This window comes from Furipterus horrens, unplaced genomic scaffold (assembly GCF_987537825.1).
Source record: "Furipterus horrens unplaced genomic scaffold, mFurHor1.1.pri manual_scaffold_11, whole genome shotgun sequence".
Lineage (NCBI taxonomy): Eukaryota > Metazoa > Chordata > Mammalia > Chiroptera > Furipteridae > Furipterus > Furipterus horrens.
Genome location: NW_028327181.1, coordinates 31,942,741 through 32,231,098, shown reverse-complemented (window position 1 = coordinate 32,231,098; position 288,358 = coordinate 31,942,741). Strand labels below are relative to the sequence as shown.

The 288,358-nt window shown below is 47.3% G+C and overlaps 1 protein-coding gene and 1 non-coding gene across 2 annotated transcripts; one reads left to right on the top strand and one right to left on the bottom strand.

Annotated features, from left to right (window-relative positions):
- The first annotated feature begins 18,495 nt into the window (after positions 1-18,495).
- LOC149997359 (U6 spliceosomal RNA) lies at positions 18,496-18,599 on the top strand. The gene has a single exon (XR_016507376.1). It is a non-coding gene; the product is annotated as a U6 spliceosomal RNA (small nuclear RNA).
- Positions 18,600-66,202: 47,603 nt separating this feature from the next.
- SORL1 (sortilin related receptor 1) lies at positions 66,203-235,358 on the bottom strand. Its single transcript, XM_090257292.1, has 48 exons — positions 235,041-235,358; positions 206,982-207,098; positions 198,428-198,553; positions 194,081-194,242; positions 192,443-192,510; positions 187,236-187,416; positions 174,512-174,613; positions 173,415-173,584; positions 165,210-165,402; positions 163,080-163,197; positions 162,809-162,882; positions 151,635-151,723; positions 146,027-146,205; positions 143,175-143,361; positions 139,495-139,623; positions 138,937-139,022; positions 135,537-135,709; positions 134,492-134,623; positions 132,554-132,645; positions 131,115-131,361; positions 130,329-130,467; positions 122,344-122,517; positions 120,778-120,891; positions 118,480-118,602; positions 115,758-115,877; positions 108,287-108,412; positions 106,176-106,283; positions 105,149-105,280; positions 104,148-104,279; positions 103,424-103,558; positions 102,532-102,687; positions 94,825-94,974; positions 90,557-90,688; positions 89,495-89,621; positions 89,179-89,348; positions 87,055-87,167; positions 86,722-86,826; positions 85,870-85,942; positions 82,663-82,745; positions 81,388-81,484; positions 79,374-79,558; positions 77,130-77,249; positions 76,161-76,325; positions 74,931-75,105; positions 73,787-73,893; positions 71,153-71,342; positions 68,536-68,748; positions 66,203-67,108 (listed from the first exon to the last, which is right to left on the bottom strand). Exons 1-48 carry the CDS (start codon positions 235,314-235,316, stop codon positions 67,041-67,043), a joined length of 6,633 nt encoding a protein of 2,210 aa, XP_090113418.1. The 5' UTR covers positions 235,317-235,358; the 3' UTR covers positions 66,203-67,040.
- Positions 235,359-288,358: the final 53,000 nt, after the last annotated feature.

Below are 288,358 nucleotides of genomic sequence, written 5' to 3'. Positions count from 1 at the left end.
CAAAAACTAGTTTGTAGGCACTCACTCTGGGCTCCCATGGAGGAATGGAGGCTCAGAGGGGACTGGAGACATTCAGGGAGGAACTGAGTTGGATGGCTTCAGAGGGGTACTGGAGGCACAGTTGCTCTGTCCCTGTGGTGAGCCCCTCTCCCACAAACACCATCTTCCTGGGTTGAGCACTCCCCTTTAAACAGTGTAAGCCTGGAGAGCTGAACTGGCCCCACCGGGCTGACTTTCTGAGTCCCCACCCAGCAGAGGACTCTGCTGCCCACGGCCAGCCTGGGTCCTGGTTGCAGTCTTCCTTGAAAAATTCTCAAGGAATTATGGGAAAACTCAGAGCATGCCAGAGTTAAACAGGGAGATCCTGAATTGTGTGGATTTAACGTGAGGGCCATTTTCCCCCCAATGCTCATGCAGAGCCGTCATCCCTGTGCTCAGTTCACTCCCACCCACCACACCACATCAGCCTGGGGATCTGCACTAGCCCCCCCTCTGCCAGCTCCTTGAGGTCCCACCTTGCCAAGCTCACACACTGTGGAATATAGTGGCAGTGGCCCGCCTGGTCTTGCACTGCAGTATTTCTCAAAAAACTCTTGAGAAATTCCAGTCAATCTCAGGGGGTGCCAGAGATGTGCAGGGAGAGACTGCATTGTGTGGCCTTAGAGTAAGGGCCATTTTTCCTCATGCACCTGACAAGTGCCACAGTTCCTGTGCAGAGCCCTCCCTCAATGTCACTAAATCTTAATTTGATAAACTCTACTTGGCCCCACCCTGACTACTCCATTAGATTCTACCCAACCACAAAGGTCCACAGGCCCCAGGCATGTAACAGCTGACCTTGGTGAACCCTGAGACTTTTGCTGAGTGACCTCAGACCCAGCAAGGCACCAACTGTAAATCTGCATTAACTCAGTAAACACCACATGCCCCTGGACACATGCTACCTGGTGGCTCACTGAGAACAGGCCTCTCAGTGTACTACCTGAACTGCCCCAGGCCCGGTACTGGCATAAGCCAGCATCAATATGCTGCTTGGCCCCTCCCATGCTCATCCAAGTCCAGCAGTGGCAGCTACAAATCTTGGATGACTTTGTAGCTCCTAAAAGGTTGCCTAAGGCCATTGACAGGCAGCATCCAATATTTACCTGCCCCAAAGTTCCTTCCACCTAGTGGATGACTTCAGACCACATCAGAACATGACCCAGTTAGCTCCACAAGTGGCACACCCAAAAGAAGTCTCAGCAGATGCTAGACCTTGCTGGGAAAATTCCATTTCAAGGGGACAGCCCCTCCCCCCACTCCCCCCTCACCCACGCCACACACATACCAGCTTGTACACTGGGGTCAGAGTCAAACCTCACAATCAGATAGCCTGTGGGTCAACATCACTCATGAATGGGCCAATATCAATCAATACTCAACCATAATAGGAGGGCTCATATCCTGACACAAAGGACATTCCTAGAGCACCCAGCTCAGGTCATCATAGAGAATGCATCCCATAGGACACCTATTATATAAGGCCACCCTACCAAGGCTGGGAGACATAGAAGATTTACCTAATATGCACAAACAAATACAGAGACGTACCAACAAGGGAGAGACAAGAAAACATGCCTCCAAATGAAACAACATGAGAAATCTCCAGGAAAAAAAAAAAAAAAGCTAAATGAAATACAGGTAAGCAATCTGCCAGATATAGAGTTCAAAAAAAATTGGCTATAAGGATGCTCCAGGAACTCAAGAAAAGAAGGTATGAATTCAGTGAGAACCTCAACAAAGAAATAATAAAGGTAATAAAGAATACAGAAACCATAAATAAGAACTAGCCAGATAAAAATAATACAATAACTGAAATGAAGAATGCACTGGATGGAATCAAAAACAGATTAGATGGAGCAGAAGATCAAATCAATAGTTTGGAAGACAAGGTAGCAGAAAACACCCAATTAGAGCAGCAACAAGAAAAAATAATTTTAAAAGGTGAGGAAAGAATGAGGGATGTCAGACATAACAGCAAGTGTAACGTCTGCATCACAGGGGCACCAGAAGGGAAAGAGAGTGAGCAAAGGATTGAGAAACTATTCTTTTAATGACTGAAAATTTCCTTAACCTGGTGAAAGAAAAAGACACAAATTCAAGAATTTCAGAAAGTCCCAATCAAGATGAACCTAAAGAGGCCCATACAAAGCCACAGCATAATTAAAATGGCACAGGATAAAGACAAAAACAGAATCTTAAAAGCAGCAAGAAAAGGCAGTTACCTACAAAAGAGGTCCCATAAGACTGTCAACTAATTTCTCAACAAAAACACTTCAGGCTGAAAATATTGGCATAAAATATTCAAAGTTATGAAATTCAAGGACCTAATGCCAAACCTACTTTACCCATAAAGGCTATAATTTAAAACTGGAGGAGAAATAAAGAGCTTCCCAGACTTCTGGCCAAGATGGAAGCATAGACAGACATGCTGTGTCTCCCTCCACAACTAAGAAGGAATACAACTACCTAAAAACTAGAAACAACCAGAAGTTCCAGAAAATCAAACTGCATGGAGGTCCAGCAAATAAAGATATAAAGGAGAAATACTCATCCAGACAGGTAGGAGTGGCAGAGCCGGGGCAGAGAGGACGCAGCGTGGTGGCGGCAGCAGCGGTGGCAGTGGCAAGCCAGCAGAAAGCACAGTCACACATTTTAAAAAGTCAGGAGGGACACCTGGGGAGCATTCCCAGCTCCTCACCAGAAATCTCAGCTCACAGTCCCAGCACCAGAGAAAATCAAGCCTCATTGCTTCTGACTGTGCAGACCAGTGGGGGTTGAGGTGGAGGCAGAAACTGCTGGTCTCAGCAAAGTCTGCTTATTTCAAGGGCCCCCACAGTCCTAGAATGTCCATAGACCCATCCACTCTGGGAACGACAGCCAGGAGAGCATCAAGAGGGGCACCAGTCAGGTGTGGAAGTGGGAGAGGTGCCTGGAAAAGGGGCGAGTGCTGGGCAGGTGGCATTGTTCCCTCTCGGACCCCTCCCCCACATACAGCACCACAACGTGGTAAAACAGGTCACCCGTTACTGACGAATCCCTAAGGCTCCGCCCCTTACAACGTAACAGGAGCGACAGCTCTACCTGGGACTCAGAGGCAAACAAACACAGGAGTCTGTCAGAATGAGGAGACAGAGAACGGATCAAGGTTCCAGTGGGAGAACTAAGCGATGAGGAGAGAGCCAACCTAAGAGATGAGGAGATAGACAACCTAACAGACGCAGAATTCAAAACATTGGTGATAAAGGTGCTCACAGGCTTGACAGATATGCTTGAGTACAGCAGATGCATAAGGGAAAAAGTGAAGGCTATGCTAAGTGAAACGAAGGAAAATTCACACAAAACCGATGGTGAAGGGAAGGAAACTGGGGTTCAATTCAGTGATTTGGAACATAAGGAAGAAAATACCAGTCAACCAATGTAGAATGAGGAAGGAAGAATTGAAAAAAATGAGGAAAACTTCCCAAATTTTGCGAAGGAGATGGACGTACAGGTCCGGGAAGCATGGAGGGTACTGGGCGAGCTGGACCCAGAGGGGACCACACCAGGATGCATCATGATTGAGATGCGAAAGGTGAAAGATAAAGACAGAGTCCTGGGGGCAGCAAGAGAGAGGTGAAGAGTTACCTACAGTGGGGTGCCTATAGGACTATCAGCTGATTTCTCAGAGGACACTTTGCAGGCAGGAAGGGACTGGAAAAGAGTATTCAATGTGATGAAAGGCAATCTGCAACCAAGATTACTCTATCCAGCAAAGCTATCATTTGGAATGGAAGGGCAGATGAAGTGCTTCCCAGACAAGGTGAAGCTAAAAGAGTTCATCGTTACCAAGCCATTATTATATGAAATGTCAAAGGGACTTAAGAAAAAGAAGATCAAAACTATGAACACTAAAATGACAACAAACTCACAACTATCAACAACTGAATCTAAAAAATAAAAACAAAATCCACATAAGCAAACTGGAATAGGAACAGAATCATTTGAATGGTTATCAGCTGGGAGGAGGGGTGGGGGAAATGGGGAAATGGTGCAGGAACTAAGAAGCATAATCAGTTGGTACAAAATAGACAGGGGGAAGTTAAGAATAATATAGGATCAGTGGATTGAGTGTCGGCCTGCGAGCAAAGTGTTGCTGGTTCGATTCCCAGTCAGGGCACATGATTAGGTTGCATGTCAGGTCCCCAGTGGGTGGCGCGAGTGAGAGGCAACCACACAGTGATAAAAATGAAAAAAAAAAAAAAAAGAATAATATTGGAAAGGGTGAAGGCAAAGAAGTTATATGCACAACCCATGGACATGAACTAAGGGGGGTGGGATTGCTGGAGCGAAAGGGGGTACTGGGCAGAGGGGAGCAAAGGGGAAAAGAATTGGAACTACTGTAACAACATAATAAAATATTTAAAAAAAAAAGAAGAAGAAGAAGAGCTTCCCAGCTCTCACCAGTATGGTTCAGTTGATTGAGCATAATCCCTCAAAGCAAAATGTTGCCAGTTCAATTCCTGATCAGGACACATGCCTGGGTTGCAGGTTCAGTCCTCAGTCAGGGTGCATACAAGAGGCAATTATCAATGTTTCTCTCCCACATCAATGTGTCTTTTTTTATCCCTCCCTTCCTCTCTCTCTCTCTAAATAAAAATTTTTTTTTAACAAAAGAGCTTCCCAAACAAGAAAACGTTAAAGGATTTCTTCACCACTAAATCAGTATAACAAAAAATGTTAAGAGGCTTATTTGAGGAAGAAGAAAGAAAAGAAAAATGGAACATAAATATAAATAACAAAATGGCAATAAGAACATACCTATCAATGATAACTTTAAATGTGAATGGACTAAATGCTCCAACCAAAAACAGGGTAGCTGAATAGATTTAAAAAAAACAAGAGTCATATATGCTGCTTACAGGAGACCCACCACCGATCGAAAGACACACACAGACTGAAAGTTAAAGGGTATAAATGGAAACAAAAAATAAACTGGGGTAGCAATACTTGGACAAAATGAACTTGAAAACAAAAATATAATAAGAGACAAAAAAGATAATAAAAGAATCAACCTAACAAGAAGATATCTCCTTGTAAACAATTATGCACTCAACACAGGAGCACCTAAATCTATAAAACAAATATTAATGGACATAAACAAGAAATCAACAGTAATGCAGTCATTCTATGGCAACTTTAATGTCTCACTGAAATCAATGGATAGATCTTCCAAACAAATAAATCAGTAAGGAAGCAGAGGTTTTAATTTTTGCATTAGACCAGATAAATTTATTTGATATTTTCAGAGCATCTCACCCTAAAGCAGTAGAATATACAATATATCAAGTGTACATAAAATATTTTTTAGGATACAAAATGAGACTCAATAAACTTAAGAGGACTGAAATCATATCAAGCATCTTCTCTGACTACAATGATATGAAACTAGAAATCAATTACAAAAATACTGAGAAATACACAAATACATGGAAACAAAATAGTATGTTACTAAACAATAAATGCGTTAATGATGAGGTCAAAGAAGGAATCAAGAGATTTTTTTTTTAAATGAAAGTAAAAACACAAAAACCCAAAGTCTATGGGACAAAGTAAAAAAGCCAGTCCTAAGAGAGAAATTCATAGCAATAGAGGACTAGCACAAAAGAAAAAAACCCTCAAACAATCTAACCTTATACCTAAAGGAACTAGAAAAAGAACAACAAACACAGCCCAAAGTGAGTAAATAAAAACCATAATAAAAAAAGTAATTATTATTCTCATTATTATAACAAAGACGAGGGTGGAAATAAATAAATAGAGTTTTAATAAATAAAAAAGATCAGGCCTTGTCTGGGTAGTTAAGTTGGTTAGAGCATCAACTCAATACACCAAGGTTGTGGGTTCAGTACCCAGGCAGGGCACACAGATGAATAAATCAATGAATATGTAAATAAACAGAAAAACAAATTAATCCCTTTCTTTTTCTCACTCAATCAATCAATTTTTTAAAAGATCGATAAAACTAAAAGCTACTATTTTGAAAAATATAAGTCATAAAACTTTATCCAGACTCATCTAGCAAAAGGAAAATAAGACCCTTCAAAATAAAATCTGAAGTAAAACAAGAGAGGTAACAATGGACACCACATAAATACAAAGAATTGTAGAAAAATTCTACAATTACATGCCAACAAATTGGACAATCAAGAAGAAATAGATGAATTCCTAGGAACATAATTTTGAAAACATCAACAAGAGACAGCAAAACCTGAACATACTGATAACAGCTAATGGAATCAAGAGTAATAAAAAAAATCCTGGACCAGATGGCTTCATGAGGGGAACCGCTCCTTGTGGTTTTGGGAATTGTAACCCCAGCCATGAGCCTGACTCGCTCCCCCCCGCCACGCCCCCCACCCCGGCTTGTCTTTTAAGTCTCAACAGCACACTAGAAGGCTGTGTGAGAAACATAACTGAAAAAACCATTCAGAGGGTTTCCATGGGAATTGGATTTAAAGAATGCTTATTATGCTTTATAACTTGCTCTGCTTTTCTTATCTCTGAGTTAAGTATAAACAATCTCTAGCAAGGAATGTATGAAACCTTGCACCTAATGCCAGTGTGGCGTCAAGATGTTTGATAGGCTCTGACACAGACTGGTCACTGTGCCCTCTGTACTGATATATGTAATCTGTTATTGTCAACTGTAATCCAGGTGCCTAAAAGCTATTGATGATTTATAAATTTTGACCTTGTATCTCCCATGCGTACCCTTCTCAATAAAAAGCATGAGGGACGGAGGTCTTGCACTTTCTCCACTAGAGGGAACAGTCGCCTCCCTTACCCCCCAGACAAAATACAGTGTCCTGGATAGACTTGTTCCACCATGGTCATGAAACCTCTGCTGGACAGAGTAGTTTCCAACCGAGCCAGGGCATTGGAGGCAGTATGGCCTCATCTTCATAGGCGAATTTTACTACACATTCAAACAAAAACAAACATGCATCCTTCTCAAACTCGAAATTCCAAAAAATTCAAGAAGAGAGAAGTCTCCCAGGCTAATTTAAGAGTCTGGCATTATCCTGATTCCAAAAACAGATGAAGACACCACAAATAAAAAAATTATAGGCCAATATCCATCATGAACTTAGATGCAAAAATCCTCAACAAAATATTAGGAAACCAAATTCGGCAATACATTAAAATGTTCATACACATTGATCAAGTGGGATTTATTCATGGGATGCAAGTTTTGTTCAATATTCACAAACCAATTAACATGATATGCCACATAAACAAAATAAAGGTTAAAAATCATATGATCATAGCAATAAGTACAGAAAAACATCTGACAAAATTCAGCACCCACTCTCAGAAAAGTGGGAACAGACAGAACATACTTCAACATAATAAAAACCATATATGATAAGCTCACAGCTAATGTCATATTCAGTAGAGAAAAACTGAAAGTGTTTCCCTTAATATCAGGAACAAGACAGGGATGTCTGCTTTCACCACTCTTATTCAACATAGTTCTGGAAGCCACAGCCACAGCAATCAGACAAGAAAAGGCATCCAAACTGAAAAGGAAAAAGTAAAACTGTCATTACTTGCATCTGACAAAATACTTAATAGAAAGACCCCTAAAGGTGCCAACAAAAACTACTAGAACTGATAAATGTTGTAAAGTAACAGAATGAAAAATGAATATTCAGAAATAGGTTGCAGTTTTATACACCAATAATGAACTAATGGAAAGAGAAACCAAGAAAAAAAAAGCGCTTAGAATTGCATAAAATATGAAATATTAGAAATGAATTTAACCAAGGAGGTTAAAGACTTGTATTTAGAAAATTATAGGACACTGCCCTGGCTGGTATGGTTCAGTTGGTTGAAGAGTCATCCCATAAATCCAAAGGTCAAAGGTTTGATTTCTGGTCAGTGCATATACCTAGGTTGCCAGTTTGTCCCCAGCCAGGGCATACACGATAGGCAACCGATCCATGTTCTTCTCTCATATCAATGTTTCTCTCCCTCTCTCACTCTATCCCTGCCTTCCCTTCTCCCTAAAATTAATAAGCATATATTCAGGTGAGGATTAAAAAAGAGAAAGAAAAACTAGAAAATCATAAGAGATTGAAGAAGATACAAAGAAAAGCATATACCATGCTCATGGATACAAAAAATTAACCTCCTTAAAATGTTCACACTACACAAAGCAATCTATAGCTTCAGCACAATTCCTATAAAAATACCAAAGGTGTATTTCACAGAACTAGAACAAATAATCCAAACATTCATATAGGACCACAAAAGAACCCAAATGGCCTCAATAATCTTGAAAAAGAAGAACAAAGTTGGAGGAATCACACTGCCTGATATCAAACTATACTACAAGGCCATAATAACAAAAACAGTATGGTACTGGCATAAAAAACAGTCATATTGATCAATGGAAAAGAATAGAGAGCCCTCAAATAAATCCACACCTTTGTGGTCAATCAATACTTGACAAAGGAGGAAAAAACATACTATGGAGTAAAGACAGTCTATTCAACAAATGTTGTTGGGAAAATTGGATCAATATATCCAAAAAAAAAAAAAAAAACTAGAACACTTCTTATACCACATGCAAGAATAAACTCAAAATGGATTAAAGACTTTAAATGCAAGACTCAAAACCATAAAACTCCTAAAAAATATATAGGCAATAAAATCTCTAACAATTCTTTTAGGAATATCTTTTTCTGATATATCTCCTCAGGCAAGAGAAACAAAGGAAAAAATAATCAAATGGGACTGTATCAAACTAAAAATTTTTGCATAGCAAAGGAAATCATCAACAAAGCAAAAAAAATCTATTGAGTGGGAGAAGATATTTGTCAATGATATATCTGATAAAAGGTTAATATTCAAAGTTTATAAAGAACTCAGACAACTCAATACTAAAATTTTAAAATGTAATTAAAAAGTAGGCAGAGGACCTGAATAAACAGTTCTCCAAAGAGGACATACAGATGGCCAATGAACATATGAAAATATGCTCAATGTCACTAATCATCTGATAAATCCAAATTAAACTACAATGAGATATTACTTCATACCTGTTAGAATGGCCATCATCAACAAATCAACAAGCAACAAATGTTGGAGAGGATGTGGGAAAAAAGGGACTCTTGTACACTGTTGGTGGGAATGCAGACTGGTGCAGCTACTATGGAAAACAATATAAATATTTCTTAAAAAATTAAAAATGGAATTGCCTTTTGACCCAGCAATTTTACTTCTGGGCATGTATTCAATGAAATACAAAACACTCATTCAAAAGACTATAAGCAGCATTATTTACTATAGCTAAGATATGAAAACAACCCAAGTTCCCATCAATAGACGAGTGGATTAAAAGTTGTGGTACTTACTTATATATACAATGGAACATAACTCAGCCATAAAAAAAAAAAAGAAAGAAAGAAATCTTACTATTTGCAACACCATGAATGGACCTAGAGAGTATTATGCTAAGTGAAAGAAGTCAGACAAAGACTATTACAATGTAGTTTTACTTATAGTTGGAATTAAAAGGACAAAATAATTGAACAGACAAGATAGAAACAGACTGATAGATAAAGAGAACAGACTGATGATTGTCAGAGGGAGATGTGTTTGGGAATTGGGTGAAAAAGGTGAAGGGACTGAGATGTACATATATGTGGTTACAAAATAGTCATGGTGATGGAAAGTAAAGCATGAAGAATATAGTCAGATGTGCTCTAATAACTAACATGTATGGTGCCAGGTTGGTACTTGAAATATCAGGGAGATCACTTTATAAAGAATATTTTCTAACTACTATACTATCTACCTGAAACTGCTACAAAATGATATTTAATGTAAGCTGCAATTGAAAAATAAAAAAACGTAATAATAGGACTCATGATAATTAAATGAAAGCGTATGTAACACAGTGGTGAGCATATTGTAGGCCCACAATAGTTTTGAGTGAACTTTCCACTTGATAAGAATAAGAGAAGCAGCAAGCATGAAGGTGACCTGAAATTCATGTTGACTTCCCTGACTTGGTCTTCTGTACAGAATTCTCACTTCCTATATTAACCCATAGCTATGGACAGGTGAATCTTAATATTTTGTATTTGTTTTTTTGGAAAATTCTTCCACTATCAGGGCTTCAACTTCCACATCTTAGCACATGACACCCAATTCTTTTTTTTTTTAACCTCAAATTATTCAAGTTATAGTCACATTGCCTGCCACATATTTTCATTTGGGAGATCAATAAGTTCATTAAATTCAACATGGGCAAAAACAAACTGACCATCTTTCTTTCAAAATTTCTCAAATCCCTTCCCTTTACTTATTTCACTGAGGTAGCAACAATTAGAAAAGAATTTCCACAAGACCCATCACCAAATTTACTAACTTAGTTGTATCTGTATTCACATCACTGCCTTTATTCCCAATAACCATAATGATCTGTCTCCGCTCCTGTCTCCAAGACTAGCTCCTTCACTTCTCATCCTCACTCAGCCATCTTTCTCTTTCCTCAATATTTCCTTCTCAAGTGGACCATTCCCATCAACCTACGAACATACAAACTGTGACACCTCCTTCCAATTAGAAATCACCCTGGACACCACAGCACTCCATTTCTCTGTTTCCTTTTGCAATGGAAATCCTCAAAATAATTATCAGTACTTGTTTCTTCTCTTTTCCTCTCATTTTCTCCAGAAACAATTTCTGTTAGGCCCTCTAGTTACTGTCATCCACAGAATTTGTGACCTTAATGTCATCAAATTCAATAGCTACTTCTAGTCCTCATATTACTCAGCTTAAGGTCAGCATTTGATATAGCTAATCACTTCTTTGTGAAACACTTTTTTCCTCTGACCTCTGCAGCATTACTCTCCCTTGGATCTCTCCCTCGCTCACTGCCCACTTTTCTTACTCAGTCTGTTTTGCTGGTTCTTTATCATGTTCCCATCCTCCAAATCTTGGAATATCTAATACTCTTAATTTTCTCTCTTCTTACTTCCCTAGTGATCTCATCCAGTTTCATGGATTTAAAGAATATCTATACACTGACAACTCCAAAAATTACAAATTACATCTCTAGGCCAGAGTGCTTCTCTAAACTTAAAATATATATATACATACATAAGCATGTGTGTGTGTGTGTGTGTGTGTATTCAGTGCATTTTAGACCTAATACCCCAATGCGTGCGCACTCACACACGCGCACACACTGAGATTTCTCCATCTCAGTAAATACCAACTTATTTGCTTGGGCTAAAAATCTTAGACACCACCTTGACATCTCTTCATCTCTCACACTTCAAGTCCAGATCATCAGCTTACTTTTAAAAACATCCAGAATCTACTTCTCACCACTTCTGTCATTATTGTCCCGATCCAAGCCTACATGCTCTCTACACATATCTATAACAGCTTCCAAATGCCCTGCTTCACCCACTATAGTCTGTTAACACAGCAGGCAGAGTAGTGCTCTTTATAAGCCAGGTCACAGCCCCCTCTGTCTGAAGCCTCCAATGGCTGCCCATCTCAGAGCAGGAGTCAAGGTCACATGTATGAACCACTAGCTCCCACACGATCTCCCTGAAGCTCCTGTCCCCCGCCTGCCTCTCTGATCTCATTGCCATAGCTCTTCCTAGTTCCTGCATTACCTTAATCGATTACTTCGTACCTGGTCTCTCTATCTCTGCATCTCCTCCCTCCAGTAATATACTTGCTCATCACTGCCAGACTGATCTTCTGAAGCACCACCTTCACTTTCAACATACCTTAAGAGCAAGAAATGGGTCTTGTTTATCTTGGCATACCTGGTGTAAGGTATGCAGTAGGTGCCTAAGAATTGTAAAAAAAAGAAATACGTCAAATCATGTATAACTCACCTTAGTCCACAGATACTAAGGTTGCATTTAACCTATGGTTTATATGCTTGCACTAAAAATCCTTGCCTAAAGCCCTTTAAGGATTCCCTACAAACTATAGAACACAGTTCAAACTCAGCCTGGCAGTCATGGTCCCCCATAATCTGGTAATGCCTACTTCATGGTCTCCCCTTCTCTATACTCACCCTCTCCTACCCCAGAATGTGTCTTTCTCCTGCTTCCATCTGCTCACACTATTTTTCACCCTCTTGGGATACCTCCTCTCACCATTTGTCAAACTCTACCGACCTTTCAAGTCTGAACCAAGCCGATTTCTTCAAGGTCTATGCTAATCACACCACCCAGCAATGAACATCCTCTACCCTGTCCTCCTGTAGGTCTCAATGTCAGCATGAGCCATTTGGTATTTAGCACATTTAAATATTCATCATCATCGACTCATTTGTTCACCAGATATTCATATATTATCAGGCCTCTAACAGATATTAAAAACATTTTCTGTCCACACTTTTTCTTGATCTTTTCAATTATGTTACAAATTCTTTAAGGAAGAAAACTAAGATTTTAAACTTATATAAATGGTCTATGCTATATATGTATATATATATCAAAGAGAATGTGGCCTGCTTTATACCCCTGTGTTATACATATTGTATTATCTGCATAGAATGCCCTCTTTGCAGCTCTTATTATTCCCACCTGTGGGGAATTCTTACTCTTCTCCACACAGACAAATTAAGCTGATCTCTTCCTCCTGTGGGTCTCCTCCATCTCCAATACATTGCCCTTGTCTGGCTCTCATGGTTTTCTTGTCTGTTTTCTTCAGTGAATGATTGCCCCTCCTAACACCACTAACAGTGATATTCTATGGCATACTTAAATACTTTACATCCTTCACAGGGAAAATACAAATTAAATCCATGCAGGTGTTATAGTCATTGCTGTGCCAAATATGTCTATGAACTTTGAAATGCACATTCTCATTATTAGTACCTTATGTATCTAAAATGTGTTTCAGCCTTTTGTACACTAGCAACATCCACGTGAAGTTTGTATAGAACATTCCCTTATTGCATTTGAATTAATGAGTTCTGCGGTTTTACACCTCTGTTGTTGTTTTACGTACTGTTCTATTTTCATGCATTGCCCTAAGGGTAGAAAGAGATTAAGTGAATTAATCAGTAAAACATACTTGATACACACTGAAGGTCCTCATATTAGTGCTCATGTTTGCCATGGCTTGGGCATTTCAAATGATATTTAGAAACAAAGAATTTAAAAGTTTGATTATAATCCAATTATGAGAAATAAAAAAAATTAGAAAGGTGATGCTCTGAATAGCCCAGTGGTTAAACTGGCATTTTCGAAGCAAAATACCTTAATTCAAAATTTCCACTCTACCTCTTTCTGGTTCTGTCCTGTCGAGCATATTATTTTATACTTTTTATTTTCATTTGGTGAATACGGTAAATGGAGATGCTAAATGAAGGTAATATAAGAACATAACTGACAGTATTGTAATTCAAAAAGATAATGTATATGAAGTACTTAGCGTGCTGCTGATCACATTAGTAATCGCTCCATCAGTAAATAAATGTCATTTATAAATATTTTGTCAAAGACCAGGAAAAGACAAATGCTTTCATACTTAAAAAAACAAATTCTGGAAAGAGCTTAATAGCAAACATGATATACTCTGGCAGAATCCTATAAAATATTATTTAAAAGATGACTTATGAAGAGAAAGAAGTGATCCTTTTAGGTTAGCAAAGGTTCATTATGACTAAGTCAAATCAACTAATCTTATTTCCTTTTGGAAAAGATGATTAGACATACATGTGTAATATCTGTGATTATACAGAGGTAGTGTGTCTTCATTATTTGTAATGTTTTATACTCCATTTGGTAATTTTTTAGAGAAATATAGACAAAATGAGAATTCTGTTAGGCTGGTTAAAAATATATCAGTGGACATAATGGAGTAACTGATACCAGGCTTACACTCCTACAGTAGCTAAACAAAATCAATGAAACTATCATTATTAGATATTAGAAATCAGGCAGTGCTTGACTGTAATCCCGAGACAAGAGATACAAACTAAATGAACCCTACGATGGGCTAGGCATTCTGTCTGAAAGCACTTCTAAGGCCATTGTACAGTTTGAAGCAGCCCAAACAAAAAAGAGTAGTCTTGCTGAATTTAGGAGGCGGAAGTCAGAATTTGAGCAGGCTGAGGTTGCTGGAATTTGTGGAATATAATACCACAGAGAAAAAAAAATCTACACAGGAATGAAAAAATCCAGAAATTTGTATAATGATCCCTTTGAGTCTTTCACTGAATACTAAACTTCATATGCTCAGGAAGAAATTCTGTTATGTCAGGCAATCACTGAGGAGCTGTAAACTAAATACAAGGTCTGTCTGCAAAAAGTCCAGCCATTGTTAATATAATGAGAACAGCTTGCGCAACATCAGTGTAACCTGGCAGCCAAGGAAAGTGGACTGGAATGTGCATGTGTGAACAATGACGACTTCACTGTACTTGTCAGTGAGGTAGTAGGTGCTGCTGAGTGAGCTGTGTACTGTGTGGCCATCACATTCAAAATGACTGAGCAAGTAGAGCAATGTCTCTGAAACAAATTTTGCGTTAAGCTTGAACATTCCTCCTCGCACACTATTTGGATGATTCAGAAGGCCATAGCCCTGGGCAACTTGTAATTGGCAGCATCACATCTCATGTACATTTTTGTGAAACATCAAGTCACCCAGGTAAGTTAGCTACTCTGCAGCCCAGATTTGGCACCCTGTGACTTCTGGCTTTTCCCAAAACTAAAGTCACCTTTGAAAGGGAAGAGATTTCAGACCATCAATGAGATTTAGGAAAATACGACAGGGCAGCTGATGGTGATTGGGAGAACTGTGTGAGGTCCCAAGGTGTCTGCTTTGAAGGGGACTGAGGCGTCATTGTCCTATGTACAGTGTTTCTTGTATCTTGTATCTTGTTCAATATACGTCTCTATTTTTCATATTACATGGATGGATACCTTCTAAACAGACCTCATATTTCTAGAGTTCACTTAAAGTTGGGAGATAGTCAAGTTCTAACTAACCAGCATGAAGACAGTTTTTTAAATTTTGGGACACTAAATTGAGACCTCAGAAGGGCCACTCCTTAGAAATATAGTATAAACTACCCCAAGGATAAAGGCTATTCCAGACTTACTTTTTAAGTTATTTAAATAGGTTTCAAATGGATCAGGGTGATCCACAAGTAACTTAATGGCCTGCCACAACAAAATTTCCCACTCTTTAAAGAAAAGCAACAAAATCTAGACACTGAACAATGCAATAATCATAATACCCTATTGGACACTCCACACCAAAAATTACTAGATATGTAACCTATAACCAATAATTTTTTTTAAATCAGGCAATAAAAACAATGACAGAACATACAGAAGCAACAGAGGTAGCCGACAATGACTTTTAAATGGCTAATATACATATGTTTGAGTATTTAAAGAAAAACAAAAACTATGAGAGAAATTAAAGATAAGGAAAAAGAAGCAAAATAAAACTCCTAGAGATAAAAAAGATTATATCTAAAATGAAAAATTCACTAATGGACTTAACATAACAGCAGATTAAACACTCCAGAAAAAAATGACCAGCGAACTTTTATACAAGAAATGGAAATTATCCAAATTGAAACAGAAAAGAAAAAAAATGAAAAAACATGCTTGTTATTTACATAAGCAACTTTCAAGACAATGTAAAGCAGCCTAACATATGTATAATTGGAGTCCCAGAAAGGGAAGCATAAAGGAAAATTTAAATAAATAATAGTCAAAAGTGTACCAAAGTTGATAAAAATTATAAACCCACAGATCCAAGACACTGAACAAAAAACAAGTGGAAGGGAAAAACATTGATGCCTCATAGTGAAACTGCTATAAATGACAGGTAAAGATAAAACTGCAAAAGCACACAGAGGAAAAAAGACATCCAAAGAAATAAAGTAATGAGGACTGAAGACTTCCCTCAGTAATAATGTAAGACAGGAGGCACCTTTGAAGTACTGAAAGAAAAGTGGTCAACCCAGAATTCTACATTCATTGAGGATATTCCTCAAAAATAGAGGTAAAATAAAAATGTTAAAAAATGAATAAAAAAGCTGAAAGAATTTGTCACCAGCAGATCTGCACCACAAAAATATATTAATGATGTTTAGGCTAAAGAAAATGACACCAATGGAAACTCAGATACACTTTATAAAGAAATGAAGAGTACTGAAATAGTAACTGTGAGTAAATGTAAAATATATTTAAATATATTGACTTAGTAAATGAAAACATTCCCTAAACTCCAACATCAGATGGTTTCCCTGGCGAATTCTATCAATCCTATAAGAAAAAATAATACCTATCACATGAAACTTTTACTGAAAACATAAAAAGAAGAAACACTTGCCAGCAATACTATGATACAAAAACTAAATAATGAAATTTTAAGAAAAGAACATTTCAAACCAGTATTCTTCATGTGGACACAAAAATATTTTTAAATATTAGCAAATTAAATTTGGCAATGTGTATCAATGATAATGTATCCAGACCAAATGTGGTTTACACCAAGAAGGCACTGTTGGTTTAACATTTGAAATCCAACCACTGAAATTCACCGTAACAAAATAAAGGAGGAAAATTACATAGTCATCTACATGTCTTGTAGACTTTACAAGCTAATTCTAAAATTCATATGGAAATATAAAAGATCTATAATATATATATCGTCGGCAGCTGTCGGTCTCGAGAGATGATGGTGTAGCTTCTTAAGAGTCTATCTGCACTGCCGAGAATGGCTGTGCAGTCTGACTCGGGAGTGACACGGTATCTGTCTCCTCCCGTGTTGAATTGATATCTTGCGATGACGCTGGAGTGTCCTCTCCAGTGAAGCTGAAGCTACAGAGCCTGGGCAGGGTGATATGGAGGGTCTGCTGTTGCCCATGCAGCAGACCCCCCCCCCCTCTTCGCAGCTGAAGGGTCCAAGGGAAAGACGGAGTCAATACAGCTTGGCTTCAGGTGCGCCGCAGGAGTTGCCCGTGTTCACTACAACGTCAAACCGCCTTAGGGACTCCGGCTCCGGATTTTCTGTCGGGGTTTACTCCCTTAGCCTTTTCCCTGAAGAGGTATGCCGCAAGGCAGCGGAGGTTTTTTGGAATCAGAGTTTTCCTTCTCTGATGTGCCCTGACTGGAAGATCGAACCAGCAACACTTAGCTCGCAGGCCGACGCTCAATCCACTGAGCCAAACCAGCCAGGGAATAATATATATATAGTTTTAGATAAATAACAAAGTTGAAGACTTTATACTATCTGACTTCAGATTACTATAAAACAACAATTTTCAATCTTTTTCATCTTGTGCACATATAAACAAATTACTAAAATTCTGCAGCACACTAAAAAATATTATTTTTTGCTGATCTGACATGAAATAGGTATAATTTTGATTCATTCATACCAACAACTATTGTTGTGTTGGCTATTTTCATTTTTTTATTTGACAATCTAAGGAAAAAAGAGGTAGCACCCCTTACTAAATAGTCAGGTATTGAATATTTTAAAGATTCTTGCAGCACACTGGTTGAAAATCACTACTATAAGCTAAACAACACTTAACACAGTGCACTATTGGTGTGAGGATAGGGTACAGGTCAGCAGGGAGGAAAAAAGTTCAGAAATAGAACCATTGATTTTTCAATGTTTTGGTCAGTTAATTCAACATTTGAATTATCAAGGTAATTCAATGGGGGGAAACAGTTTCCTAAAAAAGGGTTAGAGTAACTGGAATGTGTGTGGAAAGCCATAAATCTTGACTTTTATTTCACATTACACACGAAAAGTAATTCAAAATGGATCATCAAACTAAACATCAAATTTTTACAAATATAAAACTTATTAAAGAAAACACAGGAGAAAACCTTATCAATCTTAGGGTAACAATGATTTCCTAGGGAAAATAAAGCATTAACCATAAAAAAATGATAAATCAAACACCATCAAAATTTAAAATTTCTGTCCTGTTCTTTGAAAGATGCTGTTAATAAAAAGAAAGCCACAGATCAGGATAGTGGAAATATATATACACATACATATACATATCCTGAATCAGAGCTTTACAATTTGATAATAATAAGATGGATATAAACACCTAATTTAAAAATGGACATAGAAGATTTCAACAAACATGTTTCACAAATAAAGATACATGAATGACCGGGAAATATTTGAAAAGAAGCTCAATATCATTAGTCATGGAAATAAAATTAATTGCACAATGAAATACCACTACACAAGAACAGGCACTGGCAAGTAAGTAAAACAATTAGAACTCTCATACATTGCTGGTAGGACGACAAAACAAGACAACTCTTTGGAAAACTGACAGTTTCTAATAAAGTTAAGCACACACTTATCTAAAGATTCCATTCGTGGGCATTTACCAGAAAGAAATGAAAGGTATGTCCACATAAAGACCTGTACAGAGTGCTCACTTCGGCAGCACATATACTAAAATTGGAACAATACAGAGATTAGCATGGCCCCTGTGCAAGGATGACATGCAAATTCGTGAAGCATTCCATATTAAAACAAGAAAAAGGATTGTACAGAAATGTTTGAGACTGATTTAACCATAAGAGCCAAACTGGAGATAACCCGAATGTCCATCAGTAGATGAATGAATAAATAAAATGTGATTGATTCATGTGATAGAATACTCCGCAGCAATAAAAAGAACAAGCTACCAAAATACTAATACATGCTAATACATGAGTGAATCTCAAAAGCATGCGTAAAAATAGCCAGATACAAATAATACATACCTCACAATTCCTTTACAGGAAATTACAGAACAGGCAATGCTGTGCTCACCAACGGTAACAGAAAACAGATTTATGGTTGCCTGAGTCCAGGGAGGGTTGAAGGTGCCTATAAAGGGGCATGATAGATGATGGAAATGTTTTATGTCTTGGTTGTGGTGGGATTTACATGGGTGCGTACATTTGTCAAACTTCATCAAAGTGTATGGTGAAAATGGGTTCATTTTAATATATGAAATTTATATGTAAATTATATATCAATAATGTTGATTTTAAATAATCAAAAAAGATCATACAAATCAGATTGAAAGTATTTGTTCTCATCCTCACCAGATTCTGCATTCCCATATAGCAAGAAATTGTGTTTATCACGTTTATTACTGGCATATAGTTAGAAGAGGTTTTTTTATTTGTTTATGCAACAAACATTCTCCAAGCAACCACAGTATGTTAGGCATTTAAGTCTATAATGATGGGGGGAAAATGAGGTCTCTATTCCCCTTTGCATTACAGTCCATGGGAGAGACAGACCTAAGTGGAGTTACAGTTTTAAACTGGAAGAAGCTGAGCAGCTCTAGGAGGCCGTATTAAAAGGAACCTGGCTGAGCCTGAAGGTGGGGGGGGGGCGTGGGAAGGCTCCCTGAGGCTCTCATTCTTAAGAACAAGCGGAAGGACTTATCTAATTTAGGGATGCATTCGGCATTACAAAGTCCCTGTGTGGGAGTGGGAAGCATTTTGAAGGGACTAGCGGAAGATCTGGTGGGAGCCTTAAGAACAAGGGGGAGCCTGAAGCACAAGGCAGGGGCCATGTCAGAGGCAGGTCCTGAGAGCAGTGCAAGCCCCTAGCAGGCAGGCAGGTCCTGAGCAGAGCCATAGGTGGGGCTGAGGTGGCGGGCCAGCCCAGATGCTACTGCCCAGGCCAGAGGACTAGCTCCTTTGGGGGAAAGGAGGAGAGAGAGCAGTCTGTGCTTTTGTTAACAGGAGGTAAAACTGACCATTCTTGATGAAAGATTGAATAATGGGGGTGAGGGAGAAGGAGGGGCCCAGGGTGGCAGCCACGTTTTTGCCTTGGACACCTGAATGGGCAGAAGCATTCTTTACTGAGATAACTCTACAAAGGTGAGGAAACTGCATTCTGGGTGGGAGGGTAAGATGAGAGAAATACCTAGGGACACTGATTTACTAGCACACCTCAAAGTCTGGGACATCTGGGCTGCATCTGTAGTCACTGGGATAGAAGGAATCTCAGAATCTTTGGGGGGATGAGCTCACAAACGTAGAGGTGTTCAGGGAGATGAGCAGGATCCAGGACATGGTCCAGAGGGGAACCAACCTTTAAGGCCTGGCTAGAGGAAGTGGGTTCTGCAAAGCACAGTGAGGTGTGCCCATGAAGGGTAAAGAAAAACCGAAAAATGTTATTCCACAGAAGCTAAGGAAGGAAAGAGAGCATTTCAAGGAGGATGCAGTTTGGGACACCATTGACCTCAAAGTTCCAGACCCATGCACGAGGCCAGTGGGAGGGTGGCAATAACAATGTCTAACGTGACTGAGCCCTTGCTGTGCATTGCAGACACTTTTCTACAGGAGAACGTCTGATTTGGTCACTACAACAGCAGCAATGGGTAGGAGAGGGAATACCGCTACTCTGTAGACGACCCTGCCAGAGCCAGAGCTAATGCAAGACTCCTGGCTTCCATTCCTGTGCTCCCTGCCCTACCGCCTTTTCAATGGCCTTGAGTGCCTGGCCATCTATTTCTCCAAAAGTGTCCCTCAGGCTAGGGGACCTAGCACCATGGAATGTGGTATACATAAGATATTTGAGACTCTGGGCTTCTGGGTCTCCGTGGCACACCCTGAAGCCAGCTGAATCCCCTGCCAGAGGAGGACGCAGCTGCCAAGTTGGCTCCCAGAGAAAAAGCCTCTATTCCTGCAGATGCCTGCTGCGGTGCCCCTCCCACCCCGCCCTTTATTACTCCGCCGCTGGTCATGGAACTTCTGCAGGAGGCGGATGAGCAAGGGGCACATCTCTAACTCAGTTGCCTGCTCTTATCTTCCCTTCCGTCTCTTTCCTTCCCGGGTCTTACATCCGCCAACACCCCTAGCTACTCTGAGCCAAGGAGGTGGCTAAAGCGGGCTGCGGACTCCGCGTCTAACTCAGACACAAAAATATGTATTCTCTGCTTCTGGAGCAAGGCACCTGAGCAGGCCTCCGGGCCCTGGGTTCCTTCCCAGCTCCTGCCGCCAGGACTCCACAAATGCTGACGAGGGAGGAGACCAGGATTCCCGAGGGCGTGGGCTTCGGTGTCGGGAGCTGCGGGGCTCGGGATGCCCGGCGAGCTGCGGACAGTGCGCGTGGGAGCGCGCGCGGGTGCTGACGCGCCCTCTTCCCTGTGCGCAGCCCTTTGTGTCTGTGACTCTGCTGCTGTCTGCGCTAGACTGGGCGGGGTGGGGGAAGCCGGAAGCGGCGAATCAGCATCTGCGTCTTGAAAAATGCCCAGAGGTCGACATTTTCATTAGAAATCTTTGCGCATTTGGAGAGAACAAGTCTGCCTGTGCGGTGGCCTTCCCCTGCCCCCCCCCCACGCCCCACTCCCTGTCCGCGTACCTCCCCCACCTGACTGCCCCGCCGGCCGCCCGCCCCTGGTCGTCTGCAGCTCATTGTTCGGCGTTTCCCCAGCTGCCGGTCTGCATTCGCGGCCCCGCACGTGCGCAGACACGCACGTGCTCGCAGAACCGCCGCCCCGGGACCCCTTACGTGAGACCTCACACTTTTCACGAGTCATAACGGCGACTTTCCCCCTTGGCTTCAAGACCCCCGTAAGAGAAAGGACCCTTTATTCCAAAGTAGGACAGGAAAGGGCCTTAGGTATACGTGGTTAACCGGATCAAGAGAGCCGCCAGGAAGGGCTGTATTTTTGTGTGAGGGATTGGGTGGGCAGCGTCTGTGGTTTGGGGTATTTTAGTGATTTCCAAAAAATATGTAATAATATGAACAATCTACTTCTCCACTTTGGGGGAATGTTCAAGGGAACACAGTTAACAAAATGTTTCCCCTCACCCACCTAAAGGCCTTTTTGCTACACTCAATTACTGCTCATTCTGTATTTGACATGGCTAACCAGTGTGCCGAAAGCACATAGGCAAAAATCTAGGACATTGTCGCTTTAAGAATCTAAACTAAAACACCTTAAATGAACTCTGCGGCAGACAGATGAAAAAAAAAAAATTAAAAGGCCCCTCTCTGGCCCTTGCTGCTTTTGCCATTATTCATGATGTAATTTTTCAGGTGTTAGTTTGGCGGAGAAAGATTGGAACAGGGCTTGTTGCTAGGACCTGAATGAAGAAGCGGAATCCCATTGGTTCTCTGGGACTTCGGAGGAGCCAATGGGAATGAGAGGGAGGAAGAGGGGCAAACCGCCCCCCCCTCCAAAAAACTCTCTCCTCTGGACTGTTACTGTGTTTGCTAGGGTGCAGTGGGGTACTGTAATTTATGGGCTTTAGTCTACCTTTAGGGTGTATGTGGGTACCGGTGTGCGATGGGCCGACGCTGGAAAAGCCGCAGCGAGCAGGCGGCTTTGCGCGCAGCGCCCGGCCCCCGCGGGCCGCAGTGGAGCAGCGAGCAAACGCGGCTGCGCGCGTGTCCCGCCCCGGCCCTGCGGCCGCACGCCCTGCAGGGACCGCGGTTCTGCTTGAGCTGGCGGCGGGAATGGGAGTGTGGGGCTCAGAGGCTCTCTCCAGCCTTGATCGTGATTAGTGAACCCCAAACAACCTTTTGCAATGTAAGTGAAACAGCTCCGTGTGCGTCAGCCAGGGGTTCCGCCTGTCTCCTGCCCGAGGCCTCGGAGCGCCTCCCAGCGCGCTGCCCGGGCTCTCCGCGGGGCTAAGGTCTCGTCCAGCCAAGCCTTCCGTTCTGATAGCAACCGCATGTGCGCACAGTGCAGCAGAAAATGCCGCCTGTTCCCAGACCCGGGCTCTACAATATTCACCCACTTAAGCCGTTTGAGTCTCAGCCGCCCAGCCAGCAAAACAAGCAGCTTTGTGCACCAGTCGTGCTCCGCTGCCTGATGCTAGGCAGTTTCTTTCAAACCTGGGCAGGAAGAGCAGCTTGGATTCCCTTCGGGGCCCCTCTTTCCCTCCACTGACTGTGTAGACTAGACTGGACAACTGCCCCCTCCCTTCCATATTCCATTGTCTGGGCTCCTGCTGTAACCCACACCTTTCCTTTAATAAATGTGCAGGGTTTTGGCTGGGTGACTTGAAATACACTTGCTATAAATTGACGTCTTATTGCATTATAGACCTGGCCAGCTTATTTACACCCCGGAGGGGACTCAGCCTCTGCCAGATCCCTACTTCAGTATTCTGTGGCTGGAATCCAGCGACATAAAAGGATTCTCCTTGTAATCAGAGCACTTCCTAAGACCACAGGCAGTTTCAACCAATTAACATCTCTGATTGCAATAGATTCTAGGAGACACAGGAGGACCAGGAAGGTTTGCAACCACAAGCTTTTATTGGCTTCATGGAAAGAATGGATCTGATTATTAATTTTTTTCTTGTAGATTTGGGGGAATGGAAGGAGGAGGGGCATGGGCAGAAAATGGGAGGAGATAAAACAAAAAGGGAGATTTTTAAACTGTGTTTCTTTTTCTTTCAGACAAATCCCGGGCTCTGTTCACATCCACCACTCAACACTGACAGAAAACACAGCTCCAAGTGCAGACCCTAATTGCACCCTTCAGGTGACAGGTAGCTGTATGCCTCAGTTCAAAGCCAAAGTCCAGGCTAAGTAGATCTGATTTCAGGCTGCATATAAAAATAAAAGCATTCAACCTTGAGCCCCAAACGGAAGCCTCTGAGCAGCCTTTACCAGAAACCTGTGAGAAGCATGCAGTTAAGGTCTCCACTCAAACCTCACTTTGTTCTCAGTATTCAGAAAACCTCACACTGCTTACAAAGCTGCCCGGCCCGAACTCAGTGGAGGCCCCAGAGACTAGAGCCAGGGGAAGTAAAACACAGGGTAGGACGGTGCCGGCAGCCAGCCCACGCGGGAGTGGGGGGCTGAGCAGCTGCCAACGGGAACAAACAGGTTCCAGAAAGCAAGGAAGGTTAACATGGTGTTCTCATCTTACACATCAGTGCGTTACATTTATTGGAGAAATAGGTAAAAATCGTAAGATTTCTTTTTCATGAGGAAAAAAAAAAAAGAATGAGAGAAACACGCAGCCAGTTTAACAATGAATATTAGGACTCTGTCATGTAAGCCATACAGACTGTGTTCAAGGCCAGGCTGTAACGTCAAGCCTCTAAATACCCAACTTAAGTTTTCTTGTTGCAAAGAACTAACAAAAGCCATGAAAGTTTAGAGGTCTGCTTAGTGACACCCAGTCAGCCTGGCTCAGGAGCCAGGAGGGAACCCGCTCCCCCCATTCTGATTAGAAAAGGACCCTCTGCTTAGAAACTTTGGAAATGAGCACATTTTCATTGCCACTGATGAACTGTAAGATAATTAATTATGTTTTACTGCGAGGAAAGCAAGTTATATCAATTGTACAATAAAAGCTATTGTCATTCCCAGTATATTTATCATGGCTCAGAAAGATGCAAAATTATTGACTTGCTCTAAGTAGCATTTTACTTCTGTCTCCAGACATCAGTTTTGAAGGCGCAGAATGACCAGAGATAGCTTTGTGAACTAATCATAGCCAGGGAGCGTGACAGAAGAGACAGAGTTATGGTTATAACTTAGCCCACCATATGTATCCTTTTCCTTAGAGAACTAGCCAGACCTCATGAAAGAGTTAACCTGGGTTATTACATATATATTTTTTAAATTCCTTAAAACTCCTGACAGTACCTACAGTAACAAGAAAATAATGAAGCCCGCTGACATCTCTGAAAAGAAGGTGATTAATTAAAATAATTAGGCTGCACTGAATTATTAAAACATGAAGACTTCTGTAGGGATTACCAAAAAAGCCAGGACATTTTTGCAGTTCAAAAATTAAAACCATATTCTGGTTCATTAGCTGAGACGGGAACTCACACATTTTAGCCTACAATCTTATTCACAGATGCATGTAAGTGTCTAATATTTCACACCTTTGTAATGGCTCTTGTAAAAATAAAAAAGAAAGAAAAAGCAACAATCTGACTTCAATTATTTTATTACTTGTAGGACAAAGGAGATCTTTAAAAGAATGACAATGAGCCTTTCGGGTTTACTTTGAAAATGCCCCCAGGCTTTAAAATACCAGGTGTGTTGGGGCCTGTGACTAGAGTCAGACTAGGGACAGTGAAGGGCAAAGAGACACCTCCTAACATATTCCTGGTCTGTGTCTTCAGAGCAGTTGCTGTCTCTTTCCTTCCTACTTAATCAAATCGGACTGCTTGGCCTGACTTTCAAAGCTCTCACCATGCTGCCCGTTCCCACCTGTTCCCACTCTGTGAAGCTGCTGTGAGTCAGTCCAGCCGTTGCATTATCTCATGCCAAACCATATTCACTCTCACCTCCACACCCCCAGTCAGTTGCCCCTGGCCTGGAATGTCCTTTATTGCTCTCTGAACTTAGTTTCTTCACCTCTGAGAACCCAGCTTTGGGTCCCTTTCTCCACAAAGCCTTCCGCTCCCTACTCCCAGATAGTCACACGCAGGACCAGGGACTCCTGTGCATTCACTGCGTATTTGATCATGTAATTATCCTGCCTTTAAACCTCTAGCTGCACCCTCTGCATTCAGAACAAATGTTCAAGTGCATTAGCCAGGAGCTCACTGCCCTCTGGAATCTGGCCTGGCCTTTTTCAGCCAGGGGTTAACAGTGCCCAGTCCGGAGCCCAGGGGCCTTACTAGAGCCCAGATCTGCCATATTCTGGTGTGACTTTCAGCAATTGCTTCACTTCGTTGCACCTCAATTTCAACAAAGGACTATTAAGAAGATTAAATGAGCTGATATATGTGAAGCACTTGGAACCGAGCCTAGCATATATTTGGTGCTCAGTAAGTTTCTTACTACAATGATCATTAATATGCTTTTCCTCATCACAAGTCCTGCCTTCCAGCAAATGACTCATGTTGGTTTCCCACCATCATGGTTGTTCATAAAAGTCTATCAAAGCTGCTAGTCCCCAAGCCCCATTCTAATACCACATTCTCCAAAATCCTGCCCTGGGTTCAGCCTTGTGAATCTAACCATTCCCTAAACTTTATCTCTCTAATAATGCATAGCACCATCTGTTCTATGTCCTAGTTTTGCACAGTAATTAAGAGCAGGGGCTATAACTATCTTTATATCCACCCCCCCCCCAATGTTAGCAGAAACTTTAGCGCTCATCAAATATTTAATGTGTTCTACATTTTCCAGTCTCCCTTGTATGACCTTGGAATTATATGACTAGTTTAGGTAAACAGACTAAGGGTTGAAAACCAGTGTGCCTCATCCATCCTTCTCTTCCCTTCCTTTGGGGCAGTGGTTCTCAACCTTCCTAATGATGCGACCCTTTAATACAGTTCCTCATGTTGTGGTGACCCCCAACCATAACTAAAGCATAGTGATTAATCACAAAAACAATATGTAATTATATATGTGTTTTCCAATGGTCTTAGGCAACTCCTGTGAAAGGGTCATTCGACCCCCAAAGGGGTTGAGACCCACAGGTTGAGAACCACTGCTTTGGAGGAGGGGAATCCCCTCCAAGATTACATGTCTGCAGAAAATGCAACTCCAAGATGACACTTCCATTAGGATAGGTCCCCAAAGCAGACAATTCCTGGCAACCCTTATTGGATATGTTGCCTGAGCAAGAAATAAGCCTATATTGTGTTAAAGCTCCAAAATGTGGGGACTTCTGTTACTTCAGCACAGCCTCGCTTATCCTGACTATCATTCCATCCCATCTTTTTTAAAGAAAGCATGGCACATAAGAGGTATTTCATATTCAAATGTTGAGTGAAAAATATACAAATATTCTTTTTATAAACATGTCTAAAACTTTAGTGTCGCTTAATCCAACTTCAAACATTTTATTTTTATTCCTCATCTGGAATTCACACCCTCTATGGATTTTCTCAGTTGGTCAGAGGGCCCAGAACGGCACCAGAGCTGGTGATTCATGTAAGGTCAGCCTGAGGTCACGAGTTTGCCGGAACGCACTCCGTCGGAGACCATGGTTTGGCAGCAAGGGCTCCACCAGTGGCTGGTTCTTCCAGAGCTGCTCCTGGCTCTACCCCATCAGGGTGTACATAGGGAGGTGGTGGCTGGGCTCGCAGGGGCTGTCCCAGCTCCAAGGAGCATAGTTTGTGAGTTGAGATAGAGGACAAAAGAGATAAAACTATTTGTCAACATTTTTTTAACCCATTTCGCAGCAGTCAAGAGTTTGTTAGGGCTCTTGCTAAGTGATTTATAGTATAAACATTCATTTTCTAAACATGAAAGCCAAAAAATGTATTTCTGAAAAGTACCCCTTTTTTTCCCCCCTTCACTAACTCTAAAGATTCTGATATGCACCAGATGGGCAGAAATCTAGCTGAGCCTCTTTAGCAATGCAGTTTTCTGCCATCTTCATCTCAGAACAGTGAACCAGGAATCACATGTGATTCTTCTGACCCTCAAAGAACTGCTGCCTGTGGTGGGAATCTGAAGGGCCAGGTTCAAGTTCCAGACCAACCTAATGGGTGACTCATCTTTTCCACTTGGGGAAAAGAAGCTGAACTTCTTTAGGTGGAGGACACTTCAGGAATAGACATCATTTAGGGTGAGATGAACCAGCTAAACTGGGCTCCTTTTCTGGATGTCAGACCTTGACACAGAGCATCCCGGATTCAGCGCTACCATCACCCTGACTTGGAAAGTCCACTGATGGCAGAGTATGCCAAAAGTCTCAGGCATCTCTCAGCTGCCCTCTCAATTTCTTCTATCCCATGCCAGCTACTCTCAGAACCTCTAAATGCCAGTTTATCTTGTGGGGCATTGCCCCTGAGTAGACAGATCCAACTCAGAGCTGCCAGGGCCACCAGGATATCAGGCTACTCTGAACCCCTAAATGTGCAAGTTCAGGACATGCCAGAGGAGGGAAGTTGGCTGAAGGCAACCCAGAGCAATCTCAGCCAGGAGAAGCGGTCTCACTGGCTCACTGTTTAACATACAGCAGGAAAGCAAAGCTGCTCTCTTGAGCCAGGTGGGAGCCATGGCCAGTAATTAAGAGGTAAGTGACACTGGAGCCAGTGGGCAGGGAATTAGCTGAGCAGATGGTGCAGGTGGAAGTGCAGTCGCTCCCCAGCCAAGTGCCCTTGTGCACAAGTGACATTGTTGGTTCAGGGTCCTACTGAGGCTCCAGCTCTTTGACACAGTGACAGTTTTCCTGCCTCCTGCTGAATGGGGACAGATCACACCACACCCACCCCATACCTCCCTCAAAGCAGTTATAAGCAGTGAGAACTCAGCCTTACAGGTCTCTGCTGGGGGGTGGGGGGGCAGGCACTGGATTCACCTGCTTGGTCTGAGATTTTTTTCTCATTCATTAGACAGTTAGCAGGTACTGATTATGTGCCTGGCTTTGTGTTGTACCCTGTTGGTTCCAAAGTAAAAAAGATATGATTCCTGCACTCAAGAAGTCCAGTCTAGTCACAGAGACAGACAAATAAGTGAGCACATACAGTGATAAAAGTCTCTAGGAGAGAAACTTTACGTGGCTGCCCCCTGATTTTCTCTGAACACCATCTTCTCTAGGCTCACCCTGTCGCCCTCCTAAATCAGTGGCCTTCCGTCTCGGTCTGCACTGCTTGATCCTCGTCCTCCAGTTAGCTACATTTCAGAAAGTTCCAGGGCTCCTTCCCTGGACCTCTCTTCCCCTGGTTGATATTTAACCAGGTGGTGTTAATGCCATTTACAAACTAATGATTCCCAAATTTATATTTCCAGCCTCAGTTTCTCCCCTGAGCTCTCTTTCATACACACAGCTGCTCACTGGTATTGGTGCTTGGATGCCTAACAGACATCTCAGGCTTACTTACTGTTCACCTATTGATTTTCCCTCTTCCCCAAGTCTCCTTCTACCTCCACCACTAAATCCCCACTCTCTCAGCTCATGGCAAGCCACTCACCCATTGCTCAAATAGAAAACCCGAGAGTTAGCTTTGCCTCTGCCCCCACTCCCGTATTCTTCATCCAGTCTATCAACCAATCCCGAAGAAGCCTAGAACTGTCTGCTTCTCACCACTGCTTTTGCTCTAACTCAGTGGCCGTGGCCTCTGTCCTCAGAATATACACATATGCAAACTTTTCCATATAATTCAGGAGTTTAACAGGGGGAGGGGTCAGTCAATTCCAGGTCAAGGACCCAGGTCACTGGCTGCTGTAAGTGAGCACTTAGCTCTGTTTAACAGTTTTAGATGTTAAGCTACTTAGGGACAGGAATCCTTCCTATAATTACCTCAGCAGGGCACCTGGCACAGTACCTCATACAGTTAAGCTTTTAAGTAAGTCTTTTTGAATATAATATGGAGAAAAAATTAACAATTCACCCAATAAATATTTATTGAACATATAACATGTGTGGTCCCTATGCTGGTTGTCACGGAGAACACAAAGACTTAGGGAAAACATGCAGAGAAAGTGAGTCAGACAGGAGAGGCCAGTTCTAGCTGAAGGCCCAGCATTAGCAAAATGCAGGGGCAGAACAGGACAAGACAGGCTTGTTGAGAAGTAAGGCCACTCAGCCTGGCTAGAAGGGAGGGGTCCAAAAACACAGGGGCTGGGGAGCCAAGGCCAGAAGGTGAAGAGCAGGGGAAACAATGCTCAAGCGGCAGGAGCTTTGTGTGGCTGAGTTGGCAGGAAGGGTAATTGGCACTGTTAAAAAACATTCATCATAGAAGGGTGCCTGGTAGCCTCCTTTGTTGCTCCATTTTCCTGCTGGAAGATGGAATATGGGTCAGGTCAAACAACTTAGAGGGTACACAGCACTGGGGTTCTGATAGAAGACACTGGGCATTGGGGTACTAATGGGCTTCATCTTGGAGCATTAGGGTACTTACAGGGGGCACTGGGGAACTGGGGAACTTCAGTAGGGACAGTGGAGTCTTAGGGTACCTATGGAGAGCATAGGGGCACTTATAGAGGGCACGGGGGCCCTGGGAGGGCACTGGGCACTGGGTCCTGATGGAGGGCACTGGGTACTGGGTCCTGATGAAGAGCTGTTATTCTATCCACATTTTGCAATGGGGAAATTCAGATTTAAAGTAAGGAGGAGAGAGGGAACTTGGGTTGGTGAGTATCTACCAAGTGCCAGGGCTGTCAAATACATTTCATTCATTCTTTACTGAAATGCTCCAAAATAATATGGGTACTCCTGAGATTCAGTGTGATGCAAGCCAAGCTGGACTATCTACATCTCTTCTCCTCCCCTTACCAGATGGAAGGTCCTTGTCTGCAGTGGGGGAAAGAGGCCAACACACAGAGAGAGAGGCAGAGAGTGAGGAAGTGAGTTGCTCATTATTCGAGTTTTTAGAGTCCCTGGTGCCAGCCCCACCTCAATGCATTGGCAAGATTTACTTCCTTAGTTATTACTTACTTACTACTTACTTTTTCAGAGAAGGAAAACTCTGACTCCAAAAAAAAAACCTCCGCTGCCTTGCGGCATACCTCTTCAGGGAAAAGGCTAAGGGAGTAAACCCTGACAGAAAATCCGGAGCCGGAGTCCCTAAGGCGGTTTGACGTTGTAGTCAACACCGGCAACTCCTGCGGCGCACCTGAAGCCAAGCTGTATTGACTCCGTCTTTCCCTTGGACCCTTCAGCTGCGAAGAGAGGGGGGGTCTGCTGCATGGGCAACAGCAGACCCTCCATATCACCCTGCCCAGGCTCTGTAGCTTCAGCTTCACTGGAGAGGACACTCCAGCGTCATCGCAAGATGTCGATTCAACACGGGAGGAGACAGATACCGTGTCACTCCTGAGTCGGACTGCACAGCCATTCTCGGCGGTGCAGATAGACTCTTAAGAAGCTACACCATCGTCTCTCGAGACGGACGGCTGCCGCCGCCGACGACTCCTGAGATTCAAAAGAGTTAAACAACTTGCTATTACCAACAACTCATGACATAATCAGTCTTCGAAGATGGGCTGGCCCCCTTACCACTAGCAATGAATGCAATGCTGGACATCTAGCAGATGTTCAATAAAGAAACTTAAATCAGTGGGTTAATGGATGGCAGTATAGATAATGGGAAAAAGTGGCTGTAAGGCACCCCTTCATTATGACAAAGAACCCAGAACCTTCTAGAGTCACAATAAGTCAAGAAAAGGCGCTTGCATAAAAGAACTCTGGAAAATCTGAGCAAAATTAATTTCAAACTTTCCACTCCCGTTCACCCAGGAGTGCCTGAGCTCCCATGGGTGAAGCTTACTTAGCCTTTTCCTTTAGAGCCGCTCTCAGAACCCTGCTTGCCGGTCTCTCCTTCAATAAGCCTTTTCCCAGGGCCCACAGCGCCGGCTGCCTGTTCCCAAGGCTGTGACCTCTGAGCCCCAAAGTTGAGAACAGAGAAATGTCCCAAATAATGACATTATATCATTTAAGACCTTCTTATCACCTTTCCTTTTAAGGGTGGCTGTTTCCAAAGCCAGAGAATTTGGAGATAATATTTATAAAGAAATGGGTCTAAAGAAATTGCATTTAAACCGGATTATTTTTTGCATAACAACTTCCATTCAAGACACTGAACTGAACATAATCTCTTTTGCTTCACCCGTGCCTTTATTTCATGGGGTCTCCCTGCTTTATACCAATTTATCTCATAACATCTGAGGCTGACATCAGTTCTGTGGTCCTACAAAAAGTCGGGGAGAAATGGGGTATAGATCTAGAGAGACCTGAGAAGATGAGTCAATGTTTAATATGTGGTATCATGCACGCAAAGCGCTGGGGGCAGTGTCTTATTCATGAGAGTTGCTCAGTAAATAATCACTGAATTTCATTGAAGTTGAAGAGGTGGAATTAAGAGGTGAGAAGCCTTCTCTATGACAGGATCAAGCCCCTAAGCTAAAGCAGGTTTCCAGGTGTTCATTTGTGGTCAGTAGCATCAGTCACTAGAGCCACTTCAAGTTGTCTTACATGGGATTAAAGCTACCATTTGATTTAACATGAAGCTTCTATTTTCTACAAGAATTCCACAGACATGATCAGCTTGGTCCTAAATTATGGAAGCAACTGGAGACTCGTTTCCTATCCTTCACAGGAAAGGGGTGAGGGGATTAGTGCCAGGACAAAACACCCAAGCCAACACAATTACCCACCATCTGTTATGGGACTAAGGATGGTTATTTAGTGATCAGAACAGACCCCATGGTTCCTGGCCTGGGATCTTCATGGAAACTGCTTTGTGTTCTGACATTGGCTCCTGTGACTCTCTGCATATGATTTACTGGGTATGAAACAGAGCAGAAATGGCCGTGTCCCGGAGATGTGATGACACTGTGTCTCCCATGCAGACCAGACAGGAGTCCAGCTCTAGCTATATTTTGATTTAGTGTTTGCTGCATATGAGGTGGGTCTGCTCATGAGAAGGGCCACTTGCAGGAGCGAAGTCTGATTAGTATGGTTCACAAGTCAGCTCCTTTCCCAAGTTCTCTGCTGATACATTTTGAAATCCCACTGTGATTTCTAAGGCAGAGTTGAACTCTTATATGTATTAAAAAAAAAAAAAAAAAAAAAAGAAGAAAGAAACTTCCCAGAGGATCATCACTAGAGACTCTCATTGTTTTAGGGAGCAATACTTTAAAAAATCACACTAATACAAATAAACACAGAGATGAAGCTTCAGTAAGGTAGACTTTCTGTACATTTGTTTCTTCACAAATAGTTATCAGTTATGCGCTCACAGAAGGGGCAGAAATCTAAATGGTTGCCAATGAAAAGATACTCCTCTTTCTGTCTATTCACTTACCTACTCATTCCTTCAATAAGCATTTTTTGAGCATTTACTAAGTGCCAGGCAGTATGTTACGTCCTGGAGACTCTAAGCTGACAAAGAGAATACCCACAGTATACAAAATAAGTACTATGTACAATGAAGATACACAGACTTGTTCTGAGAACGTGCAGGAAGAACGCTTTTGTCTTCTGCATTGGTGAAGCCCCCGCAACCCCCGTCCAGCTGAGGCAGGCCCCTGGGACAGCTGGGCAGCAGCCAGGCCACTTTCCTCAGCCCTGATCCACGCAGCCAGCAAACCAGCTACCACGAAAAAAACAAAGAGCCCTGAGAGCACCAGTTGGTCATCCTAAAAAGCAGAGCCCGAGACAAGTATGAAAAGCTGTGTTGTGGAGCCAAAGAAAATGCAAAAAGAATAAGAACAAGGAGCAGTGGGTTAATTCAAGAGAAAGTAGTCAGAACCGGCTGTTGTCAAGGTTGGTCTTACATGCTCCCCACAGAATGAGTGATGAGTGTGACTTTCAGTAACAGGAACAACAAATTCTACCTGCAGAGGTTGGGGGCAACTTTAGAAAGGAGTCGTGTATGCTGGTTCTGAAGAATCAGTAGGAGTTTGCCATAGAAAATTAGAAAATTCATTAGACAACTGAGTGTTGACAGTTACATAGCAAACAGTTGTGAGTGCGGAATGAATTACAGGTTTGGTTTCTCTCTCCCTGAGGAGACTGGAGTTTGAATTTTTCCTGTGGCATTCAAGGCCACTCATCAGAAAATTATTATTTAACCCCAGTACATCTCTTCCCACACCTTCTGTCTTCAGTCACAGTGGGCTTATCTTTGTCTCTAGACAACTTCAGGCTCTGTAGCTTTGCTTCTATTGTCCCCTCAGCCTGAAACCCCTCCTTGCCCTCTGCCCATGGCAAGTGTACACTTCTTTCTCTGCCGGATTCAAGTACTGCGCCCTCTGGGAAGACAGTCTGACCACCTCCCATTCGTGGGGCCTGTGAGCCAGTCTCTGTTCTAGGCTTCCAAAATGTGCTGCTTATCCACTCACTGACCACCCATTCTATTCCACAGTGACCACCTGTCTTTTTGCCATCAGTAACCCTGAGAACAGGAGCACTTTTAGTCTTGCTTTTTTTATTTTGAAAAGGTTTCATCTACAGAAAAGTTGAATTACTAGTCAATGAACCCAAAACACCCCATCCTCGGTCCCCCAATTGCTAACATTCTGGCACATCACCGCTTTTGTTTTCTGAATGATTTAAATGTAAGTTGCAAACACCATTAAAGCTCATTCCTCAATATATCAGCATGTGTCTAAGGATAAGGACTTTCTCCTAAAAAACCACACACTATGTTCTCATCTAAATATAATTGGTAAGCCCATTGTGCAGTCTACATTCAGGCTTTCCTCACTGTCTCAAAAACACCTCTTAGAGCTTTCTTCCCCTTGGATCTAGGATCCTGTCAAGGTTTGCCCATCACATTTAGTTATAACGCTTCCTTGGTGTCTTGAATCGGGAAGATGTTCTCTGGGTATGAGAATTTCTTACTATCTGTAAAACATAGTAGGTACTCAGTGGTTAATAATGGAGAAAACAGGTGGATGAATGGACAAAAGAACTCCTGGGTAGTTCCTCCAAGAAGACACAGGATTCCACCAGAGGGGCTGACAACAGCTGTCCTTCGCGGAATCACCAGGCAATGAGCCCCTCCTCTCCAGAAGCCCACTTAAGCAGTCACGAGCTAGTCCTCAGGCCACTGGGAAACTGCCTCGAGAGTGACTTTGAGAGAGGAGACAGTCTGGTCCCTCACATTTAACTGAAGATGGGAGGGTCAGAGCTAGAAGAGACCTCAGAAATCATGTCCATCTCCCTGGCTCTTCAGGGCTGAGGACTCAGGCTCACATAGGGAACTTTTGGCCCTGACTCCCTATCCAGCTTCTTTTCCACTTTACCTAGCCTCCACCACCATATCTGGGCCCTTTATCTCTCTTGCTCCCAATGACTCAATCTTTAAGTATCAAAGATCTCAAAGTGTTGTAGACAAATCTATTCTCAGAAACCTGATCTCATCAGGATAAGCCAGAGACTCTCCCTTGCCCATGCAGGGGGAGTTACTTTGGAGGCTGCTGTTTGCCCCCAGCGGGGAACCTTGAGCAGTTACAGCACAGGGTAGCAAGAATGCAGGCCCTGAGCTCAGCAGGCTAGGAGCAGATGCCTGCAGGCTCACTCTGCCTCTGCTGCCCGCTGCCCCCCGCACTTGTCATTGAGCTTTTCTTTGGCTCGCTTGCCTCATCCATCAGAGCAGGTCACTGCTGAGCAGCTATCACCATGATGACCACTCACAAGTGAGTCTCTCAGAAATAAAAGGGATAAATGAGAAAGAAATCAGGGTGACAGTTGACACTCATTTCTCATTGAGTACAAGAATTTATTTAAACCCTGGCCAGGTGGCTCAGTTGGTCGGAACATCGTCCCATACAGTACACCAAAAGTTTGTAGGTTCGATTCCCATTCGAGGCACATATGGAAGGCAACCAATCACTATTTCTCTCACATTGATGTTTCTCTGTCTCTTTCTGCTTCCCTTTCTCTCTGTGTCTCTCTCTTCCTTTCTCTCTCTAAAAAGTCAATAAACGTATCTTCGGGTGAGGATTTTTTTTTAAGTTATAAAAGAATTTCACTTAGCATAATATTCTTCTGTTCCACCCATGCTGTCACGAAATGTAGGAGTTCCTGCTTTTTTTCTGCTGCATAGTATTCCATTGTGTAGATGTACCACAGTGTTTTAACCCACTCATCTACAGATGGGCACTTAGGCTGTTTCCAGCACTTGGCTATTGTAAATAGCACTGCTATAAACATTATTTAAACCAGCAAAACTGAGAATTCTTCAGGAAACATTTGTTCTTTCCGAATTTCTTGTAGGCAACACAGCAGCACAGGCCTGCATGGAGAGTTTCACCAAACAGAGAAAAGTGATGGGAGTGGAAGAGGTGACTGGCTCAGTCATCACTGGTTTAAAGACTGAGAAAAAGCCTCAGTTGCCACTGAGGAGCCAGAGGTTTTACACTTGCACTTGTGTGGCTCTGGCTGAACCCCTACACACTTAGGAACCCTGTATGTGAAACAAGGGAAGTTGGGATGGAACCAGTGACTACATTACAATCATCTGTTGTGGGGGTGGGCAGTGGTTTAAAATTATGATGACAATCTACCACCCCATTTCCATTCCGATTTCAACAGCTCTGCTGTGGGGTCCATGGAATTCTTATACACTCAGGGTTGAACCCCTGTATGACTGAGGTTATAACCTCCAAAAGCAGATTCTCAGAATGGAATAGGTCAGCGTGGCAGTGGAAGGAAACAATGGGATCCTTGGTGTTCAGAGACCACGGTAAGTGCTGTGCCTGTTTGTCTGCCTAAGCAGCCCTGGGATCAACGTGCGGCTCCTACACACAGTCAGCGTGTCCCCAGTGGCCTATGGGGACACATGCACTTTTCAAGCTGAAAGGAAAATAGCAGGAAGGTTGGGTCCTTAATTGCTCTGGAGGGGTTTGCCAGCTGTATGGAGGCCCGGCCCCTTCCCTATGTCTAGTCCAGGTAGTGGGGTGGTCCCTGGAGCAGACGGAATAGGAGAAAGGTCTCAGCCACCTCTGTCAAGGTGGTTGGTCAGTTGCCTGCCTGCCTGATGCCAGCACCAGCCCCTAGCTCCCGACACGTGGGACTTGAAGCACCTGCCAGGTGCGTGCCAGCTTTAGATACGTACCATGTCAGTACCTGCAGGGGAAGGGCCAGGTTGCCTTTAGTGATCTAGCAAGGATCTTTCGACAGCCTTGAGAAAGGGACTGGGAGGATTTGAGCACAAATTTAAAAGTGGGGTGAGATGGGGGTGGAGGGGACTGCATGACAGAGGCCTGTCCTGCCAGGTCATTCCATCTCAGCTAAGGAAAGCTGGACACCCTTTCTTGTCCAGTGATTGGAGCAGGATTCCTGAACACATTTTGCTCCTCTTCCCCAGGGCTTGGAGGAGTCCTTCAGCCGCAGCTGACATGTCTATAAAGTCTGCAAGACCATGGACCCCAGACCAGGCCCCGAGTTCCACCAGTGTCTACACCAGGGTGTGACAATGGCCGACTGCTAAAGCCGGGCTGTTCCCAAAGCCCCTGAGGACTCCCACAGGTCCATGCATCAGACAGCTTCAGGAGGGCCTCTGTCTTCTAAGTGGGTCCCCTGGGGTCCTTAGCTGGTGTCCTTAGGAAACCCATTCTGCATCCTGAGCACGGAGACTCAGGGTACCCCTCAAAGCCTTGAGTTAAGAAAGGGCGGCTCCTTCCCCCAACTCCCTCCCTGAGCAGCCAGGCCAAGTGCAAACCGCGGCCCAGACACAGACGCACAGCTTGTGCTTTGTGTCTGACAACAGCAGCTACGTGACTGGAAGGGAGGGCTCTTCTCTTACAAAACCAAATGCCCACCAGGTTTGCTTATTTGCTCTAACCTTCAAAGAGCCCAGAGGTCCCTTTCTAGTTCAACAAATAAATCCAGTTTCACTAGGAGTAGGTTTCAGCCCACAAAGTTCTATTGTTACGGCCTCCCCTGAATTTCCCCTGTTGGCTCCCTCCTTCTCCAGCACCCCATCTCCATACCGGCTCACCCTTCTTTAGGTTTAGGGGATAAATCAACCTCCCTTTTAAAAAAAATGCTTTCCGCAGAGAAAAGAATGTTAACGCCCCCAAAGCGCGCCTCCGATGTCTGGTAGGCTGCAGAAGGCTGCATTTGGGTGTGTGTTGACGTAATGGGGCAGATTGGGTTAAACCAAATATTACCACTGCAAGAATTCATCTGGAACTAATAATTTTGAGGCCACTGAAAGTAAAAGGGCCCTGCTTTGGGGCTGGCCAGAGGCAGAGGCCATCCCCAACCAATGCTGCCACCTGCTGTGGGTGCAGTGAGCAGGGTGCACCTCCCTGGCCTTCCTGTTTTGTTGGGGACACACTGGCTCCCACGCAGCACCTTCCCCAGCCAGACCAGGGCTATTTTAAAAAGCTAGAGCCTCTCTCCATCACTTGGTGTAAAGATAGCTAGTCTGGCTGCCCGGGTGTTCTTTAAAAAAAAAAAAGGCAAAAACAAAAATCACCAAGCTCCCAATTATAGATCCAGGGCGGGCCACAAAGGCAGTTGCAGTCGGAGCTCCATTAAATGTGTCCCTTGGACTAAAGAGATCACGTGTCAGTGGTTCACTTAGGAGGAAGGCTCGTTTAAGAAAGAACTCTTATTTTGCAGGGGATGAAGGAAACGCACAACTCTGGGTTATGTCTGCACACTGCTAACTGCAAGTCACATGCCAGATTCAGAAACGATGAAAACATCTGTTTTCGCTTTAGACCAGCAAGGCTCTGGCGGCACAGAGGGGCGGGGAGGCGGGGCTGCTCTGCTCGCCGTCGCCACCTGCCGGAGCTGCGGCAGAGACGCGTGCGCCCCGAGCACGGTGCAGGTCGCCGCGCACCCCAGGGAGGGGGGGCCACAGGTGGGGGTCTCCGCTCGGGCGATCACTCTCCTGGGAGGACAGCCCCGATTTTGCCCTGGAGACTGTGCAAGTTTGCATCGTCTCGGAGTGTTCATAACAAAGAGCTTTGTCCCTGGGGACTGCTCTGGGGCCAAGGAGGAGGAGAGACAAGCGGCAAATGAATTCCCAGGTTGGGAAGGAAGGAGGTAAAGGGGGAGGGGAGTAGCTTCTTGGAGGTTTGCAGACAGTAAAATTCGCTGTTCCTTCTGGCTGAAATCGACCAGAACAAAGGAAGCACAGGGTCTCCAGGAAAACTCCCAGCTGCACTCCCCAGCTGTTCTCTCCTGCTAAGGTGGCTTTCCCTCGGCTGTCTGAGAATGCTCTGGTACCCGCAGAGGCCGTTCCGGTCAGGCAGGGCTTGACCGGCCTTTTCGTTTGAATTCCACCAGCCCCGTGTGAATGGGGTGCTGGGGATCGGTTCTGAACAGGAGCCGTACTGACAGCCCAGCCAAGCCAGGGCATTCTTCAATATTCCACAGGTATTTACCGCCTGCGTGCTAGGTGCCCAGCCCTCCCTCCACACAGCTATTTGTTTAAAAACAATGCACGTATGTCAGAGGGAAATGTATGCTTAATGTTAATGTCAGGAGAGTGTTCAAAACTATGACCACTGTGAGTTCAGAGACAGGAAGAGGACTCCAGACCCTGATTTGACTTTTTGTCAGTGTTTGGAGGCAATTCTGAGAAGTCTGATTCTTTATCCCTCATAGAGCCTAATTCCCTAAGTAACTGATTTCGGTCAGCCTGCATTAGCCTTGACCTCCATTCCCCCATCCTTAAAATTAAGTGCTTCTCTACAGTTTCTAGGGATCTCATTGCCAGAAGAGATCATGGCCAAGGGGACCACCCAAACTGCATCCCACTACCTACACTCAGAACTGGGTGGGTCCTAGACCTGACTCCCAGGCATCATCCCTGGGCCAAAAGCAAAATTCCAAGCTACAGTCACATGAACCCAACAATACACAGGGGTTAATCTAAAAGAGAAAAACTTTGGTCAAATAAAAAGGTCCAGCTCTGACTGGTGTGGCTCAGTGGACTGAGCGCTGGCCTGCAAACCAAAAGATCACCAGTTGATTCCCAGTCAGGGCACCTGCCTGTGTTGCAGGCCAGATCCCCAGTTGGGGGCGCGCAAGAGGGAACCACACATTGATGTTTCTCTCCCTCTCTTTCTCCCTCCCTTTTCCTCTCTCTAAAAATAAATAAGTAAAATCTTTAAAAAGTGTAATTCTTAAAAAATGTGATCAATGTGTTAAAAGAAAGAAAAAAAAAAAGGTCCAGTCCTGCAGATCTCATTAAGGCCCCTTTGACCCTTTACGTTCATCTGCTGAACTCACCCTCTGCTCTCTGCCGCCCACTTTTGAGGGTTCCAGACTAGGAAAGCCTGCTACTACGATCCCAAGTCAATCTGTCTGCCCACTCCGCCTATAACTCCCAAGTTCAAGGGGAAACTGAGGTTCTCTAGCCAAATCCAATCTGTTCTTCTGTTTCACCCCCAAATCAATATAGAAGGAGCTGCCCTCTGCATGGGTCTAAGAACCTTACATGATGAGTCAGAAAATGATTTATTGCCAGGTTAGAGCTGGACAAATAATGTAAGAACCGACTCAGGCTTCACAGATCTTGCCATACTCTAGCTGCATGTCCAGTGGCCACATGTTTCCATAGGACCCAAGTTCTTACATTGTTAGGGCCCAAACTAATCGTCAAAGCTGCTACGAGTCCATTGGGCCCTGCAGCTGCCCTGTTCTGGTGTTGGAAAATTACTAGTTCGGGGGAACCATGTAAATCAATACAATCAACGTCAGTTTTTGTTTCAAGCCTTAAAAGAGCAGAACATGAGACTTTATTTTAGACTGGTTTGATACTGATATCCGTGAAGAGTTTCGATGAATTTTCTTTGTTTTATAAACTGAAGAAACCTGGTCACTGACGCACGTTTTTATTCTGGACCCTTTCCTTGACATTTTTTTTTCTCCTTTTTTACCTGGTGTTGCAACAAGTTTGTGTTCTGATCCACTGGGGACTGGATATTAAATTTTTTATGCTGCATTGAAATCTTTGAGAGCAGAATTTAAGGTGTTTTTCAACATTCAGCAAAATAAAAATCTCTGAACTAGACTCAAACAATAGGGCACAAAAATGCCAGGAGAAAAAAAGTGTCATGAAAATAAACAATAGCGATTCTGTTTTACTAGGTGTAAAATGACAATCTTCTAAGCTATTTTTCCAGTCCTACCTAAACCTCTTTTCCTCATTATAAAAATAAATTCTATTGCCCCACTTCACTCCATACATCTTGGTGTGTTTCTATTCACACAGAGGAATAACCTTTGTTCAAAGCTGCCCTCTTCTAAGCTGTGCTGAATTCTGCAAGATCACTCTCCACATACAAGATTAGCACCTCCTTTCCAGCTCCAAATAGACTATAATCCAAAAGCTGTTCTTTTAAATAGAGGTCTCCTTTATGCTTAAATTCCTAAATAAAAGAAACATCAATGCTACTGCTACCCTCCTCAGTTAAATCCGATTTGCAAGAAATGCTGCGTGCTCAAAAATCTGGGTGTGAGCTGAAGTCTGGGCGCAGGAAACACATTCAGGAATTCTTCCATCTTTCTGTATCTGGAGGGCCCTCTACTGGCCAAAATAATACTTGATCCGTATAAATAAAGACTACCAAAGCAAGTAGTCACAACAAAGGCAGGGTGGACACTAGCCTGTATTTAAAATGGTGCTGATAAACCCCACATTTTGCCCCACAGAGGTGTGTTTCCTTTAAAGAAAGCCAAGACAGAATCTCTACTCAGGGAGGGAAGGAAGATGTTATTTGCATTACAAAAGGACCCTTCTTCACTTGACAAAAAGAGGCAGGTTTGAACTCCATTAAATGACAAATCCCTCTAATTTCTTTAAGATTCTACTGAATTTGAAAAAAAAAAACAAAAACAGATTGACATACAAATTTCCAGAATACATCTGTGGCATAAAACCCTGTATATTTGTACTTGCTCTCCACTGTCCCGTGTGGGACAGTGGAGGTCAGAGCACATGGGAACACCTAACGCCTCAGAGCAAGGGCAGGGTCCTCTGAGCCCAGACCCGCCTTTCTGGAGCACTGTGAGGATAGCAGAAGGCTGCTCCAGTAGGTTTCCCTCTGGACTTGGAGGACGATGCTGGTATTCTAGACAATTTCCCAAGAAGGCTTTCCAGAAGCTCTGCCACAGCATATCTGGCAGGCCTGCCTCAGTTTCCCCTGGTGTAAAATGAAGGGATGATTACGCAAACCAGATATAAAGTCCTAGGATCTTGAATTCTTGTAACGATCATTGTTCCCTAGAAGCATTGGGGAGAAAGGGAAAGGGAGAAGGAAGGCTGATTTTCTCCCAGAGCCCCTTCAGTCCTTTTAGCCCTCACCACAGCACCCCCCACCTCCCCGCACGTGCATGGTCAGCAGCAGTCACACCAAACTTATACACCTGCCTTCACCCCATTCTCCACTCAGCAAACTCCTACTTATTCCTCATGGCCCAGTCAAATGACAAGCCCACCCTGAGTTCTTGCCAATCCCCTCTAGTTCCACAGCACCGTTCACCTGCCTCTGTCACGGCACTCAACCATGCTGGTGCCCTCTAGTCTGCGTGTTGGCAGCGACGAAATGGCACCTGGTGTTAGATTGCTGGGGTCAGACTAGACCTTGGTTCAGCAACCTCAGTAGTTGAGGTCTGGCGAAGAAAGAATTCAAAGCCAATACTCAAAATGTAAGAGAAAGTTTACTTAAAAAGTCACAGAGGTAGAAGAGAGTGGTAGAAGAAATAGGCTCAGGAAACAAGTTACAGAGGAAAAAAGGGGGTGCTTGGAGGTTAGGAGAAAGAGAGAGGCAAGGAAAATGTACCTGGGGGAGAGGGTAGGGAAGAGGCCCTCATTCTCCACAGAGAGGGCTGGGCACAGGGGGTCATTAGTCACTGCAGCTGTTCCTGAGGAAGCCATGGCTTTGCTTGTCTGGTCTTGCTGCTGTTCTTGACCATGCCAGTCCGCACCTCCTTGTCCTGGAGGCTTAATGCTTAAGGACTGTTCTCCAGCGCTTTGTTCGTTCCCCCTCTGAAGGGTTTGAACCCGCATGACCAGCAACACTCTAGGGAAAGGAAGGTCACTCTGGGGACAAGGTCCTTGTTTTCCCGGTTCTGTCTATCGCTAGGCGCCCAGGGATTTCTGCCCCGGCGGCCTTCTGTGTCTGGCCCATCATCCTCGCCCTGCTTGTGTCTGTCTCGCTGCCCGCCACGTGCAGACTGCAGACGGCCTTGTGCTTTCCCCTCGCACCCTCAGTGCTCAGTGTGAGGGCTGCTGAGTGGGCCCAGAGTGAGAAGAGGCTGAGAACGGAGCCCTGTTCCTTCCATTCCCTCCAAGAGAGGGACACTGGTTGGGGCCAGCATCTGCATGCGCCTGACTCCCCTTGTGTCGCCATGACCAGGGCCTCTCTGTGTGTTTGTATGGCGGCAGCGCACGTTATGCGGCAGCAAGGATCTCTCTGCACGCTGTGCTCCACCGGCCGGCCCAGCTCCCTCCAGCGCTCTCTCAAATGTTCAGAAAGAGAAGCCGTGCTCTCCCTCCTCCCCTCCTGTTCCCTGCTCCTCCCATGCTGATCGAGCATCCACCCAGCATGTCCGGAAGCCCCTCTTGTTGTGGACACCAGGGGTCTCATGTGCTAGACCAGAGCCTGACTCACAGGGCTGCAGGCAGGAGGGAAGGGGACACCCTCCCAGGGAATGTTTACATTCGTGGCATTTGATATGCATTACCTAATGGATTTAATGAACGAATTCAATCCTCTAGCAACCCTGTGAGGTAGGTGCTAAAGGATCCTTATTTAGAGGCAAGAAAACTGAAGTGCAAAAGGTTAAGACACTGGAGCCACAGCTCCCCAGACAATATTTGACCCCAGAGCCTAGACCCCAGACACATGTGATTCTGCATGAAAAACTTACCGAAATCTGCGCGGAAGGCTGCCTGGCACAGAGGAAGTGCCCTGCAGACGTCTGCCGTGGCTCCTCCTACTCCTGACAGGACTGGACATTCTCTCCTGAGAGCTCTGGGCCCCTTGGCACCTGAGTGCTCCAGGCCTTCACCTACCCTCTGGCTCGTCCCAGGCTCCTTGACTTTGGGAAATTCTGAAATATGGGTGTTACTTTGAGATCTCTTCTCATTTCTGATGTCTCCCTCCAGACATTTATCCCCACGCATCTCTCTAACAGTTACCACGCTGAATATAAATCTGAAGCAAACATCTTCAGCGCATCTCTGTTTCTGTCTTTGAGCTCCAGAGACCATCTAAACCACTCTCCACATGCCCAGCGCTCCTTCCCCAGCTTTATTTTTCTGCCTGGACCAGTTATCACCTTCAAACATACCCTGTCATCCCCCCCTCCCCCCTCATCTCTCTCTCTCTCTCACTGTCAATGAGGATATAGGAAAGTCAAATTAATTTTCTGGAGGCACTATTCCATCATGTTTTGCTATCTCTTCTAAAGCACAATTGCTCGGTCTTCTTTCTCTCTGCCACCTTCTGGAAACTCCAGGGCTCTGAACACAGAAAACACTTACAAAGCACATGTTGATCCATCAACCAGTGTAGTGGGGTTAACCTCTGGGTCATACAGACTGATTAAAAAACAAGCTTTACCTTCTTCTATGTAAAGTAGAATGATTATATTTATTTCAAAGGATTTTTAATATTAAATAAAGTGGTAGTGCCTGGCATATCATTTGTCCTTAATAAATGGGAGCTATTATTACCCACTCATTCATCTATCCACCCAACAAGCTTTCCAAAATAATCTTAAATTCAGGGTACCATAGTAAGTGTGGGTAATAGAAAAGAAGTAGACAATACAGCTTTCAATTTTAGAGAAATTTGTTTTGTCATCCAAAATAGAAGTTGAGGGAATTTTTACCAAATAAGGAGGTAAAGTGAATTTCCTGCCAAAGCATTCCAATAGCCATGAATCTCCGCAATCAGACAATTAATTCTCTAATGAAACTTCCAGTGTGTTTTATTTCACCATGAAACGTATTGTGTCTCAGGCGACGTTTATACACATCATTTTTTCACATAGCCCTACCTGCGAGATGAACTGGCCTACTGATGGGCACTTGGCAATTGTAAAGGATGCTGCAATGAGCATAGGGGTGCATATGTCTCTTCAAATTAGCATTTGGGGATGCTGTGTCTCCCTCCACAACTAAGAAGGAATACACCTACCTCAGAACTAGAGACAACCAGAAGTTCCAGGAAACTGAGCTGCATGGAAATTCAACAAACAAAGATATAAAGAAGAAATACTCATCCAGACAGGTAGGAGGGGTGGAGCCAAGGCGGAGAGAATGCCGTGTGGCGGCCGCAGCAGCAGGCTGGTGGAAAGCACAGTCACACGTTTTAAAAAGTTGGGAGGGACACCTGGGCAGCACTCCCAGCACCAGACCAGACCATCCAGCTCACATTTCCAACACCAGGGAAAATCAAGCCTCATTGCTTCTGACTGCAAACCAGTTGGGGTTGGGGTGGAGGAGGAAACTGCTGGCCTCTCAGCAGAGTCCACTTGTTTAAAGGGCCTCCGCAGTCCTAGAATGTCCGCAGACTCACCCACTCTGAGAACAATGGCCAGGGCAACAGCTAAAGAGGCGCCAGTCCCATACAAAAGTGGGAGAAGAGCCTGGAAAAGGGGTGAGTGCTGAGCAAGTGGCATTGTTTCCTCTCAGACCCCTCCCCCACACACAGCGCCACAACATGGTGAAATGGGTCGCCCTGTACTGACGAATCCCTAAGGATTCTCCCCTTACAATGCTACAGGTGCAACAGCTCTATGTAAGACACAGAGGCAAACAAACACAGGACCTTGTCAAGATGAAGAGACAGAGAAGTATGGCCCAAAAGGGAGAATGGATCAAGGTTCCAGTGGGAGAACTAAGTGAAAAAGAGATAGTCAACCTAACAAACAAGGAGATAGCCAACATAACAAATGAGGAGATAGCCAACATAACAGATGCAGAGTTAAAAACACTGGTGATAAAGATGCTCACACACTTGACAGACGTACTTAAGTATCGCAAACACATAAGGGAAGAAGTGAAGGCTATGCTAAATGAAATGAAGGAAAACCCACACAAAACCAGTGCTGAAGGGAAGGAAACTGGGGTTCAAATCAATGATTTGGAACATAAGGAAGAAAAAAACAGTCAACCAGTACAGAATGAGGAAATAAGAATTGAAAAAAATGAGGAGAGGCTTAGGAACATATGGGACAACTTTAAACGTGCAAACATCCGAACCATAGGGGTGCCAGAAGAAGAGGAAGAGCAAGAAATTGAAAATTTATGTGAAAAAATAATGAAGGAAAACTTCCCAAATTTGGAGAAGAAATAGACATAGAAGTCCAGGAAGCACTGAGCCCCAAACAAGCTAGGCCCAAAGAGGACCACACCAAGACACATCATAATTAAAATGGGAAAGGTTAAAGATAAAATGAGAATCTTAAAAGCAGCAAGAAGAAAGCAGAGTTACCAACAAAGGAATGCCTATAAGACTTTTGCTGATTTCTCAAAAGAAACTTTGCAGGCGAGAAGGGACTGGCAAGAAGTATTCGATGTGATGAAAAGCAAGGACTTAAAACCAAGATTACTCTATCCAGCAAAGCTATCATTTAGAATGAAAGGGCAGATAAAGTGCTTTCTAGACAAGGTAAAGCTTAAGAAACACATCATCACCAAACTATTTTTATATGAAATGTCAAAGAGACTTACTTAAGAAAAAGATCAAAATTATGAACATTAAAATGACAACAAACTCACAACTATCAACTGAATCTAAAAAATAAAAACAAAATCCAATTAAGCAAACCAGAATAGGAACAAAATCATAGGTATGGGGATCATCTGGGGGGTTATCAGCTGGGAGGGGAGAGGGGGAGAAATGGGGAAATGGTGCAGAGATTAACAAGCATAATTGGTTGGTACAAAATAGACAGGGGGAAGTTAAGAATAATATAGGAAAGGGTGAAGCCAAAGAACTTATATGCATGACCCATGGACATGAACTAAAAGGGGGGTGGGATTGCTGGAGAGAAGGAGGGTACTGGGCAGAGGGGAGCAAAGGGGAAAAAATTGCGATACTGCAACAAGATGATCAATAAAATATACTTTAAAAATTAGCATTTGCGTTTCTTCAAATATATACACAAAAGTGGAATCATAGGGTTATAAGGCAGTTCCATTTTTAATTTTTAAATAACAAATGGCATGTGACAAGAGGCTAGCCTGGAGCCAAGGATGCATCTCTGTTTCCATCCTCTCTGACCCCTGTTCCAGAAGTTGACAGACACACGCACTCAGGGAAGGGCTCCACTGCGCTCTGCTGTGGGCCACTGGGAATGATGCTCCATTACATCAACAGGCCGTGTGGGTGTAAGCATGAAGCTGTGTGCACAAATGTTCCAGGCTGTCTGAAAGATGAAGGGAGAGGAAGGAATTCCATCTATGAAGTTCAGAGTAGGGAGAAAAAACAACTTGTTAATTTGTGTTTTAGAGCCTCCATATTTTCATATGAAGTAGTATAAATTGTAGAGTTCAGGATGAAATGATTCAGATAGTTGTATCATCTGCACTCCATTATCTGTGCTAAAGGAAGGGAGAGATCTGGGTTACCTTGGAAAAAATTCAAAAGGCAAATTGATTATTCAAAAATTTATTCTCTATGTAAGTTCTGTTAACAAAAAGATTATCTACATTTTGTACATCTGGCTGAAGTTATTATAATCAGTTTTCATTTCTCCAATATAAAAGGATAGTATTAGGTTATAAGATAGTATTTAGGTACTAGGATTCCACCATTCATCCTTCCATTTATTTGAGATAGTCTATGTAAAAAAATAGCCAAAAGGAAATAAGGTTATCATACTATTAATTAAATGTGTTTAAGCAGCCAATGACACTATTTTATTTCCTTTTTGGTACTTTTTCAATTACAATTTACATTCAACATTATTCTATAATAGATTCAGGTGCAGAGCATAGTGGTTGGACAATAGTATACTTTACAAAGTGGTTCCCCTAATATTTCAAGCACCCCCATGGCCCCATACATAGTTATTACAATACTATTGACTATATTCCTTATACTGTATCGTAGTTTACATCCCAGTGACATTCAGAAACTTCTGATTTGTACTTCTTGATACCTTTCTTTTATCACCAGCCTCTCAACCCCCTTTTCCTCTGGCGACGATTTGTCTATTATCTGGATCTATGAATCTGTTTTTATTTTATATTTTGTTCTTTAGATTTCACATATAAGTAAAATCATATGAAATTTGCCTTTCCCTGTCTGACTTATTTCACTCAGCACAATAGCATCTAGGTCCATCCATTCTGTCACAAATGGTAAGATTTCACTCTTTTTTTATGGTTGAGTAATATTCCGTTGTGCGTATCTACCACTGCGTTTTTATCCAATGGTCTAGGATGAGCACCTGAGATGCTCCAATATCTCAGCTATTATAAATAACACTGCAGTGAACATGGGGATGCATATATTCTTCAATTAGTGTTTTGGGTTTCTTCAGATATACATCTGAAAGTGGAAACATTGGGTTGGTTATAAGGTAATTCCATTTATAATTTTTTGAAGAAACTTCATACTTTTTTTTTTTAATCCTCACCCAAGGACATCTTTCATTGTTTTTAGAGAGAGAGGAAAGGGGAGAAAGGGAGAGAGAGAGAGACATTGATGAGAGAAACATCAGTTGGTTGCCTCCTGTACACTCCCCAATCAGGCATCAAAACCGCAACCTAGGCATGTGCCCTGACAGGAATCAAACCCACAACCTTTCAGTTACAGGATGACGCTCCAACCAATTGAGCCACACTGGACAGGGCTGGAACTGCCATACTGTTTTCCATAGTGGCTGCACCAGTCTGCATTCCTACCAAAAGAGCGCTAGGGTTTCCTTTTCTTTTCATCCTGACCAACACTTGTTGTTGATTTACTGATGATGGAGATTCTGACAGGTGTGAGGTGGTATCTCATTGTGGTTTTCATTTGCTGTTCTCTGATGACTAGTGATGTTGAGAAACTTTTCATGTCTATTGGCCCTCTGTAGGTCCTTTTTGGAGGTCTTCTTCCCATGTTTTAATTGGGTTATTTTTCTCTGGTGTTGAGTTGTCTGAATACTTTGGATATATTATTTTGGACAATAACCCCTTATCCAATCCATAATTAACAAATATCGTTCCCATTTAGTAGGTTGTCTTTCATTGTGGTGATGGTGTTTCCCCTGCTGTGCAAACACTTTTTAGTTTGACGGAGTCCCATTTGATTACTTTTTCTTTCATTTCCCATGCCTGAGAAGATATGTAAAAAATTACATTGCTAAGGAAAATGTCCACGGTAGTGCTGCCTGTTTTCTCCTAGGAGCTTTACGGTTTCAGTTCTTACATAAAACACTCGTCTTTAATACATTTTGAGTTTATTCTTGTGCGTGGTGTTAAGGATGCGGTCTAGTTTCATTTTTGCATATACTCGTCCAATTTTCTCAATACTATTTATTAAAAGTCCATCTTTAGTCATTGTATGTTCTTGCCTCCTCTGTCAAATATTGACCATATGTAGATGTACTTCTGGGCTCTCTGTCCTTATCATTTATATATGTGTTTTTATGCCAGTACCATTCTGTAGTATAGTTCGATATCAGTAACATTATACCTTCAACTTTGTTTTTTTTTTTTCAAGACCACTGCCTCTATTCAGGGTCTTTTGTGTTTTATATAAATTTTTGGATTATTTGTTCTAATTCTGTCAAAAACACCATTGGTATTATAATAAGAATTGGATTGAATCTATAGATGCTTTGGGTAGTATGGACATTTTAATGATGCTAATTCTTCCCATCTATAAGCATGGTATAAGCTTTCATTTATTAGTATCTTCTTTGATTTTGTTCTTCAATGTCTTAAATTTTCTGAGTACAGATCTTTTATCTTTGGATGAACTTATTCCTGGGTATTTTATTTTTTTGGATGCAATAATGAATGGGATTGTTTTCCTAGTTTCTGTTGCTGATAGTTCATTATTGGTGTATAAAACTGCAACCAATTTCTGAATACTTAGTTTGTATTTTGCTACATTACTAAATTAATTTATCAGTTCTAGTAGGTTTTTTGTTTGTTTGTGTTTTGGTAGAATCTTTGGGGTTCTCTAGATACAGTATAATGTCCTCTGCAAAAAATGACAGTTTTACTTCTTCCTATCCAGTTTGGATACCTTTCATTCCTTCTTCTTGTCTGACTGCTGTGACTAGGACTTCCAGAACTATGATGAATAGAAGTGGTGAAAGTGGGCATCCCTGTCTTGTACCTTATCTTAAGGAAAGTGCATTTAGTTTTTTCCCATTGAGTATGATGTTGGCTGTGAACTTGTCATATATGATTTTTACGATGTTGAGATATGTTCCCTCTGTTCCCACTTTGTTGAGAGTTTATATCAGAAATGGTTGTGGGACTTTCTCAGATGCTTTTGCTGCATCTATTCATATAATCATATGATTTTTATTCTTCATTTGGTTTAAATGATGTATCACATTAATTGACTTGTGAATGTTGAATCATCCTTGCATCCCAGAAATAAATCCCACTTGATCATGATGGATAATCTATTTAATGTGTTGCTGAATTTGGTTTGCTAATATTTTGTTGAGGGTTTTTGCATCGATGTTCATCAGAAATATTGGCCTATAATTTTCTTTCTTTGTAGTGTCTTTATCTGTTTTTTGAATCAGGATAATGCTGGCCTTGTAAAATGAGCTTGAGAGTCTTCCTTCCTCTTGAATTTCTTGGAATGGTTTGAGAAAGATGGATGTTAGTATCTCTTGGAATGTTTGGTAAAATTCACCTATGAAGCCATCTGGTCCAGAATTTTTGTTTCTTGGGAGTTTTTTGATTACTGCTTCAATTTAATTGGATGTAATTGATCTTGTCATATTTTCTGATTCCTTGTAATTTAGCTTGGATGTTTCTAGGAATTTATCCATTTCTTCCAGGTTGTCCAGTTTGTTGGCATATAGTTGTCTGTAGTATTTTTATAGTCTTTTGTATTTCTATGGTGTCGGTTGTTAGTTCTTTCATTTTTTATTTTATTTGGGTCTTTGCTTTTTTCTGATGAGTCTAAAGGTTTATGAACCTTGTTTATCTTTTTTAAAAAACAGCTCTTGGTTTCATTGGTCTTTTGTATTGCTTTGATTTTTTTTTTTTTTTTTGACTCTTGGTTTTTTAGACTATTTGTTTTTGTTTTTGGGGTTTTTGTTTGTTTGTTTGTTTGTTTTTTCCTGCTCTCATCTTTATTTCCTTCCTTGTACTCACTGGTTTAACTTGAGATTTTTCTTGTTTCCTGAGGTGGGCCTTTGTTGCTATAAATTTCTCTCTTAGAACTGCTTTCCACTGTGTCCCACAGATTTCGGTTTGTGTGTTGTTTTATTTGTCTCAAAATATCTTTTCTTTCTTGATCAAATTGTTAACCCATTCATTGTATCTCCTTCACCAGGTTAGCAGGTTAGTTAGCCTCCATGCTTTTGTATGTTTCTGAGGGTTTTTTTTTTTCCTTGTAATTGATTTCTAGTTTCGTAACATTTTGGTCAGATAGATGCTTGATAGGATTTTAGTCTTCTTAAATTTACGAAGGCTTGTTTTATGACCTAACATGTGGTCTATCCTGAAAAAATGTTCTATGTGCACTTGAAAAAATTGTATATCCTGAAGTTTTAGGCTGAAATACTTTGAAAATATCACTTAAATTCATTTGGTCTAATGTGTCATTTGAAGTCACTGTTCCCTTGATTGTTTGTCTGGAAGATTTATCCATTGATATCAATGGGTTGTTAAGATCTTCTATTATGTATTACTGTCAATCTTTCCCTTTATGTCCATCAATATTTGTTTTATACATTCAGGTGTTTCTATGTTGGGTGTATAAATATTTAGAAGGGTAATTTCCTCTTGTTGTAGTGATCCCTTTATCATTATATAGTGTCCTCCATTGTCTCTTGTTAGAACTTTTGTTTTAAAAGTCTATATTGTCTGATACAGTATTGCTACTCTAGTGGTTCTTTTTTTGTTTCCATTTGCATGAAGTTTCTCTTCTGTTGCTTTATTTTAAGTCTGTATATTTCTTTTGTTCTGAGGTGGATCTCTTGTAGACAGCATATATATGGGTCTCATTTTCTTATTCATTTGGCTACCCTATGTCTTTTGAGCACTTAAGCCATTTACATTTAAAGTGATTATTGATATGTACATATTTATTGCCATTTTTCTTTATAATTATGTTCCTCTCTTTTTTATTATTCTTATTATTGAAGTCCTTTTACCATTTCTTGTTATACTGGTTTGCTGTTGATGAACTCCTTTAGCTTTATCTTATTGGAAAGCTCTTTATTTCACCTTCAATTTTAAATGATAGCCTTGATGGATAGAGTAATCTTGGTTGGTAGGTCCTTGCTTTTCATCACCTTGAATATTTCATGCCAATTTCTCTGGCTTGAAATGTTTCTGTTGAGAAATCAGCTGACAGTCTTATGAGAGTTCTCTTATTAGTAACTTTTTCTTTTGCTACTTTTAAGATTCTCTATTTGACTTTAATCTTTGCCATTTTAATTATGTTCCTTGATGTGGGCCTCATTGGATTCATCTTGTTTGGGACTCTGTGCTTCCAAGACTTGAATGTCTTTCTCCTTCACCAAGTTAGCAGGTTTTAGTCATTATTTCTTCAAATAGGTTCTCAATCCCTTGCTCTGTCTCTTCTCTCTCTGGTATGCCTATGATGTGGATGTTGTTATGATTGATGTTTTGAAGAGGTCCCTTACACTTCCCTCATTTAAAAAAATTATTTTATTTCCGCTGCTCTGCTTAGATGTTTCCTGCTTTCTTGTTTTCCAAATTGTTGATTCAATTCTCTGTTTCATCAAACCTTCTTGCTATTGTTTTGTTCTAGTGTATTAATTTTATTTCTTGTATTATTTTTAATGGTTTCTGCATCTTTTACTATTTCTTTAATTTCTCTCTGAATTCATTCTTTTTCCCCCCCTAAGTTTCTTGAGTATTCTTATAATCATTGTTTTGAATTCTGTATCTTGTAGCTTGCTTGCCTCCAGTTCATTTAGTTCTTTTTCTGGAGATTTCTCCTGTTCTTTCATTGGGGCATTTTTTTGTCCCCCCCTTTTGGCTGCCTTGCCATATTTGTTTCTGTGTATTAGGTAATTTGCTGTTTCATAATCTTGGTATGGTGGCCTTATGTAATGGGTGCCTTGTGAGGCCCAGTGGCACAATCTCACTGATCACTTCAGCTAGGAACTCCAGGAATGTCCCTTGTGTTGGTTACGTGAGCACTCCTACTGGATTTGAGTCTTCATTTCTGTTGGCCCATCCATGGATGCGGTTCATCCTCAGGCTGGCTGATGATGAGGATTGACCCCAATCACAGCGTATGAGCTGCTGTGCACTTGCTGACCCCACAAAGTGGAATTGGCCAAAGCAGGGCCTGGTGCCTGGATAGGTTAACTTGTGGAGCTAATTGGATTATGCTCTGGCCACCACTGGGTGTGTTGGTTTGGGGGCCTCTTGGGAGGGACTCCAGTTCAGGTCAGTGTCAGATGTTGTCTGCAACTGGCCTTGGGCTGCCTGCTGGAGCTACAAAGTGATTCCATTTACGGCTGCCTTTGCTGGGCCTGGGTGCGTGTGGGACTGGCCCAGCTGTGTACCAAGGCTGGCTTTCACCAGCTCCAAACCCGGAGTTAGGTCACCAAAAGGCCCAAGGCACCCTGATAACCACCTCTGCCTACTGATGCCTGTTAGGCTCAGTCACTGGATGAACCTCTGGCAATACAGGAGTTGTATGAGGTAAGTTCTCAATGAGTCACCAGGAAGGGGCAAGTAGTGTTTACTAGGTTGATACAGATTCAAAGTTGGTGCAAATACCGGGTTTAAGGCCACTCATTAAAAGTCTCAGAATATACTACGGCCAGCTGCCAGCTGCCAGCTGCCACCCGCTTGGTATCCACAGACCTTTGTTTTAGGGGCCTCAGCAAATTATCAGCATGAGGTCAGCAGAGTTCATCACGCAGGGTAAAACAGACCAATATTTGGCCATGGGGAGAGTGGGCCCAGCACAGGAATGAATGTGCTGCTCAGGCATTTTAAAAAAAGGCCCTTCCCTCCATCCTCACAACTCAGTCTTCCCCTGCGATTCTGGCACTGTTTGAGCCTGCCAGAACTTCCTCCAAAGCTCCTCAATAAGGGCTGCATTGCAGGCCCAGGCTGGAGTCCACCAGGAACCTCTCCACTGAGAGTGATCCCTGTAGGGTGGGGCCTCAAGGAGTCAGCAGGGAGCGGCTATTGCCACTCCTTGGGCTGATGTATGGCGAGGAATGCTCAACCCAGGAACTATGGCAACTGTGAGTGGCATAGAATTGGGACCCAGAACAGGTACACTTGCTGCTGTTACGCCAGCCTTCTTTCAACAGCCATGCCACTCAAGTCCTCCCTTTATGACTGTGTCCCACTCTGAGCTGCTGTCCTTCTGCTAGAGCTCAGGATGAGTGGCAGTGACAGATTCTGTGGACTGGCCCTCAAAGAGAGCTGACCCTCTTCTCACCAAAGTGGATTGAAATTTCATTGATTTCCTCAGTCAAATATTGTGTGGGCTCCTCTTCCCTGGCTCTAGTGCTCCAGGTGAGGGAGTCTGGCATGGGGCTGAGACCCCTCACTCCAGGGGGGGAGGTGCAGGGGCAAGGAGAATCTCCTCAGCTAAGATAGCCCTTCAGGTTTTCAGCTGCTGCATGTGGGTGTGGGGCCAGCCCCTTTCATGTCTCTGTCCCTCCTACCAGTCTTGATGTGCATTCCTCTGTAAGTCCGTAGTTACGTCTTCTGTTCAGCTAATCTTCAGGTGGTTTATCAGGTTGAGTGTCCCATACTTTAGCTGGTACTCTGATATGGTCCTACTGACATCTTGAATTCTAGTCAATGACACTCTTCTACTGGAAGTGAGGTTTCTCTTCAAAGCTGAATTGGACCTCTGGCTTAGGCTCAAAATCATACTGGAGCCTTTGCCTCGCCCCAGTGTAACCATGTGGTCCACTAGCACAAGTTTGGCTTTAGGCTTTTAGAATTAACACTGTTTATTAGCTTTTAGAGTTAATACTGATTAACTCACTAATTAGATGAGCTTGTGGGCAAGTTACTTAACATCCTTAGCCTCAGTTTCCCCTTTTATAAAATCATTTATAACCTCTAAATGGGACTCAAGATGGCCTCACAATCCTGAGATTTTATCATAAGTTGCTGCAGAGGCCTAGAATCCTATCTGTCTTATTCTACGTTATTCTCCCGATGGCTACAGGGCCTAATACAGAGGAAGTGCTCAGTAAGTAGTTCTTAAATAAACGCTGCTCTGAGATCCATGAATCTGGTGCCTTATTGACCAAGGAGTTTTGAATCTTGCCACCCTAAACCTTGAGATGTGGCATTAATCTTTAATTTTTTCAGTCACTGCCCATCTCAGAATTCTCTCTTCTCCCTACTTGACACCTCTTTAGCCTGGAGACTGCTGACATGTATAAGAGATTTCAATAGGGGGCTTAGCAACTATTCACATATAATCCACATTTTCTACCCTCTAGCTCTGGGATATCCATATGATGCAAGTGAATATTTAGGGAAACTGTTTTGCCATTTAACATGTTCCCTGCCCAGTTAAAATGGAGAAAGTGTTCATTATCCAACATTAAATACCAACTCAGCACTATCTATGGCTTGATCAGTCCCTGGGTAACTAGTAGGTCCTGCTTCTGCTATAGAGAGATTAAAGTATAAATTTATAAAGTACTGAGAAGACAAAGAAATTTAGGCTTGGGTACTAATTAGTGAAAAAAGTAAGGATAGTTCACAGAGTTTTCTCAGTCCTGAATTCCCTATCTCTGGTGCTAAGGAAGTCTCTCTAACTCCTGGAGCAGGAAGGGCACTTTCAAAGACTAATTATTTCCACCTTTCACAGAGACAAAGGAAGGTCAGAATGTCCTTCTTGCACTAGCTGTTTCTTAAGTAACTTTAATTAAAAATAATATGCCAAAGTGGCATATTTTGGGGTGGCAGTTTTGTTCAAAAATCTGTGGAAATAAAACAAATCCTTATTTAAAAGATTCTGGGTGGTGAATGACAGTTTTATTTCCCAAAAGTCCTCCTATAGTCAATAGTCTTCATTTCTGTGCTTTGCAATCCAGGTGTACAGTCTCTGTGGACAGGGCTGGTTTATGCTTCTGAACCGTAGCTCACATATTGTGCACTATCTCCCATTGGGTGACTTCAGAGCCACTTTTGGTCCATATGTCTTTGTGTGAAGAAAAAAACTCACTTGAACTTGGAATACATTATAAGAAGAGTGAGACCCAAAGGATTAACTCAGTCTGCCCTTATCCAGAAAGCTTGTTACATTTGGGAAATGTGTCATTCACCCTAATCTGTTCAATGTATCATCAACTTTTGTAGAAGTAAGGAGTAATAAAAGTCATACAGTAATGTGTAACAAGTCATTCTAAATACCTCCTGAGGTCCTTCCAATTTTTTTCCTACTCCACCACACACACAAACTGATCCCATCACCTCACCCTTAGCAATCCTTAGGAGCTGCGCCCCGCTTCCCTTCTATCCCTTAGAGTTCAGACACATCACTCTTGGCTAGTCAGGTTACTTTTATACCAAACATGCTTAATGTGACAACCATGTCTGCAACTGGTCTTCTGCCTACGTATGTCTTACACTCTATTACATCTACTTATGCTCCCTACTCTTTTCGATAGGATACGTTGGTAGCTGTTCCTCCAATATTCCAAGTGGCAAAACAGGCAATTGGGAAACCTAAGTGATCCAGAGGTAAATCCTCCAAGTTTTATTCCTGCAGAAGATGGTTCAAAAAACTTGACTGTGATGACAGGTAGAAGTGCAGCTGGCAGCATGGTGACAACCCTCTGGCTCTACTGATATTCAGGGTAAGTCTCTTTCAAAGCTGCTTATAGGGACAAAGAGAAAGAGAAAGAGAATATTGCTCTGCTTCTGAGATCTTAAGTCAGATTTGCAGTTGGAACCAGGACCTAAGAGAAGTAGCACAGGTTTGGAAAAACTCCCCCCCACGAACTTTGTTCTTCATGAGAATAGAACTGTAACCAGACGCAACTGCTTACAAAGTCCAGTGATGAAAGGGCACACACCAAACACTACCAGTGGTCATCTCGGGGACTACCGGGACATGTCGTCTTCTTCTTGGTGCTTTTGTTTCCCCAAAACTTCTGTAGTGAAACCAAATTCCTTTTGTAATCCAAAAGTTGGTATCTAAAAAAGGTAAATTGGTTTCAAATGCATGCACCCAAATATAGTTACAAGGGTCACTGGTAGTAGTTGTAAAATAATTAAAATCTCAGATTAGGGAGCCAAGTTACTTGGGTTGAAATCTCAGTACTGCCTCTTACTAGTTGTGATTTGGGTAAATTTCTTGACCTTCTAGTTTCCTTACCTATAGATATAACATAAGAATAATAATATCCTCCTTAAAGAATTTTGTGAGGATTAAGTGAGCTAATATATGTGAAATCCTCACAATACCCGACATGCAGTAATTACATATTTGCTAGTATTACTTATTGCCACCTACTACCATTGCCCAAAATGTTTTTAAGCCATCTTTTGGAAGCATTACATTCAGGGTCTTTAACATCTCAATGTGGACAAAATTTCCTCCTTTGAAGACGTTTGAGGTTGGGAATAAGGTGAAGTTATGAAGTCAAGAGCTTGATGTTCTTATGTTGCTCATCTAACTGCTATGAAGAATTCCATAAAACACGCATGCAGACACACACAGTTCAGCACCATGCAGGGATTGAGCCGTCCCTGGGTAACTGACAGGCCTGCCTTTGCTATAGAGAGAATGAAAAATAAGTTTTAATTACAGGACATATTCATTCAAAAGGTTTTAAAGGCTTTGTGGACAAGTGTACAGCCATATTTTGTAAAAGACTGTTTTATATTTAAATTCAAGCTTTTTTCTCTTAAAGTTTTCTGAAGCCGAGTTTTAAGTATGAAATGTCTTCAAATATTCCAAAACATTACCAGATGTAATTTTGGCATTAAATACGGTAGTGACACTACAGTGACAACATTAGCATTTTAACACCACTGTTCTTCTGTAAATTGTCGCAGGCTTGAATCACCCTACACATAACCTTTAAAAAAATTAATGGGGCACTGGCATCAAAGCCAGTTAGAACTGGATGAAAAGAATGGCAGCCTCCTCCTTTTGCTGGACGCTGATGGTCCCATGCTAGCTCAGGTATGGGCCTAATGAGCATGTGGCAATGGGGTGCCCTCAGTGTACATAAAAAAGGTGAATAAAATGTGCACTGGACATCCTTTTCCCAAGATGCAAAGGATTTTGATAAATTTTAACTGGGTTGTCACAAAGCAAAAAAATTTCCATGTTTCTAATTACTGAATTCTTTATACAACATTTTTTAATAAAAAAAATAAAGGCTTTACTAACAAAATAAAATTGAAACAGACCCATAGACAGAGAGTGGACTGGTGGTTGCCAGGGGGGAGAAAGTTTAGGGGGATGGGTGAAAAATGAGAAGGGATTAAGAAGTACAGATTGGTTACAGAACAGTCACGGGGATGTCAAGTACAGCATAAGGAATGTAGTCAATAATATTCTGATAACTCTGTATAGTTCCAAGTGGTACTGGAAATACTGAAACACTTTGTAAAGTGTACGACTGTCTAACCACTATGCTGTACACCTGAAACCAATACAAAATAATATTGGATATAAACTATAATTTAATAAATCAATAAATAATGACAAATGAAAGAAGTTTCACTGATCTAGTGTCACTAGGGAATATTATATTCCACACAAATGATTTCACAAAGAAATTTAAGTAAGTATATTTCTTGTCTCCAAATGTCAGTTTTAATCTTTCTGATGAAAATCCTTTAAGATGTGCAAATCAAAACGATGATGAGTTACAACCTCACACCAGTTAGAGTGGCTGTTATCAGAAACGCCAACAAACATCAAGTGCTGGCGAGGATGTGGAGGGAAGGGAGCCCTCATGCCCTGTTGGTGGGAATGCAGACTGGTGCAGCCACTGTGGAAAAGTATAGAGATTCCTTAAAAGAACAAAAAGTAGAACTACCATGTGACTCAGCAATTCCACTTCTAGGACTATATCTGAAGAAAACAAAAACACGAATTCAAAAAGATACATGAATTTCTATGTTCACTGCAACCTTTTTTACAGGCAAGACATGGAAGGAAAGTAGGTGCCCAAGAGAATGAAATCTTGCTGTTTGCGCCAACATGGGTGGACCTAGAGGGTATTGTGCTAAGTGAAGTAAGTCAGAGACAAATCCTGATGGTTTCACTCGTACGTGGAATCCAGAAAAACAAAACAAACAGAACAAGAAAAGACTCATAGAAACAGAGATCAGACTGATGGCTGCCAGCAGGGAGGGGTGTGGTGGGGGGGTAGAAAAGGTCAGGGGAACATCATCAATAATACTGTCATTGGGTTGTACTTTGACAGCTGGTCACTAGACTTAGCGTGGTGATCACACTGTGAGATATATAAATGTTGAATCACTATATTGTAAAACTAATATTTTATACCAACTACACTTAAATTTTTAAAAAATTACCTATGCCCTTAAATTTCCTAAACAGAGAGAATTACTACTACAGACCTCTGCTATTGTACCAAAGAGACAAACAGAATGGTAAGAACTGAGACTTAAGAACAAAAATAAGTCAAGGATTGCATTTTGACTGCTGCTTATGATGTGAGACTTGGGAGGTTACTCACTCTCTCTTAAAATTGATTTTCCTCATCTTTTAAAATAAAAGTTAGTATCTAAATCACAAGATCACTTTTAGAATTAAAAAAATGTTTATAAAGAGTCTATCACAGTGACTGGCAAAGAACAGAGGCTCAACAGAAGGGAACCGTCATTCTAATTGAGTGGGTTACGTACCGTATAAAACTGTCCTGACTGGGCCTGTGGGGACTATGCTAAATGGCCCCAGCCAGTTGTTTGTAGAGTTCCTTTATCTTTAATAAAGGTTTTCTGATAGCTTAACTATAAGGCTCTTATCTTTTATTGTCAGGGTGTGTGTCTTCAGCAGTCTCTTCCCATTTTTAATTTGCAGTGGGCTGGGGAACCAGATACACACAGCTGACAGATACGGTCAAATGTGAGGGCTACACTGAAGTGTCCCCCTAGGATTCAAAAACTGTGTCCTCCAAGAGTTAAAACTTTAAAATCAACAAAGTAGGGAAAACACTCTTACAGATACAATGGCTCTCCAGCCAGGCGGATTTCGCTGTAGCCCAGTTCAAATGCGCTCACACTGAGTACAGGATGCTTTAGTGAGTGGGAGTGTTCAACCGCAAGACACAGAAGAGAGTGGCAGACAGGGGCAGTGCCCAGGTGCCACCAGGGGAACTTCTCACAAAGGGGCTGTAAAGCTTCTTAAACACACATGGATAAAGGGAGCAGTAACCTGAAGGTTTCCAATACTAAGTGGATGTGGAGTAAATCACTCCTGCAGGAGAGTGTCCTCATTCATGCTTCCATTTAGTCTTTACCGGGCAATCACTGTTCTCACCTGGACCCTCCCATGTCCTCAGCTCAGCAGGGACTGACCTCCAGGGATGGCTCCCACAGGGAAGAATGTCCTGCCCACACTGGCATTCCAAGTGACAGGACTAGTGCCTGTACCAAGTTACCAAACAGGATGACAATTTTGTGGCATATCAGTCTGACGAGCTTGATTAAGGTGTGTCTGCCCACAAGAGATGAATTCACTATCATGTGTTGATGAAAGGTATCTAAGCCTAAAAATTTAAGGGTGAGGCTATGACCAGGTAGATTCACCCAGGTTGGGACCATTTAGCATAGTCCCCACAGGCCCAATCAGGAGAGTTTTATACAGTAAGTAGCCTGCTCAATTAGAAGATAGCTCCTTTCGGAGACTTCCGGCCGAGATGGAGGCCTAGACTAACACGCTCCATATCTCCCTCCACAACTAAGAAGGATTACAACTACCGCAAAACCAGAAATAACCAGAAGTTCCAGAAAAATAAACGGAAGTCCAATGTATGAAGTTATAAAGAAGTGGTGCTCATCCGGATGGGTAGGAGGGGCGAAGCCGGGGCAGAGAGGTCAAACTGTGCTGGCGGTGGCAGCATGGCAGTAAGCGCAGACACCCATATTTAAGGGGAGGTAAGAAGTGCCTGGGGAGCACGCCCAGCTGCAGACCAGACCTGTCAGCTTGCGATTCCAATGCTGGGTAAGGCAGACCCCCATTGCCTCAGACTGTGAGGCCCGGAGGGAGTGGGGACAAAGGAGGAGGCTAACGGTCTCTCAGCGGAGACTGAACAGCAGGAATCCATCTTGGACCCCCACCCCCACAGAAAACACCATAGCGTGGTGAGAAGGGTTGCCCAGTAGTGACAAGTGCACAAGGCTCTGTACCCTATAGCGTAGGAGGTGTGACAGCCCTGCCCAGGAAGCAAAACTGTCAGGATTGCACAGATCATGATGGAGATTCTGGTGACACAGCTGACCAGACAGCAAATATCTAATCTAATGGATCAGCAGATAGGAAATCTTTCTGAGGCTCAGTTCAGAGCTTTGGTTATAAAAATGCTTACAGACCTAACAGCAGACCTTAAACAAGGTGGGGAAGAAATGAAGTCTAGCCCTGCTGAAATGAACAAAAACACATATGAAACTAGTGGCGAGGGAAAGAAAACCAGGGATCAAATCAACTAATCAGAACATAGGGAAGGAACAAACAGTCAACCAGTGCAGAAAGAGGAAACAAAAAGTGAGGAAAATGAGGAGAGGCTTAGAAACCTCTGAACAGCTATAAGCGGGCCAACATCCAAATAATAGGGTTGCTAGAAGGTGAAGAAGAACTAGAAATAGAAAAATTATGTGAAAAAATAATGAAGCAGAACTTCCCTAACTTGGGGAAGGAAATAGACTTGCAGGTCCAGGAAGCACAGAGAGTTCTGGATAGGCTGGACCCAAGGAGGACCACACCAAGACACATTATAATCAAAATGTCAAAAAGGATAAGGAGAGAATTTTAAAAGCAGCAAGAGAGAAAAGGAGAATTATATACAAAGGGGTCCCAATAAGACTATTAGCCGATTTCTCAAAAGAAACTCTGCAGGCAAGAAGGGACTGGCAAGAAATATTCAAAGTAATAAAAAGCAAAAACCTACAACCACGATTACTCTATCCAGCGAAGCTGTCATTCCGAATAGAAGAGCAGAGAAAGTACTTCCAGGACAAAGTAAAACTGAAGGAGTTCATCAGATCCAAACCACTGTTATATGAAATGTTAAAGGGACTTGTTTAGGAGAAAGGATCAAAACTATGAACATTAAAATGAAAACTGTATCACAACAACCAACAACAGAAGCTAGGGAACTGAAACAAAGGCAAACTAAGTAGGCAACGAGAGTGGAAAAAGAATTACAGGTATGGAGAACATTTTTGGGGGAGGGCAATGGGGAGGGGAGAGGGGGAAAAGGGAGGGAGATGGTATAGGAATTAAGAAACATAGTAGGAGGGAGTGGAGTAGGCAGGAAGATGTTGAGAAGAACTATATGCACAATCAACGGGCATGGACTAAGGGGGGACAACTGGAGGGAGGGGGATCACTGGGTGGAAGGGAACAAAGGGAAAAGAAATTGGGACAACTGTAACAGCATAATCAATAAAGCATATTAAAAAAAAAAAAAAGATAGTTCTTTTCTATTGAATCTCTATTTTTTGCCAGTCATTGTGATAAACTCTTCAGTAACCTTTTGTTTTTTTAAATTTTAAAAGTGATCTTGTATCCCCTTGGATTTCTGTGTGCCACAGGCCGGGGTGAGTGTATTCTCTCTGACAGCCGGGGTGAGTGTATTCTCTCTGACACTGAATGGTGACAGGAGGCAGTGGTGTGCAGTGATAAAGGACAGGATTGGGGTCGGAAAGAGCTGGCACTGAAGGCTGGACTTGCTATTTACTCTGATTCCCCTTTACCAAGTGACTTAAGCTCTCTGAACCTCCTTTTCCCCATCTACGAAATGAATACGAACACTTGTTTCATTTGGGCTCAATATTTATATACCTGCCCCCTCCACGCCAGTTCCCCACTTTCCAGTCCAGACTCACAGGTCCGACCACTCACAGATCTGGGGATGGGCAGTGCTCTCCATTCTCCACTTCACGGCCAGTGGGGAGCTCCTAAAAGTGCTCTGTGACACAGCTCGTCACGCGGCTCTCCTTGCTTCTCTCAGACCTGAACATCGTCTTCTTCACAAAGCGTCTCTCAGTAAGTGTGATCACAGCCCTGAGGGATTCACATTAGTCATTGCCCTCACTGAATAATTCCATTTACATCAAAACAGCCCCCACAATGTCTCCCCATTCCACAGCTGACATGAAGATATCTCGTTCTTCAGGGAACCACCATCTGAGACCAGCTTGTTCATAAAGAAATCAGCCCAAGCTCTCAGTGTTCCCTCAACGATAACACAAACATCCTTGTAAAACAGACAAATCAAATGGTGTTCGGAGACAGTATTAACCATCTTTATTGTACCGAAAAGAACAACTCAAGGCATGAGCAGATTTTCAATCAGGTGTTTTCTTGACCCAGTTAAGTTTTTATTCAGTGAAAAACATTGACATTGAGACAGAAATTATCTTAAAATTGTGCAACAACATAGTAAAATCTTCAGCATAAGTCAGTGATCTGAAAACTTATCAAGGCAATTAAAGTCATAAATGCCTATTTTCACTTTGGAGAGAAACAAGTATACAGCATTTCACTTTAAATAAGAGCAGAGTAGGTCTTTATTATGCTGCAAATACTTTTGATTTTGCTTAAAGTTTCTAATAATTCATAACAAGAGTCATTAAGTGAAAAATTACATGGAATATCTGAGAATATTGTTCCACTTCAGCATTCACACTTACCCCATTTGGGCCATTACACATGAAGCGAATACCGGTCTTCGGTCATTTGGCCCCATGTAGTTCATGATATAGCTGCTCAGAATCAGTGGGCAGAAACACAGATGCAACCTGTTCTCCCTCAATCCATGCTCAGTGGTGATACCCCCTCTGAAAACATGTTTACTGTCCTTGTACTCAACAGTACATATCTCTTGATATCTATTCCATATCTCAGTCTTGCATAGACAAGAAAGTATGCTATATAAACTAAATGCACTGGCTTTTATTACACAAAAATTGTACCTGAAAGGCAGCACACACTGCTATTAAGAAAAATAATATAATAGGAATGTCAAGATATCATCCCAACCCAAGTGGAGATTTTGTAGAGTGCAGAGTCTATTCTTAAAACCAACAGGGAGGTGGTATCCAGTTTGCTTCTGTAACTGTGGACCTGCTCCCTAAAGGCCCGCCCCTGTGTCTGCTGAAAGAAGAGACCAATCTTTTCAGGAGTTCATCATGACCCCTAGCGGGATCGGGTTTCTGCCCTTGCGGAAGTACTGGAAGTATACTCTGACCAAAAGAAGTGACTGCTGGGTGGGTATCAGAGGGCAGGAGAAGTGGGTGATTCCCTGCAAGGGCCTCCCAACACCACCCATCTCCCCAGCTCCTCCCCAAATTAAGCAGAGCTGAATCTGGCGGAGCACACAGGAGAGGCAGGAGGGAGCACGCACAACCGTGCCCCACCCAACTGCCGAGTGCAAGCAGCCCAGGAGCCCTTCTCTCTGAAGCCAGAAGTCTCGCCCCACCACATGGCATCCCTCCCATCTCCTCTGCTCCCCAGGGCAGCCAGCAGTCCCGGGTCCTCTCCCGCCTGCCAGCAGGGCTGCATGGACGCTTCTCCCTGGAACCCCCTGGGAAGCTCTGCTCTGTCACTTCGCCTGCAGGAACCCGTCTCACAGGCTCAAAGGCCTGCAGGACACACGAGGCCGAGGCCGAGGCCGAGGCCGGGTCGGCGCCGGAAGGAATGTGTGCACACGCCCCTGCTGGCTCCATCCGGGGGGAGGGGGCGCACGGGTGGCCCGTCGCGGTGCCCGCAGATCTGCACTTACAACGCACACGCTCATGTGCCCTGTGCAGCGTGAACCTTTGAGGTGGCACCTCCAACAAGGCACAACAGCCCCTTCTTCACAACCACCAGGGGCTCCCCGTGGTCCCAGCACAGGCAGTCGTCTGGTCCCTCTCAAAGGGCGCAGTTTTGTTTCCATTTCTCACTGTCACTCCGGCCTGGGGACCCTGGCACAGCATATACACACTGAACCCCGCAAAGCTACACAGAGGGAGTAGCATGCAGGCTTCAGAAGCCACAAAAATAGGCAATTGACGCACAGCTGCGTCTGGCTGGGTCTGCAGCAACTGAGCTCTTCTGTTTACATAAAATATGCCCGCCCAGAAAGGCTGCATTTCTCACACAGCACAGAGGCACTCCCCAGGAGGGGCGGCAGGCAGCGTGCCCAGCACCGGCTACTGCGCGGTGGGAGCGCTGGTGACGAGAACCGGACACTCCGACATCCCAGGTCGCCCACGGGAGACACGGGCTCTGTAGAAAGGCTTGCCTGTGGAATCATTGAAAATACAGTCGCAGAGCCTTTGAGGTCAGCCTTTACCAGTGTCACCAGATAGCTGGCAGAAAAGAGGAGAAAATATACTTTCTAGTGGTTACATTAAATGGCTTCCATTCCATCCGACTGTTCATCTTCCAGCTGCTTAAACAGCTTAATGAGGAGGTGGGGGTGAGCAAACGCCAAGGTAAGGGAAGACAAAGACAACGAAATTCCAGTTTCTAAAAAAGTCACAAAGGAGAGCGAGAGGGAACGCGGGCACAGGCGCTGGGAGGAGCACATCGCTGCCCGCTGGGTACAGGCCTCACCCGCAGGACACGCGGAATCCACAGCTTCGAGTGCTCCTCACCCAACACTGTAATCAAGGATGGGAAAAGGTTCACAGCTGCGAGACCTGAAACAGTCTGTTCTTCGTAATGTATCAATTATTGTATTATTTTCCACACGCACTAAGCCTACTTTGGCCCCACCCTGTCTATTTTTAAACTAAAATTTCATTGGCTCTTTGTTTTCGAAACAATGCCTAGGTAGAAGGAAACTACATCACAACCCCAGAATGATACTTCTGGTTAAAAGGAAGCGAGCACTCGTGAGAAGCAGACACACTGCCGCCAAGAGGAGGGGCCGTTGTGAAAGCCGGGGTGCAGAGGGCGCGCCCCAGCGCTGACGGAGAACCTGCCAGAGCGCCCTGCTCCCCGCTGGAGAGATGCCCGGCAGTGCGCCTCACACAGTGGGGCTCGCGACGTGCTGGACCCCCATGCCGCAACAGTAACGCCAGAGCGTGGGCGTCAGTCCACAGCGGAGTCCACACGCCCACCGAGCAGCCGTGATCCGAACACAGGGGCAGCATGCAAAGGAAGAAAAAGAACAATTCCAGCTTGTTTTACAGAGTGCGCTGCTGCTTCTGTGAATGCCAGTGAATGGTCTCAAGCCCACGGACCTCCTGTATCTCTGTAAGAACGAACAGCACGTTCTCTAAGTTGCGCAGACAATATGCGCAAGGGAAGTGAAAGGAAAGAAAAAAGAAAAGGCATGGACCCCGTTCAAAATGACCGCATGTGTCAGTATGAACTTTGAAGGACAAGTGGCCACCTCAACACAAACACAAAGCTTGACATTTGAGATACTTCAGTGATAAGTAAAGACAAAAACTGAACACTCAGGTACTGTACTGGCCAATGTTTTCTATCCTGGCACGGAACTCCGGCTCTCCCCCAACCGGAGTCATGTTTGCAATGACAATGACACTGGTGTCTCATCAAGCAGAGCCACCACTCTGCAGCCCTGAGAGCCACGTCCTGTACAGAGGCGGGTACAGCGCGATCCCAGCCGTCGCCACGACGGAAGCAGTGGCCGCCACGGCTTCCCGGCGGCAGGTCTGCGACGTCAGTGGAGCGCGCTCCTCCCGGTGCTGTCACGTGACACACAAGTCCACAGAAAGGGATTGTTTCCAGATGGCAACACTGCTTCTGCCCCCCCGCCCCCGACTCTGGGCTCAGAACATGTGGTGTCAGATGACCCCACAGCCTGGCCTCACACGGAGTCCCAATAAATTAACAAAATAACATAGAAGAATCTGTCCCCACCAAACACTTTCATACAAACTAAATCCAAACAAAATTTAAAATCTGAAGCATAATTTCAAGGAGGGATTCCACCCACCACTCTCTCTTGAAGTTTTTATTAAATACATTTCTGTGTCTTAGAAAAATAAAAAGATTGGCCAATCTCACAGACTTAAAAGCATGCCCAGCAAGCACAGCCCTGTAAGACTACATTCGTATCAAATCAAAGCAATTTGGTTACTAAAATCAACCTGGTTTCCAGTTCACAGTTGATTACTACAAAGTTTACTCATTCCTTTCTGTTTGTTTTATTTTGGTTTTGGCCCATATAAAAATAACATTGCAACTCAAAGTGCATCTTTTAAAATAAACCATCAACTATCTTTATCAAATAAAATATTTACACCATTTGGTTTCTAGTGAGGAAGGAAGCTCTTTCAGGCTATCACCATGGGCACATCGTCTGAGAATCCCGTTATCATCGGAGTATCTTCATCGTCCTCTCCTAAAAGCAGAACAGTCAGTGCTTAGTGAGTTGCAGTGCACGGGCGCCTGGTCCCACCTCCCACCTCGGTGCCCCTGTCACGCCCACCCCATCACATGCCTCAACTAGGATGGTCAACACACAGCCAGCCGCCAAGTAATCAATGCCAAAACGAACCCCAGCTTCCCTCTGACACTCTTGAGTCCCCTTCTCCCATCAACAGGTGGCCCAGCTTATTCTGATGGGAGCTTAAACTCAACCAAATAAGTCAAATCGATCTTTTAGGAAGGAGGATCTTACTATCTACTTAAAAGTCCAGTGGGTGTTTTAAGTTCCCCATCTTTGAGTTATCCACACCCTATGTAGGTGTGGTAAACTTAATTATTTTCTCCTTTAAACTAACGCTGCTCTAAGGAAAAGGACCGTAGAGGGGGCTAAGTGTTTGGAGGACAGCATCCCAGCCTAATGCTGTTCCCTCGCGGTCCCTGGTATGGTCCTGTGCAGCTGGGTGTCAGTCCCCACTCAGTGATCAGCGTGCGGCTCTGTAATGGGATCGTTCTTTTGCCCCCAATAGCAGAAGCAAAGAATCCACTCCATTCATGCAAGCCATCCAAGAACTTGTAATAAAGCAAAAATAAATAAATAAATAAATAAATAAATAAATAAATAAATAAATAAATAATAAAAGGAGCTGAGAAGAAGCAAACAGAGCTACTCCCAAATGATCAGTGAGTAGAACGCATGAATGTCTTTACAAACAAAAAAATTAGAATTAGTTTACAGAAAAGAATAAACGTGTTGACTCACCTTCAGTATTCCCAGTTCGGAGAAGCCTCAGTTTGGAGAAAGTCCCCAAACACACCCACTTTATTATATTACGTGGTCTGCTGGCTGGATCAGTGTTTGGTATTAGAGTGTGCACACATTTATAAAAGGTCTATCGCTCTCTTCTCCCTATGCCCTCTGCTATCAACACATCAAAGAAGAATGGCCAATGAGGCTGCACTTGCGATCAGAAAAGGAAGCAGCAAAGCGGAAAAGAAGCTGCTTGGAAAAGCATGACTGTCTGTCCTCACTGGGATCTCCAGAGACAGCAGACTCGGGTTTCCAAAGGACCAGAGGGCTGGAAACTCCTGAGAGCTTGCCGATGCTTGGGGAGCACCCAAAGCCCAGGGCCCACCTGTGCTTCCTGCACAAGGCAAGCTCCTACCAGTGTTTCACACGCAAAGCCGAGCCTGGCTCCAGCCGGACCACACTGCTGAGGGGAATGCCGGTACTTCAACTTAGGAGCAAAGTCAAAGCAAAGGGCTCTAGCTGGCTTCACCCACAGCAGCGGGGTTGTGGATTAATGCACAACCCCGCTGGAGGCAAAAGGTGAGCGTAAGGTAGGTGCTTCCCAATCAAGTCACTGGCTTTGCAGGTCTGCCCTCGGAGGAAGAAGTACATACCCAAGTCGTCCCCCGCGGAGAAGATGGCCGAGCCCAGCCTGGAGCTGTAGTGGCTGTTGGCAAAGGCCGTGAAGCTGCTCTGCAGCCGCCGGTGCTTCGTGTACAGGACGGCAAACCCGGCCCCCAGGCTCAGCAGGATCAGGAACAGGACGGGCACCACCACCGCAGCAACATCCGGAGGCCGGGCAGCCTGAACAGCTGACGCATCCCCACCTGCCAGGAGGATGCCAAACCATAGCCGCCTACATAAGGGCAGGAAAAAGGGCCGGGACATGCCCCAGTGTCCCCCCCACCCTACACCCCCCACAGGAACTAGGAGTCTGCAACACTGCCCAAGCCGCCCACTCGGTGCCTCCCGCACTGAGGCCTGAACGTCTCCCGGCTCCGTGCCATAAGCTGCCAGGCTCGGGCCTCGTGCGTGCAAATACGGTAATTACATTGGAGGCCTAATCACTGCCTTGTCGGTTATTTAGATAATCTTTTGGAAGGGAGACCTTTGTTGGGGTATCAACATTGATTTCATTAGCATTGTTACTCAAGACCACTTGCTTGCCTTACATAAGAGGATATGAAATCAGACCACTAATTAATGAGATTGCAATTATTTCCCCTACTTAGCACCGAAGTCCCTCCAAACGGCAATTACATGAAGCTCCATCAAGTGACACAAATGAGATTCCTTTACTGCAATCGTGACTCATCAGCTCATGAAGTTTTATGAGGTTTTTTATTTAAATAAAAGAGAGGGCAAGAGGACCTTTCCATATACATTTAACTTTGTTTTTTAAAGCACTTTGCAAAGCCACTGAAGTGTCTGTAACCAAACACTGACACCCCGTCCACTGCCGTAAACAAGTACGAGCTTCACGACTCAGCCACAGGGCTGCGGGGCAGCCGTTCCCACCGTGCGCCGCGAGAACCTTTCACAGGTGCAGTGCCTGACTCTTTAGTCAGGGGCACTGACCTCTCTTCCCCAACTGTCAAATGAAAAAAGGACAAGGGCCAACACAACGACAGCTGTCAGTGTGAATAAATCAAAACTGTCTACTTTTTGGTCAGGCCAGCAATGAATGCTGTTTGGTGTGCCGCAGCAGTTTATACGCCGTGAGATGACAGAGGCTAAGAATCGCTGCCCCAGGGCAAAGCCATCCCTCTGCTGGGTTCAGGCCAGTCTTCCTGAAAGGGGCAGACTTTTAAGGTTGGAAATCCCGGGGAGTCTGAGCCTCAGGCAGAACGGAACATAGGAGTCAGTCAGCTAGGAAAGCAGGTGGACTTGGTAGGTCTCCCGCAGGCGTCTGCTCCGCTTGAGGCTACGCCCGGTGCAGCGGGAGGGGCATAGGCCGGCCTCTGGCACCCGCAGAAATCCCGCGGCTGCCCAGAGATTCTTTCCGACAGGGGACGCTCAGAGACAGGCCGGAGAGCCTTTTCTTGCAAGCCTCATCTAACAATTCAATAGTCACATCTTTAACCTCTTCCATTATTGCTTACCAAAACAAAAGCCACCTTATCTCATGTGAAGCGGTGAGTGAGGGGCTGCCCTGGGCTGGAGCTGAGGGCGGAGGCAGGCTGGAGGGAGTGACAGGCATGAGTGGGCTCCTGCCTGCTCCCACTGCCACAGGACAGAGCCCAGCACAGTGGGTGGTGCAGACAGACAGGTGCAGCCGGGAGGTGCTTTCTGCCTGAGGATCTTGGTTTCATAGGAGCCGCTGGCGGCTGTCCTCACAGCAGCTTTTTTTAAAGTCTGTGGAAAGGCTGCTGATTGGTTTCACTTAAAAGGAGGCTCTATTTAGGAAGCATGGGGCTCACATGAGTTTTGTTGTCTGCTTTCTATAGGGCCTTCTAAGAGCCTCTAGTACCTGTGACTCTCCAAAGAGGTGTGGCACGCGAGGCTCCCCTCCCGGGCAGCACAGAGGGCGGGCCTGCACCAGACGCACCGGGGGTGCGGCACAGGCCCAGCGCGCAGCGTCCTCACAGCGTTGCGGCTGGAGCGCTGCGTCGTGCGTGGCTGGCAGTCAGTGACACTAAACAGACCAGCGACAAAATGGGGGGCTGAAGTCCCGGCCAAGCGACAACAAAGGAAGCAGGCTTCCCGTGTGAACGGATGGTCCCGCTCCTCTGCCGTCGGCACGACCCAGCAGCGGCACCGTGAGTGCCCCAAGGCAGGTCCCAGGCCAAGTCCGGGTCCCAGCTAAGACGCTGCAGGAGGCTCTCAAATCAGTTCCCCACGACGAGGAGATTATTTACTAACTTGGAGAATCACAGGGATCTGAGCATACTGAAAGCTCTGAAAAGTCCTAAAAAGCAAAACCTCCAAATTCTTATTAACTTAGTAGTTCCCAAATATAACTTCCTTTTTAAACCAAGCCTGTTAGCCTTCCCTTCTCAGGCTTTACATTCAGAATCTGGTCCCCTTGTAACTCCGGCTACTCACACCATGCCTGGCTCAGGAAGTATTATAAGTAAATCGGTGCCCAATTAAAACGATACATAAACAATTCTCTCTTGAGCTGAACTATTTTAAAAGCATTTTAGCAAAACACATTTTCATGAAGCCATGCTACATGCCCAGTGCATTTCCCTGGAAATAAAGACGGAAGCTGGCCGTCACGCAACTCACCCAACGCCAAGTCATACAGCAGGACAGCGGGCTCCCCGCACATCTGGCTGCCGAACAGGCATCTCGCTCGGACAGTGAAGGTGTAGTTATGGCCTGACTTCAGGTTGGAAACCTTGAAGAAGTTGTCCGTGGTGTTCCCCAGGTACGCTGACGCGTTCGTGCCGCTGTCGTAGAGGTGCACCTCGTAGCCCTGGGGACAAACACAGGCGGTCGCTTGGGGCCCAGCACGGCGCCTCACAGCTTCGTGGCTGCGTCCAGCTTGACGGGAACGCCTCGCTGCGAGCTTTTATAGATGTCAGAGTACTTTGGGTTTCTTACGAGGACTTTTTACATTTTCACCGAGGTACTGGATTTGGAAAATGGGCACCTGCCCTCCCAGGCCCCCTAACAACTGTGCCCCGTGGGAGCTCCCGGCGGAAGGGACAGTGCAGCCCTAGTTTCAGCGCATATGGCAGGTTCCGCTCGGCCGGCCGTGAGGCTCCAGCGGCAACACCTGCCGCAGAGAATCCGGGCGACTGGTGGTGCTTGGCTGCGATGGGGTTTGACTCAGAGTAAATCGAATGGCAATCAGGCTCCGGGCAGTGGGGTAAGAAAGAGGAGCTTGCACAGGAAAGCAGGACATTTCTCCACAGAACAAGGCGTGGGAACCCCGCCGCCAGCACACACCTCCTCCAAGCTGACGGCGGCCTCGGGTCAGCCCGGCCTTGAACCGGAAACGGCCTGAGCAGGCTCTGGGGCAGAGGGTGAGCTGAAAACACATCCCAGTTGGGCTGGCGCAGGCGGAGCCCCGCAGGCCTGGGCTGGCACGGTCGCTCGGGGACGGCCGGCCCCACGTGCTGCCCTCTCTGCTGATCCGCAGCACACCCCAGGGCCACCCCCCACCGCCACCAGAAGGAGACCCGCGTGCCGGTCCCCATGCACGGCCTGTCTGTTCTCAGCGCTCTCAGTCAGGGGTGGGAGAGGGCCCCCGCCAGAGCCCCAGGACTGGACCACCGGCCTGCATTCCCAACCCAACAGCGGGGCTCCTGCACCAGGAAGGACCCCGATGACAGCCGGCTGCCAAACCCAGGCTCCCAGAGCCACCCGCCTGAAATCCCACCTCCACACCCCCCTGGACACACTGGCATCCACGAGCTTCTGCCTCACACAGGTATGAAGGCATAAGGAGAAAATTAACGTGGCACAAACGCCAGCCGCCCGTAACCTATTCACCCAGTTCTGTTGAGCGTTTTTAGGTTGCTTCCTCATCCTTGCTATCAAAAATAAAACTGCCCTGAAAAGTCTTGTATACATATTCTTTATGTACATTGTTTCCAGGAGTGAGAGAAAAAACTTCTGGGTCACATGGTGTGAACGTCTGTAATGTTTCTGATGTCTCCTCCTGAAGTGCCTTACAGAAGGGGGAACCAATCCATGTTCCCAGAGTCCTAACCTACCAACTACTGCTCGTACTGGTAACGCTCTCCTCCTAAAACACTGCCAACTTAATGTGGAAGCGCCACACCTTTGCTGTGCAGACCCCTAGGGAAGCTGAACCTTTTCTTAGACATCCAGCTTAACAAACGGGGGAGCCTGAGGCTGTTTGCCGTTGCTTCACAGCATCACTGCACAAGATTAACCCTCCTCCCGCCCCCTCCAGTACCGGGCTGTTGGGGGTGGGGGGCAGGGGGAGGTGCTGGACCGTACAGGCCTGTCAGTCCAATTGGGGGATGGACCCTATCCAAAGTCCATGAAAGCTTGGGAAGCTTACTGTCATTTTGGAAAAGCTTCTGGTCTTTTCCAAGCCCAAGATACATAACCCCAGAACAAAGAAGCTGCCTCTTGCCCACCGTTCCTTCATGCGCTCTCTCGCCCGGGAGCACGCAGCACGCAGGCCTAGCAGCCCCCAGGCCTGAGGCAGATGGCGCGGGCGCCAAAGGATGGAGTGCTCTCTCTCGCCTGGGTCACCTGCAGTTGTCCGGGCATCTGGGCGTCCTCCCTCCATAGCTGTGGGGCCCATGACCACGGGACTCCACGCGCATGCTCAGCAATGGACTGCAGCCGGGAATACGTGCCAAGCTAGCCAGGTGGTGGGCTGGACTGGACTTTAACGTGGAGCCGAAACTCTGGGCCCCGGCCTAGATACCAGTCCCACTAAAGGCAAGATTAGACTTTTTCCACAGCAGGACAAGTGCAGATGGGACACTGGGCAGTCAGGTGGGGGGACCCCTTAATTTCACAACATCAATAAACCACCCCACAGAGCCACATCTGCCCATGCCAGTCTCAGAAAATTCTTTTTCCGGCAACACCGCAAGAACTCATTTTTCACCAATAACAAGATTGCTTGGGAAAGACATGGCCCCAGTCCAGCTTCAGGAAGCACAGTGAGGGTACCAACCCATTCCTCTGTCTCTTGCAGGGGCAAGTTCAGGACTAAAAAGTGCTCAGTGAAAAGATTCTCATCTGCAGTGGGCAGTATCAACATTTCACCAATTAGCAACCCCATAGAAAGCAGTCCTTTAATTCTCAAGTTCACTCCCTTGCCTGCTCTTCCCCTTTACTGTTCATGCTGGCATGCCATTGAGGAGCTCAGCTCTAGCACGGCAGTTCAGGTAGATTCTGAAAATCATTGAGAAGGAGGGAGGAACTCACCCTGCTTTCCTCAAAATACTTTTCCTTCAAAGCAAGACTTTTCCAAAACAGAAGAACGTGGTCATTTTCTGTTATGATTTTTAAGGCATCAGGTGCTGATAATGAAACTGAAAATTAAAGATGAAACAGGATGCAGTTAGTGGCTACACATTTGCAGCACTGTTTTTTTGTCTGTCAACGGGAGATTAAATAATGCTAGCCTTGAGGGATCAGAGTAATTTAAGGAAGAAATAAAACATGCATACTGCTTGGTATAGAGCCGAGCGCATGGCAGACACTTTTAACTGGCATTTCTTTTGTTGTTGTTATATCTTTAACCAAGAAATTTGGCCACTGAGTAGCCCTTAGACCCAAGGATAGCCAAAAACAAATGGGGTGGGCTAGGAAGGGGGGCAGAGAGTGGATCAGACCTGGACCTCTGCTCTGCTTCCCACCTGCACCCTGTCCCCAGAGCCAGGGGGACTTGGAGCTCAGTGAGGGGCCGGAAGGCTCTGCCTCGAGACCAGGCCCCGGAGCGACCAGCGTGTGGCCCAGGCCCACGGCTCACGCCAATAGCCCCCATGACCAATGCGACCGTGGTCCCAACCACAGAGCTTATCATCTGCTTCCTGAATGGGAGCCTGAAACACAGGCAGCCAAGCTGGCACCAAGTGCCCCTGTAGTCTGCTGCCCAGTCACCGGTCCCCCTGCACTGCTACACAGGACATTGCCACCAGGAACCACTGTGACTACAGTCCAGGTCGCCAGGTGCAATGCTTGGCTTTAGTGGCAAATGCTCCATTTTAGCTCTGAACTCTCTTGGGTATCCCTCCTCTTCTTCCCTAAGAATGTAAAAACCAGCTCTCAGAGAGGAAGGTAAAGAAGAGAGAGCCGCTGGACTGTTCCCAGTGCCCTGACCACCACCCTGCACCAGGAGGCCCCCATGCTGCTGTGCCCCACCCCCGCAGCTCTGCCCCCTTTGCTGCTCTACCCGCCACGCAGCGCTGTCCCCGCGCTGCTGTGCCCCACGCAGCTCTGCCTCGCAGACACTGACGGGGAGGGCCACCGGCGCCAGTCCAAAGAGAACTCCCTGTCTGGCGGCGCCTGCACCACGGGGGCCCCTCACCATGCATGCACTCAGGCCTCAGCGCTCTGCCCCGCTCACCTGTGGTGATTTTTATACTGGAATCTTTGCTCATGTTCCCGAGCTGGACCACGATGTGGTATCTCCCTCCGGGTTCCAGCCGGTTAAGGGTGTACTCCACAGTGCTGTTCCGGGACTTCACCTTGTAGGTCCTGTCAGTCTTTCTCACGAGATCTTTGACTGCAATTGCATATAACTGAGACAAGAAACGGGTGAGCAGAGATGTGGCACTCGTCCTCCTTGTAGGTCAGCGGTGGGTAACGTACCACATCAGCGGCTGTGACCCACAGCAGCAACGTTTTGAGCCTCACAGCCCAGCTCTGCTCTTTGGGAGGCCTTTGGGTGGCGAGCGCCAACCTTACTACAAGCCCTCACTCCCAGAACTGTGCAGAGAATTCTCGATTCAATCCAAAAACAACCCTAGGCAAGCCCTATGCATGTGGCATCAGCAGGCAGGCAGAAACAGGCAAGAAAGCCCCTGACTCAGTGCTCAGTGTCCTTGTCTCCACCATTGTCACAGCTGTGGGCGCTGTCGGGAGACAATGAGTGACAGTGGCCAAAGGACAAGAAGCTTCACTCACTCTCTCCCAGGGCACATCTCACACATACAAGGAAAAGGGGAAACAGAGGCACAGGCAGGAAGATGATGGTGTCAAGGTGTCTCAGCAACCGAGCACTTGACACCATGAGGGCGGGATGGGCGGGGACAGGGATGGAGGGAGAGCGGGCTGGGGCAAGAGGGCTGTGAGTTTTCTCCACCCAGCGCCTCTCGTGTGGAGGGGCCCGCACACCGCCACGTAGGGTCCGGTTCGTAAACATTTCAGCTCTGCAGGCCAGGTGGTCTCTGCCACGAGGACTCCGCGCTGCGATCTGCAGCATGAAAGCAGCCACAGGCAACACGTGAACGGTGGGTGCACCTTGGTTTCCATGACACGATGTTCAAACACGTGCAGCCTGGACTGACCCGACAGGCCCTTGCCGGCCAGCCCATTTCGGGAGGCCAGGGAAGGGAGTGTGAGAGGGCAGGAAGGGCAGGGTACACCAGAGTCGCAGCGGGGAATCAGGCGGAAGGGGCAGCTCAGGAGAGGCACCTATCATGACCCCTCCTTGTCCGTCCAGACAGAAAAGGGGTCTCATGCTGAGCTTCAATCTCCAGGCCTGTGCTTCTTGCCCCAACACAGGGTCCTCCCCTCTGGGCCCCAAAACCACACTAAGAGTAAGCAAGGGCCCCAGGATGAGGGGCCCACTCACCAAGTCCTGGTCGGGGGAGTCATAAGGGGGCTCCCACTTGATAACAGCAGAGGTTTTTCCCGTGCGGACTGTGTGCAGGTGACGGGGTGGGAGCCTGCTGTCCGGGATCATGCGCACCACCGCGCAGTCCGAGGACGGCCCTTCGTAAGGCGCCACCACTCGCACCTGGAAGAAATGCCACGCAGATTCACGCATCTCCACCAAGTCATTGTTTTCAATGGCACAGTGACACATGGACACAAGTGAAATTCAACTGGCACAAAACAATATATAACGTAAAACGATTCCCACCTGCCCTGGACGTCTAATTTATTTTGCCAGAGGTACCACTGGTAACAGTGTGTATTTCCTTCCATAAATGTCTTACGCTCAGAGAGTCCTCTGTGTGTACAGAGACCTACTTATAGATGCACACGTACATACATAGTTACACAAATGAGAATATTGCACACACGGTGTTCTTAACTTTTTTCACTTCACAACACAGCTTAGAAATGTTTTTATATCAGCACATTTAGAGTTACGTTTCTTTCGGACGGTTGTCTTGCACTCCTTTGTAGGGAAACCTATACTGTTTTTAACCAGTCCTCTCTTGATAGACATTTGTTTCAAATCTTTTGCAACCACAAGCAATAGTATATCAAACATCTTTTTCCACATATCTCAGGATATGTACAAGCATGTAAGCTGAATTCCTGGAAGTAGAATTCAACAGCTTTTACTGAGTCCTGTGATGCACTTGCGAGGTTCTCAGTCCTCCCCCACGGACCCTTGGTGGGCGAGGGTGCCCCCGACTGTTCAGACAAGCACGTGCTGCCGTGCGTCCGAGGGACAACCCTCTATCACAAACAGGGATCCTGGAACTCACCCCTCCAGTGCCTGGGTCCTGGGTCGGGGCCGGGAGCCCAGGAATTAATACATCCCTTAAAAAGATAAACTCCTCTAGACTTGCTGGTATGGGACACTTACCAGAAATAAGTACTGCTCATCCCTATCAACAATGACAGTTTTGTTGTGCAGTGATGTCGTCACGCTCTTCGGGTTTCGATAGAGGTCAAGAAAGGACGTAGCATAGAAGATACCGTAAACCTGGCAAGAGGAGAGAATAAAACAGGATGTCAGCTCAGTGGCCAGGGACCTCATTCTCTTGAAGTCCCTAATTTAAGACCCTGGGAGCCACGTCAAAGGCAGTCAGCACAAAGTCCTCATTCAGTCTTCTTTCACCAGCACTCACAGGGACGGCATGCCGGGCTGGGCACAGCACCCACACACACAGGCGTGAGCAGGCTGTGGTCTCTACCCTCAAAGACCCCACTTTAAGCAGGGACCGCAGAAAAGGAAAACAGACACAATGATAAGTAACAGGGTACAAACATGGAATAGTTAGAGGCTGCAGTAAAGACGACACAATGAGCCAGGGACAAGAGAGAGATTCCCAAAAAGGGTAGCACGCTACCAGTGGGAAGCCCCTACATGGGGAGCTGAGCAGATGTGCCAAGCAGGGCAGGAAGCTGCGCAGACCAGTGGAGGAGCAGCAGCAGGGTGAACGCTGGTGGCCGCCCAATGGCCATGGCTCCTCCTTAGCAGAGCCCCGCTTCCTAGTGAGGTGGCATGAGGCGGCCACAGCAAGGGCTCAGGGCCTGCACTCAGGCGGCCCGCGCTGCCACAGGGTGCAGTGGGCTGGCCAGGGGCCAGAACTGGGACCCAAGAGCCACGGGAGCCAGGGTGTATGAAGGGCCCTGCACACGGAGAGTGACAACCAAAGTCGATGTCATGGTGGAGGGCGGAATGAGTGACGGAGGAAGGCAGGGCCCCCCCGGGCAACTCCAGTGGAGCCCTCGCCCCCAGAGCTGTAAGGAGTGGCTCTCAGCAAGGCTGAGGCAGGGCAGGCTGCTGTCCCAGTTCACAGGCAGGTCCTTGCCTCACGCTGTCCTCCGGTGACAGGTGGCCATGCCCTCGTGGGTGCAGAAACAGAAAGAAAGGCCCTTTTGGGAGTAGTACCAACTGCCAAGGGAAAAGGGGTCCTGCGGTATCTGGGCATCCCACTTCCTTCCTGGTCTCAGAACCGGGCTCTGGAGCCACAAGAGCAGAGGCTTGTCCACTGCCTCCTGGAGCCTCCGCACAGGCCAGCGGCTTCGCCTGAGCCTCAGCTTCCTCACTGGTAAAGCAGGAGCCCATTCCCCACGGAGCTGGCAACAGGATTACCTGTGAGGGTGTGTATGAAGGGCGGGAATTGTGCCTGGCACCCAGGGGTACTCAGTGAATCTTCGTCTCCTTCCCATCTTATGATTACTCACAAACTATGGTTCATTCCCCACAAATCGGTCCTGCACCAAGTGCACACTGGAGACACCCTCAGAAGACCAGCCCCGTGCCAGTTTCTCCCTCATCAGCCACCGAGGACTCACGAAATCCTAATTATAGATTGAGCTCTCCATCCTTTTCCCTTTGGCAGACCCAGAAAACAAGCCTTCCCTTCAAGGAACTTACAAACTAGTTAAGGAGCCAGGAGAATACAGAAACCGTCAATTGGATAAAGTGGTCGCTAACAAAACATCATACTACAAGGCACCAGCTACGAACACGTCAGGGCCTCCCAGGGGAAGGAGATCAAGCAGAAGAGAATGGGCTTTGACTGCACAGCAGGGGGAGGGAAGGACTCCAGGGAGGAGAAGACAGAAGGGGGACGGGGCGGGCTGAGGAGCCTGGGGGAGACCCACCTAAAAGGAACATACTGGAGAGGAGTGGGAAATAAAACCCAGATTCAGAAAGACACACAACCCAGTCACAGTGAACCAAAATGCGTGTATAAAGCAAAAGCAGAAGACAAGCCTGCACACACGTGCAGCAGGGACACCGGAGTGAGTGGGGGACAATGAGGAGGACCAGCCGCAGGGAGCAGCTGGGAGTGGAGGACTGCTGCCCACTGGCCACCATGCCTGCGGCCCGACTTGAGTCCCCGAGCACAGGGCAGGGCACCCTCTGCCACTCGCGTCCACGCAGCAGCAGCCCGGTGTGTTCCCTCAGACACAGGCCAGGCCAGCGTGTGAGACGGGTTGCTGGGGCTGGGGTGTCAGCTGCCTCGGCAAGGTCCCCCGGAATGGACAAGGGCAGCTTGTGTTTGGGGGGAAAGGATGAAATGGCAATGAAGGAGAAAGCCAGGGCCGCCCACTGAGCCAGACCCAGGGGAGGGTCAAGTGCAGGCTGACTTACCACATTCCTGGGGCCGGTCCAAGCGCATTCCACTGCCGTCTGATTAACGGCCTTGGCTTTGAGACTAGGAGTGGGTGGGCGGACGCCTTTGGTCGTGACATGCTCAAAAGCCAAAGGACTGTCCCCTAATTCCGTCTTGGCCCATGCAGAAATCTCATAAGACGTTTGAGCTGTCAGGTTGCCAACTGTGAACACAGGAACAAGGAGATGTGGCTGCTAGTCAAGAATTTGTGTCCTGATATACACACATTTATTTTAGATGTAATCTCTCAATTTAAGTGAGCCCCACACAATGAAAGTTTTCCATTATTTTACAGAATCATTCAGTTATTTATTGACAACTACTACATGTAATATAACCTCCAATCTGGTTATCCCAGGAAATCAGAGAGGAACCCCAACCTGGTGCAACCAAGCTGTCCACGCACAGTGGTTATTACAGCAGAGAAACTACATAGTCTGACTGCCGGTGGCAGGGCCGTAGTTAAATGACGCACATGCCATGGGTTTCAGGCCTCTCCCATGAACTGTTACGGAGCCACTAAAGGTGGTTTCCAAGAATATTTAATGAGACTAAAAAATTCTCACAATTTCATGTTAAGTAAAAAGGCAGGATATAAAACTATTCTGATTTATAAAAAAATCTAGAAGATGAATGAAGAGAAAAATATTAATTCAGAAGATGTCTGAAGTTTAATAGTGGTTTTCCTGGGACATGAAATTATAGGAAATTTAAAATTTTTATTACACATATTTTGTTTTCTAAACGTTCTGTAATAAACCCATGTCCCTTTCTAATAGGTGAAGATGCTATTGCAAAGCAGAAGGGCCGCGAACACAGGGCCTCTAACAAGACAGCCTTTGGAACCAGCAGGACTTCGGTTCAAGGTGTGACTGCACGCTGTAGGTGCATCGCCAGATTAAAGGACTCAAACTCTCTACATCCACTTCTCAGCTTGTAAAATAGAAAAAAACAACAGCAATTTTTGAAGCTGGCTACGGAAGAGATTAAAAAAACAATGTTTGTGAAGAAAGTGCCTGGCCTGATGCCAGCAGAGCTAGGCCTTGCACGGACTTCAGGCGACAGCCAAGCTTCCGTTCTTGACCCCGACTATTCCTACTGGCGTCACACGAAGGCAATGACATCACAGGCTCTGGAAGTAGATAGATGAGGGTTCAAATCCTGGCCCTCCCTTCTTCCGAGGGATTAGTTAGTCTCTGAACCTTGTCTTCGCATCAGTAAAACGAGTATATCTCACAGATTTATCGCTGGGTGCCCCAGGAAATGTCTGCACAGGGTGAGCACTCAATGCCATTTTTATTACCGCGCAACCTCCTCGGGCACCCTTCCTTTCCCACCTGCACACGATCAGAAGTGCTTTGCAAACACTCACATGCAGCCTTTGCCGCAGAAGGTTTTGTCTGAAATAAATGAAACCTGTCCCTGAGCCCACTGTCAGAGAGGAGAGTTTTAGTGAGACAGTTCTCATACACACAGGAGGAGTCAGGCAACCCCCCCTTCCTTCCTTAGCTCCGCTCGCTTACCCGTTCATTCAACGAACCTTCACTGACCACCAATTATGTGCCCGGCCCTGCGTACCTCCTACTGGCAAAGGAGGAACAAACGAAAGCAGAAAAGAGAGACAAGTAACTATATCTAGGAACTGTTTCTTTCGGAACTCAAGAGTCCCCTGTACAGGGTTAGTCTGGCCTCTTCCCAGGTGTTCTTTCCTGTGAAGCCCCCAACTTCCATCAAGAGCCATCGGGTTAGATGAGGCTTAGGGACCACCAGGTGTATCCCTTCCCTGAGGTCAGGAGTCATTCATGGTGCCCCCGCCTGTCCCCCGAATGGCAGCCCCAGGAGCCCTCCACACACACTCATGCGCACACACACCCACGCTCTCACACACATACACACCTGCGCACATACACACTCATGCGCACACCCACGCGCACACACACACACACACACTTCCAGCACCAGGAAGGAAACATGGGTCTAGCCTACTGTTACCTTTGTGTGACAAGGTGCTCCCTCGAAAGTTCAAAGTTCTCTTCTCTTGTTTGTGGGTGTCAAATGCCCAAAAGAGGTTCACCACATAGCCATTCACCTGCCAGGAGCCAGAGCACAGGTCACAGGAGAGCAGTCACAGAGCACTGCAGACACACCGGGCGCCCTCTGCCAGGGTGTCCCAGCTGTCTCCATCCCTACGACAGGCGGGTGGTTCCTTTCGGTCTTTACACCAGTCCTGTCTGTGCTACCATTGAGTGTTTATGTGTACTCTGCCTACTTCCAAAAACAAACGTAGTACCATTTATAATATAAAATATAGATTCAATGGAACAAAAACATTAATACAGAATAAAAGAACAAGAACCAATTAATAAAGGCAGAAAGAGGAAAAACTAAAAAAATAATCAGGTTACGATAATTAAGGATTAATCTTAGCTCCAGTGGTCTTTGCTGTCCATGCCAAGAGGTCAGTTCGAAGGGGATTTGGTTAGACCTCACTGCCTACCAGGAGTAAGTATACACATGCCTCAGGGAAGACCACCTTTCCCAAGTCCTGAGCCCATGGAAGAATTTGATCTCAAGATCTTTAAATATTGGACAACAAATAAAAGGTTTCCAAGACCAAAGACTAGATAGATGTGGTCCACATAAGGCCATTTATTGCATCACCTATCTCTGAAGCCAAAGGCATGACACCCAAGTGTCGTTCAGTATATGGCACAAGGATTCTGAAGGCTCTTTGTCCCCCCAACACCTCACAGACGTGGAGGATTGTGCGGGGCTCGGACACACAAGGACACAGTGGAAGGTAGTGTCGTCTTGAGAAACCACAGAGCACAGGTAACTGTGCCGAGGCTGGCTCTGCAGATGGGCTGGGTGGAGCAGGCGGTGATGATGGAAGAGGAAGGCACTGGGTGGGCCTAAGTGGCTGCTTCCAAGCGCCTGACTCTCTCTCCCCTGAGACTCTTCCGCCTCGGGAGCCTCTGCCTTAGCACTCAGCACTAGGAAATCTAACAAAGCGGGATTTCACGGGGCACACGTACTCTGTTCACACCACTGCCTGGTTTGCATTCTAGCTGTGAACCATTTAATCACAGGGATAAAAAAGAGGGGCACCAGGCAGAGGCAGAATAAGTCCCTGCGGAGACCAAGGCTGCTCTTCAGGGGGAAAAGGCCCAGCCTAAGTGTGGTGTGCCGGCTTCCCTGGACCTCTCTGGGTCAGTTTCCACACACAGCAAAGCCCCATCTAACAGCTGTTAGGAATTTCAATGCTACCTTGATGTCGGCCTCCATGGTCAGGGTGAAGCTCAGCCAAATGTCCCCACAGCTGTCAACATGGATCTCTGGGGGTGGGATCACTGAAACGGAAAGGATTTCAGGAAGAGAAACCACATGATGAGAAGGGAGGCAGGTGAGGCTTAACCGCCTTTCAGCTCAAGAGACAAGAGTGACCCTTCGGTGGAGGAGAAAGGGCACTTCTCTGGCTGTTTCCCCTCGTCTGCCTCCCACGCCACAGTGCTCCTGAAGCTGTGCAGCTGCCTGCTGGGCACACAGCCATCCCGGCAGGTAAGTCGGGTGGCGACGCTCCATCACGTAAGTGCCCCGCAGCAGCCCGTCTCCCCGGGGCAGAGGGAGCGGTGAGCACCACCTTTATTGGCCCCGACAGAGACTCAGTGGCCTCAAGCCCGTGGGGAAGGACTGCAGGAGGCACATGGACGTACAGGGGTGTGTGGCAAATGGAAAGAACAGTCTCTAGCATCTGGCAAACTTGACTTCAAATTCCTGTTTAGACATAACTGAGTAACCTGGGGCAAGTACTGATCCTCACTGCGCCTGCAGATGCAGACTGCACTTTATAGAGAGCTGGGAAAAGTCACTAAAATGAGGTATGTGAAGTGTCTAGCACTGAACTAATGTTCCCTTTCTCTCCCTGTCCAGTCAAGTCCCCCTGGAAAAGTCACTGGCATCTGGAAGAGAGGGCAGAGGGGAAGGAGGGCAGCAGAGAGAGAAGCCAGCTCTCAGCCCATGTGACCAGCGTCACACTGGTCCCGGTGAAGGTCTGCCCACAGAGGCCGGCAGAGCGCCATTGTACAAAATCTAGACAGGCTTGATGGGATAACTCTCAGGAGATAATCTTTAAATGACAAGTTGTACACAGACTCTCAGCGTGCAGGCCTCTTATACAGGCAAGGCAAGGGAGATTCAAGGAGTGGAAGAGATTCAGTGGCAAAGAGATGTGTCAAAATCGAGAGGAGTTCCTCCAGGTAATCAATCATAGCTTGAGGAAAACACAATAACCAGGGAAGAACAGCAGGAGTTTCAGGCAGCTGACTCAGAGCAAAACGGTGCAGGTGCTGCTATAAAGCTGACCTGAGTATAATCACGTGACTGGGGATTAGTCATGATCCCCTCCAAACACGCTTCCGCAGCTACAGACAGAGCTTAAGAATACTTGTGGGATTGATAAAAATCAAGAGATCAATTCATATAGAACAACAAACACAGTGCTTCGTCCACAGAAAGCGCTGGCCATCTGACCGGTGCGGCTCCCTGGGTTTAACATCATTCCGCAAAGGGAAAGGACGCCGGTTCGATTCCCAGTCAGGGCACATGCCTGGGTTGCGGGTTTGGGCCCAGGTCAAGGGCAGGTGTGAGAGACAGCTGACGGATGTTCCTCTCTCACATGGATGCTTCTCCCCCTCTCTTTCTCTCTCCCTTCCCCCTCTCTAAAAGTAACTGGTGGCTAACCAGTGGCTTTTCTCATTGTCATTAATCCACTACATTCACTAATGGGGTGCTTCTGGTCGATGCCACTGCTATTTTTCTCCTTTGTCTTCTTAACATTATTAGGATATAAGGTCACAGATATTTCACAACAAATACTTTTTGACTCAGCACACTGCTGCCTCCTGCACATACCCTAACCAAACACGCGCCAGGAGCTAAAAATTCATCAAAATCATGTAGAAGAATTTTACGAGAAGCAACCACCCACTGAGATTGTCAGAGGCAGGTGCAGCTTGTGCCTAGGAAGCTCGAGGTATGTTTTTCGTTGACCTTCCGAGGTCCCTTCTTTTCAGTATGTACAGTCAGTGTACGTCGACCCTGACTTTGTAGAAGGAAATGATGCCACAATAAAAATTCAAGGGTGGTGTGAATTCAGTGCCCCTTTCTAATCCCCACAAGCACACAAGCACCTGCTCCAAAGACTGGACGGCTTCAGTAACTATGGCTGCCTCTGGCCCTGATCTCGGCTGCCCTCAACATCCTAAAGGCCCCCAGATAGTGATTCTTCAGGACCCAGAGCCAACTTTTCAGATTCAGGTTAAAGTAAAATACCCAATCCCATTCTGTCCAAGTGCACCAACAAAAGTGCCCAGTGCCAAGGCCAAGATCAAGAAAAACACTCGGGCAGCAGAGTTGTAGTCTGTCTCCCAAAGTGCGCCAGAACCTTCACTTAGTCGCTTCAGTCCACTCACTCATCAACTATTCCATTGGCTCATACTGAGCAGAGGAAACCAGACCAGGTCTCTGCCCTCAGAAGGCACATGTGCCAGATGATGAGCCACCACTCAGCCAATGGGGCCACACAGTGGCCACATGTCCCAGCCAGTGCAGGGTTCACGGCGGTTAAGGGCACAGGCCTGGGGGTCAGGCAGCTCAGGTTCCTATCTCGCTCTGTTATTTCCTGACTGTGATAACTGAGGTAACCTCTCTGTAGTTCCTCATCTGTTCTTAGAGCTGTCCTTAGGGTTCAATCAGATGAGCTGATGCACGCAAAGTAGAACACACTCCAGAGTATCAGTCTTTGGTGGCCATCAGCCACCATAACATCAGCTTCAGTGCTAGAAACTCCCCCCTGCACATCATGTGTCGATGCCCCGGGAGATGCCGCGAGCACCCGCCCGGCGCTCTGCTGAGAACATCGCAGCTGAGCATGTGTCTGCCGTGGGAAGGACGGACGCCTTCTGCACTAAATATTGTGCATAAGCACAAAGGCCAGGCCTGATGGCCCCTGCAGCCCCTTCACATGCCTGCATTAGAGGAAGTGCTCAGTTCTGTCCTGACCGCGTGGCTCAAGGGGCTGGGCATCATCCCGCAGGGCAGAAGGTCGCTGGTTTGACTCCCGCTCAGGGCACATGCCTGGGTTGTGGGTTCCGGCCCTCATCAGGGCACCTCCTAGAGGCACCGGTCCATGTCTCTCTCGCTCTTTCTCCCTTCCTTCCCCTCCCTCTAAAAATAAATACATTTTGAAAACCTTTAAAAAAAAAAAAAAAAAAAAGGCAATGCTCAGTTCTAGCAGGAGGAAGAGTCACCCAGGAAAATGGAACCTATAGCTGGGAAGACACCAGAAAAGCACATGCTGGGGAAAGAGGCCATGAAGATTTTCTCATCTCTGCGTCTGCGTCTTCCCATCCCCCCGGAAGTTGCTTCTGCAGGGCTGCTGACTTCTCTGCATCTGCAAACGTGGGAACCACTTACCTTTTCCTTTGGTGGTGGTGATGGTCTTAGGGTCACTCCAGTTTCCTATTCCACGACTCGTGACCGCAGCCACCTGCTCAAACCAGAGCATGGATTAGTGTGCAATACAGGCAACACGCCGAGCAGCAGGAGTTCCAAGTGAGCTAAGAGAGTGAGGCCTTGGCAATGGAGAGGAAACGGTAATACAGAGGGATCCGGGATGTTCAAAGGCCCCAGAAACTGAAGTGAGAGGGGAAGAGGCAACGGGAAGGAGCCCGGGGCACAGGGAATGGGCCCGCGCTGAGATTATGAAATGCCGAGGCTGTTCCAAGGAGCAGAGGTGTGAGTGTGTGTGTCGATATCCAGACTCAGGATTGTACGCACACGTGAAAGGGGCGGTGAGGAACTTCCTGCTGTAAGGCAGCCCACGCAGGCACTTAATGCTCTCACTAAGCATGTCTGCACAAAATCTGCCTCTTTTTTGCTCAAAATAGTGATTGTATATTTCATAGGAGCCTCATCGTATCAGTTTACAAATGCCACTTATACAGCTGCAGCGCCCTGTGGCTACAGAGAAGGCGGAAAGAGGTCGGTGCGAAGGTACAGGAGCTGGAGGGTTTGCAGAACACCTGAGCGAAGGGCAGGTAAAGCAGCGTTTCCAAAATTCTTGGTTACCCGAGGGAAGTCTGATTTCAAGTTCTCTGTGACAGTGGTTTCGGAGACTGGGAGAAAATGATCACCCCCAGGGAGGGGTAGGGTACGAGGCGTATCGCTAATAAGCATCACACAACGCTAACTAGGGAGCTCTCAGGACCCTGCCCGTCCCGCCCCGTCCTAAGCCTGAGCCGCTGGCGGGGACGGGTGGGAACTCACTCTGACAGTGTACTGCGTGTTGACCAGTAAGCTCTTTATTTCTGTCAGGTTGCCCGCAGCCCTCTGGGAGGCCCACATCCTGGAACCACTCCTGCTGTACTCCACCTACAGTGAGGAGGAAAATTCTCAGTAAAACATCACCAAAGGTCTGTCTGGGGCATCCTAACTCCTTACAAGGACACCAGAGCAGAGAGCAGAAGAGGGGATGCAAATGTTCTTAGCAATAGACCCTTATTTGCAAATCAAATCACAGAACATGCCTCAGCTCCAGAACAGGCCCAGAAATCTGCTCCGCACCCCGACCCACACGGCCCACTCCTGCAAGGTACTCACAATGTATTCTCGAATGAGGCCGTGGGTGTGGACGGGAGGAGCCCAGTGGCCCACAATCACACCTTCCACTTCCCTAGGGAGTGACAGCTGGAGATTTTGAGGGGCATCCGGCACTAGAAAAGAGGAGTTAAAACCCAAATGCTACTGGTCAACTGGAGGAACTTCCCTGAGCTTAGAACAAGGACAAGAAAGATTCTGGGCTGGCACTGTAACGTATCTACTACAAAGGGCTGTTGGTGGTATTCACGCTGACAAGAAACCTTCCGCTCTCCCAGAATGCAAGGTGCGCACCAGATCACAGTGCAGCCCCGTCGCAGAGGTGTTTGTGCCACAGGGCTGCAGGGTGGAGTGACTGGACATGCTGAGTCTCCATGGGCCCCGGGCCTCCAACAGCCGTTGTGATAAACAGTGTCTACCTGCTGCACAGGTGCACCTGCCAGACCCAACCCTGGAGGGAGGGCGGGGCCATAGGAGGAGGCTGCTGAGGCTGCACAGCAGCCCCTCCACCCCCATAGCCAAACTATGGCAGTGAGTGCTGGACAACATATGCCCTGCCCCCTGGCAGAGACAGGGCATGAGGAAGTCACCGTGCAAAGCCTCTAAGAGGCTAGAGAGCAATGGACGAAGGGAAAAGCCCTCCTGCTCCCTTCCAGGTCCTGATTGAAGGGAAAACGAAGGACACAGCAGCACGTGGACCTTAAAGGTCAACATGGCCGCAGCAGGAGGTGCTTCATTGCCTGGGTAAATGACAAGATTGGCTGGGGGGACTGAACCCTTCCAGAGTGCAAGGATGTTCTGACTAGGTGACTTAAACACAGGGACGGCAGAAACTCGCTTCTTCCGCCGGATCCAGGGCACGGATATGTGGGCTGAAGTGCTTGTGGGACCTGGTGGGCCCTGGAAGCTGCGTGGCTGGGCTCCGGGCTCCGGGCTCCGGGCCTCGGGCCTCACGGCCGGCATGACAGAGTCCCCACATGGCTGGCTGCAGTGGTGGGCACTGGCCCCAGGCTCCCAGCGCGGGAAGTGGCGGCAGTGGCGTGGTGGCGCTGGCCGTGCGTGCAGGCTCCGGGAAGGAGTCTGCGGCCCGACAGTGGCAGGGAAGCAGCAGAGCTGCCCGCATGCTCGAGCTGCAGCCACTGTGGCTCCCAAGGGAGGGTGCTTTTAAATGGGAGCAGGGACTCCGGGCGCAGCCTTGCGCTGGTCTGGCAGGAGGTGGCAGGGTTGCCCTCCAGGTGCTCTGGAGGGGTGCGCTCTGAGGCAGGAGCCTGCTATTCTCCCAAACTGTGCGGTCTTCAAATAAAAGGCCTTCTTCCTTTTTCACCCAACTTCTGCCTCTGGAATTTGCCTATTGGGTGGCAGTGGGCAGCTGGACCCCACTTTCTGTTTGGTGACACCCTGCCTCCCAGGGACTTCCCACTATAAACCCCTCTGGTAAGACCCCAACGAAGCTTACTGAAACCCCCTCTTTTGGTTTGGACTGAACCAATCCAGCCTTGGCCCACGAACCTCAAAGGAGTCCACCCAAGAGCCTCCAATAAAGGTCCTTCTCTCGGCTGGCACTGTCTCTACCACCCTGTGTGACCCCTTGAAGCCTGCGTGGACCTCTTCCAGGACCTGGGAGTAACAAACTCCTCCATTTCAGGTTCCCCTGTGGTCTTCTGTAAACCCGGGGCTCTACTCAACACAGACTAATGTCACAAAGTCACAGCACACAACTCCTTGCGGAAGCTGCCCGTGAAGGGCTCACAGAGCTGTGGACACACGAGTTCTGGCAAATATTTTTAAAACTTAGCCATGATATGTCTGACCTGTCTCTTCTTTTAATGATGATGAGCTTTTAAGTACCAAGTACTAGAAAATGCCTAGAGACAGAGGCTAGGTAAGACATGCAAAGGAGGGTGCTAGAGGGCAGAACCTGAAAACACCTTCTTAAGCGACAAGAACATTATGTGATATCATAAGAGTAGATGTTCAATACCTTCAGCGGGACCATGAAACTTAGCCACAATACTTCTACACATATGAGGCACATTGATTCTGTTCCCACATTCCAGGGCATTCTTGGGAAACTGAAAATCCCACATAAGGACATTATGTGCCATAAAAATAATCTGTAACACTTACATCCCTCTGGAGTCCTCAGAGTCACGAACTCGTTGGTATTATGCACCCTGCTCAGACACTGCACTTGGACTTTCACCTGATAGGTGGTGTCTGGCTTCAAGACTCTCAGTATCGTGTTTGTTTTGCTGCTGTGTGTCTCCAGAGTCTTCCACACGCTCTCTCCAACCACCCTGGCCAGGAGAAAAGACACGACCATGTGAAGCACGGGAGGCCCGACTGGCTCCGCTGACAACGCCGTTCCGTGCACACCGCAGGCACTGCAAAGCCTGCAGGGGCCGCGAGGACACTGGCTCCTCCCAGCAGAAACAGGACTCACCTGTAGTAGACATTATAGACACAAGAAGCAGCGGGCATCTTCTTGGGCCGTGTCCAGGTCAAAGTTACATCCCCAGAGAAGTCAGCTGTCCACTGGAGATTCTGTACTTTGTATACAGTTAATTCATCTAGAGAGGTGAAGGGGAAACCAGGAAAGATACCTTACAAATCCTTGGATTTCAGAAGAGGCAAGAGGTCCCGTGATTTCTGGAAGACTAAGCATGATCCAGACTATCAGGCCCCATCACCACTTAAAAGACACCCAGGAAGGTAGAGTTGAAACCTTCCCACACAGCCTCCCCCAGGGACTCCTAAATTTCCGGTAGTAATTTTTCCCTTGCATTCCGCCTCCTTGTCTGTACTCATTTAAAGCTGTTTCTTGATAGAGGCTGCTCTGAGTACAAGGCCCATGTCACAGCAGGACCTGTCACTGCTACAGACTCAATGTTCCCATCCCTAATATGCTGACACCCAAGCCCCACATGCAGTGGTGTTTGGAGGTGGGTCCTTTGGAAGGAGACTGGATCATGAAGTTGGAGCCCCTGAATGAGATTACAGTACTGTCTTCATGAGGGACCCCAGCGAGCTCCCTTGTCACATCCACCCCGTGAGGACGCAGTGAAAACCAGGGAACAGGAAGCACCAGACACCGAGCCTGCTGGTGTCTCGACCATGGACAGCCTCCAGACTCTAAGAAATGAATGTGTGTTGTGTGCAAGCCGTCCAGTCTGGGGTACTCTACTGCAGCACCCGGAAGGGACGAGGACAGTCAGTAAATATATTCCGCACAGAAGGACTGTGTTAACGCCGTCCCAAAGCCCGAGGCTCCGGGAGAGCAAAGGTGCATGGAAGACAAGCCTCAGACCAGCCTTTTCCGAACGGGGGTGAGATTAGCTAGAAGCTGTATGAGAGGCAGGACAAGCTTGGCCTCACCTGGTACTCCAAAACGGGGCCAAACTCTTCTTTCATTTTCAGACTGAGAAAAAGTTCCGAAGGGGTCCCTCTGGGGGTCCCCACAGGAGGACCGAGGACGAGCGCCACAGAAGCGGGGACAGGCACTCACCGCTGCAGGCCCTCTCGTCACTCTCATCAGAGCAGTCCAGGAAGCCGTCACAGCGCTCCGAGAGCAGGACGCAGGCCTCACCGTCCTCGCACCGGAACTCCCCGCTCAGGCAGGCCAAGCCGCCGTGCGTGGCTGCAACACAGGGAAGGGCCGTGGTTGGGAAAAGTGGTTCGCGCCCTGTGAGCTCATCGGCTTCTGCACCAAAACACGCCTCTGGGGTGACGAGCAGAAACCTGACAGGTGCTGTGAGGCCTGCTTATTCGACACTAACAATGGGAATCTGCCTTCATGATAAGCGAGAGCTTTGGCGTCCAGGTCGGGTTTCAATCCTGACTGTGTGATTGGAGCACACTGCTTAACAGCACTCAAGTTCAGGTCTCGTGTATAAAATGGGGGTGCCAACTCCATCGCTACCATGTCTACAGGGATCCAAGGAGGTCGCACACCTGGAAGAGTGCCTGGCAGGCAAGGGGCACAGTAAATCGTAACTGTAACTGTATATGGCTTCTGAGTGTTCTGTTACTACATGAGTTTGCAGTCCGCATGCAGCCCTGATTTCTGGTTTGAGTGATACTAATACGATGAATCACAATATTGAGATGCGTGCCCACATTATGTAGTATTTTAATTGTACAGATTTCAAAGTATTGTACCAGAAAGTGAAATATTGCAAAAAAGAGCATTGGTAAATTAAAAGTTGTACAACTTTGTGACTATAAACAATAATTAGACTGCATAAGGCTCTGAAAAGCAAGCAATGACTATAATTGCAGGTAACTATAAAAAGAGAAAAGAAGAGAGAGGCTATTGAAAAGATATGAATCTACAGTCCTAGGTGAGTCTGGACCAGGCTCAGGCACCGGTATTCAGACTGTCTTTAGAGAGGCTCACATCTGCCTGTCCAGCTCTGGACGGGAGGGGCCATGTGAGAAGCCACCTGCCATTGAGGGGCCTCTGAAATCACTCTTGCTCCTCCAGGGCAAGGATGCCCATGTTTTAACCTTGGAAACATGTTAAATGTCACCTTACGTGGCAAAAGGGCCTTGCAGATGTGATTAAGTTGATGGCCTTGACATAGGAAGTTTGTCCTAGATTACCTGGTGGGCCCAATCTGACCACTCAGGTCCTTCCCCGCGTGTGATCAGGTAGGAAGATGTGAGCGCAGAGGAGGCTGCTGGCTGGGGAAGGGGGAGGGGGGGGAGGGGGAGGGGGAAGGGCCGGGGAAGGGGGAAGGCCCCTCTCCAAGCTGGGTCAGCAAGCACTCAACACTCCCCAGAGCCTCCACAGCAACCAGCCCTGCCCACATCTGGGTTTTAGTCAGTAAAACTCACATCTGGTTTCCGACCTACAAAACTGTAAGAATGGAAATGTGCATTGCTTTAAGACATTAGGTTTGAGAAAGACAAATACCATATGACTTCACTCATACATGCAATCTAATGAACAAAATAAACTAACAGAATAGAAACAGAGGCATGGACACACGGAACAGACTGACAGCTGTCAGAGGGGAGGGGGAAGGTTGGGGCTGGTTGAAAGAAGGCGAAGGGATTAGACAGAGGACATATATGCATCACCCACAGACAGAGACAAAAGTGGTGATGGCCAGAGGGAAGCGGGGGTGGGGCTGGGTGGCGAAGGACAAATGGGTTGGGGAATGGGGACATCTGTAATAGTGTCAATAATAAAAAATAACTTTAAAAAAGCTTTCAGTTTGTGGTGATAGTTACAGTGGTCACAGAAAACTAACACATACTCAATCCTCTGTATCTGCCCAGATCTTACATTGGGGATTCTACCTTGGTTTTCTGAGTTCAAACTCTCATTTCTATTAGGACTCAAGACCAAATCGCCACCCCCCACCCCATCCCCCGTTCCCGGCAGCTCCTTCTTTCCACCCCATGTAAATACACACATTATTCCATATAATTACTATACCAATACTAAAAGAAATTGCCAAAGAGACCACTAAACCGTTGCAGTAATCTCAGAATAGAGAATCTATAAAACTGATGCTTAAGAGATTTTTTCTAGGGAACTTCTAAAAAACACAGATCCTTAGGAGCTGCCCTAAACCTACTGAAGCAGAAACAGGGAGCTGAGCATGTACAGTATTCATAAGCTCCAGAGCAAGTCAACAGGGTTCGCCAGGTTGAGGAACCCCTGTCCCAGAACAAGAACAGGTAATCCTGTCTCCCATCTGAAGTACTGCATCCCCTTCTGAAAAGCACACCTAGAGATGGAGGTAGAGAAACTGGACAATGTTCACATGAGAGCAACCAGAATGGTCAAGAGGAATGGATAAACAATTGGGGTGAAGAGGAAACACCAGATCAAGTGTCCTCAGCTAACGAGTTTTCATGTGAAGAAAAAAATTAAGACTTCTTTGCATGTCTCTAGAATGGAGATACAGACTTCAGTTAAATATATTTTTAGAAGAGCTCTCTAATACAGTAATTCTCAATGGGAGAAGGAAAGTGTCAAAACGACTTGTGAGGCTTTTTACAAACTATAATCTCCCATCTCCTGGAAAATTACTGTATGATAGAGGTGTTACATACTCAACTGAAATCGGTTTACCCTGGAGAGGTGGGAAGGAGGACTGAATTACAGATCAAACTGCATTAAGGCATTTAGAAAAGGTCTGAGAGCCACCAGTGTAACAGTCTCAGAAGCCCAAGATGGAATTCATCTATCTTTCTAGCCATCCATCCCCCCCACGTACCCATTGGTCCATCCACCAAACCACTTGCCCCATTCATCCATCCATTACCCATCCATGCATTCATCTACCTCCAACCATTCACCCATCCATCCATCTATTCACCCACCCATCATCCATCCATCCACCCATTCATCTGCTCACCCATCTATCCATCTGCCTATTTATCACCCACCCTTCCTTCCATCGATCCATCGATCCATCCATCCAGGTATCCATCCATTCACCCATCCCATCCCATCCATCTATCCATATACTCATCCATCCGTTTACCCATCCTGCTGTCCATCCATCCATTTACCCATCCCACCATCCATCCATCCATACTCATCCACTCATTCACCCATCCTGCCATCCATCCATCCATTCATCTATCCATCATTCACAGAGGTCTTTCTGTGAATCAGGTAGTGTAAGATGCTAAGAGAATGGTGATGTATAAAACAGACAAAGACCTACCCTCATAGAGCTTACCTTCTATTGAGAGACAGCAAACAAGTAAACAGTTATGTTATTTGGATAGAGATAAGAACTACAAAGAAACATAAAGAAAGTAGCAGTGAGAATGTGAGGGGGTGGTGTTATTTTTACAGAATAGTCAGGGAGGAACTCTTCTGATCAGAAGGGAATTGGTTTGGAAAATTCCAAGAACCCCAACACAGAATTATTCCATATGGTAAGGATGTCATAAAATATTTCAATATAACCAAACAGCTGAATAATAAAGCTGGAAGATATCTGAGGTTCATGAGTATGTCCCAATATTTTAAAAGTAGGAAAACACAGGTTTTAGAAATTATAAATAAGGTTGTTGTTAATCTTTGAAAATTCTTAAAACTGATTATTAAACATATAATTAGTGAGCACTTAGGACAAAATGTAGTGGTTTTCATCAGGTGCCAGCTTCTCTAAGAAGAATCATGGCATACTAACTTCATCTGCTTTTTTGATAGGGTTATCAGATTAATTAATTAAAGAAAACTGTCAATAGAACACATCTTGCTTTTAAGACCCTTAACAAACAACATCCTTAAGAATAAGGCAGATTTGAAATAGGCTAAAGAAATTTGTTTAGAGTAACAATCAATGAATTAATCTCACCTAGGAGGAAGGTCCTATCTCAGTTCCGTTTTGTTAACTATTTTCCACATTCATCTTACTGTGTGGTTACCTCCTCGGCCCAGGTGTTCCCACTGCTATTTTGGTAAGTGTGGGGTCTATCTGACCCACTATTTTAATGTCCCAATGGTACACTTTGCTCGTTCTTTTAATGTAGTTGTAGAACTTCACACTAATCCTTATTTAAGTTCTCTGTGTTATTTTGGAGTTTTCCATCCTATAAGAACAACTTGGTACAAAAAAAACCCCTAAATAAATATACCCGTCTGCTGTTACTGATAAAATGATCTTCTTTGAACCTTAATTTTCTTATGTCTAAAATGGAGATAATAGCAAAATTACAAACTTATTGAGACAAATGAAGCACAGATCACGGGACAGCACACTTTCAGAGGTCCTCCCTGGGCGCGACACTCCCGACACTCACGGCAGCTGGCCTCATCCTGGCCATCCTGGCAGTCCCGGCGGCCATCACAGCGCTTCCAGTTGGGGATACACCTCTTTGGCTGGTGGCACTCGAACTCAAATCGGTCACATTGCCCATGCACGGCAGGAGTGGAGGCAGCGGTAACATTTGCTAGAAAGAGATTTCTTAAATTCACTTTTCAGTACTGCAGAAACCGGCTGGCGATGGTTAAGCAATTCAATGTACGTGGAGAACGGCAGTGGTTCGAGGGTCACTACAAGGGCCTGGAGACCCACGTGAGCTCCGGATCAAGATGCTGACTAGACAGAGACATCTGATTCCACTCTCTCCTGGGACCCGGAAAGAGACAAGAGCCACCCAAGTCTGGAAGCTGGAAAGCAGACGGACAGTGGTAGGTGAATGGAGAGACCACAGAAGGCTGGACCCTATCCTAAACTTTCAGGGGAGCAAGCTAAGACCCAGCAAGATCACCATCACTGAATCCTCAAAAAGCTTGAGAACAGTAATTCAATGGGGGTGAGAGGGAACAGGGAAGGTGCGTAACAGCAGCTGGACTCCCTGCACTCCCCCCCCGCCCCGTCCCAGGAGACCACCACCTGTGCATGGCCCGGTAAAAGGCTAGAGGACTATTATCGGGAGAGGGTGAAATAGGACCGTTTAGACAGAAACAGTTGGAAGCAAGAATGTGGTACTGCAAAGGGGGATTAAACCAACAGATTGCGGAAGGCACACCCTACTCCTTTTGCTCAAGAACCTGGCAATGAGAATTCTATTCCCAGGCAGGACACTGTAAAAATCTTCTCTAGAAAAAGTGACCAGTGTCAGAGACAAATCCAAAGGTAAGGCAGAACAAGAGTTCCTCAAGCAGCCCAACCATGAAACTCAGGGCTCACCAGCCCCCTACCTGAGTGTGCACAGTCCTCAGCAGAAGAAACGCAGGGCTGACCAGCCCCCACCCTACGTGTGCAGAGTCATCACCAGGAGAAACTCAGGGTTGAAAAGACCCCCCCCACCTGAGTGTGCAGAGTCCCCAGCCAGTGAAACTCAGGGGTGACCAGCCCCCATCCCATGTGGGCAGAGTCCCTCAGCAGGGGACCCAGGAAAACCTGTAGCATGAAAAACGGATACCAGTGTAGAACACCTTCACCCAGGAAATGAAATTTGAAGGAAATAGAGACTTTGTGAGAAGAAACCTTCAAAAAATATACCCTTAATATGCTCAGAGAGAATATATATTTATCCACAAATAAAGGAAAAATGGCCATAAAAAGAAATAATTAAAAATTTAGATGCTCTTTAAATTAAAACCATGAAAACTTATATGGGAAACTCAGTAAAAGAGTTGAAGATAGTTGAGTAAATCTTCCGGAGTAGGAAAAAGTATATATAAAGAAATTAAAAAATACAAAAGATTAGAAAAAATAAGGACTAGATCAGAAGATCCAATATATGAATAACAATAGTTCCAAGAAGAAAAAGAAAACAGAAAATATCATAAGTGGGATACTTCAAGTAAAATTTCTAAAACTAAAACACATCAATTTCCAGAATAAAAATGCCTATCTGTGCCCACGACATTGGACAGAAAAGAGCCCACACCACACACATCACTGGGAAATATCAGAACACTGGAGTCAAGGGGGAAATCTATAAGCTTCCAGAGGTAAAAAAGGTTACATGCAGAAGATCAAACACAGAACGGCTTTGGATTACGAGAATTGTTCGAAGACAGAGAGTAGAGTGATGCCTTCGAAGTTCTAGAGGAAAATTATTTACAACTGAGAATTCCAACCATTAATCAGTCTGTAGACCAGAGAAAAGCACTTTCAATCAAGCAAGACCTCAGATATAACTCCCACATACCCTTTCTCAGGAACTTTCTGGAAAAATGCTCTATCAAAACATGAGATTAAAAAAGAAAAATCTGAAAGATAGAAAATTGGAGCTCCGACACAACAGAGAGGTAAAGCGAACGGATGCTGGAGAAGCTACGGCCCAGAGGCACCTGTGCCCCGGGCACAGGGCAGCCACGTGGGGTCAGGAGAGCAGAACTCGACAGGCAAACACGCTGAAGGCTGCTACGGCTACACTCACTACACTCACCTGATGAAGCTACTGCAGAGTGTGCTCCACAAAACAAGGGAGGAAACCAAGAAAAAGCCAGACACAAGATCCAGGAAACAGGGGCTCTAAATCAGGAGAAAGGCAAAGAGCGACCCGAGGACGGCAGTGGTGTCCCAGGGTCAGAGGCCCACTCCAGGCCCAGAGGACGGTCAGCCGAGCGGAGAGGCCCCGCCGTGCAGAGGAACTGCGGCCAGGAGCACTGGGGTGGGAGGAGTCCTCGGGCGGGGTGGCGTTGTGGAACAGTATTCTGCGAGGCTGCTGACAGGGGAAAGCATTAGCAAATGCGACAAAACAACCTGAGCGGGCAAACACAAGCAGAGCTGCTGAACTTTCAGGTGTTACGTGTACTCCACAGCGTTAACTGAACAGTCAAAGGGGCCTCTCCGACCCCAGCACTCTGCTAAAGCAGGCATGGAGAAAGTGGTAAAAGGGCCAGGCTACAAGTCCAGCTCAAGGCAAACCATGCACTATACTTGGACAATGAGGCAGCCGTGAGACAGCTCTGGTGCAAGGAGGATGCGATATTGTGCCAAGGTGGCTTCTGGGAAGGATGGGAAGGGAGGGACATGGGGCAGCGAAACCAGACTGGAGACTCTTACACTGAAGCAGGAGCATGTGAGAGCCAGACATGCCACCTGTCTAAACGTGAACCAACAACGCACGTTAAAAAGGAAATCTTTACGAAAGCTGAATGGAATATCTAAATAGGAATCTGCTCATTCATGGGATTAGTCAGAATCTGCTGGAGTTTGTTACGGTCCTCATCAGAGTTTCAACAACCAAAAACAGTTTCAAAAGAAGGATAGCCAAGTTACTAGGCAGAGAGGTAGGCCCGGGGGGGAGGGGGGGGTGGCAGGAGGAGGGCAGAGATAAAAGTGTTGTTTTGGTTTTCCTTTGTTTTGGGGTTTCTTTTTTACAATCAGTTTTAATTTGAGGAGCATTATGGAACACCTGACTATTTGCCTATGACTGTGGTAGCCACAGTGATGGATTCAAAGTAGTATGCAGCATGGACCCAAAACACAATTGCTGTAGAAAGAAAAGGTTTATACTCATGAAGGGATGAGGAAGCAATATATAGGAGATCATAATTAACCCTTTGAGTGCCAACGTCGCTGTGAGCAACGCTGACAAATTTCCCAAAAGTGCCAGCATCGCTCCCAGTGACTCTTTTTTCGATGACTATAAATGTAAATAACAATGGAATAATTTGTATTTTATGTTTTGTTATCTTTTTTTGTACCTCAGTTTATATATTGATATAACTTTTTCTCATGTTGATCCAAAATTCGAATTTTTACACTTGTTCAAATACTGACATATTAATTCTGTTATAATTTTTACTTACATTTTTAACGGTCCTTTTAATTTCATTTATCTTTGCAACAATCATCAAAACTCTATGCAGTGTGCATGATAAGGAAGCTTTTGCTAATGGACATTTTCATTGCTTCACGGTATGGCGTTAGCATTTTTTCTGGTGTCTCAGCAGAGTAGGTTTATTGCTCTCACGACGGAAACATGGAGAGTCCTTGAGACATCTGACCACCTCATATGGAGACATAGGAACCTGAATATGGATATGATGTAGAGTGGGGGACCTTATACCATCTTACATTGAGTCAGTCTTTTCGATGAGGGGACACTGTTTACTGAGGACCTGCGAAGTGCTGCATCTTAGGTCCATTTCACCAGCGACAGAATCATGGAGCGTCCTTGAAACATCTGACCCCCTCATCTGGAGAGATAAGGACCTGATGTCCTCTGACAATGAGTCAGCCTTTCGGAATGAGGGGAACGTCGTTTACCGCGGAAATGCGAAGCGCTGCATTGGTTCCCAGGGTGTCCCTCTAGTAGGCTGTAAGTACAACGGAGGTTAGTCTCTCTCTGCGTCGGAGCAGATTCGGGTGTCAGCGCTGCCCGACGGTGTTTGCGGTAAACGCGCATTTTCTTCTGCCTTGAATAAAAAGTATCAAGAGTTGGTATCCTCTGGGTGAAGCAATATTCTTATCATACTAGAGCGGATCATTCTTTCGTGCTACAAGAGCAAGACTACTTTCAAGAGTCGCGGATGAAGAAAAGGATTCAGTTGAACTTTAGCCAGGGAGTGATCTTATACGATTCTTACGGCCAGTATTCACTCATTTTGTGCCCGTGCTTTTTTATATTGGAAAGACATTTATAGGAAAACTGAAAATGAGGGCCCCAATGAAGAGAAAGGAAACTGTGCGTGAAGAAGGAATTTCTAAATTGGTCAACAATGAAAAGAGTGACAGCGATCTTGTGATAAGTGATCTTGGAAGCAGTGCATCTGAAGATGAAGTAAGTGATGTTGAAACTGAACCGTCTTCTTCTGAAAGTGATGCCAGTGAAAGCTGTTGGGCTGAGAAGGACGCAGACGGGCAGGACACAGCACGGCGTCAGCATCAGTTCTCAGAGCTTCCAGGTGTGAAGCATGCCCCTCCGACTGACTCTAAGCCAAGTGCTTATCTTCATCTCTTCTTCACTGAAGCGCTGCTGAAGCTGATGGTCACCAAAACTGACAGATATGCACAACAGAAGCTTCAGTCACACAAAAACTTGTCCCCTAATTCTAGAGTGAGTTCTTGGAAACCAATGACTTTGCAGAAATAAAAGCTTTTATAGCTTGTATACTCAACATGGGCATAACGACTAAACCAAGCATGTACAGCTACTGGCCGAAAAAGAAATCTTTGTCAACACCCTGGTTCCACATATGTTCTCTCGTAACCGATTTCGGTTATTGCTGAGGTTTCTTCATCTTGTAGACAATTCCAAAATCCCCACTCCTGATGATCCATCTTATGAGCCATGTGCTAAATTTCAGCCAATAGTTGATCACGCCAATCGTATCTTTCGGCCTTACTATACTCCCCACCGACAATTGAGCATTGATGAGAATTTGGTTGGTACCAAAATTCACAGCAGATTATTGCAGTACTTGCCAAATAAACACCATCATTGCTGGGGAGTAAAATTCTGGATGTGTGATGCAGTCTCAAATGACTATGCTTACCTTGGAGCAAAAAGTAATACAGACAAAGACGATGTGAAAAAACATGGTTTGGCCTCTATTATAGTAACTAAATTGCTTACCATAGGAAATTATACAAATAAAGGTTATCACGTCTTTTGTGAGTTTTTTTAGTTCAATTCCCATGGCTAGGTACCTCTACTCAGTAGGGACATACATGACAGGAACACTTCGTAGGAATTGAAAATTTCTCCCTCACCAGATTCCACAAAAGTTCAATGTGGGAGAGGTAAGAATTTTTAGAAATGCCTTCCTGTTTCTGTGTGGGTTCAGGGAAAAGAAATCTCAAAGAAAGCAGGCACTGCTCCTTAGCTCTTATTCAGGTCCAACAGTGTGGAACATAGCATCAAAGAGAAATATGACACCAATTTCCAAGCCAGATATCATATTGGAATACAACTGATACATGGGAGGCGCAGACACGTCTGACATGATGCTTTACGTGTATTTGGAGGAAAGAAGATCACTGAAGTATTGGAAGAAGATTGTGTTCAATGTATTATCAAGAATGCTGCTGAACGCATACATTTCTTTCTAAGGAAAATTTTTTAGGTGGGAACAAACCGATGTCTCGATTGAACTTCAGCACCTCCATAACAGAAGAGCTTGCCAGAGGATGGCATGAGGTTAGAGACACTGTTAACAAATCCAGCAATGAAGAAAATCCACCAGGTCCCTCTCACGCATATGGCATAAAGATGCTTCCAGAAAGAAAGCTAAGGTTGTGTGAGGAATGCTCAACACCAGAAAGAAAAATCAGGTTGAGAACAGTACGTGTGAGAGGTGACAAACGGCTGCACCCAAGATGTGTCAATAGCCACAGATGTTAATATAGAAACATCTTACTCTTATTGTATTGTTTTTGCTTTTCATTTTTGTTCATAAACCGTTTTTCACTGTTGATATCTATTGATATATGTCTCTGGTGTGAACCTCATTTGTATTCATTTTTTTTTGTATGTTATGAAGTTTTCTTTTTTTTCAAAAATTTATGCAATATTTGGCATACTTCTTGCTTGCTATCCATGTTGCCATGTGTTTTTTCAAATTATAATCATAGGTTTTTTATTATGCCATATATTATACTTCGAAACCCATATTGAAGAAAGTTTTTTTTTAAAATAATTGTTATAAAATTTAAATGCAATAAATTTTTTGCTAAATTGCATCAAAGAACACTGCTTACAAAAGAAGTGTATTTACTATATGTTGTGAGATTTTCAGCAAATTATTATAATAATGTTTTTATAGACATTTTTCATAAACTCTGCATTTCTCAGCAAAATAGCCTAGCATTTCTCACACAAATTTTAGCAATTACGCATGGCACTCAAAGGGTTAAGAATCAAAAGGTATGTTCAATGAGATTGGAAAAGAGACCCACATCACGTAAAGAACTCAATGAAAGCTCCAAGGAAGAGGGGCTTGAGAAGGAGACTCAGTCCCTCCTTGCTGGAAGCAGGAACCTCAAATTTTAGTGAACACGGACCAGATGGGAGCTCCTGGGCTCGACTCGGGAATTCCGATTCTATATTTTCATAAACACCAGAAGTGACCTGTGTGCACTGCTTTGAGAAATACTGACGGCATATCTAGGGCTCTTTTAGCTACAAGATCCATGCTTCTGTGTGCTGTGACGGATGTGGGTCTCCCCGAGAGGGAAGTAGGAGGACAGCAGTTTCTGGAAAAGTGATACCCTGCTAACAGAACACCAGCAGAGATGAAGCAGCTCTGCGCGGAGCAGATGAGGAGCCCAGCTGGGCTGGTGTAAGAAGCCACAGCAGACAGGGGGTAAGCTTACACAGGGACTCGAAAGTAGGACTCGGGTCAGGAGCAGCTCCCGGGCAGAGGACAGAGGAACCCACTGATGATGTTAGACAGGGCAGTGGTGGGACAGAAATAATCTTTCAGGAGAAAATTCAGGTGGCCGACCTAGAAGTTTTCTAATGAAAGCATGGAAGACAACGGTCAAGTCTGTAACTCTAAGTGTTAGTTTGAAATAGAATCCTGCTTAGGAAAGCACACAGTATCCTCACCGCTGAATTCAGTCAAGGGCACACACTAGATGGGGTCTCAGTTCACCCCTGCCGAAGCTAGCCGGTTCCTGCACACTCAGCTGCCTCTGTGTGTGTGTTCTGTCACTAGAGGGCAGCACTCACCCATGTTTCAGTAGGAGGGTTACCAACAAATAGGCAGGAAACTGGACTCTGTCCCTGAGGGTGGGCATAGGACACACACACACACAACCCCACACACCCACTGTGATTTCCCAGGAAGAAAGCAAAGGTACCCAACGGCAGCGAGGGCAGCTGCCCTCTTCCTGCAGGAAGAGCAGAGGGCATTTATAAAAAATGGGCCACCCCAGTTCCTAGCTCTGAAGTCCCCTGCTCTGGAGCTAAGGAGGCTGGCCGCCACGCTCAGAGTCCCCACCAGCAGGAGCCTGCCGGCCACACAGTTCCCAGGGAGGACCCGGATGGCCCTCTCCACACAGCAGGTGCCGCGCACAGAGGAGGCGGGCCAGCACTTACCGGGCGAGGGGCAGGCCTCCTCATCTGAGCCGTCCGCACAGTCCCGGTACCCATCGCACACCCAGGCGCCCATCACGCAGGCCCCGTTGCTGCAGCGGTAGTGATTCAGTGCGCACGTCGAGGGCCCCGGAGTGGGGGGAGGAGGAATATGGGAATCTGAGGAAAACACCCACCAAGAAAACCCCTGAGGTTACAAGAAGCTTGCTGTCAGACCACAGTGGGTCCCAAACCTAGCGGGGATCCCAGTTTCAGCTGCACCCCACAGTGCCCAGCACAGGACTGAAGCACGGCTCATCTACGGATCATTAGTAACGGGGTGTCAGAACAGATGGTATTTTTTCCTTTTTGGAGCCTATTCACCTTACTTACTATATTTGATTCAGGCTAATAATATTCAGATAAGTTTGCTTTTTGGGCTCATGAAAGGAAGGTGGTCCAGAATGCACAGGTGGGGATGGGGGCAGGTGGGTGGAGGTTCCTTTGGAGGGTAAACACTGTTCTGGTTAATTCAGCCAACCAGAATCCCCCAAGGCCTGGTTCAGACAGGAGGAAACCAAAGCGAGAGGCACAGGCCTGCGCCCCACGTCCGTGCCACTTGACTGTATCAGGGCATGGGGTCACCGAGAGCCTCGTTGCAATGCAGCTTCTGACTCAGGATGGTGGCCTAGGGGAGGGGAGGGTCTGCGCTCCTAACAAGCTCCAGGAACGGCAGCGGCTGCTGCTCTGCACACTGGGAGCAGCCGGGCTCTGGGGTTCTTCCTACACAGAATACGAGATGCATAATCCTAGGAACAGAGTCACCTGCCATACTAATTTCCCACATAAGAGTGGGATGGAACTCCGAGTTACCCCCTAAAGAAAGCCCTGCGCTGAGCCGAACCCGGCCTCCTACCTCCACAGCCCCTCTCGTCAGACCAGTCCCCACAGTCGTTGTCCCCGTCGCACCGCCACCGGTGGGGGACGCAGTGGCCATTCTCACACTGGAACTGGAAGTAGCGGGAGCAGTTTGGGGCTTCAGTGGGGTTTTCTGGGGAGATCAAACACACCATCGGTTACCTGCCCTGCACCAGTGTGAACATAAAGCTCTGACATACTCATGGCCCCTCACACCTGCGTCCCAGGGCAGCCTGCCGGTCCCCACCTCACGTCCTCAACAGAGATCCAGCCAGGAACCAAAAATACGTCCACACACTGAGCCAAGCGCATCTTCCTGGACCCAAGCGCATGTACCTGAGTTTTTATTTTGACACTTGACCAAAGGAATGACCTAACTGACTACTGATGACAGCACAATGGTCACAACGATGCTATTGCTCTGTGGCATCTACAGCGTTTAGGAAGGAGGGGGAAGCACACTTGGAAATCTTTACCATTAAACCACTGCTTACTACAGCCCTGATACAAAATGTGAGCTTCCCAAATGGGGAAAGAAAATGACATGGAACGAGCACCCCTGACCCCACCAGGGCCAGCTGCCTGTTCAAGCCCCCACTCCTCATGGGGAGAGTCAAGCAGTGGCAGGACGCAGGACTGGGCAGGGGCATCAGCTGTGGCCATGGGGCGGAAGCTGTCGCGAGGGCGGCAGGGGCGAGAGGACGAGCCTGCCCCTCACTCACCACAGCGGGCCTCGTCAGAGCCGTCGCCACAGTCGTCTGTGCCATCGCACTTCCAGACCAGACTGACGCACACGCCGTTCTGACACTGGAAACTGAACTCATCACAGGCCTTGCGGAACTCGGGGTCTTGGGCTAGAGGAGAAACAGACAGCCATGAAACGCCGGCTCCTGCCACAGTGGGCCGTGCACAGTAGCAGGGCGGCCGGGAGACAAGAGGAAAGAGCAAAGGCCCTCCCCCATCTAACGGAAGAATTCCTTGGAAGCAAAAGCCAAGTAATGAAGGCTTGATCCCAGATCTCAGAACATGGCTGCCTTTGGAGACAAAGTCTTTAAACAGGTGATTAGGCTAAAGTGTGGTCCAGACCCAGTGTGACTAGTGTCCTTGAGAGACAGGGACATGAGGACACAGACAGGCCCAGGGGAGACCCTGTGAAGGAATGAGAAGACAGGCACCTGCAAGTCAAGGAGACAGGCCTCAGGAGGAAGCAAGCCTGCCAACAGCTGGCCTGGGCACCCCAGCCCCCGGGCTGTGAGGAGGCGCGTCCCTGGTTCAGGCGGCCCGTCTGCGGGCCTTCGTGCCGCGGTGCCGGAGCAGGCAAACGCAAGCGCACGCTCCACGCAGGGCCGTTCCAGGGATGGGGCTACTGCGGAGAACAGGGCAGGGCGCACACTCCCGAAGGGGCAGACGGGCAGGGTGTGAGGTGGGGTAAGTGCTGCAAAGACCACCGGAGCAAGGCAGGGGCCCACGGTGTGGGGGTAAGCGGCCTGTCAAAGGAGGTGGCCCCTGAGCCAAGGTCTTGGTCCTTCTCCGTCTTCCCTTTAGACGTGTACCAGCAACTAACAAGCATGACTTCTGAGGCAACAGACGCAAGTCTTCCTCGGGAAATGCGAGCTTGGACACACAGCGGAGACCGGTGACCCAGAGGCGGTGCCTCCCGTGTGGCCCACCACCGTGTGGCTTCACGGTGGCCAGGCATCGCCTCCCCGCCTGCCCCACTCACGGCATCCAGCAAACGCTGCATCCTCGTCGGAGCCGTCCCGGCACTGCACGATCCCGTCACACACCATGGGCTGGAACAGGCACTGCTGGCGGTTCTTACAGACGAAGTCCATGAAGCGTGTGCAGAGGGGCTCTGGAAGGGGCCGGGGAAAGAGCCCTGAGCCCTTGGGGCCGGTGGACCCTCGCGGGCCCCGGGCCAGCACACCCCGGCGCCGGTGCTCACCCGGCAAAGGCACAGCCCCCATTGTCGGGCACTTGTTCTGTGCCGGGCCCTGACCTAGAACACCTGATGTAAAGTCCGTCATAAACTCTCAGGACAATGTTATGAGAGGCTTTATGGCCCTGCTCTCAAGCGGGGAAAAAACGGCAGCGTTAAGTGTGTTGCCAAGAGCACACGGCGCATGAGGGTGAAGCAAACACTGAAATGCACAGCCACATGGTCTGGAAGCCCATGGTCTGAATCGTGATGAATGGGACAGCTCTGTGACGTGGCGGGGTGGGGCGACACCTTCACGAAGGACCAGGGTCATGGACGCAGCTGTGTCCCCGCCCCCAGCAGGCCGGCGCTGTGCCCGAACCCCCAGTGTGACTGTTTGCACACAGGCCTTGGAGAGGCGATGACAGGTAAATGAAACGCCTACACTTGAAGGAGGGGAGCAAAGTTAACGGGTCAGGGAAGAGCTCCAGCGCTGCAGGACCCGTGTCCTCCTAAGACAGGACAGGAGAGACGCAGCGCAGAGACAAGGCCCCGGGCGCGCACAGAGAGAAGCTAGCCTTTGGCTCCAACTGCAGCACAGCTTCTCTGGGTCTCCTGCGGGCCAGCCCACCACAGACTTGGACTTGCCAGCCTTCAAGTCGCAGGAGACAACTCCTCAAAGGAAACGCGTTTCCTCCCGGTTCTGTGGCTCTCAGTCAGGGTCAGCTGGGTTAAAGCCAGCCCCACACAGGTGCAAAGGGGACGACAGGGCCCAGTCCCGTGCGCACCACCTTCTGCGCGCCCACCCGCGTGCCCGGGGCGGAGGACTCACCACACCGCTGCTCGTCGGAGCCGTCCGAGCAGTCCCGCACACCGTCACAGTGCTTGCTGGAGGGGATGCACGTGCCGTTGGGGCAGCGAAACCCATTGCACTTCTTCTCTGAAACGGAACGTAGGCGTGGGGCAGCGTGGCCGGAGGAAACACGCAGGCGCCCACCGGCCGTGCCGGGGCAGCACAGACCGGGAGCAGCCGTGAGGGCCACTCAGCAGCAGCTGGCATGTTAGTGTGTACGCATGGGACCTAGCTGTGCGCTTGGGGAACTGTGATCTGCCCACACGGGTGAGAAAGAATATAAACACAAGCTTATTCACCGCCACAGTGCCATAGATTGAAAACCACCTACACGTCCATCAGTCGGGCACCGTGTGATAAACTATCACACACTGGAACGCCACAGATTACAGACCCTGTAAAAACACACCCTAGGTATACAGCTATGTGGAAAACAAGGTACCAAACGGCAGGCACAGCACAGTCCTTAGGTGAAATCAAACAAGAACATACAGTATATTTAACTTTGCGTATGTGCTCCAAATAGCTGGAAAGGATATACGAGTACAATCACGGTTTCCTACACGGACAGCGTGGGAATTGGGCCAATGGGTAGGAAAATGTGCGCTGCATAACTTCTAATATTTTTTCCCATTTTGAACCATGTGAATGTGTTACCCACTCAAAACAATTTAAGTATATATGTTTTTTTTTTTATTAAAGCAAAGCTTCAGTGAATGGGAACAAAACATAAATCCTGAGTCTAAACCTGGGTTTTTAAAGCTCTCTTAAATCACTCACCACCGTGATTCTTTAGGAAATTCTAAGCCAAAACCCTTTTGGAGAAAGTTTGTTCCAAAAATGTTAAGAAATTTAGGTTTCTCATTTAGTAAAATATAAAAAATTTTTTTTTAGCTTTTGGGATCAAGTACAGGCTGAAAAATATCTGGTTTTGGACTCTGTGTGCCACGCCTGGAGAGGAGCTGGGCACTGAGTGAAGCTCAGTCCAGCCCCGGCCTGAGCTCCGCCATGGTCCTCAGCATTGTACGCGTTTCTTGCCTGCCCCGCATTCCCCGGGCCTGGAGGGGAGTCTGAACCAGCGGACCTACAGGGCCATTGTGACCTAGCTGGAAACCTCGAGTGGGAATCAACATCGGCTGGCGCAGGGACCTGGTAGTGAGGGCAGCACCAGAGAGGGCAGCACGCCCTCCCCAGACCTGCCCTGTGCACCTCCTCCCCCTGGGCGTCCATCTTTGTCCTTTACTGTAACCCAGAAAACCTAAGTGTTTCTCTGAGTTCTGTGAGCCATTTCAGCAAATGATCAAACCGGGGAGGGAGCCATGGGAACCCAGGTTTACAGCTGGCCCGTCAGAAACAGAGCTGCACTGGGACTGGGACTGGCATCTGACATGGGCCGGGAGGACCTTGCGGGACTGAGCCCCTAACCTGTCAGATCTGATGGTACCCCGAGAAAAACAGTGACCCAGTTAAGTCAGGGGACCCCTGCTGGTGCTGGAGAATGGCCCGGCGCGGTGGCCAAGGTGTGTCAGAAGAGCTCTGTGAGCGCTGAGAGCAGAGCAAAAGCACAGGAAGGTTTTCCTCAGATATACAGCAAACGGGTGAGGACAAGAGACCTTATAGATACTGGGCGTAAAAAAGCATCTTACAGGTTGTGTTTTTGTGGCAGATATTTTGTGGTTAGCATCTATTATGAAGGTGACTGACTATCTCAGACTTTCCTTTTAAATCAATTAAACTGAAAAAGTTCAACTTGGGTCCGTAAGCCATTTTGCCTGAGGACCATAACAGAGAACTCTGAGTCACCAAGTGTTACTTACACAGGAGCTGTTGGCTAATTCCTGGCAGAACACCGGGAATGTAACTGTGGTTAGCACCTGGGAGGATTAGTCGGTTTCCATTTGTTTTCTGCCAAACTGCCATGGAAAAGCAGGGCAGCCCCCTGCTTGCTTGGGAACGGAGGCTGCAGGCGTCTCATGGGATGACGCGGCGGACGGCGCGCACGGGCAGGCGGGACACAAGCCGCTTCCCGGCAGCTTCCCCAAGTGCACAAACGAGAGTGGCTGCAGGTGGGGCGAAGCACCTGTACTTACCACAGCTGACAGGGTCCTCGTCGGAGCCGTCCTGGCAATCCATGTCGCCGTCGCAGGCCCACCGCTGGGGGATGCAGTGCCCGTTGCGGCACTGGAAGTTGGAAGCCTCGCAGGTGTGGTAGACGGCTGCCGGCGAAAGGGCGGAGAAGCCGTCAGCGCCCCCGCCTGGCTGTCCTCCCCACCCGTCCAGGAGCTGCCCAAACAGTGGGGCTCTGCTAGGTCATGAGGGGAGAACTGAAGCTTCTGCGTGTCTCCTTGGCCAGACGCTGGCACCTGGAGCTGCCCTGAGGTGGCGTCGGCCTCCAGACGAGTCGACGGGTTCATAAAGGTACACAAGCACAGACACACGAGCTGAACAGTCACTCGGTTTCCCCAGCAAAGGTGAGACTCATCCCCCTTCTGTGCCTGAAGAAGAGGCTTAGCGAGGTTAAGAAACTCGCCCCGGCTGTCCGTGTCCAAAGCCTGCATGCTGCTCGGCCCTGCTGCTGCCCTCCTCACCAGAACCTCCCGACGCCTCCAGATTCCACAGGCCAGGCGGGGTGATGGCATGTGCTCAGGAGCCTAGGCTCTAGACCCGGGCCAGCCACTGTCTGGGGCCTTGGCTTCACCAATGAACTGATATCTAAGGACCTTGTAAGCTCTGAAAGGCCATGATCTTATCATTCCAATTAAGCTACCCACTTTCAAAGATGGAAAACCTCATATCCAATGAGCACATAAGATTTGTCCAAAATCACAGAGAAAGCAGGCCGCAGACAAATAGAACCGCCTGGCTCTCTGGACGTGACAGTAACATCTGCCAGCAGCAACACACGACACCCACTATGGCCATGAAGAAGCCAGAGGCACATGACCCAGAGCCACTGCTGTGCACAGACCGCCTCACTTGCACACGCGGGCTAGGACCACCTGGGAATCATTTAGAAATATCACAAAGCCTCAGTCAAAGATTAAGTCAAATGCATAATATCTGCCTCAAACCCAAGCAACTCTACCGACCGCCTTCTCTGCCAGATTTCCCTTCCAACTCTGAAACAAAAAGCTGCTTGTGTCCGTTCAAGACTGAACGGAAGCCAGGACAGCCTTGTTCACCACCCGCACAAATAGCATCACCATGACAGACGGGCTCGCTACAAGCTTAACTGTGGACTGGATGTCAGGAGGGGCAAAGAAGACAGCGGTGGAGCACAGACTACAGTTATTTACCCAGTTGAGATGGTTTGCAATAAGCACCTCAAGGGTGGGAAAACTGGTTTCCAGTACCCTCTAGAATTTCTATGGAATTTGAGGCTATTTTTGCAATACTCTGAAATACAAAGGACCTGAATTTTCAAGCCACTTTAAAACAAGTGGTGGCCTATTATCTGTTGTCTTCATACCTCTCTGGAGACCAGGGCTACATCTGATAGCATGCCAACCAATCTACCAAAAGTCTCAGTACTTTACAACCATCAGCACTCAGAATCCGTTAAAGGTCTTTTTAAAATACATTCACCTCTGATAAGAGGAATAACTGTATCATGCATGCAAATACGTTTTTGACCCCATAGCAGCCATTACCTGAAAAGATGTTGGCTTATTGGTTTTACAAGTCTGATGGCCCTTAAGAAATTCCTCACCAAAGCCTTGCTCAGTTACATAAAGATACTATTGCCAAAACTCACTTCCATTCCGGCCCATTTGTTATTACGCAGCCTATGCATTTCACTATTTGTTGAAAATAATTTTAGAGAGCTAATGGAGTTTCCAAATGACAGTTCGGAGAGGCATGTCTGAAATCTCCCGATTCCATCACAGAAGCTGAGCTCAGAAAGACTCATCAGTTTGTACAATTTCATTCACATGGCTGTGCATGACTAGCACACGTACCATCTTCTCTTATTCTGAATTTTTCTGTCCTTTGAGAAACTTACTAGCTCTCTGACCTTGAGTGTCTGGTAAATAATACATGCTCAATTAATAATTTTTTATTTGATTTTTAGGTATGAATGAGATTGACTTTAACACAAACTAAAGCATGTGGGGGAGACAAGGAAGAATACTTTGCATGACTGTAAGACCAGAAGAGCCAATGAGGTAAGTGATCAAGAAATTAAGAGCATCAGGGTTTCTAATAGAGGCCATTACCCTACACCCCACTGAAGAGCAGACGGTCAGGCATGGACAGGTCTTCTGACTCGGCAAGATCCTCCATAACATGTGATCAAAAGCATTAACCAAATAAAAGTAGGGCAGCAGAGAGGAGTTAATTACTCTGACAGGGAAAGCAGTGCCTCATGTTCACAAGGACCTGTACTTGAAGAAGTGAACGAGGGGAAAGAAATGCTAATGTCAACACAACTGAATGACTAATGACATAAAAAGTGACAAAAAGCATTACGGGCTCTGAAAAATAAAGGTCACATTTAAAAGAGAACCAAATACAAATTTTAGATATAAAAAATTTAGTCATGGAAATAAAAACAATTCAGTTGATGTGTGGAAAAGCAGATTAGGTTTAAATGAAAGAGAACTGTTGAACTGGAAGAGAAATCTGAGGCAGTAACTCAAATCCTAGCAGTGAGTCACAGGAGACAGCAAATGTGAAGACGGGAGGCAGGAGCCACGGCCCGTCACGCCCGGTGAACAGGTGCTGGGCACGGCTGCAGGCCACACGAGCGACAGCAGCCAAGGGCCGCGGCACAGGCACGGTGCCGGTCGCTTCCAGCACCACGGGGAAGTATAAGTGCTCAGATTTTAGAAAGCAAACAAGTCTCAAGCAGAATAAAAATAATTCCACACCGAAGCAGGTGAAACTACATAACAACCACCCCCACCCCCACCCCACCCCCACACACATGCAGAAGAAAACACTGACGATAACTCGAGGAAACGCATGTCGGACTGCTGTGCAGAAAATCTGATGAGAATTCAAATCAACCAAAGGAGGCCAGAGGAAAAGCAGAATAATTCCATAAAGATACCTAAGAAAATTACTATAAACCTAGAAGTCCAGGCATATGTGTATTTGGGATTGAAAGTAAAAAAGAAAAAAAAGACGTGTTTATGTAAACAAAGCCTTGAAACAGTTTCCCACTTGCAGACTCCCTGCGTCAAGGAGCTTGAAGGGGCCAGGAGCTCTGAGGGGGACCAGGAGCTTAAGGGGGTGAGCTCGGAAGGAAGACTAGACACAGAAGCAGAGGGGACTGGAGAACGGGTGGACACGTGTAAGTCTGGTTACTAAAAAACAGTAACCGATCAGCTACAGGACTTTCAAATTGTAAAACCTAAAACACTAAGTCTTCTGCATTTTTCAACAGTAAGTATTCGCTACGTATGTTAGTATCGGAACCATGTGCAGGGACTAGGACCAAAGCATTCTTCGGTCCTTGCAGGTCGAGGCAGAGGAAAGATATGAAGAACACACAGAAGATGCCCACGAGTAACAGCTAAAAGCACAAATCAAATGTTTAAGCTCAAGGCCGATGCGGAGGGCTGGGAAGGGGAATAAAAGCCCTCAATTCCATGGGAAGCAGCAGGGGGGGAGGGCAAGGGCAAAGAAGAGGCCCCCCGGAGCACAGGGCAAGCTGAGGCCAACAGGAAGCCAGCTGGCCTGACTTGTTTCTCTTTGGCTTCGCACGTGACCTGATGGGTTAGGTCAGGAAATGCAGCGACAGGCCACACATCTTAACAAGCTTCCCTCCTGAGATGGAATCACCTTCCTTTAACACTGTGGAGGAACAGCCGCTAGAACAGGCTGCATCCCAGCTACAAGCGCTGTATATTTTCCCCCGTTAGCGCTGCCCAGAGACAGAACAAGGGAACTGCGACAAGCCCCCGCCAGAAGAGCAGCCACAGAACGTCTGGCTGTGAAAATCAGCAGGGGCTCTATCCACGGGGAGAGAGGGGAGTCTGCCAGACACCCAGGCGCCCTCTCAAGAGGCCAGCACACAAAATCTCCTCACAGCCACTCGCCCTGGGCAGTGCTGAGGGGACGGGAGCCGTGCAGGACAGAGTGGGCTGTGCGGCTCTTGGGGGAGGGCTGCAGGCACAGCTGCCAGGGTCGCATGCTGAGCCCTCTCCCACTCTGCCCAGAGACAGCATCCTTCCTGGGTGGAGCGCTCCCTCCACGCAGCACAAGCCTGGGAAGGCAACAACCCACGCTGCGACTCCCTGTTGCCCTGCCTGGGCCCCTGGTGCAGACTTCTGTGAAAGCATCCTGAGGAGGCACCCAGGGGGAGTCAAAGACTTCGTTGTGTGGCTCTGGGACAGGGCCATTCCCCGCCCCCCACCACAAGCCAGAGCAACGCCACCCACCCCTCCACAGGAGACCCACCAACCCCATGACCAAAGGACCGCCAGCTCCACCCACTCGACGCCCGAGCTCCCGCCAGCCGGGTGCGCACGCTGCCGTGCAGAAGACGCTCCAGGAGGCCTGGGCAGATGGAGGGAGATGGAGCCGTGTGGCTCTCCAGCGGGGTCACCTCCCCTCCCACACCACTGGCGCCGCTGCTCCTGTGCAGAGACCCCCTTCACATGGCCACACACTGGTTGGGTCACCAGGGTGAACACTACTGGCCTCACCTGGTGACACCCTGAGAGCCTGCCTCACCACAAAGCCCTGTGGGCACCCAGGGGGGGGTGTGTGGCCGCTGGCCCTGGGGCACCCCGACACTGATGCTGGGGGGCTTCACACCCAGCACTGGCACAAAGGTCAAACCTGTATCTGTCTGGCGCACACCACACGCCCCTACCTGGTCACTCACTGAGAACTCACCTCCTGCGAATCACCAACTAGCAGAGCACCAGACGCTCTTTCACTGAGTGAGCCAAAGAGGCAGATAACAGGTGAAAGCAGACCTCGGTGACCTTGGGCCTTTTGCTGACCTACCCCAGATGCAGTGCTGGTAAAAACTGGCCTGAGTGTGCAGCTTACCCTCTCCCACACACACCCAGGCCCAGCTGAGGCTGCCACAGACTATGTATTGCTCTGCAGCTCCAAACAGGTAGCCCAGGGCCAGTCACGGACAGCACCTGACATTGACCTGCCCTAAAGACCCACTCAAGTAGCCCCAGAATCAAAACACCCAGTGTTGGGATTCAGACCACATCATAGCACGACCCACTTAGCTCCACAAGTGACAGACCCCAAGGAAGACCCCTGCAGGGGCGAATTCCACTACGTGGGGTCAGCACCTGCACATCAGCTCATACACTGTGTTTGAGGTCGACCCTCACAGCCAGCCGGAGGGTAAATGCCACCCAGGATGAGCCAAGAGCAATCAAGACTCAACTACAGGAGGGCTCACACAACACACATGAGGGACATTCCTGGAGCATGTAGCCAGGCGACTAGAAAGACTGTGCCACCGAGCCCCATCAGAAAGCCACCACCTAAGGTCACCCCACCAAGACTGGGAGGCATAGCAAATCCGCATAACACACAGAAACAAACACAGAGAGGTGGCCACAATGAGGAGGCAAAGAAACATGCCCCGACTGGGGTTAATAGCCAAAATTTATAAAGAACTTACACAACTCAATCCCATAAAAATAAATTATCCAATTAAAAATGGTCAGAGGACCTGAATAGACACTTCTCCAAAGAAGACATACAAAAGGCAATAAACATATAAAAAGATGTTCAATGTCACTAATCACCAAGAAAGATGAAAATTAAAACCACAATGAGAAATCGTCTCACACCTGTCAGGATGGCCATCATCAATAAATCAACAACCAACAAGTGCTGGCGAGGATGTGGAGAAAGGGGAGCCCTACTGCACTGTTGGTGGGAATGCAGACTGGTGCAGCCGCTATGGAAAACAGTGTGGAGCTTCCTCAAAATTTAAAAATGGATCTGCCTTTTGATCCAGTGATTCCACTTCTGGAAATATATCTGAAGAAACCCAAACCACTAATTTGAAAGAACATATGTGCCCGTATGTTGACTGAAGCATTATTTACAAAAGCCAAGATATGGAAGCAGCCCAAGTGTCCATCAATACCTAGTGTATTAAAAAGCTGTGATACAATATTTGAGAGGGGGGGGATAGTTAATTTTTACGAACCAGGGGTATGGACTTGGGGGGGATTGCTGGGGGAGGGGGGTGCTGGGTGGAGGGGAACAAGGGGGAGAAAATTGGAACTGTTGTAACAATATAATCAATAAAAAACATTAAAAAAAATAAAAAATAAAAAGCTGTGATACATATGTGAAATAAAATATTACTCAGTAATAAGAAAACGTGGCAGCACGGATGGACCTAGATGGAGGGTATTACACTAAGCAAAATGAGTCAGTCCGAGAAAAAGAAACACCATATGATTGCACTTACATTTGGAATCTAAAAGAGCAAAATTAAAAAAATAGAGAGACTCGTGAATCCAGAGAGCAGAGTGATGGTTGCCAGAGGGCTGGGGCTGGCGAGGGTGAAAGAGGGGAAGGATTAAGAGCACAGACTGGTGGTCACAAGAGTCACAAGAAACAAAGCACAGCGCGGGAACAGTCAGTCACGCATGGTGTCAGGTGGGCTCTGGAATTATCAGGGGGAGCGCTTTGTAAAGTACATGACTGTCTAACCAGTAAGCTGTACACCTAAAACCCACACAAAATAATACTGTGGGTAAACTGTAACTGAAAATAAATAAGTAAATGTAAAAAAGTTAAGTTCTCTTCCTGGCAAAAATAAGTGTACTCTAGCTGAAGGAACAATGAGCTGTGAAACAAAGCCCGGGTTACCACGGTGCTAAAGCAGACCTGCCCGACCATAAGACAGTCAAACAGAGCATCTGTACCCCCGTCACTGCAGGGAGTTAAGCCAGAACTGGGTGACAGAGGAGGCTGCAGGGACTATCTGCGCATTAGGTGGTGAAACTGCTTAGTTCGCCACAAGCTCCCCGACTCCGTGCTCTGCCTCATCCACCCCGCTGTATTGGAGACTCATTCACTCACTCAGTCAGTCATAAAAAAGTGTGTAATCAACAGGAGTAACCTCATACCAACAGAAGAATCAGAACGTTACTGCAATGTTACACTACCAAGCCTGCCTCTGATTTCTCATGTTGTTTCCAAGTTTATTCGTAGTGAAATCCTGCCCCAAAGAGAGCAAGCACAGTTTAAGTTTTCTCCGGCTGGGGAACGCCCTCAACGCCCTTTCAACTGCATGAGGTAGTTAACTGCCACTCCATGTCTGCTCCACAGACTAGGAGCCTGTCTGTGAACCGTCTGTCCCCAGTCCTGAGACACGAGAAGCTCAGGTACAACGTAAATCAACCACGTATCTGTCATTCAGGACACCGTCTAGTTCAGTCAGCCTTTCTCAGTGAGGGAAGCGGGACGCTGACATGAGGTTTGTCACAAGCTTATCACAGGCGGCTCTGAGCAGCACTGAACCAGCTGACTTCTGCTGCACTCCTCAGGGCCGGGAAGGGCCGCAGAGCCAGCCACCGCGCGCAGGCGGGCACGCAGAGGAGCGCCGGGAACACTGACCTGAGCAGTTGGCTTCGTCAGACCAGTCCCGGCAGTCGTTGTCCCCATCGCACACCCACGAGGCGCGGATGCACAGCCCCGAGCCGCAGCTGTACTCGTCACTCCGGCACTGGTGCGTTTCTGCAGGCGAGACCACAAACAGGGTGAGGACCCGGTGCCCCGCTCAGCGCGCCCCCTCTGGTGTCCCAGTCCCCGAGGGTTAGAGGAGCGCTGTTAACCCCTTAACGCTGGTTCCCCAGCGATGGTGTGAATGAGAGACCACTGAGGGTGGGTTCCAGCTACACGCAGGGGCCGAGATGCTGACCCTCACACGCTTGCCATGGCTGCCTCTAGGGAAGAGAAGCCTTGTCCACGGACCTCTGTGCATATTAGAAATATCACCATTTTCTCTGGTGGTGAAAGGAAGGCTGGGAAGCAAGCTCTTGTTGCCCAAAAAGTGTTTTCAAGAAATAGCAGACTTTTAGAGACAAGAGCCTGCGGTTTCAGGAAAGGACTAATAAAAAGTTGGAGTGTGTTGGTCAATGAGATGCTCAGCTTGGGCAGCGGGACCCAGGCCAACCCCCAGAGCAGGACACATGAGCGGGGCCTCCCTGGGGGCGCCCAGGGTGGGGGTGGGGAGCCGACCCCCAGAGCAGGACACATGAGCGGGGCCTCCCTGGGGGCGCCCAGGGTGGGGGTGGGGGGCTGAGCCCCAGAGCAGGACACACGAGCGGGGCCTCCTTGGGGGCGTCCAGGGTGGGGGTGGGGGGCTGAGCCCCAGAGCAGGACACACGAGCGGGGCCTTGCTGGGGGCACCCGGGGTGGGGGTGGGGGGCTGAGCCCCAGAGCAGGACACACGAGCGGGGCCTCCTTGGGGGCGTCCAGGGTGGGGGTGGGAGCCGACCCCCAGAGCAGGACACACGAGCGGGGCCTCCCTGGGGGCGCCCAGGGTGGGGGTGGGAGCCGACCCCCAGAGCAGGACACACGAGCGGGGCCTCCTTGGGGGCGTCCAGGGTGGGGGTGGGAGCCGACCCCCAGAGCAGGACACACGAGCGGGGCCTCCCTGGGGGCGTCCAGGGTGGGGGTGGGGGGCTGAGCCCCAGAGCAGGACACACGAGCGGGGCCTTGCTGGGGGCACCCGGGGTGGGGGTGGGGGGCTGAGCCCCAGAGCAGGACACACGAGCCGGGCCTCCCTGGGGGCATCCAGGGTGGGGGTGGGGGGCTGAGCCCCAGAGCAGGACACACGAGCGGGGCCTCCCTGGGGGCGCCCAGGGTGGGGGTGGGGGGTTGGTGCAGTCGGACAAGCGCCTGGCAGGAGGCCACTCTGGCACCATCTTTTGTAGGCCTGGAGGACAGTATTCAAGGAGAACCTTCCAATGGAGTTTCACAGATTCTACAGAAACAACAGTAGCGAGGTTTCAGGCCCAGGGTGGCTGCCTCCATCGCCTCACTCAGGACAGGCTGGGGGTGATGTTGGCGGTTCAGCGTTTTAGAGAAAACAATCTGGAGACTTATTAGGCAGCCCTGGCCTGAGGAAGGGACTGACCAAGACCGTGGGCTGGGCTCAGGACCACTAACTTGGATGGACCACAGATGGATGACCTAAAGGCACTGTCCCTGCTTAAAGGTCACCTGGGCCCGGTGAGGGAGTGACAGGGCACCAGGAACATGTCACCACGTGCAGGTCCCGCCCGACTGGGCAAAGCCAGCTGCACACTGTAACCCTCTCAGTGTGCTGAGGAGGAAATGGGAGGAAGAGGGGAAAATAGTTGTGAATCCCAAGGATTGTTCTCTGGAACTTCATATTTCTCAAAGACGAAGGTAATTACGAAACCCCCACCCCCCAAGAAAAAGCACAGGAGCCTCTCCCCGGCTCCCCGTGCTCCGGTGCCTGTGAGTCAAACACCTGCTCCTGGAGAAGCAGGCCCTGTCCGTGCACACGGCGCCGCCTGCCGGACCCGCCTGCACACAGGCAGGGAGCCCACCTTCTGCCCGAGGTCTGTGGGGGCGGGGCCTCCAGCCTCACTTCCTCGCACAGCTGTGGACCCTCCAACCAGGCACGCCGGCACCGCAGGAGCTCCCTCCTTAGACAGCCAGCGACGCGAGCCTGGTGCCAGAGCCCACGCACAGGATGGGCCCGTGGGACTGGCAGGGCAGCGCTGCGCCCCATCCTGACAGAACCAGCTGTGGCCCCTGGAAAAAAGCCCCTGACCTCTGTGGACCTCCGTCGTTTAATCTGGAAATTAAAATGACTACACTAGACAGTTCCTATCACTCCAACATGCTGTTTTTCTAAATACAAAAATTTCCATTCAGAAAACAGATGTGCAAACAAGGTCTGTAGCATCCGTTGACTTCTGAGAGAGTTTTCTGCATCACATTGGTTAAAGGAACAAAGCAGTTCCCAAGGTGTAGGTGTGCGTCCTCAGGAGGTGCGTCTCACAGCCACCCAGAGGTGTGGGCCAAGTCTGTGCAAAAACCAGCTGAGTGGATTCATAAGTTCCCTGCCACGCGGTCATACCCATGGCCCCAGTGTCTCTGCATGGCGAAGCCGGGTCCCTCTGGCCTCTGTGGATGCGTCGGTCCCACCGTGTGACATAGGCGCTCATGCAGCTGTGTGTCCTAACTCTGGGACCAGCTCTCAGAGACCCTCCACATCCGACCCACTCCCGCCGTGCGCACAGCCCAGAGCAGCGAGGCTGCCTCCTCCCAAACAGGGATCCTGGACTTCGTGTCCCCTTACCACAGTGACTTTCATCACTGTTGTCGCCACAGTCATCCTCAAGGTCACACTTGTAGGAGAGTGGGATACAGGTCCCAGACTCCTGGCAACGGAACTGCATGTCCAGATCACAGACGGTAGTGGCTAAAAGGAAAGAGAGAGGACATGCTCACTAGGTACAATTCATTCCCCCAAATACAAACTTCCCACTGGAAAACCAATTTAACAAGAGAAGGAAGCAGATTGTAATGGTAGTAACAGAAACAAAGCCTACACTTCTGGGGGGAAAGGGCAAGATAACCTGACATTTACAACCAAGGGAGATAAGAGGCTTTCTTTCCAGGGGCAGCTTGTAAACAGAAACAGGACCAAGAAACACGAGCAGCTGGCGTCTGGCTGGGAAAGAAAGCAGTGGGCTTCATTCGCTACCTCCCAAGATGCCCTCAGACAGTAGGTGTCTCCCTGAGTAGGTCCAGGGACACCTTTACCTGGCAGCCCCCCTTAGGAAGCCCAGTTTCACACATGAAGCTGGACCTCAGCCAACGGGTGACAGAGGAGGTGTGCAGGCAGCTTTCTGCAGCGGAAAGCCAGCTCTGCAGTCAAGGCTGCGTTTCAAATCCTGACTCCGCCTCTTCCTCAAGCAACTCACTGACCTCCCTGAGCCTCCATTTCCTCCGCTTTAAAAGGTGAAAAGGTAACGCAGCGAAGCGCTTGCCGAGACCGAGACTAGACATCAATCTTAATTCTGCCGCCCACAACCTACCCAACAATTCTGCACCTCCCTTCTCTCTGCTGTTAAATGAAGATAATACCTACTTCACGGTGCTCTTATGAAGGGAAATAAGAAGACCAATTTGGGACCAGAGGCCATTATACAGGATGCAAATGTGATGAGCCCACCGACTGAGCTTCTCTCCCTCCCCGACAGAAGCGCCCTGGCTAAATGCGAGGAGGAACCTGTGGGACAGGTTCTGGGAAGGAGGGCTACTCCCCAGAGCAGCAGGTATGAAAGCAGCAAGAAGCCCGGTGAGAGGACCCCGGGCTGGGCCTGAGGCAGCCCTGCAGCCACACGCCTGGCAACGCTCGCTGGCGGCCCCTTTCTTGTCTGGAACGGAGCCCACCGCGGGAGGCGGGAGGCAAACGGGAAAATGGCCAGCTGGCGGGGGGCTCCCATGAAACCCCCAAGCGCCCGACAGTGCACGAGCCCATGCAGGTGGCAGTGCAAGAGGGAGGGCGACCTGCTCACCACACCTCCCGCATCTCCCTCTACTCCAGTCCTTGTCTTCCCAGCAGGCAGCGGCCAGGACAGCAGTGACCCAGACGCCGTCCCCGCCCCACAGCCCCACAGGACAGCGAGTCACTGCTGTCCGAAGTCCAGCTCTGCCTCCGCGACGAGGGAGACACAAGGCACAGAAGCACCATGCTCTCTCGTCCCCAAGCCCCACTTGAATCCCCGTGCCCCGCCCCCACCCCCCCCACCCCGGCCACATCTGAGGAGCCTCAACCGCTCTGATGTGCAGGTCCAGACACCCTGTGGCTCTCGGTCCTGCCCCGACCCAGTTCCCCTGCCCAGTGCTCCCACCAGGTTCTGAATGGCCCACGCCGGCTTCCTGACCGGGCCACGTACACGCTGACCACTGGGCTTTCACCCTGCGGCTCCCGGCCAGGATCTTGCTCCCTCCACCTATGCCTGGCTCACCGCCACAGGAGCACTGACACGAGTTTGATTGGGCGCCCCAGGTTCCCCATCACAGCACACACCGCTCAGTGTAGCTAGCTTGTACGACGCCCCCTGCAGACTTTCAGCCATGTGATGCCTATTTGCAAATCTCAACAACGATGTCATTAACTTACACGTATGGGTTTGTTTATAAATAATAACATAGACCCAGCAGGTACGGAACCGTGTTCTCTCTGTTCTCCCAACAACCCCATCAGCTTACACAGCCATCGCAGATCCTGAGGATCCAGCCAGCACCCAAGACCAGCGATTTTCAACTGATGTACAGCAAGAACGCTCAGAACACGCAGTACCTGACTGTTTCAGTCGGGACGCTGACTTCATTTCCCTTAGACTGTCAAGTTAAAAAATGACAACAGCGAACACAACAGCCGCCGGGCACGACTGAGTCAAAATTATACCTGTTTTTGTCACATCGGCAAAAACCGACTTTCTGGTGTGCTGCAGAACTTCGGTGACTAGGTTAGGGGTGGAAAAGGCTGGCAACCGCTGCCCCCGACCGGCAGCCCCACCCAGGAGCGGGCCAGCCCCCGAGCAACGGCAGGCTCGTGACCCCCACGGGGCCGCGCGGCACTCACGGCAGTTCCTCTCGTCGCTCCCGTCCCCGCAGTCGTCGTCCAGGTCGCACCGCCAGAGGCTGCTGATGCAGTTCCCATTGCTGCAGCGGTGCTGGCTGCGGGCACAGGCGTTCTCTGGCGGCCGGGGCGGAAGGGAGGAAACGAAGCCAGCGTTATTGTTACGGGCAGACCACAAGACGCGTTTTTCAGTCCCTGTTTCCCTTCCTCAAATAACATGTCTTGGATGACAACAAGGAAGAGGGACGCTGAGTCCACACACAGGTGGGGACAGACACCTGACAGGCCTCCTCTTTTCCTGATTAAAATTAAAGGACACAACGCAAGCCAGAGCAGCATCTAGAGGTGGTTACAATGATGAACAAAGACAGCGATGATGCCACTGGCCCAGGGGAGAAGATGTCACAGACCAATGGCATAGAATCCTAATTACACAAGGACGCCTGTCACAGACGGCATCTGCACAGTAGTCAATGGATCCACAGCCATATATATCACAGCTAGTTACATGTATTCATACACACTCAACTTCTCGACCAAGCGGGTTATGAAGACTCCCTTTACGCATTCTGAGGGTTCTGACTACCCCATGACTTCTTTAACGCAAGCAGCTGCAATTCCTCATGCTGAAAAAATGCACTGTTTGGTAAAGGTCCAGAACACCTGAGGACTGGCCTCCTGTCTGGATACCCAAAGGCCTTACAGGGAATACAGAAAAGCCTTCTTCCCCCTTCTCTCGACATTTAGTGTCAACTCTGTCTTTCCAAAGAACTTTAAAATGACTCCCAGGGCCTGAGAGAGCCTCCCGGGTCTAAAAGGGAAGGCTCCATCCGTATTTCTAAGGGAGACCACGAGGCAGCTGCTGTGCCAGGAGGCTGTGGAGAGCAGGGCGGTACTGTCAGAGCAAAAGCAGCCTGAACAGTGCGGAGACGCGGGCTTCGGCCGCTAACTGGGCACTGTGTGGCCAGCCCCTCCAGGGGTCCGCCTTGCTGACGGGGGCTGACGGGGGCTGGGAGGTGGTAACGGTGAAAATCAGACCAGAGGAAAAGACTACACAGCTTTTCAGAGGCAACGTTTAGAACGGAAGGGCGTGATGAGGCTGCAACGGCCGGTGGTCACAGCTCAGAAACAGTAGCGCGAAGCCCTTTGTGACCCTGGTGGAGAGCCCGGGGCGCATCAGGGGGCAGTGCTGAGCGAGGCAGCCTGTGGGGAGGCAAACCGGCGCTTGTCCCAAGTCCTTTTGCTCTAACCAACAGGAAGCTGCAGAGCTGCGACGCAGGGGGTGGGCAAGGACAGGAAGCAGCAGAGGAAGAAGGGTAGCCTCCCAGGAAAGCCTGCATCACATTAAACCAAAAACACAAGCTGTCTTTTTTAAATAAACAGCTTATGGCTGTCCTGAATGAAAACTGAGACACCACAGGCCTAGACTCTGAACCAGGTGAGTGGAGCCCCTAGTGACTTTATTTTGACCTCGGGCATTTTCAATGACTCTGCAAGATTGGGGAACAGAGAGCCCTGGGAAAGGAGAGAAAAACGGGTAGAACACGGGGCAACAGAAAAGGGACACACCTTCTTTGACACAGGTGTTGTTGCTCAGCTGATAGCCCCGAGGGCACTCACACGTTAGGTCCCCGGAGGGGAGGACAGTGCTGGACACGCCCTCTGGACACCTGCAGCTCCGTTGGTCACCGGCCCTGGGCAGGCACAGCAGGCTGCACGGCCTGGGTGCACAGGCGTTGCTTCCTGCGGAGAGGGCACAGGGACAGCGTCACATTAACACACCAGGAGGCACTCAAGGGAGCACTGGACCCCAGCAGCTCCTCGTTTTCAGACACGACACCATGGAAGGTGGCGTGGCACGTGCTGGAGCACCTACTGCCCCAACAGCCTCTGCTCAGAGCCCTCAGGAAAGCGCCTGACTCATCCGAAGCCCTCAGAGAGGTCAGCCTTCCGAGGACCACCCAGGGAGGCACTGGCCCCCAGGGAATTTAGCAATGGGAGGATAAAAGGCCCCCTCATCATCGTCATCAGGAGCTGAGGCTGGGAGAGAAGTTGTACCGCGTGGGTGTCCAAGGTGTGCAGGACAAGCCAAAACCTGGGCCAGGCAAAGCTGTGCGGAGACCATCACCGAGTGTGCAGAGGAGCGTCAGACGGTGAGAGCGGACTCGGCAGAACAGGCCCCCACTGAGGACCTGGGGTGACGGTGCGGCTTTGCCATTCCCAGCCGCAGCCCCCACGAGGCTCACCTACGTTTGCACCTTGCGTTCCTTACTATCTCCCTGCATCCTTTCAACAGCACATTTTACTTGCTTTTAGCTTGAGTGGGTTTCTGTTCCTTAGGACCCCAAAGCCCTTATTAGGAACACACACCCAAGAAACAACCAGGCGTAGACAAAAACCCAGGACTGCCCTTCTTGATTCCTCTGTGCCAGAGTGCAGCTGCTGAGCCAGCCACGGTACTCACTAGGCGCTCTGGTGCAACAAACCCACAGAAAGACTAGCTGACGCTCATCTGTCCCCCTATTTCCAATCTCTTCTCTGCTCAGCTTTCCAAAGAAAATGCGCAGTAGAGGCTGTGAAACCCCTCACTGTGCCCTGGACAGAAAACCCATGCGGGTGAATAATGATGGACAAGGTGTGTTCCTATCTCCAGCGTCTCTCTGGGAAGGAGAGAGGGTGCATAAACCATTTTATAACGGCTGAAAAAATGGTATCAACATAACTGAGCAACATAAAAGACAAACAGATTGTGGAATACGTTTTTTCCTTTTGTGTGTGACTATTCATCATCAAAAAGGGAAAAATAAATGTGAAACTCTTGATAAAATTCAACTGATGGTGATCATCCGCTGCACCCTCTCAGGGACAGAAAGCCCTACCAGAACCACGTGCGAGACTTCAGCGGCCTGCTCGTCCCGGCCTGCAGCCGCAACATGGGGTGCGTGAGCGACAGCAAGCGCTGATGTGGGCGGCGGTGCGTTCAGTGGCCCTGGGTGTGCAGGCACCTGAACTGGCACAGCACACGGAAACCAACACCGCGGTCCTGTGGCAGCATCGCTCACGCTAAGGACCACAGAATACAAGATACTAGTAATAAATAAGACACACACACCCGCTGAGGGGAATTCACACGATGAAACATTCAAAAGGGTTTCCCAGATGACTTGATAACCCGAGAGGGCGAAAGGACTGCAGTGGAGTAACCAGCCGACTATGGCAGAAACGGCCGGAATCCATGAGCCTGCTCTGTTCCACGGGCAGAAGCTGTTCCTTCCCTGCAGGTCCACAGGCCATAGGCTAGAGGAGGGCGTGCAGAGCTGCCACCAAGGGAAGACAGCACAACAGGGATCTGGATCTGGGACACTTTCTTTGTATTCAAAAAACAACATATCATTCAATGTTCCAAGAAATTCAACAACTGAACATTTGGAAAACACGCAATCACAGGGTATTTTCACATGGGTCGTGTCTATAAAATAATGTGACTAGTATTTTCACATGCAGAACACATGTTCCTAACCACAGAAACAAGAACCAAAAGTACAGAACCCAAATGGGGAGCAGCATGTCAGCAGACTGGTCCAAAAAGAGATGCAGAAAACTATAGCTACAGGGGGACAGCGTCCAGGGCAAACCCCAAGCCACGCTGACCAAGGCAGTGACTCCAAGAGGCGGCCAGGTCGGGGCGTGTGGCCAGGACCAGGACATAGTGCAGGCCACAGGAGCACTGCACCTGGGACAGCCGGGGGCAGCACCGATGGGGAAGCCCACGAAGCGTCCGCAGGATGTGGCCTCCTGACCCTGACACAGCACCCCAGACTGCTGTGGGTGATGTGGGCAACGGGAAGAGCCTCGCCCCATGTGAAGAGTGTCCCCTTAGAAGACCACTTAGCCCTGTGATGTCTTGTCACGTTCAGAGCATTTTCAAATATCCGCTTTGGGAAGTTCCTCCAGAATGGCAACAGAATGAAATGCTCTGTCTCTCTGACGCCTGCAGCCAATGGCTCTAGCTACAGCCATGCTAGGGCCCTAGCAGAATTCTGCTGGAGGCGTGGGCAGCCCCTGGCTGCACAGAAAAGGGGAAATGTGTACAAAGCAATGACTGTTTTCAGGGATTCACAGGGGTCTCCACAACAGGAGTCAATGGGCCAACTGGGAACACAGGGACCGAGCAATTCCAACTCTTCCTCGGATGCCCTTGGAGGCCTCCCTGCCTAAGGCCAGCACCCACCCTGTACCTCTTCTCCTTTCTGTTTCTTTTGTTTTCTCTTTACGTTTATGGCTGACACAATTACAGATGTCCCCATTTCACCTCCTTGTGCCCCTCCTCCCAGCCCCTGCTCCCCGTCCCCTCTGGCCACCACCACACTGTTGTCTGAGTCTATGTGTCATGCACACATGTCCTTTGGCTGATCCCTTCACCCTCCTTCACCCAATTCCACCTCCCCTGTGACAGCTGCCAGTCTGTCTCATGTTCCCATGCCTTCCCTCCTTCCTTCCTTCCTATTTTTGTTCATTAGATTCCCTATATGGGTGAGATCACATGGTACTTTTCCTTCTCCAGCTGGCTTACTTCACTGGCATAATAGTCTCCGGGTTCATCCATGCTGTCACAAAGAGTAAGAGTCTCTTCTTTTTGTAACCACTGCATCGTACTCCACTGTGTAAATGTACCACAGCTTTTTTACCCACTCATCTGCTGATGGGCACTTGGGCTGCTTCCAGATCTTGAATATTGTAAATAATGCTGTTACGTACACAGGAGTGCACATATTCTTTCAAATTGGTGTTTGGCGATTCTTAAAATATATTCCCAGCAGTGGGATCACTGGGTCAAAAAACAATTCCATTTTTAATTTTTTGAGGAAACTACATACTTTTTCCGCAGTAGCCGCAACAATCTGTATTCCCACCAACAGCGCACGAGGGCTCCCCTTTTTCCACACCCTCGTCAGCACTTGTTTTTTGTTGATCTACTTACTGATGGCAGCCATTCTGGCAAGTGTGAGGTGATAACGCACTGTGGTTTTAACTTGCATCTCCCATATAGTGGGATCCCTTTTCATTTTGTTAATGGTTTCTTTTGCTGGGTAGGTTTTTAGTTTGACATAGTCCCAATTGTTTATTTTTTCCTTTATTTCCCTTGCCAAAGGAGACATATTGGCAAAGATATCGCTGCACAAGAGACGTGTGCGATTTTACTGCCTACTTTTTCTTATAGTATTTTCATGGTTTTGCAATTTATATTGAAGTCTTTAATCCATTTTCAGTTAATTCTTGTGTATGGTGTAAGTTGGTAGCATAGTCCAATTTCCTCAACACCACTTATTGAAGAGACTGTATATACCCCACTGTATGTTCTTGCCTCCTCTGTCAAATGTTAACAGACCATATATGTGTGGGTTGATTTCTGGGCTCTCTGTTCCATTCCAGTTATCTGTATGCCTGTTCTTATGCCAGTGCCAGGTAGTTTTTATTACAATGGCTTTGTAGTACAGTTTGATATCACGTATTGTGATACCTCCTACTTTGTTCTTCTTTCTCATGATTGCTGAGGCTATTCAGGGTCTTTTTTGGGTCCATAAAAATTTTTGGAATATTCTTTCTTGATCTGTGAAATACGTCACTGGTATTTTTATAGGAATTGTATTGAATCTATATATTGCTTTAGGTAGTATGGACATTTTCATGATGTTAACTGTTCCAATCCATGAATATGGTATATACTTCCACTTATTTGTATCTTCTTCAGTTTCTCTCTTCAATGCCCTATATTTTTCTGAGTATAGGTCGTTTCCCTTCTTGGTTAAAATTATTCCAAGGTACCTTTTTTTTTTTTCCACAATAGTAAGTGGGATTTCTTTCTTGGTTTCTCTTTCTGATAGTGCATTGTTGGTGTATAGAAATGCCACAAATTTCTGGATATTAATTTTGTATCCTGCTACTTTGCCAAATTCATTTATTAGTTCTAGTAGCATTTTGGTGTAGTATTTAAGGTTTTCATGTACAGTATAATTGTTATCTGTTAATAATAACACTTTTACTTTCTCCTTTTACTTCTTCTTCTTGTCTGATTGCTATGGCTAGGACTTCCAGTGCTGTGTTGAATAAGAGTAGGGAAAGTGGACATCCCCGTCTTGTTCCTGAACTAAACGGAAACACTTGTAGTCTTTGCCCACTGAGTATGATGTTGGCTGTGGGTTGTCATATATGGCCTTTACTGCACTGAGGTATGTTCCTCTAGTCCCACTTTGCTGAAAGTTTTTATCATAAATGAGTGCTGGATTTTATCAAATGCTTTTTTCTGCACCTATTAACATCGTCGTCGTCATCGGCAGCCGTCCGTCTCGAGAGATGATGGTGTAGCTTCTTAAGAGTCTATCTGCACCGCCGAGAATGGCTGTGCAGTCCAACTCGGGAGTGACATGGTATCTGTCTCCTCCCGTGTTGAATCGACATCTTGCGATGACGCTGAAGCTACAGAGCCTGGGCAGGGTGATATGGAGGGTCTGCTGTTGCCCATGCAGCAGACCCCCCCTCTCTTCGCAGCTGAAGGGTCCAAGGGAAAGACGGAGTCAATACAGCTTGGCTTCAGGTGCGCCGCAGGAGTTGCCGGTGTTGACTACAACGTCAAACCGCCTTAGGGACTCCGGCTCCGGATTTTCTGTCGGGGTTTACTCCCTTAGCCTTTCCCCTGAAGAGGTATGCCGCAAGGCAGCGGAGGTTTTTTGGAGTCAGAGTTTTCCTTCTCTGATGTACCCTGACTGGAAGATCGAACCAGCGACACTTAGCTCGCAGGCCGACGCTCAATCCACTGAGCTAAACCAGCCAGGGCTTTAATGCCAATATCTTTGGATAAATAAGCCTTCTTACCCATTCCTAGCCCTTCTACAGCACCCACCTAGGCCTCTGTGTAACCCACTCTTCATGGACAAGGTAATAGGCTAGTTACCTAAGGTTAACCTACTATCCTGACTTGAGAAGAACAGGAGAATGTCAGAAGCCAAGGGAGCCCAACTTTTCTCTTGTAAAAATCAACCAGTATTTTCAGGAACTCCTGCAATATGTACACAAAACATGTATACTACTGCCTCACCCAAGAATGAGGTTTTTATATGAATGGTTCTGAGGAAGAAGGAAGAGGCAAGAAGCCAGGCAGGGCCTCCTGGAAGATAACATGGGGCCTGGAGAGCTCTAGAAAATCCTGAGCTAGAGAAGCAGCTGATATGCTACCCTCACCCCTACTTCCCCCCAATGTATTTCTTTTACTCCCCCACCCATAAATATGCCCCTTCCTTCTAAAACTCTTTGACTTTCTCTTCTTTTTAAAAAAAATTTGATTGATTGATTTTAGAGAGAGAGAATTGGAGGGAGGGAGAGGGGGAGGAGAGAGAGAACTAGAGAGAGACATTAATTTGTTGTTCCACTTATTTATGCATTCATTGGTTGATCTTGTATGTGCCCTGACTGGAGATCGAACCTACAACCGTGGTGTATCAACATGAATCTCTAATAACTGAGCTACTCTGACAGGGCTTTCATTCTTTCCCTTCTCCGTAGGTGTATCCTTTCCCTTAGGAATGTAATCAACTCCTGGAGATTCAACTATCATCTCCATGTGGACAACTCTGTTTCTCAAGTCATCTTTGACTCCTCCCTCCTCCGTAAAATCTCGTCATCTTGATAATTCTTTTTTCTTAATGTCAGTCAAACATGCCCTCCCTTGCTTTTTCGTTCCCAAAACTCAAGTGGCTCTGGGACCAGACTGCCTGGGTTGGAAATATAACCCTACCACTTATTACCTTCCTTAATTTGGGCAAATGATTTTACCTTGCTGTACCTGTTCTCTCATATATAAAATGTATTTAAAATTGAAAGCTACAAGTGACCCACATTTGTGGCTGCCTCTGCTGCACACGGGAAGGCCTGTGTGAGAAATGACAAACTTGCCTCTCCCACTATGTCTGGAAGCAGCAGACAAGACCATGATCTCCCCTGTACACCTTCAGCAGCCACCTCCACTCTGAGTAGCCAGAAGTCCCGGGTCAACTGGGAAGAAGGAGCCAGCCGCTACTCGGCAGTGGGGTGCCCAGGGGTTCCTGGTCCACCTGAACATGGTGTTTCAGAAGCTGCTCTGTGCTCACCAAACATGCTTACAAGCCATCGTTGCAATGAAGACCCACTCTTCTGGGTGGGGTGGCAACTCAGGGAAACAGGGACAGCTCACTCAGCTTGCTAGCAAGGGTTTCAGCAGGGGCTGGTGTCCTCCATCCAAGGCCCTGAGATTTTAGTCACTGGAGCCGAAGAGCATGGTCCCTTTATCGCTCCCTATTTTAGAACAGGCACCTCCTCTAAGAGTGTGACTTCTCCATTTAATGGCAGGACTGGAACAGAACCAGCTTCTAAACTAGGAAGGGGCTGCTGGGAAAACAAATTCATATCTGAGATTGCATTCCCTACGCTATAAACCACAGCTCCTAATACCAGCCCTGCCCACCCCACAGGTCAGCCGTGAAGACACAACAGTAATATTGATTTACGGGTTCAAGAATGAAGTTTTCTAAGGGTGTTCTCATGCTATCTTCACTGGTCCCAAAAGACTAACAGAGATATCTATAACCGTATTATTTCCCTTTGTCAACTTTCCCTTAGCGCAGGGCCAGCCAAAACCCAGAGCACAATGTCAACATTCTAATTCAAAACAGGAAACCTACCAGTCTGTCAATAAAGGAGAGTCAGCAGACCCAGGATGCTATTTAATCCTGCTGAGATAAAGAGGGCACTTCTTAAAAGGGCTATTCTTCTTGGAGTACCCTGACATCTCTCCAGGAGGAGATAGGATGGTTAGGAAATAAACAAAGGGACAGGACAGTCACATAAGAAAAAAGGCCTTCCACTGAATAGTCTCGGACTCTAGGACCAAGAGTCAAAGCCTTACAGAGCTCTGCAAGCCTCGGTCAACAATCTTTAAGAAAGCTACTGTCCACACCCACCACGATCCTTCCTTTCCCTTTGCATGCTTTCTTCTTTCCATAAATATGCATTGAGCATCTACTAAGTGCTGGACACTAGTAAAATTATTGAGAAAGAAAGATAATCTTCTTCATGAGGGTCAGATTTTCATGGTGGGGACAAATTAAGTCATACGCCTAGCATTACAAGTGACGTACATGCTCATCTGAGCAACCAGCATCAAGATGGGCCTGCAGCCAGGAAGCAGCAGCTGCGTGCACACCCAACAGAGCACAGCCCCTGGTGAGGGTGCCGAACAGCAACGGTGCACCTGCTGGGACTCTGCAGCTGCAGCGGAAGTCACGTGGCCCATCGTAAGGGGCCAACGCAGGAGACATAATTACCAACCAGGCAGCCACGCTCCAGGCAAGCAAATGCATGCTACCTTCTAGCTGTTTGTGTATCATTAGAGAGAAATTACGATGTCATTAGGAAGAAACTAAATAATGTGCATGTTGTCGTGACATGGATGCAGCTGCCAGAGCCTGCCTGCCTGCACAGAGATCAACTCGGGGGAGAGGAAGAAGGAGATGCTGCCTTACCAGCTGTCTTCCCCTTGTAGAAGGCCTTCATGTCCATCAGCCCCGGGAGCTGGCTTGCCAGCAGCGTCATGTGGGACCCGCTGTGTTTGGAAGCTCGGAATATGCTGAACTGTGACCAGTCATCCCAGTAGATTTCATTCTAAAAAGAAAACCTTTCTCTTTAGTCCAGCTCTTCACTCCTTTATTCTGGACCCTCAGGAAGAACCAGAGCTCTGCCATGCAGTGGGCACCTGGAGTGGCACTGAAATGCAAGGGTCAGTGATTTTATCCAAACCTCACCCAATATCCAATGAATGGAACTGCCCCAAAGAAACCATCCGATAAGCACACAAGTTGGACCACAAGCCCACCACTCAGTTTGAAACCTGCTTCCCAGCGCTGGGAAGAACCAAACCAAAGCAGAAGTGGCCAGCCGCCCCGGAGGCGCCAGGCGTGTCACAGGCCATCGGGGAGCGAAGTGAGCAAACCCTACAGAGGATGCAGACATGAGGCCAAAGGAGCCCACCGGCACGGAAGGACAGACCGGGAACCCCATGTGAAATAATACCTCACCTTTAACCTTTTGAAACGGGAACAGTAAGTACCCTGGGCCTCTGGCACCTCTCGCCTGGCATCCCTCCACATGGGCTGCAGGGAACTGCCTCAAATTCAGAAATGAGCTATTTCCTATAAGCCAGACTAGCTGCTCTGCAAACACCCAGAGAAAGCAGGCTCTTCACCTCCGTGGGCTCTCCACCCCGCCCCCCATGCCGATGGGCTGCCAGTGCTGGAAACTCGGTGTCGCACCTTGAAGACCGCGATGGCATAGGGGTGTGGGAGGTTGTCCAGGATGATCGAGCGCTGCTGGCCACTGAAAGTGACCCGCTCAATGCAGTCCAGGTAGGCATCTGTCCAGTAGACCCACTGGTCATCCACAGCGATGCCATTGGGCCACTTCACATCCTCTGACACCAGACCAAGGACAGCAGATCCATCCATGTTGCTCCGATAAATTCCAGGCTTCAGGTCTCCCCAGTCGGTCCAGAACATCACCCTGGTCCAAGCAAAAAAGCATGCTTCACATCAGACTGGGGGAACAGGAGCTCAAGTACTGCCCCCAAGAGGCAGAAGCCCCTCCAGAATAACCAGCTGGTCATTTTAGCACACTTATTACAATATGCAATCACAATACTTAAAACCATTTAATTCCTTGACCTGAAAACTCCTTTACTGGAATTTATCTACAGATGTAATCAGGTTATGTAAAAAGAACATGCAAAGATGGTCATCACAGCAAAGAAAGATTGTTCATACTAGCAAAGATACATATTTCCAAATAAAATACATGTTTATTTGTATGTATATATATGCTAACCTATAGAAAAAGTGATACATTATGGTACATATGAAAGAATATTATGAAGCTGAAAATCTACATGTGCTCATATGAAACAATCTTCAAAACATATTAAATTTTTCAATACGTTCAGACTGGTACATACCTATTACTCTGTTTGCATATAGGTGTTGTGTCTGGGTGTTTTAAAGATACGTGCTTATAAATGGGTTTAAAAACATTCTTAATGAGAGACAATAAACCACTAATCCCTGGGAAATGTGAGGTGACGGGTTAACAGTGAGAAGGGAGGGAACAAACACTGTCCATTTCATAAACTTCTGTTTGCTTTTAACATTTTCACCAAGAGAATATGTTACTCTCAGAATTTTCTTTTATTATAAAAAATAGATCTAATCCTCAATTATAAATGCAGTAAGAGAGGGTAGAAAGGCTACCCCAAACTTTCCCTTTCAGTTATGTTTCCTTAAGTTAATCAAGTGGTAAAGCACTTCTGCAACCCCAAGTGCACGCGGGGGGCTAGGAGGGAAACCTCCCGGGCTGGAGGCAGGGAAAGATGGGAGGAGCTCAACGTTGGTGCCACGCAAGAAACTCCAGATGCAGAATCCTCACAGTATCCGTTCAGGCCTAGCTATGTCTACAGAGCAACTTTTAATCTGCCTCTTGTAGGAGTAAAACCCCACAGATGTGAGTCATCTGAATGCCTACAGAGACTCTAATGCTTGCTAATGAAAAGTAACCCGACAAAGACTATGGTTTCAAAACTTGGTTAACAGACTATTTAAACCCCAGTCCTGAGAAAGAGCATTTGTCCAGCAGCTTGCATTCCCACAAGCATTGTCTGTTGCAGCCTCTGGCACACACTGACTTCCACTGGGGCCACACTTACCCCTCCTGGGGCACGAGGACCAGAGCCCTGGGCCGATCCAGCACAGAGGAATTGACGATCGTGAAGCGGAAGTCGCCATCCGGATGAGCTACCTGACAGGAAAAGGAACAGGAAAGGGCCAAGATGGATCTGCATTCCTTAAAAGTCTCCTCTCGGCTCCTGCCTACAGACGTGGCCTCCTATGACCACCTGCCCCCCAACTGACTGATCTGGAAACTGCCCCTTCTCCGGTCAGCATGGCTTGTTCTCTCCTCTGGCTCATGTGACCATTCACCACCTGCGCCCAGCACCACCTGCGCTGCAGTTCTCAGGCACGAGGACCTGCACGAAGCACCATGTGTTTCCTTCCTGGACCCTCCTCTGTTACCCTCCTTGCTCCAGTCACCGACGGTCCACACAACCCATTCTCAGTGTCTCGGCCTTGCAATCAGACGTCTCCACAGACTGGTCCCTCCTTTTCCCTCCTCCATTTCAGTTCCCACAACTTCAGCAAGACGTGTCTTCTCAGGTTCTCTAAGCCTGTCTGCTCCTGCCATACACCTTCCTGGGCTGTCCTCTGCTCTCCAATCAAATCCTGCCTTTCCCTCAAAACTCACCTCCAGGCCTTCCTCCTTTGCGGACTCCTCGGAGCCTCCCTGGTCGATGAGCATCTAGTTTTGCCTCATTCAGCACAAGCAGCACCGAGCTGTGCACTGCCCCCTCCCCGCCTTGCGGAGCACCCAGCAGAGCACAGGCCCTTTACAGTGAGAGCGCGGAGAGAGACTACTAACAAGACCCACAAGCGCACTCAGTGTGGGCCTAGCACTGTGCACCTGTCTCTGCATCCTCTCCTCTCACCGGGCCTGGGAGGTGCGCACTGTAATAACCCCGTCCTCAGTCGGGGGTCAGCTCATGTGTCACACCCTCAAGACGCCTCCCTGCCCACCGTTTCCAACGCTGCCCCGCGGCCCATCACAGGTCAGTCGCACTGCCCCACCTGACCTTCTCTGCAGCACTGACCGCCAACAGAACAGACTGACTTCTTTCTTCATTATTTCGCTTCCCCACTAAAATCTATGGTCTATCAGAACACATGTGCCTTGCCTGCTGCATCATAACGACATACAGCTGTGCCTGGCACCTGTCATGCCCTCAAGAAGCACGTGTGAAATGATGTCATCTTACAGGTGAAGGAACTGAAGCCCGAGTCACTGCACTACTGGAATGAGGACTGAGCCCAGGGCTGTCTCACATCTGGAGCTTCTGTCCTGCAATTTCGCCTGGCTCTCTGTCTACCTGCTTCTCTCCTGGGCCTCCCCTCAGCCCCGCAGAGAGCTGGTGTTATAGTCCCCTGGCAGGGTCCAGGCCTCGGCAGGAGACCGACTTGGTGGTCAGAGGCCACCTCTTCCCCTTGTGGTGCCTTGGGATCTAAGCCGCAGAAGGATGAGGTGAGGAGAAGAGGAATAGCTACCTTACTGGGTTGTTGTGAGACTGAATCAAATAATTCCTGCAAAGTGGTTCCCACAGGGCTTGGTACACAGTAAGTACTCATCATCATCATTAGCAGTGGTGATCATAATCATGATATTGTCATTATCACTCTAATCGACTACAGTACTACTGAAGTACTGATGTTACCGCATTATCATAATGCTGTAATATTGCTATTTTCATTATTGTTTCTACTCTATGTTTTTTCTAGCCAAAATATAAACTTTCATGAAATCTGTTTGACAGGTTCACGTATTCAGTCCTTCTGTAGGACCTTCATGGCAGAGAGCAATAATCCTGAGACTCTCCCCCTTCTCTTCCTCCTCCAGACTCAGCGGACCCGTTCCCTGAAACCTCTGACACACTCCAGAGTAAGGTGGCACACTGGCCGCTCTCTCGGGTCACACCTGGCTCAAAGCCCAGGTGCCGCCCCTCCGTGCTGCGTGAAAGGCCTGGGGGTACACAAACCTCAATCTTCTTAAAGCCCGCATCCACCCAGTAAAGCAGCTGACTGAGGGGGTCGAAGGCCAAGGCTTCCACCGTCTCCAGGCCGGAACTGATGATCACCTCTTGCCCGGTACTCCCATTCAAGCAGAGGCGCTGCGGGGAGGAAAGGGAGAAATTCTGTAAACTTTCCTGATGAACACAGCCAGTTTTTTACACCAGCATTTCTAAACTGTGTTATGATTCCTGTTTGACTAACTACACAGAACATGGCCAGTGATGTCCCTCTGTGCCATGGCGAATGCTGACTACTAAACCAGGCCGTATCTCAGTAACAAAGCAGAGGCAACCAATGTGCGTGAGCCCGTTTGCTTTTAAAATACAACCAGATTGCTTTTATTTTTAAGCTCTTCCGTCTGCTTTTTATAGCCTTCTCCCTCAAGAGGCTCCTGGCCGTTGGGTACTATTGTTGGGACGGCTAAACTCAGCGGTCACCCCACCCACAAGCCCACCCCTCAAACTCCCAAGCACTGTAAAATTTCTACTGGGCTCAGAGACCAGACCGAACTTATGGAAACTGCTTTTCTAAGGATTAAAGACCCAATGACTCTCCTTTAAATCGCATGGGTTTAAGTGTGTATGGCTTTCTGGCTGGCCTGTGCAGCTCTTCACAGCTCACTTCCTGGTTCTTGACTGTGGATGAGGACATAAACTATAGGTAAGGCAAGTGTGACTATGTCGAGGCTGGGAAGAAGGATGCTAGAGGCGGGTGGTATGACAGGAAGTGAATTCCTGATCCTAAAAGCTTCCCAGCAGGAAAAGGAAGATCTCATGTACAAGCAGGACTCGGATCTGGGGCTCCCTCTGTCCCTCCTACAAGGACAGAGGTAGGCAGGGGAAGAAAGTATTAAAACAGAAAACTGAAATGTTTCATCAGTCAGCCTTGAGATGAATCACAATTAAAACTTCTAACGCCCACTTCTTAAGCCATTCTCAAAGAAGGTTGCCTAGCTTGGACAGCTGCAAGACATAGCCCCCAGGCCCAGGCCCAGGCCCAGGGCTGACTCACCTGGATGATGTCCAAGGCCAGGTCGGACCAGTACAAGCAGTTGTGCTCATAGTCGAAGTCCAGGGCCACCGCCGCCCGCAGCCCAGTGAGAGGCAGCTGCTCGGTGGCTCCTGAGGCCAGGTCGTAGCGGTAGATGGACTTGCGCGTGGCATACAGGATGAACTCGTTCTCCTCTGCACAGACCCACAAAACAGCAGGAAGGGTGACCCTGACTAGTTCTTCTCACACACAAACCATAAAGTCCAGCACCCAGGGTGGACCAAGTGCCAGAGCACAGGGACCAGACTTGGAAGGCGTGTGACAGAACCACATTTCCGCCTGTGCCACTTACTTAAACCCCTGTGAGTCTTAAACGGATTTCTGCACCCACAGAGTGTATTACTTGTTACTTTTCTTTCTTTAATGTAGACCCCCCAGTAGGCATGCGCCAACATCCAGACATCTAAGCTCGGCCTAGAAGTCGTTAATCCCATGTGACAGAAGAATGACACCGTCAGCATGTTGTCCTCATCATAAGACTATACCACAGGCCACCATAATCTTGTGGACTAGATACCACCAGTCACTGAAGACTGTACCTAAATTTTCTAATTCATTTGCTCACCTTTTAAATATTATTCACAATGACACATGGTAATTATATCAACCTATTGTATTTTTAAAACAAGAATTATACATTTGTTCTTAACTACTGACAAAAACATTCTACAACATAATTATCACAAAGACTGTTTCTACTCAACAATACTTACACACACTACATTCCAGGCTTTGTCTGATCCACATAACAGCTGCATAATGAAAGATCGACTATGAACACAGCTTCACCAATGAGAACACTGAGCGCAGAGAGGTTAAGTGACTCATTCGAGGCCACACAGCTAGTAAGTGCCAGACCGAGGCTTGAACCCAGGCAGTCTGGATCCCCCATCTACACTATAACAACTGCACAGTGCTGCCTCCTATGATGCCATGTTTTACGTTATAGAAATAGAAGCCCAGAATTCCTCAAGATATTTACTTAATGTCAGAGGAGTCACTGGAAGAGCTGGTGCTCTCTCTTCTACCAGGGGACAGCCTGGAACGCGCCAGAGTCTTCCAAGGGCTGGAGAAAAGCAGCATCCTCGCTCCTGAAGCGTCCGATTGACAGGACATGCATGTGGGACCAGGCGCAAGCCGGAACCCCTCTGCTGAACGTCAGCAGCTCCTGCTGTTTGCCCCCCCTCTCCTTCCAGCCACTCAGTGAGTTCACATGCACTAGCCATGGGCTTTATGAAGCCAGATACTGCACCAACAACAAATCTACCTACAACTTTTAATAAGGATAAGACTGCCTTCTTTTCCTCTGGTCCCACTTCACTTCACAAGTATCTAAGCCAGCACCCCATGCCAGCTGACTTCTCCTTCCCACCTGAGCCCCCGTGAAGGGCCACTCATAAGGGGAACCGCCCGAGCCTGTAAGTGACCCAGGAACCCGGCTCCTGCCGAAGCCACAGCAAGCCCCTCACCACACGCTGCCCCAACACCTGTGAACCTCCCCCTGCCGCTCTGGCTTTCCCCTCAGGAATGCCCTCCAGAAGAGCTGAGGCCAGAAACGCTTGCCCGAGGGCGCGGCGCCGAGGAGCACGCAGCATTCCCTGTGCAGTGTCGCACTTCACTCAGAAAGGGGACAGGATTCTTGGCGAATCCGGCCACATGCGAGCACAGCGTAGAAACGTGTGTTACTTCAGTAATCACAGAGGAAAACAACTGCTTCTTTTTAAAAGTCCTTCCAGATGCCCAGATTGCCTCATCTTTGCAAAGATGTGGTTTCCATTAGCCCTATGATCTTTTCCTCTGTTGGTGCACCCCTGCCTTCAATTCCACACATTAAAAAAAACCCAGCATTTAGGAGGTCTACACTACAAATAAGATTTTCCCACTTCATTCCCCATTTTATCCTTGCCTCTCTCAGAAGAGAAATCATCTTTCTTATAAGTTTAATTGGCTTTAAATAAACTCTTTTGATCCTTGCAGAGTTATCTTCAAAATGCTTATTACAAAAGTAGATGCTCCACACCCTGGCTGGTGTGGCTGAGTGGACTGAGCACCGGCCTACAAACCAAAAGATCGCTGGTTCGATTCCCAGTCAGGCCACATTTCTGGGTTGCAGGCCAGGTCCCCAGTTGGGGGTGTGTGAGAGGCAACCACACAGTGATGTTTCTCTCCCTCTCTGTCTCCCTTCCTTCCCTTCTCTCAAAAAGTAAATAAGTAAAAATTTTTTTAAAAGAGTAAGTACTCCAGCTCCTTGAGAGCATCACTCACACCCCGCAGCCCAAGCCCTCTTCAACCACAGCGCTTCCAAGGGAAATCTGATACCATCTGTTCGCTTGTGGGAACCTGTTGAGGCCACATTCTCTTTAAGTCTCCACAGTGAGGTATGCTAATTACTCTGGTGATGATGGAAGATCAAATTCAGGGACTAATGCGCTAAGCATGAAAACCGCGGGGCAGGCTGGCGAGCCGTGAGCAAGGGCCACACGCTTCTTGAGGTGCGTCTGGCACCATGGGGGCTCAGGGAGACAGCCCACGGCTGACGGAACCCCGGTCTTCACTGAGGGCTGTGAGCAGGAGGAGGGGCGCAGCGGGACCAGGGAGCGCCACAGGAAGAACCTAGCAACCCCGTGAGGGAAGAAAAGGTGCTGAGAGAGTAACTTTGCTAAGGGGTCATAATTTTGTGCGTATATTGAAAGTACTTGGCGTGCCATCACCGCTACATCAAATAAAAAACATGCTTGGGGACACACTTTCAACATGTGCACACATTCCAGAGAAGCTTTTCTTGATTAGCATGCACGATGATCATCTAAGATCATGGGCCTACAGCATCTTTGTGCCAGTAAGGCCACATCCGGGTCAGAGCATGGCCTTTGTTACCTATCATGTGTGACCTTAAAAAAGTCATCTAACCCTCTGCTTCCTCATATGTTAAAAACAATGGAGCTAGTATTATCTGTTTCAGGAATTAGAATGACAACACATGGAAAAGTCCAACAGATATGCTGATGTTATCAATAATTATTATAAAAATTAAGATGGGCCGCTAAGCTACTCCCCCCAAAGCCAGAAGTCTCTACATCTGCTTTTGACAAACAGGTCGAGGTGCACAGACAAGGCCTATGGGTGCCACTCACCCTCCATGCCCAGCTGCTCAATAAACAAAGGGCTTTCCTTCAAAAAAATATTCCCCATTCCGATAAAGTCGTAAGGCTACAAATAAACTGGGTTGGAATCCCACGTTTGGGGAGCTCTGAGGTGCTTGTCACTTCCATTCTTCCTGTCCACCAAGTGAAAAGAGCCACAGGGCTGGGCCTGGGTGAGAAGACACCTCGTGAGGCCAGAAGGGGAAACCGCCTCTTACCTGCCAAGGGGCACGGGACCAGTTCTCCTTCCAGGCGTGCTTCCACATCTCCTCCGCTGCAAGTGTCCCCAGAAACCTTCCGATAGCTGTCACCCCCCCAGCCCCAAGAACAAGAGGTCAGCAACGTCGAGGAACAGTCACAGAGGCTTTGTAATCAGGACACAGCTCCTGCGTGGCACAACCGAGTCCCCTGCTCAGTGCCCCGGGGAGCGGGAAGCAGGGCACTGGCTCATCTGCAGCGGCTCTGCCTCTAATGAGGTGAGGCCGCTCCCAAAGGCTAGTTTTACACAGACTTCCCCAACAAACTGCTCTGGAGATGTGTCCTTGCAGAAACTGGGGACTTGACACACAGGGTTGTGGAGAAGCGTTCAGACCTGCGTTTTTCTCACGGAGGGTAGAAAAGTGTGCAAACACCCTAACCTTACTCATCGCCCCAGACCCCTGAAACCTGCCTACTTGGGATTCCTTAGGGCATGAAGGGTTCCGGGTGGCTCTGTGCCCCTCACACCACGTGCAGACCCCCGCGTGGCCCCAACACACACCCTCTGAGAGACATACCCTCTTGTCCTCCTGTAAGTAGAGCCTGTGGGACAAGGCAAAGGAGGGGAGAAGGACTGCCCAGAAAACTCAGGATCCGGAACACAAACCTCCAGAGACAGATCTTCACTCATCTTGAAGCCGAAGTCACTGAAAAGGCAATCGGGGCTCACTCGGCCACTGGGTTACTCCCCTACTTGAGGTATTTCAGTCCCACCCTTGGGAGTTCTACCTCACTGCCTACCATCTACATTGCAAGTTACTTTACCTGTCCCTTTACAGACTACTCACATTTTTGCACTAACACATTTCCAAGACACTATATCAGAACCACTATCATGTGCCATAAACAAAAACAGCGCATATCATTATGCTAAAAAGCAAAATAATACTAAATTTTTCAGCTGGATCCCATTCTCTACCCAAAGACTCTGGGCCTGCCCTCTCTCTGTTAGAAAAGATTAGCAAATGCTAAAGAACTACTAGCACAGTGAGACTTTCTCTTTGACACGACTGGAAGAATTAAAAGAGAAATTAGAAAGAATAATCTCTTTTGCTTAATCAAGATTTTTTTTACCAATGTTATTTAAGATCATGTCCACAAACTACCTAAAATCACCCTGGTGCCTCATCCTGCACTTTGGGACACAGGGCTTTGGTGCACGAGACCTGGCAGCCACATCTCTGCCAAACCCTCCAGGGCAAGGAGCAGAGTGGGAAGGAGGGTCCTCTGTCTGTCTTGGCTTTGCCCTTAATGACACAGCTTCTCTCGGCTGCACTGAACACCTCTATGACCAGGCAGCTCACTCCAAAGTCACCAGGGCCCTGCCCAAACCACCAACTCATAATTCAGAGGAATGTTCCAGGTTGATGGGCTCTACCCGAAAGGCTTCATTTCCTCTCTTTGGTTCAACAAGTATTTATTAAACACCTACTATGTGAAAAATATTTAACAGGCACAGGGCAAGGGGTTTGTTTTATATTATATCATCATCCACATTCCGCACCTGGTACAGAATGGTTCAGAGGATGAATTTTATTACCGTATCAAAAGGTCTTAGTCATTAAAATAAATAGATCATTTTTTTCTGAACAGCTGCTGCTTTAAATCTTTTGGGGGACTATGCAGAACATTAGCTAATTAGTTTTATGCCTCCTTTATAGGCAGGTTTTTTCAAAATGTAGGTCATGATCTAGCAGGCAGTAAAAGTATGCTGGAGGGTTAAGATCAGTTTCCTCCCTTATCTCCCTAAAAAACAGAAGACTGAAAACTTCATCACACTTACAAGCCAACGTTACGGCCTTCTGTTTTAACCACGTGTGTGCGTACCTACGTAGACAAAAACGTGCAGGTACAGGGTCACACTAGAAAATGCACTGTGTACCCTAGCTGCAGTCATGAGTTTGAAAGACAGACTTCTTGACAACGCGGGGAAATATAAGGAAAATAGAGTTGATTATACTTTGATCATTTTTTTGCACTTTACGAAAGATGTAAAAAAACCCACCCCTGAAACCAGGGACATACGGGCCGAGGGCTGGAGGGACTGTCAGCAGCAGCCTCGCTGTCCGGTGCAGCTGTCACTCAGAAGCTGAGCTAAGGGGCAGATCCCACAAACCCACTTGTCCTCATTTCCTCTCCTGCTGTCTGTCTTCAGGTCTTTCCACTTCTCACTGCCACAGGCCAATGCCAAGCGCCGCCAAGGTCCACAGAGTCTGCAACTGCAGTGGCCAGAGGAGCAGCAGCAGCGTGGCCGGGAGCCAGCACGCACTGTTGTCCCCCGGGTCATCGCCCTCACGAAGCCCAGCTGCGGGGGGCAGGGGCCGCTTCCCTCGGTCTGGAACAGACTCGGCACCCACCAGGTTTCTATACTAAGCCAGCGGGGTGGGCATGGTGGACCAGCGAGAGCCAGGCCAGTGGACCAGCCCCTGGTTCCTGGATTCTGTTGTGGTTGTTGCTGGGAGGCAGGTTTTAGAGAAAAGTCATAATAGCGGTCATTAAGGGGGGGGAGTCAAAGTCTATTAGGTTTTCTTGCGTATTTTTAATTTCCTTTTATTTGGAAGTACTTACTGGGGATAAAAGAGTGACGAGAGGGCGCCGTAATCTGTCCTGTGGCCGGGGCCTCTGCATCTGGGGCAGGACCCGCACCCACAAGCACTCTCGGATTCCAGTTACAGTTTTGGGGGATCTAACAGGGAGCAGAGGTGGCTGAGGGGCATGAACTGATGTCATGGGGACAGCAGGCAGCTCTGTGGTTTTGCCAGGGCAGCATCTATGCTGTTATCTTGGGACCACGCAGCTTTCAGAGAGAAAATGCGTCCTGTTGCTCAAAGGGCGGGTGGGCCTGCAGATGCGCGGCACCAGACTCGCCCCAAGTCTGGCAGAACTGCACGTTCCCAGAACTACTGGGTCAGGACGCGCAGTGTGGCTCACAGGCACATTCAAGTCCGAGAAGCTCTGGCTAGGACCGGAGGTGGCCAAACCTGGCAAGCTGTGTTAGTAACTAAGACCCGCGGGGTAGCAGCCACGCCTGTCCTTCATGGCTGCCCTCGCGTTGGTGTGGGCCAGGAGGAACAGCCGCCTCAGAGGCCACACGGCCCCCACAGCCTAAAACACCCACTGTCTGGCCCTGCTCCAACATGCCATGGTTTCTGGCTTCAGCCAACAGAAGCGTCCTTCCCAAAGCAAACTTCAGTTTGTGCGTCAGCAACTACTGAAAACAAGTTGCATGTTGGTGTTCAGTACCTGCGCTCTCCTGCAGCCCCGTTCAGCCTGCGAGGCTGGTGCTGGGGTCCAGTCCAAGGGGCCGCTGGGGCTCCCAGACCCGACGTCTGCGCAGCTGCAACCGTCCCCCTAACGCAAAGCTCCGATCCTCCATGGTCCTCAGGAGCCTTCAAAGACACCTTCCTGCTCCCTGAACCAAGTCTCTCTTTTCAGCCTCACTCCCCGCACTGACCCCACCTCCTACACCCAACGAGGCACCCAAACTAAGCCACCGCTGACGTGCCTGCCCCACACGGCCGCTTCGTCTTCTCAGACGCTGCTGCCCACAGCCAGACGCCTCCTCAAGGCCCATCACAGACCAGGCTTTCTCCAGAAATGTCTGCTCCCCAACAGCCAATCAGTCTCCTCCTTCCAGTCTGCACTGACAGTGACAGCACGTCCTCCCAGGCCCCACAGCATGCCACCTCCAGCTGCAATGATCTGAGTGCACGTGGCTTCTGCTCCTTCTAGCGTTCTCGGCAGTGCCTTGCCTACTTTGCTGAAGGACTAATGGATGCAAGTGTGTGTGTCCGTGTGTGTGTGTGTGTGTGTGTGTACACACACTAATATCCCCTCATTTCAAATAAAGAAGTGACGTCCGTCTAGAACAGGGCTCCTAAGAAACGGAGTTACCTTCAGCACACCCCATGTGGGGGCCAGCATGAAAAATGAACCCCAGAGCGATCTGTTTCTGAATAAATCACTGCCACTTCCCCAGGTGGCTATGGCCTCTCCCACAGCAGAGCTGTGGGAACAAATGGAACAACCTATGTCAAAGGGCCCAGCACGGTTCCTGGCACAGAGAAGGTGCTTATGAATAAACACTGGTTTCCTAGGATTCCCTCCTTTCCTCAAGGAGCAGCGCCACACTCCAGTCCGTTCGCCACACTGCCGAGCGTAAGCCCGGCTCAGCCCCAGGCACAGCGGAAGAACCTACCATTCATAGTCCTGGCGGGTGCAGGAGCAGTTGGCCACAACCACGGGCCGGTCGAAGTCTTCTCCGTTGAAGCACGTGGCGTGGGGGGTCCTCCGCTTGAACACAGTCTTGTGTCCCAGCAGACACTCGTTGCCCCTCTCGTCAGACGGCGACCACAGCTTGTAGTCATTCTCTATGCAGGGAACCCCTGCGGAGAGGACACACGGCATGAGAGGCGGCCCCCAAGGGCTGCCCATCGGCCCAGACGCCCACCGCCTGGCACCTGGGGCTGCCTGGCAAGTGCACCAGCCTCTGCTCGGCCTGCTCTAGGCTGGGGACACCCACACAAACGAGGCTGGGGCCCACTGAAGCACAGACGTTCATCAGAGGAAGCCGGGGAAAGAAAGCCACCTTCGGTGCTATCTATTTCTGCTGGTTCCCCTATGGCTTCTGCATCCTGACGCTTATTACCTCTTTCAGTTCTCACTGAAGTCATCCTTCTTCCCCTAAGTCCCTTGAGCATCCTTATACCCACTGCTTTGAATCCTGTATCTGGTAGATTGGTTGCCTTCATTTCATTTAGTTCTCTTTCTGGGGATTTCTCCTGTTCTTTCATCTGGGGCATGTCTCTGTGTCTCCCCATTTAAGCAGCCTCCCTGTGTTTCCTTCCATGTATCAGGTAGATTTGCTATGACTCCTAGTCTTGGCAGAGTGGCTTTATGTTGTGGGTGTCCTGTGGGACCCAGTGGCACATCTCCCTAATCACCCGAGCTGGGTGCTCCATGAGTGTCCCCTGTGTGGGCTATGTGAGCCCTCCTGGTATAGTTGTCTTGATGACTGTTGTCTGTCCAAGGGCAGGGTGGACCTTCAGGCTGGCTGACCATGAGGATCCTGCTTTCATTTTCTCTAAAGCCCACAACTGCATGTGTTGCTCTGGGGCTTCCAGGGAGGGACTCAAGTGCAGCCCCCTGTCAGATGCTACCTGTGACCAGCCCTGGGCTACCTGTTAGGAGCCCCAAAGTGATCCACAGTTGGTGGCTGCCTCTGCTGGGCCTGGACGTGTGTGGGCCAAGCTGCACCCTGAGGCCATCTTCCGCCAGCACTGAGCCTGGCGCAGATCAGCAAGGGGCTCAAGGCACCCTGAGATCCACCTCCCCCTACCTCCACCTGCTGGCTGCCTATTAGGCTCAGTCACTGAAAGAGCCTCTGGCAGAACCTGTTGCATGAAGGAGCTTCTCAGTGAGTCACCATGTAGAGGTGAGTGGTGTTCCCCAGACTGATAGATTCAGTCTGTGCCGGTGCTGAGTGTGAGGCCACTTGGCCAAAGTCTCCGGGTTCACTAAGGTCAGCTGCCACCTGCCTGGAGTCTGAGGACCTTTGGCAGGGAGGGGGGGGGGGGGGGCAGAGTCTGCAGGAGCCCTCAGAGCGAGGGCAACAGAGTTCATGAGGCTGGAACAGACTAAGACTTGGCTGTGTGGAGGGAGGGCTCAGCCCAGGAACGGTGGCGAGGGGTGCTGGTGAGGGCGCACAGAACAGAATGGGCCTCGCTCCGAAGCCGCACAGCTTGGTCTCTCCCTGGGAGTCTCTGACACCACCCGAGTCTGCCCAGATCTCCTCAAGAGTCCCTCAGGCAAGACTACAGCATGGGCCCAGGCTGGCCACAGCCAGCGGACTGATCTGCAGGGTGCGAGCTTGGCGGGGCCATAGGTGGTCAGGAGGGCGGGACTACTGTGTCCCCCAGGCTGATGCTGCATGGAGGGGGTGTTCCACCCAGGAAGGATGCTGTCTCTGCATGGTGTGGGAGAGGGCTCAGCACGGGGACCCTGGTGGCTATCTCTGCAACCCTTTCCCCAGAGCCACAGCCCGTCTCTCCCAGTATGACTCCAGTGTGCTCTGATCTGCCGTCTCACTGCCAGAGCCCAGGGAGAGCCGCTGCACATGAGAGTTTGTGTGCTGGCCCTTTAAGAGCACGCTTTGGTCTCGAGCAGACTCGTCCCTCTCCCTGGCAGACAGAATCCTTGCTCATCTTCACAGACAGATGTGACGTGGGCCCCGCTTCCCAGCCCTGGTGCTCTGGATGAATCTTTGCAATGAAATGTCCCTTTGGATTTTCTGCCACTGCACACGGGGGTGGACCCCCTTTTTCTAACATGTCGCCCTTTCCTACCAGTCCCGTTGGGGCTTCTTCCGTGAATCCCTCAGTATAAGACTTCCATTCAGCTAGTCCTCAGCTGACCATTCAGGCTGACTGTTCCATATTTTAGCTGCAAGTCCAGGTTGGTCCTGGGAGCAGGTAAGTGTAGCTTCCACCTACTCCGCTACTACTTCTATCTGGATCCCTGGGCACGACCTAAACCTCTGATATATTTTAGCACATTCTACAGTTCCTTCTAGAAATGGGAGCCCAAAGGTGCTTATCTGCTAGGAAGCTAGAGGAAGGCTTTACCCCTCAGGAGTATAGCTCCCAGCCCCTTCCCAGGGCCGATGAGGCCCCGGGCCATTCTGAGAGGCCCCTGTGTCATCTGGCCACCGCCTTTCACATAGTAGCTACTAGACGACTTTGTCAGGCTGAAACGGCTCATTCAGGAAGTGTCTTTCATTCATTCTTCATTCATTCACTCACCCACTCATTCCCATGTTCAGCACGCGCCTACGCCCACTACGTGCCAGTGCCTGCGCAGCGAGACGAGGAGGCAGAACAGCGCGTGGCCCTGTGACAGAGCACCCAGGGAGCCGCCCACACCGCTTCCAGCACAGCTGTGTGTCTGCCAGTCTCCCCCGTGGATCCCAAAGGCTCCTGAGGGCACAGTGTCTAAGCCGATGCTCTGGTCAGCACACATTTCCATGAAAAGCGCTGAGAGGCAGCAGCTTACCCAGGGCGTCCGTGGCATTGACCTGGAGGATCAGCCAGCTGTGGACATTCTCTTTGTTGGAGCCAAAAATGGTGAAGACGGTGCTCTTCTCACCGGGCTCCGTGAGCAGCCCGTACACAAACACCGGCTGCGTGGAGAAGGTGAACGCTTTCCAGGTCTCCCCTTCATTCGTGCTGTACCTGCCCAAATGCAAGTAAGAGGACACGCGCAGTTACATCTCTAGGGCCAGGGCTCGGTTTCCATGTGACACGCGCCAGTGGCGGGAAGCAGGGCTCCTTAGAGAAATGGCTAATCCTGGGCTAAAGCAGAGGAAGGGAAGGCCGTGCCAGAGGGCAAGGGTGTGCTCAGCGGCTGACGCAGGCAATACAAAAGGGCAGAGGAGCTAGCTCGGTGGGCTCCAACTGGCCACACTTCGGGAAATTGAACATAAAAAAGAAAAGCAATGGAAACAGACCACACACTGACTGAAAATACAGCATAGGTCTCTAAGTGAGACTAAAAGTAAGACAGAAAGAGGACAGATCATTTGTTTTCTTATATTCAATGCTGCCTAATAAATGTTGAAAATAGTGACAGAATGAGAAAAGTGACCATTCTGTCACCCCCACTGGAATGACGGGCGCAGACAAGATCATCAGCAGATGCTACAATCACTGGGTGCAAAGAGCTGGGGACCAAAACGTTCACAGGGTGTAACGGTGTCAACCCACAGATGGACGCTTCGTTGCCAACAGGGAAGTGTAACCTTACGGCGACCATGTGAGAATCACACCACCACCAAACCTGGCGTCTCCAACAGCGGGACAGCCTGGCACTATGCGCTTCCAGTAAAGCGCTGAGGACCACACGTCACCGGTGCGCTCTTCTGCATGACGGGACACACCCAGCAGGCGAGGCGCCCTGCATGACAACTGGTCTGGACTCTTGAAAAATAAAAAATCAAGGCCATGAGAAACAAACAAAAAAGGGTGAAGGCTGCTACGGATTAAGAGACTAGGGAGGTGTAACACCCAAATGCAATGGGCAACCCTTGACTGAGTCCTGGGTAGGGAAAAAAGTAGCTACAATAATATGGAACTAAGGAAAAACAAATATGGCTTGTAAGTGATACTGAGCTCATGTGAACGTTCTTAGATGGGATAAGGGCAGTCTGGTTGTGCAGAAAACATCCGTGTTTATTGGAGACAGCTGGCTGGCTGCACGGACAGGTAGCATAGAGAACTAGGTAGGTGATGAACAGCTGAGAAAATTGGCAAAATGTTAACAACTGCTGATGCCAGGTGAAGGTTCCATGAATGTTTTTTATGTAATCCGTCCAATGTTTCCTGAGGTCTTAAACATTTTAAAGTTGGAAGAAAAGGATGTGCTGAGAAAAGTCTCCAGGCAGATGACATCAGAACACACAAGCAAGCCTCGAAACACGAAGCAGCAACGAAGTCAAGGTAATGCTTTCAAACCAACGTTTGCAATGAAGAGGAGGAGGAGGAGGTGCCTGTCTGCTTCCTCACCCAGTAAGCCCATGAGGCGGTCAGCATGAGAAGACACTCAAAGCTTGTGGTAGGGTCACAGAGCTACTGCGACCTTACATCCTAACTACATACAAAACTTTACCTTTCACTTTCCCATGTTTCTGAGATTTCAGCTATACTCACTCAGGATCATAACACTTGCCACAAATCTTTTCATGGCCTCATTCAATCCAAACACTTCTTCTCACATTGAGATTACTGAAATTCAAACTTCTGCAAAAGGGCTGTGTTCCACCCGTGGCGGTTATGTGTCAACAGGGACCAAATGATCTCCTCCACAGACCTTCTAACGAGGAGAAACTCTGCTCTGGCTGACATGCATTTGGTTTAAACTCATTTTGGAGCAGATACAGGGATGTTAACTCATTTAATCTCCTCCTTGCCCATTACGACAAGCTACGGTCTTAGCATCACTTTTAAAGCAGGATAATGGCACAGAACATTGTTCTTTTCATAAAAATCTTTTTGGACCACACAGTTAAACAAATTCACTGCCGGTGAAACAAACAAAACCCAAGTGTGCTGATAAATGGTTGCATCTCAGCCCGACTGCCAATGAGCTACCTAATAACGAAAAGGAAGGTTACTCTTATCAACTCACATAGGGCCCCCCAAGGCTAATGGTACAGATAACACAATAGATGCCAAAAGCAGTTAAAAGGTGCTAAGAACACCTGCCCCTCTCTAACCCAGGGGGCGGAAGAAGCCACACAGGGGTTAGAGTGAAGTGGGGTCGGGTGGCTCTCTGTGACTCTCCCAAGAGATGTCACTAACAGTAGGTGCTGCCATCAAGTCCATACGTGAACTGCCGCCTCCTTGATTCTGGAACTGTGGCCACTTCCAGAACTCAGGTCTGGAAAAGACAGCGGCTACTGGGGCTTTCCTGGACGGCAAGAGGGAAGCCTGTTGAAGTCGGAGTTGCCCACCAGGAAAGATGCCTTTGCACATGTACTAAGCAGCATTAGTGACTGCAATCACACCATCAGGCTCACAGGCACATGCAGAGAAGGAACGGACACTGATCCCACACTTCAGGATCAAGACAACAGACTCGTGTCTGGTCATTGTGGGAGCAGCGGGCAAAGTCACAACGGCCCCTTCTGGGAAGAACACTGGTCACAAGCAGGAAAACCCTGTCTCCCCCGAGCAGTCGAGGGTGACAGCCTGCTGAACTAGGCCACGCATGAGCTGAGCAAATCCCCTAACAGGCTCCTACTCACTCATCTCAGACAGGAGACACACAGAGCAGCACAAAGTGTTCCCATAGCTGCTCTCAATTTCAATTAACATTAACAAAGGCAACAGCCTCAGGGCAGGGCTGAGGCAGAAGCTGTTATCTGTGCTAATTGGGAAGAGAAAGAAGTGACTAATTTAAAAGAACGGAAAAAACTTGAAGCCACTTCCATCCTGTCCCTGCTAAACCTCCCTAGAGTCGTTATTCCGCTTCCTCCCTGAGGGAGAGCAAGCCCTGGGTCTGCAGCTACCCTTCCAAGTGCTGCCTGCCTCCCTCCAGCCTCTCTCTCCAGGTGGCTCAGAAACACAGCAGTCACAGCGCGCACAGGAAGTTTGCAGATGATGCCTCCCTCACCTGTGTATGCTCAGTACCTAGAATAGAATCTGGTTCATTACAGATGTGCAACAGATGTTAGTGTAATGGACCTGCCATTATGCCTGACAGAAATAAGCTCCAGGAGACCAAGGAGGACGGATGGGGTCGCCTCTGCGCCTCTGCACACCCCTAGGTCACACACACAGGGGTCCAGGAACTGTCATTTACACAGCACAGGGTGAGGCAGGGGAGTGCCCCCCAGCAGGGCTAGGCATCTGCCACAGTACACCCTTTCCAGTTCCATAAATTAGTAAAAAAAAAAAAAAAAAAAAAGCAATAAAAATATCTGAACTATCAAATATTTACTAAGTGCCTGCCAGCCTGTACAGAAAAGAAACACTGGTGTACGAGATCTTGCTGATGAAGGGAGGAATTCAGGCATGTAATGAAAAGGTGACTAATAAGAGGAGCCAGTCGGTGATCAATGCCAAAGGAATGACACGGCCACCAAAGGCTCCAAGCCTGAAGGAGCACCAAGCCTGCTGTGATGGGGACGCCAGCCACAGAGGCACCTGAAGCCTCAGACCAGCAACAGAACTCCAGGTCGGCCCAAAGCAGCCTCCGCTCATGCATGGGTGTCAGCGCCGTGGTCTGTGGGTACAACTAACTACAGCATCATTTCCTGCTTCTCCTCTGATGATGCTGACAGCAGCAGCATCGGGTCAAAGGCAGAGCAGCAGGAGGAGAAGCAGAGAGAGCTCCAAGAGCCACAGGCTGCACAGACAGACGCACAGCTCAGGCTGACGTGTGGAACACACACACCTGTCCCAGGAGGCCTGCACGTATCTGCATATTCGTAAATGCTTTATTTAAACCACACATGCACACTCCCCCACATGGCCTCTACAAACAAAACGATGTTGCAGTGTCTGTAACCCCAAAGTCTACAACCAGTCCCATGTGCAGTCTGGGAGGGCGTGTGAGTCTCCTGTAGCAGGTGTATTTTCCTGGTCAGGTTTTGCTGCCGTGAGTGCAGTCATGGCCCGCGTTCCCTGAGCACACACGCACTGACAGAGAAGCCAGCTAGGGAGGCAAATGCAAACGGGGTCTGCAGGAAAGTTCAACACGGAAAGTCCGGAACCAACACTAGAGTCTGACTGCCCTGCAAAGGATAAAATGTATTCCAAGGAAGTCCAACCATGTCATGTCCCCTCCCATAGTGCTCTCAAAGTGGTGTCCCAGACGTCTTACCACCGGAGGGTGGACTCCTTCCGAGTGGGGAAACATCCTGTTTATCACCAGACACAGCACCTCTCAGAACTAGCGCTCGCTAAATGTGTGAGATGGGAGGTAACGAGTTCACGGATAAATAAATGGTGGCTCAGTGTGGGGAGAACCAGACCTTGGGGCTCTCCTCATCCAAGCAAACACCTACCCAATGTGCATGCAGTGTGCTGCTCAGAAACAGAGCTTCTCTGACTTTTGGCCCCCGAAACAGCTGCTGGCCTGTGCCACACAGACCAGGAAGCCAGGAGCGGTGCCAAACGCCGGGGCCGGCTTCTCCCGGCTGCAGGGCCAGGCTGCTCAGCACGGTCCCAGGAACCACAGGGGCACCATCTGGTAAGGTCTCCGTTTGCAAACCCTCTCCTCTCTCCTGACGCTGGCCCTGTTTCTAAAAAGGCTTTCTTCCCTGCACTAAACACGATGATTCCAGAAGCCCTTTCCACCTGCTGCAGTGACACACCCCATGGGTTCAGCTCAGAAGCAGGGAGAAGGGGGCCCCGTTTGCCCTGACCTATTGCTAACAACATGCGCTTCTGTCCTCCAGGACAGAAGTGATCAAAGGACTGGTTTTGATAAAATCAGACTTCAGGAGGCAGACGTCAGAAAGTCCTGACACTTCTGTTTTTCAGAGCAATACAGAGCAAAGAGGACAGAAAGTAACACAAAACCCGAGTGCTAGTCTTTCCTGTCACTGATAAATGGGGGACTTCGGGCACGCTATTTTATTTGCCCTGCTGAGCCTTGGTTTTCTCATCTGTAAAATGAAGTGGTTCACCTCGAATGTCACTTCCAGTTCTGTTTGTAAGACCCTCTAAAACCAAATGTATCAGAGTAAAAGTCAATTGGCTATCAATTTATAGGCACCCTGAAATTATTACTCATATATTATCTATTGTTACTGATTCTATGAGTAAATTCTGTATGTGTAGGGCACACAGAGCAATGAAAAAACAATGTGAAGGGTCTCTAGTTAACCTTTAAATTATGATTAATTTATATTTAAGTCGAGTCGCACTTTCTCGAATCAATAAAATAATTTCATCTGTTGCTCACGATGCCCCTTTGAGATGGGAAGGGCAGATTATGACTCCTGCTGTAGGGAAAGAAACGAAGCGCAAGCGACCTGCTGACATCATGAGGGCGCTGTCAGCACCCAAGGGCTGCAGGCAGGCCGTCCAGTCACCGGCAGCCGCAGGCCCCGGGAAAACAGCGGGAGGTCAGAGGAAAAGTCACCAGGGACACTTACTTCAGCTCGCTGGTTTCCGTGCCCTGCGCAATGGCCATGATGATGCCGCCGTGGTCTCCCCAAGCGTAGTAGTGAGGCCCGGGCAGCGCCTGGGAAGGAAAAGCCGGGACGACGTCACTGCTGGGGCAGGGCTGTGCGCGCACGCATGTTCACACACAGGGACACAAGTACACACCTGTGCGTGTGCACGGCACACATGCATACACTTGCACACTGATGCACAAGCACATGTGTGCACACACGTGCTCGCATGAGCACACACAACACACACACCCACTTGTACCCAGGCACGGTGCATGCGCACAGCAGTGATGCCACGCACCTGAAGGCTACTGTTTAGTCCCCAGAGCACATTCCCAGCCATGATTTCATCGGCTCCACACAACCCTGAGGGTGGACAGAGCGAGTTCTGACCCATAATTGTTTCCCAAATGCAGAAAGCGGGGTTGCCATTAAAGGGGCAGACTGCACAGGTAGGAGCCAACAGCCTAGGGCTGATACAGAACTCCAATCTCTGACTCTCACCGAGTGATTAAAAGCTAACCGGCGGGAAATCCAGTTCTACTGGATGGTCTAAGCCCCTCCTTCCTGCTGATTACAACTAAGACTATGTACAAAATACAGAAGACAGCTACTTGAGGATGTGGGAAAGTAAATGAAATCAGGCAGCCTGCAGCTGGGTTTAAAACCTAGAGAAGCTCCCCGGAGTGTGGTCTGCTGGTGTGGCTTTGCCCCCATTGTGGGATGGCGCAGTCCCAGCCAGTCAGCTTCAACTCCACACAAACAGGTTCTGCCCACAGAGCCAGGAAAAGAAGCCCTAAGAGCCAAGGAGAATATGGATGTGACCTTGAAGGACAGACTGCCAATGAAGTAAATCCTCTATTCTGTGCATAAATTCATCAGTCCCAGACGGACCCTGGACTCCACGTCAGGAACAATCTCAAACCAGAATAGCAAAAGGCTTCGTAAACTGAACTGAGATTTCAGCTGCCACACAGCACGCAAGGTAGAGCTTACGGTCTGAGGCCACAACAAAAATGGCCACCTCCTCCTCCTGTGTTTTCTTCACTGTCCCGGATACAACCCAAAATTCCTCAATAAGTAAACATTTCAGTAAAATATGTCCAACTCCTAAGAGAAGACAATCAACAGGTGCCAAGCCCAAGATGATCCAAATGGTGGAATTAACAAAACACTTCAAAACAGTTATCATAGTTGTGTTTCATAAGGTAAAGAAAACAGTTCTGAAATAAAAGACAGGAATTCTCTCCAGAGAAGTGGAAACTATTTTAAAAATAAAAGAAACAAAAAAATTAAAAATATAATATCTGAAATAAGAAATTCACTAAAGGACTCAACAGCAAGACAGAAATGGCAGAGGCTTCATGAGCCTGAAGATAAACAGAGCAGTGGAAATGATCCATTCTGAAGAAGACACAGGGAAAAAGAGCCCCGAGGACCTGCAGGACAGTAACAAAAGGTCCAGCATGTACGTGGGGTCCCAGATGAGTAAGAGAGAGGGAATGAAGCAAAAAAGTATTTGAAGACAGCTGACAATTTCCCAAATTAGGTGAAAAACATAGAACTACAGATTCAAGATCAGTGTCCCCAGAAAGAATAAACACAGAGAAAAATACACTTAGAGACATGTAACAGAATTGCTAAAAACCAAAGATAAAGGGAAAAATCTTGAAGCATCTAGAGAAAACTGACAAATTAAATACAAGACAGTGATCAGTGATGTGACCACAGATTTCCATGAAAACTAAGAAACAAGAAGAGAGCAGCACATTGTTAAAGCACTGAAGGAAAATGACTACCAACCCGGGATTCTACCGCCACAACTACGGTGAAAGAGAGATTACCAAACAGAGGAGCACCGAGAGGCTGCAGAGATGGTAGGTCTGCGCTACAAGAAATGCTGGAGGAATTTCTTCAGGCTGTAGGGAAATCCACAGGGGGAAACGGGATCCTCAAGAATAACGAAGAGCAAGAGAAAGGATACCTGGGTAAACATAAAATACTGCTCTTTGCCTCTTGAGCAGTTTAAAATTGATATTATGATCTAAGGCAAAAACAGAAACACTGTTTTGTGGGTTTTCAGTGTGTGTTGACATGACCCATAGAACAATAACAAAAAGGTCAGAGGAAAAGAGGCTTACATTGTGGCTGAATTTCAAGTGTAATACTATGTTAAATGCAATATTAATTTAAAAATGAAAGATTAAATATGTATAAAAACATAAAATCTTAGAGCTAAATGCAGCCATAACAATAATACAATAATTATATTAAATGTTAGTGGTATAAGTGCTTCATAAAAGGCAGAAAGATTTTTAAAAAAAGCAAGACCCTACTATATGCCACCCATAAGAAACACCTCAAATATAAAGACACAGAAGTAAATAAGTGGTAAAAGATATATTGCTCAAACAGTAAACATATGAAGACTGGAGTGACTAATTCAAAATTAGATATAACAGACCTCAAGAAAAACGGTATTATCATAGATAAAGAGGAATAATTCATAAGGATATAAAGAACAATTAATCAGAAAAGATAATAATTATAACTATGTATGTACTTAATAACAGAGCCGCAAAACACCCAAAGCAAAAATCACAGGATTTGGCACCTTGACCTTGAACTCGCAGCCTCCAGAACTGTGAGAAATAAATGTCTTGTTGTTTAAGCAAAAAAAAAAAAAAAAACAGGATTTTTTTTTAAGTAGATAATACCAGTTGGAGATTTGACCACCCCTCTTTCTGCAATTTATAGAAATAGCCAAAGAAAAAGCAAAAGACAATCTGAGCAACCAACTTCATATAAATATAATCTGTGGAGCACTACGTCAAAAACTGCAGAATACATATTCCGTTCTAATGCATATTATATATTCATCAAGAGAGACCACATATTAGATCCCAAAGCAAGTCCCAATAAATTTTAAAGGATTGCAACCATATAAAGTGTATTCTCTGACTAAAAGGAAACTAAATTAGAAATCAAAGAGATACCTATGAAATTTCAAATATATGAAAACTAAACAATCCTTTTCTAAACATCAATCAATCAAAGACAAAAAGCAAAGGGGACACTACAAAATGATAAGAATGTTCTGGAATGAGAGTGTTAATGGCTGAGCATTACATCACTCGTGACAACTAAAAACCACTGACTATACCTTTTAAATGGTGAGCTTTAGTATGTGAATTACATCTCAATTTTAAGAGGACATTAAAAATATTTTGAACTGAATGATATTAACATACCTAAATTTGTGGCACACAGCTAACACAGTATTTAAAGGAAGACTTACAGCTTTAAAATTCTTGCATTTAAAAAATCTAAAATTAATGCCCTAAAGTTAATCCATAAGAAGCTACAAAAAGTAAATCGAAAATAAATAGGGAAAAGATAACACTAAAGAACATAAAGCAACAAACAGAAAAGAGACAATAGAGAAAATTAAAGTCAAAAGCATATTCTTTGAAAATATCGATATGGACAAACCACTAAGTAATCAAGAAAAATAAAGGAAAAAACACAAGTCACCAATACCAAGAATGAAAAGAGGTTATCTATCACCATAGATCCTACATACATTTAAATAAAAATAAGAAAATAGGCCCAGCCTGGTGGTTCAGTTGGTTAGAGCATCGTCCTGTCCACCAAAAGGCTGCAGGTATGATTCCCAGTCAGGGCACGGACCTCGATTGCAGGTCTGGTTCCCAGCTGGGGTGCGCATGGGAAGCAATCAGTCTATGTTTCTGTCTCACATCTTTGTTTCTTCCTATCTCTATATCTATCTATGTATCTCTCCCCCGAATCAATAAATATGTGGAGAATTAAAACATAATAACAATAAAATAAATAAGAATAAGTTAAATGAAAGGACAAGAGTCTTAAAGTATACAACTCAACAAACTTGACACAAGTAGTAAAACATCGAAATCTTTCTCTCAGCTAGAGAAATTAAATTTCTGATAAAAGCATTCCCAAGAAGAAAATTTCAGGTCCAGATAGTTTCACTGATGCATTATTATTTGAGAAAAAAAATACTACCCTTTCCCAAACCTTGTCAGAAAACAGAAGAGGACAGGTCACCGCTCAACTTGCTTTTTGACACCAGCCTAACCTTAACACCAAAACTCAACAAAGACCTTGCAAAAAAAAAAAAAAAGACCAATATGTCTCATGAATAATGTGAAAATCTTTAGCAAACCATCAGCAAACCTGATCTTATACGAAAAGGATAATATATCATAACTAAGTAGGGTTTATCTGTTATGCAGGGTCAGTTTAATATCCAAGAATTAATGTAATGTAACTAACATACTACCTATGTGATTTGTGATATAAGAAAAATACGTATTTTGGTCTTCATCCTTGGTTCCTGACAGAGAGCTCCTATAGCCCCTGTTATGTCTTGGGAGGTAGGAGACTCGTTTGTCCTGCCGAGGTGACTCTCACTGGGCTGCTGGACAGAATGAGGGTCTGGCCACCGAAGACTCCCCATGATTAGATTCCTGAACCGGCCAGCCCCACCATGAAAGAACAGAAAAATCTCCAGAAAAAACAGCTAAATAAAATGGATGTAAGCTATTTACCAGATATAGAGTCCAAAAAAATGGTTATAAAGATGCCCAAGGAACTCAGTGAGAACTTCAACAGCATGAGAAATGGCACAGAAACCATGGAAAAGAGCCAGTGAGAAATGAAGAACAACGTACCTGACATCAGTAGCACACTAGAAGAAATAAACACTAAGTAGGATGAGCAGAAGATCAAATCAGTGATTCGGAAGACAAAGTAGAAGAAAACAACCAATCACTCTCCCAAAATAATAATAACCATAATAATTTTAAAAAGCCAGGAGAGAGTAAGGGACATTTAGGACAACATAAAATGTAACAGCATCTACATCACAGGGGAACCAGAAGGAGAACGGAGCAAGCAAGGGATAGAGAACCTACTTGAAGAAATAATGACTGAAAGTTTCGCTAATCTGATGAAGTAAAAAGACACACAAGTTCAGGAAGCGCATAATCACAAAAAAAGATGAACCCAAAGAGCTCTGACCGGTGTGGCTCAGTGGACGGAGCACCAGCCTGTAAACCAAAGGGTCGCTGATTTGATTCCCAGTCAGGGCACGTGCCTTGGGTTGTAGGCCAGGTCCCAAGTTGAGGGTGTGCAAGAGGCAACCAATACATATATCTCTCACACTTTGATGTTTCTCTCCCTCTCATGCTCCTTCCCTTCCCCTCTCTCTAAAAATAAATAAATATTTTTTTTGAAAAAAATGAACCGAAAGAAACTCACTCCAAGACATATCACAATTAAAACGGCAAAGGTTAAAGACGAAGAGAGAGCCTTAAAAGCAGCATCAGAAAAACAGTTAGTCACCTACAAGGGAGCTCCCATAAGACTCCCAGCTGATTTCTCAACAGAAACTTTGCAGGCCAGGACTACTTAACCCAGCAAGGCTTTCATTTAAAATTGGGGAAAAAATAAAGAGCTTTCCAGACAACAAAAAGCTAAAATAGTTCATTACCACAAAGCAGTATTAAAAGAAATGTTCAAGAAGAAGAAGAAGAAAGAAAAAAATGGAGGAACACAGTAACAGAGAATAAAATGACAATAAATATGTACTTTTCAATAATCACTTTAAATGTAAATGGCTTAAATGCTCAAATCAAAAGACAGAGGGTAGGTCCTGGTGGGTGTGGTTCAGTGGATTGAGCGCCAGCCTCTAAACCAAAGGGTCGCTGGTTTGATTCCCAGTCAGGGCACATGCCTGGGTTGTGGGCCGGGTCCCCAGTTGGGGCCATGCAAGAAGCTGTCAGTCAATGTTTCTCTCCCTCTCTTTCTCTCTCCCTTCCCCTCTCGCTTTGAAAATAAATAAATAAAATCTTTTTTAAAAAAAAGACAGAGGGTAGCTGAATGGATAAAAAAACAAAACCCATATATATGCTGTCTACAGGGACCCACCTCAGACTAAAACATACACACAGATAAAAGTAAAATAATGGAGAAAGATATATCATGCAAAAGGAAATGAAAAAAACTCTGGGGTAGCAGTACATATATCTGACAAAAAAAGACTTTAAAACAAAGGCTATAATAAGAGACAAAAGAAAAACACTACATAATAATAAAGAAATCAATCCAACAAGAGGATATAACCGTTGTAAACATATATGCAACCAACAGAGGAGCAGCAAATATATCAAGCAAATCTTCACATTAATGAAGAGAGATATCAACAGTAATACAGTCATAGTGGGGGATTTTAATATACTATTGACATCAATGGATAGCTCTTCCAGACAGAAAATCAATAAGGAAACTGAAGCCTTAAATGATACACTAGACCAGCTGGATTTAATTGATACCTTTAGAACATTTCACCCCAAAGCAGTAGAGTATACATAATTTTCAAGTGCATGTGGAATATTTTCTGGGATAGATCACAGGTTAGGACACAAGTCTCAATAAATTTATGAAGACTGAAATCATATCAGCGACTTCCAGCCAAGATGGAGGTCTCGACAGACATGCTGCATCTCCCTCCATAACTAAGAAGAAATATAACTACCTCAAAACTAGACACAACCAGAAGTTCCAGGAAACTGAGCTGGACACAAGTCCAACAAACAAAGATATAAAGAAGAAATACTCATCCAGATATGTAGGTGGGGTGGAGCCGGGACAGAGAGGACGTGGTGGGGTGGCAGCAGCTGTGGCGGCGGAAAGTGCAATCACACATACTAAAAAGTTGGGAGGGACACCTTGGGAGCATTCCCAGCACCAGACCAGACTGTACAGCTCACAGTCCCAGCCCCAGGGAAAAAAAAGCCTCATTGCTTCTGACTGTGCAAACCAGTGGGGGTTGGGGCGGAAGAAAAAACAGCCGGTCTCTCATTAGAGTCTTCTTGTTTAAAGGACCCCCATGGCCCTAGAACATCCACAGACCCATCAACTCCGGGAACAACAGTCAGGGCAACAGCTAGAGAGGCACCAGTCCCATATGGAAGTGGCAGAAGTGCCTGGAAAAGGGGCCAGTGCTGAACAAGCAGCATTATTCCCTCTCAGACCCATCCCCCACATACAGTGCCACAACATGGTGAAAGAGGTCGCCCTGTACTGACAAATACCTAAGGCTCTGCCCCTTACAATATAACAGGTGTGACAGTTCTACCTAAGACACAAAGGGGAACAAACAAAGGAGCCTGTCAAGATGAGGAGACAGAGAAGTATAGCCCAAAGAGGGAAAAAAATTCAAGGTTCCAGTGGGAGAACTAAGAGATACGGAGATAGCCAACCTAACAAACAAGGAGATAGCCAACCTAACAGATGCGGAGTTCAAAACACTGGTGATAAAGATGCTCACAAGCTTGACAGATATACTTAAGTATGGCAAATGCATAAGGGAAGAATTGAAGGCTACGCTAAATGAAACAAAGAAAAATCCACACAAAACCAAAGGTGAAGGGAAGGAAACCGGGGTTCAAATCAATGATTTGGAACATAAGAAAGGAAAAAGCAGTCAACCAGTACAGAATGAGGAAACAAGAATTGAAAAAAATGAGTAGAGGCTTAGGAACCTCTGGGACAACTTTAAACGTACCAACATCCTAATTATAGGAATGCCAGAAGGAGAAGAGGAAGAGCAAGAAATTGAAAGCTTATGTGAAAAAATAATGAAGGAAAACTTCCCAAATTTGGTGAAGGAAATAGACATACAAGCCCAGGAAGCACAGAGAGTCCCAAACAAGCTAGACCCAAGGAGGACCACACCAAGATACATCATCATTAAAATGCCAAAGGTTCAAGATAAAGAGAGAATCTTAAACGTAGCAAGAGGAAAACAGTTACCTACAAAGTAGTTCCCATAAGACTGTCAGCTAATTTCTCTAAAGAAACTTTGCAGGCAAGAAGGGACTGGCAAGCAGTATTCAATGTGATGAAAAGCAAGGACCTACAACCAAGATTACTCTATCCAGCAAAGCTATCATTTAGAATGGAAGAGCAGATAAAAGTGCTTCCCAGACAAGGTAAAGCTAAAGGAGTTCATCATCACCAAGCCATTATTATATGAAATGTCAAAGGGACTTATTTAAGAAAAAGAAGATCAGAACTATGAACATTAAAATGACAACAAACTCACAACTATCAACAACTGAATCTAAAAAATAAAAACAAAATCCAACTAAGCAAACCAGAATAGGAACAGATCATAGGTGTGGGGATTGTTTGGAGGGTTATCAGCTGGGAGGGGGAAGGGGGAGAAATGGGGAAACGGTGCAGGGACTAAGAAGCATAATTGGTTGGTACAAAATAGACAGGGGAAGTTAAGAATAATACAGGAAAGGATGAAACCAAAAAACTTATTTGTACAACCCATGGGCATGAGCTAAGGGGGTTGGGACTGCTAGAGGAAAGGGGGGTACTGGGTAGAGGGGAGCAAAGGGGTAAAAAAATTGGGACTATTGTGACAACATAATCAATAAAATATACTTAAGAAATAAAATAAACTATTAAAAAGAAAGAAATCATATCAAGCAATTTCTCTGACCATAATGGTTATATAAAACTAGAAATCAATCACAAGAAAAACAAAACAAAACTGAAAGTCACACAAAGACATGGAAGCTAAATAACATGCAATAAATGGGTTAAAAATGAAATCAAAAGATACCTTGAGACAAATAAAAATAAACACACAATAACCCAAAAACTTTGAGACATAGTGGAAGCAGTCTTAAGAGGGAAATTCATAGCATTATAGGCCTACCTCAGGAAAGAAGATAAATCTCAAAAAACAATGTAATCTTATACTTAAAAGAACTAGAAAAAGAACAACAAAGCCCAAAGTGCGAAGAAGAAATTATAATATCAGAGCAAAAATAAAAAAAATAGTCTAAAAACACAATACAATAAATTGATGAAACTAAGAGCTGGTTTTTTGAAAATGTGAAGAACTTTGATAAACCTTTAACACAGCTCATCAAGAAATAAAGAGCACCCAAATGAATAAAATCAGAAATCAAAGAGAAGTAACAGCTGATACCATGGAAATACAAAGGATTATAAGAATATAGTGAGAAGAACTATGTACAAACAAATTGGACAATCTGGAAGAAATGGGTAAATCCTAGAAATATACAATCTTCCAAAACTAAATCAGGAACAATTAGAAAATCTAAATAAACAGAATACAACTAGTGAAATTGAAGCAGTAATCGAAAACCTCCCAACAGATAAAAGCCCTGGACTGGACAGCTTCACCGTAGAATTTTATGAAACATTCACAGAAGACTAACACCTATTCTTCTCAAACCATTTGAAAAACTTCAAGAGGAAGGAAAACTCCCAAGCTCATTTTACAAGGTCAGCATTATCCTAATTCCAAAGCCAGATACACACACTACCAAGAAAGAAAATTATAGGCCAATATCCCTGGCAAACACAGATGCTAAAACTGTCAGGAAAATTTTAGCAAATGGGACCGGCAGTACCTTAGAAAGATCACACACCAGGATCACGTGGGATTTATTCCTGCCACCACCTACTCCCCTCACATCCCAGACTGTTTCTCTAAAGTAAAAACTGCCAGCGGGAACCGAGGTGCCCAGACGGTCTCAGACGGTCTCAGCCTCTTCATTTCCTTGTTAGTTCTATGCTCTTCCCGAAACTGAGGTCCCTTGTGCGCTAAGCACCGCTGGCGGGAGGCACCAGCAGTGGCCCCAGAGCCAGCCGAGGACACCACTTTGTGGGAGGAGGAACAACATGTCACTTTCTATCCGGAAGGAAACCATCTGCAGACATTCCCATCCCTGACCACACCAACATCAGAGGGTACGAACCGAAGCACCGAGGCGAGGACACCCAATTTCAACAGGAACATCCAGCCCTAAGAAAGGGGAGAGCGGCTGCTCATTCTTCCATGTGGGAGCAGGACACGGACACCCGAGAATTCCCGCCTGCTCCCTGACTCCTCTGGCCTTAACGACCTCCTTCATCTGAATAAGTGCTTACATGCTATCCCACACTGTACAGACCGTGATTTACACACACACACACACTCACACACACCTACACATGTACACACATGAGCACATGCATGCACACACCTGCACACACGTGCATGCAGCGTCAAGGTCCCACCCCTCTCAGCCCAAGACAGGGCCTGTGGCAGTTCTCTGTAACTGTGACAAGCCAAGCAGACGTCCGCTTCATTACCACTGCATGTGTTACACAGCTGGGTGTGAAAGTACACAAGCTGCCTTCCCAGGAAGAAGCCCACGAGGACAGGAACGACCTGTCGTCTCTTCTGCGGCCCCACATGCCCCGGACGCCATGCCTGGCCTCCCCCAGGTCCCCGGGCTCCCTGCGCACGCACGCAGCACCTCCGAGAGCGGCCCCGCGCAGGGGGGCCGACGCACTGCCCAAGGCCTTCGGAGTCATGGGAGGCTCGTGAAAGATGGTTTTTACGAGTCTGGGAATTCCCTAACGCCCCAGGCTGAATGAGCATTTCAGGACCAGACACTGGCTGCACCTGAAGAACTGGTGTCCTCAGTGCCCAAGGATCCAAACCAGCGACATGACCACAAGGCAAAGGCAGTCTCCTCCCACGGCCCAGAGGGGATGCGAGACAGGGCCTGCGCGGGGCGGCCCAGCGAGCAGAGGCCTGAACTCAAGCTCAGTGATACACAGAAAGGACACACAGCTGTTGCAGGTCTGACGCGACTACCACAGCGCTGTGATCTGCTAACAGAATCAGGAAACAGTTACTGAACGCCCACCATGCCAGACGCCCGAGGCCCCAGGGGTAGGAAGTGAGCAACGGGGGGGGGGGGGGGGGGGGGGGGGGGGAGGGGGGGGGGGCCACCGCCTTGTCCTCAGGCAATTCTCGTCTTGGACCAGTTCATCCAATTCTTCTTAAAGCCTGTCTTTGATTCGAAGTAGCAAGTTTGGCAAAATCACAAGCCCGCATCACAAGGTGTGACTACACCTTGGTGAGGCCAGCCCTCACGTGGGTTCCAGGTAATGCTCTTCATTTTACAGCCACGGTTGGAACTGGTGATCTCCACCACGGGCCACAGGCTTCCCTGAAACGTCAGGGCTCAGTCCAATCTCATACAAACAAGAACCAGGACAGGGTGCCTCACCTCTCTCCACCGGGCTCCGGCGCTGCTAGAGATGTACACATTCATCTTGCTTGCTAAGTTCTTTCCCACTGATCCTGAAATGCAAGAGCAATCATTGTTTTTGATTTCGAGAACCTTGCCCCACCAGATATTCTGAGCAGGATCTAGCAACTGAGGCTGTTTTAACCCCGCAGGCAGCAGTGACCGCTGCAGACGGCGGAGGTCCCCGGGCGCCTGGCTGCTCCTGAGCAAACAGCTTACCCAGGAAGGAAGAGCGGCAGAGCACACTTACCCGTGGCAACAATGAGCCCAGGCGCCGACTCCTTGGAGAGGATGGGCATCCTCCGGAGCTGGAGGCTGAGCAGCTGGCTGAGCCGCTGGGCCAGGTGCAGGGAGCAGCCCTGGGCGAGCTGCAAAACAGACGTTCCCGGCACCATCAGAGGGGGAGACAGGGCCCGCGGCTCCCTCCGCATACAGGCCTGTGTGCAGGCACCGCAGCAAGAAGCGAAGGAAGGAAGCCAGGCCCGAAGGAAACCAGAGCCACCGCCTGGCTGTCCCCATATGTCTGTCAATGGACGCGATCAGCTGAACCACATAAATGCTTCTCATTGAAGCCAAGAGAAAAGTATTAATAAAAATTCCTCCCAAGACTCTTGGAGAAACAACTAGAAATCAGTGTCAACTCAAGTAGACGGGAAAGCCATCAATCTCTTCATATTACCCAGAGATTCTCCCATGTGACTCCCAGATATGCAACATTACATATAAACACCAAAGTAGCTACAGTAAGTGTTTTAAGTAGGCTACACTGGTACAAAGTCTACAGATGTTCCCTGTGAGACCAAGTCATCCAAACTGAACTCCATTCCTTATGTTTCAGATCTGGGTTCCGCAAACAAGGCCTTCCGCTCTATGGTCATGCCTGATTTTCTTGGCCAGGAAAGGGGTGTCAAGTCTGTTCGGACAGGAAAACTGTGTGTGCTTATGGTACAGGCAAAAACTGTAACATGGTTTGCTAGATATACCTATTTTTAGAAAAGGGCCTCTAACAAATATCTAGCTTGCTAGCATCACAGTTTGGCAAATGAAAACTCGAGCAAACTGAGTTGGGTCTCAAATATCTGCCAGACTTTCTCCTTTTCTTTCACTGCCTAAAAGCAGAAGTAGAAGCTAAAAGCTAACAACTGTTCACAAATACACTGATGGATCAGGGAAGTCAGAAGCTGAACTTTAACAATACCATTAATCCCATTGAATCAAGGCTTCGACCCCCACCGCCCATGTCCACACCAGGCTCACACAGAGCGCTGAGAGCTACAGGTGCTACTGAGTAACGAGAAGCACCTAGGTACTGGCTACATGTACTTATATCCTGCTTCTTTCCAAAGTAGGTTTGATGTGGTCAGTCAAGATCTGATGCCAAATCAGAAGACAAAGGAAGAACTACGTTCTAGAGCAAGAGTGTCCAAAAGAACCTTCCCACAGCACAGACACAGCAGAGTAGGACATGTTTAACCATGGACTAACAAAATCCAGTAATCCAAAAGACCAGGTAATTGTCTCACTGAAATGTTACAGTTTCTCCAAGAATCAGTACTCCTTGGTTTTTTCTTAGTTCCTTCTGTCCACCTACTTTACACATCCGAGGTCTCCTACGTCAAATGAAAACAGAGATGTGGTAGATCCCCTAAAGCCGGGACCACAACTGTTCTTTGGAGGGAAACGAAAGGACTTGCTTAGATACATGGGACCACTTTATGGGGCCAAATAATATATTTTAGTCTTCTTAGCTTTTCATATGAAGCCACAGATAGGGAAAATTGTAGAATCCTAAATAATATTCAAAGAGGAACTTTAAAAGAAATTCTAGAGAAATAACTTAGGGGAGAGGTTTTCAAATTTTCTTGGTAATAGCACAATTGGCGTCTCAGTGATGTTTTATAGCACTTTCAAGCTAGAAGAAATATCAATAAGTAGATATGTCTCCATAACTTAGCAGCAGTTTAAAGTAGTATTATGTATAAATATTAAAAGCAAATGTTACTGCATTCCTAAATGCCAGCAGTTACCTAACCCTGGGATGTATGAAGCTGCTGGGCACTACATGGTTTCTCAAACTTCCACCAGATGCCACCGCTGCCATTTCCTGTCCCATCCTCATTTTCTCACTTGCTTTCCACCGCATCAACTCTGAAGATTCAGCGTCACAAAGACAGGGCATCATCAAAAAAACACAGCATGAGCTCATGTTGGAATTGCACAGTGCTTTCCTCAAACACGTAAAACGTCATGGTGCACCCACCCCCCACCAAGTTCACTATGAACCCCCAATGTGCCTTGGAACAGAGTTTGAGAATTGTAAGTACAGAACCACAGACAAAACTCAGTATTAAAAACCCAAAGAAAACGAAAGCATCTCTACCTCACAATTGATTTTTTGTCCATATTCTGTGAAGGCTGGAGCCTGAAGAAATTCCCAGGTCCCCCCTTTGTCGAAGGTGATGACCGACCTCATGTTCTCCTCCTTCATGGAGCCGTTAATCAGGGTAGCGATGTAGACTCCTTGTAGCCCTTCCACACGGTGGAAGTCAGCAAACGGTTCGTTTGCAAAATACCTGCAATAAGAGAGAACCACTGTGAAACCAAACTGATACTTTTGGGGATGTTTTTATTGTAAAGACATAAAGTCTCACTGTTTTAAATTACATATTCAGTGGCGTTCAGCACACTCACAACGCCGGGAGGCCGCCCTCACTGCCTGGCTGCAGAACACCCATCACCCACCAGGAAGGCCTGCAGCCACTGGAGTCCCTCCTGCCCCTCCCATCCAAGACCCTGGCAACCACCAGTGAGTCTTCCGTCTCTATGGCTTGCCTATTGTGCATACTTCATATACATGACATCATGCAATATGTGGCCTTTTTTATAGTTATTTTCACTGAGCATAATGTTTTTAAAGCCATCCATATTGTAGCGTATATCAGTATTTCATTCCATCTCATGACTGAATAATCCACTCTTTTTTTTTAAGTGATTGTTTTTAACTATGAGGTCAAGACACTTGTGTGACCAATAATTCCTCACAGGGGGCTCAGAATGATGAACACAGCACACAAAAGCTGATGGAAGGTCGCCTCCATTTGTTCAGCATGGTAACAGGGGGTCTTGACAAGAAGCAAACAGGATGCCAGGCTTCTCCAACATTAATAACAGCACTAGGGCTTACAATTTTGCCCAACCTGTGGGAACAGAGCTGAGGGCCAAGCAGTCCGTGTCCGGCTGTACAACTAATTATCAGGCCCCCAGATCAGATGGAAACCCACGGGTCCCCTTCAGGAAGCAGGGCAGACTCCCTTCCCGGAGAAGCTGCACAGACAGCGACCTGAGGGTTCCCGCCAGGCTGAGGCCCCACCTGGTAACGGGAGGCAGAGCGTAAGGACCTCCAGGCCTGAACTCTTGTACTAGCCAGGACGCTGCAATTTTACTGGAAAGCAGACTTGCACTAAACGGTACAGTTCCCACATGGCGTTTAAAAACTAGAAGTGGGCCCTTTACTGAGAGGGTTCTGAGTCACTGGCTTTCCAACCATAACCACAGGATTGCTTTTCCCCATCACCTGCCCCCAAAACCCTGGGCTGGGTGAGCGCCCTGCTCCTCAGACGGACGGATGCATGCTCCAGCTTGGACAAGGCCACCCCAGACCTCCAAGGCAAGCAGAACCCTAAACAAAACGCTGGAGTGGGGACCAACTCCCCTGACGCGGGGTGTCCTTAGGTCTGTTTTCGCCATTTTGCAGTCACTTACTTAGTCATCGGCCCCAGGGCTACTACCTTCCTGCTGCTTTGGATTCTCCCACCACGAGTCTCCTCCTCAGGTTCACACCCTCCTTTCCCACATCCAGGAGGTCTGAGTTTCCAGCATTCGGAGCGGAGCTCGGTCTCTCTTCCCCTGCTCGTTCTCTCCGTGCTCCATCTGACTTCCCAGCAGCCGCCTGCCCTCTGTATCTCCCTCACTCCTCTGCCTCCCACTCCCAGCCCACCTGTCATCGCCCCCTGACCTGCGCCGCAGCACGACCCCATGTCCCCAGGGTGCCTGGGCGAGCCTCAGCCGGACCCCGGCCGCCACCCCCAGTGCAGAGCGGAGCCCTCCGCGCCACCCCTGGCCAGCGAGCAGGGCCCCTCCGGACCCCGCACAGGCCCGCCGGCTCTTGCGCAGCTCCGCGTCTTCCGCCACCCAGACAACGCTCTTCTCTCTGCAGCTCTCTCAGTAAACTGGAGCCAGCTCCAGGCCCCCACACCTTCCTACTGAGCTGAGCAAGAGCTCCTTTCAAATACGGCAAAGCTTTTGTGTTTTTTGTGAACGAGCCCGCCCATGGCATCTGCTAAGCCACTCTTGTCCCATCCACCTTGCTGAGATGGAGAGCAAATGACAAAGGCCACTCAAAGAGCACATCTGAACACGCCCAGTCCTGAGACGAAACCTGAAGAAAACAGGAAGGCTGAGCAGGATGCCGGTTCTGCGTCTCGACGGGGCTCTACTTTCATGACACTCACTGGGCTGCCTGCTCAGGCAGGTGGGCAGCGCCTGAGGCACCGTCCCCGCGGGAAGGGCCACGGGGCACGGGAGAGGCCGTGGGCTTGAACCCCCGGGCTCCCGCTCTGCCCTACCACGAGACAGCCACCCGAAACCTCTGCCCAGTGGGGAAGAGGGGAGACCTCTGGCGAGCTGTGACTCACCAGCCCCACAGCAACTAGTCCCGGAGAGTCCTGACTTTAATTATAGAAATGTAAGGAGACTCTTACTCACTAGGAGACAGAAATGATGTCCTGACACACGCTGCAGGTGGGTCACCTCCAAAAGGACTGTGCCACGTGAGAGAAGCCTGACACAAACGGTGCGCGAGGGTGCGACCCCATTTCTAAGAAACACCCAGAGGAGGTGCTTCCGGACAGGAAGGAGACCTGTGGCCTCGAGCGGCCAGTGGGAGCCACTGCTCGAGGGCACAAGGTTTTCTTTCAGGGAAACAGAACTGTTTGGGAATTAGACAAAGCTGTTGGTTACGCAGCACTGGGAATGTGCTCAGTTGCTCACTCTGAAATGGTGGAAGTCACGCAAACTCCACCGCAATGAGTTTCTGTTGCAGTCGTAGAACCGGCCCACAGGGGCTGCCGCGGACCGAGCCAGCACGCCTGAGTCGGCACCACGGCAGGAATGCTTTATAAGACATTGTAACACAAGGACAGTCGATGCATGGCCTGTCAGTACACGCTGGGGAAACAGGAAGGAATAAAAGATGAACTTGTCAAGCCGGCAGAGTAAACAGGCTCACCTCCTCCAACAACCACACCAAACTGACAGCGAGATGACAGAGCCACCACCCTCGGGATCCACTGACGACCAGGTGACGGGAACTCCTACAAACAAGGATGTAAAGAAGCAGCCACACCAGGACTGGCAGTGATGGGGACTCAGTTTCAGTAGGTGGGGAAGAGACGTAAAAAAGGTGGCCCCACACCCACGTGCAGCAGTTAGGAACTGGGAGGTATGTCTCGGCTGCAGCGGTACCCCCTGAGGAGCAAGGGGTACCAGCCCCACCCAGGCCGCAATAATGCCACATCTGGCTGTGAAGATGAGCTGAGATCCTGTCCATGCAAGAAGTGGGGCATCTAGAGACCCAAATGTCTTCTTAAAGGGCCAGAGCAAAGGCTTACTTGCTCAGAACACTCTCCATGAGCACCAGAGAAAGGACGGCAGCTTCAGAAGCGCCAGACAGGTGGTGAGGACCTGAACGGCCTCGCTTCAGAGGAAGGAGTGGCGCGGCAGCCGGCACACACTACGGCTCCTTTGTTGAGCCCTCTCCATCATACAGCCCACGAAAGCACCTGGTGCCCAAACCTGACTCCCCATCAACCTGGCCCCCACTGCTCGCGCAACCCCAGCCTTGGGGATTCCCTGAAACCCCACCCCACTCAACTCACGCACCTCCCCAGACCCCTTGAAGGATGCCTGTAAGTAGCTGTACCGCACAAGCATCCAGCCTTTGCTAAAATCTCCGAAAGATCCACAAACCCCAACCAAACAGGCAGAGCCCCAAAGCCAGCACTGGTGGCAGGTGGCCGTGGACGCAGCAAGCGGTGCACCTCCCAGGTGCCTCCAAGTCCAGCACAGGCAGCTGCCAGCAGCAGGTCACGCTGTAGCTCTTATGTGGGGCCCCCGGCCGAGCACAGGCAGTGGCTGGCCTGGGCTGCGCCAGAGCCGCTCACAAGAGGCCTCATACACTCACAGCTGGCTGCGGCACGGGACACCTCAGCACCACAGTTAGCTCCACAGACAACACACCCAGACAGTGGACCCGGGAGGCAGCAGAGTCCCGCGACAGCATCTCCATCCTGAGGGGCTGCTGCCCCCTGCAGCCTGTCTGATGCAGTCATGGCCAGTCCTCGGAGGCAGTCCACCTGGGGGTCAGCCCAAATCACCGCGGTGCCAACTGTAGTCAGGCTCAGTGACAACAGCACACACACCACCCACACGGTGGACGAGGGAGACTGCACCCCTGGGCCCCACAGGACACCCTCTACATAAAGCAACCCTGCCAAGATGCAGAGGTACAGCCGCTCTACCTAGTGCATACAAACAAACATGGAGGCACAGAAACGTGTCCCAAATGGAAAAACAGAACAAAACTCAAAAACAAATCAGTAAAACCAAACAAAATGTAGGCAAGCAATCTACTACATACAGAGTTCAAAACACTGCATGTAGCCCTGGCTGGTGTGGCTCAGTGGACTGAGCACTGGCCTGCGAAGTAAAGGGTCGCTGGTTTGATTCCCAGCCAGGGCACATGCTTGGGCTGTGGGCCAGGTCCCCAGTTGCAGGTGTACAAGAGGCAACCACACATTGATGTTTCTCTCCCTCTCAACCACACATTGAAAAAAAAAACTGCATGTAAGGATACTCAATTCACTTAGAAGAATAGATGAATTCAGTGAGAACTTACACAAGAACCATAAAAAATATCAGTCAAAAATAAAAAATACAATAATTGAACTGAAGAATAAATTAGATAGTATCAACAGCAAATTAGATGAAGCAAAGAATCAAATCAGTGATTTGGAAGACAAGGTAGCAGAAAACACTCAAACAGAACAACATAAGAAAAAGGAATTTAAAAAAAAGAGAGCAGTCTAAGGGACCTCTGGGACAACATCAAGTGTAAAGACATTCACATCACAGGAGTACCAGAAGGAAAAGCAAGAGAGTGAAAGATTGATAATCTATTTGAAGATATAAGAAAACTTCCCTAACCTGATGACAGGAATAAACACACAAATTCAAGTAGCACAGCGAGCCCCAAACAAGATGAACCCAAGGAGGTCCACACCAAGACACATCATAATTAAAATGCCAAAGGCTAAAGACAAGGGGTTAATGTCCAAAATATATAAAGAACTCATAAAACTTAACACCAAAAAAATAAACAATCCTATTAAAAAATGGGCAAAGGACCTGAAAAGACACTTCTCCAAAGAGGACATACAAGTGGTCCACAGACATATGAAAAGATGCTCAACGTCACTGATCATCAGAGATACACATTAAACCACAGTGAGATACCACCTCACACCTGCCAGAATGGTACCATCCATACATCAACAAACAAGTGCTGGTGAGGACGTGGAGAAAGGAGACACACATGCATTGTTGGTGGGATTGCACTGGTACATCCACTATGGAAACAGTATAGTGGTTTCTCAAAAAATTTTAAAAAGCCCTAGCCAGATAGCTCAGCTGGTTAGAGCATCGTCCTGATGTGCCAAGGTTGCAGGTTTGACCCCTGGTCAGGATACATACAAGAATCATCCAGTGATGCATCAACAATAGGGGAACAGCAGGTCAATGTCATTCCCTTCTCTCTAAAATCAATAAATGAAAAAAAGTAGTTTAAAAAAATTAAAAATAGAACTACCATATGACACAGTAATCCCATTTCTAAGTACTTATCCAAAGAAATCTAAAACATCAACTTGAAAAGATATATGCATCCCTATGTTTAATGAAGCATTATTTACGATAGCCTAGACAAGGAAGCAGTGTAAGTACCCATCGGTAGAAGACTTAAAATGCTATGGTATATATACGCAATGGAGTATGACTCAGCCCTAAAAATGAAATCTTAGCACTTGCAACAGCATGGGTGGATTTACAGGGTACGATGCACAGTGAAGTAAATCAGAGAAAAACAAATACCATATAATTTCACTTATATGTAGAATCTAAAGAACAAAATTAATGAACAAACAAAACAAAGTTGTAACTACAGAGAACAAAATGATGGTTGCCAGATTGAAGTGAGTCAGGGGTTGGGTAAAAAGGTGAAAGGGATTAGGAAGTACAAGTGGGCAGTTATAAAAGAGGCACAGATATGTAACGTAAAGCATATGGAATATAGTCAGTAATATCATAATAACTACGCACGTTATGGGATGGGCACTAGCGTTTTCAGCGGGATCACTTTGTAAGTTATACAAACGTTTAACTGCTATTCTCAACACCTGAAACTAATATAATAGCGAATGTCAACTGTAAATTGAAAAAACAATTTGATGTTGTTTTAAAAGATAGCACTTCTGAAAGAAAAGAAACAGGAAGTGGAGAAGCACTATCAGAGACCATCGGAAGAGCTCTCCACCGGGACAGCAGATAGGCATCTCCAATCCAGTAAGTCCAAACCCAAATTCTTGATCTTTCCCACAGCCACGCGCGCGTGCCTGCAGCAGACCCCCCGACTCGGAACACAGCTGTTATCTGCCAGCTGCTCGGGCCACACAGTGGTGGTCTCTGGGCTCCTCCTTCTCTCCTCCAGTCAATCGGCCTGCAAATCTATTAGCAAATGATCAGAATTTGACTACTTCTATCACCTCCACTGCCACCACCCTGGGTCCAGCCAACACCCATCTCCTCTGGCCTGAAATCAGCCAACTTTCCCCGCTGTTCCCTGGCTGGCCTCTTACCCCGCCAGGAGTCTAGTTTCCAGACAGCATGCAGGGCGGTTTTTTCCAAAAGCTAAGTCATGAGCTCACGTCAGCCACACATATGCTAAAATGGGAACGGTACAGAGGTCAGCTCGGCCCGTGCAAGGAAGACATGCACGTTCACGGAGCGCTTCACGTTTTTCTGTCATTTAAAAATTTTTAATAAAAAATTTAATTAAAGGTAAAGTATTTAATTAAAAATAAAAAGTAAAAGTCACATGGGGGTCACTTAAAATTATTTGTAATATTGTTCATTTATGTTGAATGTAATGCAAATTACAACTTTTTTAAATGGTAAAAACAAAAATCAATAGTTAAATCAAATAATGACCATCATCTGGTCAAAACCCTCCATCCCACTAAGAGGGAAAACATTACTATCTTTCCCGGCCCTTTAAGGCCCTGTACAATCCGGGGCCCGCTCTCCCCTCCCTCAGTTGCCTGGCCCACCCTGGCCTCCTCGCTGCTCACAAAACGAACCAACCAAGCCCCACGCTGGAGTCCCTGTGTCTGCGGTGCCTCTGCCTGCCACTCTCTTCCCTGGCGCCTGCCCGGCTCCCTCACACTCAGACGCCAGGCACCTGCTAAAATCTCCCCTGATCAGCCAACACAATGTGACACCCGGGAAGCCCGTCCTCCATATTCTTCAGCACTCACCATTGCCCGGCAGATGACATATTTGTTTACCTTCTATCCTCTCCCAATTAGGACAAAAGTTCCACGGCACAGAAACCCTATTCACTGCCGTGCCTGGAACAGGCCTGGGTGCAGAGCAGCCGCCCACGTGGGGAACAGATTCTTGACTACACGCCCCACCAGCCTGAGGAGAGGCAGCGGCGGCAATGGCATCGCTCAGAACTGGGGGCCCGGCTGCGGAGCCAGACCTCACTGCAGTCCATCAGCAGCGTTAGCCAGTGCCGCTTTCAGAGAGCAGAGACCGACCCTACTCACAATCGGACACCTCCACAAAGTCTGGCACCCAGGAATCACACAGGGCTGCCCCAAATTCATGTCAGAAATCCCTCCCCCAAACCCCAGAACCTTCCACAGCCCAGAGAATGCCCATGAATGCAAAACAACCAACTAACCATGTGATTTACTGATACAGAATCAATGACACTGTATCTTTTCACAGACACTGATAACTTCCCGCACAAAAAATGAGACAACTGAATCAAAGGACCCCAAGTGAGGGGCTGACAGTGTTGAGATGCTGAATGTCACCTGGAGTAGCAGAGCTCAGCCTTGGCATCAAATAAAAATTACCAAGGGGGCCCTTTAAAATCCTCACACCCCAGCCAAACCCAACCCAGCTAAGCTGTCATCTTGCTGCCGGAGCCAGGACTGCCGTGGCTGGAAACACCCCGGCTGAATGCAAATGAGCAGCTCCTGTTGAAAACGACCACCACGAGGTGGGGTCATGTTCATGGCCAGAGAGAAGGGGGCGGGGGCTGGGTGGAGGTGGGCCAAGGGAGGAAATGGGGGCCTCTGTAACAGTGTCAATAATAACCATCAAGAAAATAATAACTAAAATAAAAATGAAGATAAAGATGGTAAATAGATAACACAGCAGGAGGGCCTCCTGAGCAGCTCACCTCACCAGGGTGTCCTTGCCCGTCCCGCCTGGGCTGTAATAGAGGACGTTCTCCAAGGACAGGGAGAACTTCAGGCCCTCCACCTCCGAGATGTATAAGTTGGTGCGGTTGTTACTATGACTGACACACACAAACACCTGGTCCTCGGAGGCATCTGCGATGTAATATTCCTTGGGAATAAAAAATAAACAACATGTAAGTCAGACAGTGCATGTGTCCTGCGAGCTAACGCAGCGACTCCCGACACGGGCCTGCAGCCGATGGCGGTGAAGCTCTGACAGTGGCAAGGGCCGGCGGCCTGCCTCTCCAGGAGCCTGCGGCTGCTCTCAGCAGCACAGAACCCCCGCCCCGGAAAGTGGGGCACGCAATAAGGGGCCACTCAACTCCAAAAATGACCCAAAAACCTCTTTTTAGTGAATGATGCCTCCCTCTTTTCCCCGCAGGACCTAACAGGAATCTCCTTTCCTTTTTTTCCAAGGTGACCAAAGGAAGGTGAATCCATGGAACGCCAAGAACTGACGAGGTGTTTTCTATCAGGTCCACCTCTGGGCTCTTCACGTTCCACCATGCCAGCTGCCAGCTTCAGGCCTTCCAGGCAGGCCACCTCCTCCCGGGCCGCTTCTCTGATGGCCCAGCCCACACTGGCCTTCCCTACCCACCTCTGTGAATCACCCAGACTACACCTGACTGCACATGGTTTCCTCCTTTGCAAAGCTCAGTCTCTCCAGACCATCTGGGTCTGAAAGGTAGGACCCAAACCCTACCCCTTTTCTCACCCTAGACATGTGGGAGTAGCCCAGCAAGTATTAAATAAGCGCTCCTGCCTTCAGTGCCAGCCCCGGTGCCCGGTGGCTCCCCTCTAAACCTCACTGCCAATCATTTCCCACTTCAAGCAAATTCAGGCTTCCCTTCAGCTCCACCTCAGACACCAAACGGGAAAAGACAGACCACGAAGCCCAAGGCACACAGCTTTCCCTAGGGACCATTCTGGAAAGTGACTGCAGAAAGCTTGGTCAAATATCCACCCGCAGGATTTTCCTGACCTCTGGCATGGGAACAAGGACACTTCTTCCCACCCCCAAATGAACCCCACTTACGGTGATAGGATGTCTTGTGACAAACTGGGCTGCTCGCATGGGCTTCCGGCCAAAGGAGACCCAGAGCTGCACGGAAGGTGGCTGCTGACTGCCCAGGAGATGCTGCCAAGGAGGAGGAGAAAAAACACCAATTGTGCTATGTTGTCACCACTCAAGTGCAAAAGGAAAAAGCCAGACCCCTCTGATTCTACTTCAAACACAAAATGGAGAGAGGGCTACAAATGCACACTTTGCAACCTCTGCCGGCACATCACAGGGCAGCTGGGGCCGCAGCGCCTTCACCCCAGACGCGACCTCCACGGATTCTAGGTGCATCCCGGACATCAGATGAGCAGGAAGGGCAGTGGGATGACACAAGGACCTGGGCTCGGGAAAGGGGGCGGAGGCGGCCAAAGCTCAAGCGGAGAGCGAAAGGAGAGGACTGTGCGAAGAGGCTGAAGAGACTGCAGGGTGGGGGGAGTGGGGGGGGCAAGGCCCAGAGCCCCCAAACCACCACACACCCTGCACACAAAACGTCTTCTCGCCTCCACTGCATTCCTACGGTCAGGGTATGAGGACACTTGAGTTACAAGGCTTTCACCTGCACCAAGAATTGAGGGAGTTTTCATTGATTCAATTTTTCAATCTTTTACTACTCCTTAGTGATTAAGATCTTCTGATAGAATATGTTTGTTTGTTTGTTTTCGGTATAGAGTATTCCCCATCACTGACCACATCACATTGCATTTTACAGATATTTAACCATGGCTGGAATCTTTGTTTTTTTTAGATTTTTTAAGTATATTTTATTGATTATGCTATTACAGTTGACCCAATTTTTCCCTCTTTGACCCCGCCACACAGCAACCCCCCTTCCCTCCAGCAATTCCCCGCTCCTTACTTCATGTCCATGGGTCATGCATGTAAGTTCTTTGGCCTCTCCATTTCCTCTATTACTCTTAACTTACCCCGGTCTATTTTGTACCTACCAGTTATGCTTCTTGATTCCTGCACCATTTCCCCATTGCTCCCCCTCCCCCTGCCCAGCTAAGAACCCTCCAAATGATCCCCATACCTATGATTCTGTTCCTGTTCTGGTTGTTTGCTTAGTTTGTTTTTGTTTTTGTTTTTTAGATTCAGTTGTTGATAGTTGTGAGTTTGTTGTCATTTTAATGTTTATAGTTTTGATCTTCTTTTTCTTAAGTAAGTCCCCTTGACATTTCATATAATAATGTCTTGGTGATGACGAACTCTTTTAGCTTTACCTTGTCCGGGAAGCACTTCATCTGCCCTTCCATTCTAAATGATAGCTTTGCTGGACAGAGTAATCTTAGTTGTAGGTCCTTGCTTTTCATCACCTTGAATACTTCTTGCCAGTCCCTTCCTGCCTGCAAAGTTTCTTTTGAGAAGTCAGCTGATAGTTCTACAGGCACCCCTTTGTAGGTAACTCTCTGCTTTGTTTTTCTGTTGCTGCTCTTAAGATTCTCTCTTTATCTTTAACCTTTAAAATCTTTCAAATGTACTAAAAGCACTAGAGTAAGAGAAAATAACTACATCTCTCTAGGTCTCAGTTTATTTATCTACAAAATGAGGAGCTGACTTGGATCAGGGCTTCTCCCTGGATGGCTTTGAATGGCCCGGGAACCCTGTAAACATTTACACGCATTCTTTGTGTAGATGCTCTCGTTCATTTTGCTGGGGAGAGTCTATACCTGTTACCAGATTCTCAGAAGCGTCAATGATTTGAAAAAGGACAAGAAGCACTTTATGAAGGCTCTCTGTGGTTCTGTAATTCCAAGAGGGAGACACTGCCTCGTGTAGACAGTCACACACACTACGGAGACGCTCACTGGGTGCTGGGCCCCTGCAGAAGGGTTAGTTTGGCTTCCTTTATCCCTGACTATGCACTGCTGTTTGTTATGGACTTTAAATTCCTACAGAGTAAGGAACAACAACTGAACACCCTGCGCTCATGTATGGCCCACAGATACTATGTGAAGAGCAAACTGATAAACACAAAGTTATTTTCAATTCATTTGAGCAATGCATGTATACGTGTATTCAAAACACCACTGAATAAATGGTTAAAAGCAGTTTGTTTTAAAAAGCCAGGTGAGAAGTACAGAAGACTAATTTTCCAAACGGCACCCTGAAAACCATGTTAATAATTTGTACTCAGTATGGAACCATAGGAAATGATGGACCCACTAAAAATAGAAAATGCAGTCCTGGCTGGTGTGGCTCAGTGGATTGAGGACCAGCCTGTGTACAGAAAGGTCACCAGTGCAATTCCCAGTCAGGGCACAGGCCTGGGTTGTGGGCAGGTCCCCAGCTGGGGGCGTGAGAGAGGCAACCGGTCAACGTTTCTCTCCCTCTCTTTCTCCCTTTCTTTCCCCTCCCTCTAAAATTAAATAAACCTTTTCTAAAATTAAAAATGCATTACCTGAATAAAAAAAATAATTCACAGAAAAATATGTATACATTCCAAATTCCCTTAAGTCAGTAAAATTTTATAGTTGCATATAAAAGTCAGATAATTAGTTTAGGTCACTCCATGTGAATCCTTACGACTATATATGAATACACAGATATCAATGAAACACCTGTTTTTACGCTTTATTTTTCTCACTACTTCCTACTATGGCCACAATTTGGAAGGCAGCGTTTTTTCTCAGCGACCCCAGACCACCACGAGCCGCGTGTTGTTGGCGCTGCAGCCGGGAGGCCCAAGCGCTGAGAATGCACGCAGCCCCGTCTCTCTGCATCAGTCCCAAGTCACAGAGTCCAGGGGTCATAAGAAAGCCTCAGGGAAAACCCACCCCCTTCCTCCCGGGAGTATTCCTGACCCTGGGAAATTCAGGTTCGCTCATACTGGATTCTTAAAGAGTTGTAATATTTTACTGCCACCAAGAAGAATATTAACAAGTATGGCACACTATTGATTGTAAGATGTATTATAAGGCCTTAATACTTTTCGTTATTAAACCACATATTTTTGTTGCTGCTGAGACGTTCTTTAGTTATTATAAAAGTAAAGTATGCTCACAAAGAGCATCCAGCAGTGCAGACAGGCATAAGGTAAAGTGCCAAGTTTTGCACCCTACTCTCCATTCTAAGCCTGGAGTTCTCCCAGCTGATGGTTCCCAAAGGGGAGGGGTGTTGGGGGCTGAAAAAGGTGAAGGGATTGAGAAGGACAGACTGGCAGTTACAAATCAGTCACCAGGATGCATAGGGAACACAGCCAATAATATTGAGATAACTATGTGTGGGGCCAGGCAGCTGCTGGGAATCCCAGGGGCAGCGTGCTGGGAATTACAGCAGTCCCTCACTATATCATGGTCCACTCATCACGGCCTCACCGTATCACGAGATTTTTAAAAATATTATATTTAATTATTTATTGGGGATTTTGTGGTACTGTATACGTATGTTGTTAAAGTTCCGTAGGTTTAAGAGTGTAAGGTTCCTACTTTGCAGGGGGGTCTGGAACATAATACCCGCGATAAGTGAGGGACACTGCATATCATTGTCTAATCGCTATGATGTATACCCGAAACTAGGATAAAATAATACCGAATGTCAACTATAAAAGAAAAGTAATTTTTAGAGAAAAGACCAGGGTTCTCTTCCTTTTGCGCAGCTACATGTGGGCGTGTGACTCAGGCACTCATTAACACAAGTGTAGGGCTGGTTTCTCCACAGGCTGCTGAGAAAGCCTGAAGAAGCTAGAAAGGGCGCTGCTTTGGCCTTTCTGTCTGTATTCCTCCCAACTCCAAAGAAGACTCCAGGAGGTCGTGGACCTCGAGGGAACCTCGAGAACGGAATCTTCAGGGAGGGCAGCAGACAGAGAGCAAGAGGCATGGGCACTCGGGACCCCCAAGACTCCAGCACAGCCGGCCCGCCCACCCCCAGCAGCACGTACTGGTTAAGCCACTTTCATTTCCGGTCTGTTACCGGTAGCCTAACGCAATGCCAAACCGATACACGCAATTTTATGTTCCCCCTGTGAATAAAATCGTGACAGAAATACTGATGTGCCACTCAACGTTTTCATTAACAGACTGACTGCTCTATAATTTAACTTCTTCATTAACAGAGCACCTTCGGCAGCTTTCACTTCACAGTTCCTGATGGGCATTTAGGTGATTTCCAGAAGCACTCTCCGGTGAACATCCTTGTGGATATCACCTCTCTGAGAAAATCTGCAGGATAGTCTTAGAACTCCTAGGTCAACCCTGGCTGGTGTGGCTCAGTGAATGGAGTGCCAGCCTGCAATCCAAACGGTCGCCAGTTCGATTCCCAGTCAGGGAACATGCCTGGATTGGGGGCCAGGTCCCCAGTTGGGGGCACACAAGAGGCAGCCACACAGTGATGTTTCTCTCCCTCCTTCTCTCTTTCTTACCCTCTCTCTAAAAATAAATAAATACAATATTTTTTAAAAGAATACCTAGGTCAATTTTTTCATTTTTGATAGACAGTAAAAATGCCTTCCTGAAGGGCATGCCAGTTAATATAAGCCCACACAACTTCACCAACAACTAGAAGCATTTTAAATATTTATTTTATATGCCAATATACAGGGCCTAGAATTTATGGTAGTCTTTTTTTCATAGGGTATGTCCACTTTGGATGAGCAAAAATAAATTAATCTAAGTACCTGAATAATCTGAATTTCAGAGAATGCATTTACATTTGTTTGACGTCATACCAACAGCAAAAGAAATGAGAGGTCAAGGAGCAAAAAGCAGAAAGAAACTAAGTAAGTGACACCTATTGCCAAGCAAAGACCCAAGGATGCCACAGGGAGCTATCAGCTGAACATTGCTAAGCGAAAATGGGCAGGAGGAGGGGACCCCAAGTGCCGTCCGTAGGAGCCGGGGTTCAGAACTCCTGGGCTGCGGCTCTCACCAGCCTCTCTCTGTTGAAGCAGTAGCCAGGTCTCAGCAAACCATCCTCATCCACATCAGTGCTGTTTGTACTTAAGTTTATTTATGCATGTAATGATATATCTGGGATTTGCCTTAAAATATTACAAGAAAAAATAACAGTAGGTGGACAGCTGAAAAAAGATTAGCAAAAAGTAGATGATATTGAGGCCTAATGAGGGCACATGGTAGGGGCATATCAGTATAAACTGCTCTTTGATACAGATTTTAAATGTCCATAATAAAAAGTTAATACTAATTGGAAGCACTTCTAGAATGGCAGAGTAAGGAACTCGGACAATTCACTCACCTGTTACAGCAACAAGAACATCTGACAAAAATTCTCAAACTCAACTTTTCCAGAATGTTAAAAATTAAATAAAGGCTTGCAAAAACCCACAGAGCAGGTACTCAAGAACAATAAGGAAGCTGAGCAGGAAGAACCAACTTAGCTGCCCTCTGCCCTGATTCCTGCCTGTCCCCAGCTCTGCAGCGCCCAGGAGACCCCCAGTGCCCGGAGACCCCCAGCTCCCAGGGACCCACAGTGCCCGAGAGACCCGCAGAGGCACCGCGACAGGAGCTGGGAGAAGCAGCCGCCGCCAGCGAGGACAAGTGAGCTTGGAGTCAGAGGGCTGTCACTGTGTGTGAGCCACAGGGCGGCTCACTGGAAAGCGGCATTCCCGGGTCTGCTCTTTCCCTAACCTGATGTAGCTCACTGTACAAACGCACCTCCAGCCAGGGCATTTACAGAAAACAGTAACAAGCGACAAATGTTCAACATCACAACAGCTGGAGAGGCGGGGCCCCTCTGCAGTTCTCAGGAGGCTAACTAAAAAGCAGAAAAGCAAAGCCGGGAAGAAGACGTCCACAAGAGGCTCTGACGGGCGCTGAAGGTGCCAGAGAGCTAGGAGGTCACACACGCGGCTGTGAGAGCGCTCACGAGGCACCAAACGGCCTAATGCCTCCCGCCCGGCCAGCAGCCTGAGGCTCTGCACGGCAGCAGGTGAGGGCTATGGCGGGGCGGACCGGACCGTACACCGCACCGGAGGCGAGGCCCTTAGCAGAGGCTGCCAGGCTTCCTATCTCCAGCAGCGAAAGAAATCACTGTTCCATTAGTACCTGAACATGAAGCTAAATGATCACACACGTCAGTGGTCATACACAATGTAGAATACCAACTTGACATAATTAATGCAGGAAACACAAAACAGGACAAAAAAGGCAACAACAATAACAAAAATCAACAAAAAAACATCTTAGGAAAGGGTATCTCATATGAGACGTTGCTACACCGCATCATTTAAAATGTCCAGTTTTCAGCCCTGGCTTCTGTGGCTCAGTGGATTGAGCATCGGCCTGCGAACCAAGTGTCACTGGTTCAATTCCCAGTCAGGGCACATGACTAGGTTGCATGTCAGGTCCCCAGTTGGGGGCGCAAGTGAGAGGCAACCACACAGTGATGTTTCTCTCCCTCCCTTTCTCCTTTCCCCTCTCTCTAAAAATAAATAAATAAACAAATAACTAAATAATTTTTTTAAAAAAAGAAAGTATATAAAATGTCCAGTTTTCAACAACTGCCACAAAAATGAGAAGACAAGCCAACAGCTAAGTACACATACAAAGTCAATATAAACTGTCCATGAGGAAGGCCGAGTACTGGACTTAGACAAAAAATGTAAATCTTCTATGATAAATATGTTCAGAGAACCAAAGGAAACCATGTCTCAAGAATTGATGGAAAGCATGAGAACACTGTGGCACCAAACAGAGAAAATTAATCTGTGCTACAACATGTGTGCAACTCAAAAACATCACTTAGAAAGAAAACAGTCACAGAGGTCACATATCATATGATTGCCTTTACATAAAATGTCTAGAACAGGCAAATCCACAGGGAAGAAACTCGATGCATTGGTGCCAGGGGCTGGGAGGAGGGGGAGTGAGAAGTAACGCTAATGGATATGGAGTTTGAGGGTGATGAGAATGTTCTGGAATTAGGTAGTGGTGAGCATTGCACAACCTTGCAAACATGTAAAAAAAACCACTGAACTGTACACTTTAACAGGGTGAATTTTATGGTATGTGAATTATATCTCAATATAAGTATTACAAAAAATGAATTTTGAATGTATTGCTTTTATAGTTTATTTTTCATCTGTAAATATGTTTGGGTTTTATAACTGTACACGAGTAATACGTAGTAGGTGCTTCTATCTAGTTTTATGTTTGCATATATTTAAGTAACACTGTAACGAAAATAACTTGTCAACAGTTGGTTCTGGTAGTTCTGAAATTCACACCTCAACTGCGGTCAGCTCACTTCTCATGTTGAAGCCCACAATCCTGAGGCAATTCTTAAGTTTTCTTGTTTTCTCTGTCAACATTAGATTTTAAATTAGCATAATACAGGTTAGAAATTGGTTTTCAATAGTAAAACTAGTGGTTGATTGGTCAAGAGTAAACGTGGGCTTCTGGCCAAGATGGAGGCCTAGACTGACACGCTCCATCTCCCTCCACAACTAAGAAGGACTACAACTATTGCAAAACCAAAAATAATCAGAGGTTCCAGGAAATAAAGCTACATGGAAGTCCAACGTATGAAGTTATAAAGAAGTGGTGCTTGTACGGACGGGTAGGAGGGGCGAAGCCGGGGTGGAGAGATCAAGCTGTGCTGGTGGCGGCAGCCACATTGACAGTGGTGGGACTGCGATAAGCACAGACACCCATATTTAAGGGAAGGCGAGAAGCGCCTGGGGAGCACCCCTGGCTGCAGTCCAGACCCATCAGCTCGCAATTCCAATGCTGGGGAAGGCAGACCCCCATTGCCTCAGACTGTGAGGGCTGGAAGGTGTGCGGATGGAGGAGGAGGCTCCCAGTCTCTCAGCGGAGAGTAACAGCAGGAATCCATCTTGGACCCCTGCCCCCACACAAAGCACCAGAGTGTGGTGAGAAGGGTCGCCCGGTAGTGACCAGTGCACAGGGCTCTGCACCTAATAGCATAGGAGGTGTGACAGCCTCACTCAAGAAGGAAAGATAAACAAAAGTGTCAGGATGGCAGGAATCGTGATTGAGATCCCAATCAAGCAGCTGACCAGACAGCAAATACATCAATCAACCGATGAACAAATAGATAATCTTTCTGAGGCTCAGTTCAGAGCTATAGTCATAAGGCAGATAACAGAACTAACAAAGATCTTGAACAAGACAGGGAAGGAATGAAGGCTAGTCCTGCTGAAATGAATGAAGACACATACAAGTGGTGAGGAAATAAAATCCAGAGATCAAGTCAACAAACCAGAACATAGGGAAGGAACAAACAGTCAGCCAGTGCAGAAAGAGGAAACGAGAAGTCAGGAAAATGAGGAGAGGCTCAGAAACCTCTGGGACAGCTAAAGCAGGCCAACATCCGAATCATAGGATTGCCAGAAGGTGAAGAAGAACTAGAAATTGAAAAATTATGTAGAAAAATACTGAAGCAGAACTTTCTGAACTTGGGGAAGGAAATAGACTTACAGGTCCAGGAAGCACAGAGAGTTCCAAATAAACTGGACCCAGGGAGAACCACACCAAGACACATTACAATCAAAATGTCAAAAATTAAAGATAAAGAGAGAATCTTAAAAGCAGCGAGAGAAGAATAGAATCACGTACAAAGGGGTCCCAATTAGACTATCAGCTGACTTCTCAAGGGAGACCCTGCAGGCAAGAAGGGACTGGCAAGAAATATTCAAAGTAATGAGAAGCAAAAACCTACAGCCACGATTACTCTATCCAGCAAAGCTGTCATTCCGAATAGAAGGGCAGAGGAAGTGCTTCCAGGACAAAGTAAAACTGAAGGAGTTCATCAGATCCAAACCACTGTTATATGAGATGTTAAAGGGACTTGTTTAGGAGAAGGACAATCAAAACTATGAACATTAAAATGAAAACTGCATCACAACAACCAACAACAGAAGCTGGGGAATCGAAACAAAGGCAGACTGAGTAGGCAATGAGAGTGGGAAAAGGATTATAGGTATGGGGAACATTTTGGGGGAAGGTCAGCAGGGAGGGGGAAGGGGAAAAGGGAGGGAGATGATGCAGGAACTAAGAAGCATAGTAGGAGGGAGTGGAGTAGACAGGAAGAGGTTGAGAAGAACTATGCACAACCAATGGGCATGGACTAAAAGGGGGGGACAACTGGAGGGAGGGGGATCACTGGGTGGAGGGGAACAAAGGGAAAAGAAATTGGGACAACTGTAACAGCGTAATCAATAAAGCATATTAAAAATAAATAAAGAGTGAACGTGTGTGAGCCGCCCAGGGAGATGAGCAGCGTGCGCGGTCTGAAGTAAGGTGTGGCGGTGCACCTGGGGGGCTAGAGCCTCGGCCATCAGGGACACCGCCAGGGACTCTCAGGCTCTCGCACTAGAAGATGTGCGTCGCCCGGCGCTGCTGGAAAGGGCTCAGAACCTGCCTCTGCAAGGGCTGGAAGCGTTCTGTAAAGGTCCGAGGCATCCTGCCTCTCGGCAACTGTCCAGTTCTGCCACGGTGGCGTGAAAGCTGTGATAAGCTCACGTAAGCAAGTGGGCACGGCTGTTCCAATGAAACTTTATTGACAAAGCGAGTGAAGGAGCGCAGTTGGTTAGTCCCTGCTCCAGAATGCTGTGTCTGTATCATGCAAGGTGTGGCTGCCTGTTGGGCCAGAGCGGGGAGGAGACCGCACACGCAGGGCACTTGCTGCTGATAAACTGTGTAGGAAAACGTCTAAGCCCAGCCTTCAGGACACACAGGCTAGCAGCGAGCTGCACCGGCGCCGCCGCCCCTCCCCGCTCTGGCGCAGCGGTGGTCCCCGCCACGGGGCCTTGTCAAGTCAACGGGCAGCGCCACAGTGCACGGGGCCCTGTCCTCGCTTTTGTGGCCCCAGCGCTGTGATGGGGACCATTAAGATAAGTGAGCTTCAGGTCAAAAAAACAAGGACTAAAAATTACACTCGGATTAAAACAATGAGAAGACATCAAGCAACAAGGACATCTGACTTAAGAGCCAGGCCAGCAGCGCACCAGGGCGCTCTGGATCCGCCATCCGTCCCTTTCAGGAACCCAGCGCGTCCCACCCACCCTTTCTAAAAAACGGCTTGCAAAGAATACTAATTATTCATGGTGCTGGAAGAAAGCAGAGAGGTAATGGCCCCAAACCAATTTTCTCTGGTTCTGCAATTAGTTCCTTGACTTCCCTAGTTTGATTTGAATCCATTCCATTAAAATCATTCGGATTTCCCTAAAACCAGATAGGAAGTCACACTTGCAGGTCTCTACCCTTGACTGACTGGCTTATCCAACCAAGGCCAATGTTCTTTATCCTTATGACTTAGTGGTCTAGTCTAATAAAAAGGTGGAAAACACCCATTTTATCCACTGCCAGCTGGGCTTCTTCTCTCCACATCCATCCATTGAGAAATGTTGCTTGGATAACATAATTAGTTATTATTAGAAGCTTCTGCTTATAGAAGACCTCAGAGAAGAGTTTCTCGAATTTGGAAGATTCTTGGGCATCCTGGGGACGTGCAGGGAAAAAGTGCATTTCGGCTCTACATTCTGCCTCTGTAACAAGTGCACCTGCGAGGTGTTGCTGCAGGTGCTCCTAAGACCCCACCTGAGAAACAGCTCCAGGTGCTGGCCCAGCTCACCTTAGAATCTGGGGGCCCATGTAGGTGCTGAAGGAAGAGGCCAACACACAACTACAATTCTTCCATAAGAAGGCCACACAGAGAGTTGAGAGTGGGCTGTAGAAGCACCAATTTTAATAACCTCTCCACCTCCCCCCAAAATCTACTAGCCTATGCTTTCTAAATTAGGAGGGCAAAGATAGCATCACATAACTACTGTACATCTGCCGTGTACGCAGCACTGTGCACGGTGCTGGGCACAACGTCCGCGACGGCCACAGCACGCGCTGCGCCTGACCTCGCCGCTGGCCAGGGATGACAAACTGACTGCTGGCTCTCCCACAGGCACAGCTGCTAGACGAAACAGAGGGACAGAGAGCTCCCCCTGGGACAGAGCTTAGGCTGTCAGGTGTGAGATCTACAAATAACAGCGTTAAGAGAAACATACAATTGCTCTCCACGTCAGCCCTGACTCAGTCAGGACAAATCTGGGAATTAAAAGTAACAAATTAAAGATAGCCCTGGCCAGGTGGCTCAGTGGGTTAAAGCATCATCCCAGCACACCAAGGTTGCGGGTTCAATCCCCTGATAGGGCACACACATACAAGAATCAACCAATGAATGCGCAAGTAAGTGGAACAACGTTTCTGGCTATCTCCTCTCCTTCCTCTCTCTTTCTCTCAAAAAAAAAAAAAAAAAAGACATTAACCATGCCAAAAGGTCTAGACCCAAGGAACTAAAACAGAAAAGACCTATGAACAATGAAAATGGGGAGACAGTGCTGGAACTCAGGAGGTCTGCCTCAGGCCTGACTCCTCCCCTCTGAACGGCACCGCCACACCCCTGCTGAGGAAATGCAAGGATGCCCTGTTCTTTGAGGGGGCTGTGAGAGAGAGAAAGGAAAGCAAAGGGACAGGCAAGGCAGGAAGGCGTGTGTGCGTGTGTGCGTGTGTGTGTGTATGAGAGAGAGAAAGGAAAGCAAAGGGACAGGCAAGGCAGGAAGGTGTGTGTGCGTGTGTGCGTGTGTGTGTGTATGAGAGAGAGAAAGGAAAGCAAAGGGACAGGCAAGGCAGGAAGGTGTGTGTGCGTGTGTGCATGTGTGTGTGTATGAGAGAGAGAAAGGAAAGCAAAGGGACAGGCAAGGCAGGAAGGCGTGTGTGTGTGTGTGTGTGTGTGTGTGTGTGTAAGGAAAGCAAACAGAAAACCACTTCCCACGGCATGCCCTGGGGAACCCCTGGCCTTGAACCTCCCGTATCTTCTCTCCTCACGCCCTATCTCCCCACTGGGGAGGCCCTCTCTACACTCTAGACCCCCAGTGGGGTTGACCTGCTTCTGCCTGGCTGGCTGCCAATCACATAAATGGGAACCTGGAGGAGAACATGACACGGCACTTCTGTCCCTGAGGTTAACAGTGATGGAAGGCGGAGCAACCTCACAGCTACCAGAGGCCTTCCAGAGCCGGAGGTCCACAGGCACAGCTGCCACCGGGTCAGCTGGCTCAGAGCCCCCAGCACGATGCCCAGCCGCTCCCGACTGGCCGGGTTCTCTCCCTCACACAGGGCACTGTAGTTGCCACTTACCACTTGACACCATTTCAAGGCAGGTCCTGTTAAACAGTCGACTCTGGCTTTAAATGAGCAAGCTCTCCATTTCAGCATCTGGCTCCCACCCATCAAAGCAACGGGAAAATTTTCCCAAGGGCTGAAGTTTAAGCTACTTATTGACAGCTAGAAGCTTAATGACTATTTTTCTTAGAGCACTGACTCCCACTAGCCAACACCTACACATTCCATTAGCCATGTAAGTTAACCTGGTTTCAAAATTCACAATGAAACTGGCCTAAATTGAAAGGAAATCAAGGCAGCGGAATTAAACAAAAATGTCGCTGAGCCCCACCCCTCCTTCCTGAGTTCTTTTCATTGGGATTTCAAAGAAATATGTGTTTGTCAAGAATGCATGGAAAACAACCAGGTCCCTAGAGCCTAGAGACACCCCGAAGCATGCCAAGCTTCTGCTGGCCTCGACCTCCAAGGATGTCTGCGGCCAGTACCCCCGTCACACGCCCCAGGCGCGGCGATCAGGCCCAGCCTGTGCACACCCACCTGCATGACCACAGAACACCACACCTCAGAGAGGAAACCCAGGCAGCCTAGCCCTTGCACCTGAACCTTACCACCGCCTTTGTAGCAAACATGTACTTGTCCCGAAGCTGAAAGTCTTGCACTTCCCCGAGGACCACCTCCTGGTTCTCCCGGGACTGGAAGAAGTCGGTACTTCGGAACACGGTGGAGTAACCAGAGGGTTCGTGCCGCTCAATGTAGATGGCGCTGGGCTCGTCGTAGGGGTCGATTCCCCTGGAAGAAACACACAGCTGTTACGGTCTTTTCCAGGTCTGACTGCGGGGGGCGAGGAGGTTCTGCCAGGGCAGACGATCCGCTAGAACTCAGGTCACCAGGTGCTGCAAACTCACTCTGCTTGCTGCTCAGCTCAGTGCAGAGGGAGAGCAGCGCCGTTTGTTGAGTGGTTTATGTTGTTACGTACTGTTGTTTTCAAAGCACCCTGGGTTTCCACTCAGAGCAGGCTCTGACCATGCGTCAGAGGAGTGGAAGGAAGGAAAGGCAGAGGATGCAATGCTCTGGAATCAGCAAGTCCTGCTTGAGGCTGCCGCACATTTCTGGCCTCGAGCTATAAGCCTCAGAGGAAGGAAGGAGCGGTTCCCGGGTGCTGCGTTCCCCTTCTCAGAAGAAGAGAGGAAACCACGGGAGGAGCCAGGGAGCCTCGTCTCCCCAACAAGCCCTTTGCCCTTGCTGTCTGCGTGGAGCTGTTGTTATTGTCACCAAGCTGTGCGGCCAGAATTCATCGGTGCGATTCCTGTCCCGCGCACCTCCCTCACAGCCGCTTTCTTGAGCACACTGGCCTCCTGTGAGAATGCAGGCCCGTTTCTCCCCGTGCTCTGCCAGCCTGCACCCCTCTGCAGGCGTGCCTTCCCCACACATGCGGGCCTGCACCTCTGATCATGCTGCCTTCTGGGGCCAGTCCCCTCCCCCAGGAAGCCTTCCCCTAAGGCTCTCTTCCCTCTCCCAGCCCTGGCGATGGATCTCTACAGCACCCAATCTAAGGCCTTCTTTATGAGGAGTTTCAAACAAAGGTAAAAAACCGCTTTGGTTGGGTGGATTCTGAGTCAGTCTCGTTACTTTATCCAGTAGTGCTTCTTATTATATTATTCTACACTGAATGCATTATGTTCCAATGCATTGTGTTGTTAATCATAATGCATATGAGCGTCTTAGAGTACAGATGCCTTTGAAACCCATATCGTGTATCTCTTTGGATGCTACAGGGATCCTGCCTGGACTGATCCCTGCTGCACAGGGCCTGTGGGTCATAATTGCAGAGACTATTCCCAACTGAACACTGTAAAGGGATGAGATCAAACTACCCTGGAGAAGGTCTCTGAATGGCTGTCCCCCAAATGCAGCTCGAACAGCCGCTGGGCGGATGGCAAACCTGCCCCAGGTTCCTCACGCTCACAAGAACAGCAAGGCCAGGCAGAGCACCCCCCAGGCGGGAAGACGAAACTAAGAATCATAAAGAGAGCGAGGATGCAGCTATGACCCCAGGAAAGGCGGGCGTCTTTGTGAGGTCCCGTCCTCCGCACAGCAGGTCTCAGAATAATGCCAAACAGGACATAAAATTCCCTCGAGATGTGCTGTCAAGAGCACATTCTAAGGAAAGGAAAGGAAGAAGGGGAGGGAAGGGAAACAAGGAAAGACAGAGAATAAATGAAAAGAAGAGGAAAAAGGAGGAAGAAAGAGAGAAGGGAAGATAAGAATAGAAAAACACAAGGGCCCCTTCCGCAGGGAGGGGAGCGGACTGGGCCCTGTGAGCTGGGCCTTCAGAGGTGCTGGAGAACCCAGGGCCTGGTCCCGACGTGCGGACGACGGGCATCACCCACGGCTCCGTGTGCCTATGGGGGGAGTGGGGACGTGTTCTCTTCTTTTCCAGAATTAGAAGCCCCGATTAAAGCACTTCCTCTCCTCTAAATGAAATGCAAATTAAACGAGGCTGCTCGATATTTTTAAAAAGGCGGTGAGGAAGGAACCTTTCATCCGATTTAAAAACGCGCTCACCGCCACCATCCCTCCTCAGCCCAAAGCAGCAGCTGAGATCCAGACACAGAGCTGCGACTGGCACCCCAGTCCAGTCCTGCATCCTGACCTGGACGCCCCCTTTCTGAGAGCGGCTCCCCCATGAGGGCCTGTGCTTGGCGGGGCTGGCCCTCGACTTTCACTTTCACTGGCACCTACTTCCCTCTCTCTGCCCTCATTTGCAAAGTCCAGGCCTTGCTCCACCAGGCGCACAGCCAGTCTGGCTCACGTGGCCCCACCTGCTCTCACTGGCCCCCTGCAACCCTTCAGTCTCGCTCCCCGGGCAGCCCCTCCCCCACAGCTCTCCCTGGGTCCTGCCCTGTGGGTCTCCAGCCCTGGGTAACACACCACAGGGTGTCCACTCTCCTGCTGCTCCTACACTGACAGCATTGTGAACAAATGTACGCCATCACTCTCTGAGGAGTCAGACTGCACTCTCCCTTATAACAGGGGATCCTAGGGGAGAACCCCCCAAATAGCCTGAAATTCCCCAACACCACACCTGTAATTATCTAAAATAAGCCAGTCCTTTCCCATAAAGACCCGCATTTCTGCAGAGAGGCAGAAGGCACACTACTAATTCCCACAGATGAAGTACCTTTTTTTAGTAATCTAGCTGCTTTGCCCTCTTAATACATGGTTCCCTGAACAAGTAGAAGAGCAATTTGTCCCTTTCAAATTCAAATACAGCAAAAGATACCATGACCTGCGTGGCTCAGTTGGTTGGGCATCATCCCACAAAGTAAAAGGTTGCCAGTTCAATTCCTGGCCAGGGCGCAGGGTTGGGTTGAGAGTTCAGCCCCCAATCAGCTGGGGCGTACAAGAGACCACCGAGAGATGCTTCTCCTACACATTGATTGTTTCTGTCCCCCTCTTTCTCCCTCCCTTCTCCTCTCTCTAAAAATAAATAAAATCTTTTTTTTTTAAATAAATAAAAATAGAAAAAATAAAATTCAAGTAAAGCAGAGGAAAGCTCTAACGGTAACCCCTGGGCAGAGGCTGTACGTGGATGAGATTAGGGTTTACGTTCACCAAGACCCTGCAACCTCGGCCCAAGGAAAGCAACACATACGTCAGAAATGGCTGCTCTCTCTGAAAAGGAGGCCACGGGGGCCTGGCGACGCAGAGCTACACGGCTCCATTCTTACGGCCTCCAAAAAAGCAGGAAGCAACACCAACTGGAAGACATTCCTCTTCAAACAGGGGCCATGAAGAAAGCACAGATGTATCCAATGTCACCTCACTGGGCCGTTACACTTAATGAACCGAAAGATCAGAAGGCAGACAACAAACTGAAAAATACAAACGCACACTCAATCTATCTCGTATCACCAAGGACTGATCTCAAACATACGAAGAGATCCTGGAAATCAATAAAAAAACGACTACAAATCTAACGGAAAAAGGGCAAATGGCATGAACAGACATGTCACAAAAATATATATAAAAAGGAAACTAAAGCAGGTTAAAAGCTGTCCAAAATCACACACAGGAAGAAAAGTGCAGATCGGAACTTCAGTGAGCCCTACTTCTTCCCCAGCACACGGGCCGTGGACAGGCGCCGCTCCAGGCTGTGGCAGTGAGGGCGAAGCTCGAGGCCTCTGCTGCAGCTGGTCTCAGTGCCACCTTCGCCGGACACACATCAGTGCACAACCCTGACCACGGGCCTGCCTCTGTGGGCCTTTATTCTATAACACAGGACGACAACTAACAAGCATAATAACAGCGCGGGAAAACGTGCCCAGTGCTCTGCAAACAATGAACAGGTCAGGGTCAGCAGACTGGGACTGACAGCAGAGGGTCCTTGGGATAGACCTCTACGGAGGAGGGCCATCTGAGCAGACGTGGAGGAGGTGAGGGAGCAGGCAGGAACTGTATCTTCAGGAACGGCATTTTAGGCAGAGGAAATAGCAAGTGCAAACCGCTTCCAGTAGGAATGTTCCCTGGCATTTAATTTGAGAGAAGTGACGATGCATATTAAAGGGCCCAAAGCAGAGGAACAGCATGGCCTGACCTGTCTTAACGGGATCAGTGTGGCTCTCTGTGCTGAGAACCAGGGCAGCAGCGCAGGCAGCAAGGCCCACAGGGGACCGATGGGCTCCGATGGGGCCGCGGAGGGAAGCAGCAGCTCAGCGGAAAGCCCGGGTGTACCCTGAAGGTGGAGCCAGCAGGAGGGCCGGACAGACTGACAGAAGCACGAAACAAACATGGAATCGGTGATGACTCCAAGTGTTTGAACTGAGCAACCGGACACTGAAAACAGCTGGATCTGGCTGGTGGCGGCGAAGATCGAGAGTTAATCTGGGAGGCATCACGTTCGCTGTGTGAGAGCAGGTTGAGCGACCCACTGACCCAGCAAGTCTGCTCCTGGGGTCTGTCCCACACATCCACCTACGCGTGTACCAGCTCACGTACTCAGGGTTCTAGACTGCGTCCCTGTGATGGCAGAAGATCAGAAGCAACTGGGACAAGAAACAACTACAGCTAAAAAAGGCCTATTCATTTCACTTTCCTTCTCAAAAACCTACCACGGGGCTTCCCATTGCTCAGAACTCAGCCCAAATTCCTTTTCCAAGCGCTACAGACTCTGACACAAACTTGCTTCTCCAAACGCGAGCCAGCACACGGCACCCGAGCACCACCCTGTCTCATCTCCGCTTTGGGCCATCCCATCCTCGCACCCTGCACACAGTCGCACTGACCCGCTACGTGTGTGTCTCCCCTCTCCTCCTCAGGCTAAGCCCGTGACTTCAGAGCTTCCATCATGTGTGTTACATGCAAAAATGTCTTTCCTTACCTCCTCAACTGAAATCTCCTTACTAACTGTACCCATAAAAGTCAACTTCATATACCCTAACGCATATTTAGTATGTTTTATATTCAGAGGACTTTAAAAAACATACATTACAAGTGAACAAATGAATTGATTTTATACAGAGAAAAACCTCAACTTCTGATAGGATGCTCTACAGATGAAGGTCTGGACGATCTCGTACACACACCGGATTCCCGGCCCTTGGCCAACTGAAAACGCCAAAGCCCTGCTCTCCTCTCACCAGGGCCCTCCTCCCTCGTCCACCCCAGGCAAGCCCGTTACACCTGCAGGTCCGGAAAACAGACTTCCTGAACCGAATGCTTACCTTTAAGGGGAGGCCAGGTTCGTCCTCTGTGAAAGAGCTAGGACTGAGAAAAGGAGGTTATATAATTCAAATTTCTTAGACAACACACTTACCAAGAAAAGGACTTCACGTGCTCCTGAATCATGATCCAGGTCTGGCCGAAATCATCTGACTTCCACAGCTGCAAAGACCAAAGTGAGGAGACGTGGTCACGACGAAGGAACCACACACGGTCTGCCCGGCACTGCCAACGCCCCCCAAAACCCCCCCTTAAATAACATGCTGTCTGTGAAGACAGGCACCGCGACACCGAGGCCACTGGGTCGCCTCAGATGCAAACAGGGGCGCAGGGGAGAGCAGACCCGCACCGTTGCTCTCTCTCCCTGCTTACTAAGGTCTCGACAGAAACTGGAAGGAAAGATGACTGACTTGTCTTCTATCTATGGATCACCAGAAACTATGTTTTACTCAAGATCAGCCCTTGTATGATGGTAAAAACAAAAGGGCTATACTCAGTACTTCTCACCTAGGAAAGTGTCCTTAAAAGTGACAATGGCCATGGCGATTCAAGCTGAGTGGAGAGGACACTGCCTATGTACAGACTTGAAAAGCACCCAAGAGAATCAACTGGATGCACAGGGTATGGCTATGAATGATTAACTCGCCAAAGCCCCTAACTTCCAAAGACATTACCTGGGGGTCCCTCCGGCCCTGGCAGCCCTGAATGAAGAAGCAGTAGACCAAAAATAACAATAATCCGCCTACCCTGGTAAGCTGACCCCGCCCACACTTAGGTTACTCCCTGAGGCCTGTGAAGGTAACAGATCATGTTCTGGCTAAACAGCAAGCAAAGGAAAATGTTCCAAGGTAATTCTGAGCTAAGCCATTCAAAACAGATCATAAATTCAATCCTGCAGGACCTACAGGTTTCACATATTACGCCAGAGCAATAATCTTTTCTTTTTTAATCCTCGCCTGAGGACATGCTTATAGATTTCAGAAAGGAAGGGAGAGAAACCTCGATGTGAGAGATACATCAATCAGTTGCCTCTTGCATGCACCCCAACTGGGGACCAAACCTGCATTTAGGCATGTGCCCTGACCAGGAATTGAACCCCTGACCCTTTGGTTTATGGGACAACACTCTAACCAACTGAGCCACACCGGCCAGGGCTAGATAAATATTCTCGACTTGGCAAGTTTCAACCCCGAAATATAAATCCTACGGAGGCTCTCTCTCCCCATCTCTCACCTTTCCTTCAAATTTGGATTAAGGAGGAGAATGCACACACTGACATGTTACCCACATGCACACTGAGGACGAATATTAATGGTAATGGTAAATGCAAATAAACGGCAGGCAATGGCCGTACACTCCAGGCAGAGGAACAGAAAAGGTGCAACAGACACTGACCGAGGGCCCAGCGGGACGCAGACTCTGGCCCTCTCACCTGGCTCCCTGATTCAGTGCCAGAGCCTAACAGAGGTGCATCTGCACCAGAAAGGGCATCCTGTTCAACGAACAGAGCCTGCCAAGTGCCACATGCTGCTCTCCGGCTGGGACCCAGACTGACGGGGCCAGAGGATAGATTTTTCCTGAGCCGTGGAACATGGAATAGCCACGAAGGCTGAGCCTGAGGGAAGGAGGGAGGGGCTAGGGGAAGGTCAGGCTAAGGACACAACGTCCACACAGACAGAGCAGAACAGGAAACTCGGGGCGCCGCCTGCCTGTGTTCCGGAAGCTGTCTTACCTGCTTGTTGGGGTGAGACCTGTCATAGCCCAGGAGAAGGTTGGAGGCCTTACTGTGCAGAAGGAGATCAGCTGCCTGGAAGGGGATGGAGAAGCCCTGGACCCTGCTGCAGAAGTCAAACGTGATCCAGAGGTACCGGGCATAAGCGTCTACAAAGATGTACTGCAAGAGAGAAGAGGGGAGCTCAGGGCAGGGCCTGGCCAGAGCCACCCAAGCCCCTCACAGTGTCTGCGTGCACGTCCAGTGCAGGGCCACCCCGCGCAGTGAGGGGCCACCCCAATGTGAGGAGCCGGCCCGCGCAGTGAGGGGCCGGCCTGAGCAGTGAGGGGCCGGTCTGCACCGATGCGGGCCAGCGTGCGCCGTTTGGGGTCAGCCTGAGCCAGCGCAGGGCCAGGGGCCACCAGCGCCCACGCAGCGCTCTCACCATCTGGCGCGCCCCAGACAAGGCTCAGCGGAGGAGAGGCGGCAGGACGGGCTGGCAGGGAGCCACACGGGGTCCCATCTCACCAGGTACTGAAGCTGCAAAGCCTATTCTCTCTTCCAAATGGCTTAGCCATGCTCACTCCCTGGTGAGTCATTTGGTCACAATCGAAGGGTGGCCACTGAAAGCTGGGACACAGAGGTCCTGTTCTTCAGATTCACACCGACGGACTGCTTTCTACCTTCTGACATGCCCTTGCAGGAAAACCCCTAAAATCACAGCCCTCGAGGAAAGTGAGCTTCGCCCCTCGCCACTGCGCCAGGTGACAGGGAGCCCCGAGGACCAGGCTATCCCCAGGCCGGCAGCCTCAGGCCAAGGCAAAGATGAAGCAGCCCATCCAGCAAGGGCCTCACCTCTCGCTGCATCCCCACGGTCGAGGGAGACTAGGAACGAGTTTGGCTGGAGAAGGACCGCCAGTCTACAAGCTTCTGAGGGGGAAGGGTGGAGGGCGCGCAGTTTAACACGCGTGCACTTGGGGTGCCGTGGTGAGACACAAGGTCCTTCCTCTGCAGGAGCTGAGAACCTGCCGGGGGTGGGGGCAGTGCCCGAAGCTGACTGTGACTCACGGGAAAGTGAGACCCAGTGGGAACCACAGCTGGTCCCACAGAAGCAGAGACTTCAGACAGCCGTGGTGCAGGGGATCCGAAATGATGGGCAGGCGAGGTTGCCCAGGGAGAGCGTCCCAAGTCTGGTCTGAGTTTGGAACAAAGGGGGGACACAGAGCACAGGTGTGACATGAGCTCTAGCGGGCATGCGCGGGAGCTGAGAAACAAGGCTGACCAGCAAGGCGCCCGCAGGCAGCGGCGGCGCTGAGGTCAGAGGCCAGCCGCGCTCCCAGGGACACTGTGAACCAGAAACCAGGGCAGGGGGCCAATCGCGGAAGTCCTGGGCACCAACAATCCGGAGGGAGCCCCTAATGGATTCCACCTGACCCAGACCCCCCAGCACTGCGCGCTCTCAGTGCCAACAGCTTCGGGGTTCGCCAGCACTGGCGCTTGTTCGCATGTTGCTTTCACGTGTTTTGGCCCCTTTTCCTTTGCTCTCAACTGTAAAGTTCCCAGGGCGACTTCTGTGTGTTCTTCCTCTCGTGTTTCCTCCCCAGCATCTAACTCTGCTCCTCAAAGCCTCCTCCGGCTCCCTACAGCCTTCAAAGCAAAGCAAATGCCCGCCTCTTCAGACAGGAGCCCAGCTAATACCACGAAGGCTTCCACGCGACGGCCCACCCTGAGGAACGGTCACCACCTGCGCAGAAACCACACACCGGTGCCGTGACGCCTCTGCACACGTCTTTCTCCTTCCCGAGGGCTCCTGCCCACCCTGCCCCAGCCCCTGAAAGCGCGCCTGTGCTGGAAGCCACATCTGTCATCCGAAACACCCCGTGAAGCCGTCCCTTCCCTGCGCTAACCTCACCCAAGGCCTCCGCTCCGGCTGCCGGCAGGTTCCACTTCATCTCTCAGCCACGCACACAGGCACGTATTAAGAAGCCACAGAATGCCCCACTCTGCTTTTAGCTCCCACACGTTCCTGGCTGCAAGTCTACTCAAGGCCAACGCCACAGATTGGCCAGCAGAGCGGACCTACAGGGTGCTTTCCAAACTGAGCCATTTCAGGAGTGTCCTCACATACCCCGTCCACAAACACAAGAAATTCCAGAGGATCATCATCAATTAGCTGAATGCTGCTCCCTCTGAGCACGCAAACGCCGCTGGAAAGGTAACACGGTGAGCAGCAGGACTGACCTCCAGGCCAGCAGGTGAGACACTCCCCAGTCCGAGTGCAGAGAGCACAGTGCAGCCAGGGAGGAAGGGCAGAGAAGTGATGAGGGAGCACCTGGGAGGCAGGGGCAGGGAAAGAGCTGTCTCACCATGTCACCAAGGCCAGCGCTCGCTGCTGCGGAGTCGTGAGCCCTGACCGGCATGTGCTGTGGCCTTTCTAAAGAGCCTGACACGTTCGGACACCACCTGACTGTGCGATGCGGCCCATGGACAGCCAGGCAGCCCAGGCAGCGCCCCGGGTCAGTGGCAGCACTCGGGTGGAGAGGGAGAAGGCGGGACTGCAGGCTGAGGCAAACACAGAGCCCCCCTGCCCAGGACACACAACCACTCCATCACCATCACAAGGCAAAGTCACGGAGCGGAGCTGGTCACCTAACCAGCACCTGCTCTCCTGTCCCACGGGTACGCACCGCTCCAGCCTCCACGGGGCCCTTTTGTGACATCGCAACTTTGCTGAGCAGATGCTAACAGCCATTTCAACCACTTCAATCCACGCCCCTTGAGAGCCCACCTAACATTTCATACAGGTGGTCTGGCTGGGCCCAGTACCTTGATGTTGACAGCAAAGCCCCAGCCTTGTGTGGTTTTTCTCAGGAAGTGGTAGGTCTGGTGGAGCAAACTGCCTTCCAACGGACAAAAGCAGCAGTCACAGACAGAGTGATCAGCACAATAAGAGGCATCATGTCCATCCTGAGACGTCTGGGGAGGTGCCGCAGCCTTCTCGGGCGCATTAGACACTCCGCAGAGAAAGCGCCGCCTGCCCCGGGTCCAGGTCCGACTCCCACCGAGTTCTCCAAGAAGGCAGCCCCTCTTCACGCTCCACCCTGACTACAGAGCACACCCAGCTGGGCCCGAGGAGGCTGAGATGGCTTCTCTGCAAGGCAGGCCAGCTCGAGGCTGCACACACGCCCCTCCTTCTCAGCTCGCAGCACCCGAGGCCGACGGAGGTGCAGGAGGGAGAGGCGGCACTGCAAGGAAGGCTGCAGAGAGGCAGTGAGCTGGCTTCAAGGCTGCAGCTCAGGCAAGTGTTAGCTCTGGGACAGGGTTCAAAAGTGATACTAGCAGAGGCCAGGGGTTTAGAAAAAGTGCTTCTGTACCCCACTTCCCTGAAACCTGTGAGGGGTCCTTCCTAAAGCCCCAGGGGCCTGGCCCCTCCCCCAAGACTTCCCAGAGTCCAGCACTAACGGTTAATGCCCAACAGGTGGCCTTCAGGACCAAGCTCCCCCAGACAGTTCTCATTTGTCACTGCCTTTCAAGTGGCTAAACAGTTTGAGCGCAGCCTCTGCTAACAAACCACAGACACCAGAGAAGCCAGTCCTAGGGGGGGTCCCTTTGGGTCCCCCTCTCTTGTCCCTTTCTGGGTGAGCAAAGATGAACAGGTGCCCTTACCTCAGAAAGCTTTGCCACTAAGGAGTTTCCAGCATCCTTAAAAGTGGCCACCACACCCTGGAAATGAGCTAAGGACCACACATGGGGACGAGAGCAATCACGTACAACTCCCACGCCCCGCCCACGCTCCCTGCCTCCTTGGGGCCAGGGCACCTTCCTCCAGGTCAAACTGCGGGTTCTCTTGCAGAAACCAGACTGCCAGCCAGCTGGGAGAATGTACTGCCTGGTGTCCTTTCCTATGCCAGTCCCAGCTAGAGGGAGGAGGCCGCACATGCCTGCGCACGAGCAGACACATGCACACATGCACAGGCACACATGTGCATAGATGCGCACACTGCTGGTGCCAGGCAAGCCGAGAGCTCAGCAGCCGCTCTGGAAGACCTTGGTAAGACTGCAAGGTAAGTCCCAGGAGACTGGGGAACACATTTGCCACCCATGAGTCAAGTGATTTATTTGTTGGCAGATTCCCTGTGGTTCCGCCTTCCGCTGATTGTCCAGGAATCCTGCCTGGCCAGTGCCTAGCCTGCTCAGTTATGTATGGTTTCACCCCGAGAACGTCACAAACTCCCAGGTTCATAGAACCATCACTGGCACCAGTCATGCTACAAAGATGACAAAGCGCCACCTCCCAGCCCCTGAGTGGCACCGCCTTCCCAAAACATGGCCTGTGAAGTCACCCCGGTGGCAGAGCTGCCTCCTCACCCGCTTGTTGTCTACAGGGCTGTGGTAGAACTGGGCGATCACGGCTTCGCTGCCATTCCCCGCACCGAAGTTAAACTTCGCTGAAATCTTCTGAAATGACTTTCCGTAGTCGTAAGACACGTACACCTGGAACGTGGAGGAGGGGAGGACAAAGGAAGGAGCTGTGAGAGATGTGGCAGGAAGGTCTGTCCAGCATCCCCTCCTGGATCCTGAACGAGGTTTCCTCGTAGGTCCCTGGATGTGAAGAGGTGGCCCACAAAGGAGCAGCGGGGCACCTCCGGCTGTCCCCAGCACGTGGGGCGGACAGCGTGGGAACGGGCTGCCTACGGCTCCCAGGCCTCTCCACCCAGGAGACTTGCGAATGGAAACGATGATAACCTCCCCCCACTGCTGAGTTAAATGCTTAACAATTACATCCAGAGACAGAATGTGGAGAACGTGGGTGTCTGAGAGGAAAGGACTGAGGATTTGTTTTGCCATCTGTGGAAATGTCCCCAAAAGATAATCTAATTCCTTGTCCCTATGCTAGGAAGTTCTGTTCTTACAGCACTCCAGAAGACAGAAAAGAAAATCCTCGTGGGAGCCCTGCCCGCTGTGGCCCAGTTGCTTGAGCGCTGTCCCGCAAAGCAAAAGGTCGCTGGTTCATTCCTGGTCAGGGCACTTCCCTGCATTGCAGGTTCAGTCTCCAGTGGTGGGGTGTGTATGAGAGACAACCTACCAGTGTATCTCTCCCACATCGATGTTTCTCTCCCTCCCTTATGCTCTAAGAATAAAAAAAATCTTTTTTAAAAATCTGTGTGGGTCTCTACAGAGCAGCCAAGAGATAGAAAAGAAAGAACCAGGAGAGCACAGAGGTGAAAGACGTGGGTTGCAGTGCCCCTCCCCGTGGCCCTGCTTTCTTGTCCCGCACCCAGGGAACTGAGCAGGCAGACCTGCAGCAGGGCCCCTCCCCTGCCGACAGCCTCAGCCCCTGCTGCCTCTGGTTTCCGGCAACCCAGCGACCACGCCATAAAGCCTAAGCGGGCCAGGTACTGCCTGAGTGCTCGCCAGGGGCCAGGCACGGGACGGAGGCCTTCAAACAGGGGCCCAGGGAGCCGTCACCACAGCCCTCAGTGGCACACGCAATCACGAACATCATTTTCAGAGAAGACAACAGGGGCTGATGAGATTAGTCACCTGCCCAGGGGACTCAGCTAGGAAGTGGCACTGTGGGATCCCGGCCCAGCCTGCCTGCCTCCAAAGCCAACACTGCCAGGATGGAAGCTGTCCCACCTTTTGTGCATAGACTTTACTACCTGCGTAACAGGAAATATAATTAATACAATCAGAGGGTTACAACAAGCCTCACAGAAGACTACAGCATGAATAATAGCTTAGTTAGACTTGGGTAATCATTAAAGAAAGATGACAGATGAATTCCAACCAAAATGGAAACCACGAGACTAACCCCAGAAAGCGGCCTGCCTTCGCTTCCCACGGACCTGACAGCAGACCTGTTCTGAGGTTTTATGTACGCCAGGACTGTGCCAGGCACCAGACATCAAAGATGCGGCCTTCGGGCACAACGCGAGACAGTAAGTTCACATCAGGGAAACATTTTTCAGAACACAGAGCTGTTTTGCTTACAGTGCATCTCTGCATCTTTAGACACCCTGTGAGTGATTCTCCCCTCTGCCGCCCTCAGTACCTGGAAGGCAGCAGGTACTCAGCAAAGACTTCTGGAGTGAACCTGCACCACTATAAACCACAGAGCAAGTAAAGAGATGTGTTCCACAAGGAATAAAAGAGTGAAATAAAGGAGTCTGTAAGTGACAGAGGGAATAACTAGAGAGATGACAAACACGAAGCCTCAGGGACGTGAACAACCAGCCCAAGTTCAGCGGCAAGTGACAAAACGGCTGACGGTTCCTCCCAGTCCATGTCCAGCTGACTCTCCACCTTTGCGAGCACGTGAGCCTTCCAGGAGACCGCTCTTCTACGCAGTACGCTCCTCTGTTGAAGAGGAAGGTCAGCCGCAGGCCTGTAGGCCAGGCTGCAGAAGGACTGCGGAGAGCAAGTGGACAGACTGCCCCCCACTGAGCCCAGGGCCCTCCTGGGAGCAGCCACTCCCAGTAAAGCAAGAGCAGCCGCACTTCCAGCAGGCTCTCCCTCACCCTGCCCCCTAACCAAAGCCCATCTCTGTCGTTCGCTGCATGGAACGTAAGCGTGGGTACGGAAATGACACAGGATCTCGCATGGAGAATCCAATAAATAAAATAAACAGACAAAACAGCAACGGCCTCACAGACACAGAGAACCAATGGACAGCTGTCAGAGGCAGAGGGCTGGGGGTCTGGGTGAAAAGATCAAAGCAACTGAGAAGGGAAAACCTAATGGACAACAGCACGATGATTCTCAGAGGGTGAAGGGGGATAAATGGTGACGGAAGGAGGCCTGACTTGGGGTGGGGAACACACAACACAACATATAGGTGGTGTATTACAGAATCGTACCCCTGAGACCTATATGATTTTATTAGCCAATGTCACCCTGATACATTCAATAAAAATAAATGTTTTTAAAGAGTAAGCATGTACAGGTCCATCCTACACCTGAAGGCTCTCGCCAATTGCTCCTGAGCCTTCCTTCCTTCTCCAGGTTAAACAATTCCAACACAGTTTATCCCATCCTCAACATTCTTATTTCCATGTGATCAGCACAGACCCTAAGGTCAACGGCGAAGACTGAGCTCAGGGCTGGGCACAGCGACCCACCATCCTCCACTGGCCCCTGCCAGTGCCCAGACAATGCCGGGGGCCTCGTGGGCTCCACGCGGCACCCCCAGCGACACAGCTGCGCGTCTGTCTTTTCCCTATGGAGCAGCGATCTCACTCCCCGCCCTGGGGCAGCGGGAGATGTGGGCCAGCGCCCTGCACTTGGCTATCTTGTCTGCACTAATTAGTCCTCACTCACCTCCATATGACACTGCTCCCTAAGGAACAAAATGAAAAGGGAGACTTATAAACTGCCAAACGTGGCTACCTACAAAGGTAAGTCCTTCAAAGTGAATATTTTAAATTACTTCCCTGTACTTCAAAATCACGCCATGCTATTAGGGAGAAGGAAGAAAGGAGAGAGGAGAGGGGGTGGGGGACATGAAGGAAAAGGGCAGGGAAGAGGGCTCAAAAGGACAGAAAACATTTCATATCTGGCCCTATTCTAATTACCTCTGTGCCAGCACTCCTCAGACTGTAAAATGCCTATGAATCACCCGGCAGGACGCTGGTCCCAGTGCGGGTTCTGACTCAGGAAGTCCAGGTAAGACCCGACATTGTGCACATCTAACCAGCTCCCGGGAGGTACCCATGGTGCCAACCCACGTACTTCAGGAAGCAAGGTTCACAACTCCTGCCTCACCAACAGATGAGAAGGGCTTGGCCCATGGCCAGGCTGCCAGCGAAGGGCAGAGCCAGGATCCAGACCGGGCGCTGTGATTTCAGAGCCAGTGCTCAGCCGGCCACCATGCCCCGCAGCTGCCCAGGCTGCAGTGTGGCTGTGAGCACATACGGCAGGTTCTCGCTGCGTTCAGCACTGTTTCGGCACAGCCTTGATGTGATGCCCTGGGAACTTGCTTGTGTCCATTCGCCATCGTAAAACTGATTTCATTACACAGGGGAACAATTTTTAACATAATTCCTGTTGAGTTCAATTTTTCAGCTGTTTTAGACTTAAATAGGCATGTGGTTTCAAAACTGCAGTTAGTTTTCTTCTATCACACCAAGATTTTTCTCTACAGCTTATCTTAATGTGACCACTCTAGATTGGATCAAGCCTGGACCAAGGGAAGCACTAGTGCTCTATTGGCTGAGGGCAAACCTCCCTCGAGTGGGGAGGGGTGGGGGACGACATTGGAGACCAGCAACAGGTTCACACTTGTCTAAGCTATTCAGTTACACATGAGACAGTGTGGTGAGAGGTTGTGTGCCGCTCTATATTGTGAATCGTATTCAGAAGAGTAGTCCAAGTTCTTGTCCATATACCAGGGGTTAGCAAAATTTATTTTTTTATTTATATACATACTTATTTCCTTTCCTTCAGATCATGTATGCCTCTGCTATTTCTCATCGTAAGTGCCTAAACAACCCTGATTCATTTTGTTAGATCTGTGGCAGTTTCACCATTCCCAAAGGAAAAACATCAGCGCATTTGTCAGGCAAGCCTATTTTGCATATTTTAAAGTAAAACTTGGTGATCAACATAAGTCTTGGGCCCCTCACAAGGTGTGCAAGCAGTGTGTCGAGAGTTTACAGATGTGGACCAAGGGAACACGTGATAAATTGCCATTTGGTATACCTATGGTTTGGAGAGAGCCCAGAGATCATTCAAATGACTGTTACTTTTGTATAGTGAAAACGTCAGGATATAACAAGAAAAATAAATGTAAAATAGAGTATCCTAGTCTACCATCAGCTATACACCCAGTACCTTATTCAGCTGAAATCCCAGTGCCAGTTTTCACTGAACTACCCTCTTTTGAAAAACAGGAGTATGGTGAAGAACTAAGTGACAGCAACGATGAAGACTTTGAAATTGAAGATGACTCAGTTCATTAGGGATTTGATTAGCATGAGTTGAATGATTTGGCATGAAACTTGGGACTATCCAAAAAGGCTTCAGAACTCCTCGCACCAAGACTGCATGAGAAAAACTGGTTTGAAAAAGGAGTGAAGGCATCCTACTTTCAATCAAGAGAAAGTGCATTTCTGCAGTACGTCCAAAGTGACGGTGGCTTTGTGTATTGCCATAACATACACGGTTTAATGGAGGAATTGGGAATTCCAATCTATAACACAACCGAATGGCGACCACTCATCGACAGCTCAAAGCAGAGCTTGAAGTGTGTCCCCCTCCACAATGGCAATTTATTTGGTGCAGTCCCAGTTGGCCATTCAGTTTGTTTTCATGAAGAATATGAAGACATAAAGAGAGTCATTGATTTGTTGAAATATCTCAAGCACAACTGGATCATCTGTGTTGACCTTCAAATGGTCTGCTTCCTTTTTGGCCAACAATGTGGATACACCAAGTATCCCTGTTTTCTGTGTATGTGGGACAGCAGAGCTCGTGAGAAGCATTGGGTTGAATTGGCCTCCAAGATCTGATCTCAAATCTGGTGATCCAAACACTCTATATGAGCCACTTGTTCACAGGAAGAACATTCTATTCCCACCTCTGCACATAAAACTGGGTCTCATGAAGCAATTTGTTAAAGCTTTGCCAACTGAAGGAGACTGTTTCAAGTATCTCATTTCCTAGCCTGTCATTTGAAAAGATAAAATACCTTAATATGTATGTGTGGTAGCAGAACTTGACTACTTGTACACAATTTGACTTACAGTAATAACATACAGCCTTTATATGAATAAAATAACTCTAAATAAACAGTCTATTCAGGTAATTTTTTCTTTATTTTTCTTTGTATGTACATTTTGTATGATTTGGGGGACAAAAGGCAGGTATCCTGTACCTTAAAAAGTTGAGGTGATAGGGAAAAACTGGGGTCAATTTTTTATTCAAATGCCAAAAGTTAATCAAAAACAAGTGTCAGATCTAACTCAATGAAAATTGTGTTCCCCTGTGTTATACATCTTCTACTTCAAGTTGCAGAACTGACCAACAACATTAAATGAGGACCTACTTACTGGCCCTACTTCCCAGGCAACCCTGAGGGGCACCAACCACAGTGTCTTGCCACTCTGGGTACAAGGGCAGCAAGTCCTACCATCCCCAGCGCATCCCCTGGTTGACTCTGACTTGTGGTGGGCACTCTCTCTGGACAGCTCTCTGGCCATTTCTGTTGCGTCTGAGTACTTCACACAACAAGAGAGAACAGAAACAAAGAGGTGGGAAGGGTCAAGATAAATAGCACCTGTCGTTTCTTTTCATCTACCAGAACCACCCCAAATGAAGAGGGGTCCGCAGGAGTCAGCCTTCACAGAGTCACACTGGCTACAAGTCCATGAGGACACCATTCATTTTCTTCCTGATTTAATAGCAAACCCTCTGGATTCCAGCTTCCAGGCCCACCCTCTTTTCCACGCTGAACGTCCACGGGTGGGACCTCCTCCAACACTCCCGGTTCCTACTTTGCATGGGTTCCTTCCCTTCCAGACTGCTGATGGGCTTTACAATTGGTCCTCTTGAAAGAAAATGTGGCTGTTACCACTCTGACACCAGCAACCTCTGCCTGAGTCATCAGTTATTTTTGCACTAACTTTTCACATCAGAACATCACAGCAGCAGCAGCCAATTCTTCAGGGCAGCTGGTACACAGAGGGGAAATCTCTGCCATCTTATTTACTATCTCTAAGCATCACATTTCCTTTCCATTTAGTCATGCATATACATCACTCCAGAACAGTGTATTACTTCAAGTGTTTGATGGTTCCTCCTAGAAACACCCAAATGTTTTTACAGAAGAAGAGCTGGGTTTGGGCAGACTGGCAATATCAGGGTGGCCAACCATGCTGGTTCATCCAGGCTGCAGATGGTTCTGGGATATGGGACTTCCAGTGCTGAAACCCAGGCAAGCTGGTTGCCCTGGCAACTCTGAACCCTCTCAGACCAAGTATGTGATTGGGCCTTCATTCTCATTGGCTCCAACTCTCCCACAAACATGCTAAATGCCCTCATGCAAGTCACTTAATATCTCTAGCCTCCCGTTTGTCCAGCAAAATCACAAAATAATTGTTATGGTCTTTACCTTTCTGACAAAAAATATTATTGGGCAATTAATTTCTGAATGCATAAAAACCCTAAGGAGATCTTCTCAACAGAGTGGGGCACAGAGCCAACTCCTCTGCCTATGCACAGTGACTGGGCGGAGCACACGCAGGCACCTGCCGGCCCTCACAGGGCCGATGGGCACCCATAGGCTGCTGTCTGTGCTTGCAAACCCTGACCGTTTATAAACAGGCTAAAGTCTCTGTCCCAGAGAAGCCTAGTCCTGCTTCTGATCACAACCTCCCGACACCCCCCCACACACACACCGCCCCAGCATGGCTATCAGGTGCAGCAGCTTCCCACGTGCCACTGCTCAGCACCCGCCCTGGGCAGGGCTGTGCATTAGCATAGCTGGCACTTCTTTTGCCCTCCCCACAGGGAGCTTCCCCAAGTCAGTCACCTACCCCAGAGCACATCTAACTCAGAGACCAGACACAGAGGGACCTCCCAGAAATCAAAATCTAGACTCATGAATGACAACCGTGTCCTTAGGCTGATGTGACAGGAGGCTTCTTCCTCTGCCAGAGCCCAGACTAACCGAAGCTCCACAACATGCTTTTCTGTCCACAGCTTCTCCCTGTCTCCACGTCGGACCCTGACCCAATGCAGGGGCTGCTCCTCTTCCCTGCGAGGGGAAGACTGAAGCACAGGCCTAAGACCGAGGACCAAGGCCAGCTCTGGCCCTCATGTGTTTTACTTGGCTTACACATTGCATGTAAAAACTGCACGTTAGCTGCCAACTGGTAAGAATCAGCAGTTTTCACATAAAAATCTAGATCTCTGAGCTTCTCTCATAAAATAAGATGATCTGGCAACACTGAGCCCTGCTTCCCGCTGGGCAGCCAGAGCTGAGACCCAATGACAATGGGCGCCTCAGAGTATTTATTCTCCAGGTTGCCAAAATCCTCCACAATTCTTAGCATCTCTTGGACACTGAGACCAAGTAAAAATCTCCGTGTTCAAATTAAGATACAGGCAAATGTTTCTTGAAACTGTATCACTGTTAAGAGTGGAACAATGACACGCTGTCCCAGAGGGCCATGCACTTCAAGAAAAATGGAGAAGACTAGTGTTCTCTATGGAGGTAAAAACACTGTAAACCGGAGGCAGGGTCATCCCTGCCCATGACCCCTGGCCTCACACAGGCTTCAAGGACAGAGCCCTGGTCTTCTGAATATTGTATAAACTCACTGTGGAAATTAAGAATCCACCCTGACTGGCATGGATCCGTGGGTTGGAGTGTTGTCCTGCAAACCGAAAGGTCGCAGGTTTTGATTCCATTCAGGGCACGCCTGGGTTGGGGGTTCGTCCCCGGCTGGGGGTGTGCAGGAGACAACTAACTGATCGATGTTTCTCTCTCACATGGATGTTTCTCTCCCTCTCTTTCTTCCTCCCTCCCCCTCTCTCTAAAAATAATAAAATCTTTAAAAAAAAGAATCTGAGCAAATCTGACTCAACGATTCTCCCAGTTGTGAGGTGTCCGTGGAAATGGGATGCAGGGACCAACGTGCCCGCCAGGTTCTGTAGCAGGCAGGCAGCTCCACCCAGGAAGGTGCTTCCAGCACTTTGCTGAGCAGATGCAACCCTCCAGCTCAAACCCTATCACGTCACACGGGTCTGCTGGCCCCTGACGGTACAACCCTGTGCTCAGCAAGGAGGTGGCACTTACCATCTCCTAGATTCTCCTCTCTGTTATGTAACCCATCCCTTCCGCTCCCCAGCGACACCCCTGTCGGATCACAGAGGGCAGGGGGTGGCACAGAGGTCCACCCAGAGAGAGGCCGGTACTTACGTCACTGCTCTTGGGCTTTGCCAGCGCTAGGCTGTCACGGGCTAAGGCCACAATCACGTTGCTTTTCTCTCCTGCCCAGTGCACCACCATCTGGTTGTGGGAATCATTCAGACTAACCTACAAGAGAGAAAACCAACACAGAAATGAGGACCCATGATGAGGGATGGCCATAAACATTCTTACGCAAGACTCTCTCTCCTCCCTTGTCACTCAGAAGTGACAAAGAGGCTTAAATCTGGAGCACAGGGTGAGGGTGGCCTACGTTTCCCATTATACAGATTCCACCAGACCCAACCTCCCTAAGAAGAAGCACTAGCTCGCTGCTATTTAAAAATCTAACAGGACTGCAAAAAGCCTTCTCGGGAATGTCACTGGCACAGCCGGTCACTCTGCCTTCTCTTGTCCCCCGTGAAATCAATCTCCGGTTCCTCTCGCCCTCACGCAACATGTGGTGCGCGCACTCCCACACGGAAACATCTTCCCGTTCAAGAAAGCGCACAGGCCAAAGAGACCACACGGGCTCCCGTCTCTTTCAAACGAGGCTTCCTCTGGCCTCCAGGTGACAGCCCTCAACGAGTTCGAGCGAACAGGAGAAAACTAATGAAAGAGCAGCTTCGTTCGGTTAGCTTGGAAGTGTCCCAGGCAAGGAAATATGTCTAGGACTCCAGAGACACCACCTGTGGGTTTTTGTTAGCAGTCTTCCCCATGCTTCTGAATTCTGCAAACCAGGAAAATAAAAATAAATCAGAAAGGCCGGCAGGAGATCGGCCACTTCTTTTCCCGCCGGGTAAGGATAAAACCAGCCGCCGCGTCAGACGTGACTCCCGTCCTCGACTCCGGCCCGGGCTGCCCCGCAGCCGGTGCGAACCCAGGTGTGCAGCGGCCGCTCCAGCCCCTGGGGCGTGAGAGGTGCCCGAGCCCCGGCCCCCGCCCCGCCCTGGCGTTCTCCCCCCCCCCCCGAGAGCTGCCTCGGGGAGCCTGGAGTCGCAGGGAGCGGAACGCAAGGCGAGGAGCCGGGCCCCTGAGGAGAGCCCCGCACGCACTCCGTCCTCATGACCGGGGCGTGCTTCCCGCGCCGCGCGTCTGGGCTCCGTGCGCTGCGTGCCGCGCCCCTCAGCGACGGGCCGCCCTCTGCCGTCACTGCCGGCGTGTAACGAAAGGGCATTCTCACGCCGAAAGTGGAGGAAACACAGCCTTTTAGGTACTTCTCGCTTACGAAGAACCACATTACTCTCGTTTTTCCCGTGTCACTGGCCCCGGAGGACAGGCTGGCACCCAGAGCCCCCGGCGCGAGAACCACCGGGGACCCCACGGGCAGCGCCGCTAAGAGCTGGTGCCGGCGTCCAAGGCCAGGACGGAGCCCCGGAGTCAGCAGCACGGGGCGCTGCCTGCTGCGCGCGCCCCGAAGGAAGCCAAGCTCCCGGGCTCTGAGCGGCCGCCCAGCCCGGCCCGTGACAGCCGCGAAGGGCCAGGCGCGCGCTCGGCCTTCCGGCTGCTTCCCGTCAGGGCTCTGCGGCAGCCACCCCCGCCCGGCCCGCCGCCCCTGACTCTCCCAGCACTTCCTGAGGTGCCCTCAGATCCCACAAGGGGGAGAGGAAGACACCCGTGCCGCACCCTTGGCGGGCACAGGGACCGCAGAGCTAATCCTTACCGATCTGCTCTGGGTCTGCTTTGATCCAGGATCCGAACTCTCAGAAAATATTTGAAATGAGACCTTTCTAAAGAAAAAATCCTTGGTGTTTTTTAGGAAGATGGGTCAGTTCTAAAATGTTCCATGTCAGATAAATCCAGGCAAGCATCAACAGAGAAGTCTAAATAAAAAAACATAACTACCCAGTGAGTCCACTTCTGGGGATTTATCTGAAGAAAGAATATCCTCACCCCTCTGTTCATTGCAGAATTACTTATTTAAAGATTTTTATTTCTTTATTTTTAGAGGGAGGGGAAGTGGGAAAGAGAGGGAGAGAAACATGGATGCCAGAGAGAAATATCAATCAGCTGCCTCTCGTGCACCCCCACTGGGGAACAAACCCGCAACCCAGGCATGTGCCCTGACCGGGAATTGAATCAGCGACCTTAAAGCTTGTGGCACTACACCCAACCACGCCACGCTGGTCAGGGCTGCAGCCTTACTTACAGTAGCCAAGGTATGGAAGCAGCAGACGCGTGACTAGAACAGTTGCAGTGCATACGTACAATGGAATGCGACTCGGCCATGAAAAGAATGAAATCTTACTGGATGGACCTAGAGAGTGTTGTGCTGAGTGAAACATCACTCAGAGTGCAATGGGGTACAGAGCAAGGGTCCCCCAAAATAGGAAAAAAGCCCCACAGGGTTGGGGGGAGGGGGATGCAGATACAACTGTTGAAGATATTTTGCATAACGATGGCACATTCAAGTTGTGCTGCCGCCCCAAGCAAAAGGCTTACAAGACTTTCAGAGCATCCAGTGATTCACGCATGACTCAGCCCAGGGAGCTTACACAGTGCTTCACAGAGGCAGGGACTAACTAAAGATGGCAGCTGAAAGAAGGTAAAAAATATGGGGGACCTGACAAAAGCAGCACACTGTAGGAGGGGCTGGATATGAGGTCACGTAGGAAGTTCTGGGTCAGCATTTAAAACAAGGGTGGGCAGAGAGAGAGACAGAGAGAGAGAGAGAGAGAGAGAGAAAGATACGGCCATGAGATCTGAGAGAGGAAGCAAGCAGCCGTGCAGTCTGTACTGAAGCATTCTGCCATGAGGGCCGGTGTGTAAGGTAGAGGCCACGCCGGCCAGGAGTTGGGATTCTGCCACACAGCCTGGGGTAGTGAGGAAGGCGGCCATGTGGGCTGAGGCAAAGGTGGAAGGAGAGAGCTGATGGAGCTGTGCAGGAACCTGCCTAACCTTGCACAGATGTGTGGGAGGTGCCTGGAATGCTGGGCTACAGACCTCAGCTTCTCTGAAGGACGTACACAGAAGCCACTCTCTTGGGACATGTGCCTCCCTGGGACTCCACCATGAGCCAGTGCAATATGGCACCTTCCCCGAACCACTACATGGAGGCGGAGGACAATGTACCCCAGATCCTGAAGGAGAGAGCCCTGCGAGAGGATGGAAACCCACAGGTGTACCTTCCAGAGGGACTGGAGGACTGTTTGCACAGCTGGCTTAAAAACAGATAAGGATATGGGGAACTCCTGGGCGTGGTTTTGGCTTCTAGCCTGTTGGCGAGCAAGGGAAGTGCTGGGTTTTGTGGGAGGACAGGGCTCTAAGCAGGAGTGCTCCCAGCACCCCCCAAGGCTGGAATCCTAGAAATAAAAACCTGTTTCCTTCAACACTAATTGTTGGGTCGTGCATCAAGGCGCCGCATGGACAGGCCCTGGTTTGTTCAGTTACAAAAGAAAGACAAATATCATATGATTTCACTTATATGTGGAATCTAAAGAACAGAATAAATGAACAAACAAAACTGAAAGACTCATAGAGAGAGAACTGATGGTTGTCCGCAGGGGGATGCTGGGACTCTGGGTGAAAGAGGTGAAGGGAGTAAGAAGTACAGTGTGGCAGTTACAGAACAGTCACAGGGATGTAAAGTCCAGCACAGGGAACACAGCCGATGATATTGCGGTAACTATTGTGAGAAACGCTCACAATAAAAACTGGGACACAGGACTTGAGCAGTAAAGCGAGGCCTTTATTCACGAGTCTGCAGAGCCGGGCGCACCCTCATAGCCAGGAGAATGTGCGCCCCAAGTAGACAAAGGAACCTGGTTTTATAGTCTTAGCTTCCCCACCCTAACGCAACTAGTTTCCCCTCCCCTCTCCTCCTTCCCCGTTTCTCCATGACTGGATACTCCGGAGGTACAATCTAACGCGTTCATCTAAATGCCCCTATTGTGATTTGTGAATATGCTAATGTTATCCACTCCCTTCTCAGAGATCCTTTAATTACATTTGCCCTTAAGACCCTTCAATTACATTTGCCTTTTGTTACCAATGACTTTGCTACTGGTTTGGGAGTCACTATGACCTTGTTTCTAACAATTTCCCCCTGTCTCTTTTGGAAAATTGACTACTCAAACCATTCTATTTATTCCTCCAAATTTAAGGAGGATTTCTTGACTTTCTTCCTCATGGTTAGGATTCCCTTTGGTCTCTCGGAGGAGGAGATTATGAAAAGTTGCTGCATCTGTTTAGTTAGTGCAGTCTCAATTAGTCTTTGAACTAAACCTCTAATGCATGGAATACAGCAGCCTAAAGCTGTGAGGACCCCTGTTACCACTATGAGGGATACCAGAGCTGATGAGATTATTCCTTTCCAGTTGCCAAACCAATTTTCTAACCATTCTGTTATGGGATTGTCAATACCTGAGTTTTCTGCTAGCTTATTTGCTAAGGTAGTTAGTCCCTGCAGAGCCTTAGTGATAGATTCATCAGGGGCTGTATTATTAGGGATAAAGGTGCAACACTGCCCCCCAAGCATTACACATACACCTCCCTTTTCTGCCAGCATCATATCCAGTACCATCCTGTTCTCCCAAGCCACTCAACTGGTGGCATTTAATAAATAAATCAACAGAAGAGCACTGACTCAAACACTGCTGCTATTTGATTTCTAGCTTTAAACTCATTTGGAACTCCTCTGGGGACCCCAATTGCGTCAATATAGATATGAGGATCAAAGGATCCACCAGGCACCACTGACCTCTTTTCCCTAACAGGGGCAGTCTAGTCTGGACCAGTTTTGGAAATGCTAGGGTAAATGGGATAGCCAATTGAACCAGGGCACAGGTTCCACTCCACCTGTCAGGTAGGATTTTCCAGAGACTCCTTTGCCCACAATACCACCAGACAGCTGCTCTGGGGACTTGGAGGGGAATATAGTCGCCGGCCCCACTGTGAAGGTGGCTCGCATTTCTGGTATGAGTGCATGTTCGGAGTTCTTCTGCAGGGGTACCTGAATTCGCTTCCCACCTAGAGAGGCAAGAAGAGTAATTCATGGGCCCCACTGAGTATGAAGGGAGGAATTGAGTCCCATTTCTCCTTATAGAGGGAAGAGGAGAGACAAGCTTCTGCAAGTCCCATTTCCCCATGCATTCTCATCCTGGTAGAGAGCGAGCATACAGGCCATTCCCGAGCAGTCAGAGTCCCAGCCTAGTGGAAATGGTACGACCTGTGCCTGGGGTCTCCCTGTGGTACAAGCATAACAGTTGCTTTTATTCAGGGAATTAACAGCAAATTTGACCCATTCTACCCAAGCATTTGCGTCTCCGTACCCAGTCTCTATCTCTAAGGTTTGTCTGAGATCTAATACCTTAAAAACTTTTACCTTGGCTGGATTATTCTGGAGTCTTTTCTGAGGTGTAGCTGAGAGAAGTTAGATTTTCTAGGGAAGGAGTAGCTGTCACTAAGTGAAGACCTAGCCACCCTACTGGATTTATGTCAGATACATTAGCTTTTAGGCCATAAACTCTGGCAGCCACATGGGGTTCCTGACTTAAGGTCTGTGGCTGGTTCAGTGTCAGAAGAAGAGGGTTGCACTGGAGAGGCTGGCAGTTTGGGGAAGGAGCTCCTTGGTGAAAGTTATTTTAAGCAAAAGAGAGACCAGTTTAAAGTGAAGCCCACTGACCAACCCATACTTCGCCAACCCAACCACTTAGTTCAGCCAAACTGTTGAGTCTCAGGAGGCAGCAATGCAGATGGGCTTCTTAAGTGAGGCTTCTATGTACAGACAATCACTCAGGTAATGAGATTATAGGCTTATATCCTATGAAAACAGAAAGAACACACACATGTTTATTCACACAACACAATTCACAAACCAATTTCTAAATTTGCAAGACTGTCTTATTGGGAAGACATCCAGTTGCAAGGCATTTGACATTCTTCTTGCCTGTAAATTAAGCATTATTGATAATGTCACAGACCTGGTTTAACTTTTGAATGAAAACAAACTTTTAATTAAAATAAACTTTATAGACACAGCTGCACTAGTTTATAGTCTACCACTGATCATTGTGATTTTCCTCAAATCACGATTTTTCTCCTTAAGATTACCCTCCTTGTTATTAAAGGGACTGCATTAAGTCCAGTTTTAATTTAGCCTGTTCATTTGCATAAACACAACAAGAGCAGTGATTGACCACATAAGATTTTTTAAGTCTGCTTTGCTGGAACTTATACAAAGACTCTTCAGGTTGACCTTCAGTCTGCCCCCTGGGCAAGAAGCTGAGCCACACACCTGCCATCTGGCCTTGCCTGTAAAACCCATGCTTTCCCAAATCCTTTGGGTTTTCCATTGTGCCTTAAGTTTCTTCCTAGCCATTTATTAGGGAAGCAATCTTCGTTTTTTTCCCTAGAAAGATTGCCATGGACCGCACAACCAGCCAAGGTGCCAGGCCTTTCCCTCATGGGCTTTCATTAGCCTAAGCATGCCTCCTTCAGGCATGACATTCCAGTCAAAGCCTCGGCTGACATAACCACCATTAGCAACTGTCTTTTTAGTTTTATGCAAAGAAACCTAATGTAATTACTTACTTCTTTAAATTGCCAAGTTCTGGAGGGATCAGGTAGGGAGAAAAATATACAGTGTGAAGGAAAATTCTTGTCCTTCTAATATTCCCTAAAATTGCATTTCCATGCCTTATACTTTCTTTTGTTCACTTTCCTACATGTGAAGTTTTTTTAATTTTCTCTGGGAAACCTCAATTTTCCTTTCAGATTATATGGCCAGTACCAATACAGAGAATTCCAGACCCTTCCTAGGCCTCAGAGAATTCTAGGTCTCCAACAGCTAAATGCCAAACCAATACAGGGAATTCCAAATGACCTTTCATAGGTCCCCAATGGCTTAATGCCAATACAGAGGTACAGTAACCATACAATTAGACCACAAGTAGTTGAGGTTTCCCTTTTCCCAGGTTTAAAAACTTTCACAACCTTTCTATACATTTTTATGACTTTCCAAAGACTTTCTGCAACATTCACAAACTTTCCATATATTTACCCATTCAGATTTAACCATAACCCATTTCCAATTCTTTTCCACACTGTAAAGGACTCTACCCAAACTCAGTATTTAGCAGCTAAAATTTCCCTAGATTTGTAGATATTCTGCAGTTTTCTGAAGCTTAGACCTTGCAAACACCTGTCATGCAGCAATGACTTGAATGTTTAGACATATACCATTTTGCAAACAAAGCACATCACCTTAAGAGCATACCTAACCCACCATTTTGCCCACTTCAAAGATGGCGGCAGCATTACATGCAGCATCTTTGAAGTCGGTGGCACCCATAAGTACCACCCACAAGATGGTGGCAAACCCACGTGACTTATCCACCATGGTGGAGCACTCACGTGGCTTACCCTAAATGGCAGTATACCTATGAGGCTTAGTGTCCAAATCACAACCTTCATGCAGGCTCTGGAGGGAGAGACCCATTTCTCCTCCTGCAGAGGTGGAGTCATTGGCTTTGCAGTCACTTCAGAGGCCATAACCAAAAGGCGTGCTGAGAGGGAAGTCCCTTGAATCTGCAGACGGGTGGGCACTGCAGAAGCCACGCTCACCTGCAGAGGGGGCTGCGCCCCAGGAGCCTCCGATGCTGCCGCGGGAGCCGCCCCTACCTGTGGAAGGGGTGGTGCCATGGGAGGCGCCTTTACCTGGGCGCAGTTTGGCACCAAAACAGTTCCTTTGTCTGCCAGATTTAGAGAGTTAAAGAGGGCTACTTCCTCATTCTTCTCCTCTCTTCTAACATACACTTTCTGAGCTTCCCTGAAGAGTTTTTCAGTTGCTTTAATTGGCCCATTCACTTACTTTTTGCAATCTCTTACAAATATTTGGCCAGTTTCTGTTACAATGGTGACTTTTAAGAGTCCCTGTCCCACAGCATTCTCTGGATTTAGACCAGAATACTTTCTCATTTTGTCCCTGAGCTTCTGCAGGGATCTGATGGAGCTGTATTTCGAATGCCTTGGAGACATTCTGTGCATGGGGAACAGACTCCTTGATTTCCCTGATGACGAAGCTCCTAAGGTCTTTCATTTGAGCCCTAGCCTCCGGCCTGTTATCCCAATCAGGGTCTATACTGGGAAACTTCTGTTAGGCCGGGACAGTTTCCTGACCGGGGGGGGGGGATGTTCCCTTTCCCATATCCTCATAGCAGCCCATCTGATCACTCCCTTCTCTTCCCCACTGAAGATGTCTAGTATAGACATTAATTCTGTCCACATGTATATGCTGGGTCCGGGGAACTGGTCTAGTTGTTCCACCAGTCCAAGGGGGTCCTTTACCAAGCGCTTCATATTGCGTTTGAAGTTTCTAACTTCAGTGCTTGTTGAAGGAGCATTTGACATATCTAATATGTCCTGGACCCATGGAGACTTCCCTAAGGGGAAACCGGCTGCTCTGAGGGAATGGGGAAGTTCTTTAGGTCTTGCTTACATTGTTTCAATTCCTTTCTTAATTTAGATAAGTTGCCACCAGCGCCGTAGGTGTCATGGGGGCGGATACTGGTGGGGTATCTGCTAGGTGTTCCTGGTCTCTTCCGTCTGTACTGTCCATCCACGGTGCCTCTGCCCAGTTGGCCGCCGGCTGGCCAGGGCTATAAGGCAGTGGGAGACAGGACAGAGGGTCCCAGGCCTTCTCTTTTTCTTTTATACAGGGAAGAGACCTGCAGATCTGCTGGTAGGTGGTGATCAGCAGAGAGCATATTCCCTCTCTTCCTTAAAGGCTGATGCCTGGCCCTGGCTGTTGTGACCCAGTGGACCCAGCACCAGCCCACGAACCAAGTGTCGCTGGTTCAACTCCCAGCCAGGCCACACGCCAGATCCCCAACTGGGGGCACGAGCGAGAGGCAACCACACAGCGATGCCCCTCTCTTCTTTCTCCAAAAACAAACAAACAAACAAACAATCCAAAAAAACTGAACACACATATAAGACCAGGGCTTGACAAACCCAACATTCATCAGACCCAAATAGGGGCTAGGAGACAGATTTCCCCTAAATGGGTTCCTTTGGCCAAAGGAAACAACAATAATTTACCATTGTCTGTTCTTCCTTACTTTTGGTCCCCACCCCTAGGCCTAAAATTTCCATTTCCCATCCTCAGCTGATTCCCGTGGCTGAATCCGGCTGTGTTCTCAACCTAACGGACCCAGCAGAGGGGCACTCCACACTCGCTTACTTGCACACAGACCGAGATGCTTCGTTCATCTCCGGCCGTTCCCTCACGGGAGAACGGACCCAGCGGAGGTGCATTCCGGCCGTTCCCTAACGGGAGAACGGACCCAGCAGAAGAGCACTCCGGCCGTTTCCCTCACGGGAGGACGGACCCAGCGGAGATGCACTCCGGCCGTTTCCCTCATGGGACAACGGACCCAGCGGAGGTGCACTCCGGCCGTCTCCCTCACGGGACAGCGGACCCAGCGGAGAGGCACTCTACACTCGTACCAGCCACACACACAACTCGTACCAGCCACACGCACAATCAGCTTCCCGAGGATGCCCAACCACCAAGGCAGTACTTAAGTCCAATTTTCCTACCTTGGCCCGTGCACGAGGTTGCCTGGTTGCCGCGGTGTTTGCTTTTGTTTCCCCCTGCGTCGATCCACTGCTGTCCCAACAAGAAGTCTCGGGTCGTTTCCGGACACTGAGGCGGGTGGGCCCTGGGTCAAGCAGGCCACCCAAAAGCGGGTAGGACGCGTCTCCCCACCTTGGCTCAGAGCCCTTTCCACACACAGGCGGAGGATCCCGGACGAGCCCCCAAATTGTGAGAAACGCTCACAATAAAAACTGGGACACAGGACTTGAGCAGTAAAACGAAGCCTTTATTCACGAGTCTGCAGAGCCGGGCGCACCCTCATAGCCAGGAGAATGTGCGCCCCAAGTAGACAAAGGAACCTGGTTTTATAGTCTTAGCTTCCCCACCCTAACGCAACTAGTTTCCCCTCCCCTCTCCTCCTTCCCCGTTTCTCCATGACTGGATACTCCGGAGGTACAATCTAACGCGTTCATCTAAATGCCCCTATTGTGATTTGTGAATATGCTAATGTTATCCACTCCCTTCTCAGAGATCCTTTAATTACATTTGCCCTTAAGACCCTTCAATTACATTTGCCTTTTGTTACCAATGACTTTGCTACTGGTTTGGGAGTCACTATGACCTTGTTTCTAACACTATGTACGGTGCCAGCTGGGGCACTAGACATATTGAGGGAACGACCTTGTAAAGTATAGGGTTGTCTAATGACTCAGCTGTATACCCGAAACCAATAAATAATTTAAAAAACAGAAATAAGTAAATTATTTAACCCAGAATGCCACAGGGAGAAAGGAGCCAGGGGACCCTCCCCCAGCCTCTAACACCTCACTACAGATGCCTTCCCTCCCCCTTTCTCTCCCTCCAGCCCACCCTCTGGGAAGAATCTAGAAGCACCTATGGATCAGAAACCCACCCACACAGGAGCCCTGAGAATTCAGGCTGAAAGTCTTCTCCCCGCCAAAACATCCTCGCCCTTAGAACCAGATGGGTATAAACACAGAAGTTATGCAAGCATCAATACAATGAAGATTTGGAACTTAGAACAATCGTCCAAGTTCACCCGGGGTCTGGGATGAACAAGCCCACCGATATTCAACTTGGGATACCTCAAAACATCCCTCTGGCAGGTAACAATCCAATCACTCTTTGCCCAGGTACAAAGCCATCAGTGATCAGAGTGGGAAAGAGGTCTGAACACAACATGCAGAAGTATTTCTTTCTGCTCAGGGAACATGGGGTTTATGAGGCCCCTCAACCAATCCTAATGGGGGGGGGGGCAGAACAAAGGACAAAGAACATCAGAACCAGCAAATGCTACAGAGCGAATAGGGCTTCTTTCACGTGGCACCTTGGTATAAAACCCAACAACTAGTGTTCAGGAAAACAGGTCCTTATTTACAATATTGCAACCTGGGGAGGACAGTGATCACTTCAGCTCAGAGCCCTGTTCTCCCACGGGACGCAGCACTTCCCTTGCTCCCCAAAAGGCTAGAAACCAAAACATGCCCAGAAGTTCCCCATCCCTTATCTATCAGCTGTCTCCTTCAGGATCTGGGGTACGGTGTCATCAGCCTGCATATAACAGTCCAGGAAAACATGTGCCATGTTGTTACGGAGTGGGGGTCTCCAAAAATCCCCAAAACCTGTGGGTTGGGGGATGGGGAAAAGAGAACAGCTTATAAGATGCCTTTGCATAGCTATGACTGTAGCTAGTGTCTCAGTTATGCAAATGACTTTGGAACTTCCAAGGCCCCAAGAAGATGGGAGGGGTTTGACCATGGAATGGTGCAGAAAGAGCACACAGAGCCTGCTCAAGGTTCTGTGAATGGTCAGAACTGGGTACCACACCCACTGCGTCAGAGGACGAAGTCAGGGATTTAAAAATAGGTGGCAGACATTTTAGTAAGAGAACACCATGCGGCTTTGGAAAGGAAAGGGAGAACTCCATGCAGTTTACAAGGAGGCTGGGAACTACACATGGTTCTGCATTAAAAGCTGGAGGGCACCACAGCACAGGAAAAACCTCCCAAATCAGGCTCAAATGATTGGCAGCTGCTGGTAAAGCTGACCTGTGTCTGGGAAGTAGGAAAATGGTATCTCTGACTTTTCTAAAAGTAGCCTGGTTTGGTAGGGGGAGGAAGGCAGAACTGTGTTTGTGGGTGTTTTAAAGAAAATAAGACTTAACGGCAGAAATCCGCAAATAATCTAAATCTATATAACTATTAAATAGTTCTTTCTCTTTTCACTTAACTCTGGTATTGAAAGTTATGCTTCTGGCGGCGGGCAATCGGGCCCCTAATAACTGAACACCCCGTGGGTTCTGTTTCCATCAGAGCAGCCCGTGGGTTCTGTTACAATGTTGCCCTGGATCACGCATGGTTCTCTCTGCCCTTTCAAAGCCACTGGTGCTCCTCCTCTCTCTCCAAACTGTCGATCTCCTCTCCTCTCCCTAAAATGGCTGCCACCTTATTTTTAAATCTCTGACTGCGTCCTGTGATACAGTGGGCATGGTAACCAGTTCTGACCATTCACAGACCCTTGCGCAGGCCCTGTACGCTCTTCCCTCACCATTCTATGGTCAAAACCCCTCCCATCTCCTTGGGGCCTTGGAAGAACCAAAGCCATTTGCATAACTAAGACACTAGCTACCAGCCATAGCTATGCAAAGGCTTCTTAAAAGCTGCTCCCTCTCCCCCACATCCCAATCTACAGGCTCTGGGGATTTTGGGGGGACCTCGCTCTGTAACACAAGGACATTTTACAAAGGAAGCCTAGAAAATGAGCGTGGTGAAACAACTTCAAAAAACTGATGTTTTTATTTTATTAGATGTCTTCTTTCTTCCTAACACAGACTGTACAAGGGAAACCCAGTGGGGAGGGAGAATGTCCCTGGCAAGAAATGGCTTGTCCGAGGGCCACCAGGCAACTCACACAAACAGTAGAGCCTCACCACTTGGCAAGATGTCAGCCCAGCATGTCCTGGTCATGGGAAGGTCCCGGGCTGAGTCACGGCCAATCCTCAAGGCCCAGGTGCCCATACCCCCAACAAAAACCCAGTCAGCCACCAGAATCTACGCACCCTGAAGACAACAAGGACATGGGGCCAGCAGGCCGGCCACTTCATTGTAGGTAAGACATGCATTCTGTTTTCTGGCCTCACCTTCCTCCTTTCCGTCTCCCCATCTCCATTCTCGCCCCCCTACCAAGGGGAAAGAGGGAGAAGTGAAGGCTGGCTCTCCATGGAGAGTGACCCGGAAACCAGAGGCCCCGGGCAGCCACCAGCTACCAAGGACACCATGTACCTCCACCTGATCCCTGCACTTCATGGGTGGTTTCATCTTTTCTGAGTCCTTTTCCACCCCCAGGGACAGCCCCTCAGCCCCCCACCCATCAGCAGCTGCGGGCTTCCAGGTCACTCCCATCCGTCTTGCTCACTCAGGTCCCAGACACAGACAAGAGTGAGCAGACACACCCAGAAGCAGGTCTGGGAGGGGGCGGTGGGGGTGGAAGGGTGGCTTTTCCAGGAATATAACCTTGATGTGCAGTGAGTTATAACCACAGCCCCAAGGCAGGAGCCACCTTCCCTCCCTGAGCTCCAGCTCACAGGGCACAGCTTGATAAATGAGACAATCAACTGGAGCCCTGGAGCTGTAAAAGCGGCGGGAGGGGCCCAGTGCCCTCCCCAAAGGCAAAGAGAAACCATGCCATAAACAGCAACTGGCACCTGCAGGTGCTCAGGCCTCTGTTAGGCTCACAGGTGGGTGGTTAGGAGTCTAGATAAAACCCCAGAGGCCACCTGGTCCAGGGGTCCCAAACCTGGCTGACAGAATCACCCCAGACCTACTAATGCAGAATCCCTCTGACCAGAACCCAGGAACCCGTATTTCTTAAAGATACACCCCACATGTCTCCAATGCAGCTTATCTGGGGGGCAATGAATCTAGTCCATTCCCCTTCCTGCTGGGAGGACCTGGGCCTTAAATGACAGTGACTACAGGACTCTTTGTTTGGGGGGGCAGTTGTCTCTGGGTATTTAGGTAGTTGCTAAAGCTCTATGATCTACTGATACATGAGGGAAACCTCAAAAACACTATGCTATTGAAATAAATCAGACACAAAAGTTGTCTGTATTGTATGATACCATTTCTATGAAGTGTCCAGAACAGGTAAATCCACGGAGACAGAACACACATTGGTGGCCGCCAGGGGCTGCAGGGAGTCGGAATAACTTCCATGGCAAAGGGATTTTATCCCGGAGATGAAAGGGTTGGAAACTAGACAGGGTGGTGGTTGCACAACTTTGTGAATGTGCTAAATGCTAACAAGCTGTGAACTTTAAAATGGTTAGATTATGTGAAATTCTACCCATTTTTTAAAAAGAGCTCTATTTATGACCTATAAAGAATATTACACTTCCAAGTGCTGTTTCAATACCTAGAAATTCCCACTCTGAAGAACTGCTTCTTCCATCTCATCTGGATGCCTCATATTACCAAAATATGCAGCTAGAATGAGTCACGCAGAAGCAGGCTGAGGAGTGGGTCCTGCCCAAAGCAGCCCTTCCAAGTGCTGTTGGCAGAGCTGCAGCGTCCGCACCTCTGGGCACCTGGCCCCAGCTAGAAAACAAGCCTCGGGCTTGGAGACACCTCCACTTACAGCTCTGAGCCGTCAGCACCCCCACACGGACACCCCTCCACACACACCGCCTCTCAAGCCACCGGCAGGCCCTGGCATTCCTGAGCCATTCAATGGTCTGCCTCTTTCCAGAGTGAGGGGGAGAACCTGCTGCCCCCAAGCCCCAAGATCTGGGTTGTTACCAATAAAAGGAAGACAGATGCTTGCTCTATGAGGTTCTGACTGCTCATGCGTCCACTTACTAATGACACGTGCTCTGAGGCCCATGAGGTGCCGTGCACCCGGAGGGTCTCTTCAGTCATTTCTCACCTGTCAAGAGTACTCATACTCCTTCTGGGGGAAATCAGTGTTGCAAGTCTGACTGGTAGTAAGAAATTTACAATTAAACCATTGTACCACCACTGAGGCTTCTTCAGGAGAACAGCGGTCCTTAATGGTCACATGTCTCCATTCACTTCTGCTATCACCTCTCCAATCAGTCAGACCCAGAGATCGGGATGTCCTCGCCCAGATTCTCTCCAGGACACGGCGCTGGGAGAACAGATCAGGCAGTGTGGTTGTTTCTCTGCCTCATACACAGTGAGGCACAAAGAAGCACTTTTAAAATCCTACAGGGAAGAATAAAACAAACAAATATCCTGTCCTTCACCTGCGAGGATGGAGGCAGCTGCTGAAGCCCTTGAGCTACAGGACAGGCCCGAGGGGCCCAAAGACAGACTGTGAAGGCCAAGCAGGACAAGGTTCTCTCCAACCACTCGTGTATGGGACCTCAGTGCTACGGATGCTGGTCGTCTCTGCGTCCCTTCAAGACTGTGCTCTCACCAGCCCTGGTCAACTCATGCTTCTCCCTGGACTCCCCACCTGAGAAGGGCTCATGGAGTCTCCACTAGTCGCCCGAGGTGCTTGCTCAGGACTCTTTGTCTACAGAACTCATTAACTACATTGCTGGTAATTCAGGCTGCCCATCTCACAGATGAGAATAACCTTGAGCTAAAAAACAGCATTTCACTACAATCTCAAGTAGAATCATAAACTTGCTTTAGAAAATATTTATTTCCACATATATATATATATGGGACGTATATATAGAAATAAATGTGTATATATATACACACACACACACACACACACCTTCTCCTTTCTCTTTACCAAAAGGGTGCTAACCCTGTTTTCACTGAATGACATTAGTTCAGAGAGACTTGTCTTCCTTGCTGACCAGCAGAATGCATTCACCACTGACATCCACTTGCCACTTCCTCTAGGTGAGCCCCATGTTGTCACTTAGCAAACAGCATACTTCGCTGTTCCGGGAGGGCTCCCTATTAAAAAGAACCTGTAAAAATTCTCCTGGTCATGAAAATAATCACCTCTTAATTTACAGTTAAGAAAACATTGCCCTGGCCGGTGTGGCTCGGCCGACTGAGTGCCAGGCTGCGAACCGAAAGGTCAGTGCTTCAATTCCTGGTCGGGGCACATGTCTGGGTTGTGGGCCACATGGGGGCCTGCGAGAGGCAACTGATCACACACCGATGTTTCTCTGCCTCTTTCTCCCTTCCTTACCTTCCCTCTAAAAATAAATAAAATCTTTAAAAAATATATCAGTGTCAGAGGAACATCAGGGAGCATCTAAACCAGTGGTTCTCAACCTGTGGGTCGCGACCCCTTTGGGGGTCGAACGACCCTTTCACAGGGGTCGCCTAAGACCATCGGAAAACACATATACAATTACATATTGTTTTTGTGATTAATCACTATGCTTTAATTATGTTCAATTTGTAACAATGAAAATATATCCTGCATATCAGATACTTACATTACGATTCATAACAGTAGCAAAATTACAGTTATGAAGTAGCAACGAAAATCATTTTATGGTTGGGGGTCCGCACCACATCAGGAACTGTATTAAAGGGTCGCGGCATCAGGAAGGTTGAGAACCACTGGTCTAAACCATCTTCCCCATTTTGCAGCTGACATTAAGCCCACAGAAGGAGAACTGAGAACTGATGTCCCACACTGCATCAAACCCAGGGCCCAGGGCAGGCAGAGGAGACCCCCTCCCCTCAGTGCGCAGTGTGAACCGGCGGCAGAGCCCCTGGGCCAGGGCCAGTTTTAAGTGAGGGTTTGCTCGGGAACCCAAAGCCATCTCCATGAGCTGTTCAGGATGGTTCCAGGACAACCGCTTTCCCAGACTCTCATCTTCACCAGCTCCTTCACTCAGTAAATATTTATTGAGCACTTGCACACCAGACACCAAGCTAGGAATTAGGAAAACAGAGTGCGCTGCCCTGAGGACAGAACCTGCAGCAGGGGCAGAGCAAAGCCAGGAACAAGAGGGACTCGGGACTTGTCCCGCTAGAAAAGTTAAAAGAAAATTAATGTAGCCAGGAATGCCAAGGAGAGGGTGAAATCAGATGCGCTCTCCAGGTTCTAAAAGGAAAAAAGAGAGCTCAGAGCAAAAACACTGTAGACTCCTGGCTGAAAGCAAAGCTTGCCCTGGAATATTCCTGAGAGGCAAAGGCACACCAGTAAACCAGAGACAGGCTGAGTCTGGGTCTTTGCGACCAACCAGTGCATGACTCCAGCCACGTCACTTCACCTTTCTGAGCCTCAGATACCATCTGTGAAATGAGAGTACCAAGAATTCGTACCTTCCCAACAGTGAGAGCTATTATAAGAATCAAATGTGATGTTATCCACAAATATATTTCATTAACTTCAAAATGCTAAAACATCATTTCCTTGTTATAGGTATATTCTCTATACCCAAATAAGCCATTCTCCACAAAATGACTCCATATAAAAAGTTCCCATGAGCCTCTCCAGGTCGGAGCACTGAGGCCAAGGGCCAGCAGTGAGCAATAAGGGTGAGATGCTGCGTGCCGGGCCAGGCCCAGAACTCTCGGCCATGTGCACGCTCAGTGCCAGGCGTCCTCCCCTCACTGGCTCAGCCGAGCTCAGGAGCCTGCAGAAGCCCAGCCTCCAGTTCCCAGGGCACCAGTGCCGTGGGGCACTCGCTTCTGGCTTTTTCCTCGCCCGAAGTGAAAGCATTTAAACCTTACATCCAGAGCTGAAGGCCTCAAGACCTGGCCTTACCAGTGGCTTCTTTCTCCTGACGATGAGACAAGCTAAGGAAGAGAAGGCCCTTCAAACCCAACAGAGCCCGTAAAATAGAAGCTCCTGAGCTCCCAGAAGGGCAGGGCACCCTGCAGAAGCCTCCACAGCATGCTCTGCTCACTGAGCTCCTAGCTTTACTCCCACCACCCTGGATCAATGACCCCTTCTTCTCTGTTCAACTCTCCACATCCACTCCTGAGTTTTTCTCCTCTAAAGATTCAAGACCTAATCAAGAACAGAGCAAAATTAACTGACATAGAGACCAAAAGAAGCAATTCAAAGGATCAACAAATCCAGGAGCTCATTCTTAGAAAAGGTACACAAAACTGGCATACCATTAACCAGACTAGTCAAGACAAAAAGGCAGAAGACCAAAATAAATAAAACCAGAAGTGAAACACGAGAAGTTCCCACCAATACCAGAGTAATATGAAGGACAGTAAGAAATTACTATGAATGACTATATGCCAAGAAATTGGACAACGTGGGTGAAATGGATAAATTTCTAGAAACACTCTCCAAACCTGGATCAAGAAGCAGCAGAAAGCCTGAACAGACCGATAACAAAGAGTGAAATTGAAGCGGTAATCAAAAAACTCCAGGCACACAAAAACCTTGGACTGGATGGCTTCACAGGTGAATCTTACCAACATTCAAAGAACTAACACCTATCTTCCTCAAACGATTCCAAAAATTCAAGAAAAGGGAAAACTCCCAAATTTTTTTTACTGATGTAGTGTTATCCTAATTCCAAAACCAGGAAAAACACAAGGGAAGAAAATTACAGGCCAATATCTCTGATTAATATAGATACTAAAATCCTCAACAAAATACTAGCCAACTGGATCTAGCAATACACATACATTAAAAAGATCATACACCACGATCAAGTGAGATTCATCCCAGGGATGCAAGGATGGTACAATATCCACAAATCAATAAACATGATATACCACGAACAAAATGAAAGACAAAAATCACAAGATCATATCCAAAGATACAGAAAAAGCATTTGATAAATCCAGCACCCATTTATGATTAAAATGCTCAGTAAAGTGGGAATAGAGGGAGCATACCTCAACATAATATACAAGAAACCTACAGCCAACATTATACTCAATGGGCAAAAATTAAAAGCGTTTCCTTTAAGATCAGGAACAAGACAAGGATGTCTACTTTCACCACTTCTATTCAACACAGTATCAGAAGTTCCAGCCACAGTGATAAGACAAGGAGAAGGAATAAAAGGCATCCAAATTGGAAAGGAGGAGGTAAAACTCATTATTTGCAGATGACATGGTAGTGTACATAGAATACCCTATAGACTCCACCAAAAATTATTCGTCCTAATAAGTGAATTTGGCAAAGTAGCAGGATACAAAGTCAATATTCAAAAACGAAGGAGTTTTTGGACACCAACAATGAAATATCAGAAACAAACTAGGGAAAAAATACCATTTACTATAGCAACAAGAAAAATAAAGTACCTAGGAGTAAATGTAACCACCAAGGTAAAAGACCTGTACTCAGAAAGCTACAGAACACTGAAAAAGGAAATTAAGGAAGACACAAAGAAATGGGATCACATACCCTGTCCATGGATTGGGAGAATTAATATCATTAAAATGTCCATACTACCCAAAGCAATCTATAAATTCAACAAAATCCCTATTAAAACATCAATCATGCCACCCATAGCTGATGTGGTTCAGTGGACTGAATGCCAGTCTGTGAACCAAAAGGCCACTGCTTCAATTCCCAGTCAGGGCACATGCCTGGGTCACAGGCCAGGTCCCAGGTTGAGGGTGTGCAAAAGGCAATTGAACTATGTTTCTCTCCCTCTCTTTCTCCCTCCCTTCTACTCTCTCTAAAAATAAATAAATAAAGTCTTTAAAAATAAATACCAATGGCATATTTCACAGATTTAGAACAAATATTCCAAAATTTTACATGGAACCAAAAATGACCCTGAATAGCCACAGCAGTCTTGAGGCAGAAGAACACAGTAGGAGGAATCACAATACCTGATTATCAAACTATACTATAAAGCCACTGTAATCAAAACAGTCTGGTACTGGCATAAGAACAGACACATAGATCAATGGGACAGAATAGGGAGCCCAGAAATAAACCCATGTCTCTATGGTCAATTAACATTTGACAAAAGGGGCAGGAGTCTACAAAGGCATAAAGACAGCCTCTTTAATAAATGGTGTTGAAAGAACTGGAATGGTACATGGGGAAAAAAATGAAACTAGACCACCAACTTACACTATACACCAGAATAAACTCAAAACAGCTAAAAGATTGAAATAGAAATCGTGATACCATAAAGTTCCTAGTGGAAAACACAGGCACTAAAATTTTAGATATCTCATGTAGCAATATTTTTGCCAATGTATCTCCTAGGCCAATGGAAATAAAGGAAAAAAATAAACAAATGGGACTACATCAAATTAAAAAGCTTCTGCACAGCTAAAGAAACCTTTATCAAAATAAAAAGAAAACCAACTGTATGGGAGAACATGTTTGCCAACAATACATCAGACAAGGGTTTAATCTCCAAAATATATCAAGAATTCATACCACTCAACACCAGGAAGACAAATAATCCAATTTAAAAAAGGGGCTGTGGACCTGGATAGACATTTCTCCAAGAAGGACATACAGAAGGCCCATAGGCATATGAAAGAATGCTCAACATCACTAGCCATCAGAGATGCAAATTAAAACCAGCATACCACCTCGCAGGGGTCAGAATGGCCTTCATTAACAAATCAACAAACAACAAGTGCTGGCGAGGATGCGGAGAAATGGGAACCCTACTGCACTGTTGGTGGGAATGCACTCTTGCAGCCACTATGGAAAACAGTATGGAATTACCTCAAGAAACTAAAAATGGAACTGCCTTTAAATCCAGCAATTCCACTGCTAAGATTATACCCTAAGAATCCCAAAACACCAATTCAAAGGAACCTATGTACCCCTATGTTCATAGCAGCCCTGTTTACAATAGCTAAGTGCCGGAAACAGCCTGAGTGACCATCTATAGGTGAGTGGATCAAAAAACTGTGGTACATCTACACAATGGAGTACTATACAGCAGAGAGAAAGAAGAAACTCCTACCCCTCACAACAGCATGGGTGGAACTGGAGAGTATTATGCTAAGTGAAATAAATCAGCCAATGAAAGACAAATACCATATGATCTCACCTATAACAAGAACCTAATGAACAAAATAAACTAATGAGCGAACTAGAACCAGAGACATAGAAACATGGACCAGACTGACTGCTGTAAGAGGGGAGGGCATAGGTGGGGTTGATTGAAAGAAAGTGAAGGGATTAGTCAAGGAACATATATGAGGGACCCACGGATATGGACAATGGCGTGGGGATTGACTATGGAAGTGGGGGGCAGGCTGGCTGGAGGCAAGCAAAGGGGAGAGAGGTGGGAGAACTGCAATAGCATAAACAGTAAGACATACATACATAAATAAAAAAGGTTCAAGACCTTATTCTTATAGTAACCCATCACCACCAGCAGCGACACATCTTGCCAAATTCAGGAAACCACCTGCCCAGTTAACTATAGGACTTTGTCTTAACTAGTCAGTAGAGAACTTCAACTAAATATATAGAGATGAGCTAAGTTGTAGGTACATGTTACTCAATTAAGTACAGGTTTAAAACATTTCAAGTCTCCTCCAAATGCCCTCGTATTTCTGCAGGCCATTTGTCTACCACCACTGTGCCACACGCCTGCCACCAGCAGGCTCTTCCCTCGAGATGCTTGGGCAGCTGGGTCTCATACCAGATCCCAAGGGCAGAGCCAGTGAAGCTGTCCTGCATGTATCCTCTGGGCCAACAGAGGAGAGGGTCCTTACCTCCCTGGGCTCGTCTCATAGGCCCATCTGAGTCTCCCCACTGACAGTCCCTAAACTAGCCTTTCTCCTGAGGTGGCCTTTAACTCCACCCTCCATGCTCAAGCAGATCATCCCAGCTTTTCCCAGTTTCTTCTGGGCACAGAGGTATCCTCAGAGTTAAAAATTTCCTTGTGAGACTACTCAGCACCGCAGCTCAGCAAGGGAGAATGGATCTCACCTCAGTACCAACATATGAATGAAAATCTCAACTCAGGACCCACTTATTGGCTCAAACCCACAGCTGGTTCACACAAGAATCATCCTACCCATCTTCTCTCTGGTCCACAGTTATTTGGCAGAAGTGGGTTTCTACTCAATAAGCTATGTCCTTTCTAAAAAACAGAAGCCATGGTAGTTACTTTCTTCAGTTAAACAACAATGGAGACAGGTCATAAGCAGCATATTGGCCCCTACACAGCATGAACAGCATCTGATATACATACATCTTTCACTGCTCTTGTCTGCCACTCAGATTTGGGATAAACCCACATCAGCCTGCCTTTCTGAGGATGCATAGCTGTGTTTTTAATCTAATTCAAGGGGCTGGAGATAAATCATCGTGAAGGGTCCCGATTTTCCTAGCGAAGAGCCTGCAGCAGCAGCAGCAATGGCATGTTAAGTCCAGGGCAGGCAGGAAGGGGGTCACACACAGGGATGAAGACCACAAACCAGCGCTGTTTGTCTTTGTGCCAGCCTACGTGGCTGCAGATGAAAGACAGACCCAGCTCCACGGAGGCGAGTGAACCAGAGCACAGGAAGCACAGGGCGGGGTAGGCAGATGGCCCCATGGTTACAGCATTGTTTACACCTTTCACTGCGAACCAGACCGCAGGGTCTGCTCACCATCTCAGCCAAGACCGTACAACGGGCTGTGGGTACAAGAGGGCCTCAGAGGTGAAGCCACAGAGGTCAGCCTTCATCAGCCGAGTCACGGATGGGAGGAAGCCGCTATGCAGAGGCCCCCTGAGACATGAGCACTGCCCGTGTGCCATCCACAGCCAATATGTCCCAGGAAAGAAAGGCCACTGGCTCCTGCCACTTAGCCTGGCGGTAGGCAGTCACCGAAACCCAGGGTTTAGACTACAGCCCTCAACTGTTTCCCTCCCGTTTGTGGTGAAAACAAACACAGGTCTTCCCTGTAAGGAAGCTTCTCTCCTCGGAGAAGCAGAGGTTGCCTGCCACTGGGGACAGGAGACAGCCCATGACCTGCAAAAGCTATGCAGTCTAGTGCACTAGACAGGAGCTACATGTGACGATTTAAACTTAAATTTTAATTCATTAAAATTAAATGAAATAAAATAAATTCAATTTTACAGTCATACCAGCCACATTTCAAGTGCTCAGTCACCGTATGTTGCTAGTGGACACACTGTTCAGCACAGATACAGAATACGTCCATCATCGCAGACAATCTTATCAAGGAGCCCTGGCCGGGCAGCTCAATTAGTTGGAGCATCGTCCCGACACACCAGGGTCGTGGATTCAGTCCCCAGTCAGGGCACACACAAGAATCAACCAATAAAAGCATAAAATCGATGTTTTTCTCTCGCTTGCTCTCTTTCTCTTCTTCTCTCACTCTAAAGTCGATAAATTTTTTAAAAAAGAAAAGAAAGAAAGAAAGAGCTATCAAAGAGCACTATATTAGAAGATCCGTCATGAGGCCAGAAAGATAGGATCTTCCAGCTTTTGGCTAGTAGTAGTGATATGATCATGGATGTTACCACTGTTATTAACAATTACGCCGGAGATAACAGAATTTGTAATTCTGTTACCTCACTATCACTGTTGTGATTGTTATGAAGTCCTATTTTTATGGAACCCACCCAAAACACATAAAGTATTCCTGTTAGAATAAATAATAACATAGTGAAACCCATATCTCGACCCTGATCAGCAGCCCATCTGCTCACTCCGACTTGCAGCTTCATCAGCCCCTCCATGCTAGAAGCCATTCCTTTGAAGGACAAAGGCTCACAGCTCGATAACCAGTAAATTAGGTCAAAATTAACTGTGGCTCATTTAAACTGAGGGAAACAGATGTGTGCAACTGCATGGCTGGACGGAGCATGCCGCGTGCCGATGGATATGCTGGCACACCAAGAGAATACAGGAGGCAAGGTCTGTGCCTACCAACCAAGAGAATGTCTTGCCCCTGCCGCCCAGACCGCTTCTGGAAAAAGACGAATCCCCAAATAGTCAAACCAAAATGGGACTGATCTCTCCTTCAGTTTCCACAACCAAAGCTAAAAGGAGCGAGAAAAGGCCCATGTAATACCTCAGCTTTAGTACATTTGTATGCTGCCCGTTCTCTGCATCTGACTTGTCAAAGATTCTCAGCTCCGAACGGGCTTTTGTTTAGGCCAGCCATTTCACGTATCAGTTGCTCAAAAATGCAAATTCATTTTAATATTTCCCTAAGCAACGTTTAATTAGAAAGTAAACTGATGTTTTTTTTAAGACTAAATAAACACGTAGCAAAGGCAAAGAGGTTATCGTTGGATGACCTACTCTTCGATCATTAGAATGTTCCTATGTGGACAGGGCAAGACTGGCTCCATCTCTCTGGGGCCCCAGCACTAATCAACGACAGCACAGAGGCGGCCCTCATCTCTAAGGAGAAACAGACCAAAGCATGGCAAGGAAATGTCCCAACGACTTTTTTTTTTTTTTGCTTCAGGATGTTAGTTGCTATTAGGATCTGCTTCCTGGAGCCCAAATATCAAAGCAATTTATTATATTAAGTATATCATTAACTTCATTTCACATACTATAAAGAAAACATCCTTGAAAAGAACACAAATTAAAACCAAAATCCATGCTCTCTAGATCTAACGTTCTCCAAACCCGGGCTCTACACATCAAGGCAACTGCTCTCCAGAATGGCTTTCCATGTCACCCCTTGAATTTCCCTCCCCCTCGCTCCTATCCCTGTCCCGTTTGCTCCCACTCTTTCCCGTCTTAAAGCCTCCACCCACCAAGCCCCAAGACAAACAAGCAGTTAATAAACTAAATAGAGGCCAGAGACTGAGCTGCATGCAAGGAGAGAGATGCCAAGTGGAACCGGGAAGTTTTTCAAGGTCACATCCCTTATCGAGCCAACCCAAGAGGCCAAGCAACTGTTTACCTACTTAGAAGCCAACGTAAAACAGCAAATACTTTGCCTTCTCATCTTTTGGAAGCACACAGGTCAAACATCCTAACTTCAGAACCAATCAACCAATTCTTTCCCAGGCAAGTGTATCGTGCAAGAATCTACTCCAAAGAGATCTAAAGCTAAACAGTACGCAACCCCCAAAGAAGGCTCTTTGTCCCAGGACCTTGTGCTGTAACAGAAACTTGATTTTCAGTCTCCAATCAGGACACTGAATACTCCCTGGCCTCTAAAAAGCAGGAATTATAAAGAGAGAGTTCATTCGAAGAAAAATAAACCTGTAAAGCCTGTTAGGCTTTGTGCTTCATTCCAAAGGACTTTTTCCCCAAAACAAGACATTATTAGCAAGACCATTAGAGCCCTACAAGAGAGGGTGCTGTACACCAGAATCCCAGCTCCTCGTTCAAAATAACGCCTGGAATGGCACAGCACTAGCCACCATTCTCACCACTAAAAGAGCCCACTCACCTCCACTCTCCATTTGGCTCCCCCCATAAGCACCTTTTCTATAACCTGGATATGCTTCCTACCCTCCAGGCCTGTCTTCTTCCAGGTGTGCGGTAGGTCCACAAATATTCCTGAAGGGATTCCTACGTGTCAGGACATAGAGAAGACAAAGATGTGATCCATGCCCTCAAGGAGCAAATCAGGAAACAAGACAGTGAACAATCATAATACGTGGCAGGAAATGGTGGGCCTGAGCTCAAAAGAACGCTTTCCACTGGAGCTGGGAAGTCCTAGAAGGCACTCCTTGGACGCTGAAGGCAAGAGGAACACTGTCTCAGGCAGAGGAAAGAGCAAGCGTGATGGCTGGGCCATCATGAAACGGACATAAGATCAGAAAGAAATTCAATGTGACAAGAACTATGGAATCCCCTTTCTTGGACTTGGCCTTTGTAAGAAGGGGCTCAGCTCCATAGGCTAGCAGAGCCAGAGAAAAAGAACTGACTATAATATAGGGCTCCTTCTCAGATGCAGGATTTCCCTGCAAAAGCTCTCCCTGCTCCCCCTCCCTGAAGCAGGTGGCCTTACCGTCACTCGTAGGGCTTCTGCATTCTGGCAGCTTCTGCTTCCAGCCTTAACCTGTGCTGCTGAGCATCCTCACCTCACTCAGAGGTCAAAGGGCAAGGAGCTGCAGCGTTCCCTTCTGACCCCTTCTCACTCCATCCCCGTGCCCTCCCAGATCATGCAGCCCACTAAGATCCCACTGCAGTGAAGGGTTTACTGTGTCCACATTCACCTGCTCCCGTTTGGTAGTCACATGCCTGTTTTTCCACCTGCTCTATCTCCTTCTTAAATTGTAAGTTTTCTGAAAGCAGGGATAAAATATCCCCTCCCCCCCATCTCTATATAGAACTATACTCACTCAAGCAATATTATGCAAAAACACTGAAATTCCACAGGTTTAAAAGTTAAAGGGAGGGAGTATAAAGTGGAAATTGGCTTAGGGCCAGAAGCAGGATGGCCATATAATTTATAGGCCACATCCAGACACTTATAAGAGGGAAGGCAGCACTTTTCATAACCAGCGGGGACAACTTATAAGCCAGGTCTGTCCCAGGAAAAACAGGCAAATGGTCACCCTTGCAAGAAAGGTCATTCCAGATAGATGTGAGTACACCAGAGCTCCCCAGGGGGTAGGCCAAGGCCCTCCAGGCACCACCTGTGCTCGCAATCTGAAGGGTCTGTACCAGACAGTCCTCAGGGCAGAAAGCCCAATACCAGGAAGTTCTTCCTTAGATCTAACTCAAATCCTTAAAGATTCAAATTAATCCCCCTTTTATTAACTTCACAGCAATAGAGAACAATGGTATAGGAAGGCAGCCTCAGGAAAAAATAAACCACCTGTGTCCTGACTTTTGGTAGGAATTCCTCATTATTTGTTGGACTGTTAGTTCTCCATCCTTCAACTGAACCGAACTCAATCTGGCTGCACCATAAAAGCCGAGGATTTTGCAGTCACTCCCAGGGAGGACACAGGTCTTCTTCAGTTTGCCCCAAGGAGCTTTCCCAAACCAAACCCAAGGAAGCAGTGGCACCTGTGCACATATTTTGAGACCAGGATGCTCTTTCCTGAGCCCTGGCAGGGACTGTCTCCCACCTGGCTCCACTCCGAGCCCCCAGAGCGCTGCTCCGAGACCACGGCAGAGCTGGGCTGACTGTGAAGAACCAGGGAGCTTCTCTTCCTCCCTCCCCGGCTCTGCATGCTGGGATCTCTTTTGAGGACACAGACCTTGCGGACTTCAACAATAAACACACACACACACACACACACACACGTTTTGGATGGGGAGGGGAACAAGGACCTGAAGAGTCTGTACCAGGGAACACAGGGAATGGAGCAGGCAGGCTCCAGCAGCCCATGCCCACCAGCAGTCACACACCTACTGGTAGACACTCCTCCCCAGGGGCCGATGATGATGAGTGCCAGACAAACACTCCTGCCCGCTCCCATCCCTCCCCCTTTACAGCCATATGTATATTAAAAGGAGGTATTTCAGAAGCATTGTATAAAGACAGCCACTGTTTGATCACCCAGAGGTCACTGAGACACTGCAGACAAAACGTTAAAGAGCAGGCAACCCTGCCCCGTGTGACCTTGGGCTAGTCATTTCACCTTGCCCAGCTTAGGTTTGTCATCAACAAAATGGCACAATAGGGTTAAGCAATGTCAACGCAATAAATGTAAAAAAAAAAAATGTTAATGACAAAATAGGGTTAGGTGGTTCACAAGGTTCTTCCTGGCTCCCAGGTTTGTGTGTTTATATATTTCCTGAAGAAATAGCTAAAGAAAAACCCGTGAAGACAGGAAAAACTTTTAATTTCTATTTTGAAAGTGAGTATTTTGAATGCAGAAATCACGCACTTGACCACCTCCACCGGCTCCCCTTTTCCTCCCCCACGGACCTTCTGGTCTGGCTGGTGTCCACCAGAGCCGCAGGCCTGGGAGCCTCGCAGAACAATAACACAGGCAAATTAATTTAGCCAGTGCTGACGGGAACCCACGAACTCGGTTTGCAATTTCTAGCAGGGAGACTGGCCATAAAAGTGAAATTCATGTTACTCATGATCTAATAAACCCATTGCCTGGACAGAAATGTATCAACGAATAATGCCCAACAAATTCTTGCAGTTTTTCTAATCATGAGGGCTATTCGTATCAAAACAAGGTCAATATCTCGAAAGGAAAAGCAGAATATTCGGATTAGAACCCTATCTGCCCTATCACTCACACACTCACACACACACAGACACACACACCTAGATGCCAAGTTTGCTCACCTAACTGTGGCAAAAAATGGTAAGTGTGAGAACCCCTCCTGTTACTGTTCTGTGTCAACCGCAGGGTGCTCGCCTCCACAGCCCACGGAAGCTCCACCAAGACAGGCCCATTTTCATCGCATGCAAAATGAAGCTGCACCCCTCCAATACTTACCGGCAACTACCCCGGTCAGCGCTCGCCCTGGGGACCTATGCACTGCACCCCGCCAGTTACCTGGGATACGTTTGCTAAAATCGACAGGAAGAAGGAAAGATGAATGCAATTCTACCGCTGACGGCTGAACTCATGCGGGGGGAAAGCAAACGCAAGCCGGTGAGTCCTCAGCCGTGCCTGCACCTGGGAGGCTACTGCAAGGGACGGATGCGGGCTGAGGAGCTGCAGGGAGAGGAAAGGGGTGGAAGGCGGGCTGCGAAGTGCTCACCTGTCCGTACACCTTGATGGGCTCGGGCTGCAGAGCAGCGCTCCGTCTGCTCCGGAGCGGCTTCTCGTTCGCCCCCCGGGCGTCCCCGCGCGCCCACAGCGGCCGCTCGCGCAGGTCGCCCTGCACCACGAGGAAGTCCCGGCCCTGAGGCCAGGGCGTGCGGCCGCCGTGCAATGTCTGCGTCCAGACCTCGCCGAGAGCCCCAGGCGGCAGCAGCGCGACCAGGGTGAGTAGGAAGCGGAGTCGCGGCTCCCTCCTGCTGCTCCGCGTCGCCATGTTCGAGCGGGCGCTACAGCAGGTGGCGCCGCCGCCAGGAGAGAATGCGCAGCGCGAGGCCGGAGCCGCGGGGCCGGGCCGCGCACGCCGCTCGCGGGGCTTGCAGGCTGCCCGCGCCACACCCGGCCGCCCTGGTGCGCCCTGCCTCCGCCGCCGCCTGGGCCGGTTCCGCCTGGCGCGGCGCCGTCACGTGGGAGTCCCGCAGCCGCGTCCCCTTCGCGCACTTTCTCTGCTCCGGCCCCTCCCCTGCGGAGGGATGGGGAAGTCAAGGCACGGGCCAGCGCTCGCCAGGGTGCGTCCCCTTCCGCGCCACCTGCACACCTAGCCCAACACCCTGCGGCAGTCAAGAGTTGTGTTGGGCGCGCCTGTCTCCTGAGTTTATTTGCCACCTATGGCGGGTCGTGTCGAGGTTGTCCCAAACCGTGACCAGTCCCTGTCCTGCCGCGCGACCACTGCCACCGCCTTCTGCCCCATCCCCACACTAAGGGAGAACCATGGCCCAAGAAAATGAGCTCGGAAAACAGAGAGCACATTAGAGTCCAGGCGAAGCTGCTCCTATTGTGAACCTCAAGAGTATGAACTACTCTGGGCCACACAAAGTACCTGAAGGGGCCACCGCCATACACAGGGCCTCAGCAGAGTGGTGTACCCAGGTCCCTCCAGGGTGGGCAAGCGCAGGGCCACTCCACCGCAGCGGCAATGGGCGCACCCACGCTCCAGTACCTGCAGCCGGCAGCAAGTCCTCCACCGGAGGGTGTAAAGCCTGTCACTGGAGGCAGGAGGGACAGACACCCAGGCAGTGGGGGGGACACACTTGAACCCTAAATTCTACTGGAAGATCCAGACCCTCTGAACCACAGGAGAGAAAACTTTGCTTGGGACTGGAGGCACAGCCATGGTAGGTACTTTTTGCAGGTTTGTGGGAGCAGCCAAGGCCTAGCCACTATGGTCTCTGTTTAATTTTATGCTTCCCTGTGCTCTGGACTCAGATCCTGGGTTTTGCTAGGACTACAGACTGAAGGGTAGAGGAAGGACTTCTGTAGTTGCAGGCAAGTCCTTGGCTCAGGGGAGGGGCGCGGTCCGCTCAGTTCTGCCCACACGCTCTGCGTACTCAGTGCTCCGCAGCAGCTTGGCTCCTACCTCCTCTCTCGTGCTCCGGTCAGCCCAGCGGAGTCGCCTTCCCTCCCGAGTACCACCAGTGACGGCCTGATGGCCTGCCAGAGGAGGGGCAGCCTCTCCTCACCTGCCGAACCCCAGGCTTTTGCCACGTCCTCTGACCCTGTGCCAGACTTGCTGGGGACCCCACAGCTTCCCTCCGCTGATTTTCTTCCCTAGTTTTTCTGTCCATCTCAAAACCACCTAGTTCTCCCCTCCAGGCAAATTGCTTCTCTGGGAAAGCAGCTGAACTGAGACAGGACAGTGAGAAGCTAGGAAAATACGTTGGCAAGTGGAATGGGGAAACTGAGACAGATAGCTGAGCACAAGGATTTAGTAGTTTGCAGCCAGATGCAGAAGGTCCCCAGGCAGGAAGGCCCCAGTGCTTGGCAGGGGTCAAAACTGGGAAAACAAGGGCCTGGCCGTGACATCTCCTCCCTGGCCTTCCCTCCCTGGAGACAACATCTACCCCTCAGCTGTATTTCAACTCCAAGCCCAGAAAAAGCAGCAAAACCACGTGGTGACACCAGAAACAACTGCAGTGACTGAAGACCCCCTGCCCTGGCACTAACCAATCAGAGGGGACCATGACCCTGAAAGGGCACACCTGGAGAACTGATGAATATTCTGCGGAGACCCTCCCCCTGAGACCTTCATTAAGAATCTGGCCTGCAAGAGAGACATAAAAGCCTCAAGACAAAGGACCCAGCACACTTGTGAGCTAGCCTTGGTGGAGCAGCCCACACCATTCCCTTCTGCCCCTGACTTCTTTCTTCACGGGCACGAGTCTCCTAAACTCTAAGGCAGGGGGCAGCTGGGAGCTTATCCCAGGCTAACCTCTAAACCTGTCCCCAAAAACCCCTTTTCTCTGACTCCCCAGTGAGCTAAGGCAGCTTAGCCTGGGCTCTCCTGTTGCTTCTTCTATGGTAAGCCCTTCCTTGTTTCACTGTCCCCAGCTTTAATAAATGTACCCTCATAGTCACTCGGACTCATGCTGTGAAATCTTTCCTACACAAAGTCAAGAACCCTCACACTACAGCTGGCCCCAGGCAGACCTGCTTAGGGCCAGGTCCCTGTCTGTTAACAGAACCGCTACCAGCCCTTTCTCCCCACCTAGACCAGCACTGTGTTGTCATATCACCTTAGCTGTGGCCACCCTGTTACAGTGTGGGGGGTCCCCAAAAATCCCCAGAGCCTGCGAGTTGGGGGATGGGGAGAAGGAAACAGCTTTTAAGATGCCTTTGCATATCTATGGCTGGTAACTAGTGTCTTAGTTATGCAAATGGTTTGGTTTTTCCAAGGCCCCAAGAAGATGGGAGGGGTTTTGACCATGGAATAGTGAGAAAAGAGCATATGGGGCCTGTGCAAGGTTCTGTGAATGGTCAGAACCGGTCATCCTGCCCACTGCGTCACAAGATGCAGTCAGGGATTTTAAAGTAAGGCAGCAGGCATTTTGGCTAGGAGAATACCATGTGGCTTTGAAAAGGAAAGGAAAACTCCACGTGATTTACAAGTAGGTGGGGAACTCCTCACGTTAAGAGCTGGAGGGCACCGCCACACAGGCAAAACCTCCCCAGTCAGGCTCGAATGATTGGGAGCTGCTGGTAAAACTGACCTGTGTCTGGGAAGACTGTATCTCTGACTTTTCTAAAACTAGCCTGGTTTGGTAGGAGGAGACAGGACTATGTGTTTGTGGGTGTTTTAAAGAAAATAAGACTTAACGGCAGAAATCTGCCAATAATCTAAATCTGTATAACCTTTAAATAAACAATTCTTTTTCTTTTCACCAAACTCTGGTGGTGAGCAATCGGGCCCCGCATAACGGAAAAGACCGTGGGTTCTGTTACAACCTGAGCCCAGACACAGTGACACCTGTACCCACCACGTAACCCCACTGGAAAGTGAGAGGAACGTGGCCCGATCCAGAACACACTGTAGCTGATTCTAATTCAATTATTGTTTTTTTCAATATATAGTCAGTGAGAACCTTCTCTACAAAAGCAACTATCAAGAGTCCTTGTAAGGGTGGATTTGAAGACGGGGGGCCACTTTGCCCACACAGACTGCTGACAGGTTCAGACAGCGATGTGCGGGGAAGGATTCACAGGGCAAAGCCAGCTCCTTGCTGGTTTTGATGTGGATTTGCATCTTGGATGCTGGAGAATCGGCAAGAAGGCTCAGACATGGTTAACTGACTCCCTTGAAAGCCCTCCTTGTAATCATGTTCCAAGCCCTTCTCAGGTGGATAATCTATGAACCCCAAGACCTTGTATGCCTTCTATCTACATGGTGTGGTGGAAAGCACACTGCATGTTGCATCAGAAGGTCCACTCTAACTTCGGGGACTTAGCCAAACAACCTCTCTGAGTTTGTTTTTTCACCTACAAAATAAGGATCTTAATTCCTACCTATCGCACAGAATTACTGAGTACCAGATGAGAAAATGCATGTAAACTAAAATCACTGTGCACATTGTGAAGGCGCCAGGCAGAAGTATTATGTATATGCAAGTAGCATTGGAGACACAAATTCTAGTCTTGGCTTTGCAGCCAAGTTATTGTGTGATTTTTGTTCCGGTTACCTCTGGGCATCAGTTTCTTCCTGTGTGAAATGAAAGAGACCTTGCAGCCCTGGTCGTTCCCCAGCCCCTGCAGGACCCCTCCCGGGCACGAGGCAGGAGCAGCCACAGAAGAGGCCTCCCAGGAGGGGACAGAGCTGAATTGTGCAATTGAGTGGGGTGTTCCTCTTTCCTTCAAACCCAGAACTGGGGTGTAAACAAACCTCCACTTCCTCAGAAATGACATCAGGTTGGGGTGGGAATGGAGACAGACAGCAGGCAGCACGGCACCCCCCTGTCCCCACCTGCATGGCCATGCTCTTGACACTAGTTGGCATCATGAGGACATTAGCATGCACAGCAGCTTAACACTAGACTCACAGGCTGCCCTCCTTGGTCCTGCCCATCCTAGGCCTTTCGGAGCCAGCCCTGGAGATGAGGCTACGGGAAACTGCCCAGAGGCCACAGTGTCCCAGTTTTATCCAGATAAGTTTCACATTTAAAATAACAACAAGACCAGCCTTGAAGACAAGGAGGGAAAGTCCCAAATGCCTAACTGGACTTCCTTCTGTTCTCGCTCCTCTGGCGGCCTTCCCAAGTGCTGGCATCTGTCTGCTCGCTCTCCTCCCAGCCCCTGCCTGGCGACTTCTGTTCATTCTTCAGGCTCCGAGAGGCCGCCTTCTTCACCTTGCTGAGCTTACATCCCCGCCTTTAAGGCGCTGAGTCACCTGCCATCTTCGATACTCTCTTGTCCCATATTTAGCCTCATCTTCCTCTTGAGCTAGAAGCGTCAGGAGGGCAGCCCCAGGATCCTCTAACCCCAAGGCACAGCATAATCCTGGCACAAGGTGGGTGCTCAGGGACATTTATGGAATGCATGGGCGTGCATGATGGGGGTGGGGGTCACACCCCCATTTGCCTTGTGGTAAGGGTTGGGGAGTGGTTAAGGAACCAATGCAGTTGAATTTCAGAACTTCTCTTACCACCATCTGCCCCACTCCTTTCAAAGGTAGACTGAGTCCCAACCAGACCTCTGAGTCACTTTCAACATTGAAGAGGTGATGTGATTCCCTCTTGCTTTGACTTTAGTCAAAGCAACTCCCATTCACGTCACCAGCCAGGGTAAAACAGAAATGCCCTCCTGCCCCAAAGAGATAGAAATAGCTTTTTCACCCTGACCAAGTGGCTCAGTTGGCTGGAGCATCATCCCATACACCAAAGGGTCGCAGGTTCCATTTCTGGTCAGGGCACATGCTTAGGCTGTGACTTCCATCCCCATTTGGGGAGTGTATGGGAGACAACCGATCGATGTTTCTCTCCCTCTCTTTCTCTCCCCCCACCCTTCTTTTCTGTCTAAAATTATTGAACATAGCCTTGGATGAGGATTATTTTTAAAAAGAAAGCAAGGCTTTCTCCTGCTGTTGCCGGAAGTTCCTTTAGTTAAGGCAAAGTTCAGGGTAATATATGAGGTTTAAAATACATATGAACCCAGAATGTAGACTAGGTAATTTATAACCTCACTCCTGAATTCAGAGAGGTTCTGGAAATAGCAGTACTTTTGCATAGCAGTGATTTACATTTGCATAGCATTATAACAGCATTATCTACCAGATTTCATCTCACAGCAGCCCTTTGAAGTGGGTCAAAGCAAAGCAGGCATTATTGACGCTTCTATTTGACAGGTTTGGAGAATTAAGCCTTAGGAAGAAAGATTACATGACTTGCTCCAAGTCACATCATGCAATTTGGTTAAGGGTTAAATCAAGCCCAGGTTCTCTGACTTTTTCTACATCTGATACCTCCCTTAGGAAGAGAGAGGAGGAGCTGGTATTTCAGGTCCTGGGTGTGGTAGGGCAAGGACAGGGAGAGGCTGGGCAGAAAGGCCTCTTTCACAGCTGGCCCTGCTGTGACCCTCCCTGCAGCGACCCTGTCCCCGCCCCGGGTGCCTGCAGAGGTGAGGTACTCGTGTGGGGAGTCATGTTACCAAGCTCATGAGTCAAATTCTGTTTTCTACACTTCTCTAGAAGACAAATTTAATGACAGATTTGGGTTCCACCACTGACCCTGGGGCTCTTGCATTGACCCCTCAAAACACAACTTCTTGAGCTTTTGTAAAAGTATTTAGACGTTTGTGTGTGAAGGGAGAACCTGAAATTTTGTTATTGTTATGCAAACAGAAGGGCACACCAACCTGAGGTCAGGCAACAGTTTGCTAAAGGTCCCTAGGAGTACAGGGTAGGATTCTGCTCCCTGGGTTGGGAGTGAGTGGGAGGAACTCAAGCTGAGATTCTTTGAAACCCTGAGTAATTACACATCAAAGGCTTATGGACTCCCCCCCCACCCCCGTGGCCTTTGCAGTGCAGGAGCTGGGTGAGGGCCCAGAGGCCCCCCTTCAGCTTGGACACAACCGAGTCTAAGCACCGGAAGTGCACCTGCAGCTACCAAGACTGCGAGATAGATGCCCAGGCTGTCTCTGTGGCCACCTTTATGGGATCCATTCTCACAGGGACCTAAGACTTCTTCCATCTCTCTGCACCAGGAAAAAGAGATTAAAAATGCTCCCCATTGGCCGCCACTGCTTACCACCTCACCTAAAAGGCCACCTCTGGATTCCGCCTGCTTCCCTCCGCCACCCCAAAGCCCTATACCCTTGATTTATATCTGTCTCAACACGATCCCGCCCTGACTCCCATTGTCCTGGTGCCTACTTCCTTTTCTAAGTTATAGTCAGGGCTTCAGAGCTGTTTCCCTGTCTTACACTTTATAGACTATATCTTGTCGACTTGAAATAAACTTCTTGGGGGCAGAGGTAGAATTACCCCCACCTGCGCCACTCACAGGTGTCAGCAGTTGGTTCCATAAGGAAGAACATGTTGGAATCTGCCCCTGCGGAGACCATTTCCCATCCTAGCGTTCATGTCAACAGAGGCTAGAAGGATAGTTGAGGTCTTGTCAACATCAGGTGAGTCAGCCTGGCCAAGAAGTGACATTCTCAGGTAGTGCATGCGGCGAAACAGCTGTAACTGGTAAGGACTGCAGGGACTGTCACAGAGACATTAAGACCACCCCCCAACATGCCCTGACCTGGGTCAGTGTTGCTCAGTGGGTTGGGCATGGATCCCACAAAGCAAAACGTCGCCGGTTCAATTCCTGGTCAGGGCACATGCCTGGGTTGCAGGTTTGGTCCCTGGTCGGGGTGCATACAAGAGGCAACTGATCCATGTTCCTCCCTCACATCGATGTTTCTCTCCCTCCCTTCCTCCTTTCTCTAAAACTAACTAACTGAATAAAGCCTTTTAAACAAACAAACAAAAAAGACCAACCTTCAACAGATTTATGGCTTAGAACCAATATAACACCAGCTCGATCCAACATGGCAACTAATTTTGGTAACCTCTAGCCTCTTTATATGCTCTTTGTAATACATTAGCACACTAACTGGCACACCCCACAGCGCCATCATCAGAAACAGAAAGCTGTGTCCTCCCTCCCACACCAACACCCTCCCACCACCCTGGAAAAACCCTGAGTGGTCCTCCCCTTATTTAATGCCCTACCCCTCATTTCAGGGAGACTCACTAACAGGAGTAAATCCCGCCAGCGAGGGCTGCTCTGGCTGTGGAGCAGCCGCTCTTGGTCCCACGGCCTGACTAATCCACTCTGCCCCCATAAGCTCTGCACTGGCCTGCGTGCGAAGTTGAGAACCCACGGTGGATCTCAAATGAGCAAAATGCAGTATTTAGGCCTTTGTGTGGAAAGCAGTGTTCGAAACCGGGTTAAATTAATTAAATCAGGAGGCCTTTAGACTGAAGTGGCTCTAATGCCATGGTCCAAAGCAAGTCCAAACCTAAGCAAAGCCAGTCACAAACAGCTACTGCGTTCTAAGCTATAGCCAGCCAAATACTTTCTTTTCCTTGTGTCCACATTTTTTTCCATAGAAGTCTTCCTCCTGGCTTCTGTCTGGGGGGCACTGCTAACCATTTCTAGTTTGGGGCTTCCCAATTCAAATCAATTTTTGCTCAGAAAGAATCTTAAAATGTGTAATATGCTCCATTTTATCTTTTAACAGAAATAGCTGTTATTTTTTTTTTTTTAAGGTGATCAGTGGGCTCAGGGAAGATGAATCTGGGACTGCCTTCTGCAGAACAAGACCCTCTGAGCAGGGGTTTTGTGTGTGGGTGTTTGGGAGCAGGGCGTGGGGGAGGGAGGCTGAAACTGCTATGTGCAGAGGAGCAGGAAGGTAGTTTATGTGTCTGAGGAGAATGGGGAAAGGCTTCCAGGTAGAAGGGTGGTGGCAAGGCAGAGTGTGGGCGCAAGCAGGTAGGGTGGCAACCGGCGCGGAGGCGGGAAAACGAAGGGCCTGCAGTGGGAAGAGCAGAAAGCGGAGCTGGTTTCATCCGTCAGTGCGTGCAGGGTGATTGACAGTCGCTGTGCAGCCGGGGCAGCCAGCACCGCAGGGCACGCGGCACACGCCACCTTCAGCCAGCTCCTGCCGCAGCACCTGAGGGCACCTGTTCACTGGGCGTGGCATCTGTCAGAGGGCACTGCAGACCCTGGCTCTCACTGGCTGCCATCGCTAGCCCATCCCACAAAATTCTACATGGTGTCATCGGCTGCATTAACACCTGTTCATGTGATCATTCCCACCAGACTCAAAACTGCAGATGGTTTTCATGAGGCCATGAATAAAGGAATACATTTTCTCAGAGCACTTCAACAAATGATATTAAATCCTTCACACCAAGTAAATTACTAATGCAGTGGGCAGGGTTTGGTTTATACTCACAGACTAGTCAGAGGCAAGTACATTAGCATTTGGGGCTGGAAACAATGGTGGAGCTGGAAAACTTCCCGACCACCTAAGCGGGGGGGCTGGGTGAAACCTCTCTTCCTTTCACCGGTTATTTAAGCAAGAATTTAAATACTTAATTGGCAATGAGTTTTGTGTATAAACTTTCTTTGCATTCTAACATTATGTAAATGAACCCCCCCGAAAGAGCAAGTTAAGGCTGTTCCTAATTCTGAAGGGCTTCTGCTCTGTGACAGTGAACCACGCAGGACGGCACAGCCTGCCAGGCGTGGGGTACGGTGCCCGCTGCCCCGGCCTGCCTTCCTCGCCTCCCCAGGGCGAACGCCCACTGTGTTCTTGCCTTCCTGCCCCCTAAGTTAGGTCTGACCCCCCCATGCCTCTTCCACCTCATGATTTATCTTTCCAATAACATTTAATCATGCAAATGAAACAAGACATTGATTTGGGCTTAACTTGCACCAAGGAGAAGCATGGAGACACCAAAGGCATTACTTTGTACACTCAGGAGCCAACTTGTTACTGTCGGTATATTACAGAGCGAAAGGGGGTTCTTTCACGTGGCGCCTTGGTGTAAAACCCAACAACTAGTGTTGAGGAAAACAGGTCTTTATTTACAATATTCCAACCTGGAGAGGACAGGGAGCACTTCAGCTCAGAGCCTTGTTCTCCCACGGGACCCAGCACTTCCCTTGCTCCCCCAAAAGCTAGAAGCCAAAAACATGCCCAGAAGTTCCCCACCCCTTATCTGTCAGCTCTCTCCTTCAGGATCTGGGGTACGATGTCATCAGCCTCCATATAACAGTCCAGGAAAACATGTGCCATGTTGCACTGGATCACGCATGCTCCTGTCTTTACCCTTTCCAAGCTACAAGGAGCTCTCCTTGCTAAAAGCTCTGCCGTCTATTTTTAAATCCCTGACTGCGTCCTGTGATGCAGTGGATGTGGTAACCAATTCTGACCATTCACAGAACCTTGCACAGACTCCGTAGGCTCTTTCCGTACTACTTCATGGTCAAAACCCCTCCCCTCTCCTTGGGGCCTTGGAAGAACCAAACCATTTGCCTAACTAAGACCCTAGCTACCAGCCATAGTTATGCAAAGACATCTTAAAAGCTGTTCCCTTCCCTCCATCCTCCAACCCACAGGCTCTGGGGATTTGGGGGGACCCCCACACTTTAACAGGCAGTTAACTAGTTAATAATAAAGAGAGCAAAAGGAGCTGATGGGGGACTCAAATGTTGGAAAATTTTAGTTTCAGGTTAACAGCTAATAACCTTAGTAATCAACGTATGTAAAAAGCTAGTGTTTCAGGAACTGGAGGTCTGACCCACCTTGACTCCAGGAGACCATGAGTGTTTCCACCTGTGTGCCGCAGGAGGCCTGCAAACAATCAAGATGGTACCTGAGCCATTGTGCTCCAGGGTGCGATGACCACCACCCAGGACACAAGGACCACCACCCAGGGCACAGATGAAGAAATGCTGCAGCTTTTATCCAATTAACCTTTTCCCTGAATTCCAAACCCTTACCTACAACTCTTATAAAAAGGGTCTGTTTGGAATGGACTTTAAGAAAGTCTGTTAAGGTACAAACCCGCTGTCTTCTCAGATCACCAACCATCTGAATCAAGTACCCACAAAGGTTCAGTCCCTGTCTGTGCTCACTGGGTCTCGTAGGTGGCAGGCAGCATGAACACCGGCTTTTTCGGTTTCAGAACTAGACATTGAGCGTAATACACTGAGAACAGGAGCCTGCTTGTCTCACCAGGAAGCTGCAGCTTCACACCCCAGGGGATCGCAGCATTGCTCCACGAGATTAACACTCCTCCCTTCCCTGCCCCATACCTGATTGTTGGGGGGGACCCAGAGGGAGGTGCTGGACCATTGGGGCCTGGCAGTCTAACTAGGGGTGGACCTGTCAACAGCCCACGAACACTTGGAAAGTTGATTGGTGATTTTGAAAAGGCACCTGGTCCGTCCCAAACCCAAGCTAATATAATCCCAGAGGAGCAAAGGAGTTTTCTCTCTCACTCTCTCCCTCTCTCCTACCTGGTAACTCACTCACCCCATTTGTTGCTGTGCTCTCTCACTCTGCGTCTTACAGCTGCTGGGGCCCACAGCAGGTGGTGTGGGCTCCGAGAGCACTAAGCTTTCATGTGAAGCAGAAGCTCTGGACATTGGCTTTTGCTTTGCCCTTGCTGAGGAATTGGTTGAACTTTTTCCACGGTGGAAACCCAGGGGGCAGCTTCTATTTCTACCCAAATGAACCGTGCCAAACCACAGTCTCTTGCGCATAGGTCCTTGGAATGCTTTCCTCGTGATCCCGTGGAACAGCCTCATTTCCACCAGCAACGAACTCACACAGGCCTGTATCCCAGATGTGCCCCTGATGAGCTCAGGCGCCTTCTCAGAGCCGGTTCTTCTTCAACTATAAATGAATTGCCTACCTCTGCAGGTTTAAAGGATTAAATGAGATTATGCATGTCAGGAGTTTAGATCAAACCATATGTCGTTTAAAACTTGTTCACTGAATGATACCTAATGTTATTGAGGAAAGTTCAAGTTAGAGATATAGTTGCTAAATCATTTTGGCCATTCAGCAACTGTCAAGTTTTCATTCAGGTTTGTATGTGTCCCTCTGACCTCATGACCGTCAGAACATAGAGGCAGCTAGAATGCCCACCTGGACTTCTGGTACATGCTAATCAACCTGGCCCTGGACTCAGCCGTTCCCAAAGATATGCTGATGGACTTAGCAGTTCCCAAAGGATATGTTGATCAACTGAACCTGTTCCCAGGGGAAATGGTAATGGACCTAGCCCGATATGTTAACTAACCTGTGGGGAAGGGGGGCAATCAGATGTAAATGACCTACTGAATGTGTTGATAAGCAGACTCACCCTTACCAAAAGGTGTGTTTCACAGGTTTTAAAAAAAAGGGTGCCTGCAGAAGTGTGGGCTAAGGGCCCATGAGGAGGACTGGGAGTCACCTTTCTCCTGCTTCCCTTGCTCCTATGGGACGTTGAGTCAGTCCGGGAGTTGCCTCTCCCCTTAACCCCGTTCGCCCTTCCTTTGGTCCCTTAATAAACCAGTTATTTGCTTCCACAGTGGTCTCCGGGTGAATTCGCAGAGCAGGGCTGCCCTGACAATGACCAGGTGACATGTTGCTGTAAAACCTCAGATCTGGTTCTGCCACACACAGGCGCATCTCAGCAAACAGGCAGAGACGCCACCACGCAGAGCTGGGGACAGGCCCCGCTCTCGGGTCTTATCTCTCCCCAAAGCCCTGGAGGAGAACTTGGGCCCCAGGAAGAGGTAGAAAACTTCGGGTCAAATGAGGCAGTGGAGTTCTGCATTAAGCAAAGGGGCAGAAGACCAGATGAAGGCCGCCCCTTGAGCACAGTTCTGGAGGAGGATTAGCCTGCCCCTTGCGGGATTCTCTAGCTTGCCCATCCCAGCTCAGGCCAGCCACCTTCATTTCATAAGCAGCACTGATTTCACCAAATAAAAATTATTTCTATATCCCTTCTGCTAAATCATGCATCATCTGATTTGGATTTGGACAATGACATTGCAAGCTTTTGGTGGTGCTCATCACCTCTGCAGTGTGGATTCCAGCCCAGGGCGCTTCAGATGCTCATCACACGTAGAGCAGGACTCCTGACTGGGACCCTTCCGGTGGTAACGCTGTGCCCCCATGGGAGCCAGAGAGGCTTTCTGCGCATCTACCTGACATCACTTACATTAAAGTATTCAAAAGTCAAGTGCAGACAACATAGCAATTATGAATAAGAAAAAGCCTCCATCATCGATGGAACAGGAAAGCTATGTAAGTTACTGTAATTTAAAACAAAAATGCTATATACTTGGTCTTCATCTCATTTCTGGCAAAGAGCTCCTACCCCTTGGGATTTCCTAAGTGATAGGAGCAAGGTAGATGGCTTTTGTTATTCAAAGCAAGACCCTTTCAGTCTCATCTGAATTTATGGTAATGAGGTGACTTTTGGAAAGCCCCTCAGTAACTGGGACAGGGCCTGGTTAGTTACCAGGGGAACTAAGCAAGATGTGGGGGATGGGACTGAAAGTCTCCTCTGGGGAGGGGATGGGCCTGGAGGTTCAATCAATCCAATGATTTCATCAATCATGCCTCTGTAATGAAATATCCATTAAAACCCAGAAGGACGGGGTTCTGGGCATGGCAGCTCTGTGCCCCGTCCCATACATTGCCCTCTGCACTGCTCCCATCTGGCTTGTTCCCAAGTTGTATCCTTTTGCAGTAAACCGGTAAGTAAAGTGTTTTCCTGAGTTCTGTGAGTCCATTAATCAATTTGATTAATTTGGGTAGCAAATTAATAAAACCTGAGGAGGGAGTCATGGGAATCTTCAACCTGTAGATGGTTGGTCGGAAGCACAAGTGACAGTCTGGTCTTGCAGTTAGCATCTGAAGGGGAGGGCGCAGCCTGAATGCTTAACCGGAGGGATCTGCTGTGCTCTCCAGGTGACCTTAGTACTGAACTAACTGTGAGACATCCAGCTGGAGTCACATTCCGGTGTCAGAAGTGAAGCTGTATTGTACTACAGTGGGTAACTTGAAGTAAAACACACAAGGGGTGTGTTTTCTTCTTTAGAACTAAGGATTCTTCTGCAGTGGGATTGTTCATACCTGCAATTTATTTAAGACACTTTAGCCTAGACAACAAGATATTACTGTTAGTGTGGGAAGCACCCTAGGGCAGTCATTTGCCCTAGTCAGGAATTTATGCCTCAAGGGTAGTCAGCTGAATTCTTACCAGAAAGCCCACACTCCAGAGGTAGCTATTACCAGCTCATCTCAATCAATAGAAGTGATTTAACAAATGTTGAAAATAGATTTTCATTAGTGAGTTATTAATTAGCTTCTAGAATATTAGAAATGGGCTGTCATTAGTGAGTTCAGAAGTATTCAAGACACAGGGCTTGTCAAAAATAGTTTATAGCCCTGGCCATTGTGCCTTGGTGGGCTGAGCACTGGCCTGCAAACTGAGACATCACAGGTTCGATTCCCAGTCAGGGCACATGCCTGGGAACCAAAAGGTCACTGGTTCTATCCCCAGTCAGGGCATGTGCCTGGGTTGTGGGCCAGGTCCCCAGTTGCAAGCATGGGAGAGGAAACCAAAGGGTGTTTCTCTTGCATATCTATGTTTCTCTCCCTCACTTTCTCCCTCCCTTCCCCACTCTCTAAAAATAAATAAAATCTTTTAAAAAATTAATTTGAGATAAACTATAAACCTAAATGTAAAAGCTAAACTGAAACCTTCTAGAAGAAAATATAGGAGAATATCTTTGCAGATTGGGGAGGGCAGATATTCCTTAGGTAAGACACACACACACAAATAATGATAAAATAAAACATTGATTCAATGTGTTTTATTAATATTAAAATTAAGGATATTGTTAATAACAATGAATAAGCAAGCCACAGACTGGGAGAAATACACAGGGGTGAGCAAAAGTAGGTTTACAGTTGTAATACAAATAAATAATAAATAATACAAAAATTAATGTGTTTCATGTACTCACAACCGTAAACCTACTTTTGCCAACCCCTGTGTATCTCTGACAAAGGACTCATAAACAGAATATACAAAGAACTCCTATAATTCAATAATAAAAAGACAATGTTTTTAAATGGGTAAAGTACTTGCACAAACACTTTACTAAAGAAAATGTTTGCTTGGCCATTAAACACATAGAAAAGATGCTCAGCATTTGTGGTCAACAGGAAATTGAAAATTAAAACCACAGTGGGATACTGTGAGAAATGCTCACAATAAAAACCGTGACACAGGACTTGAGCAGCGAAGTGAGGCGTTTATTCACGAGTCTGCAGAGTCAGGTGCAGCCAGGAGAATGTGTGTGCAAAGTAGACAAAGAAAACTGGTTTTATACTAACACGATTAGCTCCCCCTCCCCTCTCCTTCTCCCCCGTTTCTCCATTACTGGTTAATCCAGGTTCACAATCTAACACAATTAACAACTTAACTCAGGGTGTGATTAACTAAGGGTAATCTAGTTATAGGTCTATCTCCAATTTATTTGCAAAGTTATCCAGCTCCATCTTCCCATTTCTCTGTGTTTGGTGACAACAATCTTCCTCCTTTTGATCCCAGAGATATGTGTGAGGAGCTGCAGAATGTCATTTCCTTGCCCCTTTTCCATGATTCACCTGTTAATTATCTCCTGCTGGTTTGAGAGTCACTGGCTTGCTTCTTTATCCCTAACGATACCACTACACACACTAGAAGGGTTAAAAATTTTAAATTCTAATAATGCCAAATGTTGAAAAGGTTGTGGAGCCATTGGATCTCTTAAACATTGCTGGTGAAAATATAAAATGGTACCGCCAATTTTGAAAACTGGCATGTTCTTATAAATATTCATCTATCTTGTAATCCAGGAATTGTGAAAAAAAGTAAACCATATGCCTACAAAAATATTGTGTAAGAATGTTTACTGTGGCTTTATTTCTAATATCCAGACTTTGGAAACAACGCAGACATTCATCAGTAAGAGAACGGATACACAAAGGAGGCACATTCATACAGCGGAACATTACGCAGCAATAAAAAGGAACAAACGATTAATGCGTAGAGCTGTGCAGGCGAGTCTCGACAATGTAGTCAGGCCGGAAGAGTCAGACACAAAAGAGTATGCACACCGAATGACTCTGCTTCTGGGAAGTCCAAGAGGAGGCGACCTTAATCTATGGAAATAGAAATTAGAGTTGTTGTTGTAGCTGGAGGGAGGCTAGGGGGCGGTTAACTGAGCAGGAGTATGGGGGAATTTCTGGTGTGATGGAAGTTCTCTTCAATTTGATGAAGCCATTGAATACACATGTTCACCAAAACTCATCAAACCACACTTAAGATCTGTGCGTCTTACTGTGTGTAATTACAGCTCAATTACAAATGAACTTAAATAAATAAAAGGATGGAATGCGTTGCCCGTCCCAGTATTAAGCTCCTGCACATTGGAACTATTCAAGCTAGACCGAATGCTAGTCAAAGATATGGTGGAGGGTTCAGTTGAAGTCATTTAAAAAAACAAACAAACTCATATTTTAAGACTTTGATATATAAGATACTGAACTAATTATCATTTTCAGAGGAGGCAATACCTGCCTTCTTCTATCTTAAAAGATGAAGATAAAAAAGAAAATTTACCTTAGAAAATAAATAAGGAAATTTATGCTACTAAGCTCTTAAACACATTTTAAAATGTTTTTGTTCCCTTTTTTTCTGAAATTCTTTTCCTATCTAGCCTTACATCTACTTCCCTTCTGACACCCAAGCCCTCAGCCATTCTATGTTCCTCTATCTTAGAACATGGGTTGTTTACACATTTCCTTTGTTAAACGCCCTCCCCCCACCACCACTTCTCATCAACTTCTGCCCGCCCCAGAAGATTCTATGCAGAACCCACCACACAGTGTCTTCCCTATAAACACTACTCCCCACATGGCTTGAGTTCTATGTGCACCCTAGGTTCGTCTGCAGCACAGCATTGACCCCAGGCCAAAGGATGTGTGGTTCCTTCCACTTCAAAGACCCTAGCTCTTGCGACACAGGATTCCAGACATGAGGTTGAAGAGAAACGGTCAAGCTGACAGCAGCAGCATCTTCAGCAGGTTCTTCATGAGGTGAACCAAGTGAAAGAATACAACTTGGATAATACTTGTCCGTGGGAACTACGTTACTACCCTGCCAGCTGACTGATAAGAGCCCACTGAGACTGCCCGACCAGCGTGGGTTGGAGATTTACAGCTTTGAGGCTGGATATGAAAGATGTCAGCTCACTGGTTGCCTAGGAAGGTCTGCACGTGTGCCTGGGCCTGGGGGAGGAGGTTGAATGAAACTCAAGGCTAAATGCAGAAGTAGATATTTATGAAATACTTTCGTGTCAGATTCTATGCTAAACACTGACTCCATCCACCTCATTTAATCTTCATTATAACTGTAGGGATTACACCATGTGCCCAAGATTTCACAACTGGTAAGTGCAAACTGGGTTTCACTTCCAGGCCTGCTTGACTACAAAGTCCATGCTCTGAATTCCTACACGCTACCATGTCCCAGAAAAAAATTGCCTAAATCATTTTGCCCTTTCTCTTGGCTCCAGATACTCCAGCCAGCCCAAAGTGACCAACTCATTCCCATTATTTTTAGGTTATCAGGGAAGAGGATCTACAGCATTCTTCATAACCTGTTCCAGGGTCTCTAATGTCTTCAGCCAGGACACTCTTCTTTGTATTTAACCTGAGTCCTTCTTACTCTTGTTTTATCAGTAGATGAGCTTTAGACTTATTTTTACCAATTATTTCAGTGGAAGCAGAAGGATGCAGAAACTGCTCCATGAGAACTTTAAATAACCTGGTGCATCTGCTGTGTGTCTGTTTTCTCAGATTGCTATAGCAAGTGTGCTCCCAAGCTATATAAGAATTCCTGATGAGGAGATATGATGAGTTAAGAAGCAAATGTGCATTAAAGAGAGTGGGAAATGGGTTCATTCCCACTAAGATGTAAGTACAGTAAACCATCAAGTATGTTATAACACGAGGATATGGTTGATCCAAAAAACGCAGGGAACCAATCTAGCAGACATAGAAACTGGGAGGAGGAAACCGCAGCAAGTCACCCTGGAGTTTTGCAACAGTCTTCTCCCTTGGCCACCTTGTCTAAATAAACTAAAACCATGTCAAATATATTCAGCACCCACTAGGAACTCATTTCTCCATCCTTTCCTCTTCTCTTCAGCACACGTGACTGTATTATGGGGAAATCTTTGCTTTCAGAAACAGTGCTGTGAGAACCCAGAGTATGGGTCCTTCTCACTCATCCTCAGAGTTGCAACCCAGGGGACTCAGGCCACTGAGCTGGTGAGTGGGAGGCTTTAAAGCTATGATCTCAGAGCTAGTAAGGGGCAGTACCTCAGCAACAGCCAGTTGGTGAGTTTTTCCTTTAATTTCTTTATTTTCTTCGACCAGATGTGAGGCATGAGAATCAAAAAAAAAAACAAACAAACATTTTTATAGAGATTGGAACGGAGACAAAGAAAAAATGCATGGAGTTTTATCCAGAGGGCAAAGCTGAACCAAGGATTATGGTGGGACACCCTGGTCAGGGGGAGGTGAGGTACAGGTAAAAGGAAAAAGAATGAGCTGCTCGTGTGGAACCCCTGCTCAGGTTGGTTTCTAAGGAAGGATAAAGAAAGGAAACCGAAGTAGGCCTTCACCTGTCAGCTTGAGTCAATACGTGTACCAGCCCCGGCATCTCACCTTGTTGCCTATACGACAACCACATCTGCTTTGTGCAAATCTGGAAACAGGAGTCAGGGTTTCGGACTGTTGCTTAAGTCTGTGACCTTCCCAAGCTTACTTCAGAACACATGTCTGCTGAGCACAGGACTGTAAAATTTCCTGAGGAAGTCCTTGGCTACAGCAACAAACAGGGCCACCCCAGGGGCGGGGTCAAGGTGTGACTGCTGAGCTGAGGGGGACTTGAAGCAGGCTGCACCTCCCTGTGCCCACCAGTCACGGGAGGGGACCAAAGTTGTGGGCTGGTTCAATTTGGGTCAGAGACCTTTTGAATATAAATGATGGGGACAGAGATTGAGAGAATTACAATACTCAGACCGACCAATTACTTAGGCTGCTACGGGGATCCACACTTGGGGATCCCCCAAATCTAGGAGCTGATTCTTAATTTGGCAGACTCAGAAATTCAGTTTTATCAGAGCACATGCACTAATTTGGGCCATTATCAATTTTTATCTCTGTGCTCCCAGAGGCTGACAGGATGGACCACAGCCAGAGTCCTTGACCCTTTGGCTTCAGTTGTCTTTGGCCAATTGGAGGCACTAGCAGGTCATAGTATGGCAAAGAAAAAATGGCCAGGGGTTTTTCCCAATTCCCTACCTTCCAGGTGTCTGTGAGTTAGCTACGTCCAGGGACTAAAGGCCACAGCTCCTTGTGTAACAGAACCCACGGGCTGTTCAATTATTAGGGGCCCGATTGCCCGCCGCCAGAAGCATAACTCTCAATACCAGAGTTTGATGAAAAGAAAAAGAATTGTTTATTTAATGGTTACATAGATTTAGATTATTTGCGGATTTCTGACATTATTTTTCTTTAAAACACCCACAAACACACAGTTCTGTCTCCCCCTACCAAACCAGGCTAGTTTTAGAAAAGTCAGAGATACCGTTTCCCTACTTCCCACACACAGGTCAGCTTTACCGGCAGCTCCCAATCATTCGAGCCTGACTGGGGAGGTTTTGCCTGTGTTGCGGTGCCCTCCAGCTCTCAATGCAGAACCATGTGTAGTTCCCAGCCTCCTTGTAAACTGAATGGAGTTCTCCCTTTCCTTTCAAAGCTGCATGGTGTTCTTTCCTAAAAATGTCTGCCGCTTATTTTAAAATCCCTGACTGCGTCCTGTGATGCAGTCGGCATGGTAACCAGTTTTGACCACAGGCTGTGTGCTCTTTCTGTACAATTCTATGGTCTAAAACCCCTCCCATCTTCTTGGGGCCTTGGAAGAACCAAATCCATTTGCCTAACAAAGACACTAGCTGCTAGCCACAGGCATGTGAAGGCAATCATAAAAGCTGTTTCCTTTTCCCCATCCCCCAAACCACAGGCTCTGGGGATTTTTGGAGACCCCCACTCTGTAACACTTGGGCAGCCTTCTTCCATACGGCTCCCCTCTGGGCTCTAGGAACCTCTTCTTCCTGCCCCTTCAAGACTAGGGCTGTAAGAATTTCTCCCTGTAATTAACCCTGAATACTGCATTATTTCTTGCAACGTTTTCACACTTTTTAAGTGTAGCTGTATTAAACTCTCCTTAAAATACCTGACTGCATGTGCCCTCCCAGAAAATTTCTGATATTCAATCGAGCTGATTAATATTTAATCAGCATCTGTGAAACTGAGAGCAAGTTTATATATGCCTAAGATTTTATCCTCTATTAGTTTACCTTGTTGCAAAGAGAATGTTCAAACTCTTAACTTTATCCTGTGCACGATGCCTCCAATGTAAAAAGCTGCACTCAGACGGGTGGTAGTCCCGGGCAGTGATATTGTTAAAGGTGTGTAGGTGTCAGATATGCTTGCTCTATTGTACAGTGGTTCAGAGCACAGGTTTGAGAGGCCCTATTCACTGTGTGGCCTTTGGAAAGTTACCTAACCTCTCTAGGTTTTGTTTTTTCACCCCTAAAGTAGTCATAATAATTGTACCACCTTCTTATGGTTGTTGTGAAGGTTAAATGAAATAATGTACAAAAAATAGTACAATGAGCACTCAAAAATGCTAGCTATTACTATTACATTAGTAAAACGTTGTCAAAATAATGATACGCTAACTTTAAAGTAAATTATCAGACTGTCATGAAGGTTAAATAAGTTAACAGGTTAAAGTATTTAAAACAGTAGTTAGAACATAGCTTAGAGCTATATGAGTGTTAATTGACATTATATATATCAATATATATACCTAATAATATACTTAGTATATTTAAGTGTAAATTTCTAGGTAAACGTTTATTTATTTTTTTCCTTTATTATTCTCCGTCTCGTCTCAAACTACTTTAGGATTTCTCTCTAGGCTTAAATCAAAAAGAATCTTCTAACTTCATCCTGAAATTTTTCTTGGAGTGAAAAACCTTCCTGAACACAAGCATGATTATTTGAAGTTCTGACTTTTTTAATTAAAAAAATGTTTTTAAATTACAGTTACACTCAATATCACTTTGTATTAGTTTCAGGTGTATAGCATAGTGGTTAGACAATCAGATACTTTGCAGAAGTTCCCCCTGATATTTCCCATGGTGTACTTTACATCCCTGAGACTATTTTGTAACTGCCAATCTGTACTTAATCCCTTCATAAATTTCACCCAGTCCCCAACCCCGTCCCCTCTGGCAACCATCAGTCTGTTTTCTGTATCTCTGAGTCTTTTTCTGTTTTGTTTGCTCATTTATATTGTTCTTTAAATTCCTCACATAAGTGAAATCACATGGTATTTGTCTTCCTCTGACTGGCTTATTTCACTGAGCATAATGCCCTCTAGGTCCACCCCTAGTGTTGCAAATGATAAAGTTTCTTTTTATAGCCATTTATTATTCATATTTTTAATCTTTTTTTTTTCATCTTCTTAAAAAGACTCGCATTTCTTGTATTACTGGCTTGATGATGATAAACTCCTTTAGCTTTTTCTTGTCTGGGCAGCTCTTTATCTGTTCCTTGATTCTAAATGATAGCTTTGCTGGGTAGAGCAATCTCGGCGGTAGGTCCCTGCTTTTCATCACTTTGAATATTTCATGCCAATGTCTGCTAGCCTGCAAAGTTTCTGTGAGAAATCAACTGACAGTCTAATGGGAACTCCCTTGTAGGTAACTACCTATTTTTCTCTTGCTGCTTTTAAGATTCTTTCTTTGTTTTTTACCTTTGGCATTTAAATTATGATGTATCTTGGTGTGGGCCTGTTTGGGTTCATCTTGTTTGGGATACTCTTTGCTTCCTGGACTTGCATGTTTATTTCCTTCACCAGTTTAGGGCAGTTTTCCATCATTATTTTTTCAAATAGGTTTTTTAATGTTTTACTTTCTCTTTTCTCCTTCTACCACCACCATGCTGCAAATGCTGGCATGCTTGAAGTTATACCAAAGATTCCTTACACTATCCTCATTTTTTTTTAATTCTTTTCTTTTTGCTGTTCTTATTGGGTGTTTTATGCTTCCTTATACTTCAAATTACTGATTTGATCCTCTGCTTCCTCTACTACGCTGTTGATTCCCTGTAATGTATTCTTCATTTCAGTTACTGTAGTCTTCATTTCTGATTGATTCTCTTTTTTATGACTTTCATGTTCTTTTTTATGCTGTTGAAGTTCTCATTAGGTTTCTTGAGCATCCTTATAACCATTGTTTTGAACTCTGTATCTAGTAGTTTGCTTGCCTCCATTTCATTTAGTTCTTTTTCTGGAGACTTCTCCTGTTCTTCATTTGGAAACTGGTTCTTTGTCTCTGCATTTTGTTTACTTCCCTATGCTTGTTTCTATGTGTTAAGTAGAGCTGCTACATCTCCCAGACTTGGCAGAGTGGCCTTATATAGTTGGTGTCCTGTAGAGCCCAGTGGCACAGCTTCTCCAGTCACCTGAGCTGGTTACTCTAGATATGAGTATGCTCCTGTGTGGGCTGTGTGCACCCTCCTGTTGTAGTTGAGCCTTGATTGCTGTTGGTGTCATGGGGAGGGATTGACAGGCTGATCAGCTGCAAGAACTGGCTGTGACTACAGAGGAGAAGTTGCAGGACTTGCTTCAGTGGTGCTTTGGTGTCCACTGACTCCACCCCATGAGTGTGTCATTTGTGGAGGTGGTAGGGTTGTAATCCTTTGTGGTCTGAAGCTGTCTGCTGGGTGCACTGGCTCTGGGGCCTCCCAGGAGGTGCAGGCAAGGTCAGCCACTGCCCATATCCTGCCTGGGCACCAGCTACAGAGTGATCTGCCAATGGTTGCTACTTATGCTGGGCTTGGAGGTGCCCAGGTGAGGCCAAGCTGTGAACCAACGCCAATTGCCACTATTGCCAGCCCTGGGGCCACTTTGCAAGAGGTACAGGATATGCAGAGATAAGATGTTGTTTGTTTGAGAGATTTTAGGAAAGTCAGAATCATGAGGCAAAAAAAAGGCCATTTGGATGGAAAAGCCCCTGGGAAGAGCTTGGGTGGGCCTGCAAGTTGGGTGGGGCAGGGTCTGAGGGAATCACCAGGGTGGGGCAGATAGCCTGAGCCAGGTTGAGGGAGACTCAGATAAGACCCCTGCTGGCCAGCTCTGGGCAGAGGGGTGCTCAGCAAAGGAACAATGGCCTCTGACAACACTTCTGTTGGGGGTAAAGTTGCCCCTCCAGCCCTCGTCTTGAAGCCAGACAATTCAGTTCCTCCTCATAAATCCAATGCACCTTTTGAGCTGCTGCCCCAGTGCTGGAGCTCAGAGCTACTGAGTCTGAGTAAGTCCATGTGTGGGCCCTTTAAGAGTAACTGCTTGGGACTCCAGAAGCCCTCATTCTCACTCAGAAATAGTCTCTGCTGGTTTTTACAGCCAGAAGCTATGGAGACTTGTCTTTCTGGCACTAGAACCCCATGCTGGGAGTTCTGATGTGGGGCAGGGAACCCTTGCTTCTCAAGGAGGACCTCCACAGCCAAGATATTTCTCCTAACTTTTAACCACCACAGGTGGTTTTAGGACTAGCCTGTTCCTGTGTCTATCCCTCCTACCAGTCTTGATGTGGCTTCTTCTTTAGTTCTCTAGTTTTAGGACTTCTATTCAGCTAGAATTCAGATGGTTCTAAATGGAAGCTGTACTTTTAGTTTAGTTGTAATTTTGATGTAGTTGTGGGAGATCTCAATTATTGTTGTTTAGCTACGCTGCCACCTTGACTAGAACTCTAAGTTCTGATTTTTTTTTTAACTGAAAAAGAAATTTGTTTATTGAGTGCAAGAGGATGCAAGCAATATAAAAATCAAAAGCTTCTCTGGTTTTAATTAGCTTTTCTTTCTCTTGTCAAATGGGGGTGGGATTTTATTTGTACATTTTCTAAGGGTCCCAATCTGCTCATGAAATCCTTGTACAGGGGGAAGCTGTGGGGCAGAGATTCTGTAAATGAGCCGTTGGGAGAACCCTATCAGGGAGGAAGTAGCTGCTCCTCTGCCTGCTTCTTTCCCTTCTGCTTCATGTGTGCTACAAACTAGTCATTGCACATGATGGTGAGCCCAGCAATTAGTGAAAAGAAGCTCTGGAAGCCCACTCTGCCATTTCAGCACTGGCCCCGGTCTTATTTTGTCTACAGACAGAGGGTCTCTTTGATTTTCAAAAAATCCAGGGAACTCCTTTTCCATGAATACTCTCAGGTCCTCCTTTATTAAGTAGCCTTCATCACCAGCGAATGTGTGAAATGTAAACATCATGGTTTCCATGGCGTGTTCCATTTGAGGCTGCATTTTGGTGAGGTCTTGGCCTGAGGCGCAGCAGGATCACTAGGCTGGCTGGGACGTGTGGCCAGTAAGTTCTGATTTTTAAGCACCGGGTCAGTTTAGGTCCAAAGCAATTTTAAGCAAGTTTTTTGAACATTTTATTTCTTACTCTTCTGAATGAGACCTTAGGTATTTTTTATCCTCAGTGGTAGAGCAACTGAAACTTTTCTTCTTAGTCCTATCTCTAACCTTTATCACACCCCAGCAACAGAACACGTGCTCAGGAAGAAGTGGCCTGGGCCTGAACCATTTATAGTCAGTTGGTTTGGGATTTTTGTCTGCTAAAAAGTGCTATAACTCAGGAATAGTAAAGGAATCAATGTTTTGTTAATGAGGCCGGAATCATTGGTCTCAAAGTATCAAATTTATGAACATAAATTTCTTATTTAGAACAAATAAGGGTGTTTTTTCCAGAGTTAGTTCTTAACTTCATACCAGTATTTGGTTACAAATACTCCCAGAGGAAGCCACCCATAATCCAGGGTGCGATATTGCTCCCAGCTCCCTCCCTTATCCTCAAGAATGATGCTAAACTGCTTCCTTTCCTGAGAGAGCCAGCAAACTCTCACTCCGGAACCTCCCGGCACCACCCCCCACCCCAGCCCCCACACATACACTGCCACAGAGCTGCAGTACCAAGTGTGTAAGGCCCTTGTAGCCCAGGAAGACTGAGAATGTGAAACGTACTACGTGTAAGAAAAAAGCTTACAGGGACTAAAATTTGACCACTTTCTCCAAGAGAGAAAGGGATTGGATGAGGAAGCAAAAGAAAGGGGTTAAGGGACAAAGCTAATAAAATGAGAGAAAAGAGAGAAAGCCAGGACCAAGGGAATGTTCACGAAGGACCATCTCTGAATATCTAAGAAATAAGGTCCAAGTCCTTGTATACAGTGGCTGTAGACTGGATGTTTGTGGGTCCTTCCCTGTCCTCCCCCCTCAACTTATATGTTGTACTCTAATCCCCAGTGTGACGGCATTGGAGGTGGGGCCCTTGGGAGGTGATTATGTCATGGAGGAGGAGCCCTCATAATGAGGCTGGTGTCCTTCCTTATAAAAGAGGCCACAGAGCTCTCTTGCTCCTTCTGCCCTGTGAGGACACAGCAAGTTGGCCATTGAGGAGTCAGGAGGTGGGCCCTCAGCACACACTGACTGCTGGAGCCTTGATCTTGTGTTTCCTTCCCAGTGTCCGGAACTGCGAGGAATCATAAGTGTTGTTTACAAGCTGCCCAGTCTGTGATGTTGTGATAGCAGCCCAAGCGGACTAGGACAACAGTATAAACGGAACAAATGAGAACAGCCATGAAGCTTGCTCTCCCCCTCCCCCTCCCCGTTTCAGTCAGGAATGTTTTCAATGTAAGTTTTAGGAACTAAAAACTTAAGTTTTAAAGGGAATGTGTTGGCTTCTTGTAAAGAAAAACCTGTTTTTCTCCTCTGCTCACCACTACTATCACATACTTGGGCACCAAATGTGGGGTTAGAGCTTTTCCCACGCCGAGCAATTCTGCAATACCAGCTAGGTGTTCCACGGTTCAGCTGAGCTCTGCCTCCTCTACCTGAAGATAGCATCCACTCCCACAGGTTAAAGGGCCAGTTTCACAAAGCTGCTTGCCCCACCCCATCCCTTCAGATACCAATCACAAGTCCAGGTTGTTACCTGTGCTTTTGACTAAGTGGCTATAAATCACAGGTTTCCTTTACCACCTCTGGTTCACTGAATTTGCTACAGCGCCTCACAGAACTTAAAAAAAAATAAGTTTACTTGCTACGTTACCAGTGTATGACAAAGCATGTTAAAAGATGTAACTGAATGGCCAGATGAAGAGATTTAGAGGGTTAGGCCAGGAAGGGTCCTGAGCAGACAGGCTCTGTCCCCATGAAGTTCAAGATGCACCACCCTCCAGCGCAATGACAAATTCTTGCTCCCCATTCAGTTCTCCAAACCCCATCCTTTTGTGCTCTCGTGGAGGCTTCATTATATAGGCACATCATTGGTTACATCATTAGCTATTGGTGATTAAGCTAATCTCCAGGCTCCTTTTCCCTGGAAGTCAGGGATTTGGACTAAAAGTTCCAAATATCTAATAATGTGGTTGGTTCCCCTGGCAACCAACCTTCATTTTTAGGGACTTCCAAAAGTCACCTGATTAATATAAACTTAGCTGTGGTTGAAAAGAGTTTGATATAAATTTAAAAATATACCTCCTTTCTGTTATCATTTAGGAAATTCCAAGGATTTTAAAAACTCTTTGCCAAAGATGGGATGAAAATCAAATACTGTCATGTGCCACTTAACAATGGGAATGAATACCTTCTGAGAAATGCATCCTTAGGCAATTCTGTTATTGTGCAAACATCATAGAGTGCACTCACACACATCCACATATTTTAGTCCATACATATGTGGGCTATGTGGTAGAGCCTATTGCTCCTGGGCTAAAACCCTGTACACTGTATTACCATATAAAACAACACGAGATTAAATCAGCACAAGAGAAAATGATGCAACCAGGAGAGGGGTAAACACAAGGTGTTTCAGGCTGCTGTAGTCATTACAAGCATACAGTCTTACAGTTGTTTTATAAATAGAAAAAGTACATTCTAAAGTAACGATAGGCTTCTGGCCATGATGGAGGCCTAGACAGACACGCTGCGTCTCCCTCCACAACTAAGAAAGAATACAACTACCTCAAAACTAGAGACAACTAGAAGTTCCAGAAAATCAAGCTACATGGAGGTCCAACAAACAAAGATATAAAGAAGAACTACCATTCAGACAAGTAGGAGGGGCAGAGCCGGGGTGGAGAGGATGCGGTGTGGTGGCGGCAGCACTGGCACCGGCAGGCTGGCAGAAAGTGCACTTTAAAAAGTGGGGAGGGACACCTGGGGAGCGTTCCTGGCTCCTGACCAGACTACACAGCTCACGATCCCAGTGCCAGGGAAAGTCAAGTCTCATTGCTTCTGACTGTGCAAACCAGTGGGGGTTGGGGTGGAGGAAGAAACTTCCAGTCTCTCAGCAGAGTCCACTTGTTTAAAGGGCTTCCACGATTCTAGAATGTCTGCAGACCCACCCACTCTGGGAACGACAGCCAGGGCAATAGCTAGAGGGGTGCCAGTCCCATATGGAAGTGGGAGAATTGCCTGGAAAAGGGACAAGTGCTGAGCAAGCAACATTGTTCCCTCTCTGACCCCTCCCCCACATACAGCGCCACAACGTGGTGAAATGGGTTGCCTTATACTGACGAATACCTAAGGCTCCGCCCCTTACAATGTCACAAGAGCGACAGCTTTACCTAAGACACAGAGGCAAACAAACACAGGAGCCTGTCAAGATGAGGAGACAAAGAAGTATGGCCCAAAAGAGGGAATGGATCAAGGTTCCAGTGGGAGAACTAAGCAATGCAGAGATAGCCAACCTTACAGATTAAGAGTTCAAAACACTGATGATAAAGATGCTCACAGGCTTGACAGATATGCTTGAGTACGGCAAATGCATAAGGGGACAAGTGAAGGCGATGCCAAGTGAAACGAAGAAAAATCCACACAAAACCAATGGTGAAGGGAAAAAAACCAGGGTTCGAATCAATGATTTGGAATATAAGGAAGAAAAGAATAGTCAACCAGTACAGAATGAGGAAACAAGAATTGAAAAAAAAAATGAGGAGAGGCTTAGGAACCTCTGGAAAACTATAAATGTGCCAACATCCTAATCATAGGGATGCCAGAAGAAGAATAAGAGCAAGAAATTGAAAGCTTATGTGAAAAAATAATGAAGGAAAACTTTCCCAATTTGGTGAAGGAAATAGACCTGTGAGTCTAGGAAGCACAGAGAGTCCCAAACAAGTTGGACCCGAAGAGGACCACACCAAGACACATCATAATTAAAATGTCAAAGATTGAAGATAAACAGAGAATCTTAAAAGCAGCAAGAGAAAAGCGGAGCGTTACCTACAAAGGGGTGCCTATAAGACTATCAGCTGATTTCTCAAAGAAACTTTGCAGGCAAGAAGTGACTGGCAAGAAATATTCAATAAGATGAAAAGCAAGGACCTATAACCAAGATTACTCTGTCCAGCAAAGCTATCATTTAGAATAGAAGGGCGGATGAAGTGCTTCCCAGACAAGGTAAAGGTAAAAGAGTTCATCATCACTAAGCCATTATTGTATGAAATGTTAAAGGGACTTATTTAAGAAAAAGAAGATCAAAACTTTGAACACTAAAATGACAAGAAACTCACAACTATCAGCAACTGAATCTAAAAAGTAAAAACAAAATCCAACTAAGCAAACCAGAATAGGAACAGAATCGTAGGTATGGGGTTCATTTGGAGGGTTATCAGCTGGGAGAGGGGAGGGGGATAAAGGGGGAAATGTGCAGGGACTAAGAAGCATAATCGGTTGGTACAATATGGACAGGGGGAAGTTAAGAATAATATAGGAAAGGGTGAAGCCAAAGAACTTATATATATGACCCATGGACATGAACTAAGAGGGGTGGGATTGCTGGAGGGAAGGGGGGTGCTGGGCAGAGGGGAGCAAAGGGGGAAAATTGGGACTACTGTAACAACATAATCAATAAAATATACTTTAAAAATATTTAAAAATAAAATAAAATAACGATAAAAGTATAGTGTAGTAAGTACACAAACCATCGTCATTTATTGTCATTTTCAAGTAGTAAGTACTGTGTGTAATTGAATGTGCTGTATTTTTATCCTACAGGCAGTGCAACGGGTTTGTTTCCACCACCATCTTTGCAAACATGTGAGTGATGCATTGCCCTCAGACTTTCCGGTGGCTGTGATATCACTGCTTGGCAGAAATTTTCCAGTTTTGTTCTAATCTCATGGGATCATTGTCATTTCTGCAGTCTGTCATTAACTGAAATGGTATTATGCAGTGCATGATCATATCTTATTATAAATCACAGTATTACACTTCTAAGACCAAGAAGTCCAGGAGGTGACCTGATTTCAGGCCCAGCTGGACCTATGGGTTCAAATTACAATATAGGGACTCTGTTAACTCTGTCTTTCACTACCTCTTAGTTCCACAGGCAGCTAGTTCTGTTGGCTCCAGGCACATGTTCTCTATGTGACCACGAAGGTGATTGCCAGTTGTTGCTGGCTTATGTTATCCTGAAAGTTAAAGAGAAGGGAGAGACTCTTCCTTGAGCATATCATTCAATCTGTACAAGTTCCTGAAGAGGGCCCTGCTGAGGACAACTGCCCACCTCTGCATGCCCCGTAGGATGGACATTCTGGTTGCTTAGCTGGAGACATATGCTCTCAATAGGCACACAGTGTGAGAAAATGGTATATCCCAGAAGGGAGGCTTAAGAACAACTATCCACTATGTTAGCTTGAAGATTTTCCTAAACTCCAATTAAAAGCCGGCTTAACACTGACGGAGTTCAACGTGTATTCAGTTTGGGAAAAGGAGCACTGTTGATTTGACCGCATTGAGGAAAGCTCAGAGGTTATTTTCTTTGCCTGGTCACTCTCAGAACTCTATACTTTAGAGTGGGCCATTTGATTGGTGATGGCAATCTACCCAGCGATTACAATCTAGGTATTAAAAATGAAAGGCACCCTCCACTGAACCATCTCCCCAACTTGCCCTCCTCCTGCCCCAGATAGTAACTAGAGACACACCTGTGAGACAAAAAAAGACAGTGTCTTGGCACAGACTGGTCATGAACAATTATTTCTTTCCTTTGTTTATTCTTTCATACTCTCAGTTCCCCAATTTGCTTTTTCCTCCCATCAGGGGTAAAGCCAGAACGAAAAGAGACTATGGCCATGTCATTCATAATTCCTCTGAGGGAACTCCAAGGGGCCCCTTGGTTTTTCAGTGATGGGGTTTTCTGAAACCTGTATTTTATAATTCATCTACTAGGTCATTTCAGTTTAATAATAAATTTTAAAAAATAACTTTTGTAGCACCACTCAGCCCTGGAGTGTCAGACATTTAAAAAGAACATAATAGAGTTTTCAAAGAAATAAACTGTGATTTCTTTATATAGTTTCTCACATCCAAACACATTTGTATACAGTTGACCCGAATTAGATGCTCATTTTCTTGTTCTCCGAATCCCTCTCCTCCTTGTATTGGTGCCCTTTCAGAACCTAATACAACATTATTCTCTCCAAGAGGTCATCCTTGAGTAATCACTTCCAGATCCAATTACAAATAAATGTTACAATGTAAACAATCATTGTAAATGTAGTTCCAATGAGGCGCACCTTCTTTTGTTCATAATGGATTTAAAGTTTCATGAGTTTTGCAAGGTGAGCATGCCTCCTGCTATCCCCAGTAGTGACAACTCTCGGGCGGGGGTCTTCACTTCTGTCCTGTGTGGCCACCCCTTTCCTCTCCCCACGTTCCTGGGGCTGTTTTAACATGATGTAGTGAAAGATTTCAGCTCTGCTATTTACTAGCTGTGTAGGGAAAAGAATCAATTCTTAAAAGCTTTATGTGAAAAAGTGATAATAAATTCTGGAGGGTTTGTGTGAGAATTAAGGAAGGTGTGTTCAAAAGCACTTGGAGGATGCATGTAGATCTGGTATTTGTTTCTTTAGTGATACGATTGTAGAAGCTACTGTGTCTGTGAATTATCTTTCTTGTTTGTTGTTGACAGTCGAAATTCTTTTCCAGAGACAAAACCTTTCATGCTCAGTTAGAAATTAGATTGAAATTGTAAATAACCTTGTGGCAGGTAACAATGAAATTAAATACGTTCACTCTGCCCAGTGAGATTAATATATGGCCACACGTCCCACTACTGCTCCTTCCCTTACCAGGGATCACTGCTGCAAATGAGTCAGAGCAGAGTCCCACTCAGCCTGTGGTCACCTCCGAACTCAACCCAGGACTCCAGACAGACAGTAGCAACCCACTGAAGTGTTTCCACTCATGCTAGCACAAGCACCATTCACTCTGACTACCTTCGGAAGGGCAGGGTGTGGTTAGAGGACTAGGGGAGGATTAGAGGAAGAAAGTGAAAGAGCACTCGTTGCTGGATGTAGCAATGACAAAGGGCTCTAGGAGAGAAAAGAATGCAAGTTCTCTGGTCTGAGATATTGTCTAAGACGTCACCATTACCCAAGGAGTATTCCTCGCTGCCCAATTGAAAAGTCTGCCACATGAACTACTAAATAAAATAAAGACTAGTTGTATGATACTTGAAATAACAGGATGGTATTAGAGAAAATTACATGAGAGATGCTTTAGACAAATGGAACTGTGGAATGAATCTCTAAAAAGATGAAATTTGGACTGAGATTTAAAGAATGGTCTTTAGGAGCCAACCATACAAAGAGGAACAGGCACAAAAGAAGCCAAGTAGAAAAGTTATAGTCAGAATGAACTTAGGCTCCTCAAAAAGTTGCCCTGGCTGCTGTGGCTCAGTGGATTGAGCATCGGCCTGCGAGCCAAGTGTCGCTGGTTCACTTCCCAGTCAGGGCACATGACTAGGTTGCACGTCAGGTCCCCAGTTGGGCGCATGTGAGAGGCAACCACACAGTGATGTTTCTCTCCCCGTCTTTCTCCTTTCGCCTCTCTCTAAAACTAAATTAATAAATAAACAAACAGATAAATAAAATTGTTAAAAAAAAAAAAAAAAAGTTGTACAAAACCCAGGATGGCTAGAGTAAAGTGGACTAGTGAGAGTGACAAAGAATAAGTTTAAAAAGTGGGTAGGGATGGATCACACAGAATTCTGGAAATTTGGGTGAACATTGAAGAGTTTTTAGTTATGTGATCTTAGTTTTAAAAGCCTTCTCTGGTTTTCTGTGCAAATTGGATGGGAAGTGGGAATGGGTCAAGAAGGAAAGTACAGACAGGTCTGGAGACTAAGTGAATGAGGAAGCAGCTCAGTCTGTAGACTGGACAGCAATAGGTGCTCTGGAGGTTGACAACAGAGGAAGCTGCTGATGCACTGAGTGCAGAGGGTCAGGAGAAGAGAGGAATCCGGTTTCTCAATGGTGCTGCCATTTACCCAGGGGATGACTAACAGGAAGAGAGACATTTTAATAAGAAAGGGCAGTGTTCTCACAGAATAAGTTTGTATGTCTTTCAGTGGACAGTTTCATTGGGAATTCTGGACATGGATTTTATAGGTCAACCAGCATTTATCTGAGTAATTAACATGCGTAGTTTCCTGCTGTGCTAAACCTTCCAAATCATACGAAGCTGGACCTGTAAATTCCTAATCCTACTTCCACACCCTGCCATGGAGCTTGATGTCATAGTCACTTTGCGTGGGTTTATTCTTCAGAGTGCAATAGGAAAGTCATTCTGGGTTTCAGGGAAGGAATTTTAAGGCAAGAGACAGAAGTAGGGGGAGAGCTATGTAACTGGCACATCCACTAAAGAAAAGCCTAAGAACTTCAGCTCTGCAGGGATTAGGGAATGAAGCCAAACAAAGACAAATTTCAACTGTATGTCAGCTGAAATATAAAATGCAGTCATTCATTTGGATTAAAGCTTTGAGTTATGTCTTTCAATGTATCTGTGACTTTGAAGATGCAATATCAGTTGTGTTATTTCTCTTGGACTTGAGGCAAAAGGACTTGAGCGGAAGGTTGCCTGTTACTATAGCAGCATTTGAGAGGGGGAGGTTGGTTGAAAGGGAGAACAACATGCCCGCGTTTAGAGGTATTTTTCTCTCCTTCTCATAACTGGTCTTTCTTATTCCTGTATGTAGAGGTTTTGCAAATAGCCACTCTGCGGTCAATTTACACATTGGAGAGAATGTTTTCAATAGTTTGACATTAACTAATTTACTTTATTTATTGGTAGATGATAGTACCTTTACATATCTTTATCTCTCTGTAGCTCTGTAATAGTTACAGCGCTGTAAGAGCAATGCCATCAAGCAGTACGCAGATAAGAAGCAGCTGTCAGTCACCACAGCAAGTGAGGCGAGCTCATTCTGCAATTGTGCAACTGATTTCTGAACTTGGAAGGGGGAAATTTCCTAGCTCTCTCCATTCACTTCATTTACTTCGGAACTGGTTCAGAAGTTACACACACACACACACACACACACACACACACACACAGAAAAAAAAAACAGTATGGATACTTTGTAATTGTCATATTTTATTAGTTTTAAAAAGAATTATTGGTATAATTTGCATATAATAAAATTCACTCATTTAAAGTGTATGAGTACATTTCAATGATTTTTAGTAAAGTCAAAAAGTTGTGCAGTAGCCACCACCACCCAATTTTATAATTACTCCACCACCTGTTTCCACCCCTAGCCCTAGCAACCGCTACTTCCTGTCTCTACAGATGTGCCTTTCCTGGGTATTCCATAGAAACAGAACCATAGAGTATAGGATCTTCTGTGACTGGATTGTTTCACTTAGCATAATGTTTTTAAGGTTCATCCCTGGTATTGCCTGCATGGGTACTTCACTCCTTTTTATGGTTGAATATTTTTCATCGTATGGATGTATCACTTTGTTTACACATTTATCAGTTTATGGATATTTGTGCTGCTTTCAGTGTTTGGATGTTATGAAGAAAGCTGTCCTGAGCATTCACATGTAAGTCTTTGCACAAACTTGTTTGTTTTTCTTTTTTTGTCAGAAAATTCACCTCAATTTTATCTTTTCTTGACTCTCAGTAGCTCTGTAACATTTAAAATACAAAAAAAAAAAAAAAAAGTACCATAAGCTCTGATGGCAATGCCCCAAAGAAAGATTTTCTGAAAATTCTATCTACACAGATAACACCATTGGAGTAAGAAGTACTTTCTGAAAAAGACAATATTCATTTTATACATAAGCTTAGGTAGATTGGTTCTAAAATAATGAATCTCAGGTAGTGTACAGCTTAATTATACCACTGCTGTGAATCTACAACAGTTTAGCATACCTTGCCAATAGCAGCTGCTTGATAAATATTTGCTGATTGATTTTTAAAAGGCCTACAGTGCTTCCCCTTGGAAAGTAAACATCAAAAGTTTTGATGTTCAACAGTGTTTTTCCATTTTGTGTAAATGACCAAAGTCCCTTGAGAGAACATAACAAGCTCTCCGAAGGGCACCAAGCCACAGCCATCTACCCGGCAGCCATGTGCATCTTCCATGTGCTCTGGAGCCCGGGAGAGAGCAATTGCCCTGTGGGCTTGAAGAAGCAGGAAACGTTTTTGTCAGGCCAGTGGGGGCATTTGGTCAGCCAACACATTATGTCTCCATGAGAAGGCAAGCTTTCTCTTGGCAAGGGTCTCTCCTGCCCCTTTCTGGCACATTTTCTTAGAAGGCTGACTGGCCTGGATCCAACACTGGCTAACTTCTCACTCACCCCCTTGCACATTGACTGTTCCAGGAATGTGTGGTTGGATTTGGGCTGTTAACAGACTTCAACCACAAAGAAACTAGAACCACTTTGTGGCCCTGCTTGCTGACATTTCAGCTGCCTTATTGACTCCACACAGCTACTAATGCATATGTGCCTGTGGTCTATGGGCTCTGGGATGTCACTCAGTGAAAGCACACCTTTAATTGGACGAATGAAGTGCTTTCCTCTGGGTTTTCCCTGCGCTCAAGAAAATAGTGCATTAGATTGCTTTCATCCTTATTTGTTTTGATGGAAGTCAGCTGCCATATTATAAGTTCACCCATGGGGAGGTCTATGTAGCAAGACTCTTTGGCAACACTCTAGTCAACAACAAGCAAAAGACACAGGCACTCAGTCAAAGAAAAAAATAAAAATAAAATAAAATAGTGCATTAGAAATGCAGTCTGGGTGTCCACCCAAACAGCATGATCTGGTGTCTCTCACCCAGGAGCACTGCCAAGGGCAGGAGAATGAAAGGGTCTTTCAGGCAGATTTTACCATGTCCACAGTTGGCTATTTTCTGCTTTCAGTGGTCATAAGTTGTTTCTATTTTAATTTTCAAAGCACCTTCATACATCTATTAACTCATGTTATAAGCACAGGTTTAGAACTTAAAGTGTATTTAAATAATTTCTTTTTTACCACAAAATATTACATTTTATTTTAGTAGATATCAATTAAAAATTCAATACATTTAATATTTTATTGTTTCTGCATTATTGCTTATCTCTCTTAAAACTAAGAAAACTATATGCATTCATTACCTAATTAAAATTTTTTTCAAGCCCTGGTTGCTGTGGCTCAGTGGATTGAGAGTCAGCCTGCAAGCCAAGTGTCGCTGGTTCAATTCCCAGTCAGGGCACATGACTAGGTTGCACGTCAGGTCCCCAGTTGGGGGCGCAAGTGAGAGGCAATCACACAGTGATGTTTCTCTCCCTCTCTTTCTCCTTTCCCCTCCTCTAAAAATAAACAAACAAACAAATAAATTATTTAAAAATTGTTTTTTCAGCATTGCTGATGTCTTATCAACTTTGTTCATATAACATTATAATTGTCTGTAATTTTGACTCACACACTCTAGGACACATTCATACTGTTTGCCCAGCACCCTTCCCTTCTGGGAGGTGTGCCTCTCCTCCTGGTAATGTTCTGCCACTCCTTCAGCCACCTGATCCAAGTAGAGTTCACTGCTTTTTCCCTAATGCTGACTCTCTGATGCAGGGATGGACAATGACCCAGTTCACTCAGTTACAGCCCTTTCCTGGAACTTTTCCAACTGGATATAAAGGGGAAGAAGGCTCTTTGCTCTCTGATCAAGATAGTCCTTTTGCTTAAGCAAATCCCAGATGGATATTGTCACTTGCAACAAAAACGTATAGAAATACCTACTCTTTTCCTATCCCTTGGCTGCAGTCTTTCTGGTCCTCTAACTTTATTACTGGCTTTAAGTTAGTAAATTAAAATGAAACATAATGTCATGATACTTTTGTTTTGTCCCATTCCCTTTTAGTAAACTAGGGATATTTTAATGACTCTAATGGTCACAAGAGAGAAGAGTCGAAGAGAGGAACCATTTCAAAACTACATCGCTATGAAACAGGGCAGGAAACTGAGTGTCCAACTAGGAAAAAACTCAAACAGCCTCTGGGGAAGAAATGGTGGAAGGTTAACTATTTGAAGTTATTTGAAAGGAGTTGTTGCTCGTTATTTAGTAGAGGCATTAATGGCATGGTGAAAATTAGTATAGAATCTGTTGGCTGTTCTTTATAAAAAGAAAACAGCCTCTAATAATGATAGCATATCAAAGATGAAACAGGCCTGCACTCAAAAAGGAAGATTCTCTGAGACTCAGAGTTTATGGTTTAAGGACTCTTGGATGAAGGTATTACCTCAAAGACTTTTTCATTCTTCAGAGACTGTGGTGTTGACATGGAGGTGGAGGTAGAGTGTTGCTGGTGACAGACGTTGGGAATGTGAAGCTCTGCCTAGGACTAGAACTAGGCCCAGTCTGAGACAAGAACAGGTTCCTTCTTTTATTTTCTACCATGTTGAAGTGACTAGGCATTCACTTCCCCAACTTCATTCATTTAAATTATTTAAGTAGTAGCTGGAGGATTTTGTCTCTTCAGATCTTGGTTTGCTTAAATGTGAAATGGGAAACTTGGACTGGATTAGAAGTCTCCAGACTTTCCTGTTAGTTACCACAGAGAGAGTACTGAGAGGGAATTTTAAAGGTTAGAAAGGTGAAGACATACAGCCTCCATTATTCCACATACAATGATGTTTAGCTCTCTCTAGCCACTGGAATTACCTTATGGCAGTAGAAGTGCATGGAGGGAGGAAATTATGGGGAATGAAGAGGTACATGTAGGGCTGGTTACTAGTTTGTGGGGCACTGTGCAAAATGAAAATGCATGGCCCTTTGTTTAAAATTCATGAGATTTTTAAGACAGCAACAGTAGAGTATTAAACAAAGTGTGAGGTCTTTCTAAATGTGTGGCCCTATGTGACTGCACAGGACACATTCCCATGAAGCCATCCCTGGATATATGACAACACCCTGTATCAATTAGACAAATTTAAAACAGTAGATTTGAGGCTCTTTGTCTGGTTAATTTCAAAACTCTCCTTTGGCGATAATGGAGGACTTCAATTAATAAATCAATTCAAAGCTTCACTGATCATCTATATACTAAAATTTCTTTAGATTTTATACTAAACAATAGAAGAAAAAATAAATGCTCAACAGTTACTAAATCTCTCTGAATTCCACCCCCCACCCAAAATGAATGTAGATTTGGTTCATTATGACAAAGAGGGCTACTAATTAAGAGGATTTGACTGCATTAAGCACAGATTTTATCCCCATTTGTCTTTATTGTGAATCAAATCTGTTCACTTATGCTTTCTTCTGGGATTGGTGTCAATGAATCATTTTTCTGTAACCACTTCCAACAATGGAAGTACTTTAAGTGCCCCACACTGCACTAATATTACACAAAATGAAATTTAAGCAAAAATTGTTACTAGATATAAAGAGGAATATTTTGTAATGATAAAAGGGTCAGTCTCTTATGAAGACATAATCATTATAACCATATGTGTACCTGACAGCAGAGCCTCAAAATACCTAAAGCAAAACTGATGACAGTAAAAAAAAGAAACAGACAATTCAATACAAATAGCTGAAAACTTCAACGTACCACTATTTTAAAGTGTATTTTGTTGATTATGCTATTATAGGCATCCTAATTTTTTCCTCTTTGCTCTCCTTCACCCAGTACACCCTCTCCATCCAGCAATCTCCCGCTCCCTTAGTTCATGTCCATGGGTCATGCATTTAAGTTTCTTGTCTTCACCCTTCCTATATTATTCTTAACTTCCCCCTGTCTGTTTTGTACCAACTGACTATGCTTCTTAATCCCTGTACCATTTCCCCATTTCTTCCCCTTCCCCTCCCAGCTGATAACCCTCCATATGGTCTCCATGTCTATGATTCTGCCCCTGTTCTAGTTGTTTGCTTAGTTTGTTTCTGTTTTTTAGATTCAGCTGCTGGTAGTTGTGAATTTGTTGTCATTTTACTGTTCATAGTTTTGATCTACTTCTTTTTCCTAAATAAGTCCCTTTAATATTTCATATAATAAGGACTTGGTGATGATGAACTCCTTTAGCTTTACCTTGTCTGGGAAGCACTTCATCTGCCCTTCCATTCTAAATGATAGCTTTGCTGGATAGAGTAATCTTGGTTGTAGGTCCTTGCTTTTCATCACATTGAATACTTCTTGCCAGTCCCTTTTTACCTGCAAAGTTTCTTTTGATAGTCTTATAGGCACCCTTTTGTAGGTAACTCTCTGCTTTTCTCTTGCTTATTTTAAGATTCTCTGTTTATCTTCAATCTTTGACATTTTAATTATGATGTGTCTTGGTGTGGTCCTCTTCGGGTCCAACTTGTTTGGGGCTCTCTGTGCTTCCTGGACTTGTATGTCAATCTCCTTTGCCAAATCAGGGAAGTTTCCTTTCATTATTTATTCAAATAAGTTTTTAATTTCTTGCTCTTCCTCTTCTTCTTTTGGAATCCCTATAATTTGGATGTTGATACTTTTGGAGGTATCCCAGAGTCTTCTTATTGTCTCATCATTTTGTCTTGAACTCTTGTATCTTCATTCTGTACTAGTTGACTGTTTATTTCTTCCTTATGTTCCACTTCATTGATTTGAATCCCAGCTTCCTTCCTTTCATTATTGGTTCCCTGTGGATTTTTCTTTATTTCATTTAGTGTAGCATACATTTCTTCCCTTATATGTTTGTCATATTCAGTGAGGTCTCTGAGCATCCTGATCACCAATGTTTTGAACTCTGCTTCCAACAAGTTGGCTATCTCCATTTTGCTTAATTATTTTAATGGAATTTTGATCTGTTCTTTTATTTGGGCTATATTTCTTTCTCTCCTCAATTTGGCAGCCTCCCTGTGTTTGTTTCTGTGTATTAGGTAGAACTGCTTTGACTCCCTGTCTTCTTGCACCTGTTATGTTGTAAGGAGGGGAGTCTTAGGTATTCGTCAGTGCTGGGCAACCCGGTTCACCACTTTGTGGTGCTGTATGTGGGTGAGTGGTCTGAGAGGAAACAATGCCACTTGCTCAGCACTTGCTTCTTTTCCAATCACTTCACCCACTTCCTGCATGAGACTGGCACCCCTCTATCTGCTGCACTGGTGATGGTTCCCAGAGTGGGTGGGCTTGTGTATGTTCTAGGACCATGGGGGCTCTCTAAATGGACTCTCCTGAGAGACACAGTTTCTTCCACCGCCCCAACCCCCACTGGTTTTCTCAGCTAGAAGCTATGAGACTTTATTTTCCTGGCACCGGAACCCTGCTGACTTATTTGCAAAAATTTACAAGCTGAACCTATAATTTATATGGAAATGCGAATGACCTAGAATAACCAATACAATCTTGAAGAAGTTAGAGGACTCATGCTTTTAGTTTCAAAATTTATCAAGGGTATTATGCTGCAGACCCCCCCGCGAAGTAGGAACCTTACATTTATTCTACACTCTTAAACTTACACAACTTAACAACATATGTATACAGTACCACAAAATCCCATGATGTAGTGAAAAATCCACGATCAATAATTAAATATAATATTTTTTAAAATCCCGCGATACAGTAAGGCCACGATAAGTGAACTGTGTTATAGCAAGGGACTACTGTATACCCAAGAGAAATGAATACATGTATCCACACAAAAAACTGTACATGAATGCCCACAGCACATTATTTATAATAGCCAAGAAAGTCCATCAATTGATGAAGAAATTTAAAAATGTGAAAGAAGCCAGTCACAAAAGACTGTGTAATTGCATTCATATGCAATGTCCAGAATAGGCAAATCTATAGATACAGAAAAAAAGATTAGTGGTTGCCTTGGCAGCCCGTACGGGCTGCCAGGAACAAAGTCCAGAAGACCGCCCGCCACTGTGCCAATACCTATTGGCTAAACCTGTGCAGAAGCATTCAGGAAGCCGCCGATATAGGCAACGCACGAGGAATGTATGAGGGTATCAAGAAGGCAACAGGCCCAATCCCCTCCAAGATCGCCCCCCTTAAGTCCAAGACAGGTGAGGTCATCACTGACCAGGAACAGCAAATGCAGCGGTGGACCGAGCACTACCTCGAGCTGTACACAACGAAGAACACCGTAACAGACACTGCTCTTAACGCCATCCCAGACCTACCAGTCATGGAGGAGCTAGACACCCCACCTACTGCGGCAGAGCTCGGCAAAGCCATCGACCGCCTCGCTTGCGGGAAAGCACCAGGAAGCGACGGAATCCCTCCAGAAATCCTAAAGAGCGGGAAACCAGTCCTGCTACAGCCGCTCCACCATCTACTCTGTCTCTGCTGGAAGGAGGGTTACATCCCCCAGGATATGAGAGACGCCAACATTATCACCATGTACAAGAACAAAGGAGGCCGCAGCGACTGCAACAACTACCGGGGCATCTCTCTCCTCAGCGTCGTCGGCAAAGTATTCGCCCGGGTCGCTCTTGCCCGCCTGCAGACCCTTGCTTCCCGCGTCTACCCAGAGTCCCAGTGCGGCTTCAGAGCTGGCCGATCAACAGTGGACATGATCTTCTCCCTACGCCAGCTGCAGGAGAAGTGTCACGAGCAGCATAAACCACTCTACCTCGCCTTTATCGACCTCACGAAGGCGTTTGATCTGGTCAGTCGAAGCGGACTCTTCAGCTTGCTACGGAAGATTGGCTGTCCACCACATCTGCTTGCTGTGGTCATGTCCTTTCACGACAACATGCACAGCACGGTGTCCTACAACGGCGCAACCTCTGAGGCCTTCCCAGTCAGCAGCGGAGTAAAGCAGGGCTGCGTCCTCGCGCCTACGCTGTTCGGAATCTTCTTCTCCATGCTCCTCCAATACGCCTTTAAGGACTGCAGCGAGGGTGTCTTCATTCACACCAGATCCGATGGCAAGCTCTACAACCTGGCCCGTCTACGAGCCAAGACCAAAGTCAAAGAGGTGCTCATCCGTGAGATGCTCTTCGCCGACGACGCAGCTTTGACATCACACTCCGAAGAGGGACTCCAGCAGCTAGTCACTTGCCTTTCCCACGCATGCAAGGAGTTCGGACTAGCCATCAGCCTGACGAAGACGAATGTTATGGCTCAAGGCACGGGGACTCCCCCATGCATCACCATCGACGGATACACCCTGGAGGTTGTCAACGACTTCACTTACCTCGGGTCCACCATCTCGAGCTCCCTGTCAGTCGACTTGGAGGTCAACCGGAGAATCGCCAGGGCAGCCACAGTTATGGCCAGACTGAACCGGCGAGCGTGGAACAATTCCAGCCTCACTGAGAAAACCAGACTGCGCATCTACCAAGCCTGCGTACTCAGCACTCTCCTCTATGGCAGCGAGACGTGGACCACCTACGCAAGGCACGAAAGGAAACTCAACAGCTTCCACATGAGGTGCCTGCGACGCGTCCTGCATGTCACCTGGCAGGATAAGGTTCCCAACACCGAGGTGCTGAAGCGAGCCAATATGAGCAGTTTGCATGCAGTTCTTAGTGAGAGACGCCTCAGGTGGCTCGGCCATGTCAAAAGAATGGATGCAGGCCGTATCCCCAAAGACCTCCTCTACGGCGAGCTAGCAGAAGGCCAGAGGATGACAGGGCGCCCAAAACTGCGGTTCAAAGACATCTGCAAAAAGGACATGACACAATGCTCCATCAATCTCAACACATGGGAAGTTCAAGCAGACGACCGCCTAGCCTGGAGGCTCGCGGTCAGGCAAGGTACGTCACGTGCAGAGGCTGCGCGCAACGAGGAGGCGGTCCAGAAAAGATCGAGGCGGAAGCAGCGTCAACAGCAGCAACAACGGCCATCTGCCTTCACCTGTAACAAGTGTGGTAGGGATTGTCACTCCCGAGTCGGACTGCACAGCCATTCTTGGCGGTGCAGATAGACTCTCAAGAAGCTACGCCATCGTCTCTCGAGACGGACGGCTGCCGACGACGACGACGACGACGGTTGCCTTGGGCTGGAAGACTTGGGAGGAAATGGAAAGTAACTGATAATTGGCCCAGGGCTTTTTTATGGGATGACAAAAATGATCTAGAATTCTTTTGTGGTGCTGATTGCAAAACTGTAAATACACTTAAAACTATTAAATTTTATAGTTTAAATGGGTGAATTATATGGTATGTAATTATATCTCAATAAAGCTGATAAATATATAATAAAGCTTATTGTATATATACACACATATATGTATATATATGAGACTTAGAAGGTGAATACTAGATGGCTGCAGGAAAGGGATGGTAATGTCCCATTTAATGCATGGCAAATCTTACGCTCCCTTTCCTCATCCGCTGTGGAGGCCCACTCTGCAGTGTCTCTAATAGTTAGCTAACCTCTGCCCAACTACTTCTAGTGAAAGATCATGCTATGAATATTTGCTGACATATGGATGCTAAGGTGAACAAAACCATCCAGGGATACAGTAAACTACATATTACAATAAGATACATACAAGTGCCAAAGGGTCTGTCCATAGGAAGGACACTAAAGCCAGTCCTTGTCATCAATCAAGTTTCCCAGAGGAATTTATAGCAATGCTCAGGTTTAAAAAGTAGTAAGACAAAGGAAAGGAGGCAAGAGGGCAAGGAAAATTGAGATGGAGAAAAAGTGCGAACGAAAGCTCCTGCCTGCTACAAATCACTGAACAGGGCTGGAGCACAGGGTGTGGAAACAGGGCATTGGTGAGAGAGGGAATGAGAGAAATAACCCAAGGCCAGATCATGAGAGCCATCTTTGCTGGTTTCCTATCTCCAAGTGACAAATTGCCACAAATTTAGAAGCTTAAGAGGATACAATTTATTATCTTATAGTTCTAAAAGTTAGAAGTCCAAGAAGAGAGTTATGAGGATAAAAATCAATGTATTGACCAGGTTGTGTTCCTTGTGATGGGTCCAGGGGAGAAGCCCTTTCCTTGCCTTCCCCACCTTAGAGACGCTGCATGCATTTCCTTCCTGTGTCACTCCCCTTCATGCCCAAAGCACTTCGCTCCAACCTCTGCTCTGTCTCCTTGTCCAGTTCTCTCCCTCCGGCCCCTGCTCATGAGGACCCTTGCGATTACATTTAGGGCCCACCAGGATAATTCAGGGTAATCTTCCCATCTCAAGATCTTTAATTTAGTCAACACTTACAAGGTACATTTTACTATTTAAGGTAACATATTCACAGGTTCCAGAGATTAGGATGTAGACATTTTGGAGGTGGGGTGGTGGATGCTGGACATTATTTTCTCTATTACAGTATCTTAAGAATTTACTCTTTATCTTAAATATAATGGGAAATGCCCTGACCAGTGTAGCTTAGTTGGTTGGGTGTCATTCCACAAAGCAAAAGGTTGACAGTTCGATTCCTGGTCAGGGCACATGCCTAGGTTGCGGGTTCAGTCCCCAGTTGGGGTGTGTATGAGAGGCAACCAATCTGTTTCTCTCTCACATTGATGTTTCTCTCTGTCTCTTTCTTCCTCCCTCCCCATCTCTCTAAAAAATTTTAAGAAGAGTAGGTTCGTGTTAAGACTTGGGTTTACAAACTATTATTTTATTGGGTTGACCAAAAAGTCCATATGGTTTCTTCTGTAAAATAAAAGACACATTTTTAATTTTTACTAATAACTATTGACTTGGATATTTTGAGTATATTGGCTATCTCCCGCATGGTATAATGTTAATTGTCCTCAATTAATGTCTCGATTTGATTGCTATCTACCTGACCGTGGAGCATCATCCAGCAAGAAATCTCCAGCACAAAATTTTGCAAACCACTTTTGACACATTCAATCAATCACAGCACCTTCTCCATACACCGCACAAACCATTTTTTTGCATTTTAGTTGTGTTTTTACCTTTCTTGAAATAATAAAGTGTAATAGGCCAAAAATGTTGTATATTTTCCTCCATCTTCAATATTAAAATGGCTATACAAAAATTCACTAATTTTTATTAGGTTTTTTAATGTGTGTTGATATACAATCACCAAACTATCTAATAAAATTGTTTCGAATGACGTTCAAGACAACTAAGTGCTATTAGTCATCTTACGGGAAAAAAGACTGCCTTTTTAAGGCCGGTGCAAATGCTGCTGCTCCTGGGAGCCCGCATTATTACTGTGCACAACTACTCGTGCAACAGGGACACTCACTGCGTGCATCCCCAGCACAGAGTGCAATAACACACTCTCATTCACACCAGGGACAATTATTGTCTGCCTCTAGTGTTCATCAGGGCCAGGGGAATTGTGGGCAGAGGGTTTGCATGTGAGTACTCGAAGTGCAGACAAGGCCAGCGTTCCACGCATGCCCCGATGAAGGGCTTGTAGGTTGAGGTCCTGTGGTTCTTAGCTCTAAGATATGTATAGGACACTTGTGAATTTTATTTCTCAGCATGCTTTTCCTTGGGGTCCACTGCCCCTGGGACTCTTTGGGCCACGGTTCAATGGGTCTGACTCTCAGGGACAGACATTCTGGATTCAGGACCACGTTTCCCTATCTCCTGCTCCGTTTCCTACCCATTCCCTTTTTTGCCTCACTCTTAAAAGCCCTTATCTTTTTACTTGCTTTTTAACCATTAAAGGGCTTACTGGTTCCTCTAAAGAGCTTACAGTTGATGGCAGATTGGAGCATTTGGGTGGGGAGGACCCAATTTTTAGAAACAGGGCTGATTTCTTTCCAGAGTTTTTGACACTTTCTGATGAGTCATCATCTACCAGGGATGGATAAGAGGACTTTTTGCTAGAGCAATAAAACATAGACAAAGTAGAAATAAACAGAAGAACCACCATAAAATAGGTTCTTCATGGGCCACGCTGCAAGCAAAGTCTTTGGTGGGTAACCTTGTATACGTTTACATAAATGCCTCCTATCCCCTATGAGAAGAGGACAAAGAAATACGTCTTCATTTTTTTCTACCCCATGTCACTCAGCATTGTGCCTTATACCTAATGAATACTCAGTAAATGTCTGAAGGCCCCTCTCATATCCTTATTGCTGCCTTTTCCACTCTTTCTCATATAACGTGGTGTTAAGTCCCTGCCCCTTTGTTGCCCTCCGTGACCCGTTCTCATGCACCGACAGACTCTACAAGTGAGCTCCGTGGAAGCGGATTAACTTCCGCTGTGTTCTGACCCGGCCGGAGCATGGCCTGTATGTCGTCGTCGGCAGCCGTCCGTCTCGAGAGACGATGGTGTAGCTTCTTAAGAGTCTATCTGCACCGCCGAGAATGGCTGTGCAGTCCGACTCGGGAGTGACACGGTACCTGTCTCCTCCCGTGTTGAATCGACATCTTGTGATGACGCTGGAGTGTCCTCTCCAGTGAAGCTGAAGCTACAGAGCCTGGGCAGGGTGATATGGAGGGTCTGCTGTTGCCCATGCAGCAGACCCCCCCTCTCTTCGCAGCTGAAGGGTCCAAGGGAAAGACGGAGTCAATACAGCTTGGCTTCAGGTGCGCCGCAGGAGTTGCCGGTGTTGACTACAACGTCAAACCGCCTTAGGGACTCCGGCTCCGGATTTTCTGTCGGGGTTTACTCCCTTAGCCTTTCCCCTGAAGAGGTATGCCGCAAGGCAGCGGAGGTTTTTTGGAGTCAGAGTTTTCCTTCTCTGATGTGCCCTGACTGGAAGATCGAACCAGCGACACTTAGCTCGCAGGCCGACGCTCAATCCACTGAGCCAAACCAGCCAGGGCTAGGCCTGTATGAAGGCCATAACATTAAAACTTCCCTACAGAGATTAATACCAACCCATTAATCTGTACTTTTATGGTCACTCAATCATAAACCCACCTAAGTATTGACTTTAATTAATATTTTTCTAGCTTGAACACAGGGAAATCATAGGAGATGTTGATAAATGCTGCTGAAGTCCCGAAGTCCTCTGTCAATTATAGCTCCCTGGTCTACTAGAACAATGTATTAAGTAGGATGTATGAGGTCAGCCCAGAAAGTATCCAGCTATGTTGTATAAAAAAGAGGCATTTATTGACGAAGATACAAGAAACATTGTACATAGGACAGTGACATCTCAGTCCCCTTCAAAGTAGGCACCTTGAGACTTCACACAGTTCTCTCAATTGCCATAAGCTACTTGTATTTTCCTAAATCTCATAGATGTGTGAAATCTCTTCCTTTTCAAAGGTGATTTTAGTTTTGGGAAAAGCCAGAAGTCACAGGGTTTCGAATCTGGGCTGTAGGGGGCTGAGTCACCTGGGTGATTTGATGTTTCGCCAAAAACTCTGCGTGAGACATGACGCATGAGTGGGCACTTTGTCATGATGAAGCTGCCAATCACCAGCTGCCCATAGCTGTGGCCTTCTGAATCATCTGAATAGTGTCTGTGGAGGAATGTTCAAGCTTAACACAAAATTTGATAGATTCATTGCTCTACTCACTGAGTCATTTTGAATGCAATGGTCACATAGTACACACGCTCACTCAAAGGCATCTATCACCCCTACCGAGTGAAGGCATCATTGTTCATGCATGTGCATTCCAGTCCACTCTCCTTAGCTGCCAGTTACATCAATGTTGTGCCAACTGTTCTTGTTATATTAACAGTGGCTGGAGTTTTTCCGGACAGACCTTGTAATTCTGTCTGCCTAACTTAAGCAAGATAGAAGTTTATTTTTCTCTCATGGAAAAGTCTATGCTGGCAGGCTGGCTTTGCTCCCAGAAATTATTGATATCAGGGACTTAGGCTCTTTTTGCTGAAGCACACCTACACACTTCCCTTATCTGCATGGTCCAAAATAACTCACTCATTCACATTTTAGCAAATAATATGCATCTACATTTTGGAAAAGTTATCCTTCACTTTTGCTCACATCTTTTGTCAGAACTTGTTCACAGTTCTTAACCTAGCTGCAAGTGAGGCTGGGAAATTTAGTTTTTATTTTTGGTAGCTCAGGTAGGCTGAGTAATGCCCCTCCCTTGAAGGGTACCCATGTGCTAATCCCTGGGACCTGTGAATATGTTACCTTAGGTAGGAAAAGGACCCTTCAGAAGTAAGTTAGGGATCCTGGGATGAGGAGATCATCCTTATGATTTAGGTGAGTCCCACATAATCACAAAGGTCCTTTTAAGAGTGAAGGAGGAGAATCAGAGGCAGAAGATAGAAGCAGAAGTGATTGAGGAAGAGGGAGAGGTACATTCCCAGGTGCCATGCTGGTGGCTTTGATGATGAAGGAAAGGGCCACAAGCCAAAAAAGTAGGGAGCCTCTGCAGAAGCCAGGAAGGCTCAGAAACCTGTGTACTCTTAGAGCCTCCAAAGGAAACGCAGCCCTGGTGATCCATTTCAGACTCCTGGCCTCCAGACCTGTAAAATAATAAATTTGTGTTGATTTAAGTCACTAAGTCTGTGGCCATTTAGTGTCCACCAGCTCTGCTAAAATTTCTGTTACTATGGAAAAAAGGAAAGAAGAGATCTTGGAGGGTAATTAGCAGCTTCTACCATGACTTTTTGATAGTGACCTTAGTTAGGCCTAATCCTAAAGATCACCTCTTTCTCTTCAAGTTGTCCAGAAACATTAAAAAAAATCTCTTTGTTCTTCTTGTGTGGGCTTATTGTCAAGCTCATAGGTCTGTAGTTTTAGGAATATTTTCTACTGCTGAAAATAATTCAGTTTTCCAGTCCTTCTCTTATTGTCTCTGGTACATCAGAGATAACCAACTAGAGTTCAACTAAGTTGATTGTTCTCTTGGTATAAGTTGTAGGGGCTCAAGATTTGAAGTTGTTTAAAACATTAGGGTATTCCCATAATCCTTTATTCATCTTGGAGCATCTATTCCCACCTATGAGTGGTCCTTCATCCTATCAGTAGGGAGATCATTCTCCCTGAGTCAGAATTCAAAAACAATGTAGATGCTGAGGATATCTGCTTTCTTAATGTCATCCGTCAGTGGTATATCATCACTGTTCAGTAACAGACTCTGAACTTCTGGCTCAAATTACCGTCAATGACATTAGATCACCTCCATTTGGTTTATGGGGGCTCAAGCCATTACTATTCCCTCTTGTCCATTCAGAAAAATGTAAAGATTTGGATTTCTCCATAGACCTTTTAGCAATTGCTTGACTGCTGTCCCAGAGAAACCAAATGCCCACATTTATGGGCCTCCATCCCCCTATACCAGCAATAGTTTCAGGGTGACTAAAACTGACGCATTTGCTTACAGCAGCTCACCCAAGCTTTGCTGCTACTCCTGAGGCCATTTGCTCTCAGAGAACCTGACTGTGGAATGACAGCCAAAATAATGGGGAAATCAAACAATTCTAAGGCTTAAAATTTGCAAGAGATGAGAGCATTTCTCTATTTTGTTCTTTTCACCTGCTCTGTGTTCTCGCTGCCAGCACTCCTTTGCCCCAGATTCATCAGCAGTCAGGGCAGGAGCCAGCTGCCTACTGTGGAGTCCTCATTAAAACACACTGCTCTTGCTAATTAGGAGCCAAGGTTCTCCCACAGTGGGCCTGGCCTGGGTATTGCCATTATCTTCATAAATAGACTCTTTCCTTGGCAAATTGTGCTGTCATGGGCAGGCATTCCCGACCTGGCAACGGCTCTGTGCATTCTGACTGGTGCAGGGTATGTGCTAGCTAGAGAAGGCAGAGGCATTCACGCAGAACAGGGGCTCTGTCCTCACTTCACCCCACTGGGTCTGGGCAGCAGGCAGCCAGCGGAACAGCTGAATCTGCTTGTACAGCGACAGTGTGAAGTGGCCATATGGCCCAGGTTTTCTGGACAATCTTGTTTCCCATCATTTTAATCTTTACTGTGAAGGTAACCTGTTAAATGCATAAAATGCATACATATTTCTTTAAAAAATGATCTAATTGTTTTATCTTTTCAAAGATTATTTCTATCAATAAATTCACAAATCAGTAAAAGAAAATCAGATGAATTCTTGATCTCCCAAATGTGCCTATGCAATCTCCTCATGAGAATGTGCTTACTTATTTAATTTCTTTCCTGTACAAAACTCTCTCTCTACTGTTTCTGCCTGTTCAGTGCTTACCTTCCATTTCTAGTACTATCTTTTTTGCAAGGTCTGTTCTGATTCACTCAATTAAATGTAACCTCTTTCTTTTCTGCAATGCCAGCATTATCTGCTCATCTCTCTTTCATGCCACCTATGCGTGGAATGTCAATTCTGTGCCAGGTCCTGTGCTGAGCACTTTATATACGTCCTTACAGTGAACTTGTAGCTTAGGTATTACCCTCATTTTGTAAACGAGAAAACTGAGAGGCTCAAAGAAACTGGTCCAGGGAAATTCCTTGGCAAAGAGCAGAGCAAGGCTTAGAGGCTCTGAGCTGTAGTTCGTAATGAACTTCATCCTCCCACTAGCTTGCAGACTCCTAAGGAGAAGGTTCTGTCTCTGTCATCGCTGCATTTCCTTTCTGCTCAAGCATAGACCGTGATTACAATCTAATCAGGGAGATAAAACATGACAAGAAAAATAGTTATATTAGAAGGCAGTCTAAAAAGGCAGTTGGTGCAAGCAATACAGTAGTGGCTGCTGGTGAACTTAAATTCTGCAAAATTTATGGCGACTAAGAGGTACAGCAAGCTGTTATCTCTCCACCTAATGCTAGTGTTATAATGAAACACTTCTCCAACTTTAATGTGCATATAAACTGTCACAGGATCTTGATAAAATGAAAATTCGAATGTGTGTCTGGAGTGGGACTGAAGAATCTCCATCTCTCACAAGCTCCTGGTCTGCTGGCGACGCTTGGAATAGCAGGGCTCTAAGAGACGGTACTATAAACCATAACTGGGGGACCTGGAAGGAAAAGAAGCAAGCTGGGTGCTGTGGAGATGAGAAGCCAGAAGGGAATCATTTCTAACTGGGCGAAAGGCGCAGAAACTTTCACTGCTCACTAGTATCTCATGTAGAGGCTCCTGTGCCCTTCCCTATGTTGAACCCTTTGCTGAAAATTCCTTGCACATTCTCTTACCAACACACTTTGTTTCATCCTTTAAGAAGTTCAGAGGTCACTGCCAGTAAACTTGCTGAACCTCCGGGCTGGGCTAGTGTTCTTCTCCTATACATTGATGATGGTCTATGTGCACTTCAGTCCTGTCTATCTGCTTCCCCACCTGACTGTCCATTTGTCAAGGTCAAGGACTATCCATTAAAGACACAACACTTGATGGGTGCTCTCTGGTAAGCTGAGCTTACAGAGGAGACCGAGGGGGGCAATCAGAAGGCAACAGTAGATGCCGGAGATGGAAAGGAAACAAGGCCAGGACAGCAGAGGAGCTCCGTATCAGTGCTGTGCTGCCACATGAGGCTCTACGAGGAAGAACCATAAAACCCAGCGGCTTGAACAATAAGCATTTATTGAAGTCATGAGCGCACGGGTCAGCTGAACAGTTCTGGTCCCAGGTAGATCCTCCCATGTGTCAGCACTCAGTCGGCTGGTAGACTTTACTGACCTTGGCTGGGCTGTCCCATATCTGAGCCCTCAGCTAGGGTCCATGTGGTCTCTCATCTTCGCAGCCAGCCCAGGTTTGGGCTCATGTCCATGGCAGGGTTCCAGGAGAGGGAGTGAAGAGTGCAAGGCCTCTTATTGCCAGAGCTTGGATATGGCATTCCATTACTTTTGCCTCATTTTATTAGCCAAGCAAAGTCAAAAGGCCAGTCCAGGATCAACCTATAGGGAAACAGAGTCAAGTGCTTGATGAGAAGAGCTACAAGCCAAAAAGTAACGGTGTGGCTACACGGAGGGAAATACTTGGGCCAAGTTTTGCAGTCAGCTGCCATCACTTCAGTTTGACTCAGTCTCTTTGACGGTTAGTAAGAGCGTACCAATCCCAGGGCACGCAAGCAGTTGGTCTTGATTCCGATGCTGTCCCCTTCAGGAGACACGTGGTGAAGACGGAACTACTCTTCATGACTTGCACCTCAGTCACCCAAAGCAAACATTCTTTCCGTGCTTCACTTCTTAGCTGCCTCCTCGTACTGTCTAGCTGATGTGTGTTCATATAACTCAGATGTGGTCTAAAATTAGGGTGAGCAAAACATAATGAGAGAGGCTAATGTGTTTAAAAAAAAGAAGTAAAACCAAGCTAAAGCTAAATATAAATAGTTTTACACTTAGCTCCATTCAGATTACCTGTGTTCCCACAATGATACGTAAGAGCTGTTAGTGCACATACATTTTTATGTTAGTGTGTTGAATAGGTAATACATTAACTAAAGTATAAGAGAGCAGATGAGAATCTTCTTTCACACATTCTTCCCTATACACGTATACCACACTTAGTTCTCGACAAAGGGAAACAATAGCATATGGGAAAAAATATATCCTTCCAGAAATGCATATATAATCAAATCAAAAAAATATATATATCATCTACTTGATTCTACATTTTGTTTTTATTTTCAATTAACATACCTATAAAGATTTTCCGAAGTCAGGGCATAAAGACACCCTTGCCTTTGTCGGGGCTGCATAATCTTCCGTTGCGCGAGTGAGTCACACCCACTTAACCAGCCACCCAGTGGCAGCCACTGAACATGTCTCCATTCCTTTGCTGTTGCATAATGAAAGCTTGCAAAAACTTGTGGCAGCACAGTGATGAACTTCAAACGCTGACCTTATGAATGGATTAGTGGCAACAATGGCTCTATTATTTTCTGAATGAAGTTCTATTTTAGTTTATAACCTTGCAATATTAAAAGCAAACAAAAAATTCCATGAAGACACTGGTCTGGCCCGCACCCAGCATTTTGGGACTTTGTGTTCTCAGTGACCTCTAGAGGAAGCCCTATGAGACAGTCGGGGGTGGGGAGCGAGCAAAATGATCTGGTTAAAAATATAACTGAGGCCTGTTTAGGGGAAGGCCAGTGTGTTGCAGCGTCTCTTCATGTTGAAGAGCTTTTTCCCATGAGCGAGCTCTGCTTTGCTCCTGTTGGGGCCTCTGTTCTGGAGGGTGACTGGAAGGTGAGCAGAACTGGTGTCCTAAAAAGACGGTGATGTGGCCATTACAAATGGACTCTTAGGGGTCCCAGAACAACTCGGAATGGTGTAAATACCAAAATTGCCATCTAAGATTCAGGGAGGCCAAACCAGCTTGTTTCTTCATTTATTCGGAGCTGTGACATGCACCAATTGTTCCCAAACGCCGGCTCATGCACTTGATGCCTCGGAAGCACTGCGGCATGCTGTTAGAAGTTACCTTCCTGGGTCCCACCAGATCAGACCGAGGAACCAGCCTCTCTGGAATCCACAACAAACTCCCTAGGTAGCTTGGAAGCAATCCATGTCAGGGCAGGAAACCCTACCAAGGCAACAGTGATATAAACATTGCTGCATTTAGAAATCAGGCAGCTCGGGCCTTACAGACTCAATCAGTGGGATGTATTAAATGTTCTGCTCTGTAGCAGCCTGATGCTCGAGCATGGGAAAGGCTGAATTCTCTCCAGCTTTGAAGGGTTCAAATGCAAAGCTCTGTCTGCTCCTGTCTCCTTGCTGGTCAGGTTTCTGACCGGGCCCCTGAATGGAGCTCTGATTTACAGAGAAGCGTGTGGTAGGGTGATGTTGACCAGGGGACCAGTCCAATTCTCCCCTTTCTGTCTCATATTAATAGTCACGAGGCTTTCAGAGTGAGCAGTGGCTCCCTGGTTGAAGGTGGAGGTTACATTAGGCTCTGGGACTGTCCAGGCTAGCGAAGAAGCTGGTCTGGAGAGGGGTACTAGATACAAGGCTGAGCCCAGTGCCCAGGCAGGTGGGGATTGCTGCCATGAGGTGGCCCTGCCCACAGAAGAGCAGCTGCTTTCTCAAGGAAGATGCACAGATTCAGTCCATCAGGTGTGGAGGGGCAGGGGAGGGAGGGAGACTCAGGTGCTCCCCTACTCCAGGGAGAGCTGTCTGGTCTCAAAGTCCAGAGTTTATTTTAGGATCTTGGCTTTCCCTGAGGAAAGCTAGGCCCCTTGACCCATATGCGGCATCTCAGGTGGGGCCTGTGTCCTGACTGAACAGGGAGCTGCTGACCCTGGAGGTAAATTGTCAGGGGTGGCCACTCTCTCCTAGACCTGACTTGTCCCTTTACATAAGAGACACACGTTTTCTCATTTCTGTGTAAATGTATGAGGATTTAATTTCCAAGCTTCCACCAGAATGCTAAAGAAGCAGGATCTGCTATTTCAGGATCTAGTTGTGCAAATAAATCCTCTTTTAAAAGTCAAACGCAGTTTCTCAGAGACTTTTTTTTTAAGTATTTAAAAAATATTTCATTTATTTATTTTTTGAGAGAGGGGAAGGGAGGGAGAAAGAGAGGGAGAGAAACCTCAACGTATAGTTGCCTCTCACGCACCCCCAACTGGGAACCTGGCCTGCAACCCAGGCCTGTGCCCTGACTTGGAATTGAACCAGTGACCCTTTGGTTCACAGGCTGGCACTCAATCCACTGAACCACACCAGCCAGGACTCTCAGAGTCTTAACAATGCTTAGCATATTGCTGGTCCTCAGTAAGTGTGTGGAGAATTAATAGCAATAGGTCAACTATCACCCTGAGAGAAAAA

Excerpts from the sequence above, each read along its gene's own strand:
- SORL1 (XM_090257292.1), bottom strand. The coding sequence starts at position 235,316 with ATGGCGACGCGGAGCAGCAGGAGGGAGCCGCGACTCCGCTTCCTACTC. Across the intron at positions 94,975-102,531 it reads GGAGGCCTGCCCCTCGCCCG|CAAATGTTACCGCTGCCTCC; the intron begins GTAAGTGCTGGC and ends ATCTCTTTCTAG. Across the intron at positions 89,349-89,494 it reads GTCTATAATGTCTACTACAG|GGTGGTTGGAGAGAGCGTGT; the intron begins GTGAGTCCTGTT and ends TCTCCTGGCCAG.